General features: G+C 46.5%; 3 protein-coding genes across 3 annotated transcripts; all 3 read right to left on the bottom strand.

The window, feature by feature from the left end:
• Nucleotides 1-7834: 7834 nt before the first annotated feature.
• Nucleotides 7835-49742, bottom strand: CFAP92 (cilia and flagella associated protein 92 (putative); the record flags this gene model as incomplete). Its single annotated transcript, XM_079773071.1, has 13 exons — nt 7835-7890; nt 13741-13897; nt 13981-14193; nt 15259-15423; nt 17201-17495; nt 21586-21780; nt 28076-28977; nt 33001-33185; nt 35499-35645; nt 38325-38414; nt 44731-44935; nt 45570-45760; nt 49490-49742. The coding sequence occupies 13 exons, from the start codon at nt 49740-49742 to the stop codon at nt 7835-7837; spliced, it is 3054 nt and encodes a 1017-aa protein (XP_079629197.1).
• Nucleotides 49743-55816: 6074 nt separating this feature from the next.
• Nucleotides 55817-56485, bottom strand: LOC307100640 (rRNA-processing protein FCF1 homolog). The gene has a single exon (XM_079773128.1). It carries the CDS (start codon nt 56477-56479, stop codon nt 55877-55879), a length of 603 nt encoding a protein of 200 aa, XP_079629254.1. The 5' UTR covers nt 56480-56485; the 3' UTR covers nt 55817-55876.
• Nucleotides 56486-105310: 48825 nt separating this feature from the next.
• MUC16 (mucin 16, cell surface associated) lies at nt 105311-217042 on the bottom strand. The gene is made up of 68 exons (XM_079770497.1): nt 216914-217042; nt 211235-211348; nt 209103-209207; nt 176222-179248; nt 174790-174914; nt 174632-174696; nt 172233-172405; nt 170425-170460; nt 170125-170190; nt 169419-169543; nt 169265-169332; nt 167625-167797; nt 165022-165057; nt 161164-161288; nt 161002-161069; nt 158838-159010; nt 158230-158265; nt 157947-158027; nt 155944-156068; nt 155691-155758; nt 154433-154605; nt 154097-154132; nt 153775-153840; nt 151845-151969; nt 151684-151751; nt 150905-151077; nt 150464-150499; nt 150146-150205; nt 148822-148946; nt 148482-148549; nt 147704-147876; nt 147560-147595; nt 147290-147346; nt 143358-143479; nt 142934-143001; nt 141083-141255; nt 140711-140746; nt 140426-140491; nt 139387-139511; nt 139117-139184; nt 132612-132784; nt 132471-132506; nt 131849-131973; nt 131521-131588; nt 130691-130863; nt 130548-130583; nt 129748-129783; nt 128067-128194; nt 127908-127975; nt 127282-127454; nt 126953-126988; nt 122951-123075; nt 122788-122855; nt 120969-121141; nt 119600-119635; nt 118428-118493; nt 117155-117276; nt 116993-117060; nt 116654-116826; nt 115076-115206; nt 114657-114724; nt 113763-113911; nt 112528-112691; nt 112136-112203; nt 110077-110243; nt 108391-108432; nt 108115-108194; nt 105311-106261 (listed from the first exon to the last, which is right to left on the bottom strand). Exons 1-68 carry the CDS (start codon nt 217002-217004, stop codon nt 106211-106213), a joined length of 9537 nt encoding a protein of 3178 aa, XP_079626623.1. The 5' UTR covers nt 217005-217042; the 3' UTR covers nt 105311-106210.
• Between the last annotated feature and the right edge of the window lie 28595 nt (nt 217043-245637).

Here is a 245637-nt window from a genome sequence, read left to right as displayed (position 1 = left end):
CTTTGTGCTGCATTGTCACCCGAAGGAGCTTGTGGTCGGGTCACTGGGACTTCTCCTGATAACAGTTTTGAACCCATCTGGTTAAAGACAATGTTGTTTTCTTAGTGTCGTCTTGAGCCTGTTCTGGTGTAAGGGCTGCTAAACCAGCATGATGTCTCTCAGTGGTGGTTCGGCCTTATTTATTTATTTTTTTGCCCTTTCTAATTTGTTTTCCAAAGTTACCGGATTTTAGGTGTATTTTTCAGCGCTAGAATCAATAAGTGCATGAACGATGCTCTTACCCCACATTTAAAAAACAATTTTAAATTATAACAGTAAATGTTAAAACAGGCAAGAGTCATCATAATTCATTTGAAGAACTTTCATGTGTGATTTTTTAGGTTGTGGACAAAGGACTGTGTCCCTTTTCTGCTCAACTAGCTCAATGTCTCCTTCACGTGGCAGCGATATAACCAGAGGGTATAATTCACTCCACTGGCTGGCTTTGAAATTCTATGACTCCCCTTGAAAAGTTGAAATTTCGGGAGACTCTCCTGGTGTTTTTAAAAAAATAAGTTTTTATTGATTTGAGAAAGAGGAAGGGAGAGGGAGAGGGAGAGGGAGAGGGAGAGGGAGAGGGAGAGGGAGAGGAGAGAGAGAGAGAGAGAGAGAGAGAGAGAGAGAGAGAAACATTGAAATATCCATCGGCTGCCTCCTGCATGCCCTCTACTGGGGATTGAGCCTGAAACCAGGGCATGTGCCCTGGGGTGGGGGGTGGGAGGGAGAGGGAGACCAACTGGTGACCTTTTAGTGCATGGAACAGTGCTCATATGTTTTTGTTTTTTAATATCATGCAATTTCAAATTTACATAAATAAAACTTGCATAAAATGAACCATTTTCAGGAGGATAGTTTGACACTGCAAATTTACTGTGTGCATAATCTGCTCATTTAAAACTTCCATTGCTAGTCATTTATCCCAGGGAAACTGTGATAAATTCGATTTATAAATACAGGGTGATCTGACAAATTCAGGGTGATGTGATGTATTCTATCATCCTGAATTATTGGCTGTGATGGGTTGGATGGAAGAAAAGGAGCCTTTTGTACACAAACATGTGACTGTAAGCCTGTAAATACATTTACAAGTCCACTAGGCTGCCACACTCAAAGAGAAGACAAGCCTGCCACCAAACTCTGGAAAACCACAGTGTGTCCTTCAGTCTCTCTGGGGTATGCGGGGCCATTGCATGGATGCCACATGGTCCCTAGACGCCCTTCACTGCTGAGGAGAAAGAGTGAGCATCCATGAGCAAAGGTTTGCTTTGATGCAACAGTTGGGAGCAAACAGGGGCTACAGGCCAAGAAGGACTGACACAGCCCAGGGCTTTTGTTAGCTCTCATTGCCGCTGAACAGATCAGTTTCTGATTGTTCATTAACTTGTTGAAGGAGAATAAATGTGTGTATGGCAAGCAACAAGTGGCTTGCAGTTTTTTCAATTGCCTCTTCAGATAGACATGTTTTGAATGGGCTCTTGGCTGCCAGCCAGGTAAAAAATCTCCTACATATAATAATTGGTGTTTGGTTTAAACAGATCAGACACATTCACAATAGTTCACCAGCATGTTGATACACCACCTTCCATTCTACTGTTTCTAGTTCATTGTTGTCATGGAAACAAGGTGTCGATCCATCAGGACTGCTTCAGTAATTAGTGATATATCCATAGAATGTAATAAGTAATAGGCAGTCAAGTTTTTAAGTCAAATGTTTTATTTATTTATTTTTAAATTTTTATTTTATTTATTTTTTTGTTAATCCTCACCTGAGGATATTTATTCCAGTGATTTTTAGAGGGAGAGTGGAAGGGAGGGGGAAAGATAGAGAGAGAAACATTGATGTGAGAGACACATCGATTGGTTGCCTCTCGTATGTGCCCTGACCAGGTCCAGGGATGGAGCCTATAACCTAGTTATGTGCCCTTTATTGGAATCGAACTCAGGATCCTTCAGTCTGCTGGCCAATGCTCTATACACTGAGCCAAACTGGCTAGGGCTGCAGTCAAGTTTTTAAAATGAGGCATATTTTCATGTGCTCTTATAAAAAACCTGCAAAATGTATGTGTCATCCTATATAATAAAAGCCTAGGTGGCATCACGCCCTTGAGCAATGCCCTCACTCAACACCATCACAAAATGGCCGCTACAAGATGGCCACATGCAGAGTGGAAGCGGGGCCTGGTGGCCACTCCACGCAGTGAGGCCTGGGGGTCCTGTGGCTCTGTGTGGCATGGAGGAGGCCAGTCCTGGCGTTTCTGCCGCCTCCCCAGGAGGAGGCGGGTCCTGGCGGAGGAGGCAGGTCGAGGCAGGGGCGGGCAGTTGTGGGCGATCAGGCTGGCACGGGAGTGGTTAGGGGGCAATCAGGCTGGCAGGCAGAAGCGGTTAGGGGCAATCAGGCAGACAGTCCGGCGAGCGGTTAGGAGCCAGCGGTCCCGGATTGTGAGAGGGATGTCCGCAGAGATCAGGCCTAAACCAGCAGTCAGACATCCCCTGAGGGGTCTCAGATGGAGAGGGTGCAGGCCGGGTTGAGGGACACCCCCCATGTACGAAATTCGTGCACCGGGCCTCTAGTATGAAATCAAACGTGTGTGGTTCAGTGAATAGAGTATAATATATGACCAATAACTGAACACACTCTGCTAGTGGATGGCCCCTGGTTATTTTTAAATCAGAAACTCAGGCTCAGGGAGGTGTGCGGGGGCAATCTGCTCTGGGGGTTGGGTCCCCTGGGCTCAGCAAGGAGACACTGATTCTAGGTCAGGGCTCTGGTCACATGTGGTCTCTTTCTTGAGGCCCCCACTACTTCCCCAAACCAGCTGTGCTTCTGAGGTTCATCTTCCCCCCACCTCTAACTCCTCATCGCCCAACTCTGAAGCTGGGAAACCCATGTGGGCTTCCCAGCTTCTCCCTGCCCAGTGAGATCCTCCTGCTCCAGCAGAGTAACCGAGAGACGAGAGATGGGAAGACAGACCACTAAGCACTCGGAAGATGCAGAAGTTCACCTTTATTCAAAACACCGGTGTGCTGGCTCAGGGAATCAGTTCCCAAAGCTGAGCCCCTCAATTCTGCTGTGAACCTAGTCTTATATAGCCCTAGGTCAGTGGTCGCCAAACTCATTAGTCAGCAGAGCCAAATATCAACAGTACAACAATTGAAATTTCTTTTGAGAGCCAAATTTTTTAAACTTAAACTATATAGGTAGGTACATTGTTATTAACTTAATTAGGGTACTCCTAAGCTGGCCTTTGCTAAAATCTCAAGGGGCCAGAACCGCATGTGGCTCGTGAGCTGCAGTTTGCTGACCACTGCCCTAGGTTCTGTTTCTTGCTTTCGGGTCTTTGTATGGTTTCTAATGTTCTATTTTTGCTGAAAAGTAGGTTGTAACAGACCCCTGGCTGACATCAGCTGCTAACATCTGGGGACTTGGTTTCGGTTCAGAGCCTCTGTAAACTTACTGTTCCAGGATGTGGGTCTGCACGGTACAGCAAGTGGGTGGGGGTGGGGGAGGTAGGCTGATTATAGACAAGCAGACATCCTGTTGCTGCAGAGGTTGGGTTAAGCTGCCCTTACGCTCCCAGTTCAGCACTTCTTGTCCACAGACTTCGACTCTGCAGGAGGCCCTGGAGCAGCCCCCCGCCCCTCTCAGGAATGGTGAACTCCCGGCTAGGTGGTGCACGTGGCTTGATCTTTGGAGCAGGTGGTCCATGCCAGCTGGGCAATGGGAGCAGACGGTTTTCTGGTTCTACCAGGAGCCACCACCTAGAGTTTGTACCACTTACTGAAAACCAGAGCCTTTGGCATCCAACAGACTGGGGGAGCCCTCGGGGGCCAGAGGCAGAACCAGTGACCCTGGGGAGTCAGAGTCTGAGAGAGGGAGAGTTCTGGCAGACCCACAAAGTGAAAGAATGCCTGCTACCATGATAGAGCAGCACAAGGGAAGGAGGCCAGAATCAAGCGCATGGCCATGGTTAAGTCCAGCCAACCGTGGGCCCTTGGGTATTGATGGGGGCGGGGAGATGGGGAAGAGGGCCTAAGCTCAGGCTGCAGGAAGGTGCCCAGGGACCTGAGGGTGGCCAGGCAGATGTAAAGGGTTCTGCTGTCATTCTGTCACTATCCCCCTCTGCCTAGGGGACCAGTTCCCCCCTCTCCAGGGACAGGGCAAGGGCTGAGCTGTCAGAGCCACATCTGGTGGGGTCCAAGGGCACATACTGAAATCCTGATACAAAGCATGCAGGGGAATGGGTGGGGATGAAGGAGCCGCCCATAGTGGTGGTGGGGGAGCAGGGTTTTCTTCCTGCTTCCATGGCCCTGTGGATCCCTATCTTCATGATTGAGGAGAAGGAACACCATCAGCGGCTCCTAGTGGCCTTCCCTTTCCTAGCCGATCCTGACCCTTCAAATCTCCCACTGGGTGATGCCAACCCCTGCAGGTGTCCCGCACCAGACGTAGCAGAACCCTGAGCCTTGGTCCCAGCTCGCTCTCAACTCTGGCCCCAGGATAGGTGATCATGGCCGATGTTTGTGGCGTGATCAGTAAGTACCAGGCACTGTTCCCACCTTTCACCTGCAGCTGCATGCTCAGTTCTCACAGGCAGCCTTGGAGGTCTGTAGAGACTCAGAGAAGCGAAGTTACTGGCTCAAGACCACACAGCAGGTTGACCACACGCTTTAGCCCCAGGTCTATCTGAGCCTGGAGCCATAGTTTTGGGTATGGTGCTGAGCCACCTCTCATGGAACTGGCAGGTGAGAGGCCAGTGCCCTTGGAGGCCCCGAGGAGGGCGGGGCCAGACCATCCCCAGGAAGAACAGGAGAGGTGTCCTGACACCTGCCTGGCACAGGGCAGGCCAAGATCAGGATTCCCATCAGAGCCCGGGGCTCTCACTCTCTCCAGCAGGGCACAGGTCCGAGCACTTGGATGCGCCCTTGGCTTGCCAGCCCCGGGAAGTCGACTCTTCTGTCCGTGGCAGCACCAGACAACTAACAGTAGAGAAGAGCTGCTCTGGCTGTGCCAGAGCCCACGGTGGTTGAGGAGAAGGGACGGGCAGATGTTGAGGCAGGCCTTCCAAGGCAGGTCACAGCAGGGGACAGGGACCCAGCTGTCAGGAAGGCCCCCAGAGCAGGGGCTCCTGCACCTCAAGGTCCCAGCAGGGGTCCTGAGTGACAGGAGCGTGGTCCCCAGGCTCTGTTAAAGACACTGCTCAAGGGGTGGGGTCCTGCCTCATTACTGCCAGGTGAGTGTGAACATCCAGGTTCCCCGCTTGACCTTTATTAACCTCTCAGCGGCGGGGTTCTCCTTAGTGGCAGAGTGGTGAGTGGAGTCTCAGCTCCAGGGGTTCAGGGCTCCAGGGACACCTTGATGGTAGGGACAGTACTGAGCCAGGCTGAGTCTCTCTTAAACGAATGGGAATGCTGGTCTTTTTTTTTAGTCTTTCCTAGATAAGTTTAAAGTTTCTTTTCAGGCACTCCCAAAAGAGCTCCTCTCTGCGCATGCGCCGGTGGACACCTGCCCGCGCTAGCAGGGGTTTCCTGAAAGCCACAAGCTCCGTTCTGCACCTGCGCAGTAGATGCCAGCCCATGGGGGAATGTGAAGAGCAAAAACCAGGAACCTCAAAAGTAAAGCGCTCCGTGCCTGCGTGGGGGTCGCGATACTAGCTCCCAGCGGGAACCTGTTCAGCAAAGAAATCTGCTCGGTGCCTGCAGGGAAGAAGCGAGACCTGTCCCATCCGCACCCCGGCAGCAGTTCGGGAGCAGTTCGGGGAGCTGTATTCTTAGTGCAGGCTCCTCCATGCAACCAGATCTCTCCCTTTCTCCCCACACTTCGTTTTCAGTAAACACTCCATGGACTTTTGCATCTGTTTTGCTTTCCCTCTTGCTTTCTTCCTGGGGGTGGGGGAGGCAAGAACCCCTTCGCTGGGAACAGCCTGCCTGCGTTATTAGTGCTCTCAGGTGACCGCACTGACGTCAGGGGTAGGGAGGCGCCTCCGTGCCCTGTGCGCTGGAGAAAGCCTCCTCTAACGCCACCCAGTGGCGAGAGGGTGGACCTGCTCTTTTCTGATGGGTGGGGGCTCTCCCCAGGGAGTGAAGGACTGATTCCTCAGTATCCGGCAGGCAGGGATCCATGTCCTGGCCCCCCACGCAGCCTTCTCTGACATCACCACCAACCGCCTCCCCACCGGAAGGGGGTTGAGGTGCCTCCATAGAGCCTGGCCAGGGTGGAAGTCTTTGCTGGTGTGAGTGGGTGTTTTTTTTTTTGTTTGTTTGTTTTTTTTAAACAAATGATCTCTGGTTTCTAGTTCACATCTGGCTGACTGCCCTGCCCTTGTTGAGAAGCTGGACAGACAGCTGGCATCTTAAAATGAGGTCATTCTCATTGTCTGACAACAATAAAGGGAAAGGTCAGAAGGGAGAAACAGGGCTTCCAACCTAGATTCAAGCTTCAATTAGTGCCTCTTAACGATGGAACTGAATCACCTGTGCTGGCAAGCCAGCAGCGGGTGACAGCTGTGAACTCGAGCTCCTGGGTGCGAATTCCAGCTCTGTCCACTAGTTGGCTGTGTGACCTAGAGAAGTTATTCAGCTTCTCTGAACCTCATCTATAAATACGAGAATTGCTCATTAAACATACTTTGAGCCCCCACTCTGTGTGAATAACGGTTTCCTATTATTTTCATGACTACTTAGTCGTTCTTATTGTTCTTCCCAATTCCTCTGTTAGGGACACTGTGGCAGACTGCAAAAACGCCTGCAATTACTCTGCTCCATCGAGCCATCCTTGTCGTGCTGTGGGGGTGGGGGTCGTGTTTCTGGACAGGGGAGGAGCAGCAGGGCTCAGGTCATGGGTCATGGGCTATCTGCTGTGAGCTGACCTGGGGCACCGTGACCACTGCCCTGGAGACCTTAGCCAGAGGCTTCGGGACTCCTTGAGTTGACCTGGGGCTGACGTTGTGCACCCCAGTGTTAAGGGGAATGGGCCCAGCAGGTGTAGCCTGTAGGATAGCTCCTTCCCAGAGGGATGTGACGGGGGGGAGGTGGGGAGGGCGTAGCAGGGCCTGGGCCCTGGAGCCCCTGCCATGCCCTATGCCCGGGGAACGGGACGGGCCATGGGAGGAGGTGCTGTGCTGAGTCCTTTCCTCTGGCTGCCAGAACATGCCGGCAAGCTCGGGAACCTCTATTACTTAGGCTGGTCTTGGCGATATTGCTGCTCTGCTTTGGCAAGGTGGTTGGGCCCTCCAACTTGGGGGTCAGGGAGATGGGGCCGGCATCGATGAGATGATGCTTTACCACGTGGCCACCTTTGGGACCAGGCCTAGAAGGAAATCTTACTCACCATGGAGGGGTGGGGTGGGGAGGCAGGCTGTGGCTGCTTGTCCCAGGGACCTCTCGGCTGGCTGGGTGGGGCCGCTGCTGGGTGGACACCCCCAGGTGGAGAGCGGCTAGCTCCCTGCATTTGGTAGGGGCAGCCCCACCAGGGCCCAGTCTTGGGACATGATCTGGGAGGCTCTGCGGCTGAAGGTGCATTAAGCACCGGCCTCTGGCCTCAGCCAGGTTCCTGGGACCTGGTCTTGCCTCGCCCCTTGCCTAAATCTAGACAGTGAAGGGAAAGCAGAAGGCAGCCGTGAGCCAACCTCCCACAACCCAGAGGGAAAGGCAAAGTGAGCCCCTCTTCCCTGAGGCATAAAGTGAGGCTCGGATATGGGTGACGGTGTGCCCAGGGTGCGACTGTGTGTGTATGCGGCGGGGGGGGGGGGGGGGGGGGCGGGGAGGGGAGACGACGACCACCCTGGGCCTCTTGTTCTCAGACCATCATGGAGGAGCTGAAGGTCTTGAAGCTGATGGCCAATATCCTCTCCCCTGTAGGGCAGGGCAGCTGTACTGCCTGGGGCCAGCTGCTTCATGAGAACAGGGCTCTGGAACTCTGACCATGAGGGTAGCCCTCCCCCCCCCGCCCCCACCCAGCCCCCCCCTGCCCCCACCCTGGCGCCCCCCCCCCCCCCCCCCCCCGCCTGGCCCCCACACAGGCAGCCTCCCGCTGGCTGGCTTTGTCCTACTGCACTTTAATGAGGCCTGGGGGGGGGGGGGCAGGGGTGGGGGGAGGGGGTTATTGTGTGGCATGGAGGAGTCTCAGGCTGGGCAAGTCAAGGGCCTTGGCACCCAGCTGTGGTCCCAGAGAGGGTGAAGCCCAGGGTCCATGCAGCAGCTGGCCTGCAGGCTGGCGGGTTCGGGTTCGCGGAGCTGCGGCTGCGGCGTGTGGTGAGCGCGGCCAGCTCCGGAGGCTCCCTGTCGTTCAGGACACAGGGCCACTCTCTTTCATCTTCCTACCTGGCAGAAAAGGGTGGGTTAGTGACGGGGCCCAAACCCAGTGCCATCATCCCGTCTGTCCTCCTCACCCCGCTGGAGGCGCGATGCGGTCCCTGAGTGCCAGCTGTGTATTTGGGCTTTCTGTGCACCGACCCACAGTACCTCGTGGCCACGAGAATGACGATGTCCATTTCACAGAGGGGGAAACGGAGGCTCAGGCATGTGGAGTGTTTTGCTCTTGGGACGGAGCTAGTTTGGCTCAGAGGTGGAATTAGAACCTAAGACTGGTGACTTCGGAGCCAGGCCACTTGTCCCCAGCCAAGCTGTCCAATAGTTCTTTGAAGCTTAGATGTCAGTCACCAGGGAGGGGGTGCCCTATGGCCCAGTGATCCCAGCGTTCTCTCCGGCCTTGGTTCTGGCAGGTCCTGTTGGCTTCTTCCAGAATCTCTTCACCTTCTCTCAGCGGAGCAAGTGTGAGTAGGGTTGCTTGGGGGAGGGCGGAGAGGGACTGGCTCTAGGTGACCGTTGACATGAGCTGTTTCTGGGCGTGGTTGGGCTGCCAGGGCTGCTGGCTGCTCACAAACCTCTGCCTGGGGTGAGGGCTGGGGGAGGCCTGTGCTGACCTGCAGCGAGGAGGCCTGTAGCGAGGAGGCCTGCGCTGACCTCCAGCGAGGAGGCCTGCAGCGAGGAGGCCTGCGCTGACCTGCAGCGAGGAGGCCTGTGCTGACCTGCAGCGAGGAGGCCTGTGCTGACCTGCAGCGAGGAGGCCTGTGCTGACCTGCAGCGAGGAGGCCTGTGCTGACCTGCAGCGAGGAGGCCGGCAGCGAGGAGGCCGGCAGTGAGGAGGCCTGTACTGACCTGCAGCGAGGAGGCCTGCAGTGAGGAGGCCTGTGCTGACCTGCAGCGAGGAGGCCTGTGCTGACCTCCAGCGAGGAGGCCTGCACTGACCTCCAGCGAGGAGGCCTGCTGCAAGGAGGCCTGCGCTGACCTGCAGCGAGGAGGCCTGTGCTGACCTGCAGCGAGGAGGCCTGTGCTGACCTGCAGCGAGGAGGCCTGTGCTGACCTGCAGGGAGGAGACCTGTGCTGACCTGCAGCGAGGAGGCCTGTGCTGACCTGCAGCAAGGAGGCCTGTGCTGACCTGCAGCGAGGAGGCCTGCAGCGAGGCCGGAGCACAGGCTGCAGACAGAGCTCTGCCAGAGCCCCTGCGTGGGCCCGCCTGGCACCTGCCCAGGGAAGGTTCACAAAGGAAGGAGGCACCCCCTGCCTCCGCACCCCTGCGCTGCGGCCAGAACGAAGCTGCCCTTCCTGCAGGGGTCCCAGGCCGCTGCTTGTGCTGCTCAGTGTCTCTGGAACGCTCCTCCTCTTCCGTAGCCATGCGGCCGTGTCTTAGGGCAGGGGTGGGGAACCTTGTTTCCCCAAGGGCCATTTGGATATTTATAACATCATTCTCAGGCCAGCCAAAATTACCAACTTAAAAAGACAGCCTGCCTCACCCCTAATACCTTAGCAGAGCCGGGCCAAGTGATTTCGAGGGCCTTCCATGGCCCCGGGCCTGACGTTGCCCACCCGTTTAGAATGTGAAGCTCAAATTCTCCTGACCCTGACAGTCCTAGGGGCCTCAAGGCTTTGTTCATGTTCCCCCGCAGAGCCTCGCCCGCTGCTGAGGGATCGTGGGCGGCCACGCAGTTCCGTGCAGCTCCGGCCCTGCATGCTGGCCAGGCGCCTCCAGGGTGCTGGCCTGACTGCCTACGTGCCATGGGGAGTGAGGAGGTGGTTTCTCCTGCAACGGGCTTGAATCGCATAGCGGCCTTTTATTGACCAAGTGCCTCCTCTGCCCCAACACCCACACAATCTGGAGTTTTTAGGGATCGACAGGATGAACCATTTGTTATTCAGAATGAGCCAGAATCACTTCCTGGGGGTCTGGAGGGTGGTGGTGCCACCCAGAGGCTGTTAGAAAAAAAGACCCCAGCCATATTTCTATAACCACGATGCAAGAAGATCACCCACTGTCTCCCCTTCCCTCCCAGACGCTCCAGAAAATCTAGATGAACAGATGAGGACAGTGTCCCAGCAGGTTGTAGAGAGGCGAGCATCCCTCTGTGCCCACCCCCTGGACCCGACGTCCTGAAGCTGAGGAACGTGGTCCCTGCTGCCGCTGGCCCCCAGGCCACAGCTCGCTGCTGGACAGTCCTCACTTATTCCAGAGGCGTGGAACGCGGGGCTAGTCCAAGCTGAGCGAATCCCAGTTTTCACCTAAAGGTCTTTCTGGCCCGAGGAAGCCTCTCCCAGGCTTTGACCTGAGGGCGCTGCTGCCTGCCACGTCCCCAGGTTCTGAACGCAGACAGAGGATGGAATCCCGGGACCTGGGGTTTGAGGACTTGCTGCTAGTTTAGGAGTCTTCACAGTGGACACCGGGGCTTGTGCCGCCGCCTCCGTGGCACGAGGCTGCGGGGACCTGCTTTGGGCATGAACAGCCATGTCTACTAGACCACACATCCCCAAAGAAACAGCTAGAGAGCTGCGCACGACCTGTCATTCATCCAGACGAGGAGCAAAATGCACTGAAAACATGGACTGGAAACAACCGGACCAACAAGAACATAAAATAGTGCAGAATGCTCGGCCAGCGTGGCTCAGTGGTTAAGCACCATCTATGAACCAGGAAGTCATGGTTCAGTTCCGGGTCAGAGCGCATGCCTGGGCTGTGGGCTCAGTCCCCAGTAGGGGGCATGCTGGAGTCAGCCGATCAATGATTCTCTCTCATCATTGATGTTTTTCTCTCTCCCTCTCCCTTCCTCTCTGAAATCAATAAAAAAATATTAAAAAAATAGTGCAGTTTGTGTTGAATCTTCTAGTCACGATTTTACTTAGAAGCCGCCTTTAACGCATGGCAAGATGACCCCAAGGGCCATCCTGTGAGAAGAAGGACCTGCAAGCTGAGGGGCAGGTGCCCCAGGCAGGCCCCGGGGGTTCTGAGCCCCAGCTTTGATGCCCCCAAGTCATGCTGGACAACCTCTTGGTATATGACAACATGTGCTTGTTCCCACCGAGGCCTTTCTGCTTTCTTTGCAAGGACTGCCCTCTGCTCTTGAAGTGAGGGACAAAAAGGCACCTTCAGGCGCGCGAACAGGCCTTTGCATTTTTCCAGGCGCCCTTCAGCTGTTGCTTGCTGGCACCCAGCACACGGGCCTGTTTCAAGCTTTGCTCTGGCTCCTGGTGGTTTGGGGCTCCTCTGAGAAAAGCCCATTGTAGATGCAGCCTTGCGGGGGTGGGGGTGGGGTGGGGGGGTAGGGGGTGGGGTAGGAGGAAGCCAGGCTCACTCCTTTCCCTCCAAGTATAAGTCGCAATCGGCTGTGATGAGGGAAATAGGCAAAGAGGAGAGGGGGTGCTCAGACCTGAGCTGGCTCAGCGGGGTTGGCCTGAACCCCGGCCAGGGTTTCGGAAGGTAATCTTCAAAAGGTGACAGTTTTCCAATATTGTGACGTTGGAAAAAACTTTCCAATGAAATTCAAGTTCTTAAGTGTTGGCAAGGAGGCACTTTGCACAAAATGAAGAGGACGTGTCTTCTCACACAGAGTCGGGAAGGAGGCACATGGAGCTGCTTTGCAGGGGACGCTTGGGAGGCACGCAGACCCCACCCCCTTTGGGTGGCCCTCAGGGGGGGGCTTCAGCTAAGCCTTGTGGCATGCAAGTCCCTTGTCAGCAACAGGGTCTCTCTGCGTCCAGTTGAGGTTAAAAGGCTGGGTCACCAGTTCAAGTCTCCCCTTTTCACCTGCCGTTTCTGAATCTTCCTTTTATAATCCTCACCTGAGGATATGTTTTCATGGATTTATTTAGGGAGAGAGAGAGAGAGAGAGAGAGGGAGAGAGAAACATTGATGGGTTGCCTCATGTATGATCAAACCCGCAACCTGGGTATGTGGCCTGACCAGAAATCGAACCCACAACCTTTTGGTGCACTAGACGAAGCTCCAACCACCTGAGCCACCCAACCAGCGCTGAGTTTTATTTAACACTAGAGGCCTGGTGCACAAAATTCGTGCACTCGGGGGGGGGGGGGGGGCTCCCTCAGCCTGGCCTGCGCCCTCTCGCAGTCCGGGAGCCCTCAGGGGATGCTCACTTGATGGCTTAGGGGATGTCAGTTGGACATCCTTAGCACTGCCATGGAGGTAGGAGAGGCTCCCGCCACCGCTGTTGCACTCACCAGCATTGAGTGTCTGCCCCCAGGTGGTCAGTGTGAGTCATAGCAACTGCCGTTTGGCCTATTTGCATATTAGGCTTTTATTATTTAACATGTTGCAGGGAGGGAGGGCCCGGGCCCTGTTTGCTTCATGCTTCCAGCAGCACGCACAGGTGGCCTGAGATGCCCAGGGCACCGCCAGCGAGGCGAGGGGGCTGGACCACAGCGTGACCGCCGGGACCGGTGGGAGTCCGGGGAGGAAGGAAACCCGTCCCGCTTATTCCCTCTTGGTTTCTGGGGAAGGGTTCTCCGGCACACCTTGTTGCCAGAAAAAGCACCTCTTTTTCTCTGAATAAACATCCTGGCTCTGTTAACGCATACATTTGGGCTCTCTATCAACCCATAAATGACTGTGAGGTCTTCATAAACAGAGGGATGGAAAGGAGGCCAAGAGGACTCCGAGGGATGGATGTAGTGAGGCCCCAGGCTCCCCCAGAGGGAGACGGCAGCGTCTGGAGCTGGAAGGGAGTTGGAAGGTCCCCGTGGAGCCCAGATCCTCTGCCCCCACCTGGTGTCGGGGCCTCCAGTGGCCGGTCATGAGGTGAGACAGTGTTGAAGCTCAGAAGGCCCTCAGATCTAGCTCCCATCATCCCTTTATACAGTTAGGAAACCAGGTCCAGAGCAATGACGGGACCTCCCCAAGGCCACATGGCAAGTTAATGTTTCGGCTGGAACTAGAACCCAGGTCTGATCTCCAGCTGGCACTCAGCCTGTGATACCAGATTCATTCTGAAGTCTGATTGCCTCTCGGGAGCATCTAAAACAAAATGGATACTGCTCTGGCGGGTGTTTCCCAGTGGTTAGAGCACTGGCCCCACGCACCAATGAGTCATGGGTTTGATTCTCGGTCAAGGGCACAATCCCAGCCCCAGTTGGGGTGTGTGCAGGAGGCAACCAATTGATATGTGTCTCACACATCGATGTTTCTCTCTCTCTCTCTCTCTCTCTCTCTCTCTCTCTCTCTCTCTCTCTCTCTCTTTTTCTCCCCCTCCCTCCCTCCCTCCCTCCATCCCTCTCTCCCTTCCTCTCTCTCTACAAATCAAGGAAAAAGTATCCTTGGGTGAGGACTGACAACAAGCCTGGATACTGCTGGAGACAGGGAGCCACACGGGGCTCCGGCCTGCAGACAGGGGGCTGGGCCTTGCCCGGGTCTCCCGTTACCTGTGGCTGGGTTCCGTGTCGGAAAAGCGGGCAGCTTGAGGAAAGGCGGTGGCTTCTTGTACAGATCGAAGTCCCGGTGGCGCTGGTCCCAGCTCCATCTGTCTCGGTCCAGCACAGGCTTCATCACGTTAGCAAACAGTGCGTTTTCCCTCCACTCCTAAATCGGGAACAGTGATTTAGGGGGAAGGCCCCCGTGGACACCCCCCCGACACCCCCCCCCCCCCGCTCCTCCCTGGGGACCTCAGTCAGCTCTGTGGTGGCACCAATGGGCAGCAGGTTGAGGTGGTGGTCGCTATCGGTGCTCTTATGAAGACCTGTCACTTGGAACCCGTTGGTTGTGAGCCAGGCCTGGCGGGCCTTCTCCTTAGCTTTTCTCTCCTCTTCCTTTAAATCCCAAGGCTCCACCATGGCTGAGAGGAAATTCTGTGAATACGTGAATCTCTTCTGTGGCTCCTGGAAAAGAGGGGCACACGTTTGGATGGAAGTGTGTGTGTGTGTGTGTGGGGGGGGTGGTGGGGTGGGGAGTGGGGGCAGACTTGGATGGGGCTGACTCAGCCTCAGGTTTCCAAGCAGGGGTCAGAGACCACTGAGGGCACAGGGACAGTCCTGACACATGCTCTGAACTGGGCAGTGGCCCTGGGAGTGTCCCAGCAGTGTTCCCTTTGACAGGAGTAGCCCTTGTCTAGATGCGCCACGTGCCGAAAGCCTAGTTCTAGAGTTAGCCTTAGGGTGACGGCTGCTTTTCCGGGGTAGCCGCCAACTGCTCCCGGAGGCGAGGGGCCTGCAGTGGTTTGCAGCTGTGAACATCTGCCATGAGGACCCCTTGGCTCACCCCTGCACGTGGAGGACTGACATGTAGCGTGGGAACAGAACACCTTTTCCAGCGCCTGGGCCCTGGCTTACTCCCCCTTGCTGGTTGGCTCTCACCCACACACGAGATCTGCTGCTGAGCTCCAGGCAGGATGGTCAGAGAGGAAAGAGTTCATGGGATCAGGCAACAGCCGTTATCCTGCCCGGAGTATAAGCACACTAGAGGCCCGGTGCATGAAAATTCATGCACTGGAGACGGGGACCCTCAGCCCAGCTTGCCCCCTCTCACAGTCCGGGACCCCTAAGGGGCGGGAGGCGACCCGGCGATCAGGGGAAGGCGATGCCCCATCACACCTCTGCTGCTGCCACTGCCAGCAGTGCAAGCCTCGGCCGGCCCTGGTTACCTGAACCTTGGGCGGCCCTGGGCAGCTGGGCAGCCGCCATCCGAGGCTTGCCTGTGCCTTGGGCTGGCCCTGGGTGGCTGGGGGGCTGAGAGGACTGGGGGACTTCGGCAGGGCTGAGGGGACTGGGCGCCGCCATCTTGTGGCTGTGGGCACCACCATCTTTGAGGGCGTGACAGTCAATTAGCATATTCCCTCCTATTGGCTGTGGGTGCCACCATCTTTGCGATGGCATGAAGGTCAATTAGCATATTCCCTCTTTATTAGATAGGATGGCTGCTTCCCACTCTCTGAGCCTCTCACTCACCTTGTCCATCTCACTATACAGCTTCTTCTTGACCAGCTCCGTGGAGTTCAGGGTCTGAATACTGTAGTTATGCACAGCCTCTGTAGTAGGAATTGAGCTTCTAATCACCCTCACCTCGGGCTTTGGGGACTTCCTGCTCACCTGGTAGGCTTCGGAGATGTTTTTCTGAAGACAGACACACCAGGCATTACCCACTCAAGGCCCCTGAGCACCAGCTACCTGCCTGTAGTAGGTCCTGGGACATGGCTGCAGGGCAGGCATCGGTTCCTGAACATGGGAGCTGGCGTTTCCTCACAGAACCCTGCCCCAGGGCCATCCGGTCCGGCCCCTTACTGTCTACAGTGGAATTCACTGGACCAGGCACGTGGCACTTGCCCAAGGTCACTGGAACTGGGACACATAGCACTTGGCAGAGTTTACGGCTCAGACGGTCAGGAGTGGGAGAGGCTGGAGGCTTTCACGGAATATGCAGGGAGCCATGAACTAAAGCAGCAAAGACCGCCGTCCTTGACCGTGGCTGTGTGCATGGGGAGTATCACCCTCTTCTCCCCATAGCCTCAGGGGGTCTGTTGGCTTCCTTTGTGGATAAAAACAGCAAGAACCATAGGATTTCACTCCTGTGTGGGATCTAATGAACAAACTGACCTAACAAGCAACATGGAGACAGACCCATAGACAGAGAGCAGGCTGACAGCTGTCTGGAGAGAATGGATAGTGTTGTGTGTGTGTGTGGGGGGGTGGGGTGGGGGGGGGAGGTGTGTGGGATTGAGCAAAAAGGAAAAAAAACCCACAAGAAATATAAAATAAAATGAAATAAAATAAAAATTCAATTCATTTTCAGTTATAAAAACAGCTACGGAAATATAAACCATAGCCAATAATATTGCAATAACTGTGTATGGTGCCAGATGGGTACTACGCTTACCAGAATGATAGCTTCTTAAGGTATACAAATGTCTAATTACTTTGTTATACACAGGAAAGTAGCATGATATTGTATATCAACTATAGTTGATAAACAAAAACACTGAAAGAAAATAGCAATGAGGAAGGAGATAAAAGGCGAAACAGAAGGTTTCAGAGAGAAAGGTGGCTGGGACCCAAAAAGACAAAGAGGAAGAGTTTTACTCTAAATTGTTAAGTGCTGGGCAGCATAGCTTGTCCTTCACTTGCCTATCAACCTTCAGCAAAAGAACTACCTTTTGCTTAAAAAAAATTTTTTTTAACTCAAGAAGGTTTAAAAAAATAGTGACCGTGACTCACTTGTTAGTTTGCACACTCCTAAGGGACTTTTTGGTGTTGCTGTTGTTGTTTTAATAGAGATTGGTGTGGGGATGTGGTAGGTGGCTTCATACACACAGACCACAAGTGACGACTTCGAGTCCCACCTTGGATGCTGGTGTTTTTGTATTTTGGTTGGTGTGGGGTGAAGGAGGTTCTTGTTGGCCATTTAGGTCATATAACAGCCAGCCTCCCATCGCCTCACCTGTTTCTCAGTCTCCTCTCTCTTCCTTTTACCTTTTCTCAGGCCGATTTAGTTTATCTCCTGTGTTGCTTGGACATTCGATAACATGCCCTTAGCAACTTAAGATGTGTCACACACACACACACACACACACACACACACACACACACACACACAGACGCAGTTCTTCCTCAAAGATGAACTCTGAGGACAATGTAAAGAGCTTTCCTCTTCGCCTTTCAGGAGGACGGGGTGTGCCAGGCTATGAGTGAGTGCTTCTGGTGTGGGCCAGCCCTGCACCCAGCACGTCTTGCCCATCCCGCCTGGGATCCCAGGGCAGGAGAGTAGGTACAGGCCAGAGGCAGATGCCCCATTCGGGAGGTGGCCACCTGCCCTATATCTCCCAGCACGTGACTGGACGGCCCAGGTGGGGCAAAGGCCTGGCACCCCTGACCGCAGAGCGGAGAGGGTGCCCACCTGGATCAGATTGCGACTCTCCTCTCTTCTCTTCAGCATCACACGGTTCCGCCACTGCAGGTACTTCGCCTGGTGGGCGAGGATCTCAGAGTTGAGGGTGGATTTCCGACTTCGCAGGTCAAGCGTGGAGGTGCGATGAGGTGGGGTGGCCAAAAGGTTTTCATCAGTGAGTTCTTCTAGGGAAATGGGCAAGCCAAACTCTTGGCTCAAGTGCTTGATCATGGAGGAGGAAGGCAGCAGGTCTCGGGTGATCACCTCCCTGAGCTTGGTGCTGTAATGGCAGATGCAGTAGATCCTGGAATACAGAAGGGCCACCGTCCTCAGTCTCACCTGCCTTGCGAGACAGGTCAGACCATCCCCATTTTACAAGAGGAAAGGACAGCTCAGGGAAGCTGATTAACTGGTGCACATGCGCTTAGAGAAGGAAAGCGTCAGAGAGCCTCCTATCCCCACGTGTCCTTCCTTGTCACCTTAGTGGCAGGAAGGAGCTCTTTGCAGGGCGGGTGGGGGGGAGGGGGGCTGCCTGAGGTGAACCTGGGGAGGCTCCCCCCATCCTGGGGAACACTGGCACCCCTTCTCTGCTGGGACAGCTCAGGCCCAGCCGTGGGGAGCTGGGAAAGATCACAGAAATGGGGCTCCATGGGTATGAGGTTCTGTCCCCTTCCCTCCTTTCCCTTTCTCTCGGGAGCAACTTGGACCCAGGGCCGGGCCGCTGGGAGGAGGGCAGGTGGGTGGGGCCCAGACAGCAGGACCCTGAGCTCCGGGCAGTCACTCTTCCCGACTTTCTCCTTTGATCGCTGAGTAAATTCCAAGCGCACAGGCGAGGGGCCGCCAGGCCGCTTCCTTCCGCCCCACACAGGCCGAGTGCATTGCGGCTCACGGCTCACCTCACGGCCACTTTCTATTTCTCACAAGGACTGAGCCCCCTCCCTCCCTTCCTTCCTTCCCTGGGACACCCTGCCTCCCAGGGAAGAGCTTCTGCTCAGCCCCTGGTGAGGGCCTGGCCCCGGTGTCTCCCGTCACTGCAGCCTGGGCCGCTTGACAGTAGAGGCACCGCCACCTGCCTCCTTTGTGCGGCTCCTGCTCGCTCGTGGCCTTTCACCTGGAACCGAGTGGCAGTGGGACTGCACCTGTGCCCTTTACGTGGTGAGCAGAGGCTGCCTGGTGCCCACAGCCCCGGGGGGGGGGGCGGGACTCCCTGCCATCACTCCCCACGCACGTGTGACCCTCCACCCAGGCACCGCGTGTCCCTTGGAGCCAGGCTGCTCACTGCACAGCTGTGCGCCTCACATCGCTGTGCAGGAAGGTTTGGGAAGGTAGCCGTGTGGGTGAGCGGCGCCCTTCTGAGCCTGGGCAGGGCCCCGATGTGGGAGCACAGGCTGCCGCACGGGGACACCACACTGGAGCTGTCACCCGCAGCGGCAGGCAGGACTTGGGTGACGGTGCTCTACCATCACGCTGAGCCCCGCGCAGCCAGCCACGCAGCAGGCGGCGGCAGGCCATGCCTTCTCATCCCTCCTGCCGCTCGCCCAGCTCTGTGTGAGCAGGATGCTGGCACCACCGGCAGGGTCAGTGGCGCCGCCAAGAACTCCATCGTGACGACTGTCGCCCCCAAAGAAGCCCAGACTCGGGCCCAGGGGTGGGGGAGGCTGTCATCCACGAAGTTCACACTGTTCTCCTGGCAGGAGGCCACGGTGTGCACCCAGGGAGCCTTGGCCTCCCCCTCGTCTGTCTGCCGGACCCTCTCCATGTGCTCCCTGTCCCTGTGCCTCAGGGAGCAGTGTCCCGGCGCTGGGCCACCAGGAACTGGGCGTGTAGCAGGGGGCACAGTGCCGGGCCTGTGACACACTGAGCAGTGGGCAGGCGGGCAGGCCACTGACCGGGGGGTGCTCAGGGGATGCCCCATGAATGAGTTGGCTGGCCTCGTGAGGAAGCCCAGCTTGTCAGCCCTGCAGGCAGGGCAGCGAGAGGGGCCTCACAGTGTCCTGGAAGCCATGAGCTTGGAGTAGCACCCGCTGTGCACCGGAGGCCTCTACGGGGCTCTGGACCGTGCACTTGGGGAAGTCGGAGCTGGAGGGGCTGGCTGGCGTTTAGCACATGATATCGACCGCCATGTCAGTGACATCACTGCCCAGAGTGGCGCCACAGGCTTCACACAGGCTTTGAGGGGCTGGGTGCAGAGCAGGGGCAAGGGCTGGGTGGCCTCAGGCACTGGTGGCTGTAGCTGGAGGGGGGGGCGTTGTGGGGCACCTCCCGGATGCTGTGAGGCAGGAGTTTGTTCCACAGGGCGGGTGAGGAGGGCAGAAGAGTGGCATCTGAATGGCTCCTGGTTGGCAGCACAGGGAAGGTCAACCTTGGTGCCGGCCTTCCGGGGCTGGGCTGGGGCAGGTGAGATGTGAACGCTGGTGGGTGGGGCACAGCTTTGGGGATCAGGCCTCAGAAGGAATCCTGCCCAGAGACAGTTTCCCAGTGTCCGGGGCACCGCAGGCAGGGAGGGAGCTGGTCATGGGCTTGTTGTGCAGCCTGGAGTGTGGGCAGGCCGAGCGCTCCCAGGATCTGCCGCCCCCTGGCTAGGTCCATGGGCCCTAGTCCTTCTGTCCACTCTGTCCCCGAAGCTGCCCGTGGGCCCCAGGGTAGGACCCCATTGATGACTGACAGCGGGGAGGTGCCAGGCACAGGCTCGGGGGCACAGCCACACCCGTCGCAGGCCTCCCTGCCCAGGAAGTTCCAGCATGTGCATCGGGGGCAAGACCATTTCCGCTTCTCAACAGCGGTCCACAGGATCTAGTCCAGGTCAGGCTTGCGTGGGGCGGGGAGGGGGTCACAGACACAGCACTGCGCTGGCCACAGGGTTCGGGGAGGGATAGTGGGCACAGGACCACTCTCCATCCATGGCCGGGAACCTGGGCGGGTGCGTGTGGCTGCCCACCACCCCGCTGGACCACTGCAGGCCTAGGTCTGCCTGGCAGAGGCTCCAGGAGGCAGCTCAGTGCCCTAAAGCAACACACAAGCCCTCTTCCCCTCGCAGCCTGAGGACTGAGGGGGTGGAGGCCACAGCAAGCCCATGGGGGTGGGGCAGGCAGCCCAGCCCTCACGACCCACAGTGATCCTCCTCCACTGGTGCCTCCTCCACCCCTTAGGCCTGGGCATTGTGGGCCCCAGCCGCTTGCCCCTGCTGGCCGCCCACAGCCTCTGCCACTTGTAGTCCTGCCTGCCAGCCTCCTGCGCTGAGTGGCAGAGCCCCTGAGTGCCCAGGCCCCACTGAACGCAGCCCGCGTCCTGTGCTCACACCGTGCTGCCTCCCTATAGCTCGCCCAGCACTCACTCGGCACCCCACTTCAGTGTCAATCTTCTCTTCTAAACGGGGCCTGTTCCCTTAGCCCTCCTCCTCGGCAGGCACCATCCTCTACGCAGATGGAGGAGCTGTGCCCCAAATCCCAGAAACCCAGCGGGAGGAGCGCACAGCCTCCAGGGTGGGGAGTGCCCACCGTTCTAGGCCTGGGAGTCACCAAAGGGAACAGCACAGGCCCGAGCCAGCTTCACTCAGTGGATAGAGCATCGGCCTGCAGCCTGAAGGGTCCAGGTCAAGGGCATGTACCTCAGTTGCAGGCTCCGTCCCTGGTGGTGGTGGTGGGGGGCAAGCGGGAGGCAACCAATCGATGTGTCTCTCTCACATCGGTGTTTCTCTCTGTCTCTTGGTCTCCCTTCTACTCTCTCTAAAAATCAATGGAAAAAATATCCTTGGGTGAGGAAAAGAAAGGAAGAAAGAAAGAGAGAGAGAGAGAGAGAGAGAGAGAGAGAGAGAGAGAGAGAGAGAGAGAGAGAGAAAGAGAGAAAGAAAGAAAGAAAGAAAGAAAGAAAGAAAGAAAGAAAGAAAGAAAGAAAGAAAGAAAGAAAGAAAGAGCGAGCACAGGCAAAGGGATGCAAGTAGTGAAAGAGCCAGATCTTCGGAGAAGGGCTCTCTGAGGGATAGGGAGAGGAGGGAGAAGCAGACAGAAAAACCGACATCTGGCTGGGAAAGCTGTTGCTGGCCTGGTGGGTCTGGCGGTTTCCCATCGCTCCCTGGGAAAACGGGTTTGAACCAGTTTCTTACACCTCAGGCTACTCTGGGATGTTCTCCAAGCAACAGCCGGTAGATTCGTGTGACCTGTGTTTGAATGAACTGTCTTCATTTCACCAATCTGCCTCTCAAGCTCTCTTGGGAGAGCATGTGGCATAGTGGAAGCCACACAGGCTTGGGGTCCCCTGGGACGGCACTCCACTCCTGGCCCAGCTTCTTTGAGTGTAAAGGACAGTAACTGTCCCTCAAAGGGCCACTGCACTGCCCACGGTCACTGCCACAGGCAGGCGGGCAGCTCCCATCCCTGCAGCAGGCGGGGAGGTACCTGGTCAGGGCCCGGAAGGCCTTCTGCATCACGGTGTTGCGGAGGTGGAGCGCCACGTGCTTCATGAGCTGGGACAGGGGCTTGCAGAGGTGCATGTGGTACAGGATGGTGTCCAGGTCCGCGTAGAGGCGCTGCTGAAACAGCAGCTGGGAGTTGTAGAGCACCTTGTACTTCCCGTACTCCGCTCTGGTGATCCTGCAAGAGACGCCACAGGACGGAGTCCTAACGCTGCTCCTCGGGCTCTTGTTGTTTTGTTCTGGCTGACGGAGGTTTTTATTTTTATTTATTTATTTTTTGCTTGTTTAAAACCTTGAAGGGAAGGTTGGCAGTGAAAATGCTGAACTGCTGATACCAACCTCATGTTGCTGTGCCCCACTGCCCCTCCCTCAACCTCTACCCTGGCGCTCACCTTTATACCCTGGCTACACCAGCCTGGCAATCTCTAAACACAGCCGCTATGCCACCCGCTGTGTTTTCCACACGTTGTTCCCACCTTGTTGAACCTGGTGAAGGCTACACGCATCCTGCACATACTGCTGGTGTGTCTGTGTGTTTTGTCATGGGGTTTCCTCTTTTGTGAAGTATGTGGTCAGGTATTTTGCCCATTTTTCCATTGGGATACTGTTATTGTTTTCTTATTGATTCACAGGCATTTTATATGTTCAGCATACTAGCTCCACACATTGCAAATATATTTTTTCTCTGTGGCTTGCGTTTTCACAATTCTTATGGTGTCTTTGCATGAACAGAAGTCATTAATTTTAATGTAGCCAAATGTATCATTATTGTCCTTCATTCTTTGTACTTCTGCCTTATTCAAGAAACCTCTCTTTATTCTGAGGTCATGAATATGTTCTCCTTTATTATCATCTAAGACCCTTATACTACCGGTTTTCAAAAATAGACTTTTCTGGTGGACTGTGAGTAAGGCCAAGTACCTGTGGTCTAATTAATTGTACTAGTACTGTGTCCACCAACAAGGCCCTTCATGTCAGATGTCACCATTGTGAGAAACTGAGTATTGGGTACGTGGAACTTCTCTAATATTTTTATGACTTATTATGTCTATAATTATTTCAGATAGGCTTTTAATCCACCTGGGATCTTTGTAAATTTTGTGAACTAGAGAATTAGGAAACCATCAGTGAATTAGGAATAGAGTGGAAGTTCCCCAAATTGGTAAAGGACGTTTATGAAGCCCTACACCTAACATAATCTATAACAGGGAAGACCCCATGCCTTCCATGGAAGATGTCACTACTCTGATATAAAATAATGCTGCAAGTCCTAGCCAGCACACTAAGGAAGTAAAGGAGGAGACTAAAAAACTGAAATTAAAAATATCATACCACTTTAAGTGACTAAAAAATACTTAGATATAAACCTACCCAAAACATATACTGAACATGTATGTTTAAAACTATAAAATGCTGCCCAGCTGGTGTGGCTCAGTGGTTGAGTGTTGACCTATGAACCAGGAGGTCATGGTTTGATTCCCGGTCAGGGCACTTGCCTGGGTTGCGGGCTCTATCTCCAGTGTGGGGCATGCAGGAGGCAGCCAATCAATGATTCTCTCTCATCATTGATGTTTCTATCTCTCTCTTTCCCCTTTCCTTTCTGAAATCGATAAAAAATATATTAAAAAAAGAAAACGATAAAACGCTGTTGAAAGAAATTAAAGATATAAATAAATGGAGAAGCATACTATATTCATGGATTGGAAGACTCAACAGCAATCATGTCAGTTATTTCCCAAATGATATGTAGGTTTAGCGATTCCTATCAACATTCTAGTGAGACTTTTTATAGATATAGACAGCTTATTGTAAAATTTAAATGAAAAGGCAAAGAAACTAGAATAGCTGAAATAATTTTGAAAAAAAGAATAAAGGGGAAGGAATCACTCTACTTGACTGATTATAGCCACATTAATCAAACTGTGTGATATTGGTGAAGAGATAGATACATAGACCAATGGAACAGAACAGGGAACTCAGAAATACATCCATACATTTATGACCCACTGATTTTTGATAAAAATGCAAAAGCATTTCTATAAAGGAAGATAGTAGTTTCAACAAATGGTGCTTTAGTCAATGGATATGAGTTGGCAACACACAAATACCCCTCCCCCTCCCCAACTAAAACAGAACAAACGAAAACTCAACCTAGATTCCTGCTCAAGATGGCGATGTAGGAAGACCCTGAACCCATCTCCTCCCCCACATACAACAGCTCTACTAGTATAGCTACATATGGAACAGTGTTCTCTGAAAAACACCACCTCTTTCACATAGGGCAAACAAGGAAAAAGCCACACAGGAGCAGGGAAAAAGGCTGACACGTCGCCGCCATAATCCCCCCCTTGGCACAACAACCCACAATCGGAAGGAAACTCAGAACTTTGCCCTGAGAAGCGAAGTCTCCTTTTCCACATTGGACATCCCTGCTTTTAAGATGAGCACCTAAGAGATGAGCCCTCAAAACATCTAGCATTGAAAACGAATGGGGCTCATCCCCACAGGATCTGTGGGGCTGCGGCAAATGTAGAAAGGATTCTTAAAGGGCTGGTGCCAGGCTCAGTTGGCCAGGGCCCAGCACAGAAGAAGCGCTTTTGCAAAGTGCCCAGATTTTATGCGAAAGAGACTCATTTGCTAATTGTAACGCAGGGCCTGCTGGGATGCTTTCCGGAGGCAGAGGCTGATAGGTACCAACCCCTCTGACTCCCTCATTTTTTTCTTTTTCTTCTTTTTTCTCTTTCTGTTGGGTGCCCTCCCCTTGTCCTACCCTGCCTTCCCCCCCCCCCCCCGCCTCCCCCCCCCCCCCCCCGCCCCGCTTGCTTCAGCCAGTGGGATTTAATGAACAAACTGAACTACCAAGCAAAATAGGATAAACTCATAGATAGAGAGCAGGCAGACAGCTGGGGGGTGGGGGTGGGCTGGGGAGGGGTGGAGGGATTGAACAAAAAAGAGAGAGAACCGATGGACATGAACAACAGTGTGGTGATGGGGATAGAGGGGAAAGGGTTGTGGACGAAAGGAGCCACATGCTAACCTGACAAGCTCAGGGGAGGCCTGCGTGGCAGTCTTGCAAACCCAGAGACCTGGAATAACCACAAAGGATGGTTTGAAAATTAAATATTTAACTACAAACAGGTTATAGTGGGTAGTCATGTCCTAGTCCGATATCTTCTCTGACAAAGATCAACTTAGATCTTCTTTACTGAGCCCACTTGCCTTTTTGCCTCTAAGATAACATATCTGTGAGATGTCTGTGAGATGTCTGGGTAACTTGTAACTTCCTTTACCCCGGATCCCTCAGGGCACAACAATGGCACCGGGACATTCCCTCATTGTTATCAAGTTAATTGTCAACTGTTAATTACGTTAGTTAAAGTATCCTGTATCCATCACTGTAAGAGAAGCACATGTCCATCATTTCACTTTTTACCCTATCCCAGAGGTTTCCCCGTTTTGCTTTGTCCCACCTCCCTAATCTGTCACCAATGGATTTCATGTAACTCACCTATGTCCCTTTCCTTTGATTTCAATGTATAAATATAGATGTAACCCTGCATTCTATGGAGCATTATCTCAATTCATTGAGGTTCTGCTTCCCGGCATATGTCGACAGTTTGGCTCAAATAAACTCACAAAATTCTTTACAGGTTTCAATGGTTTTTTTTCGTTAACAGGGTGGAGGTGGAAGAGGGCATAGAGGGGATAAAAGGTGGTGGAAAAATAAAAATAAAAATGGCAAAAAAGTAGTATTATTAAATTGGAATTCCATTGATTCGATAGACCCATTTGGGGATAATAAACACCTTTACAATATTGAATATTCCAAACAATAAACATGGTAACTCCCTTCACTTATTTTTGTTTTCTTAAATGTTTCTAAAAGTTCCATAATATTTACGACAGAGGTCTTTTGCTCCTTTTTGCCAAATTTGTCATATTTTATACCTTTAAATTGCTTCCTCTTTAAAAACTAATTTTTTGTGTGTGTAGATGGTACTTAGAAATTCAACATTAATTTTTATACTGAGAAACCTCATGAAACTAACTAATCTGAAAATATATTTGGTATTATTTTTTGGTAAATTTCTAATGAAATTTTAAACTGATCGACATAGTTTAAAACACTTATTTCAATGTCTGTAACATCTCAGACATTTCCAGTAAATGTCTCAGTAATGTTCAGCCTTTATTTTTCTCAAACATAAACATTTAAGTAAAGCTTGTTTCTAAATAATGCTTTAACGTCATCCCACAAATTTAGGTATTTCACTATTTTCATTATTGTTCAGTTCAAAATGTCTAGTTTCCATTACAGTTTCTCTTTTGACCCATGGGTTATTTGGAAGTAATTGCTAATTTTTAAGCATTTGACTTTTTTTCTTGCTAATATATATTTTTTAAATTTCTAGCTTAATTGAACTGGGGTCAGTGGAACACTCTATGTTATTTCTGGGAAAAATCTTTCCATGGAGACATAATTCACATGCCACATGACCTGAATTAGACAAACTGCAAAGTTTGAAGGCACAGTCCCCCAAACTGCCCCGACTTCTAATAACCACGGAAAGTTCCAGGGGTTCCCAAAAGCACACTCAGGTTTATCCATTTGCAAGAAGCATTTACCGAAAGCTGTTACACTCACACAGCTTATTGCAGGGAAAAGACACATGTTCAAATGAGCCAAAGGAAGCGGTACGTAGAGCGGGGTCCAGGATGGTCCCAAACACACCGCTCCCCTGGGCCTTTCCTCACGGAGTCAGGGTGTGCAGCCTTGAAGACATTGGAGAGCGACCATAGGCACAGAGTCACTCCCCCAAGCCTCGGTGTCCATAGACCATGTCTACAGACGCATGCCTGATTAATTGCTTGATGGCCCATGTGGCAACCTCAGTCCCCAGGTCAGTTGACACTGCGTGATCCAAAGCTCCACCCTAAATCACACTGTTGGTCTTTTTGGCACAGCCAATCTTCACTCTGATTATCAGGTGAGCCTGCTCCCGCCTTAAGATCTGGTGTGGTCAGCTCTCAACCTAAACAAAGACCCTCCTAGGAGCTATAACATAGATTACCTTCCAGGAGACAAGGGTGAAGGTCTGACCTCTCTTGGGCAAGGCCAAATTCTTTGCTACACATCACAAATGGCACCCTTTTAAAGTACTGTACACAGTTCAGTGGTGTTTAGTATATTCAGTGTTGTGCAGCCATGAACACTGTTGACTTCTAGGGTATTTTCATCATCCAAAAAAGAAACTGTTCTGTTAGCATCACTCTGCACTTCTACTTCGTGCCTCCCCTGAGGTCTTGGCAACCACTTATCTACTTCTGTCTCTAAGGATTTGACTATCCCAGACATTTCATATAAATGGAGTCATAGAACATTTGGCCTTTTATGTCTTGCTTCTTTTACCTAGCAAATTACACAATGTTGAAGCATGTGTATCGATGCTTCATTCCTTTTTTATGGCTGAATATTATTCCATTGTATGGATATATCACATTTTGTTCATTGGTCGATGAACATATGGGTTGTTTTTGATTACTATAAATAATGCTGCTATGAACATTCATGTTTTTGTGTGGGAACATGTTTTCAGTTCTCTTGGGAAGGTAACCAGCCATAAGGCCAGTTTCTTCCAGTCTTTCTTGGCCTATAAGCTCAAAACATGCCCCCACAGGGCTGCACTCCCCTGCTGGTGGATAGACTCAACTTGAAGACGTTCTGCTGTTATCAACATCTGGGTCCTGGGATATCTGAGCTCTGAGGGAACTTGCAGATTAAAGGAGGGAGGTCCTATTTACCCAAACTGGGATGCTTGAAAAATCATGGAAGGAAAAGAGAATTATCATGTCATCAAAACTAAAGAATGGAAGGACCGTGATGGCTACCTGCTCCAGCCCAGAATCAGACACTTCAGTTGCCTGTACAATGTCCCCATCACGTGCTTTTGGAAGACCTGCAGGGGAGAAGAATTTTCTGTAGCTTTGACAGCTCCTCTAGATTAAAAATATCACGTATATCCTACCTCGGGGAGTTGAAATCCATTTCTTTGTGATGTCTACCTTAAGGTCATAAAGCACATTCTTTTTTTCTCCCCTTTCAATTCACGTGGACCAGGGCCATACACAACATTCTGCTCCCTGTTAATCAAGTAGGCCCCCCAGGAGTCTGAAGGCCGGACCCCTTTTTCTAAACCACCTTTTCTTCTATGTATCCTGAGAGCCTTCCCTTCAACTAAAGGCAACCCATCAGCTCCTCTTGTTATAAAATCCAACTCCTGAGCGCCTTCCTTTCAACTAAAGGCAACCCATCAGTTCCTCTTGTTATAAAATCCAACTCCTGAGCCCTGAGGAGCACCCTATAATAAACCCCAAGAGGAGAGGAGCCAACGCATCCCTCTCGTAGAGGACAGGGAACCTCAGCTTGGCTTTGCGAGAGCTCTCCCCTCACTCAGCATGCAGGTGCCACCTACCGGCTTTGGTGGCTCTCCCACAGCCGCTTCAGGCCTTGGTCAGCCAGGCCTTCCAAGATGAGGAGGTGGATCTTCCCATCCAGCAGGTGGAAGCCGGTGAGCACATCCAGGTCCGGCCTTTCCTGGATCTTCACCCGAATCTTAAAGGCAGACAGGATCTGCTGGATGTTCGTGATGGGGTAGGAGTCCAGGTCGAGGGCTTTGGCATTGATCATGGTGATGTCCTGCAGCAGGCTGTACAGGAGGGAGATCTTCTTGGTGTCAAACACGAAAACGATGCGGCCAAACTGGGTGCCCGTGAAGTCTGAGTCGGGGGCCTCTGCCATGGCCCGCAGGGGCACCGTGACGTCCACTCGCAGCTTGAGCAGGGAGTTGGCGTCTATGTAGTTGCCCATGGGCATTGGGCCGTGATGGGCATCTGTGGGGACCCTAAACCCCACAACCTTCCTGCTCCTGTTGTCCTCGTCATGGTGCGTGGGCTTGGACTCACAGTTGTGGATGGGGATAGCCAAGTTCAAGTACTTGTGGCCGAGGAGGAGGTCAGCAAAACTTACCCGGGCGACTCCATACGGGTCCCACATTTTGTTTTGGGATTCAAAGGGGTTGTTCTTTGTCTCGTTGGGAGAGATGAAGGCCTGGAAGTTGATGTATGAATCCAGAGGGTCCTCCCCAAACAGGGTGGGCTTCCGGGAATACTCCTCTGACTTTCGGTCTCGATCATGAACTTCTACCACCATTGGGGGGCCCTCCAGGTATTCCCTCAGGTCCTTGGAGTTCATTGCCCCAAGGAAGATGACATTGACGTCCTGGAAGGAGACGTGGTTTCCATGGGGCTGCCCCTCAGTCTGGTGAACCGGAGTCTTATGAAACTGGTACTTGCAGTACACGGGGGTGCAGAGCCTCTGTGAGAGAGCCGGGGGACATCACGTCATTGCGCTGCAGTGGCAGCCACCCTGTCTCTCCTCTAAAGGAAGGCTCCCGGTTGCAGGGGCTCAAGTCCCAGTGCCACACTCACCTCCCACAGCCCCTGCAGTCTGGGCCTCCTCATCCACAAACACCTTGCTCTGCAAGATCATTCCCAGGACTGAGTGACACACGTGACAGCGCCAAGCTGGTGGCGGGCACAGGAAAGGGCTCAGTTTACTCACTACGTCTTCCTCCCGGATTGTGAATGCCATGAAGACAGGCCATGGACCTTTTTCACGTCTATATTTCTAGGTCTCAGGTCAAGGTTAGGCAAAAAATAAAAAAGGTGGACGCAAGTGAACCAGACATACATCTGGGAGTTGGCACAGGCTCATCTTTACCATATTAAGCATCCACCTGGGAAGCTGCGACAAGGGGAAGAACGGTTCAGAGAGGTTTGGGGCTTGTGAGAGGTTGGAAAATGAAATGGAAAAGGGGGCAGAGCTGTGTTGAGCCAGGGACTAGGGAGCCTTTGCACATGTTCACCGTGGTAATAAAAAACTAACTGTTACAAAAGTTGTGACCTGAATTCATATTCAAAGTGTCCTATTTATTTTACACTGATGCTGGAATTTATTTTAAAACAATCCTGGGGTTGGTAGTGCTCCCTGGTACCTCGAAGAAGGACTTAAGAAGCCTTTCTGCAGAAACCCACTTTCAAACTAGGCCTCAAAGAACTCCCACAGAGAAAGGTCCACTGAACCTGAGATCGTAGCAAAAAATCACAAAACACCTCAGGGGAGCATGGTCCTATGAGCCAAACCAGGTGCACAAAGGCCTAAGGTATACTAATAATCAGATACATAAAACACACATCACATTTAAAAAATTAGAAACGTCATCACAGTCAAAGCTATCAGAGTTCTATTTACTAGCCATGAATCATTTAAAAATGAAACAATTTAAACAGCACCTATAATAGCATATGTCTTTAAAAAATGCTTAAGAGGAAATAAAATGGAAGATGTATAAAACATATACACTGAAAACTATAAAACATTGCAGACAGAAATTAAAGAAAGTCTACATAGTGAACTATACAATTTTCATGGTCAGGAAAATGGAGTTAATTCTAGATGAGTCACAGACCCAAACATAAAAGCTGAAATTATATATCTTCTAGAAGAAAACATTAGAGAGTATCTTCATGAATTTAAGGTGTGAAAAGGTTTATTTGACAGGACACAAAAAACACTAGTCATAACAGGAAAAGTTGATAAAATGGACCTCATCATAGACACTATTAAGAAAATTAAAGTCAAGCCTCAGACTGACAAAAAATGTCATATATATCCTATATAATAAAAACCTAATATGCTAAGTGTCCAGTTGTCTGGTTGGCCATTCAACCAATCAAAGCGTAATATGCTAATGATATGCTAAGGCAACTCAACTGCTTGCTATGATGTGCACTGACCACTAGGGGGCAGGCAGTTGATTGGTAGGTTAGCCTGCTGCTGGGTTCCAGCTGATAGGGACTGAGCAAGATGGGCCGGACACACCCATAGTCCTCCTGCAGTCCCTCCCTGGCTGGCCAACCTCCCGTGTCCCTCTCCAGCCCTGATCGTGCACCAGTGGGGGTCCCTCAGCCTGGCCTGCGCACTCTGGCAATCCAGGCTGAGGATCCCCCACCCTGAGTGCATGAATTTCGTGCACCGGGCCTCATATATATATATGGCAAAGGACTTGTATACAGAAAATAAAAAAGAACATCTAGAAAATAATAAAAACAAACAATTACTGTGCAGAAGCTTATAAAACCGAAACTGATAAGACACAAAAGACAGTATGGTGGTTACTAGAGGGAAGGTGGTAGGGAGGTAGTAAAGGGTAAAGGGTGTCAAATATATGTTGGCAAAAGATGACTTGACTTTGGGTGGTGGGCACACATACAATATACTTATCATGTATCATAGAGATGTACACCCGAAACCTATGGAACCTTATTAACTAATGTCACCCTAATAAATTTAAATAAAAAGGTGGGTAAAGGGGAAAAAGGGGGACACCTGCAATAATGTCAACATTAAAAATTTTTGCCCTAGCTGGTTTGGCTCAGTGGATAGTGTGTTGGCCATTGGCCTGCGGACTGAAGAGTCCCGGGATCAATTCCAGTCAAGGGCACATGCTTGGGTTGTGTGCTCGATCCCCAGTGTGGGGTGTGCAGGAGGCAGCCAATCAATGATTCTCTCTCATCATTGATGTTTCTTATATATATATATATATATATATATATATATATATTATTGATTTTTTACAGAGAGTAAGGGAGAGGAATAGAGAGTTAGAAACATCGATGAGAGAGAAACATCGATCAGCTGCCTCCTGCACACACCCTACTGGGTATGTGCCCGCAACCAAGGTACATGCCCTTGACCGGAATCGAACCTGGGACCTTTCAGTCCGCAGGCCGACGCTCTATCCACTGAGCCAAACCGGTTAGGGCTTATCATTGATGTTTCTATCTCGCTCTCTCTCCCTCTCCCTTCTTCTCTGAAATAAAGAAAAATATCTTTTAAGAAAAAATTTTAGCAACCAAAAATGAACAATTAAAAATAGTCAGAGGAACTTTTAAATCTGTTTAAATGGAGTAAAGGCATACCCCACCTTGCATTCTCCCAGTGAATGCACCTAAAAATCCTAGACAGAATGCATGAAGCAGCTTATTAGAGGGCGCTGAAAAGTAAAAGGAAATGGGCAGACTGGTGACGGAGACCAAACTCATAGAGTTTCCTGGGTTTTATTTTCCTCCCGTGTGTTCCTGACTGGGCTTAGAATTGTGTACCCCAGAATTGTGTACCAGGCATGGACAGAGAGCGCTAAGAGAAACCCTCTATTTCTGGTCTAAGGAGTGGGTGTGAGGATCCCTATGGGACAGAGTGGGGGGAAATACCCTGGTGATTTTCTTTCCCGGAGTCTCCTGATCACTTTGTAAATTATATAAATGTTTAATCACCTTTTTGTACATCTAAAACTAATATAATATTGTATGTCAAAACTGTAATTGAAAAATACATTTAAAAAGTAAAAACCTGGAGAATTAGCAAATTAAAATATATAACTGAATGGATTACCCATGTTTACACAAAAAGACAAAGATATCTTTCTTATACAATAAAAGGCTAATATGCAAATCAACCAAATGGTGGAACAACTGGTTGCTCAATGCAGGAGCTGCCCCCTGGTGGTCAGTGCGCGCCCATAAGGGGAGCACCTCTCAGCCAGAAGCCAGGCTCACGGCTGGTGAGCACAGCAGTGGTGGTGGGAGCCTCTCCTGCCTCCATGGCAGTCGGACATCCCCCAAGAGCTCCTAGACTACGAGGGGGCACAGGCTGGGCTGAGGGAACCCCCCTCCCCAGTGCACAAACTTCATGCACCAGGCCTCTGGTAACAAATAAAAAGAAATGAATAAGAGGAAATGGAGGAGAATGGGATTAGATCTAACATATAGCTAGCTGACAAATACAACAACAGAAAGGTGAAAACAGAGAAGATAAGGATAGAGAATTTAAGAACACATCAAAGACATTAGGCTGAAGAAGCATATCTCCCATCATTTAACCTTTTCTCAAAAAGCTACAGGAGGATGAGCTCCAGCATAATCAGGGCGCAAACAAAGCAAGAGGAAGACAGAGGATCCAGGGACAGGGCGCCCACCAAGAGAGGGAAAAGGGAACTTGCAAGACAAACAGCAGTGCTAACCCAGCTGGTTCAAGATAAGCCGGCACTGCTGCTGTAACAAGGAAGTCTCAGGCTCCTTCCGAAGGCAGTATCACTGCCCCCATTGGAAGAACACCCGTGGGAGACCTCAAGACTTGGAAGCTCCTAACCCCAGAAACCCAATATCTTTCATGCCTCGCTGTGAGACCCTAAATGGCGAAATGGGGGTGATTATCTACCTCATGGGGTAGTGGCTGGGGAAAGGAGCTCCCCAATCAGTTCATCTGGCTCATTCTTACCTCTAGTTCCTCGATGGGCACAGGTTGCGATGGAAGGCAGGAAATACCTTTGATCTTTATGATCAGGGGGTTTAAGTCCTGCTTTTGCTCCTCTGTCATGATGGGAACTTCCGTTTTTAAAGTCAAAAAACAATCTAAAATGTTGGCAGACATTTTACTGCCATGGCTCACGACAGTTTGCCATCCTAGTGGGGCGGGGGTGGGGGGTGGGGGAAGACACACACAGCATTAGACTGTTACTCGTGACATTCCAAAGACAAGCACAGAGGGATGAGGCAAGCTAAGAAGAGTCAATAATGAAAAAAAGAAATCTTAAAAACACAAAAGAATTGGGAAACATATGCAGACAGCATGTTACACACCAGTTCCTCAAACTGAGTTCCCGTAAGTTCTCTCAGAGAATTTAATTTTCTAAATTTAATCTTGATGGTCATCTAGTAACATAAGCAGGTCCCGAATCCCCTCTCGGGTACAATAAGGAATACAGATAGATACTAGGTACCAGCCATGACAGTCTGATGTAGTTGGCCTTCACACTGTGATGTTAAAAAGCTCCCCAGGGCATTCAGAACCACCATCCTAGTACAGTAGTTACTGGCTGTGTGGCTCCTTAAATTTAAATGAACTAACATTATTATTATTTTTTTGTTTTTTACACTAGTTTAAAAGGCAGTTCCTTCTTCATGAGTCACATTTCAAATGCTTAGGAGCCATGTGTGGCTACGAGCCACGGGATTGGACAATGCAGATATCAGACACCCATCACTGTAGAAAGCTCCGTCGGAAAGCTTTCACGCTAATGTCTACTTTGGGGTCCACCGGTGTCACTTTAACTGCTGTGGTCCAATGAGAAAGCATAGATATTGATGCACAACGTAACGGATGCATTTGAGCCAAGCCACGCGGGCACACCTCCCCCCGTGTTGGTTTTGCAATGGGACAACTAGCACAGAGGGCAGGTGCATCGAGCCATGCACGGCTCCCAGAGAGCTGTGAGAGTGCTTTTCTCATAAAAGGTGTCCATTCACTTCACCAGGCGGGGAGATACTGGTGGAGGGAAAAATGGCAAAAAGCTGCACTTTTGCAAGCAGCGAGGCTAGGTTTAAACCCTACATCTGACTCTTGGTAGTCACATGACCCACAACAAGTTTAGAGGCTCTTGGAGGCTCAATTTACTCCTGTGCAAAATGATACCACAGATACCACCTTTCTTAGTGTGCTGCACATGAAGGTGCCATGAACACGGCCCAGCCCATAGTACATGTTTAAAAAAACCCAGTTCTATTCCTTTCAAATGCTTGTAATTATATTTCTAGGGCACATAAACACCCGGCCACTCATGCTCAGAAACAGTAGGCACTTCCAAAACAGGCCACGGGCCCGTGTGGCAGCTGTCTGCCGAGGCGGTGAGCGTCTCCTGGGGGCGACCCTCCCCGTTCCCACGTGATTCTCTTCAATAAAGCCAGCTCATTAAGGCCACGACTAATTATGATTTGTGTTCTAGCAGTTTGGAAACCCTTTCCTAGAAAAGATTACCCAGTTTAGAAAAAAAATCTCCAAAACAAACATGGAGCGAAATCATCACTCAGAAATTTAGGGAGGTGTCAGCCATAATTGCAGGGTAGGGCTTCCCAACCTCAGTGCTACAGACATTGAGGACAGATCATTCTTTCTAGTGAGGACAGTTAACAGGACCCCACTAGATGCCAAAAGCATCCAGCTCCGGTTTGTGACAATCAAAAATGCCTCCACATAATGCCAAACCTCCCCTGGGGGGCGCCAGTGCCCGTGGTGAGAACCACTGTTCCAGGATAAGGGGGAATTCCGGGCAGGGGAATGGACTCTGTGTGGTTTGTGCACCTACAACTGCTAGACTGAAACATGTGTTAATGCCACGTAATCCTCAAACAATGCTGTGTGGTTGCTATCAGCTCGCCTTGACAGACGGGGAAACTGAGGCCCAGAGATGTTAAGTCATTGTCCAAGGTCTCTCGGCTAATACGTGTTGGGACCAGTGTATAAACCAGTCCTGCTTGGCTGAGATTGGCCCCTCCAAAATGCAATGAAAAATAAGAGTTTATTTGAAACCCAGAGTCTTTTTAGCATCTTTCGGGGTTGCTAGCTGGCCAACATTTACCACTAAAGTCTGCAAACTCTTGGGCTATTTTGAAACTGAAGATGATTACTACAACTAATCATGCTGGTCTTGGAGTAGATCTGATGCTACTACAGCAAACACAAACACAAACACGCACTCGGCCTGCCGAGCCAGGACCGTTCTCAGTTTCTCGCCATCAACCATGACGTCAGCGGGAGGGAGGAGGTTATCTCTCTTTTCTTTGCTGGAGCCCCGCCCAGTGTCCTGACAGAAGCACCTGCCACCTCCACGCCAGCAGCGTCTCTGCGTCCCGCTGTGAGGGTGGACGTTTAGCCACATTGGACAAACACCAGAAACTGTCGGGAACGGGGAGGTGGCGGGGTGAGGGAGGGGAGGGTACCTGCAAGGAGCGGCATTATTGCCAGCTGGACGGAGAAGGCGCCCTGTTTCCAGTGGTCTGCCAGCTTGGCGTCAGGATCCTCCTCGGCTCGGTATTTCCTCCTCCTTCGCCGCCTTCTCCTTACCTCTTCCGACTCTTTCCATTTAACTGAAATCACAGGAGGGCATAAGCGTTAAGAGGAACTCACATGTAAGCTGCCACACGTGAATACCATCAATTCTTCTCAGAGGTTTGGGAAGGTTCTGGAAGCTTCTTGAAGACAGAGGTTGTTCTTTGTGCTGCCGCTCCTTCCAAGCAACCAGATGAGGTGTCTACATGTGGGTAAGCTGACCACTTGCCAGTCACATGCAGGGAGAATTGAGGGGGGTCCTGGCTCTCCACCGGCTACTACCTGAGAACATGGGCAGGAGGGCCTAAAGCTACCATGAGCTATTGGTTCCATTGTGTAGAGGCCAATGAGCTAGATCCACACACATAAGAGACTTAATAGATGCCAGGGGTGGCATTTCCAATCAGTGGGAAGGAATGGACTAGTCAATTAATTATATTGATGATCCATTTGCAGGCAAAGGAAACTATCCGACACCTCATGCCATGTGCAGAGTGAACCGCAGGTTAAAGGTGACTTAAACTATATCTGTAATCTTTTATTTCTTAAAAAAAGAAGAAAGAAGAGATGAAGGAAATATAACAAAATAGTAACACCTAATTATGGGTACATTGTTGTCATATTTTTCTGTGTACTTTTCTATCTTTATCCTATATAATCAAAGGCTAATATGCAAATCAACCGAATGGCGGAATGACCAGTCACTATGACGCGCACTGACCACCAGGGGGCAGATGCTCAATGCAGGAGCTGCCCCCTGGTGGTCAATGCGTTCCCACAGGGGGAGTGCCGCTTAGCCAGAAGCCGGGCTCACAGCTGGGGAGCACAGCGATGGTGGCGGGAGCCTCTCTCACCTCCGCGGCAGTGCTAAGGATCCCTTGGCAGACACCACCTGAGGTGTCCTGGACTGAGAGGGTACAGGCCGGGCTGAAGGATTCCCCCCCAAGTGCATGAATGTCGCGCACCGGGCCTCTAGTTTCAAAATAAAAAGAATGGTTGGAGAATCTCATTAACATGCTGAAAGAACACAAGAAGGAGTGGGGCTGTTTAACCTGAAAAAGGGAAAACTGAGAACAAGCTGAGAGATGCTCAGATATGAAAGTGTGGACTAGTCTTTCAGGGCCTTAAAAACAGGAAAGAATCTTATCAATGGTGTTCCCAGCACCTCGTAGAGAGCCTGACTCAAGCAGTCACTCCTCTTTGCAGTGTCAGCGACGCATCAGAACCAGGGAAAGCAGATGGACTGACTGGGAGCTAAGGAAATGACTTGGAGCAGTTACAGCTGAATGAATGGGGAATGGCCCTCACAGCAGGCTGCCAGCGCACTGGCTCTAGAATTTTCTACCTCCATCTGGAAACCCTATGGCTTGTGAGAAACTGGTGAGCAGATCTAGGACAAAAATGAGGAGGTAGGGCCCAGCCGGAATAGCTCAATGGTGAGTGTCTATCTATGAACCAGGAAGTCACCGTTCAATTCCTGATCAGGGTACATGCCTGGGTTGCTGGCTTGATCCAGAGTGTGGGGCGTGCAGGAGGCAGCCAATCAATGATTCTCTCTCATCATTGATGTTTCTCTCTCTCTCCCTCTCTGAAATCAATAAAAAATATTTTTGAAAAATGAGGAGGTAGATTGCCAGGAACCAATTCCAGCATGTAATAATTACAAGAGTTTCATCAAAAGGTTGGTGAAACTTGGACAGCTCAACAAGGGTGAGCCACATATGTAGTTTACCTGTTGGAAACGGCTAAACGGCACTTCCCCCAAACCTGAATAGGATTGTTAACTGCCAGACAGCTCAGAGCATTTTATTGCCTCCTGTTGGCCAATCACCTGAACAGCTGTAGGCTATTCCCCAAACTGACAGTGCTTCTGTAACCCTACCCTTTGAAGTGTATATCTCCACCTTGCCTTAGGACATATTGTATTAATAAAAGCAGGGTCCTGAGTCAAGGAAGTAGTCTTCAGTTCCTTTAGCTGAAGATCCTCTGACCCCCAATGCCTTTCAAAATTATCTTTCGTCTCCAGACTCTTTAATCATCTACGAATCAGCCCCTTTTTCCAGAATGCTGAACCCTTTGTAAGGCTGGGACAAGAACCCCAGCAGTAGATTTACTGGCCTCTGAGTTTCTTTGCTGCTTGGCAGCCTGTCATTAGGATTGCATGCTTCTGCGTGAGCAGTTCCTACAACCTGGGATGCTCTTTCCCTCATTCCACAATAAGCAAACAGCTTCCTACCTTCCAAGGAGAGTCTTTCCCCCACTCTTTTATGCTTCCCCAACATACTACATACCTACCCTTAACATAGCATCTATCACATAGAATTGTAATTATTTGCTTGAATGTCTCCAGTAGACATTAGCTATTTTCAGGTTTCCCATATTCACAACACCATGGATCAGGAACACAAAAATACTGGAAGAGTGGGAAGGGGTGGATAGATGGGGTAGTGCAGGTAAAGTAAATGGAATGGAATGGAATTAAATGGATGGATGGATGGATGGATGGATGGATGGATGGGTGGGTGGGTGGGTGGCAGGAATGGATGGATGAGGTGAGATAGAATGGATAAGTTGAAAATATGTGCAATATCCTTTTATTTGGAGTAAATTTGGTCAGATAGCAAAGAATCTTATTGAAGTATTTTATAATTCTTCTAAGTCTAGTTATATTATAAAATTCCAAAACCCAATCCTACTTTGAAAGTTTTACTTTTATATTATGTTGGTTAAGCTGCTAAATAATGGTCTTTCAATTAATTCCTTCATCTCCATCACTGTTGCTCCTCCCAAAGAAATAGTTGGTATTCCTGAAATGCTCCATTTGAAAAATTCACAAAGAGAAAAATAAATAAAGGTGAAAAAATCAGGGACCAGAGAGATCTAAGAATCTATTTATTGGACTAAATGTAAAGAAATTAAAAATATAGCATTGCATTTCTCTAAGCTAATGTTTCTCAAATGTCAACATGCACATGAATTACCTGGGAATTTTGTTAAATACAGATTATGGTTTAGTAAGCCTGGGGTGGGCCTGAGACTCCACATTTCTAACAGGCTCCCCAGTAATGCTGGTGCTATTGGGCTGCGGACCACACTTGTACTATCCATTTCTAACCAACTAGAAAATACAGGGTGGACAAAAGTAGGTTTATAGTTGTTCATATGGAAAATAATACATAATTAATAAATAATATCACAAGAATAAACTGTTTCCCGTACTCACAACTGTAAACCTTCTGTTGCCTCCTTTTGCCCACCCTGTATGATGGAAAATAATATATTTTTTAATAAAAGTAACTGGAATTCTAAAATATCCAGGAATTCATTTACAGGAATTATCCACAATGCCTATAGGAAGAAAAAAAAATAAACTCTATTAATAAAGTCATAAAGGAGGACCTGAATTAGGTGAAATGATATAGCATGATCAGGGATGGGAGGACTTCTCAATGTAAAAATGTCAATTCCTCCCAAATTAATCTATAATTTAATGCAAAACACATTTTTTTAAATTAAGGTTTTTAAATGACATTTTGTCTTGGTTGTACCTATCCCATCCCCACAAGCCAGCAGCTGGGCCTCCATTCTACCCATGGTCCCCACAGCATCCACGGAAACTCCTTCTCCAGGCCCCTCCCAGGCTCCAGGAGGCCCCAAGAGCCACCACACCCTCAGCCAGCAAGGGCTGTGGACTCAGTGATCTGAGGTGTGGGTTGGGATCACACTCCCAAGATTCCCAAGAATTCTGGTTTTTAGAACTTGGTGCAAATTACTTTAACCACTCAGTCACCTTGTGTAGAAAATGGAGATAGTAATACCACCTCACAGTGATCGTTACGGATATTACATGAGACAAAGTAACGTATGCCAAAGTACAGTGTTGTATGTAAAACGTACTCATAAACACTAGTTCTCCTTTAATTTCACCTGGATTGCGTGAGCCCCCTAGTAACTGAATTTACTAAAAAGTCTACATGGCTCAGCCTTAGCTGATTTGGCTCAGTGGATAGAGCATCGGCCTGCGGACTGAAGGGTCTCGGGTTTGATTTTGGTCAAGGGCACATGTCCAGGTTGCAGACTTGATCCCCAGTGTGGGGTGTGTATGGGGCAGCTGATCAATGATTCTCTCTCATCACTGATGTTTCTATCTCTATCTCTCTCTCCCTTCCTCTCTGAAATCAGTAAAAATACATTAAGAAAAATCTGCACGGCTCACGGGGGGAGTCTGTAGGACTGGTACAAGACGGGGCTCCACTGTCACTCCCCAAAACACCCTGGGTCCTTCCTTATCCAACTGTGGCGAGGTCTTCCCGTCTGAGTAGCTTTCCCTTCCCCTCGGTATTCTTGGGAAAAGCTCCAGGCACTGCTGGGTGAGACCTGGCAATATTTATTAGCAAATGCCTCCCAACATCTTGTTCCAAACTGTTCACCAGGAAATGAGGGTCCTTGTCACATTTTGTAATGCCAGCCTCAGACAGAAGGTCTGTATGTGGTGAGCACAAGTAAAAAGGTTTGTCAATAATAAATGAGTAAATGGTTGAATTATGCAAACTAATTATAATTATTTGGACAAATGAAGGCAAGAAGGGGGCCTCCATTTGTTTATATAGTACCCCACAAAGAAAAGAAAAAAAAAAAAGAAGAAATGCTTGTTATCTATTCAGCTGTCTACTTCGTACTGTTTACATTAGAAAATACTTAAAACACTTCTGGCTTCCTAAGTTCTCACCTATGGGAAATGAGTGAGCAAATTGTAGCATTACCAGAAGATGAGATATGATTTAGTCCCCACAAATAGAGTTTATGGAAGGTTCTGAAGGACATTGGAAAGTGCATGTAATGACACATTAATTTCAGAACACACAATATGTATGTGTCCAGGATAACTTTATCTATGTAAAAAAAAAATCTTAGAGAAAGGCTATGATAAACCAAATATTACCAGGCTTGTTCCTAGAGATGGAATTAGAGGTCATTTTCCCTGTTTGTTTGGTACTTTTTAACTTCACTGAATTTTCTAAAAAACACACATATAACTTCTACAGTTAGAAAGTTTTTTTTTTGTTTTTTTTGGTAAGCCACGACATAGACAAAAATTAAATAAAGAAAAAAAAAATCCACAACCAAAAGTGAGGTGTGCAGGGCGCAGCTTGCTTTGGCACCAGCAGAGCGGCGGGTAGGTAGAAGGCAAAGACACCAGGGCACACACACTACAGCAGCATCGCCCGCCCACCACTCTCCCTGCCACAGTCTTCACTCACCTGGTCCACAGTGGTCATCTCTACTCACCATGTAAAGACTTTAAGGGTTTTCCTACTTTGACTGGCTTTACTGGGTCATACGCCTGGCTCCACTCATCTTTGCCCGGACTGCTTTGTTCGGATGTTCTTTTCTGATTTAAAATCAAATGTTTCACTTCGTCTAGAACGTAGGATGAAAGAAGAATCACTGATTCAATCAACCAGGAGAAGTACTTACTGAATGCCTGCTATGTGACTATGACTCTGCGGCTGTTGGAGATGGAGCAATGGGGAAGAGAGGTCAGGCTCCCGGCCTCCTGGGGTTGTTTGCTGCCTAGGGGCTGCTTCAAAATACCAGGAGACTCAAACCTCACTGGCAATGGCTTCTTCCAAATAAGACCTCTAAGTGCTTGACATATATTATTCCATGTAGTCATCACAGTTCACTTTAAGGAAAGCACGGCCACTCCCCCATTTCACAGATGACATTCAAGTAACTGTCCCGGGGGCCGAGGACTGGCCTTAGCAAAGTCAGGGCTACACCCCGAGCATTTGTCCCCAGCGTGGAGACGACCATTCGTGCATGTCGGTCACTTCTGTCAAAGTGGGGCTTGGCTGACACAGGGCAGCGGCCAGCATGGGTGGAATGAGGAGTGCGCAGAGGAAGTGAATGAGTGAGTGGAGGGGATGGAAGCTACAAGAAAGATGTGGGGGCAAGGGAGTGAAATTGGGTTGTGCTGAAGGATAGATAAAGCTTTTGGAGGAAGACACGAGGCTAAGGGCCTCCTGCTAGGAGACAAAGCCTAGTGTCTTCAGGGCCCAGGGGATGGACCAGGTATGATATGGGAGAGGCAATGAGAAAGGGGCCGTGGGGAACAAATGATAAGGTGCCTTCAAGGCTGGACTCAGAAATCTGACTTGTTCTCCCCCGAGTCCCTGGGAAACCATAAAAATTGCAGAGCAGTGAAGTGCCAGGGTAAAGGGTGATGTTGAAGGGTGATGGGACAAGGACAGAAGAGAGGAGGCAGGAATAGAGCTGGGTGTGCAGAGAAGAGCCAGCCGAGGGACAGAGCTCAAGGAATAACACACAGGCAGGGACACCAATGAGGTGTTGGTGGGCTGGTAGCCAAGAGTTGAGGACATAGCAGGAGTCAACTATGACTTGGGGGGTGGGGAGAGGCTTCAAGAATGAGGTAATTTTTATCCAATACGGAGACACCAAGAGATGGAGCAGATTTTATAGAAGAAAAATGCTAACTCTTGGCTGGCATGCTCCATTCAACACCAGCAGACTGAAAGCTAACCAATTCTGGCAGGTGACCTACAGTGTATTCAAGTAAATTGCCTATCTCCTGGATAACAAAGCTCGTATGGTGGTTCTGCACGCCCACAACACAAGAGTTTCCAGAAGAAAGTTTTTAAGTGATAGAAGGCAGGACTTAAGGCAACATGTGTAGTAGAGTCATTTTTGTTAACATGTTGTACCCACATAGAGGGTGACGGGGAAATGCTAGCAATGGCTATCTGTGGTCAGGCATCAGATGATCTTAAATTTCTTCTTCTTTGAGCTAGTCTATTTCTAAATTGTTTTACAAAGCAAACACACACTGACTTTTGTAAGAGAAAAAAATCGCTAAGCATAAGATGCAGATGGTGCTAAGCTTGGGACAAGGTTCGAAGAAAGGCAGGTGCTCTTATTTCAAGAACGCTAAGCAAAGGGCCTGTAGCCCCTCCCGGCAGGGCCTACAACACCCTTCCTCCTTCATTTTCTGGCCAGCTGACTCCATTTACCCTTCCAACCTTGGCTCCCACGGCCCCTTCTGCAGGAAGCCTTCTTCATACACACGGCCCAGCACCTGTGCTCCAACGTGAGCCCCCTGCGGGGCAGTTGTTTACCAGAAATTCCGCTCAGCAGCTCTGGGACAGGCTTTCAGGCAGCACTCCCAGTGCATCTAATGCAAGTGGTTTAGAGCCCACACTTTGAGGTCCTGGGTCTTTCTTTTGGAACAAGTGAGAAAAGTCACCTTGAATCTGATTTTCTCCCACAGGAACCCTACAATTAGTAGTTTACATATGGACCCGTGATTGTCAGCACGGGGTGGTTTTGTCCCCCACTCCCATCAGCGGACAGAGGGATGCTGCCAGACACGCTCCAGTGCACAGGACAGTCCCACAACAAGGAATGATCAGACCCAAATGCCAGTGGTGCTGAGGATAAAAAACCCTGGATGCAAATGAAATATTAAAAGCTGGAAGCCCTGCCCCAGCCGGTTTGGCTCAGTGGGTAGAGCGTCAGCCTGTGGACTGAAGGGTCCTGGGTTTGATTCCAGTCAAGGGCACATGCCTGGGTTGTGGGCTTGATCCCCAGTAGGGGGCATGCAGGAGGCAGCCGATCAATGATTCTCTCTCATCATTGATATTTCTATCTCTCTTCCCCTCTCCTTTCCTCTCTGAAATCAATCCATAATAATAAAAGCATAATATGCTAATTAGACCGGATGTTCTTCTGGAAGACCTCCCGGATGAAGCCTGGGCTGCGAGGGAAGCCCGGGTCCCAGGTGCCAGAGGGAAGCTGGTGCCGGCAGCCAGGGGAAGGAAGGCCTACTCTTGCATGAATTTCGTGCACCAGGCCTCTAGTATATAAATAAATAAATAAATAAATAAGTATATATGGCTGGAAGCCCTAAGTGCCCATCGTCAGAAAGGCTCCTTGAGAAGTCAGGCGGCAAACCCAGAGAAAAGGCAGATTTTCAAGTTACAAGTAACTGATTGTGGTGCTGCCATTTGCTCCCAGCAGGTGACAGTCTCGCTGTGCTTACTGTCAAATCAGAAAACTTGTACTTCCCTGCAAGCCACCAGCAGAAGCAATAGTACCACACTCCACGTGCTCTCAGAGGCACATTGCTTTTCTCTCTTAACAACTCCAAAACGGGGATGCATCTGTATAATCAATGTCATGGCATCGTTTAATTGGCAGTGTTTTACTATTGTTTTTATTCATTTAATTTTTTATTTTTTGTATTTTTTTTTATTGATTTCAGAGAGGAAGGGAGGAGAGAGAGAAACATCACTGATGAGAGGAATTATTGATCGGCTGCCTCCTGCATGCCCCACACTGGGGACCGAGCCTGCAACCTGGGCATGTGCCCTGACTGGGAATTGAACTGTGACCTCCTCCTGGTTCATAGGTCGACACTCACCATTGAGCAACCCTGCTATTATTGTTTTTTAAATTTCTAGAGACAACAGACACCCTCTTTTTTGCTTGTGTCTGGGGGTGGGGGGACCACTCCCACTGCCCTGCTCTGGGCATCTGTTTAGCGGACGTAGGTACCCAAGGTCACCAGCTAGTACAAGAAGGAGACAGGATGGAATTCAGCTGTCTGCCTTCAAACCCTGGGTTGTTCTACTCCTTCCAACACTCTTCTTTGAGGGGAGTTTGAAGGAGACTTGCTGGGGTTGAAATACTATTGACACAAGTCAGAGCTTCACCAGGTGAAGACGTAACATGGTGTCTCGGGGTGGTGGGAATTTAAAAAAAAGTTTTTTCTTGTTTATTGGTATCCTCTAATTTTTTTTTCCCGTGAACACACAATACTTATCCAGGGAGTGAGGCACGGGGTGGGTGACTGTGTGGGCACCGCCCAGGGACAGGAAGTCCCTCAAGGTGGCAGAGGTGGAGGTGGTGGCTGATGTGCCTGTACACAGACAGCAGGAGGCACCTCCACAGCCGAGGACACTGGAGGGATGACGTACCAAGGACACAGAAACCAGCGTGAGCCCAGGAAAAGGAGGTCGAGGGGATGCCGGCTTTTCTCCCGTTACTGGTGAGAAGCCACACCCCCTAGAAACATTTAAAATAAAACATGGATCCCTGACTCACCAAAAGATCCTCCATCATCTGAGTAGGTAGAAGTCTTTATTCGATAAAACCTGATTTTTTTGGAAATCCTGTCCGTAGTGTCCCAGAGCCTCAAGGTTATTTTGTGAAAATTGACTTTCTTTAGTAATTCCTTTGTCACGTTGATGTTAAACGTTTGGGTCCATGACACCCAGACTTTGTTTCCTTCCTGACATGGCTTCATGGTCTGAAGAGAAAAATACCAAGAGGCTTTCCGTGTGAGGCTCAGCAGCCTGGAGGACCCACCTCTGCCAGCCTCGCCCCACTGACAGGGAGGCCTGGCCCGGCTCTCCACCCGTCTGGCCTCAGTGTCTGGCTCTCTCCCAGGTTCCAAGTCACACCAGGAAATGGATGCCATGGGCTGGGCCCTGCCACACTTCTGGGTTCCTTGGGAAAAAGATTAAATTAAAGAAATTACCTACAAAAGAGTGTCCTTTCCAGTAACGCCAATCCCAGCTGGGCCGCAGGCAGGAGTGTGTGTGTGTGCGTGTGTGCGTGTGTGTGTGCAGGCAGGCAGGTGTGCATACATGTGCGCACATACACACAAAGTAAGAAATCGCAGGGGCTACGAAAACATTTGAAACACCAAAGAAAGTATGAGGTAAAAATATCTAAAGAAAAAACCACGTAATGAGTATTATGAGGTCAATGTAGATTCTCATTTGGTAGGTCTGGGGCAGGGCCCAAGATCCTGCATTTTTTGCAACTTCCAGAGGAAGCAAGTACACTTTGTGTAGTATTAGGCTGTCTGCTATATGGGAGGCTACATACACACGTGCACACACACACACACACACACATGCCACCACGCACATGCACACCTTTACTCCCGTATCCATGAACAATTTGACCACCGATGGAAACACCACCATGTCAATGATTTTAGGCTCTTTATCCTCTGGCAGAAGGAAATACTCAATGTGGTAGATACGATGACCCTTTGCAACAGGTTTCTCCATTTTAGAGCGTTTCCTGCGTTTTTCGAGCAAAGTTGTGTATTTTCTCTTTGGACCTAGAAGATACAGATTTAATGAGTCTTGTTTTAACCCTGCAGTTCCCACACCGCCTGCCTGGCCTGGGGGGCTGAGATGCAGGTTCAGCTCTCCTAGCCAGCAGAGTGGCAGGCTACTCTGGACCAGGACGAGGCACAAGGGTGCACGATTTCAGTGCATGACTCTGCGAGGGATTGTCTCCTTATATCAGTGGTCGGCAAACTCATTAGTCAACAGAGCCAAATATCAACAGTACAACGAATGAAATTTCTTTTGAGAGCCAAATTTTTTAAACTTAAACTATATAGGTAGGTACATTGTTATTAACTTATTTAGGGTACTCCTAAGCTGGCCTTTGCTAAAAACATGGTATTTTGTGGAAGAGCCACACTCAAGGGGCCAAAGAGCCGCATGTGGCTCGCGAGCCGCTGTTTGCTGACCACTGCCTTATATTTTTTCACCATAGGAACTTCACCTGCCTCACCCTAGTCTCAGCAGTAAAGTAAACCACAAATCACAGCACGATCTGATTTGTGCAACCCCGGCAGTCTAAGTCAGGTTCTGAAGAACAGCAGAGGAGGCCGGGGTGAACTCTGCCGGGTGGTGGGGGAAGCCCCTGAGGGGCCCTCAGCAGAGTCTGGTAGAAGGAAAGCTGGCAGGCATTGCAGGTAGAGGGCAGAGCCCAGCAAAACCTCATGTGTGCAGCTGCACAGCGTGGAGTGGATGGGGAAAGGATGCAGAAAGTAAGGATGGGCTTCAGCCAGAGATCAGGGCCTCCGCTGCCTGCCCTTGCCCTGAAACGGGACCCTCCAGGCTGGTGCTTGGCACATCAGAAGAAGTGGCTTTAGAAGCTCCATAAATATTTAATCCAAATTTCATCCTATAAAAATGTGATGACTATATTTAAAGCGGAAGTTTTGAAATTTCAAGGTTTTTTTTTTTTTTTTTTTTTTTACACTCAGGAGAAGCCAGGAGACTGTTTCTGTATTAATGTTGTGCCACCAGTAGAGTTAGCTTTTGTGCAGCGCTTGGAACAAAGCTTGGTGGGCATTAGACTTGCTTGGGCAGGTGGAACTAATCAGAAAGCTTGCTGCGTTTCACAGGTCCGTGTCCTGGTTCAATCCAAGGATATACGGACCCTCCCGTCAATAGGAAGAAAACATTGCTACAACACCCTGGTGGGAAATGGGACAGTATCTATAAAAAATGTAAATGCATACAGTAAGTCCTCAATATCATTGACAGGTTCTGGACTTTAAATAAAACCACATACAATGAGACCAATTTTACCACAGGCTAAGTGATAAAAGCAAGAGTTAAGGTTTTACGGCATCTCATCAATGTTGTAATGAAATGACATTGAACAAAACAACATTATTCAAGGACCCACTATACCTTAAGCCCAGCAATTCCACTTCTTGAAATTCAGGCTACAGAAGTGCCCACACACCTGAACAAAAAGGTACACACAAGGAGGGCTACTGCAGGATTGTAACAGAAAACATTTGCAAACAAATGTTCACCAATAAAGGGTAGGATAACTTAGAAACATACTATTAGGTGTTTCAAACAAAATATCAGCAAAGTAAAAACAAGTACACTCATTTCCTCTAAGACAGTGGTCGGCAAACTCATTAGTCAACAGAGCCAAATATCAACAGTACAACGATTGAAATTTCTTTTGAGTGCCAAATTTTTTAAACTTAAACTTCTTCTAACGCCACGTCTTCAAAATAGACCCGCCCAGGTCATGGTATTTTGTGGAAGAGCCACACTCAAGGGGCCAAAGAGCCGCAGGTGGCTCGCGAGCCGCAGTTTGCCGACCACGGCTCTAAGACATTGTCAATTTTTTTAAAGCAAATTTTAGAAAAGTATTGTAGCATCTTATTTCTCTTAAAAATAATTTGTATAAATAAAAATTATAAACAAATTCATAAATACTCAGATATTGAAGGGAAAAATATCAAACCTAGAATTTTATATCCAGCCAAGGACAAAGACATATCCTTTAAGGAGGACATGTCTTTGGGTGGATATAAGACTCTACAATACAAAATAAATGAACAAACAAGCCAGAAATAAATTCCTAGATTCAGAGAACAAATTGATGGGCACCATATGGGAGGGGTTGAGTGAAAAAAGATAAAAGGAATTAAGTACAAATTGCCAGTTATAAAACTAGTCATGGGGATGTAAAGCATAGGAAATAGAGTCAATAACACTGGAATAACGATTCATGGTGTCAGATAGGTGCTAGACTTATCATGGTGGTCACTGTGTAAGGTATATAAATGGCTGATCACTACATTCTACACTTGAATCTAATGTGCTATTGCATGTCAGGAGTAATTGGAAAAACAAATTAATATAAAAGACTCTCAGACATGCAAGGCCTCATAAACTTTTGCTGCATAGAGATCTACTTTGTAAATGTCTTTCGAAGAAGCACCCAAATAAGAAAAACCAAGTCTAGGAGATGCTGCAGGAGATGTGAGGTTGAAGGTGATCAATAAACACCAATTTTATTTTAGTTGTTTTTGCCACCAGTCTTTTCCGGGTTCTTTTTGCTTTGCTTGATATCAATAGACCCAAGATAAAAAGCATCATAATGGATAGAGGAGGTCACCACATTAGAACAGAAAGTTCAATTCACCAAGAAGATCGGTCAGTTCTAAACATGGTAGACACCTAAACAAGTAGCCTCCAAAATAGCTGAAGCCCACAGTTGACAGCTACAAAGAGAAGCGGAAAGTAATCATCATGGTGTGTGGGGGTATAGTTTAGGTAGACAAAAAGGGTATATAAAAGTGGAGTGCTTTTTTCCTGCCCCTCATCTTGGAATTCAACCAGATGACTTGCTTCGGCCAATAAAATGTTAGCAGGTGGGAGGTGCCAGAAGACTGAGTGCGCGGTAACTGGGCTGGCCCTCTGCTCTTCCATAATATGAATGTGTCTGGATCAGCTCACGTGCCCACAAGGAAGGTGACAGACACGTGAAGCACAGCTGAGCCACTCCCGGGAGCTCAGGCTGGAGCAGCTACCCTGTGATCCAGAAGAACCAGGGGTTTCTGGGTGAAGCCAACGGATCGGGGAGCTTGTTTGGGTTTGTTACTCAGCATTGTGGCCGTAGTATTCATCAATATACCCTTACACTTGGAGATTCATATACCTGAGAACTTGCATTTTAAATAAGGAAACTAGGTGATGCCCAATTAGCTTATGGGACCCAAGGCCTTAACCTCGCTGTCATTTCTTCATCTGCAAAAAGCAGATACAACACCATCTACTTCTTAGGGTTATTGAGTGGATTAAGTATGTGAAGACCCCCACAGCCACTGTGGGCCTCCTAAAATTGCACCTTCTTTCCTGACCTTTGCTCCTGGAACCCACCACCCTACTTGGGAGAGCGGGGAGGGAGCATGTGTATCCTGACCTCCTGGCAGAAGGCCATTAGTCCACCCCCTTTTTTATTTTATTATTTTTTTGATTTTTTCTTTATTGATTAAGGTATTACATATGTGTCCTTATCCTCCCATTGCTCCCCCCCCCCACCCCCACTCATGCTCTCACCCCCCTGGTGTCCGTGTCCATTGGTTAGGCTTATATGCATGCAGACAAGTCCTTTGGTTGATCTCTTCCCCTTACCCCCACCCTCCCCTACCTTCCCTCTGAGGTTTGACTGTCTGAGCAATGCTTCTGTCCATTCACCCCCTTTTGACAGAGTGTTGGCATTCTGCTCTAGCGCTTACCAACAGCCGCTGGGAAGGCCAGTGAGATGATGAATTTGCAGGCGACCATGTGGGGCACATCAGCGTTTAAAGTGCTGCTAGACGCGGGGCTGCTGTACAGATGGTCAGACTCTGAGTCCAGGGCCCGGGTCCTGGCATTCATGTACTCCTCCACATCACCCTCGCTCATGGACTGGCAAAAGCTGCCCACGGAGGACATGGGCCCCATGCTCTCCATGTCCTCATCGTCCCAGTCCCAGGCATGCAGCGACATGCTTGCTGCTGAGAGCTGCCCACCCTGCCCCACCGGGCTGGAAGAGAAGAAAAAGGCACTTTAGTCGCCGCCCTCTGCTCCCAGGAGGTTACCCATCCTCCCTCCTCCCTTCCCTTGTCCTGTTCAGAGTTGAATGGCCAAGGCCTCAGACACTGCCGGGCATACAGTAGGCACTCAATAAAGTTAGACAACGAATGGCTGAACCACAGAGAATGGTCCTGGCAGTAATTCTGATCATAAGCAGCACCCGGTTCTCCAACTTGAGTCTCTGCCCTCCCCCAGCCCTAGCTGCATTAATTTGGCACTTCTGGAATGCCTACACCAGGGAAATGCATTCACCAGGAACCACAAGGGGTGGGAGCAGAATCCCCTCCCGCGCTTCCACCCAGGGGGGCCTGGGGTGAGCGGCAAACCCGGCCCCAGGACAGCATGTGCAAGTGCCTGGCAGGTAAAGACAGGGGAGAGGCCCTAGGCAAGACACAAATGGGCTTTGAGTGCGGGGCTCAAGACACAAGGAAGCCAAACCCGCTAATTTAAGGAAAGGATGCAGCGTGGGGCAGGGGCTGGGGGCGGGTGGGAAACACGGTCCCCTCAAGGCACCCAGAGTACCTTCGAGCGGATGCACGGACAGCAGCTCAGGCTCAGGCCCTGGTGTCAGTCAGCACGCGCAGCCACTGCGCAGCCGCCTGAGCCAGGAGGCCCGCGAGACAGGCCGGTCCACTGTGTTTGACAGTTGCTAGGAGACGGAGTGGATAAAGGGGGGCGGGGACTGCTCCCCTGGGGGCGGGGCTTCCTGCCTCAGCCCCTGGTCTCAGACTCCTTGTACAGACGAGGTCTGGCAAATACTAGTAGGTGTATCCAAATCCGGAAACCAGTTGGTTGAAGCACTCATCCACTCATTCATTCAATCCTTAAAAAAGTCCTACGCTGAACGTGAGCACCGATAATGCGCCTGACCCTTACTTACAGGATGGGATAAAGGCAAAGGAACCAATGGGCTCTCAGGTCCCCCATCCCATCCCAAACCTCACACATAGACTTGGCATTCTGTCGCTGATGTCTTTAAAGGTGCATGAAAACTCTGTTAGTGCTTGTGAGTCCAACCCAGAGATGAGGAAACTGAGGCTTAGAGAGGGGCAGCCATTGGCCGGAGGTCACACAGGGAGTGTGTGGCAGCACTGGATTGAAATTCAGACCACCTGACTCTAAAGCCCGGGCCCAGCTGTAAAATGCCCTTCCCCATCCCCACTGCCACTTTGACCACCCCCCTCCCCCTGCTGCTGAGAGAGCCTGGCAGCTGCTCTCCATGTGGAAGGCCAGAGAACACCCAAGGGGTGGGCAGAGGGGCACACGGCAGAGGTGACTGGAAGGAAGGGTCAGGGGCAGACTTCATGAAGGAGAGGACAAAAGCCACATTTTAGGGTTTGTCAGGTACTAAAAGCAAGAGAAGGCATTCCAGGCAGAGGGAACGGCATATGCAAAGGCCCAGAGGGATGAACACACATGGCAAGTTCAGGCAAGGGATGATGAGGCTGGAGTGGTGGGTAGGGTCCCTGGTACATAGCTGTGGAGGGCAGGCAGGGCATAAGACTGTGGACAACAGTGAGTCACATTAGGTTTTTCTGGTCAGAGAGAGTAGCACCACTCAACAGTAGTTTGTTGAAGGGAATGAGAGCCCCCTGGCCGGCGTGGCTCAGTGGTCGACCTATGAACCAGGAGGTCACAGTTCGATTCCCGGTCAGGGCACCTGCCTGGGCTGCGGGCTCCATCCCCAGGAGGATCGTGCAGGAGGCAGCCGGTCAATGATTCTCTCTCATCATTGATGTTTCTCTCTCTCTCCTTCTTCCTTCCTTTCTGAAGTCAAATCAAAATATATTAAAAAAAAAGAGAACGAGAGCTGACAGTCCACACATACTTAACTCTTGGGAAAACTGTGGCTTTGAGCTGAGATATGTCCGACCTACGGTCAAAGAGTAAAACTGGGGCAGAGTTTTAGCTGGTACCCAGGTCCCCTGCCTTCCCAAGCTCACCTTCCAAGATCAGCTCCTTCCAGAATACTGCCCACTGACTGGGCCCTCCATATTCCTCAGGTTCAATCAATCTAAGAAAAACCCGGAGCTTAACCTCTCACCACTGAATGCCATACTGTAAGGAACCACCAGCAGGCTGGAGATCACCATCTATAGACCAGGAAGTGTAAAGAGATGCACAGAGGGCCTTAGGGAGAAAAGGCACTAGGTTACAGCAGCTTCCCGAAGGCCCATTAACAAGGGCAGGTCAGTAGTACCCGGGGCAAGCAGCAGGCCTCCTGCTAGTCAGGTCCCACCTGCTGGCCTGCGGTTGGTTTCCCTCCAAAGGGTCCTCGCTCACATCATCACCCAGGGCAGCAGCCAGTCTCTCCAGCATCTCCTGTTGGGACGGCCCTGAGCTCGGATTGAGAGGCCATAGATCTGGGAAAAGGGCCAATGCCAGGTCCTGGAAATGCATGAGAATCATCCAGGAACATTTCAAAACTTTAATTCTGAGGCTTCCCTCCAGTCCTGAGGAATTGATTATCCAGGGCTGGGCCTTAGGAACTGGGAACAGATGGTTTTCCAAAGACAGCCCCGTCAATATATTTCCTCCCTCGTGTTCTTCTTACACTGCCGTGTCAACACGCCTTCTGTCTGGTGGTGGGTGTTGTCTTCTCTCCTGAAACTCAGACTGACTTAGTAACCACCTCAGCCAATAGAGTCTAGTGAAAGTGACACTACATGACTTCGAAGGCCAGGTAAGACCATTACCATGTACAGTTAAGTCCTCATTTGACATTAATAAGTTCTGTGACTTTAAGTGGAAGGAAATACAACAAAAACAATTTTATCATGGACGAATTGGTACAAATAGCAGTTAAGTTCCTACAGCATCGCATTGACGTTATAAGGAAATGGCGTGGAACAAAACATTATTTGAAGACCTGCTTTAATTTTGCCTTGTTCTCTTGGGGCCACTCATCCTAGAAAATCCAGCCACCAGGTCGTGAGGGAGCACAGACAGCCACATGGAAAAGACACACGTAGATGTTCTGGGCAACAATCCCAGCTGACTTCCAGCCTCAACGACCAGACGTGGCGAGAGTGCCAGACTTCAAATGACCCCAGCCCCCAGTCTTTGAGCCACCCCAGCTGACACTGTGTGTAGCAGAAACCAGCTGCCTCCCCAAGTTGCAACAATTCTTAGCAAAGTACACCATTGTTGTTTTAAGCTGCTAAGTTTGGGGATGATTTGTTGCATAAGAATAAATAACGGGAACAGAACTCCTATGTTTTAAAGTTACCGCCAAGGTTTTATTGCACAGCTAAGATCTGGAACCGCTGCCCAGAGAGAGGTGGTGTCCAGGTCAAGACCCAGAGCATCATGGGAGGGAATGAAGGCAGGGGTAAGAAATGGGCCCATATCCTCACCTTAGCAAAGTGGCCTTGTTAATGGGCCGTCTGGACTAGGTATTAAGAGGCCTTGCAGCTTCCGCCTTTGCCCTCATGGAACCTGCCCTGAGAATGCCACACGAGGAAGACAGTTCAGCCTGGGGGAGCGTCAGGGGCCGCGTGGAGGGTAACTGAAGTGCCCCCAGCCAATGGTACCAACTGCAAGACATTTGCGTGACGCCCTTTTGGGCCTTCCAGCCCTGCTGACCCTCCAGATGAGTACAGGCCGGTGAGCGAGCCCAGGCAGCACCAGTGAGAAACCAACTTGTAAGTGGCACAGCGTATGTCTCCGTCCCCACCTTCAAGATGGGGTCTCCCTGGAAGGGGCCAGGCGGAAGCCCTGGAGGAGAGACACGAGGTAGCAATGGAGCCCAGCAGCCTGGGCACGGAGGCTGGCAAGGTGGCTCACGAGCCGCAGTTTGCCGACCACGGGACTGGGTGATGACAAGTGCGAGGAAAAAGATGAAGCAGGGAACGGGCAGAGGGAAGTGCAGGGAGATGCTGCAAAGGCCCCACTGAGCAGAGACCAGAGGAAGTGAGGGACTAAGCAATGCAGATGTGGGGGGAAGAGGGGACAGCTGTACAGGGCCGGGAGGCACACTGGAGGGGCGGTGAGGAGCAGGCCACCCTGGCTGGAGCAGAGCAAGCGGAGGTGGGTGGAAGGGAGGTGTGAGAGGACACAGGGCGCATCAGGTGAGGCCTTTGGCTTTTCCTCTGGTTGAGAGGGAAGCCCTGGGAGGTGCTGAGCAGAAAGATGCCGTAGGTTGCAGGAGGAGACAGACTCCGTGACAGCACCCATGCTCTGAGGCTGATGCTGACTGTGGGGAGCAGCGTTCACCGGCTGGCACTCTCCTTCGTTGCAGGTGTGATGACCAGGTGGCCAGGAAGCTCAGGGCTTACTGCAGGCAGCCGCTCTGGCAGCGCCCACCACACCCATGCCCGAGGGCGCTGGAAGCTTGCCTCTCCCCTCTGGCGGGAGCAGTTGGGAATCCAGGCCTGGAGCTAGAAGGCTTGGGCGCCCCGTGGGGAGGAGATCCGCTGAGCTCCAAAGGCTGAGGGCTGGATAACTTCTGGAGTCCCCAGAATTCTTCATTGGAAAATTAACCCTGCCCCGTTTGTAATTGGTATGTGTTTTGTTGGAAGAGACTTTAAAAGCATGAAAATAGTGTCTATCTCATTACATTTTTCATTCATTCATTCACTCATTCATCTCTGCCATCATGGACTGTGATTCCTGTTTTATTCATTTTTTTTTTTTTGTGAGCAGTCATCTGATTTATAAAAAGATGTAACAAAATTTTAAATGACACAAAATATCATTTTCAAAACAAAATCAGTATCATTTTCAAAACATCACCAAAAAGTGAGTGTATTTAACTTCTCAGCTCATAACAGCAAATGTGAGTGGAGCAATAACACATGTTGTAGCATCCTACCTAATAATAGACAAATATGTAAATTGACCATACCTCCAACACACCCACAAGCCATGCCCACAAGCCACGCCCACCATCCAATCAGAGCGAGCATGCAAATTAACCCAAACCAAGATGGCTACAGCCACAGAGAGCAAGGTTTCCTAGGTAACAGAGGAAGCCAAGCTTTCCGCCTGCCCTTGCCAGGCCTAAGCCTCCACTCAAGCTACAAAGTTTCAATTATACAAGGTAAACAAATTCAAACAAATGGCGGCAGAATGGAGCTTGAGAGAGCAGGCCAGGGTTGCTGCCGGCAACAGGGGAAGCAAAGCTTTTCGCACACCCTGGCCGGGCCCACCCACTTAAGGCAACAAAGTTTCAATTATAACCCCAACACAAATGGCTGCCGGCCTGGAGGGAGCCCCAGGCTTGGCTCTGCTCCAGGCTACAAAGTTTCAATTGTAGAAGGAAAATAAATTCCAGATACCAGGGCCTCTGCTTGGGTTGCCAGGGGGCGTGGCCGGCCTGCAAACCACCACAGGCCCCTCGCTCAGGCCGCCCCACGCCCCAAGGGAACCCCCACCTGATCCGGGACGCCCTTCAGGGCAAACCAGCTGCCCCCCGCCCTGTACCAGGCCTCTATCCTATCTAATAAAAGAGTAATATGCAGGTTGACCATCACTCCAACACACAATATGGCTGCCCCCATGTGGTCAAAGATCCTGCCCCCATGTAGACACAAGATGGCCACCACAAGATGGCCAGCAGGAGAGGGCAGTTGGGAGGCACTCAGCCTGCAAGGGAGGGCAGTTGAGAAGGACCAGGCCTGCAAGGGAGGGCAGTTGGAGGTGATCAACCCTGCAGGAGAGGGCAGTTAGGGGTGACCAGGCTGGCAGAGGAGGGAAGTTGGGGGCGATCAGGCTGGCAGCAGAGTGGTTAGGGGGTGATCAGGCTGGCAGGCAGGCAAGCAGTTAGGGGCAATCAGGAAGGCAGGCAGGCAAGCAGTTGGGAGCCAGCAGTCCTGGATTGTGAGAGGGATGTCCAACTGCCCGTTTAGGCCCGATCCCACTGGGATCAGGCCTAAACGGGCAGTTGGACATCCCTTGAGGGGTCCCATATTGGAGAGGGTACAGGCTGGGCTGAGGGACAACCCCCCTCCGTGCACGAATTTCGTGCACCAGGCCTCTAGTGTTTAATAAACCTGCAACAGAGAAAGTTGTTTGAAGGAAAGCAGAGAAACTTTGTCTTTTAAGTATTAGAACAGAGGGGCTCCATAATCATCTGGCATCTGCTCAATGTTGTACCTATGGTTAGAAATGTACATGATGGGAACTCCAGGGATCTTCCTGATTCTTCGTTTAAGGTCCCGGTCAACTGTGGCCACAATATAACACTTGTGCTGAGTTACTCTCTGTACTAAGCAGTCATCTGCATAGGTTCCTTTGTGTGTGCATGGTAATCGTTCAAATCTTGGATCCTTGGCGATCCTTAGAGCCACTCGATACTTCTGCCCCAATTTCTCAATTTCAGCCATTACACAGTCAGTTATACAAGGGATACACTTGGCATAGAGACAATCCATCATTGACTGCACTAAGTCCAGTTTGGCCTTAATGGAAAAGTTGATAAAGTTGCTATCAACCAGGATGTGGTAAGGTGGGCCTAGCTGTGTGTTATATTGAAAGAATAAGCAGGAGGGGTATTGGGGGACTTCTCTTTCTTTGAGTGCACTGGGATCTTTCTTTTCTTTCCTTTTAGGTTTTAATCTATCCTTTTCTTTAAGCCTCTGATCTCTGAGACTAAGCATTCGTTTCATGGTGGCATACTTCCTTGTTTTCTTTTGCTTCCCCATGTTCATGCCGCACTCCTGTTTTATTCATTTTGTTATAATTCGCTATTGTAATTATTTATGTTGATGTTTAAATTGTCTTTGATTTGGCTACTGGTATTCTATGCAAGCTGGCTTCTGCGTCCTTTGAACATGTCTCTTTGATTCTCTGCACATGTTTGTTTTATGGTATAACAGACATACTAGGGTTACCTTATACTTTACTTTATGCTTTCTTGGTGGGGAGACTCTAGCTCCTCACCCTGCTTAGGCTAGGACCTCCCCCACAACACACCAGGCCACATCTGCCCGGGAGGGCCTCTATGTTCCACTGGGGCTCTGACACTGACAACGGGCTACCTCTCTGAGGGCACCCTTTTCTCTCTTCTCAGACTCTGGTACCCCACACTGGGCCATCATGGCTGCCCACTCCACTCCCTACTACCATAGACACATGGCTTGCTTTGCCCCACCTAACGGATTTAGGACTGAATTGTTTAGGAAGAGAAAGGAAGGAAAGAAAATGGAAAACAAAGAGAAACAGAAACAAGTCAGATCATATTTCGAAGTGTGGTTTATATTCTCCTTATAATAAAAAGTTATTTTTTAGGTGAAGAAATGGCCTGTACTTGTCAGGGTTGTCTAATAGAAACACAAAACCGATAGGATATAGATATGGATATATAAATACAGGTATGAGATTTATTATAGAAACTGGCTCATGTGGAGTAGAGGCTGAGAAGTCTTACCACCAGCCCTCCACATGGTAGAGAACCAGGAAAGTGGGCAACATAATTAAATCTGTGTGCAGAGGCCTTCGAATTGGGGTTGGATGGGACTAGTATAAGTCCTGGGTTCCCAAGGCCCCAGAACCAGGAGCTCTGACGTCTGAAAGCAAGAGAAATGGAGGTCCCAGCTTGAGAAGAGAGAGCCAAGTACTTGCCCTCCCTCTTCCTTTTCATTCTATTCTGATTCTCAGTGGATTGGAGGATGCCCACCCACATTTCAGGGGGGTGGACCTTCTTTACTTAGTTACTGAATTAAAGCTAATGTTTTTCTGAGACACTTCACAGACACATCTAGAAATAATGTTTTACCAGTTACCTGGTTATCCCTTGGCACAGACAAGTTGACATATAAAATTAACCATCACATGTGTGCTTTTGAGGAATTCATAGCCATTTGTCCATCATTAAAAGGAAAATACTTTTTTTGAGGATCGCCTCAGGATAGTGAGATTATAAAAGGTCCAAATACGGGGAGAAGTACCATTTGAAAGGGTGTTCAGTGTTTTATCTCTTGATCTCATCATCATTGTGAACTTCTGTTTTTGTTAATGCTTCTCATCTCTCTACACCAAGCATGTCAAACTCAAAGGCTAACATGGGCCAAATAAACAAGTTTAAGTGTATGTGGGCCGCAAAAAAACCAAAAGCTTCAACTTTCATAGAAACATAGGTTTATTTCGATAGAGACATGCTGAATACAAAGGGCTGAAATAAATGAGTAATGGTTAACTTAAGAGAACATTTTAATAAAAATTAATATTTTTTCTTGAACATTAGCTCACCAGACACTGAATAACTGCACAAATTAATAAGCATAATGCAAATAAACCTATTTTTTCTTGTTCTTCGAAAGCGAAATATTTCCTGTTGCGCACACCACACAAGTCAGTCCAAGACTAATGACATGGCAATCAGCTGCTAAAATATTCGCTGCTAGTATTAGTGGAGAGAAATGGTGCACCTGAGCATAAGGTGCGTAAGGGAAATGAATGCAACACGATTATAGTAATCAGTCATTAGTGAGTGTTGTAGTTCGTTATTAATAATTATGTATAACAGGATATTGTAAAAATTAAGTGATGAAATTTTTATTAAAACATTTCTTTCATACCATTATATTGGCTGGGTCGCAAAAATATTTGTTGTGAGCCACATGCGGTCCACGAGCCAAGAGTTTTACATGCTTACTGTAGCCAATAGTCAACACAAGTCAAAGTAAAAAATGTGTAGTTGGCTCATGTGAAACCCATGTAGACTCATTTTGTGAATTACAGGGAGAAGATTAATGGTAGTAATGTAACGGAAACTCACCTTCAGCTGCTTGCCAACGTGAAAGCCAAACTCGTGAGACAGATATTGATGAAAAAGAAAAGTGGTTTATTCAAGCGCCAGACACTTGAGAAGATGGGGGACTCTTGTTGCAAAGCCCATCTTAACATCTCAGTGCAGGCATGGATTTTATAAGGAGGGAGAAGACAAATAGGACAAAGATATCAAGGTGAGGGGGTTGAAAGTTCTCTAAGTGCAGGCCAGCACAGTCCATTCCGATAAGGATCTTGAAACTGGTCGAGTGATGGGCTGGTACGTGTCATCCTGGTCTTGGTCATCTTGGTTCTACATCATCCTGTTCATTGGTTGAAGGTCAGCAAATCTCCTGGAACTGGGATGAATGAAGATCAGAGTCTGCATCTTCTGAAGTTAGCTCCTAGGATTCTCATACAAACATGCTGCTTATCTGAAAACCACACATTAGTCAGAGTCAGCATTTATAGAAACAATGTCAAAACTTATAAATTTTCTTTCATTTCCATGGAAGTTAAGAGTGTTGTATCCAAAATATTTCAGAAAACTAGAAAAAATGTAGTATCTAGTCTAGGTTATAAGCGAAAACATTTTACTGACAATTAACTGAATTAGTCTAATATTTATAATTGTGTTTCAATTTAGCCTTATTATTTGTATAAACAGAATAGGAAGAGTAATTCATTATATAGGCTTTTAAAAATCTGTTTTACTAGAATTTCACAAGAAATTTTCAGATAGAATTTTAAATAGCCTCTCAGGGCAAAAAGCCAAGCCACACAGTTGCTATCAGGCTTTGCCTGTAGATTACCTACAGGTTTGGGTGAACTCCTCATGTTTTCAAGTTCACCAAAATGTCTTCAGGTCTTTCCTTGTCATTTCCCAGGAAAGGTACCAGGACATTTTCCCAAAGGATTTTTCTTGGCTTTAAAGTACGTCTTTATTCTTTAAAGTTTTTTTTTGCTGACATTTAGAGTCTAGGCATGACTTTCGCAAACATAACATTCCAGTCAAAGTCTTGGTTAATAAAACTACAATTGGTCTGTTATGAAGAAATCAGATTCTTATAGGATTCATGCAAACAAACATATTGCCATGAAAATAAGAATAGTCACTTAGTAAGAATTTTTAAATTCTGGAAGGATCTAGTTGGGAGAAAAATATAAATGTTTTAATATTGCTTATTAAGGTCAATTCACCAAATTGCTCTAAGAAAAAAAAGAAAAAATTTAAAAATGATCACTATTTTTACCAAAGTAATAAACAATTATTGTTTTCAGTTTACTCAGTCCCATAATCAATTCTTATTTATCTTGATTATTTGACAGTATTTCTATGACTCCAGTTACTTCCTAGAGTTCTATAAATCTTTATTTTAAAGGTATGACCTCAAAATTTATTCTTAGAAATTCATATTTAGAATAAGTCAAAAGATGGAACATTTTTGCAAATGCAATGTTACATCTTTTGACTTGTTAAATAATGAGTGTGTTTAAATGACAAAAAAAATTAAAATGCCATGGTTATAGATTTTATTATAATGTAATTGACAAAGGAATTTGCTATTTTTTTTTTGTAACAACATTTTAAGATAACATTTAGATTTAGAAATGAAAGTATATCAGACGAAGAAAGCAATTAATTAGTTCCCCGGTGTCAGTTGTACCTGGGATTCCAATGGGGAAATTACAATTGGTTTTGAAAAATTAATGGGAACGTCCTGGCCTTTTCATTTGTCATTAAAATTACCACTCCGTTTTACTATCTATGCACCTTTTTTTTGTTTCTTATTTTCCCCCATTTCCATTTCCCTTCATGAGTATTCCTCCTTCATTGTCCTCTCTTCCTGTAATATTAATTTTAAATTCTTTTTAATTTCCTTTATTTGTTCTCTTTTTGCTTCTTACCTCTACTCAATCCTTCTTCAACTTGCAAAGACCAACTTCCTCAACTTGCACCAATCTTTTGTGACATCCATGAACTTCTGTGTCTCTCGTAGTCACTTTCCGTTTGTTTTTTCTTAACTCATTCAGAAATAACAAACTTAAAAACAATTAATTTTTTTTCAATTTAAAAAATATTGTTGTAACTTATACATGTTATTGTCAAAAGGATATATTTTTTACAACTTAAGTAGAATTCTAAATTCTTAGACATTTTTATTTTTAGTGACAACTAAAAACATAATTTTCAGAAACATGTTTTTTTCATTGACAAACACACTCACATATTTAAAGAGGCATAAAGAAATGACATGACCTTGACAACTTCTAGGAAGCTGGGAAACGCAGGGGGGTATCAGGCCCTGCAGCTTGCATTGAAAAGTACCATTTTATTCCCTCACATTCAGGGGGTGGGGCAGTCGCTCCAGTTGCATGCACAGCCTGTGTGGGGTTTGGGGGTGGCATTAATTTCCCCATTGTTCCCTGGACTGAGGCAGCTCCCCAACCTCAAGGAGGAAGATTTAGAGTGTTTAAAAGACTTCTTTCCTTGTGAGTTTTACTGTCTGGGAGGGAAGTAAGTACTTTCCCCCCACTTTGAACCATTAATCTAGATCTTTCTGAGCAAAATTCTTATGATGTAACAACATGAAAGCTTACCTGCAACAGACCATATCACATTTACCTGGCCTTTGGCAAAGCAACTTCAATTGCAACATAGTATAGTAGTTTGAAGAACTATTTAGGGGCCATCACTCTTCAAACCCCAAAATATAAAGGGGGTAAGCTGTGTTACAATTAAAAATCCATATTTTTCTTGGCCATTGGCTCATAACCACAGGTGGACCACTCCTGGCCAGAATGTGACCCAAGAGGCTGCACTCAGTACTGATGTGGAGGCCTCCATGCTTAACAGTCAAGGTTTACACACAAAATTACAACTAGACAAACAGGAAGGAGCAAGCAGCTCTATAGCAGTATGGCTCCTAAGTAAGTTTCTTCAAGTAATACTATTTCAAATCAAGAACACAATCAGTAAGACACCCCACAAGAGGTAGGCGAGAAGAAAAGCAAACAATACACCAAAATTCAAATACCAAAACCAAAATGGTGCTCCGACCAAATCCCACACCTGGGAACTGGGATTTTTCTTAGTCCCTGGGCCGTGCCTGCCACCATGCAGTGCCTATTGGTTCCCAGGGAATCCAAAAGGATTCAGAGAATCCCAGACGGCGGGGCAGTGGCTCTTGGTGTGCACACCAGGCGTTACCCAGCTTTGGGGTCCATTGACTCCCAGACACCCGTTTCCTTTCACCAGCAAAGCGTTTCAGGTGGCTGATGCCTTGAGAGGGAGAGCAAGACGCTCATGAGTTGAAGAGCTCTTGGCAGCTACTAGGAAGTTCCTGCCATCCCTGCCATGGGGTCAGCCTGCCACAACCCTCTGGGAACCCAGGCTGGGCCCACTGGGACTTACCAAGGTTCACGTATCCTGGCTGGCTCACCATATCATGTATTTACCAGTTTTAACCATAACCCAAGTTCAGGAGCCTGGGGCCACGAAAGCCAAACTCATGAGACAGATGTTGATAAAAAGGAAGGTGGTTTATTCAAGAGCCTGCCAACTAGGAAGATGGGAAGGCTCTTGTCACAAAGTCTGTCTCAACGTCTCAGTGCAGGCTGGGCTTTACATGAGGAAGGAGAGGGAAAGCAAACAAAGATATCAAGGGGAGGGGACTGAAAAGTTCTCTGCATGCAGCCGTGCACAGTCCATTCCAATACATCTTGAAACTGGTCAAGTGATGGCCTTGTGTGCGTCCTCCTGGTCTCGGTCCTCCTGGTCTCGGTCCTCCTGGTCTCGTTCCTCCTGGTCTCGGTCCTCCTGGTCTGGGTCCTCCTGGTGTCGGTCCTCCTGGTCTCGGTCCTCCTGGTCTGGGTCCTCCTGGTGTCGGTCCTCCTGGTCTCGGTCCTCCTGGTCTTGGTCCTCCTGCTCTTGATTCTCCTGGTTATATTTCATCCTGGTTCGGCAGTTGAAGGTCAGCAAAACTCCCGGAACTGGGATGGTGGAAGGTCGGAGTCTGTATCTTCTGAAGATAGTTCCTAGAATTTTGTTTTCATCCTCACCCGCGGATATATTTTGCATTGATTTTTATAGAGAGCGCAAAGGAAGGAAGGAGGGGGAGAGAGAAAAAAAAAATCAAGATTAGAGGGACACATTTATTGCCTCCGGCACTCACCCCAACCGGGGCAGGGTTCAAATCTGCAACCCTGTTACGTGCTCTTGACTGGAAACGAACCCGTGACCCTTTGGTTCAAGGGTCGATATTCTAATCACTCACCAACATCAACCAGGTCCTAGGAATCGTACACAAGCATGCTGTTACTCTACAAGCTATATTAATCAGAGTCAGCATTTATAGAAACAATGTCAAACGGATGGTGATACATGTGGGAAATTCAATAATGGTGGAGGTGAGACATGGAATTGGAATAAGAGGGTTAGCCCCACCCATTGGGCAAAGAGAAGGACTATTTAGAAATAATTACTGAATTGAGATTCTTGATGAAAAGGGAAAACTTGCATAAAGAACGGTCTCAGATCAGTGCCAGCCTGGACGCTCCAGGTGTGCCCTGTGGACACCTGAGGGCCTGTAGTGCTGGGCAGCTTCTGCTGCAAAATGAGCAATAACTCCTACCCTTTCCTTAGAAAACTCTTTTAAAGTCAATGCTGTGACAAATGACAAAAAGAGCTTACACAAGTCTTGGAGATGTCCTACACAGTCAGAAACAAATCTTGTTTTTGAAAGGTAACTCCTCCTACCATTACTGTGTTTAGGTGTCATATAATAGAGGAAACCTCATCTCAGTGATGTAGATAAAAAATCAGAGCCTACCAATGTATTGCCCCCGATTTGTGCCTACTGGTACCCAACCCGCCACACTTCATATTTCTCCTACCGATATGGAGAGCATGGCGCCAATGCCAGAGATCTCAGGAGCAGGAGTGGCCACTGGCCTGGAGAAGAGGCACGGTGAGGAAGGACCCATCAGGCAGGTGTCCGTTGTGCTTATTGGGCTGATTGTAGAGGCTTAGGAATGGACTTGTCATGAGGGAAGAGACCCAATTCATTTTCCTCTTATGGTAACTAGGCAACCATTTCAGATACTTTAGAAATTATGTATTTGAAGAAACTGTACGTTGGAATTAATGAAAATAAAAATTTTGGAAAAGATACAGAACGTAAATGTCATTTTCTGCTTGTTAAAAAGCGCGGTGATTACTTTTAAAGACTAATTTGATAATAACTTGCTGTGGAGGGTGCCTTCGGATGATACCGAAGAGAGTGATGCTTACAGTCCAGAGTAACTTCCTAATTTTTTTCCCAACCTCAACACACCTGAAAGATGACATATTTAGAACACTTCCACCCTACAGAATTTCATAAAGTGAGAATCATGTTATCAATTAGGAGAGATTTGAATTTATTTTAAAAGGTAAAAAACTGAAAAACATTGATGCTGTAAGAGTTGTTGATGGCTAATGTCTGTGTACCTCCTCAAAATAGATGGCAACACACCAATGGTGCTAATAATATGGTCTGAGAGAGTCTTGTTTAGGAAACTTTTTGAACTCAAAACACAGCTGAGGCCACGCTTCCCACTCCAAAAGTTTCAAGAGTTGTGCAGAACCGTTCTCACTCCAAACAGCAGGATTCTGTATAGAATGGAGAAAGCTTGTTTTCTGAAAAGAAACATCTAGGGGTCATAACAGAAGATGGAACTGAAAACTAAAGTTATGCCATTATGAAATCATGTCCAAGAATTCCCGAGTGCACGGATGCCAGACAGAGGTCTGAATGACCATGGGCTGGAACTTTAGTATCCATACCTGGATGGGGGCAACAATGTGGCCCTCACCAGGCAAGTGGCCGGAACTAAGATTGCTGGTTAAGAGCAGCATCCTGGAGAGCTGGCCCCCCTGTGACAAGAGCACTAGGCAGACCACATCCATGGTCTCAAACCAGTTTGTGCCTTAGGAGCTTTGTGCATGAGAAGGGGACTCCTCTGAGAAATTAAAACCCCACGCAAAGGTGTAAGAGCTGAACTAGTACCGGTCATACATATGGTTTGAAATTCTGAAGGCCAGATATTATTATAAAAATGGGTCCTAAATGGGATGGAAATCCCAAGGGCTGTGACAGAACAAATGCAAATTCTCCCTAGGGTACACTTTTATGAGTCAAGGCACATGGAATATCTAACAAACCAATGCACCTTGTTAAAGATGTGCTCACAATTAAATCTATAGACTGCATGAGGAAATGAGTCACTGTGAGGTACAGTCAGGACACAATAAATTGGAGATTAGCACCCCAAGAACTTGAGATGATAGAGAATAAAATAATCAAGAGACAATAAATAAGAAAACACAAGAAGGTAAAGTTGAAATGAACCGGTTGCTCAGTAAAGGAAAGAGGAGTTAGAATGTGATATAGACACATTCCCACAAATCACTAATTTATAATGGATTCAAATAGAAACCAAAAAATTACAGTTAAGTTTCAAGTTTTTTGATTGTTATATTTTGGAATAAATCACCTGCCGGGATTATGGGAACTGAATCATCTGACTCTAAGAGTAAATTTTAAACCACCAGATGGATTTAGTTTAGAGCATAAATGCATACACTTTGTGTTGATTTTTGAGCAGCTATATGAATACATTTTTCCACAGAAATGTTTTTGTCGTTTTTACCTTCCTTCTCATTCTCAAAATAACTCCTCTTTATTATTTGAGACAAATTCTGAAATGTGAAAAAGAAGAAAAAATATGCAGTCTCACTACCCTGAACGATGATTAACCTTTTAGCATATAACCTTCCAGTTCTTGCTGTACAGTGTGTTCTTCAGGAGGTGAATTTATAGTGAAATACAATGTAGTGTACTCTTTATTTTATACATTTTGGCATAACTATTTCCCCATACTATAAAACTTATAGATAAAATTTAAGTGAATACATAATATTCCTCATAAATATATAATTTATTTCATATTGCATGTTTAGATTACTTCAATTTTTACTGTTAAAGCTGTGTAAGAAATATTTTGCATAAATTTTATAGGGTTGATTATGTCCTTAGGCTTTATCTAGGGATTTATTTTTTATTAAATTTAGTGGGGTGATATTGATAAATAGTATCTTTAGGAATTGTTGTTTCATGTAGATTTCAAGTGTACATCTCTATGATACATGATCTATATATTGCATTGTGTGTCACTACCAAAGTCAAATCATCTTTTGCCACCATGTATTTGGCCCCCTTTACTACCCACAACTCCGTTCCTTCTGTAATCACCATACCATTGTCTGTATCTGCTTACTTGTATACTAACAATAAAACTCCAGAAAAGGAAATGAAAAATTAAAACAACAATTTCTTTTGAAATTGTAACCAATAACAATAAAATACTTAAGAATAAACTTAACAAAAGATGTGAAAGACTCATATACCAAAAGCATTATTAAAAGAGATTGAAAAAACCCCCACAATAAATGGAAAGATAATTCATATTCATGAATCAGAAGAATTAACATAGTTAAAATTGGCATATTACCCATAGCAATATACAGATTTAATGCAATTCCCATTAAAATCCCAATGTCATTTTTTAAAGAAATAGAAAAAAATGTCATCAGATTTGTATGGAACCACCCATGACCCTGAATAGCTAAAGTAATCCTGAGAAAAAAGAATGAAGCCAGAGGATTCATGCTATGTGACTTCAAATTATACTACAGAGCTATGATAATCAAAACAGCATGACATTGGCAGAAAAACTGTCACAGAGATCAATTGGGACAGAATTCAGAGCCCAGAAATAAAACCACATGTATATGGGCAATATTTGACAAAGAAGGCAGCAATGGAGGAAAGAAATGTCTTCAATAAATGTTGCTGGAAAACTTAGAGAGCCCCATGCAAAAGAATGGAAGTAGATTGCAGTTTGTTCTCATGTACAAAAATTTATTCAAAGTGGATAAAGACCTGGAACAATAAATTACATAGAAGAAAACATAGGTAATACATTTATGGAACTTGGTTGTAGAAAACACTTAATGAATTTGACCCCAAAGGAAAGGGAAGTAAAGGCAAAAATCACTGAATGGGGCTGTATCAAACTAAAAAGCTTCTGCACAGCAAAAGAAACCAGCAACCAAGCAAAGAGGCAACCGACGAAATGGGAGATGATATTTGCAAACACAGCTCCCACAAGGGGTTAATACCAAAATATATAAAGAAATCATAAAACTCAACACCAAGCAAACAATACAATTTAAAAATGGGTAGAGGACATACAAATGGTCAACAGATACATGAAAAGAAGTTCAACCTCATTGGCTGTTAGGGAAATGCAAATCAAAATTATAATGAGATCGCACCTCTCACCTGGTAGGATGGCTATTATCAACAAGACAAGTGATAAGGTTGCAGAAGTTGTGTAGGAAAAGGACTCTCATTCACTGCTGTTGGACCTGTAGACCTGTACAGCCACTACTGAAAACACTGTGGTGATTCCTCAAAAAATTAAGAATAGAGTTACCACATGACCCAGGAATCCCTCTTCTGGGTATCTACCTGGTAACCTGGTAAAGGGATGGAAAAAGACATCCCATGCAAATGGAAATAAAAATAAAGCATTTTACCTCAAGGCAGAAGAATAACAATCTTTTCAAGTGCACATGCAACATTTTCTAGAATATACCATATGTTAGGACACAAAACAAGTCTTAATAAATATAAGAAGGTTAAAATTATACCAAGCATCTTCTCTGACTGTAACTATATGTAACAAGAAATCAACCCCAAGAAAAAAATGTAAAAAGCTCACTAAGTCTTGGAGGTTAAATAACATGTTAGTAAACAATGAATGGGTTAACAATGAGATCAAGGAAGAAATCCAAAGTTACCTTGAAACAAATGAAAATGAACACACAACAAGCCCTAATCTACAGGACACAGAGAACGCAGGCCTACCTCAGAAAACAAGAAACATCTCCAATAAACAATCTAATGTTACCTTTAAAGGAACTACAAATAAAACAACAACAAAACCCAAAGTGAGTAGATGGAAGGAAATAATAAAGATCAGTGGAGAAATAACTGAAAAAGAGTCTGAAAAAGTAATACAAAAGATCAATGAATCCAAGAGCTGGTTCTTTGAAAAAATAAACAAGATTGATAAACCTTTAATGAAACTCATCAAGAAAAAAAGAGAGAGAATCCAAGTAAACAAAATCAGAAATGAAAGAGGATGCCTGCCAGCATGGCTCAGTGGTCGTGTGTGGACCTATGAACCAGGAGGTCACGGTTTAATTCCTGATCAGGGCAAATGCCCAGGTTGCAGGCTCAATCTCCAGTGTGGCAACCAATCAATAATTCTCTCTCATCATCATCTCTCTCTCTCTTTCTCTCTTCTTTTCTGAAATCAATTTTAAAAAAGGAATGAAAGAGGAGAAATAACAACTGACACCAAAGAAATACAAAAGATTCAAAGTAAATATTATGAACATCTCCCACAAATTGGCCAATCTGGAAGAAATGGATAAATTCCTAGAAATATACAATCTTCCAAAACGGAATCAGGGTGAATCAGAAAATCTGAATAGACAGATGACAACCAGTGACATTGAAGCAGTAATAAAAACACTCCCAACATGTAAATGTCCTGGACTAGATGGCTCCACAGTGAATTGTACCAAACACTGAAAGAAGAACTAACACTTACGGTCCTGAAACTATTCTGAAACATTCAAGAGGAGAGAAAATGCCCAAGTTCATTCTAGGAGGCCAGCATAATCAGAATTCCAAAACCAGATGAAGACACTACAAAGAAAGAATATTCTAGGCCAATATCCCTGATGAACACAGATGCTAAAATCTAATATAATCTTAAGAAATCTAATACATTAAAAAGATAATACATCACTGGCCAGTGTGGCTCATTGGTTGGAGCGTTGTCCTATGCACTGAAGGGTCACTAGTTCAATTCCCAGTCAGGGCACATACCCAGGTTGTGGGTTTTGTCCCTGGTTGGGGTTCCTAAAAGAGGCAGCAACTGATCCCTGCTTCCTTCTCACATCAATGTTTCTCTCTCTCTCTCTCTCTCTCTCTCTCTCTCTCTCTCTCTCTCTCTTTCTCTCTCATCAACGAAAAATATACACTTGAAGAAGGGTTAAAGAATAAAAGATCATATGCCATGACCAACTGGGATTTATTCTGGGGATGCAAGGGTGGTACCATATCCGCAAATGAATAAATGTGATACCCCATATAAACAAAATGGATATAATCACATGATAATATGAATAGATGCAGAAAAAGCATTTAACAAAATCCAGTACTCATCTATGATAAAAACTCTCAGCAAAGTGGGAATAGACGGAACATACTTCAATATAATAAGGCCATATATGACAAACACACAGCTAACTTTATACTCATGGGCAAAAACTACAAGCATTTGCCTTAAGAACAAGAACAAGACAGGAATGTGTGCTTTCACCACTCTCATTCAACATAATACTGCAGGTTCTAGTAACAGCAAACACGGGAGAAGAAGAAATAAAATGCATCCAAATTAGAAAAGAGGAAGTAAAACTGTCATTATTCACAGATGACATGATTCTGTAGCTAGAAAACCCTGGAGACTCCACCACAAAGCTACTAGATCTAATAAAAAATTTTGGCAAAGTAGCAGGATACAAAATTAATCTTCAGAATCAGTGGCATTTACAGTCACCAATAATAAACTCTCATAAAGAGAAACTAGGAAAGCAATCCCACTTACTATTGCAACAAGAAAATAAGGTACCTGGGATTAAACTTAACCAAGCAGGTAAAAGACCTGCACTCGGAAAACTATAGGGCACTGTAGAAGGAAACGGAGGAAGATGTAAATAAGTGAAAGCATGTACCATGTTCATGGGTTGGAAGAATTAACATCATTAAAATGTCCACAGTATCCAAAGGAATCTATACATTCAATGCCATTCCTATTAAAATATCTTTGGCATATTTTGCAGATCTAGAACAAATATTCCAAAGTTACATTTGGAACAAAAAGACCCAAATTGCCTCAACAACCTTGAGGAAAAAGAACAAAGTTGGAGGGATCATAATACCGGATATCAAACCATACTACAAAGCAACTGTAGTATTGGCACAAGAACAGGCATAGAGATCAGTGGAACAGAACAGGGTGCCCACGCCTTTATGTGCAATTAGTATTTGACAAAGGAGGCAAAAGCATACAATGCAGTAAAAAGAGTGTCTTTAATAATTAGTTTTGGGAATATTGCAAAGATACAGGCTAAAAAAGCAAACTAGACCTTCAACTTACACAAGAATAAACTCAAAATGGATGAAAGACTTAAATGTAAGTTACAAAACCGTAAAAACCTGTTACATAGGCAATAAAACATTTTTCTTATATGTCTCCTAGAGCCAGGGAAACATAGAGAAAAATAAACAAATGGGACATCAAACTAAAAAAACCTTCTGCACAGCAAAAGAAACCATCAGCAAAATGAAAAGGGGTCCCACTGTATGGGAGAACATATTTGCCAATAATATGTCTGATATGAGGTTAATTTCCAAAATATATAAAGAACGCATGCAACTTAACACTGGGAAGACGGACAATTCAATTTAAAAATGGGAAAAGACCCAAAGAGACACTTCTCCAAATAGGACATACAGATGGCTAGTAGATTTATGAAAAAATACTATAAAGTCACTAGTTATCAGAGAGATGCAAATTAAAACCACAATGAAGTATCACATCACACCTGCCAGAATGGCTATCATCAATAAATCAACAAACAAGTGTTGGTGAGGATGTGGAGAAAAGGGAACCCTTGTGTACTGTTGGAGATAATGCAGACTGATGCAGTCATTGTGGAAAACATTATGGCGTTTCATTAAAAAACTAGAGGCCTGGTGCACAAATTTGTGCACGAGTGGGGTCCCTAGGCCTGGCCAGCAATCAGAACTGATCAGAGCCGGGCTGATTGGGGTCTGCCAGCCGGGGTGTGGGACAGGGCTTGGGAGGTTGGCCACCAGCCCCAAGGAGGGAGCTGGCCCTCAGCCCCCCTGGGAAAGGGGCTGTGTCCGTTGCCACCCACCCCTGGTTCCCTGTCCCAGCCCGGGGCTGAAGTCCCTGGTGGGATTGGGAGAGGAGGCAATGGTCGACAGTTGGGTGTGGAAGGAATAGACGCCGGATGCCGATGCTGCTGGCCAGCCATGGGAGGTTGGCTGTGGGAGCGCACTGCCCGCCAGGGGGCAGCTCCTCCATTGAGCATCTGCCCCCTGGTGGTCAGTGCGTGTCATAGTGACCAGTCGACCGGTTGTTCTGGTAGTTCGGTCCTAATGGTCGCTTAGGCTTTTATATATATATAGATTAAAAATGGAACTACTTCTTGACCCAGTGATCCCACTTGTGGGAATATATCCTAAGAATCCTGAAACACCACTTCAAAAGAATACATGCACCTTTCTGTTCATAGCAGTGATGTTTACTATAGCCAAGATGTGGCAACAGCCCGGTGCCCATCAGTAGGTGGGCGGATAAAAAATGTTTTGGTACAGTTACACAATGGGGTACTACATGGCCATAAAAAGAAGGAGTTCTTACCTTTGTGACAGCATGGGTGGACCTGGAGATTAGTGTGCTGAGTGAAATAAGCCGGTTAGAGAAAGACGAATACCATATGATCTCACCTATATGTGGAATCTAATGAATAAAATGAACTGATGAATGAAATAGAAACAGGCATGGGTACATGGAACAGACCAACAGCTGGCAGAGGGGTTGGAGGAGGCAGAACTGGATGAAAGAAGGGGAAGGTATTAACCAAAGATCATATATGCATAACCCATTGACACAGACAACAGTGTGGAGATGGCCAGAAGGAATGGGGGCTGGGGCTAGGGCTGGGTGGAGGTGAGCAAAGAGGGGAGAATGGGGACAGCTATAAAAGTGTCAACAATAAAATTAAAGCAAACAAGGTTACCTTTTAGTCCTTTTCAGTGTACAATTCAGTGGCACTAAGTACATTTACAAGGCCGTGTCATCACCACCACTATCCATTTCCAGAACTTTTCATCATGTTATTATTTTTCTTATTTTAGTATCATTATTAAAATGAGAAAATGATTTTATATTTACCCATCTAGTTATTGTTTCTAGAGACCTTCGTTCTCTCGAGTAGTATCAGATTACTTTGGGTCCCATCATTCTTCTGTGGGAGGGACTTCTCACAATTTTGTAGTGCAGCTTTGCAGGGGAGGAATATTCTCAGGTTTTATATAACAGAAAAAGTCTGTATCATTAAAAGATTTCTATATTGACAATATTTTTCTTTCAGCCCTTTATAGGTGTTGCGCCACTGTCTTCATTTTGGTTAATATTTTGAAAATTATTTTGTATCACCATTTCCTCCTTCACACTGCTTTGGGGTTCCAATTATATATATACCAGAGGCCCAGTGCACAAGATTTGTGCACTCAGGGAGTCCCTCAGCCCGGCCTGCACCCTCGTGCAATCCAGGAACCCTCGGGGGATGTGGGCCTAAGCCAGCAGTCAGACATCCTTAGTGCTGCCTCTGAATTGGGAGAGGCTCCCGTCACTGTCGCTGTGCTCACCAGCTGTGAGCCCGGCTCCTGGCTGAGTAGCGCTCCCCCTGTGGGAGCACAATGACCATCAGGGGCCAGCTCCTTCATTGAGCACCTGGCCCCTGGTGGTCAGTGCGTGTCATAGCAACAGGTGGTTCTGCTGTTTGGTTGATTTGCATACTAGCCTTTTATTATATAGGATTGGGCTGCTCTAAGTTGGCCCATAGCTCACTGATACTCTGTTATTTTTTTCTTTGTCTTCTCTCTTATTTTGTGTAGTTTTCTGTTATGTATTTAAGTTCACTAATATTTTCTTTCTATGGTATTTAGTCGACTGTTAATCCCATTCAGTGTTTTCATCTCAAGGGTTCTTTCATCTCTGGGACTTTGATTTATGTCTTTTTATTCCTTCTCTGTCCCACCTTAACATGCCCATATTTTCTTATATGGCTATAACTCTTTTAATGTCCCTGTCTGCTATCATGTTCAATTGACTGATTTTTCTTCTCATTATAGATAATATTCTTCCTGCTTCTTTGTGTGTCAGGTATGTTTTTTTCCTTTCTTTTTTTTCTTTGTTTCCTTGTTTATTTGTTTCTTTCTTTTTTTAATGGGTAAGCATGATGCTTATCTTTAAAAATTTATTTTTATTGTTGAAAGTTTCACAGGTATCCCCTTTTGTCTTCCATTGCTTCCCCTCCCCGCCCCTGCCCTGCTCCCTGCCAGGGAGTTTTCTTATGGGCTGACAGACATTGTGAATTTCACATTGTTGGTGCTGGATATTTGTGTGTGTGTGTGTGTGTGTGTGTGTGTGTGTGTGCGCGCGCGCGCGCACTTAATATGTCCTTAAGTTTTGTTGTAGGTCTGTTATTTTTAACTGGTTTGCCACAAAAATGTGTAAAACATGCAATACCTGACTATTTAATAGGGAACACTGACCTTTTTTCCCTTAGATTGTAAAAAAAAAAAAAAGGCAATAGCCAACAGACGAATAACTGTTTGGAGTGAGTGAATAAACATTATATATATTAGTTTTGTCAGACAGGCAGGAAATATGCTTTTTGGTGTGTGTGCAGAATTTTGGTAATGAGTTTACATATTCCATGAGAGGAAGATGTTTGAAAATCGCTCCTGTATATTTTAGCTGTAATTCGAGTTTGGTCCTCAGATCTTCACTTCAAAGAACTATTTTAAAAGAGGAGGACATTTCTATAAAAATAAAAGGTATTCCCTTAAAGTCTTAGTGCAATTTAAGCTTTGGTACTTGTAGAAGTATAAATGCTACAGATTTATAAAACATCATTTTATAGATTAAATTTCTTTTTTTAAAAAATTTATCTATCTGTTTATTTATTTATTTATTTATTTATTTATTTATTTTTGTCTAAAGTTTTATATATGTCTCATTTTCCCCCAATTGACCGCCCTCCCCCAGCCATTTCCACTCTGGGCAAGCCCCCACCGCCCCAGTGTCTGTCTATTGGTTATGCTAATATGCATGCATTCAAGTCCTGTGGTTGCTCTCTAACCCGCCCCCCTCCCCTGCCATTTGTCTCTGGATCTATTCTTGTTCATCAAATTATGTAGGTCATTACATCACACATATGAGTGAGATCATGTGATATTTATCTTCATCTGGCTGGCTTATTTCACTTAGCATAATGCTCTCCAGTTCCATCCATGCTGTTGCAAATGTTATAGTTCCTTCTTTTTTATAGCAGCATAGTATTCCATCGTGTCATTGTACCACACTTTTTAAATCCACTCATCTGCTGATGGGCACTTAGGCTGTTTCCAAATCTTAGCTATAGTAAATTTTGCTGCTATGAACATAGGGGTGCTTATATCCTTTCTGATTGATGTTTCTGGTTTCTTGGAATATAGTCCTAGGATTGGGATTACTGGGTCAAATGGGCGTTCCATTTTTTAACTTTTTGAGGAAACTCTATACTGTCTTCCACAGTGGCTGCACCAGTCTGCATTCCCACCAGCAGTGCATGAGGGTTCCTTTTTCTCCACATCCTTGCCAGCACTTGTTGTTTGTTGATTTGTTGATGATAGCCATTCTGACAGGTGTGAGATGGTACCTCATTGTCGTTTTGATTTGCATCTCTCGGATGATCAGTGACTTTGAGCATGTTTTCATAGGTCTCTCGGCCTTCTGTATGTCCTCTTTCAAAAAGTGTCTATTTAGATCCTTTGCCCATTTTTTTGATTGAATCATTTATCTTCCTTTTAAGTTGTATGAGTTCTCTGTAAATTTTGGAGATTAAATCCTTATCTGAAATATCTTGGCAAGTATGTTCTCCCATGCAGTGGGCTGTCTTGTTGTTTTGTTGATGGTTTCTTTTGCTGTGCAGAAGTTTTTTATTTTGATGTAGTCCCATTTATTTATTTTCTCCTTAGTCTCCATTGTCTTAGGAGCTGTGTCTGTAAAGATATTGCTATGACATATGTCTGTTATTTTGCTGCCTATGGAGTCTTTTAGGATTTTTATGGTTTCCCGACTCACATTTAAGTCCTTTAACCATTTTGAGTTTGTTTTTTGTATGATGTAAGTTTTAAATTTCTTTTAATCTTATTTAGTTGATAAATTTTATATATTTAGCTTTTTTTAATCTTTGTGACGTTTAAAAATATTTTTTATTGTTTAAAGTATTACATGTAGTAGTACATATATCTCCTTTTTTTTCACCATTGACCTTCCCCCAGCCTCCTCTACCCGCTGTCGCATGCCCTCATCCCATGTGTCCATTTGTTGTGCTTATATGCATGCATACAAATCCTTTGGTTGATCTCTCCCCCCCCCCCCCAACACTCCCCTGCTTTCCCGCTGTAATTTGACAGTCTGTTCAGTGCTTTACTGCTATATATTTAGCTTTTAATGTTAATCGTTTTGGACCCCTCTTAAAGATGCAAATATTGGCAGAAACAAAAATGTTTACTATTAAAATTTTAATATTTTTAGTCAATTGTGGCTGAAACAAAAATTTAATATTTAAAACCAAGTTTTTTGTTTCAGCCAAAGATGGCTGAATAAAATATGTTTGATATGTTTCATATTTAAATATTAAACTATTTTGTTTCATCCAATGACGGCTGAAACAAATATAATATTTAATATTTAAATTTCTTTGTTTTAGCCAGTTTTGCCATCTTCAAGAGGGGGCTGAAACAGAAAATTAAAAGCTTAATATTTACAACTTACAAAACTAAATAAGAGAAATTTTATCAAACTTTTATTACTATTTTTAATTTTTATTGTTGAGAGTATTAAAGATGTTCCCTCCGCGCCACCATTGCCCCCTCCACCTGGTTCCACCCTGCCCCAGGCCTTCACTATCCTATTGTCTGAGTCCATGGGTAATGCACATGGGCATGTAAGATCTTTGGTTCATCTCTTCGCACCCCCACTCCCCCCTTCCTTCTGAGATTCTCCAGTCTGTTCCATGTTTTCATGCCTCTGGTTCTATTTGATTCATCAGTTGATTTTGTTCAGTATATCCCTTGTTCATTTATTTTGATTTTTAGATTCAACTGTTGGTAGATATGTATTTATTGCCATTTTATTGTTCATATTTTTGATATCTTCTTCCCCTTCTCCCTCTCCCTCCTCCCCCTGCCCTCTCCTCCTCTTCTTAAAGAATACTCTTCAACATTTCATATAATACTGGTTTGGTGGTGATGAACTCCTTTAGCGTTTTCTTGTCTGTGAAGCTCTTTATCTGACCTTTAAATCCAAAGCTCTCAGCTTTGCCTGGTAGTGTCATCTCAGTTGTATGTCCTTGTTATTCATCACTGAATATTTCTTGCAACTCCTTCTGGCAAAGTTTCTGTTGAGAAAGCAGCTGCCAGTCATATGGGCACTCCCTTGTAGGTCACTAACTGCTTTTGTCTTGCTGCTCTTAAGATTCTTTGTGTTTAACCCTTGGCGTTTTAATTATGATGTGTCTTGCTGTGGGTCCCTTTGGGTTCCTTTTGTTTTGGACTCTCTGTGCCTCCTGGACTTGTAAGTCTATTTCTTTTAACAGGCAGGGCAAGTTTTCTGTCATTATTTCTTCAAACAAACAGATTTTCAATAACTTGCTCTCTCTCTCCTTCTCCAAACACCCCATAATGTGAATGTTGGAATGGCTGAAGTGGTTCCAGGGGCTCCTTACACTATCTTCATATTTTTGGAATCTGTTTTCTTTTTCTGCTCTTCTGATTGGTGTCAGACCATCCAGTTCCATGCCTTCGCCCCTCCTACCAGTCTCAATTTTCTTTACTTCTCTAGATGTAGGACTGCCATTCAGCTAAATTTCAGGCAATTCTGAGTTTTGATATAGTTGTGGGAGGCGGCAATTACCCACATTTTCCTAACAGCCATCTTGGATCTCTCTGGCAAAGTTTTCTAATTAAAGTTTAAATGGTGTTTTATAAATTTGTAGCATTTATACTTCTGCAGGGGTGCCTTGGATGCCGAAGCACACAATATCAAAGTTTAAATTGCCCTAAGATTTGAGGGAAACCTCTTGTTCATACCTGTCTTTTTTTTTTTTTTTCTAATCCTCACACTAGGATGTTTTTTCCATTAATTTCTAGAAAGAGTGGAAGGGAGGGATGGGGAGAGGGAGGGACAGGAGAAGACAGGGAGGGGAGGAGGGACAGAGAGAAACATCAATGTGAAAGAGACATCAGCTGGTTGCCTCCTACAAGGGCCCAGACTGGGGCCAGGGATCAAACCTGCAACCCAGTTACATATTCTTGGCTGGGAATCGAACCGAGGACCTTGCGGTGGGTGGGCTGATGCTCTAACCAGAGGCAAATTGGTCAGGGCTCTCCTCTTGTTTCTTTAACTTCTTGTTACCACTGCTTTTTAGAAAAAGAGGTGGTATTTCTGTAGTTTTTGTAGATGAGGGTCTCATGATGTTACAACCCCTCAGTTTCTTTAGAGAGCATGGCTATGGTGCATTGCATGACAATAACATTATCAGCGCTAAGAGATCTTTCTATAGCAGCTCTGCACAGGTCTTTTTCTTGATAGCCTCTGGAAATAGCCTAGGAAAGGAAACCAAATACAAAGGCACAATTTAAAAAAAGGGTTCCAACCTTTAAAAAAAGCATCATTGATAGCCACCCATTCACACTCCTTTACATAGCATATAGTTCCTGCCCGTTGGGTAGCTGAGGTCTACACTGCCAGGTCCTGTGGATGCCTCTTTCTGCAAATTCACTAAGGGAAGTCCCTTAAGGGCTATAATTCGATTGCCAGAGCAAGGCAATTTAGAATTATTTAAATTCTGGGTTCTCAGTGATGTCAAGGAACAATATCATCTGTTGGCTGTACATTTGTTCCTTAAACATACTAAACATACACTTGGGCAAAATCAGTGTTTTGTGAGCTATTCAAATTGTATCCAATTTTCATTAGTTATTACATACTGTAAGCAAATTTTAATGTGACAGGCATGTGCTATACTTTATTGGAAGGTAGGGAAGGCCTAATGACTGAAGCATCATAAGGAACTATTTCACTTGCACGTTAATTATTGCAGAAACCATTTTATTCTAAAGTGCCAGGAAGGTACCACAGAAAGCGTCCATTTTAAATGTGTCCATTTCAGTTGTGAATCTTTTTTCCGTTTCTTCAAGAAAACCCTACTGAGAGGCCTAGGGGGCTCTTCCTATGCAGAGAGGGGTTGCAATGGTGACTCTTGTGGACATTCTGAGAACAGCACCCTAGTGAGGGGTTAGATGCAATATGTGGACATTCTGAGAACAGCACCCTAGTGAGGGGTTAGATGCAATATGTGGACATTCCAAGAATGGCACCATACTTCTTAGTAGAGCACCCTAGTAAGGAAGAAGTTGCACTAATGCTCTCTTGTGGACATTCTGAGAATGGCACCATAGTAAAGGAGGAGTTGCAATATTAAAAAAAAAAAGATATATGATGTGCAAGAGTTAATAAGCTCTTATTTAATGTGTTAATTTTTTAAAGCTTTCCATTTTCCTAATCATCGTTTCATAGAATTTATCCACAGACATTGGCTTAGGTGACAGACAGAAAACCCCACTTAGTGATTCCACAGCCTTACCTCTGGGTTCAGTGTTCTACTTTGCAAAAGGTTCAAATAGATCGATCACGTTGTGTTCTTCGGCTATGCGTAGAAGGTAAAAGTAATAGCTGGCATACTTAGAGCTAGTAATTTTAATATCAAACTGAATAAAACGTAAAAAATATCTTTCTATGTCATTCCTAGGGGAGGAGGAGGAGACAAAACCAACACAGAACAACTTTAGTCAACTGGGCTATCTTCAAACATATCATTCTGAGCTACTAAGACGCCTCTGAATTTTGTTTAGAAACAAGTCCAGGTTACCCAGCTGTACTAAAACTCTAACCACCAAACAAGGTGCAGCTCGTTGAGGTCCTTCCTGCATCCCAGCACTTGGAGTTGGGAGGAGTGTGAAGAGGTGACCGCCCCTCCCCCTTTTGCTCTCCTGCTGCTGAATGGGGGGCTCAGAGTCCCTTGAGAGCAGCTGTGCATTCATGCTCCTGGCTCACTGACCAGGGCCCGCTGTCGTGTTCAGAGGAAAGGAATCATGTGTGCTGCTTCTTGGCCCTAAAAAACTTGCAGGCATTGTCACCAGGCCCCTCACAGGAAGGGGCTTGTGGAAGTATATATAGAAGTACCAACAAGTGAAGCGGCACATCACCAGGGCAACAAATGGATCCATGGGAAGCCACCACTACTATCTGAGGGAGCAACACTCTTGAGGCAACAAGGATTCTTCAAGTATAAATAAATAAATAAATAAATAAATAAATAAATAAATCAGCCACATATTATGGGAAAGGGGACCCCTCCCCCACTCAATGCGTGGGACTAACCGCAGAAGACAAAAGGGAAGTTTCTGTTCACCTCACTCCTACTGGGGTGAGAAATCGTCCCTATGACAGGACAGGCTGCACTTTTTAAACTATGGAGACAGAAACATGGAAGATAGGTGACCTGGCTGGACTAAGCCCCCTTAAGGACTTGACCTCTAACTAGCAGGGAGTCAGATTCCAACTGTGTTCTCCCACATGGGGCTGCATCCTGCCCTGCTCAGCACCCCTGCCCCCGCCCGAGCAGAAGGGGCGCCTGCCCACAGGGGTGAGTTCAATAAAGTGCGAAAGGAAATTTGGGAGCAGTGCTTTGCGATGTGACGGACTCCTGTCACTTGCTGCGTAAATAAATTTAAAATGAGAGTAAATTGTTCTACTTGCACAGCACTCCTGTGATAGAGTGAATTCTGCAAAAATGACAAACACCAGAACAATCCTGAGAGAGGCTTAAATTCTAACAAACCTGTTTTCTTAGTTTAAGGCTTTAATATGTTACCCACTGGACAGTTCAATGAAAGTGGATGTTCTCCTGTGTGGAGAGCGGTCAGAATAGGAGCCCATAGGAGGTTTTCTTATTTGTTGAACTTTAAACCCAAGAGAACCTAGTTCCGAAATTGTTTTCCTAGTCTTATGGCCACAAGTCTATAGACACATATATCAGATCATGTTTTGATAATCAGCTAATCAGGATTTATTTCCTTCAGGAATAAAATTTTACTATCCTTTCTATATTTTCTCCACTACTATCTTTTAATTGTGTATAAATACAGCCCCTTCATAGGATTAACAGAGGTCTATTAATAGTTGTTTAATCACGGAAGAAAAGCATGACTACAGAATATGCATCTTCTGTTTATTTATTTATTTTATTTTTAAAATATATTTTTATTGATTTTAGAGAGGAAGGAAGAGGAGGAGAGAGATAGAAACATCCATGATGAGAGAGACTCATAGATCGGCTGTCTCCTGAAAGTCCCCCACTGGGGATTGAACACATAACCCGGCATGTGCCCTTGACCGGAATCAAACCTAGGACCTTTCAGTTCGCAGGCCGATGCTCTATCCACTGAGCAAAACCGGCTAGGGCTATTTTTATTTTTTTTTAAGGGTGAGTTGAACAGCCTACTGTTACAGTAAAATTTTCTGAATACCAGCTGTTCCGTTTTATTTATGCTTCTGAGGGAAATAATAACCTAAAAACACACATAGATGTTGGGAAGTTTTAAGAAAAGCTGATACACATGAATTCTCAATTTAGATGCAGAATGTGACCATTCCAAATGGTAGCCAACAGCAGGGGGACGAAACCAAAGTACACTAAACCCTGGTGTAATGCCTTCCAACCTGCGAAGGTCATAAACAAAGCGGCCTATTGTACACAGAGCCCCCGCGTGCCCCTGTTCATGCACAAAAAGCATTGTTTACAACTAGCCATCCTGGCCCCAGACCGCCCCCATTGCCCGGGGAGCTCCCAGGAGTGAGAACTCACACATTGCCCTGCAGTTCCCTGATGCTGTACCTCTAACCAGAGCCCAGGCAGCTGAGCTGCAGGTGTTGAAAAAAGTTCAGCGGCCTCCATCGTGGGGCACGAATATAAAATTTCCTACCTCCGAGGGCCCGCTTTGAAGACGGACGTCAGTGCTGACCAAAGTCACTTCAGCTTCTGCAACTTCCTAACGTGCTTCCATTTATGTCAGTTATCATTTGCTGTCAAACTGGCTGCCAAGATGGCTGCCAGCAAGGTCACCGTGACTCCTCGGTTTGCACTGTTATCAAAGGGGTCGTTTTCACCAAAAGCCACTTTGCCAGGTACTGGCCATCTCCGTCCCTTCCCTGAGGCACCAGTAGCCTCCCTACAGCTGTCAATGTGCACTTGGGTGATTCTACAGGAGCCTCATCCAGAGTCATGAGCAAGGGTTCCAAAATCAAACTCTTGCCTCTGCCCGTGAGGATCTTGACCTTCCTGAGCTCTTCAACAAAGCGGAGAGGTGTGCCTTCACCTGACCCTAAGTGCCACCCACAAAGACACGCTCCCTGCCAGCGAGGTGGGCGCTCTGAGAGTCTGTGGGAGATCCCTCTGTGGCTCATCCCGCCGGCCACCCCAGAGCCCTCCACAGCAGTCAGTGTGGCCAGACCGAAAGCCCTCCGTGACGCTGGTGTTTCCCTTTCATGCACATGCCATCTCGGAGGGGCCCCCGCATGGTTAGCCTACGGCCCCCACAAGGCACTGCTGTGGTTGCTCAGTGCCTGGGAAACTCTCCCATGGGGTGGGCCCTGGGCGATGCCCAGGGAGGCTTCTCTGCTGCCTGAGAGGTAGGAGCTGCCAAAGTCATCAGACCTATTTGTAAACATGTGCAATTCTCTTAAAAGGGCAGGAGAGCGCACAGAGGTCTGAAACCTTTATCGGGGCCCAGTTTTCTTCCATGGTTTTCTGAACAACAGAACTTCAGATGAAAAGGAGGGAAAGACCAGTGAAATGTGTGGGTCAGACACAGGATGCAATGTGTGGGTCAGCTTTCAGCTGTAACCCCTCAATAGTCTAGAGGCCCTAAGACTTAGCATCAAACATTTATTTCAAAGCCAGTGTCTGTCCCTTAAAAATAGACTGGAACTGGGAGATGGCTTTAAGAAAGCCACGAAGATAGTTACTGTACTGTTGTTCTGGTAGTTAGCCTGTAAAATGTTTGTAAAAAACACTGGAGAAACACATTTCAAATTACCATGCACATTTTACAACAATACATCAAGACCTACTAATTGATGATGAGGAATATGAATTGGTACATGAAAGCTGGATAGAAAGAAGTATGTAATTTTATGCCTATTTCAGTTCTCTGCACAATGTAACCTTTAAAAATATTTCTTAACATGTAAACTTTATGGGGGCAAATGGGGTATGGGAAAAGGGTTAGGAGGTTTACCCAAACCTGACAAACTCACACGTCCTCGGGTGTAATGATGTTATTGATGAGCTGGCAGAAGTCCGTGCCCCACAGAGCCTGTTTGTCCCAATACTCATACGCAAGAAGAGCGGATCCCACGAGTATTCTTCTCCAATTCCTGGGACACATGTTAATATCTGAATAGTCCAGAAGCCTTTCAATGAAAATCTGCAAAAGTAGAGCACCGGTCTTTCACGTTCTGTCAGTGTAAATGCTTGCTAAGAAGTGTTAGAAGCCCTCTCTGGTTTGGCTCAGTGGATAGAGCGTCGGCCTGTGGATTAAAGGGTCCTGGGTTCGATTCTGGTCAAGGCCATGGTTGCAGACTCCTGGCCTTGGTCAGGCGCATGTGGGAGGCAATCAATGGATGTGTCTCTCTCACATCAGTGTTTCTCTCTGTCTCTCCTTGTCCCTTCAACTCTCCCTAAAATAAAAATCAATGGAAAAAATACCCCTGTGTGAGGATTTAAAAATAAAATTAAAATATAAAAGAAAACATATAAAAAAGAAGTGTTAGAAATGACCTATTTGATCCATTTTTGAAATTTCTTTCGTTTCTCGTTGTTAATCTTCACGGGAGGATATTTTTTCATTGACTTTTAGAAAGAGTGGAAGGAAGGGAGGTGGGGAGAGAGAGATAGGCAGAGAGAAAAACATCTATATGACAGAGACACATCCATAAGTTGCCTCCCACACTTGCCTGATTGGGGAGGGGATGGAACCTGCAACCCAGGCGGGGGCCCTTGACTAGGAATGGAACCCACGACCCTTTGGTGTGTGGGCCACTGCTCTATCCACTGAGCCGCCTGGCAAGGGTGAAACTCCTTCTATCCTTAGTTCTACAGACACTGCTTGGCCAGCCAAAGCCAGAGGCCAAGTGTTAGTTGTAAACCAGACACTTCTGTTGCCTACTTTGTCCATGTGAACTTTCAGGAATGAATGGACATGTTAGCAAGGGACGTCCTGAAGCAATGCATGGGGCTATTATTACCTTTCCTCTTGTAAAGGGAGCGTATAGAGGCCCAGTATCGATTCAAGTTGTTCAACAAATACTTGAGTGCCTACCAGGTGCAATGCATCCTATCTGGCTCGTATTTCTACGGTGATCTTACATAACACTGGAATCTGTAAATCCCTGGTAAAGCCAGAAACATTGCTATCTTTTCACAGTAACTGGCCCTTTTGTGGGACAAGCTGGAGATAAAAAGTGGTGCCCCAGGTCGCCTCCCAGTGGCTGCTGTGTGGGGCAGCAGGACAGGCAGTGCAAACAGGTGAGCTGCAGGCTGGTCTGTGCACCTGCCCGTGTTCCTGTCTTAGTGCCTCTGGGAGGAACACGACAAACAAAGGACAGTCCTCCTCATGCCCCTCGTGCTCACACCTCCATGGTCACTGTGGGCACAGCGTCTCTGTCTCACATAAGCTGAGGCGCACTCAGTGCTGTGGGTCTCAAGGGGGTGACAGAGCTGCCAGGCTGTGTGTTCCTGGGGCTCCTCTAACCCTGCCAGGCAGCTGGGGAGGCTCATGATGCCTTTGACATGCACTCAGTGTCTCCTCTACAAAGAACTGGGCGAGGTAGCAGCCCAGTAGGTCATAGGGCTAAGCTGTGATTTCTTCTTACCTCAGAGCATGGCTTTCAGAAGAGTGTATATGCCATTTGACAAAAAGAAAAAGTTCAATTTAAAAATATGTTCACTGTCTGAAGGTTATCAGATTGACAGCTCAGATGATTTGCCAAACTCAACTGTGTCTTCAAAAACAAATGCTAATTGAACATGATGTGTTCTGAGGGAAACGCTGCGCCCATTCATCAAAACCCAGCATTCTCAGCTGTCTTAAGAAGGAGCTACTTACAGATCAACTCTACTTGATGGGAATGATTAGAGGCCCTTGTTCAACACCGACAGCCTCCCGACTTCCCGCCACCTTCCCTGGCAGACTCAGTGTGTGCCATTACTCGCCCGTTCACCCCACCTGCCCGCCCGTGGCAGTGGAACTGAGATTTCTCTTCTCGCCGAAGCGGACCTGCCATCAGTGAAGTCGGTCCCAGCCCACTTCTGCAGAACACTGTTCCCACACTCGCCTCCTTTTGAAGAATCCGCCCCGTCTGCCCAGATGCCCCCGGTGTGAATGTGTTTGCCTAGGCCCCGTCCGGCCACACCAAGTCCCTAGAAGGCTGCCTCTCACCTTGCTCAGGGTCAACGCCTGATGCTGCTTCTCACCTCCCATTCCCTCCTTCACGCACTTCAGTCTGCCCCTGGCCCTACCCACTGAAACTGCCATTGCTAAGGGCACCGGCGCCTTCGCAGTACAAACCAGAGCTCTTCATCGGCACTGCCCACGCCCCAAGCCGCCCTAATAGCATAGAGGGCACCGCCACTTGCCTAGTTGCTGGGACCAAAAGCCTCCAGGTGAGCTAGCCGGCTCCAATCTGTGAGCAATTCCTGCCTCCCCTTCTCCGTGGGAATCTGACCGCTTTCCAGTGCGCTGGCCACTGCTCACCTGCATCACTCTCACTGACTCCTGACGTGACTGCCTCCACTCGGACTTCCAACAACAGTCTCTTCTCCCCAAGGAGCCAGAATAGCCTCTTTCCTTAAGAGCACTTCACCCCCCAACTCAATGTCTGCCAAAGGTTTCCCATCAATCAAATATAATGCCACTTCTTCCCACGGCCTGCAAGCCTCCAGGCCCTGTAAGATAGGATCCTGCCCGTCTGTGACCTCATCTTCTTTCCTCATTCCGCACTGGCCACACGGGCCACTCCTCTCTGCTCCTTGAACACACAACACATGTGCCCGTCTCAGAAGCGTGCCTTGGCCCCCTGCCTACAAGGCCAGAGCCCCTCATCTTCCTCAGCTCAGCCGGGGCACGGCTCCGATGTTTCCTCTTTAAAGAGGCTCTTCTGACCTTTCTGCCTAAAGAGTAACCCCCTGTGATCACCTTACCACTCATCCGGCTTTGTCTTCCTGGTGCTTACACCACCTGACGTGTTCATCTCCTTAAAAGCACTCATTAAAAAACTAGTGTGTCTTCCTCACTGGAATATAAGCTCTGTCTTCATGAATTCTGTTCTACCTGTTCTCTCTTCTAACCTCAGCGCAGACCTGGAAGGACTGTGAGCACGGAAGGGACTCGTCCCCGGAAGTGGCCAGAGTGGTGGGAAAACCAGGAGAGAAACACCAAAGAGAAGCCCAGACAAGGGAGGGTCAAGAGAGTGTGGTCCAGCTGCTGAATGCTGCCAAGAGCGTGCTCAGCCCAGCAGTATCCACGGGATGCCTGCTCCTTGCCGTTATTCTCTCTCCTGCCACTTTTTATTCCCGTGCTTCTTCTGCATGTGAACAGCCACTCTTACTTCCCCACCTCCAGCTCAGATTCTCGCTCTAATTCCCTCTATTTAAACAATTAGGAGACACTGCTTCTCCGCTGGCTCCCAGGAGCAAAGCTTACTGTGTCCACAAAAAACTCCCCCTCTTCCCACCCAGATGCTCTCCCTCCTGTGTTACTCAGCTCTCCCCACGGAGGCACCGCGCCTGCCTTTCCCCGCAGGTGCTCAGTTCTCCAGAGGGATGGCAGCTCCATGAAAGGCCCGTGTCTCACCCAGTGCCCACGGAGGTCTCCATTCGGACGCACAAGCTGCCTCTCCAGAGCTGTGCCTGGATGCTCAAGGGGAGGCACTGCCCTAAGTGTTCTTTCCCTCCGACCATGCAGCTGACTGTCCCCTTCAGGTTTGCTGTGGGGGGAGTAACAAACCCCACCACGTCTCACTGGGATAGCACCTATTTCCAACGACAAAGTATTAACAGAGGAACTCTGTACGGATGACGCTTATGTCCGTACGCAGCTGTAGCTTAGCAGGCAACTAGCACAGCCTTCCCAGGTGCTACTGGCTCTCTTCTCCTGGACGACTCGCAGGCAGGCCCCGGAGGACAGCGGGAACGGATTAGCACCCATCATTGAAGGAAGAGAGAACCCTGGGCTCTAGTTCCCAGTCAGGACGCACAGGAGAACTGCTCGGGGAGTACAGCCTGGGACTCAGCTTAGTCTTACACCGAGTCAGCTTGTCCCAAGGCCGGATGGTTTGTTACAGCCTCCATCCTACCCGACCAGCACACCTTGCGTGTGTGTGTGTGTGTGTGTGTGTGTGTGTGTGTGTGCACTGCATGAGCCTGTGTCTCCTAAGGGTCGGGGGTGAGGTTAGCGGGGTGTGGGGTTGGGGGGGAGTTGGGGGGAAGAAACGGAGATCTCCCCTCATGTCTTCAGTAGCAATTGTTTGTGATGGAAACAGCAATGGTAACATTTTCAATCCTGATGATTATTTAGCCCCACTGCGTGTGGTTTACTTCCTTTAATAGCTTCTCTTAATCAATGACCCCCTTCTGAGGGTCATTGCAGGAACCTGCTTTGGTTTGCAAAGCAGGACCACAGCCTGTGCACAGGACAGACAAGCAGCCTCTGAAGAGCTGTCTTACCAACGTCACAATCGCACACTCAGCGGTGAGGTGCTCAGCACTGAAAAGGGCGCGGACAAATCTGTAGACAACCTTCAGTTCAGGGTCATGCCACAAGTGGGCCTTTCTAGTCACTTCGTGCTGAAAGGGAAGAGGCAGTGTAAGTGCCCATGAAGAACATACGTAAGAACTCGCATGCTAGCAGCTTCCACTGTGCCCACCTGGCCCTAAGTAATTTTCATTGGGCGACATGTCTGTTAGTCTTTGAAGTATAAACAGTGGGTCTTAAACAACACTGATTCTCTACTCACCAGTTATTGGACACAAATACAGGGACAACCCGAATACAGTTATGTATGTCCCCCCGCCCTCCCTACAGAAGTCTACCTAAATGTGAACTATGTTTAGGCTCACAAGGCATGTTGATCCCCATGTCACTCTTCTCTGCAACCAGCTCTGAAAACACATGGTCACGTTCCTGTGACCCCGAGCCTCTGGCTGTGCCGGGCTCCACAGGAGGCACCAGCTACATGTCGCTACAGAGCCTCAGAGGAGGGAAGTTGGAAATTCCTGTCATTTTAATTGGTTTAAAATTTAAATAATTGTCTCAGTTTTTTCAAAGAGTCTTAACCTTTTAGGTTTATTTACAGACATTTGTATTGTTTGATGCTCCTGAAATTTTTCTTTAAGAAAGATACATTTTACTTATTTGGGGCACATTTACTCACTTCAGCTCTCTGACTATACAAAGCTGTGGCTCAGTTCTTACTGACGTGTCCCTCACACAAGACTCCTTTTGTAAAATCCTTAGATACAACATGCAGTGGGGAAGAAGACTGAAAAGAAGATGACTTTGACTTCAAGCTGGAGGGAGTAATTTTCTTCTAATAATTCATTTCAAAGCAGATCAGTATGGAATAAGCACCACAGTATGAGAGACAAATAGAATCTCAATAAAACTGACACTTACTCTGAAGGGGTGCTTGCTCTCATCGAAAATGTTGGAGATTTTATTTCCATCTCTATAAAACATGAATATGCATTTAAAAAATTAATTCAGGAAATGTTAGCATCTTAGTAACACATCATCTAGGAGTGGAGAGGGGGCTCAGGGGGAAGCTTAACTTTCAACAAAGCAGTTTTACAAACTATTGTCTTGGACTCTGTCAGAGGGTTTCCTGGCTTCTTTTTACTCAGCACATCAAATTCTGTGCGATGTTTTCTGCAATGAGCAACTAGAGTTGCCTTCAAAAACACTGACCCTCCCTGACAGGCAATGCTGGAAAACCAAATATATTTCCATCCCTCCAGCTCACATTGGAATACACAGGGGCACTTTATAAAGCAGTAGTGTTGGGCAACAATGTCTTTAGAATTTTAATTCATGTGGATGTGACATTCATGTTTTTTTCCTGTTTTTCCACTTACCATTTTCCTGTATTATATTAGTGTGTATTTTTTGTTGTATCTGTTAGAAGTTTACATTGAAAAGGTGCCTTTCTATTTACAAGTGAGCAGTCTTTTGACTGAAGTGTTCTCCGCACTAAAACGCGCTGCCCATTGGAACCAGTGAGCTCTGCTGGCCACGGGGGTAGTTCCCCTAGACCATTTTTCAGGAGGCCCATGCGGTCAACACTAATGTTACAGGAACATTAAGGCATTGCCGGAGTCGACACTGACTTTGCCATGTTGTATAAGAGCAAAGATGAGCAACACTGGCTTGTGAGCATGAAGGAAGGCAGTGGTACCACACTGAGCTAGCAGTCAGGGTATTCTTCACTGCCACTTGCAGTTGAAAAACTAATTCTGCATTACTTAAGGACATCCTTGACAAAAAGGAATGGTATTATGAAACGTTGGTCCTGTTTTCACATTCTCAATAGGGGGAGAGTGTGCTTGGAGCACTTCTGCATACTGAAATGTGGTTGTGTTAAGGAAAAGCACTTGTGTGTTAGTTGTGAGCAGAAAAAGCCACTTTTTCCTTACAATTACATCTTTGAGAATACAACTGCCATTTTCTCAAAAATAAACAGTGAGCCTGTCACATCAAGGACAATAAATTGTATATTTATAAAGCTATCAAGCTAAAAATCAGGATTTGGAAAAACGTGGGCTGTCTTTTTTGTTCTTTGTTTTTGTTTCAGAGAAACAGAGTAAGAGGTGGGGCGGTTGGGGGGGGGGTGTGTGAGAGAAAAAGAGACACATCGATTTATTGAACCACTTACTTTTACACATTCATTGGTTATTTCTTGTATGTTCCCTGACCGTGGATCAAAACCATGATTTTGACATATTGGGACAAAGCTCAAACCAACTGAGCTATTCGAGCAGGGCCAAAATGTGTGCCTTGCTCTGTCTGCTTGACAGCTTTTCAAACTTAAAAGATTTTCCTGGCAAGATTGGTGGTGATACTGACAAAAGGACGTTTTGGAAACTGTTGTAAGAAAGTGGACCAATACTCTCCAAGTGACTAATGCATAACATTATCATAACATAACAAAAAAGCGAAAGATCCATTCGGTTTACAAGATGGATCAATCGGTATGAACTTAACAGAGTACTTCCTGCAAGTTCATGGGTATGATTTAAATTTCCATTGTAACTAATTTAAAAATGCCAGCACTTGTGGACTTTTGGTCCAATGTCAAAGGATAATCACAATGATCTGAGGCTTTGTAAATACAGCTTATTCTAGCCAGATAGCTACATGAGGCTGGGTCTTCCCAATACTTCAAAGCAAAGGATTAAAATGATTGAAGTAATGGCAAATGATTGAAGACAGAATATACATGAGAATCTGGTGTCTTTTATTAAGACAGAGGTTAAAAATATTTGCAAAAATGTAAATTAATGACACATGTCCACTCAAATTTTGGTGTGGAAAATAATTATTTTTCATATTGTCTTGCATTTGAAATCCTGTAGTGGTCAAGACAATCCACCACAACAAAGGATTATCTAGCTCAGAATTTCAGTAATGCTATAAAAACTGTTTAAAAATACAGTGGATTTATTTTTTAAAGCTCCATTTTCATTTCTAATACATTAAATATCAAGATAACCTAAATAAACAAATACTCTTTGGGATCCTCAATAACTCAGGTGTTATGGGTCTTAAGACAAAAGCAATTAATTCACTTCAATCCTATATAATAAAAGGGTAATATGCAAATTGTTCCCTGGATCGGGAGTTCGACCAGAGTTCGATCAGGGGGCAGAGCTGGCCCACCAACCACCCAGGGTCCCTGACCCCAGCCAGCCCAGCCTGATTGGCCTTGATCAAGGCCGGCCTGCTGGACCCTACCTGTGAACTAATTTGTGCACTGGGTCTCTAGTAATATAATAAAAAGCACTCTACAGCTTGCTTCAAAAATGTCTACTACCTAAGACTCAATGTGAGATGTTATACATTTACTAGCTAGAATAACAATACAGGTTTTAAAACTCACCTGTTCATTATTATGTAATATATGCCCAAAGACACGCTGTGGAAGAAAAAAGAATTGTAATAATTGATTTTACGATGTTAGGTTTGAGGACAATTGTTAATGGGTTGGGGGGAGTGGGAACACCATCCCAGCTGCCCGGTGGTCTTGAAATCCTCATTCCCATCAGTATCATAGAATGGGACTTTGCCCCTTGTTTTAGCTATTTTGCTGTTTCACATACTCAAGACTGTACACCTACTTTGGCCCCACCCTGTACATGTTAGTACACACTCCCCCATCATTTGCCCTTGTACCCATAGGACCATAATATGGACCATAATAGGACAACGCTGCATAATGCTTCACAGTGTAATATTAATAACACTTATTTTCTAATTCGATTACATGAAAGTTTCATGATCAGATGCAAGTCCTCAGATCCTGTGTAAGTGACCGGATTTTTAAGTTATTCACAGAAGTGGTGTCATAGGCAACAAAGGGATCCTCGTAGTTAAGGGATAAGCTTCTTCCCTTTGCCCTCTGTGTCTAAAAGGAACTCAAGTGAACTGAGAGAAGGTAAACCTGAATGTCATAACTGGGTCTGTGGAATATGAGTCGCTGTAAAAAGGCCTGTGACAGCGTGAGCATCAAAGAGGGATACCTCTATTGGGCTTCGAACAGCTTGGTCTTCAAATTAATTTTAAAGTCACAGAATTCAAAGCACAGAAGTGGAAAAGGACCACAGAACCTTAGGAGACATTTAATTCAACAACCTATTTTACAGGTAAGAAAACCAAGGCTGAAACTGACTTGCTCAAGGTCCTGCCAACAGCGAGGAGCCCTAACCAGGCAGTGGCTCCTCCGCTCTAACCAGGCAGTGGCTCCTGAGCTTGGCTGTTCCCTGGGATCCCCTGAGGATCTGGAGACACTGCCCATCTCCACCTAGAGACGCACAGCCCTCACTGGCATTGGGAAGACCTGGGCTGTTTATAAAGCTCCCAGGAGCTGCAATGTGCTCCAGAGTTGGAAACACACGACTTAGGGTGAGAGCAGAACCTCCCTGAATGCTTTTGCCCGTGTAATCATGCCTCACAATTTTCCTCGGCTCGTCAAAGGTTGTGACATTGAGACTGTGTTGGGCGGGGCGTGAAATGCATGCATTTAGAGACGTTCATTTTTAGAAAAGTTGCATAAGTGATTCTAGTAAAGATTGTACCCCATTAGGAACAATGTACCGTGATGAACATTTTCAAAATCATTCTCAAAACTCAATTAGCTCTATTAATTTCCTCAATAAACCCTTATTTCACCAATCGTGAATCTGCTGAATGACCATTTTCAAAACTGAGGGACAGCAAATGAAAATGTACTGCACTTCCTGAATTAGACTAATTTGGAGAAAGAAGCATGAAACCTACTTGTCTGGGCAAGGCTAACCTTTACAACTACTTTGAATTATTCTGTAACATCAGAATCTTTTGAATTCAAAAGAAGCTACAGAATGTATGCAAAGTTGAGTGGTGTTATTCTTTCCTCCAGGATTTCCTGTCTTGGCTGAATACAAACATTCAGTGATTACTCAGTAGGTTCCAAAACTTAGAAATTTAAGAGAGAGATGGGGCTCTGTTTTGGCTGAAACACAATTTGATCTCAACTACTGTTATAAGTGTGAGAAGAAAGTTATAGTATTCTAACCGTTAACTTGCTATTTTTAACTAAAGTAAAAGTTACTAATAATTTAATTAGCAAGAAAATGGTACATTACAAAAATTACATTTTAAAGCTAATTATGTTTTTAAGGTTGAAAAATACAATTAAAGGTGAATATATTAATACTGTCAGTGAGCATTTCCCAAACCGTGTTCTGGAAAATCAGCACTCATATTCCAGAGACACTGATAATGTACCTTGGACAACCCCCATGGGAGCCAGGAAGCTGGACAGTATATGTATTTTCTCTCTTAAATAAGCTTAGAAGTGTCAGCTTAGGGTGTTTTTAAAGTTCATCTCCAATGGTAGGCTATGGGGAAATTAATAAATATTTTTCATCATCATAACACTGTTCATGGTTGCTTAAGTATAAAACTGCCTAAAGCTATCCATGTATAATTAAATTTAATATACCCATTAAATTAAAACTTCAGTTGAACAAATTTTACTTACAAAGGAATTAGTTTGAAAAGTTGTTCTTTAAGACTGATGTGATACATCCCAATTTGGGGGGTAGGAAGGAAAAGTAAATTTCCATACAGAAATAGAGCTGGGAAAAATGTACCAGGGGAAAAATCTGACAAATCCAATGAACTTTTAATGCAGATACACTCTGGTGCCAGTAGGGGACAAACAGCTCCTTCTTGCAAGAGTAGCTTCCAAAGTGCTGTGCACTGTTTTAGGCCCATGTCCCATAAAGAAATACGTTTTAATAGAAACACCCAATAAAAAGCACCTCTCCTTTTCATTATGGTCAACAATGTCTTTATATATATATATATATATTATTGATTCTTCACAGAGAGGAAGAGAGAGGGATAGAGAGTTAGAAACATCCATCAGCTGCCTCTTGCACACCCCCTACTGGGCAACCAAGGTACATGCCCTTGACAGGAATCGAACCTGGGACCCTTGAGTCCGCAGGCCGACGCTCTATACACTGAGCCAAACCGGTTTCGGCAACAATGTCTTAAAAACAGAAAAGAACAAGACTTTGGGGGGGTTTCTTTTTTGTTAACTGGCTTTCTCCCACTCACTCTAATGGTAATATGGAAATTGAAATTTCATACTTAGGTCCTTGAAATCAATAGATAATTGACACCAGCTACTTAACATGGTCCCTGAGAAGGACAACGAAGTGGCTGAAACTACGGATAAGTAGGGTGCTGTCAGCAGAAGGGGGTCTGTCACTCAGCCTGTGGCAACCCAGTGGGACTCACGTTTGGATGGTGATTTTAAAATCCGGCTGTCTGATGGTATCATCGGAGAGAAACACCATGGGGCATGACCTGTATCCTCTAGCAAGGCGCTCTGGCCATTCCTGATGTAGAAGGAAAGAGAAGCAAATGTCAGTATGTATGTTAAATCAATAAAAGTGTCTTTTTTCACTAGGTTAAAATGTCAAACAATAAAGCATTACGATTTTTCTTGCAGACCATGAACTGCTTGAGTGTGATATCATGTGCAGCTCTATGGTAAACTCAGTAGATAGTCTAACTTCCACAGATGAGATTTGAGAAATGGCTTATAAAATGCTGCCTTTTATAAGTACCTATAATCAAACCTGGCAAGCCCCTATTATAAATCCCCTTTATAATCGTGTAAAAAGTTTAGAATAAGACTTCTGTGGGGTTTTTTTTCCTTAAGAGAGCAAACGTAGCTAAGATTTCTTACTTCTCTTGTTCATTTATTACACTTAAATGCAATGCATTATATAATAATAAATCAAGATCATTTTGTTGCAGTAAATGAAAGGCAGCCATAAGTATTAGTTCAGGAGACAGAGAGACAAACAAGCATGTTTGGTCAGAGGTGTGTGTGTGCCAGGGCTGCCCATTTGCTAACAAGCTGGTTCCCCAAAACCAGATAAAACAACTTTCAGAAGTCAACTATGACTTGATGTTTAAGGAAGACTATCATTACACTACTCAAGTGAGAACCTCAGAGAATAGTTTCCATTCATTTCTAAATGTTAGTTCTGTTCTCTTGGTCATCTGACACTCACCTCCATCCTGCCTCACTCACGCTGCGCTCTCTGCTTACAAGGCCTCTTCTTCCTTGTCCAGCAAGCTTAACTCCTCCCTGTCTACCTCCAGGATACCCTCAGCAGCAGCCACACCACCCACCTTCTCTCCTGCACACTCCCACACCTGAGTGGCCACTTGTCACCTGGCATCACCTGCTGACAGGGTATCCCTCTCATAGAAACCTAAGCTTCTCCAGGGAAGGGAGGACTCTGACTCCTCTCTTACCTCTAGCTGCTGAGCACAGAACCTGGGACAAAGTGTCAGTGTGAGTGCTTGGCAAGTTCTTTAAATCATTTGCATCTGGGAGATAAATCTCACTGCAGATACAAGTTAGAATTTCTCTGCAGTGGTACTGGAGAGGTGACGAGAAAGGTTTGAGAACCTTTAGAGAACTAACTATCCTTAACACACTTTAGAAGTATCCATTTATTTGAGAAATACCCACTGATTTGTAAAGAGCCCAACAATTCAGCAATAATCAAATATTGATATAGCCTGAACTATGTTTTGACAATTCTCTTCCTTAAAGTAAGGCTAATAACTAATCATTGTAAATATTTGAGAATAACAGCATTTTTGAATATCAGAAAATACTAATAACTTTAATATGCTTGGTTTTGTTGTTTTTGAAAACTAATTCCCATGAGTCGTCCTTCCTCATTTCATAGAAAATAGTTTTGTTCATGCTGTCATACTTTCCCATCAGCACCCCCCACAAATGCACAAGAGATTGGGCAGGGGAATAATCTACTCGATGCCTTTTAAGATACAGAGCATTTTAACATTGCCAGTAGCCTATAATCAGAAAGATCCACATATTATATAAAACATCATTTTGCTTGTTTCAATTGTTTCACTGCAAAGCCACTGTTTCCTTATTAATCAGAAGTTCCAGACCATATATTTTTTGAAAAGTATCACTATTTGAAGGAATAAATTCCCCTTCAATCTAGAATAATTAGAAAAATAGGAGAGATTGAAAAAACCTACAAATGAAAAATCTACAAATCAGGTCCATGCTATTGGTATCCTTCCATTATAGTTGTTAGGAGTCACGGCAGAAAACTTTTATATCAAACTATTAATTTCTTACTTAACTCTTCAACTGTTTACTTACATCATTGTTCTTCCTCTTGTATTGTTCTAAGAATAAAACAAATTAACTGATCAGTTCTGATACAAATGCCATAGATAAATACCAGTGGCTGATTATCTGAGAAACTACCACATACAAAATGAGACAAGATTTTATTCCATTTTAAATACTTTACAACAAAATTTATAGTTTGAATTACCTGGAAAGATGAGACCCCTAAGTAAAATCTAAAAACTTAGTTTCATTTTTTGACCTAACATACCACCTATATTAGGTACAAATGCCTCTCCATGTACAGAAGAAAAGGGCAAAGCAAATTAGACCAGGTGAGAAACATAGCCAATGAAAAAGTGTAGCTGTGCATATCTGAACCACTACCCAGTAGTGGCATCTGATTGTACATTTATACCCACCTCACTTGAACCACCAGGATCTAAGAGTAGACACTCTGAGAACCAGTTTCTGGCCAGGCACTAGTCCCCAGGCTCATGAGTTTCCCTGGAAATGACCTGAACTACTCATTGGTAATCAACTAAAATACCTTACTAAAAATCAATGGGTCTTTACTCAATTGGAAAGTAACCATTTTAAATTTACATTTTTAAATGAGTGCTAACTTAGTAGCCCTGGTTGGAGTTGCAGTTTGTTGGGCATCGTTCCCTGCACCAAAAGGTTGCCAGTTTCATTCCCGGTCAAGGACACACGCCTGTATTTTGGGCTGAAGGATGCAGCAGATCAATGTTACTCTCACATTGATGTTTCTTTCTCTCCCTCTCCCTCTCCAAAAATCAATAAACTATTTTTAAAAAATATTTTCATAAAGAAAAAAGAAAATGAACATGCTAGCCTTAATTGCACATGTCTACAGCACACAATGTCATTTTGCTCTCACAAAGGCCAGAAGAAGAATAAAAGCTCTGAATAGGGTCTTGGGCTGTACAGTTCCCCACACTGCCTCCTATGGTGTGGGATGGGCGCCACAGAAACGGTCCCTTATGAGGGAAGAGAGGGCCATGGCGTGGCTTTTCCTTTACTGTCTCCCCTCTACTGTGAGTCTCCATGGCTCTGGAAGAAACTGAGGAACACAGCAATCCTAACCACAAGCGATCAGCTTAAAAGAAGAAAAATACACACACACCCCATTAACACGTGGATAGGACACCCCATGCTTTATTGTGCTGCATTACTTCAAATATAATGGAACCCTCATTCCTTGAACTTCTGCTGTCGAAATCAAATGAAAAACCTTGCCACGTGTGACTTTTCCGGCATGTAAACTCAATTGAACAAAGCATTGAGCAAAGTCAACTTCCTCAATGAGGAAAGGCAAGCAGGAATGTTAAAATCTACCTTGCTGCTCAGGTAGTAAAAAGGGAAAAACATCCGGGCTCAAGGGGGAAAGAAGCAGGGGTGGGTTGACCAGGTGTCCTTCCCTAGGAAAGCTGGCTCCAGCTGGAAGGAGCCCAAGGCAGAGAGTCCCTCCCAGGGGACCCTGGGGGCAGTGGAGGCCAGAGGTACGCCAAAGAGCAGATGACATTTGCTGCTTCTTACCTTGGGGTATCACTGGGGCACTGATGTTCTTCAGGTGGTGGTGCTTGAGGGCTCCGGATTTCAACTTCTCAGACTTCGGGGTAGCAGGCACTGTTTCCACTGCCCCTGTGTCCTTAGCAGCCTCCTCATGAACCTCATACTCACACTTTGACTTAACCTGCTTGGAGCCCCCACCCAGCTTGGGGCTGGCCCTGGGACTGGGACTGGCCTTCACACAGCAAGTCAGCCTGTTCCCCATGGCTCACCTCACTCCTCACTGCTACTGCTGGTTCACTCCCCCCCCACTCCCCTCCCCCCACCCCACAGCCCTCAGCAGTCCCTCCCCCCAAGGAAGGCTAGACCGGCAGGCAGCCCCAAGGCTTCACCACACAAACAGGTAGGGCTCACTCACTGTTTGCTTGGCCTCTGGGCTGCCAGGCCCTAGGTGGGGCTCAGGGCCCAGCCACACCCCCGAAGCTGCACCTCTTTGGTTGACTCTTTTGTGAAGACAGCAACCAACAGGACTTGTTGAAAAAGGGATAGGGATCAGACAAGCGCTGAGAGCTACAACCACAGTGGGAAGAGAGCACAGCCAAAGCTCCTTCTCCTTCCACAGTTGCTTCTCAACTGAAGTCTGTTCTCCTGTCTGCTGCCAGCCAATCAGAACACATTCTGCAGTTACCTGGTTACAAGGGACCAATCAGACCCAGAGTTCCACCATGCTGGAACCCACAAAGAAGTCAGGGATTTATAATCCCTTTCCCTAGACTTGGGTTTCCATTCATTGCATGCATCCTGGAGCTCTCCAATCCCAAGGGAAGTGCAGTGGGCATTTGCTAGTGCAAGCAGGCCAGTGTCATTAGCTGCTGGGTTTCACCAGGTCTGACAGCCAACTCATTGATGTATTGCTCCATGGACTTAGTTACAACTTTATTGGTGATCATTTTTTAAATTAAATTCTCCTTGTCTATCTACTTGTTAGTTTTTGCCTGCACCTTGCCCTGGTCCTACTCTCAATAAAGAGCTATGACTGTGTGTGTTAAATGGGGACTCAAGGAATCATTACCCCTCTCCTTCCTCATAAGTAAAATAGGAACCAATTCATCCATCCCAGCTCAGAAACACTGGGGTTCACCAGTTTGCTTTCCTACCTCTGGTTTTCCCTCTCATGGCAAGAGTTTCCTGATTTTCTTCCCCTTCCCCACAATAACAATGCTTAAAACACAATTGTCACATACACAATTGAGAACCACAAAGGGGGCTACCACAATTCTAGTTTGTTTAAGATAAGATGGTAATGATAGTTAACATTTGCCCAACCCCATTTCAAGGAAGGTAGGTATTCATTTAAATATCCAAAAACAATCCTCAGTTTACAGATTTTACAGAAGAAATTGAGACACCAATATAAAGCCACATTTTCAAGTTCACACAATTATTCAAAGACAAGGCCAGGATTTAATCCCATATCCTGTGTGCATCCCTGCAGGCACTTTCTCATGCTTATCAGAAAATAATGGCAGAAGTGAAACATGGGAGGTAGTGACATTACATCAGAAAATTGTTAAAGAAGACCAATTTTTTTGTTGTGGATTTTAAAATATATTTTTCTTCATTCAACATTAAGTCTCTTCTCTGCGCCAGACACTGTATGTATGAAACACCTGTGCCCTCACTGAGGCTGTAGGGAGGAGACGTTTTTCACAGACACAAGTGAGAACCAATTCCACAGGAATTGTCCTATGCAGTTGGACATTAGCTACCTTCCAAGAGAACTTTCTTAACCTTAAAAGCTCACCCCAGCTTGCAGGGGCTGGCTGGAGTGAGTAAGCTCCCTGTGACTCATGGGAAACAAGTAGAGCTGAGATTGTCATTGGTCAAGGAGACTGCAGAGGCTAATGGGGATGACAGGGCTGAGTCAGTCTGGGCTGTATCTGAGGCAGATTGTTTTTCTGTGTCCTCAGCCCCTGACAGCTATTTCACAAGGATTTTTGCCCCCATCTCACCTTGGTCCATTGGAGCTTTCTCTGTGGGCACAGGAAGGTTTAGCCCAGCCTTTGCTCTGTCTTCTCTAAAGAAACCCGAGCAGCAGAACTAGCTAATGTGCTATCTGCCCCTGGGGTCCTGTGGATGCATGGGAGTAGTGGTTAGGAGGAGCTCAGGCCAATTTCCAGAGATGAGGGACCATGGCAGGGAGACAGAGCTTGTCCTTTCTCTATATGACTGTCAGACCACACTCAGTATTATTCCTCGTGTAGTTTATGATTTTGACTTGTACTTGGAGGACTCCTGGCCTGTGTTCCATGCATTTACAGCCCAGCTGGCCCCTGGTTTAGTCATCTGTAGGCTGTGTCATAATGGATTTATCAGGCCTGGGGTAAAAAGAGAGCAAAAGACAGCCTGAAATATGAACTCCAGAATCTAGGGATGCTCCTGTGGCCCTAGTTTGTAGCTTAGGTGAGTTTTTGGGGACAAGGTGGAGGCCTCACTGTGGAAGAATTGGCCCTGTAAATACTTAGCTTCTGAACTCTATGAAATTGTCTTAAGAGACACCCCTGTGAGTATCAATTGCTCTTTCAAACCACAGGAGGAAAGCGCTGCTCTCCCTGCCCTGCTGCCTGAGAATCACTAGCTCAAAGACTATCAAGGAAACAGACTAAGAAATACAGGCACACCACCATCCGCAACTGCCCAAGCAGCAGCCACCCAACCAACTGCCGCCGCCTGTGACCACCCGAGAGTAGCCGCCGCCCGTGACCTTGTGAGGAGCAGTTGCCCTGCGACCCCTCAAGAAACAGCTACTGCCTGTGACCATGCAACCCACCACCAAGTCCACCTCTGCAGCCACCTAGATCCTTTTGTGATAGCAAAAATGGGTAGACAAAAGAACAACCCTTAAAGGAAAGAAAAGGAGGAATCTCCAGAAAAGGAACTAAATGAAATAAAGGCATGCACTATGTTAGGATAGGAATTCAGAATAAGGGTCATACAGTTCATAAACTGGATGGATGGAAAATCAACAACCTATGTAAGAATCAGGAAGAAATAAGGAGTGATATAGTTATAATAAAAAACAATATGGAAACTTTCAACAGTAAACTAGGAGAAGTTGAGTACCAAATTAGCAAATTAGAAGACAGGGAAGCAAAACACACCCAATCTAAACTGCATATGGAGAAAAAAAAATCAAAAGACAGGAGGAGAGCCTGAGGGAGCTATGGGACAACATGAAACGAAGCCATATACATATAATAGGGGTGCCAGAACGACAAGAAAGGGAGCAAGGGTTAGAAAACCTATTTGAAGAAATAATGTCAAAAATCTTCCCTGATTTGGGGAAGAAAAAAGTCACACAAGCACAGAGAGCCCCAAACAAGATGAACCCCAAAGTCCCACATCAAGATGTATCATAATTACCATGGCAAATGTTAACGAAAAGGAGAGAATCTTAAAGGCTGCAAGAGAGAGACAGAAAGTTACCTACAAGGGATTTCCCATTAGATAATAAAATGATTTCTCAACAGAAACACATCAGGCCAGAAAGGAATGGAAGGAAGTATACAAAATGATGCAAAGCAAGGGACTGAATCCAAGAATACTTTATCCAGCAAGGCTATCATTCAAAATTGAAGGGGAAATCAGGGGCTTCACAGACAAAAAAGGCTCAGGGAGTTTATCACTACCAGGTCAGCATTGCAAGAAATGCTAACGGGACTGTTGTAAAAAGAAGAAATAGAAAGGGAAGAAGGAACACAGGCACAAACAATAAAAATGGCTACAAATAAGTACCTAGCAATAATAACTTTAAAAGTTAATGGCCTAAATGCTCCAATCAAAAGACATTGAGTGGCTGAATGGATAAGAAAACATGACCCATATCTTTTCTGTCTACAAGAGACCCACCTTAGAACAATAGACTCACACAGACTGAAAGTGAAGGGATAGAAAGATATTGTTCAGGCAAATGGAAATGAAGGAAAAAAAAGCTGGGGTAGCAATACTTATATCTGACAAAACAGACCTCAGAGTGAAGGCCATAACAAGAAATAAGGAAGGCCACTTCATAATACTAAAGGGACTGATACAACAAGAGGATATAACTCTGGTAAACATATATGCACCCAATGCAGGAGCACCCAAATACATAAAAAACTGCTGGAAGATATCAAGGGAGAGACTGACAGCAATATGATCATAGTAGGGGACTTTAATACCCCACTGACATCACTGGATAAATTCTCTAGACTAAAAATCAGTAATCCTAAATGACTCACTAGGTCAGATGAACTTAATTGACATCTTTAGAACATTTCACCCCAAAGCTACAAAACATACATTCTTCTCAAGTGCACATGGGTCTTTTTCAAAGATAGAGCACATATTAGGTCACTGGAAAAGTCTCTCTAAATTCAAGAAGATTGAAATCACATAAAGCATCTTCTCAGATCACAATGGCATAAAATTAGAAATCAACTACAATAAAAAAATCAACAAAATTCAAACACTTGGAGGCTGAATAGCATGCTATTAAATAATGATTGGGTTACCAAAGAGATCAAAGAAGAAATTAAATACATGCTGGAAACGAATGACAATGAAAACACAAAAATCCCAAACCTATGTGACAATGTGAAAGCAGTCCTAAGAGGGAAGTTCATAGCATTACAGACATACCTCAAACCTATGTGACAATGTGAAAGCAGTCCTAAGAGGGAAGTTCATAGCATTACAGACATACCAAAAAACAAGAAAAACTGATAATAAATTATCTAACTCTACAACTTAAAGAATGAGAAAGAGAGAAACAAGAAAAGCCCAGAGTGAGCAAAAGGAAGGAGATAATAAAGATCAGAGCAGAAATAAATGAAATAGAGACCCACCCCCCAAAAACAAACAAACAAACAAAAAAAACCCCACAAGAGATCAATGAAACCAAGAGCTTTTTTTTTTTTTTTTTTTTGAAAGGGTACACAAGATTGATGAACCTCTAGCCAGGCTCACCAAGAGGCAAAGAGAGAGGGCCCAATTAAACAAAATCAGAAATGAAAGAGGCGAAATAACAATAGACTCCTCAGAAATACAAAAGATTTTAAAAAATACTATGAACAACTCTACTCCAACAAATAAACAACCTAGAGGAAATGTATATATTTCAAGAAAAATACACATTCCAAAACTCAAGTAAGAAGAATAAAAAAATCTCAACAGGTCAGTAACTAAGGAGGAAACTGAAGCAGTCATCAATAGCTTCCAGCAAACAAAAACCCAGGGCCAGACAGCTTCACAGAAGAGTTTTACCAAACATTCAAAGCAGAACTAAAAACCTATCCTTCTCAAGACTATTCCAAAAAATTAAGGAGGAAGGCACACTTCCAAGCTCTTTCTATGAAGCCAGCATTACCCTAATCCCAAAACCAGATAAAGACACTATAAAGAAAGAGAATTATAGGCCAATATCCCTGATGAACATAGATGCTAAAACCCTCAACAAAATTCTAGAAAATTGGATCCAACATCACATTAGACAGATAATACACCATGACCAAGTGGGATTTAATTCCAGGGATGCAAGGCTGGTACAATATCTGCAAATCAATAAACGTGATGCATCACATAAACAAATTGAGAGACAAAAATCACATATTCATATCAATTGATGCAGAAAAGGCATTTGACAAAATCTAACACCCTTTCCTGATAAAAACTCTCAGCAAAGTGGGAAAGAGGGATCACACCTAAATACAATAAAAGCCTTATATAACAAACCCACAGCCAACATCATACTCAATGGGCAAAAACTAAAACCATTTCCCCTAAGAACAGGAACAAGACATGGATGCCCACTTTCACCATTCCTGTTTGACATAGGACTGGAAGTGCTAGCCATAGTGATCAGACAAGAAGAAGAAATAAAAGGCATCCAAATGGGAAAAGAAGAAGTAAAACTGTCATTATTTGCAGATGACATGATATCCTACATAGAAAACCCTAAAGACTCCATCAAAAAACTACTAGAACTAATAAATGAATTCAGCAATGCAGGATACAAAATTAACACCCAGAAATCTATGGCTTTTTTATGCACCAATAATGAAATCACAGAAAGAGAAATTAAAAAAACAATCCCATTTACAATTGCAACAAAAAATTAAGATACTTAGGAATAAATTTAACCAAGGAGGTAAAGGACCTGTACTCAGAAAATTACAGGACGCTGAAAAAAGAGATAGAGGAAGACATAAACAAATGGAAGAATATACCGTGTTCATGATTGGTAGAATCAACATCATTAAAATGTCCATAATACCCAAAACAATCTATAGATTCAATGCAATCCCCATAAAAATACCAACAGCATACTTCAAAAACCTAGAACAAACTCTCTAAATATTCATCTGGAATAAAAAATGACTCTGAGTAGCCACAGCAATCTTGAGAAAGAAGAACAAAGTTGGATTGATCACAATACCAGATATCAAGCTAAACTACAAAGCCACTGTTCTCAAAACTGCCTGGTGTTGGCACAAGAACAGACATATAGACCAATGGAACAGAACAGAGAACCCAGAGTTCAACCCAAGCCATTATACTCAATTAATATTTGACAAAGGAGGCAAGAACATACAATGGAGTCAAGACAGTCTCTTCAATAAATGGTGTTGGGAAAATTGGACAGATATATGTAAAAAAATGAAACTAGACCACCAACTTACACCATACACAAAAATAATCTCAAAATGGATAAAGGACTTAAACATAAGATGGGAAATCATAAAAATCCTAGAGGAAGCCATAGGCAGCAAAATAGCAGACATTTGTCGTAGCAATGTCTTTACTGATACAGCTCCTAGGGCAATGGAAACTAAGGAGAAAATAAACAAATAGGTCTACATCAAAATAAAAAGCTTATGCACAGCGAAAGAAACCATCAACAAAACAACAAGAAAGCCCACTACATGGGAGAACATATTTGACAATATTATCTTTGATAAGGGTTTAATCTCCAAAATTTGTAGGGAACTCATACAACTTAACAAAAGGAAGCTAAACAATCCAATCAAAAAATGGGCAAAGGACCTAAATAGACACTTTTCGAAGGAAGACATACAGAAGACGGAGAGACATAGGAAAACATGCTCCAAGTCACTAATCAAACGAGAGATGCAAATCAAAACAAGAATGAGGTACCATCTCACACCTGTCAGAATGGCTATCATCAACAAATCAAGAAATGACAAGTGCCGGAGAGGATGCGGAAAAAAAGGAACCTTCATGCACTGCTGGTGGGAATGCACACTGGTGCAGCCACTATGGAAAACAGTATGAAGTTTCCTCAAAAAATTAAAAATAGAATTGCCATTTGACTCAGTAATCCTACTTCTAGGACTATATCCCAAGAAAAGAGAAACACCAATCAGAAAGGATATATGCACCTCTATGTTCATAGCAGCACAATTTACAACAGCTAAGATTTGGAAACAGCTTAAGTGTTCATCAGCAGATGAGTGGATTAGAAAACGGTGGTACTTCTACACAATGGAATACTATGCTGCTGTAAAAAAGAAGCAATTCTTAATATTTGGAACAGCATGGATGGATCTGTAGAGCATTATGCTAAGTGAAATAAGCCAGTCAGAGAAAGATAAATATTACATGGTATCACTCATTTGTGGGATATAATGAACAACGTAAACTGAGGAACCAAAATAGAATCAGAGTCATAGAAGCATCAAACAGATTGTCCAACCTATGAGCGATGGTGTGGAGTGAGAAACCAATGGATACAGATGGGGGCGGGGAGAGCACGTGCTGGGGGTTGGGGGAGGCCGGGGAGAGGTCAATGGAGGAAAAAGGAGACTTATGTAATACTTTAAACAATAAAGAATTAAAAAAAAAAAGACTTAGCTTCCACAAACTGGCAAGGACCCTGGACATAGCCAGACAAATGTCCCTCTAGTCTCGAAATGCATGGATTGGGGAATATACACTGGGGCTCAGTGTGGTTTTACACCTCAATGCTTTGGGAGCCCTGGAGTTAGGGACCCCCTTACTTGCTGCATCTCTAGCAGCCTCCACCTCATCCACACAGAATCTCCATTGATTTTCACAGCAGGATGTTGTGGGGATTCCTCTTTCTGGCACTGGTGCTCCAGGATAGGGAGCCCATTGTGGGGCTGGGACCCCTCACTCAACAGGAGAGACCTCCAAAGCAGATTTCTCACCACCACATGTGGTTGTGAGACTAACCCGTTTCCTGTCCCTGCCCCTCTTATCAGTCTCCACGTGGCTTATTCTGTATATCCTTAGTTACAAAACTTCTGTTCAGGAAGTCTTCAGGAGGTTCTCAAGGGTGGTTGTTCCATAATTTAGTTGTAATTTTGATGTTGTTATGGGAGGAGGTAAGCACAGTATTTACCTGGGTGTTACTCTGCCATCTTGACCGGAAGTCCTCTCTTTACCTACATTTCTGTCAAGTTTATCAGGTTCTGAGAGGGATGTGTAACACAATAAAAGAGTATCTATGGTATTTTTATATTCCCTAAACATTAGTTACTTTTAATAGAATCTTTTCTCCTCTGATCTTTCATGTAACCATCTTGAATTTTGATAGAATGTGTTTTTAATATATTTTTTAAACCATGCTAATTTTCATATACTTTGTTTTTATTTTTCTCATGACCATTGCTATGGTTTTCTAGGTTCACCTTTCTTCTTTGTGATGCATATTCTTTACCTGTGTTTTCAATAAAGGCCTAGGGGAGGTCAACTTTGAGACTGTATGTCAGAAAATGTCTTTACCTCTTTCTTTGATGGGTAAATTGGCTAGGTGTTTAGTTTCTTAGCAATTATTTTTCCTTCCTTACTATTTAATGTTTCTTAGCCTCCATATCTTTATGGGAGCAACATGGGAATAAAGCCCCAAGGATGGTGGTATAACGGAGACAGTGCATTCTGCACTTGTCAATCATGTTGCTTAGCAGATATGAAGATGTCAATAATGGTAGTTCTTATATCATTATTATAATATCCAGGAAGTACATTCTCACAGAATGACTGCTTAAGACCGAGGAACAGAAAGTTCACACCAAAAAAATGGAATGGTTGGCATTAGTTGGACTTTAATTTTTAGCCCTTGGGTCATCTGCAAAAGGTGTAGAGATCACACAATCTGTTTTTACAAATGCAGGGCAGGACAGCACAGCCGGCCCCATGCCTGAGATGCTTTGAGCTTCTTTTGGGGAGCTCCTGCTATATCTGTCTTGTTGGATTCTGTGCAGAGAAATATGAAAAAAGACTCATTCTCTCATATTTTCCACCTGAGTTTTATTCACCTGCACTTCCAAAGCAGACACTGTATTTCTAAGGTCTGAGTGTTACTCTGGATTCAGTCTTCTTAGATTTCTTGTCATCTCAGATTCCAAGTCCCAGGGCTGAATGCAGGCATATCTAAGCCATTCCTTCCATCCTGGTCTACTTTCCATCTTGGAGAACCATGAGGAAAGGGGCTCCAGAAAGGCAGGTTGATCTGGAAGTCCTGGTGAGTCTGAACTTCAGGGAATGAAGTAGTGCAAAGGGCACTTGAGATGCCTAGGCTTTGTGGGTGGAAAAATGGAGGCCCAGAGATAAGTGTGGTTGCTGACATGGCTAGGGGAGGTGTGCTGCAAAGTTTCCTAAGAATGGAAACCTGGCGCTGAAGAGTATGATTTTATACTGCGGCAATTTCTGCTCCAGTTTAGCCAATTCTGGAGTTCCTGAGGAATAAAAGGATATGAAACCACAAGACAAGCCGGAACTAGCAGTTGCCTTCAGGACTTAATGAAGGGGAAGAATTGTATCTTAGTTTCCTGCGAACCAGACAGGGGCCATGTTAAAAAGGGCCCAGAGAATGTGACAGATCAGTGTGGTTGATTTCTGGTCCAGCCAAGCTCCTTTGGGCCCTGGATGGGGCCTCAGGCAGATCTAGTCATTGCAGCTTCCTCAGGTCTAGGTGTGGCAGGTACCGGGCATCATTGCTGAATCTCAAAATCTCCCTCTTTCTTCCGCAGGCACACGGTGACCTGTGAAGGTGAGGACCGGGACTCAGAATGGACTGTCTGGCTGTCCAAGTATGAGAGAATACTAAAGAAGAAGTTGGCCAAAGTCACATAGAACAGACATGTCCCTCTGCTTTAAAACTTTTTTTTTAAATTGATTTCTAAGAGACTGGAGAGAGATAAAGCGATAGAAACATCAATGAGATAGAATCATGGATTGGCAGCCTCGCCCCCTACTGGGGACCGAGTCAGCAACCTGAGCTTATACCATGACCTTGTGTTCATGGATCTAAGCTCAACCACTGAGCCATACCAGTCAGATTCCCTCTCCTTTTTAAATTTAATTTTCTCCATCAGTCTTTTTTCCCCTTTCCTTTTCCCCCTCTTTTACCTTTTCCTGTTTTTTTCTCTCCCCCTTTTCACTCTCATTTGTTCTACCATTTTCCCTCTAGTAACCATTTATATTCCTCATCCTTCCCTCCCTCCTTCTCCTCAAGCTATAGCTTAATTGATGCATAACTCATATAAAACAAACTGCATACATTTAATGTGAATGATTTAATAAATTTTGATGATAGCTTATTAAACTGTCACCATAATCAAGATAAGGAATACCCATCACCCCAAAAGTGTACTCTGGCTCCTCTGTAATTCCTCCTGCAGACACATTCTTATTCCCAGGCAACTGGTGACCTGATTTCTTTCCCTATACATTAGTTAGTATTTTGTAAAGGTTGTTTCTAAATGGGATCATACAATCTCTTCTTTACCTAACTTCTTTCACTCAGCATAACTATTTGAGATTTATACATGTCATTGCACGTATTATTAATTATTTCATTTTTATTGCTGAGGAAGATCACATTGTGGGATGTGTCACAGTTTGCTTATTCTTCACCTGTTGGTGGACATCTTGGTTGTTTTCCATTTGGGGGCTAGTACATACAAATCTCTAATGGGCATCTGTGTACAAGTCTCTCTGTATAGATGTGTGTTTTATTTCCCTTGGATAAATTGCTAGGAGTGGGATGGAGGTGTAGGTGTATGTAACTTACAGAAGCAACACCACTAAGCGACTTTATATAAGCACGACACGAGAGTTCCAGCTGCTGCACATGCTCGCCAAAACTTGTTATAGTCAGTCTATATACTATTTTAGCCATTCTCACATGTAGTGGTCACTCTACCACCATGATAGACTCGAGATTTTCAGTTACATTTTCCTAAGAACTATTGCTGTTAAGAAAAGAAGCAGGCAAGCCTCACATAGACTAGGAAAAATATTTGCAAAACATGTGCCTATCAGAGGACTTGTATTTCTAATATTGTCATACACCATGTAACAACAAGGATATGAACTAGAAAGGTGACCTTAGGGGATTGCCTGCATAGCATTTTACTTTATAAAACACACAATTAAATCAAGCACGAGTGAAATAATGAACTCAAGAGATGCGGTAAACATGAGATGAATGAGACTGCTGCTGGTGTCACACACCATACTGTTTTACAGCCAACATTTTTATAAGTAGAAAAGCTCACTCTAAAATAATAATAAAAAGTATGGTATAGTAAATACCTAACCAGTAACATAGTCCTCTATTATCATTATCAAGTATTATGGCCTATACACAACTTATACTTTGATGCAATTGGAAACGCAGTAGGTGTGCTTGCCTCAAACACTAGAGTAATGTGCTTTGCCAGAACCTTATTAAGGCTATGCTGTCACTAGCTGGTAGGAATTTTTCAGCTCCATTATAACCATCATATATGTGGCCCATCCTTGACCAACCTGTTGTTATGCGATGCATGACTGTATATAAAACACTCTTACAACCCAATAGCAAGAAGACAAGCATCACTTCCTTGCTTACCAGGAAACAGCAGATCAGGCACGTGGTGACGACCAAGAGTCCCGCCAAGCAGAAGAGGATGATGGCCCAAAAGGGGAAATCTGGGGAGACAAGTGCTGGGCTGAGCCACCTTCTCTCATTCCCCAGGGATCTTGCTTTCTCCCCGCTGTGCCTCAAAGTCCGTGACATGGGTTGGCCAACTGTCGTTATCATACAAGCTCCTGTGTGCATGTGTCTCTGGGATGAGGCACAGCATCAAGACATTCCCTCCCCACCCTGGGCTGCCTTGAGGCTTACCAGAATTCCCAGTCAGGGCATCGGGTCTGTTTGGAGAATACCCTGCAAGTGAATAAAATGGAGAAGTGTGTTTTACTCTGTTTCATAAAACTCCTCAAACACACAGAAAAATAGAACAATACCATAAACATCCCTCACCTAGTTTTAGCAATGTATAGTTCACCCAATGAAAACAGTATTTCACGCAATGCACAAATTATTAACAGTTGCCACTCTTGCCTCATCCCATATTTTCACTGAATATTAATGTAGACATCATTATGTCTCACTCCATTTCAGTTTGCATCCCTAAAAAATGAGATGCAATGGCCTACATAACCCATTGTCACACTACAATAGTGTATTAAATCCAATTTCTACTTTTGGGCACAGAATATTGAAAGTGGGCTGGACCATCTTCTGATTGTCAAGGGAGAATAATTCATCCCATTTGGCAAGCACATGAGATCTCTCTAAATATGTAAATTACAACTCATAATCTCTTTTCTCAGCCTAGAATTCCATTTACCTCCGTTTCCTTTACCATGTTGTTTTATACTCATTTCCCAGGATTCAACTATAATATAATTTCTACAGGAAGCCTTCTCTGATTACCACTCCCAAGCACGGATTGATTTACATCAAATAATTTACTACTGACAACTGCCTATTCTTGCTATTTTCTACTACAATATAAACTCCATGAGGGTAGGAAAACATTGTACCCTTTGGGCAGGGTAGGAGGGTTTCTGGTCCCCTACCTTTCCCTAGCAAACTTTTTTTGTTTTTTAAAGAGAGTGGAAGGGAGGGTAGGAGGGTGGGAGGGAGGGAGGTGGGGGGGGGGGGGAGAGAGAGAGAAATATCAATGTGAGCGACATCAATTGGTTGCCTCCTGCATGTGCCCCAACCAGGCGGGGGATGGGACCTGCCAACTCAGGTACATGCCCTTGATTCGAATTGAATCGGCAATCCTTCTGAGCTCAGGCTGATACTAACCACTGAGCACGCTGGCTAGGGCTTCCTATCCAACTTTTTAAGAAGTTCTGCCTAATACAGAGCTGCCACAAGGGGGCTTCTTAAATTACAATTAATTTTAATTAAATGTATTTTAAAAATCTGGTACCTCTTAACATTAAAATCAGTAACAATAAAAATCTGTCTCAGCCATACGTCTTATACTCAAAACTTCTATGTGGTTGATGTGCTGGGCAGCAGAGATAGAGGAATTTCCATCTCTGGGAAAGTTCTATTGGATGGTAATGATCTACAGCAGTACTGGGCAAACTACATACAGCCTGCAGGCCAAGTCAGGCCCACTGCTTCTTTTTATACAGCCTGTGGGTCAGAAAACAGGTCCATCCCATCACACCTGCCAAGGCTGGTTCACACATAGTTTGCTGCTGACAGCCCTCACTGACCATCTGGTAACTGACTTTCAGTAGGCAAAGGACTCTGAAGTCCAGAATGGGAAAAGGACTAGCCTGAGGGCACAGAGCTATCTAGGTGAAGACAAAGGCCTCCTATGTTCCACTGGGCAGCCTTTCCTCTCCCTAATAGTAGGTAAAGCCAGGGGACTGTGCTACCTCCTATCAGCCTCAGAAAGTTCAATGCTGACTCATCCCCAGGCCTCCAGATTCCTAGGGAAGTCCACTGGTGTGGCACTTACCGTAGACCCCCACTCCTGCCCCAATGACCTGGAAGTCTTACCATCCACTAGCACACTGTTCCTGTCCAGGGTAAAGTCCTGTAGCTGGGTGCCATTCTGAGTCAGCTGCAGGAATTCCTCATAGATGGCAACTCTGTCCATTTTCTGTGCCAATGGAGAGAAGCGGCACAGGGAGTCCACCCTAGTGTGGTTGTTGTGGGGCACAGACCTGGAAGCACACAAGGGATGCAGGAGTATCTGAATCTCTGCCCTGAGTCTAGCTTTCCTGTTCTAGTTCTTGCCAAGAGAACTCTCTGCAATGAAGTAAACCTTGTGTCTACACTGTCCAATATAATCATTATTAGCCACAAGTTGTTGCTGAGCACTTAAAATGTGGCTGGTGTGTGTGAGTGAAGAATTGAGTTTCTCATGTAATGTAATATAATTCAAAACAAATAGCCACAAGGAGAACATCTGTGAAATGCTGGAGTAAGGACTTCTGAAAACCCATATAAACAAGGAGAACACAATAAAAATGGTTGACATAAACTTTTCAAAAGTACAGAAATGAACCAAAGGCTTGCAACCAACTGAGGCGTGTTTAGTTAGGAGAAATGGCTGAATCATGACAGAGGGAGTAAGCGCTGTGGCATTATAACCTGCATGTTCCCATTCTGCGCTCACAATGTCCTCAGGAACTGTGAAAAGCATCAGTCTCAGAACCATGTAACTGTGAAAAACAGCAGTCACGTAGCCATCATGGGTTTGGAGCTCCCCAAAAGATGCATCCCAGTTTGTTTCTATTTGACCTGCGTAGCATCCCCTTGAAATATCCCCGTTTTCAGGGATTGTTTTTCTTTGACTCAGCTTGCTCAGCAAGGAAGGTCTATCCCCAGGGAACTTCCTAAAAACTATCAGTGGTAACTGTTTTTGCATTGTAACTGCACGAGGGAGCAATATTAGTTGAGGCAGCCAAGAGCTGAGCCAGAAACTTAAGATAAAAATTGGAAGAATGAGATGTCTCCAGTGGCCTTGAAACTCTCCAATGAATTTGAGGGGATGTAGAAGAGTACAGGTCTGGGTGCATGAGTACAGGTCTGAGTGCATGCCCAGGAAAGACTTGAAAAGATCTTAATCACTAATCCCTACCTGAAAAAAGTTATCTTAATATATTAAAAACTGGCTCATGAAATACACCGTAGTTATAGGATAAAGCACAAATACTCATTATCTTAATACACACAAAAACGAATTTCACAAAATAGGCCTTTAATGACTTAAAAGAAACCCTCAACAACTTGGAAATTTTAAAAAGAAACCTTCTCAATGTGATAAACAGCATCCAAAAAAACAATAAAACAAAACAAAACAAAACACACACACACACACACACACACACACACACACACACACACACACACACAAAACACCACAAAAAAACAAAACAACAAAAAACAAAAACAAAAAACCCACAAACCCCCACAAAAAACCTACAGCTAATATTATAGTCAGTGGTAAAAGACAGAATGATTTCCTCTAAGACCAAGGACAAAACAAGGACGTCTTCTCTCATCTCTTATGTTAACTGTACTAGAGGTTCTAAGGAGAGCAATTTAGGCAAGAAAAGGAAATGAAAGGCATCTAGATTGGAAAAGAATACATAAAAATGTGATCTGAACTGTGTTTTGCAGATGATGTGCTATTGTATATGAAAAAGTCTGAGAAATAAACACACGGAATAGTATGTGAACAATATTTCAATAGGTATATAACAATTTAACTGCCACATGGGGTTGTGGCTACTCTATTGGACAACAGGATTAGACTGCTGAATTTTAAGTCATTTCACAATAGCCCCCATCTTATATGGGTTGTGGATTCAGGAGCTGATTTCTAAAGAAATGTTTTCTATAAACCATATCCCATGGACCCCAGAACCAGGTACCTCCATCTCTAGTGAGTCTATTTTAAAAGTAACAGTTCTATATCCCTAAGGCTCTCTTCTGTAACAGCTAGGAACTGAGAGATCGTAGCATAGGGATTCTCTTACCTAAAGAAGACCGTATATCCTTTATGTAAAAGAGAAGTTTAAGGAGGAATTAGGCCTGATTTGGAACTCACCTGAATGCTGTAACTTGACAGTCAGAAAAATAACTCCTGATGCTGCTGTTTCGGAAGAGCTGGTTGAGCTGAAAGACAAGGTTAAGTTTCTCTCATCAGAACCCCAGGCTTTCTCAGAGAATGTTCAGCCACTGAACAAACTTCTCCATCTATTTTTTCTTGGCTCAACAAAGACAAGTGAAGGTATGTGTACCAAAAAAATGGCTTTGTTCCAGGTAGGACTTAGCTACATGACCTGGGACAGCTGGTAAACCTTTTGTGCCTATTTCTTCATTTGCAAAATGGCAATAAGAACTGGTATTCATGAATTGTTATGAAAGTCACCATCTGACTACCTGGATCTATAGGTCAGTCTCCATATGGAAACAGAGTGGAAACAACTGCATTCTCACCGCATTCTCCATGCTTCTTTTGTTCCGCTGGTGTGTGGTGGTGCCTGGTAGGCCTATGTCCTGAACATAGAGTAGATTGGTGACAGTGAAATTCAGATGGAAGTGCTGAGGGCTAGGACTGCTTGTTGGTTTGTCTGTTGGCAGATGAACTGATGCCTCCAGTTCTAGAATAAAAAGAGAGTATAAAATTCCAATACCTGGGGAAGGATTTAACAAGATGTCATTTAAACCAGTCTACTTATTTCTGGTAATGTGACCGGAACTGGGTTTTTTAAGATGGGCTCTAGAAGACCCTGCATCCATCTGTCCACCTTGAATCTATTCATTTATCTACCTGCGCAACCCCCTATCCATCAAGAATTCTGAGAGTTCCCTAGGATGTCTGGGAGAATAGAATGGACCTCTCTGAGGTGTAGTTGGCAAGTGTAGGTGCTGGCCAACCCAGCAGGCATCTGTCACACACCTTTGTTGGCCTAGGCTCCTAATGTTTTTTGCTGCTTCCAGTCTCCTTCCCCCTCTCAATCCATTCTCCACAAAGCACCCAGAAAACAAGCTTTCAAAAGTAGAACTCAAAGTGTTTTGTGTTCCCCACAAACCATTCCAGTGCCCAAGAAAGTCCCTGACCACCTCTTTAGCCTCAGCTGTCACCTCCCCCATGTCAAAGTGCATGCACCAGCCACAACACACCTCTTATAGCTCCCCCAAATATGCTCTTTCTATCTGCTAGGTTAAAGACACGTGTAGCACAACTATTTATCCCCCGTCCCCCACAGGGTAAGTCATGTTCTCCATCACATCTTAGTGTCTTCATCACTTCCTTATGAAAACATTCTAAGACAGGAATGTGTGTCCCTCCTTGAGGTTCCCACAGGCTCTTGAAATCCCTTTACAGAAATTTTCACAATGCATCATCAGTACCTATTAACTTGCATTAAATAATAGTTGGATGAATGAACAATGAATGACTCACAAATAGAGGGCCTAAAAAGGCAACTCATTTGGGGTTGGAAAAATTTGTGTAAAAATAAGCATTCCTTTGAGGGTAATTGCTACATGTTCTCTTTCTGCCTCATGTTGGATGATCCATGGCCATGAACATGGGTCATCAACATGGGCCTCCAAAAGAGTACCACTTTTCCCTTCTGAGACTACATCTGTTCCATTGCTACCGAGACGACCCATCCTTCCTCAAAGCCCATCTCCACAAGCCATGAAACCAGTACCCCGTCTTGTACCTGTCACTTGAATATCTGCCAAATGGTAGGTGGCACCCAGCCAGTGGGATGAAGCATTGAGGGTCTTGTCTAGAAAAACTTGTTTCACCATTCTGGGGTCTATACTGGAGGAGAACAGTTCTTGGATAGTGACTGTCACGGAGCCCAGCCTAGAATCAGAGACCACGGGGACTCAGCCAGCACCCAACACCAGCAGTGTCCTCTGAGTTCCTGCTTTATGGAAGGTGTTTAGGAGTTGAGAATAAAAGCAATAACAGTAATAATAATGAACATCTACTAGGCACCCCTAAGAAGTGACTTACACATTCCCTCATCATCACTGCAGTGGAAGGTATTATTACAAATATCCCCACAAAGAAACTGAAGTTAGAAAATACTCAAAATTCAATATTCAGCTTCAATATTCAAAACAATATGCTTCATGATCCTCCTCTACAGTGTAGATTTCCTAGTTCCTCCCCCCCATCCCTCAGAGATTGAGTGCAATCCCAACTTGGACAGTTCTTGGGCTGTTTACTTTGCTGAGCCTCAGTTTTCCCATCAGAACAATGGGGACAATCATTGTATCTATCTCATGGGGCTGTGATGAGAATTAAGTGAGATGATCATGCATGAAAGTGCTCAGCAGAGAGGCTGGCCATGGTAAATCTTATTATTGAGCTGATATTGGTTGAAAGTGTCCAGAAGAGGAGAAGGTGGTAGATGCTGATGGTTGGTGGCCCCATGAGGTTAGTCATTTACCCACCCCTGAAAACCTATAGAAGATGGTAGGATTAGCTGACAGGGATGTGGGGATAATGGGCACAATGTTAGGACTTTCAGAACAAGATATGCCACAGGAGCTCAGAGCAAAAACCACCAACTCAGCCAATACTTCCAATCTCCTCAACTTACTTCAAGTCAGTAACCAGGCAGGAGTAGAATGCATCTCCTAGCTGGCTGCCTCTGTAGAGTTTGGTGACCTAGAATGAAAAGGAGGGAGAGTGGGTGAGAGAGAGAGGTCTCTAGGGGCTGGAGGCAGCCACTGGAGCCAGTGAAAGAACACAGGCCTTGGAGCAAGGGAGAACTGAGTTCAAATCCTCCCTCTGCCCCCAACTCACTGTGTGACTTTAGGCACAGAACTCCCATTTCTGAGCCTCACTTTGCTCACCTGGGAATGGGGAAGGCAGACACGGTTCTGCCTCTGGAAACTGAGAGAACTCAGAAAATGTGGGTAAAGTGAAGTGTTGAAATAATCAGTTAATAGATGTAAGTTAGAGGAATGAGGGGGTACCCAGGGCAAGGAGATATAAGATGGGTGAGAGAGACTACACCTTGTCCTGGATGTCCCTCAGCAGGGAGGTGTACTCAGAGGACATGGGGTCTGGGTTGCTGAGGTTCCAATTGATGATGCGGAAATTCAGCTGGTACTCACTCTGAATAGATAAATCCTGTGGGGCATAGCCTAGGGCCATGAAAAGAAAGAAAAGACATGTCAAGATGCTCAGCGTTTATTTTTCTTTTTACTATTTTTAATATATATTTATTGATTTCAGATAGTAAGAGGGAGAGATAGAAACATCAATGATGAGAGAGAATAATTGATTGGCTGACTCCTGCACGTCCCCTACTGGAGATCAAGCCTGCAACTGGAAAATGTGCCCTGACAGGGACTCGAACAATCATCTCCTGGTTCATAGGTTGATGCTTAACCACTGAACTACACAGGCCAGGCAAGATGCTCAGCTTTTATCATGGAGGCATGGCAGCACAGAGGTTCATGCCCTGGGGAATGTAAGTTCCCAAATGGAAAGTCACCCAAAGAGGGGGGAAACTCAGTTTTACAGGGATTCTCCTGAGCTGAGTTTTTGTTTGTGCTTATGCAGTTACCACTTTGTAGAATGCTTTTCCACCCTCTTCCTGGAAAACTCCTATTCATGCTCCAGAAGCCCAAAGGTATGGATCTCCAGGAGAGTAGGAACCCACCCATCTATCTTGTTCTTGTCATGCCCCGGTATCTAACACAGGTCTGGGCACATAATATTTTTCAGGAAGCCTTCCTTGACTTGTTCCCCTCCCATCTCTCATCCCATAGCAACCAGTTATATAACGTTGATGCTATTTTTGTGTCCCTAAGTAATCATTAGTTCACTTGACTATGAGTTTTCCAGGGACAAAAGCTGTGTTTTTATCTCCATACCCACCCAACACATGGTTTGGGACAGAATTGTCACACATGTGTGTTTGTTGAATGAATGAATGGGAACTGCAGCAGATACCTACAGATGAGGGGCTGATATTCTCATCTTTTATTTGTTCATTCATTCATTGAGTACCACAATGTGCCAACTTATTAAGAACTAAGGATCCAGCGTCCCAGTAGGCAAATCCTGATTTTGTAGAGTTGGACAATAAAACAAGTAATTGCAGTAAAGTGTGGTAAGTGTTGGTGTACAGCAGGGCCTCTCATCTTCAGAACTACTGCCATTTGGGGCTATATGATTCTTGGTGGTGGGGTTCTCCTGTATATTGAAGGATATTAGCAACATCTCAGCCTCTGTCCACTAGATGCCAGTAGCACCTTCTCCCAGTTGTGACAATTAAAAATGTCTCCAGACATTGCCAGTGTCTACTGGGGGGAGCAGAATTGCCCCTGGGTGAGAACAACTGGCTTAGAGGAACCTTGCTTAGATACTATGTGTCTATAATTTTGATTTTGCATTAAAATATATTATATTAATTTGGTTAAAGAATTTCATGTTTTTACTGGAAATAATAGGAAATACCCTCCCCATGGAGGTTGTGGAGGGTATCTCCCATCCTGAGCTTAGACCGATTTCTTAAAGAGGAAATAAAATAAAACAAAGACATGTAATGAACACTGTAAATCCAAGTTCAGCATAAAGACTCACCATTGACAAAGAGGCTGCCCCTGACCAGGGTATAGGGACCCATCTGGGTGACACTGTGGGTCAGCTGGCTCAGCTCCCAGTAAAGTCGATTTCTGTCTAGCCCGGCACTCAAGGGGTCAGGGTGATAGGTGCAGATGACATCCACCCTGGTGGCTGCCCCATCTTTCTCAGGCCTGGGGAGAGAGGCATGTGGGAACTCTAGAAAGAGAGAGATCCTGAAACTGCTGGGTGTGGGGGGCCAGAAAGATGGAGAAGCTAATGTGAGGTCAGTGGGAAGACTGAAAAAGGAGTGGTCACCACAAGTGGCCATTATGGCAATTGCTCAGGAAAGAGTCTTACCTGAGGGAGATCAGTCTGCAACCCGAGTAGTAGGGGCCCAGACTGCTCTTCATAAACAAGGATCTGAGCTGGAGAGAAAGGAGGAAGAGGATGAGCAGGAGGGCTGGGTAAGAGGCTGGGTGGGATTTACCCGACCAGGAGCTGCTGGGACCAGGGTCTCACCAGGTACTGCAGGATACTCTGAGTAGAGTTGAACATGGCTGAGCCACTGCCCATGTCTACTGAATACTGGAGGTTGGAGATGGAAAAGTTGAGTGTGAGGGTCTCCACGTTGTACAACAGAACTGTAAGAAGAGAAAGGGTGAGATGGCAGTCACTGGGAGCTGGCCTGAGTCCTGATCAGAGTCCTGTAATCATGATAAATCATGATAATCTGTTGTCTTCTTTTCCAGTGGCACCACCACCCACTGGTGTGGTCAAGTCAAAACCATCATAAATATTCAGAAATATGAGTATTACTCTTCTCACCTCCAAGTACTACCAACTCCACGTGTGAATGATTCTCACATTCATCACCTCTCTCTATCTTCTCCTAGCCCAGTTCTTACCTTCTCTCACCTGGACCAATACCCCAGCAGGCACACTACTAGTAGACACCCTGTCTAAAAGTTGTTCTCCACACTGAATAGTAGTAGAAATTTTCTTAAATGAAAGTCTCACTATGGTCACCACTGCTCTATATCATCCACAACACCCTATGGCCTTCAGCATTAGGTTCAAGCTTATAATGACCTGACACTCAAGTTTCTTCCTAATCTTGTTCTTACCAGTATTTCAGTTTCATTTATCCATCTACTCCATATTAAGCTTTATACTTCAGGCAAATGAAATCCCTCTCAATTTCACTACACTATGCTGTTTGTGCCTATTGACCCTTTGATCAATCCCCTCTACCAGGTGATTGCCTTCTCCATGCTCTATTTGACCAGAGCCGTGGTCGGCAAACTGCGGCTTGCGAGCCACATGCAGCCCTTTGGCCCCTTGAGTGTGGCTCTTCCACAAAATACCAAGGCCTGGGGGAGTCTATTTTGACGAAGTGGCGTTAGAAAAAGTTTAAGTTTAAAAAATTTGGCTCTCAAAAGAAATTTCAATCGTTGTACTGTTGATATTTGGCTCTGTTGACTAATGAGTTTGCCGGCCACTGGACTAGAGCATTCCTACTCCTTAAAGGCTCCTTGTGGGTAACTTTCACCAGAAAGCTATTCCCATTCAAATTGTACCAGATGCCTCTTCCCAAAACATCCCACATTTTGTTATAATGGTCTGTTAATCTCACAAGCCTGGAGGCTCCATGAGGGTAGGCATTAAATTGAATTGTTGGTATAACTGGTTGCCCTAAAGCCAGAATTTCACAGCCTAGCTCACCAGTTCCTGTGTGACAATTGTCTGTGGGGCTTGAGAGCTTCTCTTAGGAAGGAAAAGGCCCCTCAAATACCTGTGGTTGCTTCTGGTTGCACAGGTGATGACAAAGTGGGCAGGACCGTGGTAGCTGGTTCAGGAGCTATGAAAAATGCAGTCATCAGTGAGGGACAGACCCACCCCCCGCCCCAAAGGGGGAAAGTCTGATCAGGGTCTCATGGACTCCAGCAGAGGTTTTCCTAGGAAAACCACTCACAGGTGTATCATAAATGAGAGTGAGGAAAGGTGTAATTGTGTGAGTATAAGGGTGAGCAAACCTGTAAATGAAATGAATTTAAGAGAGTGAGAGCGGGTGAATGATAGGCAGACTGAACAAAGAAGACAGATAAATAGGCGGGCAGAAAATGGACAGACAAATGGGATACCTGGATGGACAGAGGAAGAATGAACAAATGAAGGGTCAAAGAAAAAGCAGGTAGAATAAAGACAAGGAATAGAAGTTGGAGAGATGGAAGGAAAATAGGAGGGAAGGACAGATGTAGAAAAGAACAAACAGGTGAATGGTCATAAGGATGAGTGGACAGATGGTAAAAAAGGAGAGAAGAATAGCACAAAGCAAAGTTGAAGAGATGAATGGAACGACAGAAAGAATACACAGGTAAATAAGCAGAAGGAAGATTGGATGGATGGATGAATGGAAGAAAAGAAGGAAGAAAGGGAGGAAGAAAGGAATGGATCAAGGGAGGGAGGTGTTGGGAGGAGGGAAAGAGGGAGAAAAGATGGTGGTATTTGAGAGAAGGGGTAACTGGAATAATGGAAGAATAGATGGGTTAAAAGATAAAAAAAGGAACCATTGGATGAGTTCATGGGCAAATTTGGCCTAACCACTGAGTAGCCCCTAGAGTCTGCAGTTTGATACTGAGGCCCCTTGTGGGGTGCCTGTAAGAGATTTTGTTTTCAGGAGGCATAAACTAAAAGTTACTATCTGACCTCAACCCCATCCCTGTAGGAAATTCTTGTTAAAATTTCTTTTCTAACCCAAAGGGATGTGGAGAAATTAGGAAGCCAATATCATGGAAGCAGGTCCAAAAACAGGCCAAGAACTCAGCATTCTTCCTCCCACTGACACCTTGGCCCCACTCAGAAGACCGGACTAAGTCTAGGGCAAGCTCCCTTTGTCAGTGAGGAGAAAAGCTTGGCTCAAGAACTAAGGAGTCTAAAATGGGCACTAGAGGCAAAGATACGTACTTGTAGGAGGCTCATCTGGACCACGTTCATTATAACCTGGAAATGAACAAGTCACATATAAGGGGAAGTGGCAGAACAATCCCAGGTATTCCATGCATTTGAGTCATGTGGGACTCCTGCCTGGATTCCTTTCCCTATGTGTACCAGGTGAGCATCGAGGCATCTTCTAAGATGAGACGCAAATGTCATATCCACTATGAGGGCTTTCTTGATCTTTCCATTAAAAATGACTCTTCCCCATCCACCATGCCCCCAACAAAAGACACACATTTATGTTCATACATTTATTCCCCTCCCACACACACCATATCCATACACTCCACAATCTTCCCTTTCACCCTCCCTCCATCTATCCCTCCGTCCAAAGAATATTCATTCAGGCTTACTATGTGCCAAGTTCCATTACATTTAAGGAACATACACTGAACAAAACAGTTTCTGTCCCATTGGAGGTTACATGATGTAGGTTGTGCATGTAGCCTGTCTTTGTCCCTGGTGCCAGGCTTACAGCAGATGCTTGGTAAATGCTGAGTGAGTGAACAAAATGAAGCATATAGGTTGTGCAGTTTCCAAGGGAGGCAAATCCTAAAGTGGGCCCTGCAATGGCCAAGGTGAAGGCAACAGATGTGAACTCAGAACATCAAGGTGCAGACTGGCCATAAACCTACTGTACGTGTGTGCAGGTCCCCTCCTTCCTCTGAGCTCCATTTCCCTCCTTGCTAAAGTGGGAGTCACAAAGGACCAGAATGTCTCCCTGACCACCTGATGGGGCCATGGTGATAAGTGTTAGTTGCCAAGTACTATTTCCAGGTTGTAGATGGAGGAGGGAAGCTGAGTTATTGCAATTAATCTACTATGGCCAAACTCTGTTTCTCAGAACCCCAGATGAATGTCACCCTCTTAAATGCTGTCACTTCTTGAATTGTAGGCTGATGGCCAGTGTGTCGGAAGCCTGGACATCCTAGATGCTCAGAGTGCCTTCCCTCCTTCCTGGTATAGGGTCCCACCCAGAATAGAAGTCTATTCTTAGTCAAGGGTGAGAAGAGAGCAGGGAGGGGAGATAGATGTGCGATTTTCTTTCCCCAAATATCCCCTTGAAAGACTGGCATTAGATGCTGATTATGACCTGGGTCCACAACTCTCAAGCTACACCCACTTGGGCAAGTTATTTAACCTTTATAGGCCTCAGTTTATTCTTCTGTAAAACAGGTTTAATCAAGGATCAGCCTGGTGGGGTGAGGGAGAAGAATCAGTGTGGAGTAAAGAATCACATCTGAGTTTTTCTCAACTTTTCCCCTAAAGAACTGGTAAATGGGAATCCTCTGGAGTTAGGGGGTGGCCCCAGTGGAATGGGCTGAGAACTGCTAACCATTGAGGTAGAGGCTGTCCTTATCCAGAGAGTAGGGGCCCAGCCGAGTGATGCCACGGGTTTGCCAGCTCAGCTCATGGAACAGCTGCTTGGCAGGCAGACCTGGGCCGCTGGGGGGCTGGCGGTAGGTGCAGAGAAAGTCCACCCCTGTCTTGGCGCCATTCTTCACAGACCTGGGGAAGAAGAGATTGACCTTTGGGGGATGCAGTTCTCTTGGCATCTCTCCACCTGTGGTCACTACACACCCCAGATCCTGTGTTTCAGCCTTCTTGAACCTTTTATAGTTTCTCTACCTGGCCACACTCTCTCATCTTGGGATCTTCACACTTCCAGTGACTACTGTCTGGAAGTCTCTTCCCTTCTTTCTTTACCTAGGCAATTTCCTGTTCATCTTTCAGGTGTCAACAGATACCTCCACTTCCTCAAAGAACCCTCCCAGGAGGTCAGGAACCTCTTCTGTGATTGCAACCCTGCTCATCCACTATGTGAGCATGTATTGCTTGTCCCTGTTCCATCCAGTTGTTAACCTCCGTTAGGTCAGGGAATGGGACAGTGTGATTCATTGAACACCCAGCACCTAGCACATTGCCTGTTCCATGTAAAATCCAAAGTCCTAATGAATTAATAAACAAAATGTGATCTATACATGCAGTGGAGTATTATTCAGCCTTAAGAAAGAAGACAATTCTGTCATGCTACAACATGGATGAACCTTAAAGACCTATGGTAATTGAATGAGCATCACAAAAAGACAAAGGCTGCATAATTCTATTCATACCTGGAGTAGTCAGACTCATATAGACAGAATGCAGAATGATGGGTGCCAAGATTGGGGTAGAGAGAAATGGGAAGTTTTTGTTTTGTGGGTACAGAATTTAATTTTTGCAAGTTCTAGAGATTGGTTTCACAGCAATGTGAATATACTTCATACTACTAAACTGTATGCTTTAAAATGGTTCATATGGTAAGTTTGTTATGTGTATTTTACCAAAATTACAAAAGTTAAACTTCCTTCAAGGCTCTACACGGTGTAGATCCTGATGATATCTCAAATCTCATCTCCTCCCTCTCTCTAACCTTGTTCTCTCTCTGCTCCAGCCACACTGGCCTCTTTGCAGTTCAGTGAACTTGCCAAGTTTATGTCTACCACAGGGTATTTGCACAGGCTGTCCCCTATGCCTAGAACAGTTTTCATGGCCAAATCCTTCTGGGACACAGCTCAGAAGTCACCTCCACAGAGAAGCTACCCTGTCCCCGGGGTAAAACTCCTTTCCCATACTCTCTACTTATTTATGCTTTGCATCACCTTATCGCATTTGAAAGCACTTTACTTCAATACTTACTCTCCTCATTCCTGTCTGATTTCTCCACTAGATGAGGGTAGAGGAAATGCCACCGTGGTACCTACTGCCTGCCTCAGAGGTGCTGTAGCATCATGTCAGTTTAATTAAAATACTAATTGAGAAGTACTTCATAAACACCAAAGGAACAAAAACTGATCCAGAGACATGAGAATAACTGCCCAACGGGTATAGAGTTTCTGCTTGAGGTGATGAAAAGTTTTGAAACTAGGTAGTGATGATGGGTACACACCATTGTGCATGTAATTTATGCCACTGAATTGTACACTTAAAATGGTTTAAATGGATAATTTTGTGTCTATATGTATTTTGTCACAATATGAAACATTAATAATATAATACTTTTTAAATGGATGCAGAACCCCGCCCCCCCAGAATAGCCTGCTACAACCAGGGGCAGCCCCACAGACAGAAGCCCATGTCCTTTAGTGGTGGGCTATGGAGGGGGGTGTTCTCACCTTAGCGAGGTGACCTTGCAACCTGCATATCGGGGACCAAGGCTGCTCCTCCTGAACAACAGGCTGAGCTGGAGAGGAAGGAGAGAGCCAGTATTGGTTAAAGGTGGGCAACAATCCCTGTGATGGGTCATGGAGAGGTGGGAGGGGTAAGCAGGTCTCTCACCAGATGCTGCATGAGGGTGTCTGTGATGTTGAACTTGAGGGAGCCCCGATGGCTCATGTCTGCTGAGTAGCGCAGGTTGTTGATGGTGAAATTCAGTGTGAAAGGCTCCTCACTGACCTCCGCAGCTATGATGGGTGGAGAGCCAAGGCTTGCAGGAAGTTTGGGGGGCCCAATGTCTACCTAAGACTGGGGATTCATGGGACCCATGTCCTTCTGATTAGCTTGAGGGTCACTTGTTAATGGAGACAACTCCAACAGTGAGTAGAGCAGGCTTAATGATTTGGGAGCATCAAGATGGGCCATTTCTATCCAGATGCAGGAGTGGAGGGCTCTGAGAAGACAATGTGGCTTTGTACTTTCCCAGGAGAAAAGTCTCTAACTTGCCATGCTGATGGGGAACTGATGACCCCTGGTATTTTTATCCATATTCTTTCTGCTCCCTGTCTCTATCTTTGTCTCTCTGTGCCTCAGTCTCTCACTCTCTTCCTTTTGATAGATAGATAGATATCATATTTATATCTATGAGAATTTCATACTTATATCTATATTTATATCTATGAGAATTGTTGGCTCCTTAAACTACTGCACAGAAGATTGGCATACCTGGTTGTAAGTGCAGGAGATAGATCTAATCTCTCATCTATTTATCATTGATCTTTCTATATACCTATGTTATCTATCATCTATCTATCTATCTATCTATCTATCTATCTATCTATCTATCTATCTATCATCTATCTATCATCTCTCCTGCCAATACAACCAGGTATGTCAACCTTCTATGCATCGATTTAAAAAGTTTAAAAATCCTAGCAGTGCCTTGCCATACTAGCAGTCAGCAGCTGTGTGTCATTGCAGGTTGCCCAGGACCAAACCAGAGAGGGTCGGACCTGCATTACCACCAGTTGTCCACCATCCAGAAGTGAAATATCATTGCTGACATGTACACATAAGGAACTGTTTGACATTGAAATTGGGTCTCAAAAGAACTGTTGGCCCAGAAAGAAACTCACTACAGACTGATTCATTTGTCTCTCAGCATAACCATTATTGCCTGTCTCATTTTCAGTTCTTATATTTCTAGTAGGACATGATCTCACTCATCTATGGGAAATGATGAACAACGTAGACTGATGAACAAGAACAGACCCAGAGACAAGGAGGCATGGATCAGATTGTCAGACCTCAGAGGGAGGGTAGGGGAGGGTGGGGATAAAGGGGAGAGATCAACCAAAGGACTTGTGTGCATACATATGAGCCTAACCAGTGGTCAAGGACAACAGGGGGGTGGGGGCATGCGTGGGGAGGGGTGTGGGATGGGAATGGGGGGATGAGGACAAATATGTGATACCTTAATCAATAAAGAAATTTAAACAAACAAAAAAATCCTAGCAGCTATAACCAACCTCTCTACACCTCAATTTAAAAAAATATATATTTTTATTGATTTACAAGAGGAAGGGAGAGGGAGAGAGAGATAGAAACATCAATGATGAGAGAGAATCATTGATCAGCTGTCTCCTTCATGCCCCCTACTGGAGATCAAGCCCACAACTCAGGCATGTGCCCTTGGCTGTAATCAAACTCAGGACCCTTCAGTCTGCAGGCCGACACTCTATCCACTGAGCCAAACCAGCCAGGGCTCTGCATCTCAATTTACTCATCTGTAAGAAGAGATAATAATGGTTCCTACTTCAAAGTATAAGGTTTAAACAAGTTAGTTTTTGTAACATGCTTAAGCATAGTGCTAGGCACAGAGTAAACACTATATGAGGATTCATTACATAAATTTAATAAGCAAACACCTCCTCACTATGTCAAAGCTTTTTACATGGATAAATATAATCTGGTTCTAGGATTATCCACGTTAAATAAAGAAGGAAACCAAAGCACAGAAATGGTCATCTGCCCAAGGTCACATGGCTGAAGGGAGGAAAAATCTGGTTGGAACCCTAGACCTTGCTTGTGACCACCCATGGCTCAGAGGACAACATGCAGCTAGTACAATGTTCAATAGTTGGGATGATCTGTATAGGCCCCAATAGAAGTAGAATAAATGAACATATGATACAGGTAAGACTAGTGGTCCCATGGCTTGACTCTAGAATAGGTAAGTGATGCAGGAGCACAGTTTTTATTTAAGGACAAAACTCTGGGAGGGGAGCTTACCTCCCCACCTTCCTCCTTCCCTCTACTCTGTTATCATTCCCTTTACGCTTCCTTCTGTCCATACTTCCTTCTACCTTTCCATCCATCTTCCATTCCATCCATCTATGGATCCTTGCTTCCTTCCTACCTTCCTTCTTCCATCTTCACTTTCATTTATCCATCTTTTCTTCTTCCTTCTTCCATTTCTTTCTTTATTCTACCATCTATCTACCCACCCATCCATTCTTCCATCCATCCATCCTTCCAACCATCATTCCTTCCTACCTCAGTGCTTCTCTTCCTTACTTCTTCCCATTTACACCTCCTTTTATGCATCCTTCTGTTCATCCTCCTATCCCCCTTTCTTCCATCTATCCATCCATCTTTAATTCCTCCCATCCCTCTTTTCTTCCATCTGTTTTATACATATTTCATCCCTCCTTACTCTTTTCTCTTCCATTCATCTTTTCTCCCTTCCATCTGCTCTTCCATTTTCTCTCCTTCCCTTCTTCCATTCATCACCTCTTCCTTCTTTCCATCCATCAATTTTGTGTTGCCTCCATGTGCACTGACTTGTTCCTTTAATGCTCCAGAAACTATTCCCAGGACTGAATAATGAGAAACAAAACACAGTCAATGGAGCTGACTTTAACTTACTTTTCCTAATATAATTTAGGAAAAGATGGTTGTTATTGGAACTCAGGAGCCCAGAAGCCTGTCATGGTTTGGAAAAAGTAAAGAGGGTAATTGGACCCAAGGGCAGTTTGAGAAAACACACCCTAATGCAAGGGCGATTGATTATTGAAAACCTACAATGTTTTCAAAGCAGTGCTTCAGATGCAAAGGGAGTTTGGCCCATAAACTAAAACACAGTAGGTGTGCACCAAAAATAAGCCTTTTGAAATAAATTAACCCATAATGGAGAGTTAGAGCATAAGTTTTGGAACTACAGGGACTCTGGATTCTATTATTTATTTGCTGTGTGGGCTGGCAGCCTCTTTAGCCTGAGCTTTGTCATCTGTAAAATGGAGCTAATTCTCACATGGTTGTAGTGAGAATTAAAGGACAGAGTGTATATGTTTTGGGATAAATTGTGTCCTCTCCCAAAATCCATATATTGTAACCCTAATAACTACTGCCTCGGTAGGTGACTGGAATAGGGTCCGTTAAAGAGGTAATTAAGTTAAAATGAGGCCACTGGTGGAGGGGGGCTCATCCAATCTGACTGATGTGCTTATAAAGAGAGGGGATTAGAACACACAGAGAGACTAGGAATGTGTGTACAGAGGGACAACCATGTGAAAAGGCAGCAAGAAGGAAGCCACCTGTAAGCCAAGGAGAAAGGCCTCAGAGAAAACCACCCCTGCCTGCAATTTGATCTTGGACTTCCAGCCTCCAGGACTGTGAGAAAATAATTTCTGTTGCTTGAGCCACCCAGTATTTTGTTATGGCAGCCAGAGCGGACTAATACAGTATGCAACTTAGATGGTGCCTGGAAGGTAGTGAGTTGAAATCACCAAAAATCAATTAAACAATGGGTGTAACACTGATGTTGAGAAACTAATAACAACAAAGACATGAATGAAAGGATAAGAAAAGAGAACCCAGGGTAGGGTTTTAGAAAAATTAAAATGAAAACCATGTGAGGGTCAGATATGGGAAACCATGTCAGTGTCTAAGATTTTCTCACCCTCGGCTGGAATTCTCTACCAGAACCCCGGGAGAAAAAGAAAGAATGTGTTAGGGGCCCTTTCAGGTGTTTCTCTCACCAAGGACAGAAGGTGAAGGAGAACAAATGCTTTCCACAACTGAAGTGGGAATGAAACCCAGGAAATAGGGGCCAGGAATACTCACTGGTGGGAGTCATGGTTGTGACTTGCAAGGTGTAACCTGCAGAGAGAAGGCGAGAGGAACTGAGTGAGTTTTGGGATGAACATAGAGATTAAGGGAAAGGGATTTTTGTGTGTGATGAAAGTAGAGGTAAAAGGCAGTGGAGAAATATTCAAGGAGGAGGCAACCAGGCAATGAGATTGAAGGTGGCTAGACCCAGGGATTATTTCATCACAAGGAAGACTGAACCCGGACCAAAAGGAAGGAAGGAAGGATGATTTATTGCTTTAGAGAAATGGAGGCAACACAAACCCCAACTGGGAAAGAGATCATGGTTGTAGCTAACTCCTCACCATTGACGTGAAGGCTGTTCCTGTCCAGGGTGAAGGAACCCAGCCGGGTGACACCGTGGGTCTCATGGCTCAGCTCCCAGTACAGCTGCTCTCTGTCCAGCCTGGGGCCCGCATGGTCAGAGTGGTGGGTGCAGACAATGTCCACACCAGTGCCTGCTCCATGTTTCTCAGCCCTGGAGAAGGAAGGACATGGGGATGTGGGATATGGAAGGGGGTCCTTTTGGGTGTGGAAAGTGAAAGGGAGTAGGCTGAGGAAATGCTGAAGGGGTAGCTCTGAAGCCTTGTTGGGGCTCTCTTAAATTTCTCTCATCTGAGCCAACCTCTCACAATTAGGCACAGAAGACATTTTAATTAGAATTTGCAGACAGGATGCAGTAGTTCTCTAATAGAAAAACCTTCAATGAAAACAAAATGTTCTCTCAATTACATGAACTATAAACATGGTGCTTCATGTCTAAGCCTTGAGCATTCTCACTACCTCTGGGCACGAAGAAGCATGGAGGTATCACGGAGGGTGCTGAAGGCCAGCAGTGCCAGGGACATGTCCAAGAATTGAGCCCTGCTGGCTGGTGTCTGAGGGTCCACCTGGCCTGATAAATCACTCTATCTGGGGGGGGGTGTCTCACCTGAGCGAGGCCAGTCTGCAGTCTGAGAAGAGGGGGCCGACACTGGTCTTACCGAGCAAGAGCCACAACTGGAGGGGAAAAGGGGGTAGTGAGCAGAAGGGCTGAGGGCTGTGGGCAGGCATGAGGTGGGGCTGACGCTGGTCGTTGAAGAGCCCTCACCTGCTGCTGTAGGACCCTCTCAGTGGAATTGAACTTCAAGGAAGCTGGGTTCCCCATGTCCTCTGTGTAGTGCAGGTTGGTGATGGTAAAGTTCAGGGTGAAGAACAACAGGGTGGGGGCAGTGGCCGCTGTGGGGGAGGAAGAGAAATATGTTAAGCTGGGATCACAGTAAACATCAAGGGTGCCTGGGGATCTAACCAGGGGGCACCAGCAGTGGACTAAGTACAGCCACAGGCTGCAGGAGCTGAAAGAGAGAATGTTATGCAACTGCTAAGACATCGGGAACCTCTACTCATTTATTCAGTGAGCATCTATTGAGCTCTACTGTGTGAGAGGCTCTGTGCTGGACTCTGTGGATCAAAGATGAATAGGGCATAGTCTCCTAATGTTGTGGCCAGGAGAGGGATCAGAGCATTATGATGCAGGGAAGCCAGAAGATGTACCGTTCAAAGACAGACACTCCATCAACGACTGGGGAAAGCTTCCCAGAGAAAACATCATTTCTGGTCTCACCAAAAGCTCAAGTAAGAGTAGGTGACAGGAGCTGAGCAAGTGGAAAAAGTGCTCAAACAGAAGGAACAAGGTCCGCCAGGAGGGCAAAGCAGTTACACTTAAGGAACTTGAAATCCTTTCACTGTGGCCTTGGGGGAATCTAGACATGAAATTGGAGGGAGCCTCTGAGCCCAGGAAGGGGAGGCAGTGTCTATGCAGCTCAGGGGTTTGGGTGTGATTTGTAGAGCAGGTGGTCATCCAAAGATTCTCAACAGACAGGAATTATGTGAACATCGGGAGGGAGACTGCAGCTGCTGTATAGACTGTAGCAGGCTAGAGTGGAGGCATCTGCAGATGCCCTAGCAAAAAAAGCAGGTGGCCTGAATAAAGGCCGAGTGATGCAGATGCAGAGAAAAGAAGGACTCATGAGATATTCCGAAAGGAGAGGAGATGATCTGGTGATGGATGGAGGTAGGAGGTGAGCAACAGGGTGAGTCAAGTTTGGCGCTTGCCTTGGTGATGATGAGAAAGAGTAAGTTTGGGAAAAGATGATGACTTTAGGGTCAGAGACCAAGGGGCTGGACGATGTCTAGGAGGTGGGTGGAGCAAAGATCAGTAGCAGCTGTGTGATGTGGGCTGGACTCAGGATCTGGATTCTGAGCAGCTGGATCCTGATAGCTAGGTGGTCCCTGAAATCCATGTAAATGAATAAGTGAACAACAAGAAGAGTGATCTAGTATCGCTAGAAGGTGAGTGAGTAATGAGAGAAGTGATTTAGTATGAGTAATTTTGCAGAGAGGATTTGGTGCCTCCTAACTGTGGGCCTGCTGGAGGGGGATGGAGACAGAGAAATGAAGGGTATGGATGTCACAGGAACTGAGGAAAACCACCAGGAATAAAATCTAAAGTGTACTGTAATCTTAAGGGAATGGTGGCATTAGTGGTGGGTCTAGTTATAAAAATGTGCACCTCTCTCTATGCACCATTTATCCTGGGGTCAGTTGTGTGGGGAGTAGGGAGGGAGGGTGATTCCTTACACCCCTAGTTTAACCACATTCCTCTGCATGACCTCTGGACTCCTTCCCATCCTCATGGGCGGGGCCGGTAACAGGAGAAAAGAGTTGGCTGGTTGAGCAGCTTATTTTTAGGGACAGGGCAGTGGTCACAGACAGAAATCTGAAATACTCACTATTGGGGGTGGTGGCTGATGACAAATGGGTGTAACCTGTAAAGAGAGGGAGAGATGGTGAGGAAGGGGGAAGAAAGACATCTTCCATAGGAAAGCAAATTGGCCTGACCAGCGTGGCTCAGTGGTTGAGTGTCAACCTATGAACCAGGAGGTCACGGTTAGATTCCCGGTCAGGCACATGCCCGGGTTGCAGGCTCGATCCCCAGTGTGGGGCATGTTGGAGTCAGCCCATCCATGATTCTCTCTCATGGATGTTTCTATATCTCTTTCCCTCCCCATTCCTCTCTGAAATCAATAAAAAAAATAAAGTAAAAAAGTTGGCCATTGACGAGATGGCAGCTGGACTCACAGCTGGGATATATTAAAAGGAAGACAAAGTGCTCACCTGGAAGACACAAAATTCACCGTCCCTGCCCCGAGAGAGGCAAAAGCCTTGCTCAAATCCCTCTGAAATGTGAGGCCCCAATGAGAGTCTGAACTTGGAAGCTTGTTAACATAGAGCCTCCTCAGTGGGGAGAAGGAGACCCAGCCTCAACACAGCCCCTCAGCATTGATGTAAACACCTGCATCACAGAAACTGGGGAGAAAGCATCCCCGGTACTCGAGTGGGAACATTATCATTCTGGAGATGCCAGGGAGAAGGTGGCCACTTCTGAACTCTATGGGTACTGGTCCCCATTATCCCCAGGCAGGAGGTGAGGTGGAGGTGAAGCATGGAGGCAGTGGACTCCTGGCCTCTTTCGTTACTAAAGTCTGGGAATTACGGGGCTGTAGAGACTTCTGAACCACAGAATACTCACTGCTAGGGGTGGTGGTCTGGGTTTGGTAGGTGTAACCTGCGAATGTGGAGAAACAGAGTGAGAAGGGGAGGGGTTAGGGAAAAGGGCAATGGAGAGGGAGGATGTAAAACAAGCTGTGATGCAAAAAAGATGGCCCTCCTCACCGTTGATGTAGAAACTGTCCTGGCCTAGGGTGTAGGGGCCCAACTGGGTAAAACCACCAGTCAGCAGGCTCAGCTCCCAGTACAGCCGCTCCCTGTCCAGCCCGGGAACCACAGGGTCAGGGCGGTGTGTGCAGACGATGTCCACTCCAGTGGCTGTCCCTTCCTTCTTGGGCCTGGCAAGGGTGGGTGACGGGGATGACAATAAATGAAGTGAATTCCTAGGGAGGGGTCTTGACAGTTCTGGGGGCAGGACAGGAATGAGCCATAGGAAATGAGGAGGCGGTAGAGAGGTGAGAAGTCAGACTTAGATTCTCTGAGCTCACTGACTCTGGCCATCCCCACACTGTGAGCAGTCAGTGGGTGGAAAAATTATTAAATTGCAAGGCAGAAACTGTCAGTGGGTGAGAAAATTATGATTAAATTGAAATGCAGAAACCTATGTCCTTAAGGCCTGGGGACAGGAAAGCTCATTCAAGAGACATGCATAGAGATGGAATTTGGGATTAAAGCAAGTGGAAGACACATTTGTCTTGAGAAAAATGGAAACAGAACTGAAAACCTAAAGGAAATGCCCTCACTGGCCAAAGGGAGGGAAGAGGAAATTCAGAAAGATGACCAGACTAGGGATCCAAGCCTGCTGATGAGCTCTGCAGAATCTGGGACAGCTGGTAGGAGGAGGTTCAGTCAGAAGAAGCACTGGTCCTGGAGCAAACACCTCCTGAATTCCACTTCTTCTCAGAACATAGACAAGGAGGGCAGGAAGAAGCAGAACAAACTCCTCAGATCTGGAAGCACCTGAGGCTGCTCTGGCTGGCTATACAAGGTCTCACCTGAGGCGGGTCAGTCTGCAGCCTGAGTAGAGGGTGCCCACACTAGTATTCTTGAACAAGGCCTTGAGCTGTGGGTGAGGACAAAGGAAATAAACAGATGGATGGAGAGGCAGGGGCAAGATGGTCATCTAAGGTTGGGTAGGAGAGACGTGGGCAGGGCTAGCACTGATGGACAGGGCAGGAGTGGGAGGAGTTGTCACCAGTGGGCAGGAGGGAGTTTAAATAGATGGCTTCAATGAGCAGGAGAGGGTGCAGTGGGTGGGGCTGGCATCAGTGTGCTTGGCAGAGGTTAGGTGGGTAAATCTAGCACCATGGGCAGGGCTCTCACCAGGCGCTGCAGGAACTTCTCGGTGGTATTGAATTTCAAGGAGCCTGGAGGCCACGTGTCATCTATGTACTGCAGGTTAGTGATGGTGAAGTTGAGGGTAAAAGGCACCAGGGGTGGTCCTGTGGCTGCAACAGGGGAGGGAGAGGAGAGCCCACACTGAGTCAGGCCTGGGATGGATGGAGGGGGCAGGGCCTGAGGCCATGATCCTGAGACCACTGGCCATCTCATTGGAGACACAGTGAGGGCTGATGGTCCTTGTGGCCTGATTCCAGAATCACCAGTGTTGAGGTTAGACCATCATATGCAGCAGGTGAAGGAGGGAACAATTTGGAAGCTTATCCAGCTTTGAAGGAGACGATTTACACCTAAACTTATTATTTATCTCAAATCAGTTGCTAACTTATTTTCCTCCATCCATCCACCCACCAACATTTAGTGGCTATTTCTCTGTGTTCAGCTAACAACACAAAAGTGACTCACAGCTGTGTGGTATTGCAATGACTCCCCAGCCTGTGTCCCTGACCCTTTCCCTCCCTGAGAGCTGGAGATGTGGGCAGGGGTCTGTCACTTCCTTTCCTGGTAGGGTAAAGGGGGCTTGTAAAGGCTACTCATCAGTACTCACCATGGGGGGTGGTTTCTGAAGTCTGGTGTGTGTAACCTGCAGAGAGAGGGAGAAGGTGCTGGATGTAGGGAAGGAATAAGAGGCATGCTGGGGGAGCATGAGGGCTCAGCAATACACAAGGGAAAGGTGGTCACTGCTCACCATTGACATAGAGACTGTCCTGGTCCAGGGCGTAGGGACCCAACTTGGTGACACCTTGGGTCAGCTGGCTCAGCTCCCTGTACAGCTGCTTTCTGTCCAGCCCGGGGCCTGCAGGGTCAGGACGGTAGTTGCAGGCTATGTCCACACTGGTGGCTGCTCCATCTCTCTCAGGCCTGTGGAGGTAGGGACACAGAGGCAGAGACAATGAGGATCCATCTGCAGAAGGTCCTTGAGAACATTGTGGGGCACCACAGTGAAAGTTCGAAGTGGTGCGGCTCTTTCCAACAGGAATGTTGTATCTTCCATCACTGAGTGAATTTGCTACACATTGTAAAAACAGCTCCATAAGAGGCCACCTTCTGTAAAGGACCCCCTTCACTGGCCTCCCTACCCTTTACAATCCATTCTATGTGCAACTCTAAATGGAAATCTGTCCTTGTTAGACAGATTTGCTGAAAACTTTTCACTCTCTACTGCCTGTGAATAAAGCTCCAATGTCGCAAACAGGCACATTAGGATATCAAAGACCTTCTTTGCTCACCTAGCCTCTCTGCCTCCCTCCTCGAAGGTGAGTACTTCTAATAAGTCCTCTCTGCCTTAGACTCTGCTTTCCCCACGTTATCCCCTCTGCCTGCAACACTCCTCTTGCCCCAGAACTGTGTCTCCTGGCCATCACTTCTGCTCTCCAAGGATGAGGTCTCATCCCAGTTCCTCTAGGTCCTATACTTCCCTCATTTCTCAGCACTTCAATGTTGTCACTGGCCATCATTTCTCATCTACAAAATGGGTGTAATCATGGTATCCAGGTATATCGTGTGAGGATTAAGTCTATTGATATTAGTAATTTGCTTAGAATAGTGTAATTAATATATATACACATATTTGCATATAATTAATATAATACACAATTCTTGATGACAGAATCTGTGCTTTGGCTCCCATCAAATTTTTGGAGCAAAGCACCGAGCTTGGTACACACTAGAGGCCCCAGCAATGTTTGTGGAAGGAAAGAAAATGCGTGGAACTCCAGGCCAGAGGAGTGGAGAGGTCACGTTCACTGTGGGGCAGCGGCACCCCAGGCTGGGCTCTAAGAAAGGTGACTTCATTCCATCTCTCTCTGTTCTGACACCTCAGGAAGATAGTTCTTTCTCAAATTCTACTTTTGGAGGCCTGGAGAGTTATTTCTGGGAGATGGACACTCAGGCTCAACACTCCAAAAGATGTCAGAATAGAGCAGGCCACACATTAGGATATCAAAGACCTGCTTTGCTCACCTCGCTTCTCTGCCTCCCTCCTCAGAAACCCCCATCCCTAGATGACCTAGGGCCGAGCTCCACACCTCTGCCTTGGAAGGGAGAAGACAATCAAAGGCAGGGATGATGTGGAATGAGAATGAACCAAAGGTTCTTCACAAAGAAGAGAGATAAAGTAAGCTTAGTGAGCAAAGGCCTGGGCTCTGAGGAGACTGGGCTTGAATCCCGGTTCCACCATTTGGCAGCTATTGGCTCTGGGCAAGTTCCTGAACTTCTCTGTGCCTTGATGTTTCATCTGTAAAATCATGAGATTAATAATGATGTTTAAAGAGTTTGGGAGATGATGTATGGAAATCATTTAAATGACCCTCTAGATTTGCACTCCCAGGGGACATTTGAAAATGTCTGAAGAAATTTTTGATTGTCATAATTTTGGGGGATTGGGGTACTTCAGGCATCTAGTGGGTAGAGGCCAAGATGTTGCTAAATATCCTACAATGCACAGGACAGCCACCCACAAGAATTACCTGACCTCAAATGTCAGTAGTGACCATACGTGAAGAACCCCAATGTCTGATGCATACTAAGTGTTTGCTGTGTGTTAGTCTTCAGAATACTTATATCCAGGAGTGACATCAGCAGCATGGCAGCATGACTGGACCTCCAGGTCTCTCCCCTTTAAGTTACAACAAGTCAAACATTTATAATTCAACAAAGGATTCCATGCTCAACACACAGAGGTGTCTGAGATATATCGCATTGAGACAACTAAAGGTGGCATATCTGAGTGAACAGTGGGGACAGGATGAGAAGGGAAAGAACAGAGACAGAAGCTGTATACAGGTCCGGTGCTCCCCAAGACTTCAGCAGACACAATAGCAGGTAAGGGTTGGGGTGCAACTAACACTGGGCAAAGCAGAGGGGCAGAGACAGCAATTGGGTCTGTGTGGCTGGCACACTAAGGCTGGGCCCAGGGCCAGGGGCACAGAAGTGGTGCAAAAAGTTGCAATGCTCCACAGCCCACCAGTATGAAACAACTGATTCTTCAGACTCAGGAAGCACCCACCCTGTGGCCTAAAGAGCAGTAAAATCCTTACTCAGCAGATCGCAAAAGGGCTGAAATAAACTTTCCAGCCAAAGTAGTCTATACTTATTAGATCAAACCCACAAGGAAGAATAGACCAATATCTCTGATAAATATAGATCTAAAAAACTTTTTTAAAGTACTGGAAATCAAATACAACAACACATTAAAAAGATAATACATCATGACCAAGTGGGGTTCACTCCATGGACGTAAAGATGTTCAATATAAGCAAATTGATCCCTGTGATGCACATATTAATAAAATAAAAACCAAAAATCACGTGATCATATAAATTAATGCAAAAAGCCTTTGATAAGATAAGACATTCATTTATGATTAAAACACTTAATATAATGGGTATCGAAGGAAGGCATCTCAACATAATGAAGGCCATATAAGACAAACCCCTAGTTAATATCACACCCAATGGTGAAAAACTGAAAGCTTTACCTCTAAAATCAGGAACAAACAATTATGTCCACTCTCATCAATGTTATTCAACATAGTACTGGAAGTTCTAGCCAGAGCAATCAGGCAAGAGAAAGAAATAAAAGGCATTCAAATTGGAAAGAAGTAAAATTGTTGCTTTTTGCCAATGGCAAGAATCCACCAAAAAAAGTGATTAGAACAAACAAATACAATAAAGTTGCAGAATATAAAATTGATGTACAAAAATCTACTGCATTCCTATAGACTAACAATAAAATTTCAGAAAAAATAAATGGAAAAAAAACACACACCACCAATTCCATTTGCAATTACAACAAAAAGTAAAATACCTAGGAATGAACTGAACAAGAATGTGAAAGACCTATACAATGAAAACTACAAACATTGTTTAAAAAAATGAGAAAGGCAAAAAGACAATCATGGATGGATCAGAAGACTCAACATCATTAAACTAGCCATATTACTTAAAGAAATATACATATTTAATGCAATCCCCATCAAGATCCCAATGGCACTTTTCAGAGAAGTATAACAAAAAATTCATCAAATTTGTATGGAACTACAAAAAAACCCAGATAGCCAAAGCAATCCTGAGAAAAGAATAAGGCCAGAAGCAGCATACTCTCTTACTTCAAATTATACTACAGAGCTACAATAATCAAAACAGTATGGTATTGGCAGAAAAACAGACATGCATACAAATGGAACAGAATTGACAGCCCAGAAATAAACTCACACCTATATGGGCAACTAATTTTCTACAAAGGATCAAAGACATATAATGGAGAAGAGAAGGCCTCTTTAGTAAATAATGTTGGGAAAATTGGAAAGCCACATGCCTAAGGATGAAACTAGACTGTTATTGGACACCATACACAAAAATTAACTCAAAATGGATCACAGACCTAAACATAAGACTGGTAACAATAAAATAAATAAAAAGAAACATAGGTACTAAACTTATGAACTTTGGTCTCAGAGAAGCTTCTGTGACTTTGATCCCAAAAGCAAGGGAAGTAAAAGTAAAATAAATGAATGGGACTGCATCAAACCAAAAAGCTTCTGCTCAGAAAAAGAAACCACCAACAAAACAAAAAGGCAAAAATGAGAGAAGATATTTGCAAACAATACCTCTGATAAGGAGCTAATATCCAAAACATGTAAACTCTTCCTACAACTCAACAACAAAGAACAAACAATCCAATTAAAAAACGGGCAGAGGACCTGAACAGACACTTTTCCCAAGAAGACATACAAATGGCCATTTACACACATATGAAAAGATGCTCAACTTCACTAGCTATAAAGAAAATGCAAATTAAAACTACAATAAGATATCACTTTACCCCTGTTAGAATGGCTATTATCAACAAGAGAAGAAATAACAAGTGTTGGACAGGATGTAGAGAAAAAGGAACTCTCATTCACTGCAGGTAGGAATGTAAACTGGTACAGCCACTATGGAGAATAGTACGGAGTTTCCTCCAAAAATTAAGCATAGAACTACCATATGATTCAGAAACCTTTCTTCTGGATATCTACTTGAAAATTTTTGAAAACATTTATTTAAAAATATATATGCACCCGTATGTTCATTGCAGCATTATTCACGAAGCCAAGACATGGAAATAATGTCCTTCGATGGGTGATTATATAAAAAAGATGTGGTAGTTATATGCAATGGAATACTACTCAGCCATAAGAAAGGATGAAATATACAGATTTGATGACAGCATGGATGAACCTTGAAAGTATCCTGCTAAATGAAATAAATCAAATGGAAAAAAATAAGAAGCTTATGATTTCACTCATATGTGGGATAGAAAACAGAAAGCAACAAATGAACAAACAAAACAAACAAAGTCATAGATACAGACAACAGGAGAGGTTGAGGGGAGGTTGAAGAGGGTAAAGGGGTCAAATATACCAGGTGTACCAGTTAATAATGTGGATTTTGTAATCAAAGAAAACACAATAATTTCAAGAGAAACATCAAAAGTGCTTTATTCAAAGAAATGTCCATCACTAGCTACACATTTCCCCCATCTTTTAGGTAATTTGTGGATACTGTCCCAATAGAACTTTTCTTGTTTTGAGGCAAACCATTCAGAGACCCAATTTTCCACTTCTTCGTGCATTTTGAAGTGCTGCTGAGAAAATGTGTGTGCCAAAAGAAAAGAAAAGAAAAGAAAAGAAAAGAAAAGAAAAGAAAAGAAAAGAAAAGAAAAGAAAAGAAAAGAAAAGTGTGGGTGCCAACAATCGGAACAAATGGTAATTGGAAGGAGCAAGATCTGGTGAATACAGCGGGTGGGTTAGTATTTCCCAGGCAAGATCTTTTAAGGTGTCTTTAACTGGTTTTGAAGTGTGTGATGGTGCGTTATCATGAAGCAAAATTACTCTGCTGTGTCTTCTGGCACATTCTGGTCGTTTCACTACCAAAGCGTGGTCCAAATTGATTATTTGTCAGTAGCGATCAGTATTAACGCTTTCACCTGGTTTTAGAAGCTCGTAATACACCACGCCTTCCTGATCCCACCAAATGCAGAGCATTGTCTTCTTTCCGAAGCGATTTGGCCTTGCAGTCGATGTTGATGGTGGACCTGGATCAACCCATGATTTTGTGCATTTGGGATTCTCAAAATAAATCCACTGTTCATCGCCAGTCACAATTTGATGCAAAAAAGACTTTCTTTTGTGCCGTTGAAGCAACATTTTATTGATGACTTTTCGGTTTTCCATTTGTCTTTCGTTCAGTTGATGTGGCACCCATTTTCCTTCCTTTAAAATCTTTCCCATTGCTTGTAAACGATCGGAAATTGCTGAGCAACGTTTAATCTTTCTGCAAGTTGTTTTTGAGTTTGACACACTTCTTCATCCAATAATGCTTGTAATTGTTGGTCTTCAAACTTTTTCGGTTTACCTGGACGTTTTTTGTCTTTCACATCGAAATCATCACTTTTCAAGCGTTTAAAACAGCATTCATAAGTATCTTGAGATGGAGCATGTTCACCATAAGCTTTCCGAAGTATACAATAATTTTCAGCAGCACTTTTCTTCAAAATAAAGTAATGAATTAAAACTTCCTACAAATGCTCTTTTTTTGGGGGCATAAAATCAGACATTTTTAAGCGTAAAAATATCTACGATGTTAACACCTTCAGCAAATTTGACATAGGAAGTTTTGAAGCATGCTGTCAATACAACAAAATAGCATACATATCAAACTGCATATATATCAACATATGTGTAACTCCACCTATTGAAAAAAAATCCACATTATTAACCGGTACACCTGGTATAGTGATGGAAGAAGACTAAACACTGGTTGGTGAGCAAACAATGCAATATACATGTGTATTAAAGAATTACACACTTGAAATTTACATAAGTTTAGTTATTAACCCATGTCACCCCAATGAATTCAAATTAAAAAAAATAAACATATGCAGTGTGGGTTGGGGGCATGGTAGGCTTTGGGTTTATTCTTTGTGAAGGACCAGGGATGCATCCTTATGAAAGAATTCGGTGCATACTTTCAGGTTATTATATTTTGTTTTGCTCCTATTAAATATTGCATGTGAGATTAGAGACTCTTGATAGTGGCTGTTTTAGGTGGGGAGCTGGAAAAGGCTAAGATCAAAGGGAGGACCCAGCCCTAGAGGACTGTGGATAAAATCTCCACTGTGCCTTACTGGGACATCTCTGGTGGTCTTACCTGAGCAAGGTGAGTCGACAGCTGGAGTAGAGGAGGCTGATACTGGTGTTCCTAAACAAGGATCTGAGCTGTTGCGGGAGGAGAAAGAGGTGAGTAGAAGGACTGATAGGGAAGGGCAGGAGCAGGGCTGGGATGAGAAGAGCAGGGCTGGCATCAGTTGGAAGGCAGGAAGAGATGAATGGAGCATGGGAGAGGTGGGGGACTGATAGCGGTGGGCATGGTGGCCGTCAGTGGGCAGTGTAGGAATGAGGTGGGCAGGAGGAGACTTACCAGGTGCTGCAGGATCTTTTCTATTTTGTTGAACTTCACTGAGCTTGGATGTTGCATGTCCTTCATGTAGTGCAGGTTTGTTATGGTGAAGTTAAGGGTGAATGGCACCAGGGCAAGGACAGAGACTGCAGTGAAGTTGAGAGAGAAAATATCACACCCGGAATCACTGCCTGTGCTAAATTTAAGTCTGGTATTCACATCTGCTGCAGAAGCTCAGAATGTCTCTCCCCAGAATAGGAAAGCTTTATTTTGAACATTAATAATAGTAATCTATACCAATAAAAGCCTAGGTGGCCCTCACGCACCATCCCCATGTCATCACAAGATGGCCACCACAAGATGGCCGGCAGGGGAGGGCAGTTGTGGGTGATCAGGCCAGCAGGGGAGGGCAGTTGGGGGTGAACAGGCTGGCAGGGGAGGGCAGTTGGGGGCGACCAGGCCAGCAGGGGAGGGCAGTTGGAGGCGATCAGGCCGGCAGGGGAGCGGTTAGGCGTCAATCAGGCCAGTAGGGGAGTGGTTAGGGGGCAAACAGGCTGGCAGGCAGAAGCGGTTGGAGGCAATCAGGCAGACAGGCAGGCGAGTGTTTAGGACCCAGCAGTCTCAGATTGGAGAGGGTGCTGGCTGGGCCCAGTGCATGAATTTCATGCACTGGGCCTCTAGTAGTAGTAATAATAATAATAATAATAATAATAATAACAACAAAAACAGCATCAATAACAGCTGATGTTTGGTAAGGGCTTACTCTATGCTACATTATAACCTTTGTTAGCACTTTCCATCTGGTATTTCATATAATCCTCACACAAACCTTGGAGGCACATCCTGTTACTTACCCCCATCTAACAGAGATGAAAATGAGTGTCAGAAAGATTAAGGCACTTCCCCAAGGCCATACAGCTATTTTAGGGCAGAAGCTCAGGCTCTAGATTTTATCCTTCTCACACTGTCCCCTTGCCTTGATCTGCCCATGTATGCTGTCTTGACTTCTCATTGGGGCATGCAGCTTGGAAAGCAGTAGACATAGAGATAATGCTCTTACCTGTAGAACTGGAGAAGGAGATTGGAGCCAATGAGTTTCTCAAGGAGGGTGTAGAAGTCATAGACACTGAGGAGGAAGCATCAGAAATAAGAATAATGCAACTTCACCTTAGAGACAACTTGGCCTTGATGCCCAAACTGAGTTGAAGTTGGGAGGGGCGTGGCCGTAATGAAGACCCTAAGACTTCCTTCCCCCACAATGAGGCCTTAGCCATAGGGAGGAGGAACCAGCTACACCCACCAATCATTGTGGGGCCATAGGGCCTTCTAAGGTTTGGACACTTACCACTAGGGATGGATGTCAAGACTGGTCTGGTGTAACCTGCAGAGTAGGTAAGAGTGAGATGGGATGTTTCAAAGGTTATTAAGAAAGGGATGAAGGGGTTGGACTACTGGTGTAAGAGAACAGTAGATGCCATTAAGAGGTTGTGCCCCTACAGATGGTGACTTGTGCCTCCTATAACCCGTGACTTCCCACCACTCTCTGTGTGTGACATATACAGATATGGTGGAGAACAGAAACTTCACAAGGAGTGGAAGAGTGAGGAGAGAAAAATCTGGAAGCAGACATGGGTGTATCCTGTGGTCAGAGCTCAGAGCAGTGACGAAAGAATCCAACTGGTGCTGCAGAGGACATCTGTCACGACCAGAGGCTCACCATTGACATAGAGATGATCCCTGTCTAGGATGTAGGGACCAAGCCAGGTGACACTGTGGGTCTGATGGCTCAGCTCCCAGTAGAGCTGCTCCCTATCCAGCACGGGGCCTGCAGGGTCAGGATGGTAGGTACAAATGGCATCAACTCCAGTGGCTGTTTCACCCTTTTCAGGCCTGGGGAGAGAAGGACATAGATATGGAAACAGGACTGAGACATCCTGGTAGGGCATCTTTCCTCAGCCTTCTTGAAGTATGTGGATGCCTGCTTATCTGCTCTCCTGGTCCAGGCATGAGCACTCACAGGACAAGGGGCATCTTTGAGCCACAAAGTACCAGAGTGGGTGTTTGACTTTATTTTAATCTTCACCCAAGGACATTTTTTCCCATTGATTTTTAGAGAGAGTGGAAGGAAGGGGAAGAGACAGAGAGGGAAAACCACTGATGTGAGGGAGACACATTGACTGGTTGTATCTCACACATGCCTCAACTGGGGCCGGGGATCGAACACACAACAATGGTATATGCTTTTGACTTGAATTGAAGATGGGACCCTTCAGTCTGAGGGCCAATGCTCTTACCATTGAGCAACCCATCTAGTGCTAGAGTGGATGCTTTAGAATCAGACACCCATCAGTTCAACCTTAGTACTGTCACTTGTTGAATAATCCACATGGCTTCTCTGACTCAGTTCTCCCATCTTTGCAGCATGGAGTGTGCTGTAATCACTTTGGTGCAACATCATAGGATTCAGAAATGTTTGATATAAAATACCCAGCCCTCCTGCCAAGTACATTAGAAGTGCTAATACTTAATTGTTTAATTAAACAAATAGTTACAAAGCACCCATAGTTTCCTAAGGAAAATGGAGAGTAGCTCCGAATAAAAGACTCATCAGCTCTTGGAAAGCTGATCCAGGCCAAGTTTTAGATGTGAGTATCTGACCATGAGACTCTGCATAGCAGACTCCTACCAGTGCCCACCTGCCTCTTGCATTACCATCTCTCTAGGGCAATAGGGAAAGCTTGGCCTGAAGGGATAACCTGGGAGACCCTGCAGGTTGCACTGGCAGAGAGCATAATGGGGGCGGGGGAGTGGGAAAGTTGTGGGGACGGGAGAGTGTCCCTTATACCTCAGCAGGATGGAAGCTACCTGGAGCTAAGCTGCTTCTAGCTCTGGTCTCCTACTTGACAAGGTGCAGTGTCAGTTTCATTGCCTGTTGGTGCTGCTTTTGGCCTGCATCTTTTCTGGGAGTGCATTAAATGGACATTTTTAACCAGTAGGAAGCTATAGGTTTGGGCTGGGACAGTGGGGTGGCCCTGTTAACTGGGCAGAACTATTACAATAGATTAATTTCCCTTTGGGGCATGGGACATCTGAGCCAGGGTGGCTCCAGCACCTATCCATTGAGATTTCATTTCTTTGCACATGGATTGTTACTTGGAAGGCAAAAATAATAACCCTTCAACTGCCGAGAGCTTTCTTGCAAAACACAAATGTCCAGTGCCGCCCTGCTGTTTCCTGTCTACATCCTTCTAACTAACACTGTAGTTGTATCTGTCCCACTCACGTCTTGCAAGTCTAGCTGTCTGATTGGATGGTCTAGAGTAGCAGGGCACAGCACTAGCACTAGGGCTGGGAATAGCGTGAGGTAAGCAAGGCACCCAGATACAAGATATAAGGACATGCTGACTCTCAGGGTTGTGCAAGCATAGGGTTAGCACCGGAAGGTGAGCATCTCCTTAAATATTGTGCTCGAGGCACCTCACTTCCCATAGCTCAGTCTAGGCCCTGGCCAGCCCAACCAGCCCACACCTTACCACAATATGAAGGCAAGATAGAGATGAGGTCTCACCGTAGTGTGGTCAGTCTGCAGCCAGTGTAGAGTGAACCAATGCTGCTGTTGGTGAACAAGGGCTCAAGCTGAGAAGGAAGGAGTGGATGAATAAAAAATAAGAATAAAACTAATCATCATTTAAAACACAATGTTGTTTTTTAAAAAAAACAACAACACACAACAGCTCCCTAATCTTCTCATACCACATTTAATTCTCAAAAGGACCCTTTGGGATAAATGATTTACTGTCTCAGTTTCACAGATGAGGAAACAATACCACAAAGACTAATCACTACTCCAAAGTCACATCACTTACCTGTGGCAGTTCCAAGTTTTGAACTTGGAACTGCCTGCCTCCTTAGCCCTCTATATCCTCCAAAATTGTAGCAAGGAGGGGTGGAGTGGAAATTAGAAAGAAAAGTGGGTAGCAGGGGGCTCTCACCAGATACTGTAGAATTGACTCTGTGGAGTTGAACTTCGCAGAGCCTGGCTGCATGTCCTCCATGTAGTGCAGGTTGGTGATGGTAAAGTTGAGGGTGAAGGACATGAGGGCAGGGCCAGCAGCTGCAGTGGAGAGGGGAAGGGGAAGCCATGTTCTGAGTCAGTGTTGGATCAGATGTGGGGAAAAGGGTCACTGGAACACAACCCCTGCCTGCTCCGGGGACCCCATCAGCTTGGACATAAAAGGGAGGGGGTGCCCATGACTAGGGCTTTTTACGGGTATCATTTCTTGTTTATATGAGGCTGGAGATGGAGTGGGGGTAGGGAGTGGAGGCAGTGGTATATTCTATTTTACGTGGTTCCCAACTTTGGCCACCTGCAGAAAGTAAAGATGATGGTATCAGGGTGCTATATTAATGATCCAGAGATGGTGGCTGTATATTAGCCTCTAGGTTATTTATTTTTTTCACAGCAGGCTGAGATCCATTAGCTCAAAAGTTTACCAGGACTAAACTCAGATTTTTACATGTCCAACTGTTTTAAGCATAGCCCAAACAAGCACATGTTAGCCATTTCGAGACTGCCTGGTCTGCATATCCTGTAAAACTGTACCTACCATTGGATAGCCATAAAAAAGATAAGCAGTATGCCTGTAAATGTCCAAACCCGCTGCCCTTCAGAGCTGTCTAACCTAGAGACCCCCCACCCACCCACTGGGCTGCTGAATGACATCACCTAGACACATAGCCTCTCTGGTTCCCTCCTCCCATGAGTGTTCTCTTGACTTTTTCTAGTGATCCCCATGCCATAACCTCTCTCTCTTTTTAAATTTTTATTCTTTAATTACAATTTACACTCAATATTATTTTGTATTAGTTTCAGGCACTTTACAAAGTGTTCCCCCAATATTTCCAGTACCCACCTGGCACTATACATTGTTATTACATTATTGGTATATTCTCTATGCTGTACTTAATCCCTGTGACCATTTTGTAAATACCAATTTGTACTTCTTCTTTTTTTAATCCTCACTCAAGAAAGTGCCTATTTATTTGAGAGAGAGAGGAAGGAGAGAGAGAAACATCAATGTGAGAAACATAGATTGGTTGCCTCCTGTACTTCCTTCCCTGCCCTCCTGATCGGGAATCAAACTGCAACCTAGGTATGTGCCTTGACCAGGAATCGAACCCATTGATGTAGTGGATGATGCTCCAACCAACTGAGCCACCCCACCTGTGCTCCATTGGTACTTCTTTTTTTTTTTAAAAAAATTCTTTATTGATTATGGTATCACATAAATGTCCTCATCCCCCCATTCTCATCCCAAACCCCTCTCCACGTATGCCCACCCCCCTGTTGTCCGTGACCACTGGTTAGGCTTATATGCATGCATACAAGTCCTTTGGTTGATCTCTCCCCCTGTCCCCCACCCTCCCCTACCTTCCCTCTGAAGTTTGACTCCGTTGGTACTTCTTAATCTTCTCACCCCTGGCAACCATCAGTCTGTTCTTGTATCTATGACTCTGTTTCTATTTTGTTTGTTCCATTATTTTGTTCATTGAAGGTGGCTGCTCTGAGGGACCTCCCCCAATGCAAACCTAAGTGCTGCCCAATAAATCTTGTGTGTGTTACTGCCATCTGGTGGTCATATCTTTTTCTTTGCTCAACCAGAAAATCCCTCAAAAACCCTATGCTGGGTTGGATTGGCGTCAGTGGGAAATGAATACTTACAGACCACAAGTTTATCCAGGCTTGAGCTGTTTCTTCCTCCTACCAGTGTACCTTTGAGGACCCTCCCGAACAGGTTCACCCTTCAATGCCTCATTTGAAAAACTGTCTGAAGGGCAATTTGATAAATAACAAATATTCTTCCCAATTTACTCAATTTACTGATTTAATAAGAATTATTTTATGAATAATCCTTTCAAGTATATTATTATTCAAGAGTATATTTAAAGCAAATATACAAAGCAAAATTCTGTTCTGCTATCTTTAAAAGTCAATTTCAAGATTAAAAAACAGAATGAGGTTGGGGGTTCTTAGTGGGAATACTCTAAGTCAAAAACATTGAAAAGACAATATGAGTTGAGGAATCCTGGTGTGAAAAAAAAACACCCATGAAAAAGAGATTTTGGGGAAAATTAGAATATAGACTAATATTAGATGCTACCAAAGTATTCTTATTTTATGACATGTGGTAATGGTATCATGTATCATGTCTTATCACATAAGACAATGTTCTAATTTTGGGTGATTCTTGGGGAATTTTTAATGGTGAAACATCATGATATTTGGAACTTTCAAATAGTTCAGAAAATATCTATGTCTCATCTAAGTAGTCAGTTCTGCTATAATGTTTGTTATGAAAACATGTCCCCCCCCCCACCCAGGGTCATTGAATACATTAGAGAGCAATTTGAACATAAGGTAAATTTCATGTTTGCACATTTGCAATTTCATCCATAAGGCACACAAGATAAACACTAGTTGAATACAGAAAAATGCACCCAGCTTAACCTTGCTACAGAATGCAGGCGCATAGCCCAAAGATCTACCAGCTCATTCAGCACCCCTCCGTTTAGTTATGAGGGATACCATATCCTTCTTGGGGTCTGGTATTCTTGCTGATTTCAAGTAACCCTCCTCCCAACCACTTCACAAGAACTCACAAGCTTCAGTCCTTGTGATGACCACTTCCACCACCGAGCACAGGCCTCTTTCAAAGTAAAGGTCTCTCTTTTTTATAGTATTTATGTATTTCTTAACCACTAAACATATGTAAAACTTCTGTTTATGAGACTCCTATTTTTTATGTCACTGAGAAGGTTTTTGACTGCTGAGCCCCAATCCCATTTTTTGCATAAGCCCTGTGATTTCCACTATGAGATTTTCCATAGCATAGGTTAGCAGCACCTGGGTCAGGTTATAGTGGAACAATGTGCAAGAATCAAATGAGACAAAATGTCAACAACTGGGTCAAATGCATGGAAGCTCCTGGCACTATTGTTTCCACATTTTGGTTATTTTTGACAGTTCTCATTATAAAAAGTTGGCGGCTGGGACAAACACACACTAAATATTCATGAAATGGAAAAACAACCCCATGGTCCCCACACTTAAATAAATTGCACATTCCTCATCATGTAGCTAAAATGGAATGACTATATGAATTGACTATAGCCAGAGAGACTACAGTCAATGCATATAGTGAACAATGTGGGGTTTAGGGGCTGCTGACCCCTGTGCAGTCGAAAATTGTATATAACTTTGGTTCTCCCCCAAACTTAAGTGGAGAGATTTACTCCAGGGCTCCCTATAACTACCAAAATCCATGGATGCTTGAGTGTCCTAGATAAAATAGTGTAGATCAATGAATATAGTCTGCCTTCCACACTCACAACATCAGATAAAAAATAATACAGGTATTTCTTGACAAAAAAATCCATGTATAAGTGAACCTGTGTAGTTCAGACTCATGTTGTTCGAGGGTCAACTGTATATATTCACAAGGAACAGATTCATAAAGTTATTATAAGAATAAAGTCATATCTATTCAATATGTTCACAAGGAATATTCCTTAAAACAAGCCATTGGTTAAGTAGGTAAACTGGAGAATGGATCCTTTACCAATTTGGCAAGTTGGCCACTCGGCAAATCTATTCTCAGTGAGAGGTTCTGCTTTTCATTCTTCCAAGGTTTGTGAGATAATTTGGAATTCAGGATCTACCTATAGTTTTCATCAAAAGGTTACAGAGAATGGCTTAGGACTCTGAGGGCTAGGGTGGGACTGCTATTTAAGAAATTTGCAGGGGCCTGGGTAGTCAGCCTTGACTTTGCTGGAGTTATGCCACCTACTGCACCCCTCCTCTCTGTCCTATGATTAGAACCCAAAAGGAGTGACTGGAAGCATCTTGAGAGAAGAGAATGCCTACCTGTGGAACTGGAGAGAGGAATCGGTATCTCTGCAGAAACTGTGGTCACCATGTACACTGGAGAGAAAAAAAACGTAAGATTGGGGTGGGGAACCATCAAATTACCTTGGAGATACCAGAGAGGGAGGTGGTCATGGTAATGGTCCCTCTTCATTGGAGGCTGGGGTGGAGTAGGGGTGGGGCATGGAGGCAATGGACGCCTGGTCTCTTCCATTCTTAAGGACTGAGACTTGTAGGGTTGTAGAGATTTCTAAACCACAGAATACTCACTGCTAGGGGTGGTTGCCTGAGTCTGGTGCGTGTAACCTGCACAAGTAGAGAAAGATAAGATGAGTAGAGGGAAGGATGAAGGAAAAGGAAAAATGAAGGAGAATGTGCAACCTGCTGCGATGTAAAAAAATGGCAGCCCCTCACCATTGATGTAGAGACTTTCCTGGTCCAGGGTGTAGGGGCCCAGCCTAGTGACACCATAGGTCAGTTGGCTCAACTCCCAGTACAGCCGCTCCCTGTCCAGCCCAGGGCCCACAGTGTCAGGGTGATGTGTGCAGACGACATCCACTCCAGTGGCTGTCTTGTCCTTCTTGGGCCTGGCAAGAGTGGATGATGAGGATGACAATAAGTAAAGTGAGTTCCTAGGGAGGGGTCCTGACATTTTGGGGGCAGGAAGGAATGATCCATAGGAAATGAGGAGGCTGGTAGAGAGGTAAGACTCAGATTCTCTGAGCTCACCAACTTCTGGCCAGCCTAGGTCTTAGAGCAGAGTCAGTGGGTGAGAGAATCACCATTAAATTGCAAGGTAGAAACCAGCATCCTCAAGGCTTGAGGACAGAGAGGTCATAATTGAGACACATGTGCAGCTGAAATTTGAGATTAAAGCCTGTGAAAGAAACACATTTGGCTTCAGAAAATCCTGGGGATGGAATTGAAAACCTAAAGGAAATGCCCTCACTGATCAAAATGAAGGGAGGAGGGAATTCAGAAGGATGATCAGGCTAAGCGTTCAATCCTGCTGATGGCATCTGCAGAATCTGGAGACAGTTGATGAGGGACGTACAATCAAAAGAGCCATTGGTCCTAGAACAAGCGCCTCCTCAATCCCACTTCCGACAGGAAGGGCAAGAAGGAATCGAACCAAACTCTTTAGATCTAGGACCACCTGAGGCTGCCCTAACTGGTTATTCCAAGGTCTTACCTTAGCGTGGTCAGTCTGCAGCCCAAGTAGAGGGGGCCCACACTGCTATTCTTGAACAAGATTCTCAGCTGTAGAAGAGGGAAAGGGAAGTAAGTGGGTGGGCAGGGCAGGAGTGTTATGGATGGGGCTGGCATCAATGGGTTGGGCTTGCATCTATGCAGACAAAGATAAGATTGGTGGAGTCTACTTCCACAGGTGGGACACTTAGGTAGGTGGGTCTTGCATTGGCGGTTGGGGCAAGAGTGAGGTAGCCCAGGGTCAGTTCTATGGGTGTGGTAGGGATTAGGTGGGCCAGCTTCAGTAGCTGGGGCAGGAGGAGTGAGGTGGGCAAGGCTCTCACCAGGCCTTGCAGAACTCTTTCAGTGCTGTTGAACTTCCAGGAACCAAGGCGACCCATGTCCTCCTCATAGTGCAAGTTAGTGATAGTGAAGTTGAGAGTGAATGGCACCCGGGCAGGAACAGTGCCTGCAGTGGAGGTAGGAGAGAGATGCCTACTGAGCCCACCCTCTGCTCAGTGTGCCTGAGCATGAGGCAGCCCACATGTGTGTCATCAAGTCATCAAGCATTGGGGAGGGTTATTCTCTTCCAAAAGAGGCAGCTTCAGAGGGATGAGTTCCCAGATATCAGCATGAACTGAGGGGCGCTGAGGACAAGTATGAAAAATTGCACTATGGAGGTAAATTCATCATAAAGCAGAAAGCAAACATGTATGACCCCGCGGTTTGCTAAAATTCTAGACAGATACCCTCTTTTCCTGAGGGTTTTTTTTTTAAATTTCATTTACATTATTTCTATGAGATCCACTTATTTATTGATTTTTTAAATTGTTTGAAGAAATGCTTACACTTTGTTTTTATGGGTAAGGACCTGTTTTAAGTGCTTTACTTACATTTTAACTCATTTAAGCCTTGAGGCAAACCTTTGGAGAAATACAGTATTCTTATCTCCATTTTACAGAAGTAAAAACTAAGCCCAAGGGAGGTTAAATAATTTTCTCCAAGTCACACAATCTCTAAATGATAGAGCATGATTTGAATCCAGGCCTTATGGTCCCAGAGTCTGTGTTACTAATCCCTCCACCTAGGACCAGGCAGATCCCACTAGTTCTGGCCTGAGGGAACAGGGGTTCAAATGCCTTCAGGAGGCCCTCACTGATGAGTGCCTTTAGGAGGCCCTCACTGATGAGTAATATAGAGGCAATGACAGCTCATCTAGGACCTCACCCGGGACATTAGGTGTTATCAAAATCTATCATGAGCCAGTGGGAGCCCAGGAGTGAAAAAGCTGGCCCTATTCCAACCAGAAAATGCCCAAATCCCTGACCAGGACCTGTAGGGGGCATGTCTAGGTATACACAGAGCTCATGCGGTTCCCTTGTTTCCTGGAAATGAAAACTAAAAGCCTAGAGAAAGAATCCCCCTCCCCCCACACCTGCAGAATTCACCCAAGGCCATTCTGATCTAATTCAATACCTTTTGTACCCTCAAGTCTTTGTTGTCTGCCTTTCTTGCAGGAAGCCCATCAAAGACTAGGCCCCTTTCTATTCTGATTGCTTCTGCATTACTAGGGCCTTTTATACAGAAAGTGCTAAAGGAATACTTACTGAATGAATAAAGAAATGGTCATGGTTCTCTATTGGGAAATTACATAGAGCAAGCCCCTACCTATGGAGACTGGTACTGGGGTCGCTGAAGTTGCTGGAGACGTGGTGGAGGCCATAGCAACTGAAAAGAAAACAGTGAGTCAAAGATGGTGGATGAGGGCCTCCCTAGTCAAAGAAGGCCTGCCATGGGACCTTCGGACTTTTTTCTAGTTTGTCCTCAAACCTATGCCAGGCTTCTCTTTCCTGAGGGGGAGACTGAAGGTTTGGAAAAATGGAAGTTTTCTGACTTTTCCCCTTCCTGGAGAAGTGTGGTAAGGATAGCACAGAGAAGAGATGGGCCCCAAGGCAGAGCAATAGTGGGACCCAAATTAGTACTCACTGCTGGAGGAAGAGGTCAGGGCCTGACGGGTGTAACCTGCAGAAAAGAGGGAGAGAGAGGGTGAAGAGTTATAAAAGTGGGGGTTGAGAGGAAGTGTCAAGAATCTGGGCCCACTGAGTATCTATGAATCTATTTAAGCAGTATTTCTGAAGCACCCTCAAAATGAAGACTCTAAAGACAAACCCCAAAGAATACCACTAGAGCAGAGGAAGAAATTCTATATCAGGTTATCTTCATCCCTCTGCCATCTGTCCCCAACCCTCTTCTCTGAATGTCTGACCTCTCAATGTATCTCTGGAAAGCTGTGAATGGATGCCTCTTTCTAAGGAAAACAACCAAAGGAGTATGCCAGTTTGGGACAAGGCCAAATCCTCCCCACACCACAGGACAGAAGACCCAGAACGTGTGCAATGAAACTCTGACGGCAGCACTTCCACTCACCATTGACATAAAGGCTGTTTCTGTCCAGTGTGAAGGAGCCCAGCCAGGTGATACCGTGGGTTTCATGGCTCAGCTCTCTGTATAGCTGCTCTCTGTCCAGCCTAGTGCTTGGGGACTCAGAGTGGTAGGTGCAGATGGCATCTACTCTGGTGGCTGATCCATCCTTCTCTGGCCTGGAGGTAGGGAGGAACATAGGTAAAAGGACATATGCAGAACTGATGATGAGGGAGACTGCAAGAATGAAATATCTAGAAAAGCCACAAAGCTGAAATAATCTTCCTTAGAAGGAAAAAAATAAAATGAGACAAAATATCTAGCATTAATAATCAATAGATGAAGAAGGTGGATTAAAACTAAGTTAGCACAATGTTCACCTTTCATGTCCCAGTCTCCTACTACCCCACTCTCAGATTAGGGGGAAAATATTCAGGTGTGGGCAGTGCCAAGATCTTGTATCACCTTTGAGCACCTTAAATGTGGGTTAAGAAATGTGCATGCCTCAAGGGCTGTTCATTTTTGCTTTTTAATATTCCTCAGTACAGAATAATTTTGGAAATTACAAGGCTTTAACTCCTGGGAGATGTTCTACACTTTGGTTAGGACCTCTCAGAAGACAAAACAGAAGCCAGAGAAACAGGAACTGGGAGAAGGCTCAATAGATGCAGCGTCACAGGTACCTAGAGCTGCTACACTGGGCAGGTGGGGAACATGGACAGGGGGAGAACAGAAACTGAACCTGTGAGGCATGGGATGTGAACATCCACTCCCGAGCATCTCACCTGAGTGAGGTCAGTCCGCAGTTGGAATACAGTGGGCCGATGCTGGTGTTCTTGAACAAAGAACCAAGCTGGGGAGAAATAAGAGGGAGGTTAGCAGGAGAAGTGGAGGGGGCAGGGCAGGGGTGAGGAGGAGTGGGCAGCAGGCATCTTGGGGCTCTTACAATGGACTGCAGGACCGCTTCTGTCATGTTTAGCTTTGCAGATCCTGGGTGCCCCATGTCTGGCACGTATGGCAGGTTTGTGATGGTAAAGTTGAGGGTAAACAACACAAAGGTAGGGCTTGTTGCTGCAATGACAAGGCAGATGAGAGACCTACCCTGAGCCTGGTAGGACTCTCTGTTCAGTGCAGCCTGCAGCATGTGAGCCCTCACACATATGGGCTCTGATTTCTGCACTAGAGGGATCCACCCAACTTGGTTCTTAATCCAGAGCAGGCAGGGTTCACCATGTAAGTCATACCCAATGCTCTTGGTATCTGGAATTGGTCCTTCTCCCAGGAGCTCTGATTTGTAGGTCCCTAATGTGGCACCAAGATTTTATCCACCGTTATGTGACCAGACTCATGCCCCAGGTTTCTAGTTACAATTTTAGTTCATTCATTTATTCATTCATTCATCCATCCATTCTTGGAGTATTTATTGGTGCAAAAGGCATCACATCCAATTATGTACTATAACCACTGGGCACATATATTTCTAGTTAGAAAAATAGAATTTATGTTGGGTATTTCAATAGAGGGAATTTAATACAAAAATACTGAAAGGATAACATAGAGAGAATTAGCAAAATCAAGAATCCCCCAGCCCCATAGCGCTAATGGGACAAAGGGAGGACAGAGTGGCATACCAGAGATTGCTGAGACCATGGAGGGGACACAGCCCCTGCTGGAGATGCTACATGAAGCAGAAGAGAGGGAGGTGAAGAAATACCCTGGCTCTTCTCCTGCCCCGTCCACCACTGTTCTACTAATGCCTCCTATTGGCTGAACCTCACAGGCAACTAGTTAGAAGTATGAGCAGGTGTGGATCAAACTGGTATTCTCAGTTATGACCAAGCTGAGCCTGAACTGAGAACTTTCAACTCACAGATGCCTCCCAGGAAAACCAAAGAGCCTTATGCACATCATCTAGGGACTTAATTTCCTTGAATTTTATCCCAGAATCCTGAGACAAGTCCAACTGACATGGTAGCAACTCCCTGGGGTGTTTCGTTGTAAGGATTCTGAAGCTGTCTTGAGCTCAGAAAGAATGGGTGCTATTATCATTTAGTAATGTCTGCCATGGATGAGGGAGTCGGGAGTGGTGACACAGATGCCATACATTTGTACTGGGTAGAATCAGACAGTCATTAAAGTTTAGAATATGAAGGAAAGGAGGATTTCCATATATCACACTTCATTCCTTTGTTTCTGGGGAGAGCCACATATTTCCTATAGACTACCATGAACAAGTCACTGCAGTGGATGCTAAGGAGCACAAAGGAGGAAGACACAGTTGCTCAATACAGCAGGTTTACTTAATACCGAGGTCAATAGAAATAAACATAATGTTCAAATACAGAGGAAATGGAAGAGTGTATAATATGGTTACTTTTAAAACTAAGCAACAGGATTTAGAGTGATAAATAAAAGGTTTCCATGCCTTTCTTGCCTATAATGGTAGAAAGTTGTTAAAAGCATATTAAATAATACTAGATTCTGAACATAGCACTTGGTTCACATTCAATTCTCAGTAATGTCAGATATTATCTGTTATCTTTTGATCACCACCATCATCATTGTCACCATCACTGTTATTATCATCACCATCTCATCATTATCATCACCATCATTATTATAATCACCATCACCATTACTATAATAATAAAAAATATATTCTTATATCAAAAGAATATGAAATCTATAAGGCAGAGATTTTTTTTTAAATTTCATATTCCCTGCTATATTCCCACTCCAGCATAGTGTAGGTGCTCAATAAAGTTTGTTGACTATTACTAGATTTACTATGACTTTCCATCTTTGAGTGAATAATGTCAGAGATGTTTATACTCATCAAACACTCTCTAACAGATGTGTCAATAATTGGTCCTTACCTTTGGGGCTGGAGAATGAAGATGGAGTCCCAAAGTTCTCTTGGCCATCTGTGGATGTCCCAGGAGCTGCAGAAAAGCCCTCGTCAGTGAAAGCAGAAAGGCACTCACATAGCAGAAACGCCAGCAGGAGGTATTATTTATTGGGCTTACTGCATGTGGGGCTTGAGCTGGGATCCCCTCTAGAGCTGGGGAAGAGGGGACAGTAAATGTGTGCCCTCCCAGGAATTCCTCCCTCCTGGAAAGGACATACGTGGGCATGAGGAGTGCTCAGCTCCGTCCCTGCCTGGTGTTGGGGGCCCTGGGACACCAGTTGTATACTCACTGCTAATGATGAGTGTGGAGCTCTGATGGGTGAAACCTATAGCAAGAGCAAGGGAGGCTAGTGGGTAAGGGTTCAGGGAGAGGTGGGGAACCAAATATGGGTCAGTGCAATGGAGGGGGTTTCATGGGGTAGAGGCTGTTGGGGGTTCTCCAACAGCACCCTCACATCAGGAAAGAAGACCCTGAGGGTGAAGTCAGTCTAAGATGAAGAAGAAAGCATGAGTCCAAATCATTCAGTGCACTTGGCTAAGGCCCTAGAGGCCATTCAGGAAGTGTGATCTCAAGTCAGAGGGCAGAGGCTACCAGTAGAGGAAGAGATCACACTGCAGCTGCTCACCATTTACATAGAGGCTGTCCCTGTGCAGCGTGTAGGGTCCCAGCCTGGTGATTCCATGGGTCAGCCGTCCCAGCTCCCAGTACAGCTGCTCTCTGTCCGGTCCAGGACCTTCAGGGTCAGGGCGATGAGTGCAGATGACATCCACTCTGGTGGCTGCCCCGTCCTTCTCAGAGCTGGGTGAGAACCTCCACATTGTTGGTCCAACTCTCTCTCCACCATTCATCCTTCCCTCCCTCTTTTTGCCAGCCTCTAAGACAGGAACTTGGGAAACTCTAGTTAACAAGGAATCTGCTGCCTTCAGGAAGATAACCTCCATAAAGGAGTAACTAGAAAACCACGGGACTTCAAGCCTCTTGCAGGCCTGGGAGAGAAGCCTCAGAAAGCAATAGGTGTGTGACAGAGCCCCACAATTTTTATTACACCTATTATAGTATATATACATAGTATATATTATATATAACATAAATAAATATACATAAACATATGTTTAATATATATATATGTTTACTTATATTTTATTATTGTAAATTATATATTATGCCTGTTATACATATACCTAGTTTTATACACACACACACACACACACACACACACACACACACACACACACAGAAAGTAATACAGATTATAATTTTGATAATGTATATTGGATATTATACCAGTTTTGACCCATTTCCACCACAGTCTGGAATGTCCAGATGCCCTTTTAGGCTTTTTTAGGGGATTGTGTCCACCTCAATCCCCAGCCGTCCCTGGGCTGGGAATGCTCCCTTCAGCTGAGTCTGACCTATTTAGGAGCATACATTCTCTCTGTAATACTAGCTTTTCTTCCCCTCTTAGATCTTCTGGGCCAGTTCCTTTAGAAAGGTTGTCAAATTGGTATTTCCCACAACCTACAAGGTCATAATGTGGGCAGAGGAGACAGGGCTGCTTAAGGGCTAGGTGTTTGGAACTACAACCCAAAATGCTGGGATTTCTCTGTGAAACCTGCACAAGTTCCTTAATCCCTCTGAGCCTCAGTTTCACCTTCTGCTCCTGCTTCATGAGGTTGTTGCAAGGACTGATGAGATTAAATATAAAGTAAAACCACAGTGCCTGGGTTTTAGTAATTTTTAGATGCTGTTATTGCTGTTGTAGGTATTTTTGATGCTTAGTATCCATGGGCAGTAGTTGTACCAAATTCGGACAAAGCCATGGAGTCCATAAATTAGGGTCCCATACCCCAGGTGGGCTGTGTTCTTGGGAGGCGGTGTCTCACCTGAGAGAGGCTAGTCTGCAGCCTGCATAGAGTAATCTCAGACTGCTATTCTTGAACACAGATTTGAGCTATAAGAGAGGAGAGGAGAGGTGAGAAGGAACCACTAAGGGAGGCCAGGAGGAGCTGAGACATTGGTGAGGTGAACAGGGTAGAGATGGTGAGGTGGGGGCATAAGTGGGGTGGAATGGGCTGACATTACTGGGTAGGGCAGGGGTAAAGTGGGTGGAGTTGGCATCAGTGGGCAGGGTCTCACCAGACCCTGCAGGATCCTCTCTGTGGTGTTGAATTTCCTGGAGCCAGGGTGCTGCATGTCCTCCTCGTAGTGCAGGTTGGTGATGGTGAAGTTGAGGGTGAGTGGCACCAGGAAAGAAACAGCTGCTATGGCAGAGGGAAGGAAAAAGGAGGCCATGCCTGAATTAGACCTGGGCTGGGCTCTCAGGCAACTTCTGGGGACCGAGATGAAGGGTCCAGATCTGAGGAAGCAGGGGTCTAAAGTAGGCAGGTAAACTACCTTAGGACACAAAGACAGAATGCTATATAAAGAGCAAAGCAAGATGCTGTTAGATACAGTAACATGCACATCCATTAGAATGGCTATTTTTTTTTTTAAGGAAAATAACAAGTGTTGCTGAGAATGTGCAGAAATTAGAACCCTCATGCGTTGTTGGTGGGAATGCTGGTAGAGCTGTATGGAAATCAGTTCCTCAGAAAGTTAAACCCAGGATTACCATATTACCCAGCAATTTCACTTTAGGTATATACACAAAAGAATCAAAAACAGGGACTCAGTCACTTGAACACAAATATTCATAGCTATTGAAAACAACAGTCAAAAGGTGGAAATAACCTGTGTCTATCAACAGATGAATGGAATAGTATTCAGCTATAAAAAGGAATGAACTTATGATACATGGTACACTATGGATAAACCTTGAAAATGTTATGCTAGGTGAAATAAGCCAGATATAAAGGACTCATAAAGTATAATTCCGCTTATGTAAAGTACTTAGAACAGTCAAATTCATAGAGACAGAGAGTAGAATAGAGGTTACCATGGGCTGGGGATGGGGAATGGGAAGTTAGTGTTTAATGGGGACCAAGTCTCCATTTGAAATGTTGAAAAGTCCTGGAAGTGGGGTAGTGGTAACGGTTGCACAACATTGTGAATGTGCACTTAGAAATAATTGATATGGTTAATTCTATGTTGGTTTCAACATAGCCCCTCATCAGCATGAGACCAGGGTTTTGTTACTCAACCTGTCTGTATCTCCATTTCTTTAACTGTAAAATGAGGAGAATCAGACTCCTTACTGTAAGAAAATTATGGAGGTTAAATAATTGTTAAGGGAGTTAGCACATTTCAAGTGCATTATGGCTGAGTGAAAAAAGGCAGTTGCCAAAGGTCGCATGTTGTATGATTCCACTGATATAACATTCTCAGAATAACAAAACTGTAGACATGGTTTATAGATTAGTAGTTTCCAGGGGATGGGCTGGGTGGGTGTGACTTATTCTGTATCTTGATTGCAGTGGTGGTTACAAAAGTTTCCATATGTGATAAAATGGCAGAGAACTACACGCATACATACAAGTACATGTAAATAGTGAAACCTGAAACTGGAGTTCAGTGGATCTAATAATGTCAATTTACTTACTGGTTTTGACAGTGGACTCTAGTTTATGTATGATGTTAATCATGGAGGAGAGACTGGGTAGAGTACAGAAATCTCTGCACTTTTTTTGCCATTTCCTGTGAAACTACATTTATATCAAAATGAAAAGTTAGAAATAAAAAGAATAGGATAGGGCCTGGCATGTAGTGAGTTCTGAACAACATGGTTATCTTCCATAGTTATTATCAATTTTTACTGTATGTTTAATTTCAGTCTCTGACTTAACTTCTTATCCCCTCTGCCCAGCACAGAACACATGCCCAATAGTATTTGTTGAACTAAATATTCTGGTAATTCCAGTGCTAGGTGTTGTTACATACATTTTCATTTAACTTCATAATGATCTTATGAAGTATTATTATTCCCACTTGTCAGGTAAGGAAACGAAGGCACCAAGAGGGTAAGTAAATTGTCAAAGGTCAACAGCTGGAGAGATGAGGAGTTCACATTCTCTGCTCTTGAGGAGTTCAGAGCAAAGGGTGCCCATGGCAGCTCTAGGTTCCCCAAACAGCAGCGTTTTCCTGCACTTCCTGGGTCCCAGCTTTGAGGCTTCCTAGAAGGAGCTGGAAGAGAAGTCACCTACCCGTGGAGCTGGAGAAGTGGCTTGGTACCAGCGAGGTCCTTGGGGAGAGAGTGGAGGTCACGGTCGCTGAAGAGAAATGGTCTGGAGAAAGAATGGGGACCCTGAGTGTAGCATGGATGACTCTGTGCAGCTTTCCTGTCCAGCCCAAGCCACTGATGTAGAGTAGGTGAGTGAGATAACCGGGTCCTCTGGCTTCCTCTCCTGCCAAGGCCCTGGGGTGGGGAATCAGTTGCAGTCCATAGGGGGCCTGGAGCACCTAGCCATCAGGGCCCTGAGTACTCACCACCGGGGGTGGAAGCTGAGGTCTGATGGGTATAACCTGAAATGAGAAAAGGCGACGGTACTAGGATACAAACAAGGGAGGGATGTCCAAGATACAGGCTGAGGACCACAAGCCCCTACCCCAGACTCAGACTTCAAGTCTACACAGTTCAACAGTAATGATTCAGGGGCAATAATACCTTGTTCCTAAAGGACTGAGAAATCAAAGACCCAGTCCCTGCCTTCACGGGCTTGCAATTTATTTGGGATGATACCTATACCAACATTTCTAGAGCATTTGTTTGCCAACTGTGCTTCTCAGGGTCTAGAGGTATTTCTGAGATATTGGCAGGGAGACAGATAAATAGCCAGCCTCTTGAATCTCCATTTGCTTCAGCCACAGGGATATTGTCGCTCATTTGTCTGGAGAAAGGTTTTTGTGTCTCAGACAAGTATACAAATCATTTCTGTGGAATGCATGGATGCCATGGAAAGAGAAGGATTTGCAAACTGGAGGGTCTATGGGGGTCCTTCAGACATCAAAGGAGATTGCTCAGGCAGAAGACCACACATAGGATGAGTGGGTGCAGATTCTCAGCTTCAACTTATGGTTACAAAAAGGATGCTCACCATTGATGTAGAGGCTGTTCTTGTCCAGTGTGAAGGAGCCCAGCTGGGTCACACCATGGGTCCCATGGCTCATCTCCCAGTACAGCTGCTCTCTGTCCAGCTTAGGATCCACATAGTCAGAATGGTATGTGCAGACAGCATCAATTCCAGTGGTTGTTCCATTTTTTTCAGGCCTGGGCAGGGAGGATACACAGTGACGGGGAGGTGGGGACTATAGGTCAGGGCCCAGAGAAACAGGAGGGTGGGCAGCCTGAAATGGCCTTGGTCCTGGGGGAGGGCTAGAAATAAACTGGACAGCCAAGGTCTCTGAACAGAGAGAATATAGCATCTCAAAATGTTGATATTTGTGCCAAACTTTAAAATCACAATCATAACAAGGCAACATACATCTTAATAAGAGAAGCATGACAGAGAGGGTAGAAGGAAGACATTGGGGAATTGGATAAAGTGGAAAAAAGCAATGTCAGATTGCTTAAATCTCAGCTCTGCTACTTAATTTCTGGGTGACTCTGGGTAAGTCTCTCAACCTCTCTGTGGCTCCTTGTTTCATCTGTCAAATGAGGTAATAAAAAGCAGCAAATTTTATTAAGTATTAAAAGGGCCAGAGTTCTTGGTATGAATGGAATTTGCAATGATTGAGCATTTTAAAGGCAACACTGAGACCAAGCAACCAGCCTAGGCTGGGGATGAGGATGAGGCTGTGTGGTATCCCAGAGCCAGAAAAATCTCAGGGCCAGCAGGAAAGTAAAATAATAGCATCATGGCTGAGGGACAATGGTGAGTATCTTTGGAGCTGTGGATTCCATCCTCAGACAAAAGGTCAGCGATTGGGAGATATCACACAAGGGGTAAGGTGACCCAAGTACAAAGGGTGGGTTCCACATGCTGGAGTTATTCTTAGTACCTAGTTCTAGGAAACACAGTGAGTAATTTACTGCATGTTCTCTACATATTAAGTTTTTTACTAAGAACCTTTCATTTTAATTTTTACTGTGCTCACACAAATGATCACAAATTATTCCCTTTTATTAGAAGGGAAGTCTGTTTCCATATGTCTTGAATCTGAGCTTGGCCACAGGACTGTTCAATGGACATTAGCAAACGAGATACAAGCAGAGGCTTGAAAAGCAGGTGTGCATTAGGGCTTCTCATTTCTTGCTGCTCTTGGAACTCTGAGCATGTGAATGAGCCCAAGCTAGCCTGCTGGAGAATGAGAGAATATGGAGGAGAACTGAGATGTCCCAGCCAGCAGCTGACTGCAGAAATGAATAAGCTTCATTTGAGATTAGCTGAGCCAGCCCAGGCAGGAGACTCTCCCAGGAGAATCCAGCCCAAGTGGCCATCCAGCAGAATTGTGGGCTAAATGTTTTTATGCAGAAAAGCAGATTGAGACACTCCGATTGACAGATGAGACAGCTGAGGCACAGACACATTAGGTAACTTGTCCGAGTCACACAACCTTGAAACAGGGAAGCTAGGATTTGAACATAGATGTGGCAGACGTCAAATAAAACTGTATAACAATTATGCTTTATTGCTCAATAATCCCTCTGGGGGTAGCAGACATCCCAAGTCCACCTTTGATTGGTCAGGATTTGGTCACTGCTGGGGGATGGTAGGAAAAGGGAGTGTTTGTTAGGTATTTCAAATAGGTCAATTATTAGACTAAATGTGACAAAATGCATACTCTCGAACAAGGTTTCTCACGTTGGCACCATTTGGGTCAGATAAATCTTGGCCCGGGGAGACTGTCCTGTGTCTTATGGGATATTTAGCAGTCTCTCTGGCCTCCCTCACTATAGACCAGTAGCAAACCGCCCCCCCCCCTTGAGTTGTGATACAAAAATTTTCTCCCAACATTGTCATTGTCAAATATCCCCTGGGAGCGAAATCACTCCTGGTTGAAAATCACTGCTTTATCATGACGAAGCCAACATGATTGGTAAGTTGATTTCTCAATGAGTTCCAGAAGAAAGATCTTTCTTAAAAGTTCAACCTTACTTCCTGGGAAGGAAAGACTACAAGGATTTTCCATTTTATGATCAGGGAAACAATGTGAGCCAGAGTGGAAACTGGTGGTCAGCTCTCCTTAGGATAGTGGGTGCATAACGTCAAGGTCCAGCTCAGGGTCAGCCCCCCACATTGCCTACTCTGAACTTCTCACCTGAGCAAGGTCAATCTGCAGCCAAAATAGAAGGGCCCAATACTGCTGTTCTGGAACAATGGTTTGAGCTGGGAATGAAAGAGAGAGAGATGAGCAGATGGGCCAAGGAGCTGGGCAGGACAAAAGTAGGTATTGGAGAAAGGGTCTTGGAGGGGCTCTCACCAGGCGATTCAAGATTCTCTCCATGTTGGTGAATATCTCAGATCCCGGGTTCCCCATTCCCTCTGTGTAGCGTAGGCTGGTGATGGTGAAGTTGAGGGTGAAGGACACCAGAGAAGGGCTCACACCTGCAGTGGGAAAGGAAGAAGGGGGACTCATTATGATCTCTGGCTGGGATGGCTGTAAGGGTGGGTCCAGGGTTGTCACTTTGGCCTCGGTGTCCAGCCAATCAGGCCTCAGATGCCGCACCTGTGTCACCCTTGCATCCTGCCAAACTTAGAAATGGGGAGGTACCTCTATACTGGATGGATAATTTTAGCTGGGAAAAGAACCTCAACTCTTTTCAGCCCAATGTGCCAAAAGAGAAGCAATTGGTGCATATTATGGTGAAAGAAGAGAAGCAAAGTCAGTCTGCTGCCCCCTGGGGCAGAATCTCCCATAGTCTTCTGACTTCATGAGGGAATGTGCATCTGCTGAGTGGTCAAGGCTGTTTCTCCCATGAGAATGACCCCTGCCTCAACTTCACTGACCATCTTTGCAGAGTGGATTTTAGATGGAGAGTCCACATCTGGTTTTCCATGGACAATCATGTTGCTCTTGTGTAAACATTAATTCAACCCCCATTTCTTTCTCAAAAGTGCCCTAGTACCAAAAAACAAAAAACAAAACAAAAAACGCAAAAAACCCTGTATGATCACCTAGGGGCTAGAGTATGAAGAATCAAAAGGCCAGTGGTCTGAGCTGGGCGACCGTACCCTCTACAAATAGAATCTGTGGAGAAATAATTGTGTTCCAGCCTTTGTATTGAGCACTTTACCTGCAGCATCTCAGCTCACCCACATCACAGACCCGATAGGTTGGTGTTACCAGTCCCATTTTACATATGGGGGACACAGAGGCTCAGAGAAAGTAAATTTTATCCAAGTCCCAGACAAAGAAAGGCACAGCTATGATGCCTTTTGGCTCAAAAATAGAGACCTTTCCATTTGTATTCACATGTTCATAGCAGCGTTGTTTATAATAGCCAATAGGTGGAAGCAAACCAAGTGTCCATTGACAAATGAGTGAATAAACAAAATGTGATATATTCATACGATGGTATATTATTTAGCCCTTAAAAAGAAGAAACTTTTGACACATGCAAAAACATGGATAAGCAAAAGGACAACTACTGTATAATTCAACATTCAGTATTATATGAGGTCCCTAGAGTAGTCAAATTCATAGAGACGGAAAGTGAATGGTAGTCGCTAGAGGATGAGAGGAAAGGGAAATGGAGATTATTTTTTTAATGGGTACAGAGTTTGTTTTGCAAGATTAAAAAATTTTGGAGATTAGTTACACAACAATGTGAATATACTTAACACTATTTAACTGTATACTTAAAATGGTAAATTTTATGTTTTAACTATTTTACCACAATCAAAAAATTTAAACCAATAATATACCCCCAAAATGGAGAGTTTTATTCTTTTTAAAACTCCTTTCTCTAATAGATTTTTGAAGGCAGGTCCCAGTCATGGAGCTGTGAGTGTAGGAGTGAAGACATAGGTAGATAAAGTTAAGACAGAAATCCCATATTTCTAACAAAATAGAACTAGGAAATAGGGCTTTTGTGGGCCAGAGAGGAGATAGCTTGTTACCTGCTAAAACAAACAAAAATAATGATAATAATCCCAAGAGGATCACAGGACCCAGAGTATACACAAGCATAATTCACAATATCTAAGATATTATCCAAAATTATTTGACTTAAAAAAAAAACACAACCAGAAAAATATCTACCTAATCCTTGAGGGAAAGACAATTAACAGATGCAAACTCCAAGGACCCAGATGTTGGAATTAGCAGGTATTAGAACTATGCTCTCTGAGATAAAAGGTAAACACTTGAAATAAATGTAAAGATAGAAGTTCTCAGCAGAGGAAGGGAAATTATAAAAAAAAGTCAAGTGGATGTTGTAGAACTGAAATATACAGTACCTGAGATTTTATTTATTTATTAAGTATATTTTATTGATTTTTTACAGAGAGGAATGGAGAGGGATAGAGAGCCAGAAACATCGATGAGAGAGAAACATCAATCAGCTGCCTCCTGCACACCCCCTACTGGGGATATGCCCGCAACCAAGGTACATGCCCTTGACCGGAATCGAACCTGGGACCCTTCAGTCCGCAGGCCGATGCTCTATCCACTGAGCCAAACCGGTCAGGGCAGTACCTGAGATTTTTTAAAAAATCACTTGATGGGCAGGATGGAGATGACAGAGAAAAGTGTTGGTGATTTTAAAAATATATTATTAGAAATTATCAAGTCTGAAGAAAAAAGAAAAAAAATTGATTGAAAGATGAACAGAGCCTCAGGGACTTGTGGGACACTCATTTCACTGGAGGATGAGAATGACAGAGATTAGTGCAGAAAGTAATTGAAGAAATAGTGGCTGAAATTTCCCCAACTTTCTTGAGAACCAACTTTCTTTGGAAAATTAGAAAATTCCAAACAGTATAAATTAAAGAAAACTGTGCCAGACACATCAGAACCAAATTTCTGAAAAACAATGATTAAGAACAAATATTGAATAATTAAGAAAAATTACATCATCCGTCATAGAATGACTTGATCTATATAGCACATGCCACATATTTTAAAGCCTGCAGGAGCGAGGCATGTTACATAAATGGTTGAGTTGATCAGGGTGGAGCAGTGAGGAACTGAAAAGTGCGCATCTTAAGACTTGTACAACATTTGCAGTCTCATGACTTACAAAATATAGGTCTGAAGGCAAAATTCAAATTATAGGACACCAGTTTGTATCCCATAACTTCAGACTCACACAGCAGGATTAAGGGTTAGGGATACCCAGCCTAGGTCATGACATAAGCATGTAACAGACCCAGGGACTTTATTTTTAAAATAAATCTTAAGGTAAGACAGGTTTCATGGCAAAAATCATACCTCCCTATTAGGTTCCTAGAAACTCAGATGCTCTCAGATCCACATCTGGGCAAGACAAGGAGACAGGGCAAGATTCAAATTCATGACTAAGATCCTGAATGATTTTCTGTATGTTCAAAGAAAATCCACAGATGTGGATGTATACAGAATTTGCTACTTTCATCCATTCATTCAATCTATAAATATAAAGTGAGTGCCTATTAGTTGTTTAGCTTCAGGGTGACAAATACATAAGGACTAAGTAAACCAAATGGTAGTAAATTAATGAAAGAAATACTCATGGTGATATGACAGAGAAACGAGGCATGTATTCAGAAGAAGTGCTACTTCATGTAAAGTGGTCTGAGAAAGTCTTTCAGAGAAGGTGATGGTGGAACTGCAAAGCAATAAGGAGTCAGGAATAGCTGATCATCAGGAAAGGCTAGTATAAAGGCCAGACAAAGGTTAGGACACTAGAAGAGTAGACAAATGTCTGATGTGGCCAAAGCCTACAGAGTGATGGAGAGCGCGAGGGGACAAGAGAGGTGGTAAACAGGGACCAGACCATGCAGAGGTAACATTTTGTAGAACTCAGAGAGCAGATTCCAACCTGTAGAGCTGAGAATGGGCAAGAGGGACATGAAAGATTCTTGACAGAATGTAGAAGTCACTGAAGTTGAGAAGAAAAAAAAACAAACAAACATGGGGAAAATAATTGAGTCCTACCCTGAAGGAATGTGATTCAGAAGCTGTTCACTGGAATTTGGGCTTCTATCTAGACTCAGAGCAAGACTTTGGGTGGGCTAGGGGCTGCTATGAGGCTGAAGCTGGAAACTTTGTAGGGGACAGTAGTAGCTTTCTCCTGAGAAATGCACTCTGGGGCAGAAGGGTCTGCTGGGCACTGAAGTTTCAGTTTCAAATACTCACTGCTTGTGGCAGGGGTCCAGTTGTGACGATTATAACCTGCAGGTAGGGAGAAAAGAGTAAAGATTTAAGAAAAGGTAGATGGTGGACCTAGAAATGAAATTCATTAACAACTTTTTGAAACTCATAAATGAACAATAATGACTACATTTCCTTTGGTGCCTTTATGTCCTTTGAAGATAATGATGAACATCATTACCATTATTATCACCAAAATAAAAATACAATAATAGCTCTTCCTACTTATTGGGAATGTACTATGCACCAGAAATAATGCTGAACACATTACAAGGGTAAGGGGGCAAATTAATGACCAAGTTTGTGCTCCAAGCCTTATCTGTGTTCTCTCAATCCATTAAGATAATTTTATCCTTCTTCTGTCACATTCTCTCTCGTCACAACATTTTATGATAGTATAATTTTATTTTTCTCGCTTAATTTCTGCTTTTTGTGATGTATAATAGAGAAAACTGCAGCAGCTTAAGAGAGTGGTATGTGAAGGTAAAAGTGTAGTGAGATAGAGGAAAGGGAATATTAGAGAAAATTTGGAGATGAGGTGGGATAGTAAAAATGAGGAGACTTGGAGGTCAGGTGGATGGTGTAAAATTTGGGAGCATGAAAGGAATTGGGGAAAAGAGAATTTTTTCATGAGTATTTCTCTGGGTCATGAATTGCATCTCCTTTGATACTCTGTGAGAGATTGAGTAAAGACTGGACTCAGAGGAGCCCTGGGATTTTCTTGGGTTATTGCTGTGCTCTAATTTAATTTTCAGAACAATCCTGCTTGGTATGTATGTTTATTCTATTAAGGGGACATTAGTGTCTAGAGAGGTTACATGACTTGTTCAGCATCACACAAAACAGAGATCTGTCACCAATTCCCATACTATTACCCATTGCTTTAAGGCAGTCACAATCCTAGAGTTCAATCTGTTATGGACAAAGAGCATGATGTGCTGTTGTTAATATAAATGTATATTTCAAACCATATATAAAAGGAATTCCAAGCTGATAACTAGTCAAACACTAGGCTGGATTATTGAGCTCATGCTCATTTAATACTCCTTCTGGTCCTGAGATTTGAGGCTTTCTCTGTCTGAATGGTGACCTTGTGGATAGGATCTTGGGAGTTTAGACTCAATATTGGGTTTGAGTGTTGACTCTGCCAATGCATTATGGCTGGATGATCTCGGGCAAATGACTTCCTGTGTGAATGCATGATTGCTCTCTAAAAATGAGCATTATAACTTACAGGGTTTAGGGTAAGATGAATAGGGAATCTATAACAATAAAAGCATAATATGCAAATTGACCAAACGACCAAACGGCAGAATGACTGTCTGGACAACCTTCCAGACGACCACACTAAGACATGCATTGGCGCCAGGCCAGCCAAGTCGGGTGCGATGTGATTGGTCAGGGGGCCTCCGCCATCACCCCATGATCGCCCTGCAGAGGGAGGCTCAGGCTACCAGCTGGCAGGGCCATCGATCAATTGGGGGCCCCATGATTGCCCCAAAGAGGGAGGCCCAGGCCACCGACAGGCGGGCTGCGGCGGGTGGGCGGGGCCTTCCTCTGCAGGGGTGCAATCAATCAATAAATCGCATGATCACCCTGCAGAGGGAGGCACATGCCACTGGTCGGCGGGGCGATTGATCAATCGGGGGGGCTCCATGATCACCCCAAAGAGGGAGGCCCAGGCTACCCCATGGTGGTGCTGTAGCGGGTAGCCTGGGCCTCCCTCTGCGGTGGTGATCCATCACGGAGCCCGGCCAGGTGGGCAAGGTCTACCTCTTTGGGGCAATTAATCGCGGGGCTCCCGGACTGTGAGAGGGCACAGGCCGGGTTGAGGGACACACCCCACCGAAAGCACAAATTTTGTGTACAGGCCTCTAGTATAGAAATAAAGACAATTCTTGGTACATAAGAACCTTTTGGTGAGATTTAGCCACTATTAGAGTTGTTCTCGGTGTTAGCACTACTGTCGGGCCTTGTTGTCAACAGTGTTGTGTAAACAGTTATGATTCATGGTGTACTGGTGTTTTTTCATGAATAGTTTCATGAGTGTCGTTCTGTCTGGCCCATGGAAACTTAGAAAATTGCCATAAGTTGTCATGATGGAGAGAATAAGGTAGAGTGAGAGCTGAACTGGGCACTGCTGCCCACTGGGGAAGGCTTAACTGCAGGGCCCCACATCACCCACTTCTCTCTTGAGAGTCTGCGTGTTCTTGCTGGGCTCCAATAGAAGGAAACATTTCCTTCCAGGAGTTGAAAAAGGAAAAAAAAATTTGACTGCCTGTGGTGTGTGTTAAGCTGGGCTTGTACCAGAACTGTGAATTTGTGTACAGCAATTTCTCAACCTCAACATTGTTGACATTTTGGTCTAGATAATGTTTCATAGAGCGAGGCTGCCTTGTGCATAGTGGGATCTTTAGCAGCACCCCCGGCCTCTACCTACTAGATGTCATTAGCACACTCCAGTCATGACATGAAAATGTTTCTGGACATTGCCAAGTGTCCCCTGAGAACTACCTTCAGTTGAGAATTACTGGTATAGGGAGACAGGGGACTGCAGGCGACTCCCGCTGCAACACAGACACACTCACCATTGACATAGAGACTGTCTCTGTCCAGGGTGTAGGTGCCCAGCAGGGTGACGCCATGGGTCAGCTGACTCAGCTCCTGGTACAACTCTTCTATGTTCAGTCCAGGGCCTATGGGGTTAGGATGGTAGGTGCAGACGGTGTCCACTCCAGTTGATGCCCCATCTTTCTCAGTCCTAGGGTGGTAGGGTTAGGGAAATAGGACATTCAGAGACACGGTGGAGTTATATATCTTGTTCAACTCTTTCCTTTAAATTGACCTTCTCCTGCAAGTTTTATGGTATTCCTCTTTATTGGGCCTTGACTGGTTTCCCAAACATGTTCTTTTCTGGGTGCTATTCATGTAGGTAACTTCCCACTCCATAAAGGGACTGATTTTCGGGGCTTCACCCTCAGTCAACTTCTACTATTTTACCCCTCATTTGGGGTCATTGTTTCAGCTACCAGTTTTATTATCATACGATCTAATCTCCTTCTAACTGTCCAAGACTTCTCTCCTGAGCTCTATGCCATGTAATCAACAGCCTCAGAGATGTCCTTCAGACTTCTTAGATTCCAAATATCTCAAATGAAGCTTATCATCTTCCCTCCTAAAAGCACAGAACCTGCTCCTCCTCCCATGTTTCCATGTTAAAGAACTTCTAAAACCTCACAGGGCTAGTGACAGAAACAGGATGTGACCTCATGCATTTGGATACGGAACTATTAATGCTCAGCCTTCTCCAGTGCCAAATACTATGAAAACTCCTTAGTATGCCTTTAAAACCCCATCTCCAACCTGAACTCTTGATGTTATCCACTTCTCGAAACTCATCCCACATTTTACCCACCACTCACGCAACTACACTCCTGTGCACCCATCCATCTCCTCAGCCAGTCCCCCAAGTCAACCAACTTCCTTCCTTCCTTTTTTTCCTTCTCTCTCCTCCCTCTCTCCACCCTCCTCTCTTCCTTCCCCTCCCTTTCTCTCTCCTTCCTTCTCCTTTTTTTCTTTATTCAATTGCTATTTCTTCATACTCTACCCTCCAATTTCACAAAACTTCTCTCATGCACTAGGATATTTTTCACATCTGCCCCATGACTTAAGTTACACCACCTCTTGGAATAGCTTTGCCACTATTTCTTCTAGTTAATGCACACTTGACTGTCAAAACATACCCCAGCAATCACCTTCTTCAGACAGCCTCCACCCAACTCCCCAAGGCTGAGCTAAAAATCCATTCTCCAGGCTCCTATGGCCCCTGTGTAGTGCTTTATCATTGTATTAATCCCATTCATATGATGACTTTAAGTCTATATGGCAGCTGAGATTTGAGGAAAGGGCCCATGACTGATTCTCTCATTGCCCTTAGCTTCTGTTAGAGGGTGTTACCTGAGGTGTCTCATTTGATGTTTGCTTAATGAGTCAATGCTGCATTTTCTGACCAATGAGCATGAATGCTCTGTGGATTTGCTTATCCAAATAATTGAAGACCTTTGACAGACAGCTCTTTCAGGAAGCTCTCTCTGTTGCACTCAGTCAGAGGGGATACCTTCCAATCACATATGACTCTTTCTCTGTAGTTGTCACATTCAGGTATTCACCTCCAGGTGAGCTTGCCTGTGACAATGCCCTGCATATGTGTTAGGAAGGGAAGTCATACCTGAGCAGGGCCAGTCGGCAGCCAGAGTACAGTGGGCCAATGCTGGTGTTCTTGAACAAAGGACCAAGCTGGGGAGGAGGCAAATGGAGGTAAGTTGAAGAGACTGGTGGGACAAGAACATGGAAGGCTAGGGTAGGCATTGATGGGCTCTTACCAGGTGATTCAAAGCCCTCTCAGTGGAGTTGAACTTCGCAGAGCCTGGGTGCCTCATGTCTGGGGTGTAGAGCATGTTGGTGATGGTGAAGTTGAGGGTGAAAGGCACTGGGGCTGGGCCCACATCTGCAGTGGAGAGAGGGAAAGAGAGGAAACCCATCACAGGCTTAGGCTGAGCTGTATATGGGAGGAAGGGACTAGTATTATCTCTTGGATCATAGTGTCCAGTTGTTGAGGCCTGAGATATCCTATCTGGGATGCCCTCCCTCCTCAGCCAGCCAAAGGGGGAGAAGGGACCTCCATGTTAGATGTATGACATTAGTTCAAAAGGGAACCTCAATCTTTTCATCCCAGAGTGTTCAAAGGCTGAAAAGCTGTGGACATTTCAATGGGACATCTGGGCCGAGACCTTTTGCACTCAGCCCAAAATACTTGAGCAGTCAGATATCCAAATCATAGGAATTGCCACGAAGGAAATGGTGGTCTGAGCAAGAGCATGCTGGGCTGAGATTTGGAGGACAAGGAGGAACCAGGTACAGCTGAGTTCTTGGAGGAAAAAATGATGCTGCTGTGGCCAGAGATTAGGGCCCGAGAGAGAAAGGGGAACAGGTTGCACTGGGTAGGCATCATGGTCCAGAGCCTGCAGGAATTCATCAGCCACGGAATGAGAGCTGAGGTTTAATGGGACTCAGAGGTTAGATTGCTACCTGTAGAGCTGGGGGTAGGGCTCAGAGATGCTGCTGGTCCTGGAGAGAATGTGGAGGTCACCAAAGCTGAAAGAAAATACACTATGAATAGAAATTGTTGAGCCCTATCATGAAGCAATGAAAGGGGAGGGCTGTTCATGGGAACTTGCATCTCTAACTTGGCTTAACCTGAGGCTTCTGCTGGGCTGCAGCTACTCTGGGGTTGACAACCTGGGGGATGGGTGATACTTTCTTCCTGGGAACTAGGTTTAGGGAGGAAGGGTCCCAGAGACATAGGACATCGCGGCTCTCATTACTCACTGCTGGTGGTGGGGATCCAGTATCGATGGTTATAACCTACAGAGAAGCAAAGAGAGAGAGAATATGATGGTGGGAGGAGGTTAAGAATAGGGTAAGGGGTAGAAATAGAAACATAAGTATACAAACCTCCCTGAGTGCTTTCTCTGAGAAACATCAGTAAATAATAACAGTATTCTTTATGAGTTAACTGCATAATACCCTGATACTAATGATAATTTCATTCTCATAGTCATTAACCAGAAAGACAGTAATGACCAAAGCATCCCCAATCTAATGGGGTTTACTAAGTGCCTAGAATATTAGCAACCTTATCAAATGAATAATAGGGACAACAATTTTATATGAGTGTCTCTATATTTGTGTTTTCTTTACCTATTAATTATAATTTTGTCCTTACTCTTTCAGTTTCTCCCACTCTCCTACTCTCCAAAGACAGCTCAATCTGTGACGATATAGTTCTCGGACTTCTGTAATATTGAATTGAGATAACACAGGAGAGAGATGGAGAGGGAGCTGGGCTTGTGGAGAGAGCAAACACTGGGTGTCAATCAGAAACTACAAAGTTTAAAAAGAGGAAATGGGAAAAAGAGGATTTGAATAAGTACGGTTCTGGATCATGGAACAGATCCTCTTTGATGCTCTGGAAATAATGCAAGTAAAACTGACTTCTTTTATATTTGATGGACTGCCTGGGTTTTTTGAAAACCCTTATCTCTCAGAAGGGGCCAAGTGGAGCCTTGTGATTTAGTTGTACTATTCAGCTTTTATTGCAATCAACTTAAGTGACCTTTCTATTCTGAAAATGGACACTGAAGCTTAGAGAGGTCATGGCTTGCCCAGGGTCACATAGTAAGTCAAAGGAAGGGCCAGGGCTTGATAAAAGCAAGATCTGTAATTCACCAAAGCCTGCACTAGTAACTACTTCTTTTAAGTACTCTCCAAGGACTAATGAAATCCAATATAGGTTTTAATACAGCTAATAAGAAAGCATCCACAGTGATGTAATGGGGCTACAATTAATCAAGCTTTAGTTTAAACAGTTATAGTGAGGCCCCTTGGTATGCCTTCCTGTTCTGAGGTTTGAGGCTTGTTTTTGCTGGGTTAGTCTGCTGTGTAGCCTAGTAGTTAAGGGGCCTAGATTTTAGAGTTAATTTAGGGTTTGAATCCTGACACCACCACCTACATTAATTATCTGATCTTGGGAAAGTTAATTTCCCCACCAGGCCTGTTTTCTCTTCTGCAAGATATACCTGATATCTTAGAGAAGTTGGCAGGGTTAGTAATACATAATACATATAACATTCTGCATCACAGGAATCCCTCAGTAAATATCACCCTTTATTGTAGGTATTATTATGGGTGTTGTTGCTAAGAATATGGATGCAAAGGAATTTATTGCTAAATCATTACTAGCAGCTTTGTTGCTTGTTTCTCAGGTGGGTATAATTCCAGCTGGCCCTTGGAGAATGGGTAAAAGACCACAACTGCCACAAGGAAGTGAAAGAAGCAGATTAGACACTGCCCTGGGAACCCACTGGCTCTTGTATTGACTGCCATGGGCTTACTTTACCCTCTTCTTTCCTTGATGTCTGCATGCTCCATTTGAGCTTCTGTGAATGGTCATTGGGATGAAGAAGACTAGCACCTTTTTTTTAACCTTAAAAGGTGCTTTTTAGGTGTTATGAAGGGAGAGTTGAGCCCCCATGGAAATTCTACGGGTAGAGAGAAACATGGGTACAGAGAAATGCACTCCAAGGAGACCCCACCTGGGGAGCAGGAGGAGATCCCATTGCAGCAGAGCTACTCACCATTGACGAAGAGACTATTCCTGTCCAGGGTGTAGGGACCCAGCCGAGTGACACCATGGGTCTGCCGGCTTAGCTCCCAGTACAGCTGTTCTCTGTCCAGCCGGAAGCCTGTGGGATCTGTGTGGTGGGTGCAGATCGCACCTACTGTGGTGCTTGCTCCCTCCTTTTCAGCCCTGGGGAAGGAGGGACATGGGAACTGAGACATGAGAGGTGAATACTCTTGATCACCCCTCTCTTAGTTTTTATAACATCACCCTCCCCTGCTTTCTTAAACACAACTCTTTCTGTTTCATGGGGGAATCCAGATCCCCCACCTTCTTAAATGCAGTGTTCTACAGGTTCCTACAGCTTCTCCCTACACAATGTTCTTCTTCTTGTCCCTATTATCTTTTTATTAATTGGCTGAAGCTCATTGTCTCAACTACAAGCCCCAGGACACTCCCTGTCCATTCATGCAGGTAAATACAGATGGTGTCACTCCCGTAATACATTAGTCCTGCTTGGGCCATGGGGTTAGGGATATGGGACTCCAGGGAAAAAAATCCTGAGGATCCTGGGGCCAGCCAGCATGTGGAAGGGAAAAGCAAGAGAACTGAAGACCTTTGGGAAGGTAAGTGATCACCCCTGTGGCTGGTTGTGACACTGAGCCTGAGGGGGTATTTTATTTCAAGTTGGCAAATCCCAAGGCCAAGGAACACATTTTAGGCAGGCAACCAATCTGAAGGAAAACAAGTTAAGAAGAAACCAGGGCAATTGGTCAAAAAATAACTTTGTCCTGAATTTAAGCTGACCCTAAAATGTTTCACTCAAAGCAGGGGATCTACAAAAGAATGCCTTCCTCCCTTGCCTGTCAATTCTGCTTTTTATGATCCATGCTATTCAAAACATTCCCATTTTATACCTACATAGTGTCACGTAGCCATTCTCAAAGTGCGGCCCAGGGACCTCTAGTGTTCTCAAAACTATTACAGGGAATCCATCAAGTATATGATATTTTCATAATAATCCTAAGACATTATTTTTACATTCATTTTCTCAGGAGTATTCAGTGACATTTTTTCCAGTGGCTATGAGGTGAAATATTGTAAAAAATAGAATGCAGAAGCAGATATCCTGGTATCTTCTACTAAGTCACACATTAAAAGGACTAATAAAAATGTAAATGATGGCCCTCTTCTCATTGTGCTTCTTTGGGAGGGGGGCAGGAGGGGGATATGGTTATTGTTTATAAAAATATGTAATTTATATTAACATGTAATAGGTTTATTATTTTAATGAATAAATTTTGTTTTAATTTCTAGCACATTTAATATGGGCAGATATAACCCAAGTCCAAAGGCTCTTTTTAAAAATGAAAATGGTTGAGCCAGGGAGGTCGAGGCCTGCTGGTATTGTGGTTAAAAGCAGGAACTCTAGAACCAGAACTCCAGGTCTAATCCTAGCTCCCCCTAAGCACGCAACTCAACTACTCTACAAGGCCAGACAATAATCATATTGCAGTGAGGATGAATGAATAGAAAAAGTGTAAATCACTTACATTTATTGGATGGCATATACCATGAGCAATATTATTATTGTTATTGGTTACCCCATATTATGGAGATATGGGGGCAGGTATGGTGGGCTCAGCAATTGGACACTGGTCTATAACGTATCAGCAATCTCTCCTCATTGAGTGATGTGGGTAGAGAACCCCACCTCTCCGGCAGGATGACTTGAGTTGGCTGGATGGAGTAGCTCAGAGAGGCCATAAGGTCATTAAGTGTAAGGATAGGCTCCTGAGCCCATTGACCTCAGATGACACAGGTATGGGTGTAGGCAAAGAAAAGAAGACAGTCCATTTCTGCAGAGTTCAGGTCCATTTGAGAATTTTAAGATCACAATATATTCTGCTGGTACTCAACATTTGATTTGTTTTTCCCTTTGTTCAGTAAGACTTCCTTTGGGAAATCCCTCTCTTTTCAGGGAATAAACTGCAGAGCTTCAATGTCCAGAGTTTTTCTCCAATAGGGTAGATATGAACTGGGACAGGGAGAGTGTCAGGGACTCTGGGAACACAGTTGGTAAAAATGCTACACTGGCTGGTACGACAGGATCCCATTAATTGAGCGCTCAAAATGACGCAGGCATTGGGATGAAGAATTAACAACTCCAAGAGTAAGGCACTGTTATTATCACCATTTTATAGATAGTGTTATTGAAGAACAGAGAAGTTATGTGACTTGTCCAAAGTCACACAGCTAGCAAATGGAAGAACCAGGGTTCCAACTCAGGCATTTGGATACACTGTGTTAGCCTGCCTCTCCGCAAAGGCCCAAGGGACTGTGGTTGACCAGGGTGTAGAGGGCCAAGAAAGGAAAGAAGTAGGTTTCCTATAGGTACTGAAGAGGAGGTCTTACCTGAGCAAGGTCAATCTGCAGCCAGCATAGAGGGAACCGATGCTGTTCTTGAACAAGGGCCCCAGCTGTGAAGGCATGAGAGGCAGATGAGCAGAGTGGCCAAGACAGCAGGGTGTGGCAGGGTTGGAAGGAAGTGAGAATTGTTGGGGGGCTCTCACCAGTCGCTGCAGGTGCCTCTCAGTGGCATTGAATATCTCAGAGCCCAGGTTTCCCATGTCCTCTGTGTAGCGCAGGTTAGTGATGGTGAAGTTGACAATAAAAGGCATCAAGAAAGGAACTGCAGCTGCAGGGAGGGGGAGAGTAAAGTGAGGCCGATCCTTGGTCAGGCCTGGGGCTGAGGGAGGGAGGGCTCTAAGGACATGTCTTAATTTCAGTGCTGAGTTGGGGCCTGGCCTAGGCTGTCTTCCTTGAGACATCTCGTGTAGCAGTCACTGTCCAAGACCCCCTCACGCAGGGTGACCAACCATTATTTCCCCAGGACCACGTGGGTTTCTGGGATGTAGACTGCGCAGAAGTGCAAACAGAGCAAATGGAGAAGATCTGGGCACCCTGTTTCCCCTTGACTCTTACCATCTCAGCACAGGCCAGAACCTAAACCTCTTTGTCTTGGGAAGATCATCAGGCCCAGAGAGCATCCCTCTAGCAATGACAGGTGGGAGCTGGATGATAAGCACCCCAGCTCCCTCACCCTCATGTGGGATGACTCTAAGGTGTATGTTGTATGCATTCTCCCTTCCAGCCTTCAGAACAAGTTTCTGTGGTTGAAGCCTCCCAGTTTGTGGTACTTGGTCATGGCAGCTCTGAGAAACCAATAAATCAAATGACCCAACAATTCCTTTTTTAGTACAGTAAGTCCTCGTGTAACATTGTCAATAGGTTCTGTGACTTCAAGTGAAATAATGTACAAAGAAACCAATCTTACATAAGCTAAGTGATATAAAAAAGAGTTGTGTTCATACACCATCTCATCAATGTTATAATGAAATGGTGTTGAACGAATCAATGTTATATGAGAACCTGCGGTATATCCCCAAAATAATTAGAAACTAGGACTCCAATGGATGCTTGTGCATCCATGTTCATAGCAGCATGATTCACAATAGTCAAAGGTGGAAAAGGCCCAATTTTCCATCAACAGATAAATGAACAAATAAAATGTGATCTATCCACACAACAGGATATTTATCCATAAACAGGAATAAAGTTCTGATACATACTATGGCAAGGAGGCCCCTTGAAAGCATTATGTTAACTAAAATAAGCAAGACACAAAAGGCCAGTTATATTGCACAATTTCTCTTATATGAGATATCTATAATAGGAAAATTCATGGAGACAGTAAGTAATTAGAGGTTACCAGGGATGGAGGTGGGGGGTGGTGAGTAGGAAAAGGGGAGTTACTGCCTAATGGGCACACAGATCCTGTTTGAGGTGATAAAAATAGTTTAGAAATAGTGGTGATATGGAAGTAATTAATGCCACTGAATTGTACATTAAAATAGTTAAAAACTATATATCATAGATAGATAGATAGATAGATAGATAGATAGATAGATAGATAGATAGAAAGAATAAAAATGTTATTCTTACTTGTTCTTGAAGTCACACTCACATAGGCCACGGTGGACATCTCCGGTGTGGTCACAGGGACAAAGGAACTTTCAGACAGTGTACTGAAAGTGGCTGTAGTCTCGGCCACAGTGTGGTCTGAACCTGTGGCAGCTAATTTAGTGGCTGCAAGAGTTGTAGTTTTCAGGATAGTGGTTGGACTTAGTCCTTCCGGGCTGCTTTTAGCTGCAGTCAAGGTCACAGTGCCTCCAGTCACAGTGTTAGAAAATTCTGGGAGACCAACTGAGGTTGTAGGTGGAGAGGTTATTGTGCTCCAGGAAGCCACAGTATAAGGCTCACCCGTGGTTGCAGGGGTACTGGCAGGCTCAAGAACAGCAGGGGAAACAGTCAGAGATGGGAGACCTGTACTGGCCTCTGATGCAGGGCTGGTGGCCAGTAAGCTTGTGGAGTCTGATGAACCATGGAAAAGAGTTGAAGTTGAAATAGTTGTGCTGAGGTCCATCCCAGGTTGGATGGATAGTGAGGCTGTGGTATCTGGTAAATGAGGAAAAATAGTTGAAGCAAGAAAATTTGTGCTTGTCTCTGTATTGGGGTGGGTGACCAATAAGGCTGTAGTCTCTGGTTCACCAACAGTAAGAGTCAGAGTTGGAATAACAGTGCTGTCATCTGTTTCAGAAATAGTGTCCTGTGAGGTCACCTTATCTGGTACACCAGGAGAGACAGTCAGAGTTGGGAGAGCTGAACTGGTTTCTGTCCCAAAGTCAGTGGCCACCGAGAGTGTGGATTCTGATTCACTAGGGGAAACACTGGGGGTTGTCTTGGACACTGTTGGGCTGGTCTCTGCAGGATGGGTGACAAGTAAGACTGTTCTATGTGGCTCACCAGAGGAATCAGTCTGAGTTGGAACAGCCGACCTGACTTCTGTCCCATAATGGGTGGTCCATGAGGGTGTGGTCTCCAGTTGATCTGGGGAAATTGTCAAAGTTGGAAAAGTTGTGCTGGTCTCTGCCGCAGAACTAGTAGCCTGTGAGGTCACCACCTCTGGCACAACAGGTTGGACAGTTGTAGCTGGAACAGGTGAACTGGATTCTGCCCCAGGAATGGTGACCATTGAGATTGTGCTGTCTAATTCACTATGGGGAAAATTGAAAGTCGTTTGGGAAACAATTGGGCTGGTCTCTGAAGGATGGGTGACCATGGAAACTGTTGCATCTGGCTCACCAGGGGACACAATCAGAGTTGGAACTGCTGACCTGGCTTCTGTTTCAAACTGGGTGACCCATGAAGCTGTGGTCTCCAGATGAACTTGGGAATTAGTCAAAATTGAAAAAGTTGTGCTGGTCTCTGTCCCAGAACTAGTAGCCTGTGAGGTCACCACCTTTGGTACAACAGTTTGGACAGTTGTAGCTGGAGGACTGGTGGCCATCAAGGGAGTGCTGTCTGATTCATTATGGGAAACATTGGGAGTTGTTTTGGGGAAAATTGGGCCGGTATTTGCAGGATGGGTGATCAAAGGGACTCTTGTATCTGGTTCACCAGGGGAAACAGTCAGAGTTGGAATAGCTGACCTGACTTCTGTCTCAAAACGGTTGAACCATGAGGCTGTGGTCTCTGGTTCATGTGGGAAATCAGTCATAGTTGGAAAAGTTGTACTTGTTTCTCCTCCATAACCAGTAACCAATGTGGTATCATTCCCTGGTAAACCAGGGAAGATAGTGGTAGTTGGAATGACTGAACTATCTTCTGACCTAGGACTAATAGCAGTTGAAGGTGTGCTATTTGATTCACTATGGGAAAAATTTGGAATTGTTCTGGAAACAGGTGTGTTGGTCCCTGCAGAATGGATCCATGAGGCTGTTGTATCTGTCTCACCAGGGGAGACAGTTGAAGTTGGAACAATGGAACTGGCTTCTGTCCTAGAAGAGGTAACCCATGAGTCTGTGGTCTCTAGTTCATGTAAGGAATCAGTCAGAGTTGGAAAAGTTGTATTGGTCTCTGCCCCAGAAATGGTAACGAGTGAGGTCACCAGCCCTGGCACAGTAAAAGAGACAGTTGGAGGTGGAATGGCTGAACTGGTCTGTACTCCAGGATAATTGGCCAATGAGGCTGTGGTTGCTGGTCCACCTGGAGAAAGAGTCAGATTTGGAACAGCTGTACTGGCATCTGTCTCAGAGCTAGTGATCTGTGAGGTCATCATATCTGGTACACCAGAAGAGACAGTCAGAGTTGGAAGAGCTGAACTGGTTTCTGTCCCAAAGTCGGTGGCCACTGAGAGTGTCGGTTCTGATTCACTAGGGGAAACACTGGGGGTTGTCTTGGTCTTTGCAGTATGGGTGACAAGTAAGACTGTTGTATGTGGCTCACCAGAGGAATCAGTCCTAGTTGGAACAGCTGACCTGACTTCTGTCCCATAATAGGTGGTCCATGAAGGTGTGGTCTCCAGTTGATCTGGGGAAATTATTGAAATTGGAAAAGTTGTGCTGGTATCTGCCCCAGAACTAGTAGCCTGTGAGGTCACCACCTCTGATACAACAGGTTGGACAGTTGTAGCCAGAACAGTTGAACTCGTTTCTGTCCCAGGACTGGTGGCCATCAAGGGTGGTGTGCTATCTGATTCAGTATGGAAAACACTGGGAGTTGTTTGGAGCAAAATTGGGCTGGTATTTGCAGGATGGGTGATCAAAGGGACTCTTGTATCTGGTTCACCAGGGGAAATGATCAGAGTTGGAACAGCAGTGCTGGTCTTTGTCCAAGAACTAAAGACTGGTGCAGGTATGGTTGCTGGTCTTCTACTGAACATGGGTGGCGTTGTCCTGGAAACTGCGGTGCTGGTCCCTACTCCAGGTCTGGTGGCCAAGAAGGATGTCATCTCTAACATATCATGGGAAACACCTGGGGTTGTGATCATCACTCCTGTTGTGCTTGCACTGGCCATTTTACTTGATGTCCTGAGGAAAGTCAGCATTTCCAAAGAGGAAGTAGATGCTCTGGTGGTCAAGGTCGCTGTGGTGGTGATCTGTGCCCTCTCTGTCCCTCCTGTTGGCAGCCCTGTAAGTTGTGAGATGGACACAGAGTTTTCACAGAATGATTACCACTTACTGGACTGGCAAGAGCTTATTTATTTCTTCACATGAGGAAAGGGAGAGCAATGTCTCTGCCCAAAATGTACCTACAATGTTTCTGGAAAGGGAAAAGGAATTATGATTGGCATTCCCCTACCGTCCCTGTACTATTGGCATTCCACTACCTTCCCTGTACTATCTTGTAACTCCCAGTTGACCACTCCCTGCTCCCAAGTGTTTTCTGTACTCTCCATCCTCGGATTCTTTGTTCAAACAGTTTTCTCTGCTTGACATAATCATCCCTCATCAGATTCCTTACTTTCTGTTCTATTTCAAACCTCAGCTCAAATCTACCTTTACAAATTCACATCAGAGTTAATCTCTCCCTTCTCATTATCTCATCATATTCTCTGAACCTGCACTGCACCACACCCCAGTCTCCTTAGTAATAGCTATTCATGTCTGCCTGCTTGGCATATAATAGGTGCTCAATAAATATTTGTTGAATTAGTGACTTAATGAATGAACACATGGATGTATATATACATAGGCAGGTGTCCTCTTAGTTGACAGAAATCATATATCTTTGTGCATAAGTCCTTGGGTTCTAGAATAAGATAGTCCCACACTAAGATTTTGGCTTCTCCACTAAATAGATGTATTATCAAATCTTGCTAGACCTTCATTTTCTCATCTATAATGTATAGTGGCCATCTCAGAGTGTTGATAAAAATGTAACAAGAACAGTGCCTCCTGGCTCACAATAAGACGTTATTACTACTACACTATTGCTATCTACTATTAGTACTGTTATTACTCTCACTGCTACTATCTACTACTATTAGTGTCACTGCTACTATTATTACTCTCACTGCTACTTCCTACCATTACTACTGTTACTAACACACTGTCACTACCTTCCATTACTGCTGCTACTACTACTCTTGTTAATAGTTACTACTGCAACTATTACTACTTACCATTACTGCTGTGACTACTACTGTTAATACTACCACTGCTACTACTTATCATTACTGCTGTCACTACCATTATTACCACCTATTACTATTGTTATTATGACTATTAGAGTTATTACTACTGTTATTATTACTAGAGTCATAACTACTGTTATTACTACAATTATTGCCACTGTTACTACTACTTCTACTTTTTGTACTTTAATACAAAATAAATGTTCACTGGATTAAATTTGCCAGGAACCACACTAGCTGGCCAATGTGACTAGAAGTCAGCCTCTGAGAAAGAGTAGAGTGTCACTGGCTGAGACAATGGCTATTGACCAGGGCTTCAGAAAATGGTTCCCAGGAAAGAGGAGGAACTACCTGGAGGCTTCTCAATACAGACCACAAAGCCTACTGAAGCTTAGTGCAGGGAGAGACGAAATTAAGAGGATTTTGACTCTGATGGTGAAGCCATGCCCTATGTTGCTAAGAATAACCTGAAAAACTTATTTCTGAGAATAGACATCCTAAAGTGATTCCCATGTGTTTGATGACGGTGGTGGTGATAGTGGTAATGATGAGCAATTGTAAATCACTTAACATCATTTTTCTCTTTATCACAAGAACATTGCAAGTACACTCTATTATTGTATTTTACAGAAGAGAAAAATAAAACCTATGAAATCATAATTTGTCAAGGTCACACAGCTACTGACAAGATAGCATGGAAATCTGAATTGAGAGTTTTCTTGTATACTAAACCTTTGTTAATAACCACAATTTATATTTTATAACTGAATTTCAGGATCCCGTGGGGTCTAAAATGAAAAGGACATGAGGAAAAAACGTCCATTTTGGTGGTGATGGGGGTCGTAGCAAGAATTTTATAATTCAGTAGATCTCAGACTGGAAAAATATTCCCAAAGAGGAAGTCACAACTGTGTGTATGTGGAGGGTCCTACAGGCATTTATGAGTACAATCCAGGGATGCTCTTAAACAACCTACAACACTTGAACAACTCACCACAACAAATAATTATTGGGGTTCTTACTTGTCAACTGTGCTGAGAGTGGAGAAACATCAGAAGCACTTGTAACTATTCCTAAGTCCACATTCTCTGCTACTGTGGTAATCAAAATGGGCAATAAAGATGTCCTCACTGGCTGGGCCCAAGGTTTGAGACTATTAACAATAACCAAGATTTCAGAAGCACTGCTAATCTCTGTCCAAAAGTTAGCGTCTACTGTATGAGAGGTGGTATGTGAGAAAGTAAGAGCATTGGTGGATGGGCTGGTTGAAGAGATAGTGGTAATGAAGGTTTAAGAGGGAAATTATGTTGAAACTAATGGAGTTAGACTCTTTGCAATGGTGGATTAAAAAGAATATCCATGGGCTAGAAATGTACTGATTGCCAAAAAAAAAAAAAAAAAACTGATAGGGAAAAGGAAAATAGGCCTTCTGACAAAGAAGAGGTGAAGTGACAATCAGAAAGGTCTTAGTTGAGGAAAGACTACCATGATACCAGAAAGGGGGATCTAAAAAAATGAGTTCACTGAGGAGGTATATGCACATGAGTATGAGTAAATGACTTCAAACCCAGACCGATAGTGGACAAACTAAGATGAAAAGACAGAGGCACAATTGGCCAGAGTTAACTACTGACAACGTAAACAACTAAGGTATGGAAGGGAAAATAGTAGTATAAATTAAGAAAGATGAAGTTCACAGGGGATATGTGATTATGAATGACAGAGAGTGGAAGGGGAGAGAGGAATGTGTCTCCTGTCCAAAGCTAGTGGTCCCCAAACTGGTCTCAGCTGTGTGTCCGGAGAGGTGAACTGCCTCTGTACCTGTGGAGGGGGCCCAGGAGTCCAGGTTCTGCGCTGTGCTCTCGCTCAAATGTAGAGTGGATTGGGCTCCGGGATCCACGCTGATGCCCAAGGTGTCAGTGGCTGGGAACAGGCCAGAGGTCCAAGCGGAGGTGATCAGAGGAGGAGGGGAGGAACCGATCTCAGGTCTTGTAGGAGAAGAAACACTGGAAGGGGAGACTGTGCTAGGGGCCGATTCCAGGTAAGATGAGCTGCTTGTCTCCACAAAGGTACGACTTGTCCTTGACACATCCTCGGGTCGCCTGCTCCCGTGAGTCGTCACCTGTGAGTGTGTGAAACCTTGAGTCGCAGCCGCGTGAGTGCCTGGGCTGGAGGCGGTGGTCCATGTGTCCAAGGGAGTTGTGCCTTGCGACGTAGCCCCGGGCTGACCTGTTGGCGTGGTGAACGTACTTTCTGCAGCTTCTGTCATGCCTGAGGAGGTGGAGAGCCCGGGCATTACGGTGGAGATGTCTGCTGTCCCGGTGGAGGGCGGCAGTCCAGAGTAGAATGTCCCGCTGGAGGACACGCCTTCTGTCTTGGCGACCTCAGTAACATAGTCAGTGGACACTTGGGAAGAGATGGGCACTGTCTCCGCGGCTGAGCTCATGGAGTGGGAGGGGCTGGTCTCGCCCAGGACGTGGCTCGTGGAGGACGCTGACTCTGTCACAGTCCAAGTGTTTTCGGTAGAGCCAGGCACTGGTGCGGAAACTCTGGTTTCCCTCATGATGGAAGGGGTAACCACTGGAGAAGTCACTTCGGGTGGCCCTGACTCACCTGGCGCAGAGGAATGTGTCTCCTGTCCAAAACTGGTGATCCCCACACTGGTCTCAGCTGTGCATCCGGAGAGGTGAACTGCCTCTGTACCTGTGGAGGGGGCCCAGGAGTCCAGGCTCTGCGCTGTGCTCTCGATCACATGTGGAGTGGATTGGGCTCCGGGATCCACGCTGGTGCCCAAGGCGTCAGTGGACGGCAGGAGGCCAGAGGTCCAAGCTGAGGTGACCAGAGGAGGAGGGGAGGAACCGCTCTCAGGTCTTGTAGCAGAAGAAACACTGGAAGGGGAGACTGTGCTAGGGGCCGATTCCAGGGAAGGAGAGGTGTTTGTCTCCACAAAGGGAGGACTTGTCCTTGACACATCCTCGGGTCGCCTGCTCCCGAAAGTCGTCACCTGTGAGTGTGTGAAACCTTGAGTCGCAGTCCCGTGAGTGCCTGGGCTGGAAGTGGTGGTCAATGTGTCCAAGGGAGTTGTGCCCTGCGAAGTAGCCCCAGGCTGACCAGTTGGCGTGAAGAGGGTCCCATCTGTAGCTTCTGTCATGCTTGGGGAGGTGGAGAGCCAGGGCATTCCTATGGAGATGTCTGGTGTTCCGGTGGAGGGCGGCAGGCCAGAGTAGAATGTCCCTCTGGAGGACATGCCTTCTGTCTTGGCAACCTCAGTAACAGCGTCAGTGGGCACTTGGGAAGAGACGGGCACAGTCTCCGCGGCTGAGCTCATGGGTTGGGAGGAGCTGGTCTCACCCAGGACATGGCTCGTGAAGGAAGCCGACTCTGTCACAGTCCAAGTGGTTTCGGAAGAGCCAGGCACTGGTGCGGAAACTCTGGTTTCCCTCATGATGGAAGGGGTAACCACTGGAGAAGTCACTTCGGGTGGCCCTGACCTACCTGGCGCAGAGAAATGTGTCTTTTGTCCAAAACTGGTGGTCCCCACACTGGTCTCAGCTGTGTGTCCTGAGAGGTGAATTGCCTCTGTACCTGTGTAGGGGGCCCAGGAGTCCAGGCTCTGCGCTGTGCTCTCGATCACATGCGGAGTGGATTGGGCTCCGGGATCCACGCTGCTGCCCAAGGCATCAGTGGCCGGCAGTAGGCCAGAGGTCCAAGCGGAGGTGACCAGAGGAGGAGGGGAGGAACCGCTCTCAGGTCTTGTAAGAGAAGAAACACTGGAAGGGGAGACTGTGCTAGGGGCCGATTCCAGGGAAGGAGAGGTGCTTGTCTCCACAAAGGGAGGACTTGTCCTTGACACATACTCGGCTCCCCTGCTCCCTAGAGTCGTCACTTGTGAGTGTGTGAAACCTTGAGTTGCAGCCCCGTGAGTCCCTGGGCCTGAGGCGGTGTTCCTTGTGTCCAAGAGAGTGGTACCCTGTGACGTAGCCCCAGGTTGACCAGTTGGCGTGGTGAGGGTCTCTTCTGCAGCTTCTGTCATGCCTGGGGAGGTCGAGAGCCAGAGAATTCCTGTGGAGATGTCTGCTGTCCCGGTGGAGGGCGGCGGGCCAGAGGAGAATGTCTCGCTGGAGGACACGCCTTCTGTCTTGGCGACCTCAGTAACAGCGTCAGTGGGCACTTGGGAAGAGACGGGCACTTTCTCAGCGGCTGAGCTCATGGGTTGGGAGGGGCTGGTCTCGCCCAGGACGTGGCTCGTGGAGGAAGCCGACTCTGTCACAGTCCAAGTGGTTTCGGTAGAGCCAGGCACTGGTGCGGAAACTCTGGTTTCCCTCATGGTGGAAGAGGTAACCATTGGAGAAGTCACTTCGGGTGGCCCTAACTCACCTGGCGCAGAGGAATGTGTCTCTTGTCCAAAACTGGTGGTCCCCACACTGGTCTCAGCTGTGTGTCCGGAGAGGTGAACTGCCTCTGTACCTGTGGACGGGGCCCAGGAGTCCAGGCTCTGCGCTGTGCTCTCCCTCACATGTGGAGTGGATTGGGCTCCGGGAATCACGCTTGTGCCCAAGGCGTCAGTGCCCGGCAGCAGGCTTGAGGTCCAAGCGGAGGTGACCAGAGGAGGAGGGGAGGAACCGCTCTCAGGTCTTGTAAGAGAAGAAACACTGGAAGGGGAGACTGTGCTAGGGGCCGATTCCAGGGAAGGAGAGCTGCTTGTCTCCACAAAGGGAGGACTTGTCCTTGACACAAACTGGGGTCCCCTGCTCCCGAGAGTCGTCACCTGTGAGTGTGTGAAACCTTGAGTTGCAGCACCGTGATTTCCTGGGCTGGAGGCGGTGGTCCATGTGTCCAAGGGAGTTGTACCCTGAGACGTAGCTCCAGGTTGACCTGTTGGCTTGGAGAGGGTCCCGTCTGCAGCTTCTGTCATGCCTGGGGTGGTGGAGAGCCCGGGCATTCCTGTGGAGATTTCTGGTGTCCCGGTGGAGGGAGGCGTGCCAGAGTAGAATGTTCCACTGGAAGACACGCCTTCTGTCCTGTCGACCTCAGTAACAGCGTCAGTGGGCACTTGGGAAGAGAAGAGCACCATCTCTGAGACTGAGCTCATGGGCTGAAAGTGGCTGGTCTCCCTCAGGACGGGACTCCTGGAGGATGCTGACTCTGTCGCAGTCGTAGTGGTTTCGGAAGAGCCAGGCACTGGTGCAGAAACTCTGGTTTCCTTCATGATGGAAGGGGTAACCACTGGAGAAGTCATTTCGGGTGGCCCCGACTCACCTGGCGCAGAGGAATGTGTCTCCTGTCCAAAACTGGTGGTCCCCACACTGGTCTCAGCTGTGTGTCCCGAGAGGTGAACTGCCTCTGTACCTGTGGACGGGGCCCAGGAGTCCAGGCTCTGCGCTGTGCTCTCGGTCAAATATGGAGTGGAATGGGCTCCGGGATCCACGCTGGTGCCCAAGGTGTCAGTGGCCGGCAGCAGGTCAGAGGTCCAAGCGGAGGTGACCAGAGGGGGAGCGGAGGAACCGATCTCAGGTCTTGTAGGAGAAGAAACACTGGAAGGGGAGACTGTGCTAGGGGCCGATTCCAGGGAAGGAGAGCTGCTTGTCTCCACAAAGGGAGGACTTGTCCTTGACACATCCTCGGGTCGCCTGCTCCCGAGAGTCGTCACCTGTGAGTGTGTAAAACCTTGAGTCGCAGCCCTGTGAGTACCTGGGCTGGAAGCGGTGGTCAATGTGTCCAAGGGAGTTGTGCCCTGCAAAGTAGCCCCGGGCTGACCTGTTAGCGTGGAGATGGTTCCGTCTTCAGCTTCTGTCATGCCTGCGGATGTGGAGAGCCCGGGCATTCCTGTGGAGATGTCTGGTGTCCCGGTGGAGTGCTGCGGGCCAGAGGAGAATGTCCCGCTGGAGGACACGCCTTCTGTCCTGGCGACCTCAGTAACAGCATCAGTGGGCACTTGGGAAGAGATGGGCACTGTCTCCGCGGATGAGCTCATGGGCTGAAATTGGCTGGTCTCCCCCAGGCCGTGGCTCGTTGAGGATGCCGACTCTGTCGCAGACCAAGTGGTTTCAGAAGAGCCAGGCACTGGTGCGGAAACTCTGGCTTCCCTCATGATGGAAGGGGTAACCACTGGAGAAGTCACTTCGGGAGGCCCTGACTCACCTAGCGCAGAGGAATGTGTCTCCTGTCCAAAACTGGTGGTCCCCACACTGGTCTCAGCTGTGTGTCCCGAGAGGTGAACTGCCTCTGTACCTGTGGAGGTGGCCCAGGAGTCCAGGCTCTGCGCTGTGCTCTCGCTCACATGTGGAGTGGATTGGGCTCCGGGATCCACGCTGGTGCCCAAGGCGTCAGTGGCCGGCAGCAGGTCAGAGGTCCAATCGGAGGTGACCAGAGGAGGAGGGGAGGAACCGATTTCAGATCTTGTAGGAGAAGAAATCGGGGAAGGGGAGACTGTGCTAGGGGCCGATTCCAGGGAAGGAGAGCTGCTTGTCTCCACAAAGGGAGGAGTTGTCCTTGACACATCCTCGGGTTCCCTGCTCCCATGAGTTGTCACCTGTGAGTATGTGAAACCTTGAGTCGCAGCCCCGTGAGTGCCTGGGCTGGAAGCGGTGGTCAATGTGTCCAAGGGAGTTGTGCCCTGCAAAGTAGCCCCGGGCTGACCTGTTAGCGTGGAGATGGTTCCGTCTTCAGCTTCTGTCATGCCTGTGGATGTGGAGAGCCCGGGCATTCCTGTGGAGATGTCTGCTGTCCCGGTGGAGGGCGGCGGGCCAGAGGAGAATGTCTCGCTGGAGGACACGCCTTCTGTCTTGGCGACCTCAGTAACAGCGTCAGTGGGCACTTGGGAAGAGACGGGCACTTTCTCAGCGGCTGAGCTCATGGGTTGGGAGGGGCTGGTCTCGCCCAGGACGTGGCTCGTGGAGGAAGCCGACTCTGTCACAGTCCAAGTGGTTTCGGTAGAGCCAGGCACTGGTGCGGAAACTCTGGTTTCCCTCATGGTGGAAGAGGTAACCATTGGAGAAGTCACTTCGGGTGGCCCTAACTCACCTGGCGCAGAGGAATGTGTCTCTTGTCCAAAACTGGTGGTCCCCACACTGGTCTCAGCTGTGTGTCCGGAGAGGTGAACTGCCTCTGTACCTGTGGACGGGGCCCAGGAGTCCAGGCTCTGCGCTGTGCTCTCCCTCACATGTGGAGTGGATTGGGCTCCGGGAATCACGCTTGTGCCCAAGGCGTCAGTGCCCGGCAGCAGGCTTGAGGTCCAAGCGGAGGTGACCAGAGGAGGAGGGGAGGAACCGCTCTCAGGTCTTGTAAGAGAAGAAACACTGGAAGGGGAGACTGTGCTAGGGGCCGATTCCAGGGAAGGAGAGCTGCTTGTCTCCACAAAGGGAGGACTTGTCCTTGACACAAACTGGGGTCCCCTGCTCCCGAGAGTCGTCACCTGTGAGTGTGTGAAACCTTGAGTTGCAGCACCGTGATTTCCTGGGCTGGAGGCGGTGGTCCATGTGTCCAAGGGAGTTGTACCCTGAGACGTAGCTCCAGGTTGACCTGTTGGCTTGGAGAGGGTCCCGTCTGCAGCTTCTGTCATGCCTGGGGTGGTGGAGAGCCCGGGCATTCCTGTGGAGATTTCTGGTGTCCCGGTGGAGGGAGGCGTGCCAGAGTAGAATGTTCCACTGGAAGACACGCCTTCTGTCCTGTCGACCTCAGTAACAGCGTCAGTGGGCACTTGGGAAGAGAAGAGCACCATCTCTGAGACTGAGCTCATGGGCTGAAAGTGGCTGGTCTCCCTCAGGACGGGACTCCTGGAGGATGCTGACTCTGTCGCAGTCGTAGTGGTTTCGGAAGAGCCAGGCACTGGTGCAGAAACTCTGGTTTCCTTCATGATGGAAGGGGTAACCACTGGAGAAGTCATTTCGGGTGGCCCCGACTCACCTGGCGCAGAGGAATGTGTCTCCTGTCCAAAACTGGTGGTCCCCACACTGGTCTCAGCTGTGTGTCCCGAGAGGTGAACTGCCTCTGTACCTGTGGACGGGGCCCAGGAGTCCAGGCTCTGCGCTGTGCTCTCGGTCAAATATGGAGTGGAATGGGCTCCGGGATCCACGCTGGTGCCCAAGGTGTCAGTGGCCGGCAGCAGGTCAGAGGTCCAAGCGGAGGTGACCAGAGGGGGAGCGGAGGAACCGATCTCAGGTCTTGTAGGAGAAGAAACACTGGAAGGGGAGACTGTGCTAGGGGCCGATTCCAGGGAAGGAGAGCTGCTTGTCTCCACAAAGGGAGGACTTGTCCTTGACACATCCTCGGGTCGCCTGCTCCCGAGAGTCGTCACCTGTGAGTGTGTAAAACCTTGAGTCGCAGCCCTGTGAGTACCTGGGCTGGAAGCGGTGGTCAATGTGTCCAAGGGAGTTGTGCCCTGCAAAGTAGCCCCGGGCTGACCTGTTAGCGTGGAGATGGTTCCGTCTTCAGCTTCTGTCATGCCTGCGGATGTGGAGAGCCCGGGCATTCCTGTGGAGATGTCTGGTGTCCCGGTGGAGTGCTGCGGGCCAGAGGAGAATGTCCCGCTGGAGGACACGCCTTCTGTCCTGGCGACCTCAGTAACAGCATCAGTGGGCACTTGGGAAGAGATGGGCACTGTCTCCGCGGATGAGCTCATGGGCTGAAATTGGCTGGTCTCCCCCAGGCCGTGGCTCGTTGAGGATGCCGACTCTGTCGCAGACCAAGTGGTTTCAGAAGAGCCAGGCACTGGTGCGGAAACTCTGGCTTCCCTCATGATGGAAGGGGTAACCACTGGAGAAGTCACTTCGGGAGGCCCTGACTCACCTGGCGCAGAGGAATGTGTCTCCTGTCCAAAACTGGTGGTCCCCACACTGGTCTCAGCTGTGTGTCCCGAGAGGTGAACTGCCTCTGTACCTGTGGAGGTGGCCCAGGAGTCCAGGCTCTGCGCTGTGCTCTCGCTCACATGTGGAGTGGATTGGGCTCCGGGATCCACGCTGGTGCCCAAGGCGTCAGTGGCCGGCAGCAGGTCAGAGGTCCAATCGGAGGTGACCAGAGGAGGAGGGGAGGAACCGATTTCAGGTCTTGTAGGAGAAGAAATCGGGGAAGGGGAGACTGTGCTAGGGGCCGATTCCAGGGAAGGAGAGCTGCTTGTCTCCACAAAGGGAGGAGTTGTCCTTGACACATCCTCGGGTTCCCTGCTCCCATGAGTTGTCACCTGTGAGTATGTGAAACCTTGAGTCGCAGCCCCGTGAGTGCCTGGGCTGGAAGCGGTGGTCAATGTGTCCAAGGGAGTTGTGCCCTGCAAAGTAGCCCCGGGCTGACCTGTTAGCGTGGAGATGGTTCCGTCTTCAGCTTCTGTCATGCCTGTGGATGTGGAGAGCCCGGGCATTCCTGTGGAGATGTCTGCTGTCCCGGTGGAGGGCGGCGGGCCAGAGGAGAATGTCTCGCTGGAGGACACGCCTTCTGTCTTGGCGACCTCAGTAACAGCGTCAGTGGGCACTTGGGAAGAGACGGGCACTTTCTCAGCGGCTGAGCTCATGGGTTGGGAGGGGCTGGTCTCGCCCAGGACGTGGCTCGTGGAGGAAGCCGACTCTGTCACAGTCCAAGTGGTTTCGGTAGAGCCAGGCACTGGTGCGGAAACTCTGGTTTCCCTCATGGTGGAAGAGGTAACCATTGGAGAAGTCACTTCGGGTGGCCCTAACTCACCTGGCGCAGAGGAATGTGTCTCTTGTCCAAAACTGGTGGTCCCCACACTGGTCTCAGCTGTGTGTCCGGAGAGGTGAACTGCCTCTGTACCTGTGGACGGGGCCCAGGAGTCCAGGCTCTGCGCTGTGCTCTCCCTCACATGTGGAGTGGATTGGGCTCCGGGAATCACGCTTGTGCCCAAGGCGTCAGTGCCCGGCAGCAGGCTTGAGGTCCAAGCGGAGGTGACCAGAGGAGGAGGGGAGGAACCGCTCTCAGGTCTTGTAAGAGAAGAAACACTGGAAGGGGAGACTGTGCTAGGGGCCGATTCCAGGGAAGGAGAGCTGCTTGTCTCCACAAAGGGAGGACTTGTCCTTGACACAAACTGGGGTCCCCTGCTCCCGAGAGTCGTCACCTGTGAGTGTGTGAAACCTTGAGTTGCAGCACCGTGATTTCCTGGGCTGGAGGCGGTGGTCCATGTGTCCAAGGGAGTTGTACCCTGAGACGTAGCTCCAGGTTGACCTGTTGGCTTGGAGAGGGTCCCGTCTGCAGCTTCTGTCATGCCTGGGGTGGTGGAGAGCCCGGGCATTCCTGTGGAGATTTCTGGTGTCCCGGTGGAGGGAGGCGTGCCAGAGTAGAATGTTCCACTGGAAGACACGCCTTCTGTCCTGTCGACCTCAGTAACAGCGTCAGTGGGCACTTGGGAAGAGAAGAGCACCATCTCTGAGACTGAGCTCATGGGCTGAAAGTGGCTGGTCTCCCTCAGGACGGGACTCCTGGAGGATGCTGACTCTGTCGCAGTCGTAGTGGTTTCGGAAGAGCCAGGCACTGGTGCAGAAACTCTGGTTTCCTTCATGATGGAAGGGGTAACCACTGGAGAAGTCATTTCGGGTGGCCCCGACTCACCTGGCGCAGAGGAATGTGTCTCCTGTCCAAAACTGGTGGTCCCCACACTGGTCTCAGCTGTGTGTCCCGAGAGGTGAACTGCCTCTGTACCTGTGGACGGGGCCCAGGAGTCCAGGCTCTGCGCTGTGCTCTCGGTCAAATATGGAGTGGAATGGGCTCCGGGATCCACGCTGGTGCCCAAGGTGTCAGTGGCCGGCAGCAGGTCAGAGGTCCAAGCGGAGGTGACCAGAGGGGGAGCGGAGGAACCGATCTCAGGTCTTGTAGGAGAAGAAACACTGGAAGGGGAGACTGTGCTAGGGGCCGATTCCAGGGAAGGAGAGCTGCTTGTCTCCACAAAGGGAGGACTTGTCCTTGACACATCCTCGGGTCGCCTGCTCCCGAGAGTCGTCACCTGTGAGTGTGTAAAACCTTGAGTCGCAGCCCTGTGAGTACCTGGGCTGGAAGCGGTGGTCAATGTGTCCAAGGGAGTTGTGCCCTGCAAAGTAGCCCCGGGCTGACCTGTTAGCGTGGAGATGGTTCCGTCTTCAGCTTCTGTCATGCCTGCGGATGTGGAGAGCCCGGGCATTCCTGTGGAGATGTCTGGTGTCCCGGTGGAGTGCTGCGGGCCAGAGGAGAATGTCCCGCTGGAGGACACGCCTTCTGTCCTGGCGACCTCAGTAACAGCATCAGTGGGCACTTGGGAAGAGATGGGCACTGTCTCCGCGGATGAGCTCATGGGCTGAAATTGGCTGGTCTCCCCCAGGCCGTGGCTCGTTGAGGATGCCGACTCTGTCGCAGACCAAGTGGTTTCAGAAGAGCCAGGCACTGGTGCGGAAACTCTGGCTTCCCTCATGATGGAAGGGGTAACCACTGGAGAAGTCACTTCGGGAGGCCCTGACTCACCTGGCGCAGAGGAATGTGTCTCCTGTCCAAAACTGGTGGTCCCCACACTGGTCTCAGCTGTGTGTCCCGAGAGGTGAACTGCCTCTGTACCTGTGGAGGTGGCCCAGGAGTCCAGGCTCTGCGCTGTGCTCTCGCTCACATGTGGAGTGGATTGGGCTCCGGGATCCACGCTGGTGCCCAAGGCGTCAGTGGCCGGCAGCAGGTCAGAGGTCCAATCGGAGGTGACCAGAGGAGGAGGGGAGGAACCGATTTCAGGTCTTGTAGGAGAAGAAATCGGGGAAGGGGAGACTGTGCTAGGGGCCGATTCCAGGGAAGGAGAGCTGCTTGTCTCCACAAAGGGAGGAGTTGTCCTTGACACATCCTCGGGTTCCCTGCTCCCATGAGTTGTCACCTGTGAGTATGTGAAACCTTGAGTCGCAGCCCCGTGAGTGCCTGGGCTGGAAGCGGTGGTCAATGTGTCCAAGGGAGTTGTGCCCTGCAAAGTAGCCCCGGGCTGACCTGTTAGCGTGGAGATGGTTCCGTCTTCAGCTTCTGTCATGCCTGTGGATGTGGAGAGCCCGGGCATTCCTGTGGAGATGTCTGCTGTCCCGGTGGAGGGCGGCGGGCCAGAGGAGAATGTCTCGCTGGAGGACACGCCTTCTGTCTTGGCGACCTCAGTAACAGCGTCAGTGGGCACTTGGGAAGAGACGGGCACTTTCTCAGCGGCTGAGCTCATGGGTTGGGAGGGGCTGGTCTCGCCCAGGACGTGGCTCGTGGAGGAAGCCGACTCTGTCACAGTCCAAGTGGTTTCGGTAGAGCCAGGCACTGGTGCGGAAACTCTGGTTTCCCTCATGGTGGAAGAGGTAACCATTGGAGAAGTCACTTCGGGTGGCCCTAACTCACCTGGCGCAGAGGAATGTGTCTCTTGTCCAAAACTGGTGGTCCCCACACTGGTCTCAGCTGTGTGTCCGGAGAGGTGAACTGCCTCTGTACATGTGGACGGGGCCCAGGAGTCCAGGCTCTGCGCTGTGCTCTCCCTCACATGTGGAGTGGATTGGGCTCCGGGAATCACGCTTGTGCCCAAGGCGTCAGTGCCCGGCAGCAGGCTTGAGGTCCAAGCGGAGGTGACCAGAGGAGGAGGGGAGGAACCGCTCTCAGGTCTTGTAAGAGAAGAAACACTGGAAGGGGAGACTGTGCTAGGGGCCGATTCCAGGGAAGGAGAGCTGCTTGTCTCCACAAAGGGAGGACTTGTCCTTGACACAAACTGGGGTCCCCTGCTCCCGAGAGTCGTCACCTGTGAGTGTGTGAAACCTTGAGTTGCAGCACCGTGATTTCCTGGGCTGGAGGCGGTGGTCCATGTGTCCAAGGGAGTTGTACCCTGAGACGTAGCTCCAGGTTGACCTGTTGGCTTGGAGAGGGTCCCGTCTGCAGCTTCTGTCATGCCTGGGGTGGTGGAGAGCCCGGGCATTCCTGTGGAGATTTCTGGTGTCCCGGTGGAGGGAGGCGTGCCAGAGTAGAATGTTCCACTGGAAGACACGCCTTCTGTCCTGTCGACCTCAGTAACAGCGTCAGTGGGCACTTGGGAAGAGAAGAGCACCATCTCTGAGACTGAGCTCATGGGCTGAAAGTGGCTGGTCTCCCTCAGGACGGGACTCCTGGAGGATGCTGACTCTGTCGCAGTCGTAGTGGTTTCGGAAGAGCCAGGCACTGGTGCAGAAACTCTGGTTTCCTTCATGATGGAAGGGGTAACCACTGGAGAAGTCATTTCGGGTGGCCCCGACTCACCTGGCGCAGAGGAATGTGTCTCCTGTCCAAAACTGGTGGTCCCCACACTGGTCTCAGCTGTGTGTCCCGAGAGGTGAACTGCCTCTGTACCTGTGGACGGGGCCCAGGAGTCCAGGCTCTGCGCTGTGCTCTCGGTCAAATATGGAGTGGAATGGGCTCCGGGATCCACGCTGGTGCCCAAGGTGTCAGTGGCCGGCAGCAGGTCAGAGGTCCAAGCGGAGGTGACCAGAGGAGGAGCGGAGGAACCGATCTCAGGTCTTGTAGGAGAAGAAACACTGGAAGGGGAGACTGTGCTAGGGGCCGATTCCAGGGAAGGAGAGCTGCTTGTCTCCACAAAGGGAGGACTTGTCCTTGACACATCCTCGGGTCGCCTGCTCCCGAGAGTCGTCACCTGTGAGTGTGTAAAACCTTGAGTCGCAGCCCTGTGAGTACCTGGGCTGGAAGCGGTGGTCAATGTGTCCAAGGGAGTTGTGCCCTGCAAAGTAGCCCCGGGCTGACCTGTTAGCGTGGAGATGGTTCCGTCTTCAGCTTCTGTCATGCCTGCGGATGTGGAGAGCCCGGGCATTCCTGTGGAGATGTCTGGTGTCCCGGTGGAGTGCTGCGGGCCAGAGGAGAATGTCCCGCTGGAGGACACGCCTTCTGTCCTGGCGACCTCAGTAACAGCATCAGTGGGCACTTGGGAAGAGATGGGCACTGTCTCCGCGGATGAGCTCATGGGCTGAAATTGGCTGGTCTCCCCCAGGCCGTGGCTCGTTGAGGATGCCGACTCTGTCGCAGACCAAGTGGTTTCAGAAGAGCCAGGCACTGGTGCGGAAACTCTGGCTTCCCTCATGATGGAAGGGGTAACCACTGGAGAAGTCACTTCGGGAGGCCCTGACTCACCTGGCGCAGAGGAATGTGTCTCCTGTCCAAAACTGGTGGTCCCCACACTGGTCTCAGCTGTGTGTCCCGAGAGGTGAACTGCCTCTGTACCTGTGGAGGTGGCCCAGGAGTCCAGGCTCTGCGCTGTGCTCTCGCTCACATGTGGAGTGGATTGGGCTCCGGGATCCACGCTGGTGCCCAAGGCGTCAGTGGCCGGCAGCAGGTCAGAGGTCCAATCGGAGGTGACCAGAGGAGGAGGGGAGGAACCGATTTCAGGTCTTGTAGGAGAAGAAATCGGGGAAGGGGAGACTGTGCTAGGGGCCGATTCCAGGGAAGGAGAGCTGCTTGTCTCCACAAAGGGAGGAGTTGTCCTTGACACATCCTCGGGTTCCCTGCTCCCATGAGTTGTCACCTGTGAGTATGTGAAACCTTGAGTCGCAGCCCCGTGAGTGCCTGGGCTGGAAGCGGTGGTCAATGTGTCCAAGGGAGTTGTGCCCTGCAAAGTAGCCCCGGGCTGACCTGTTAGCGTGGAGATGGTTCCGTCTTCAGCTTCTGTCATGCCTGTGGATGTGGAGAGCCCGGGCATTCCTGTGGAGATGTCTGCTGTCCCGGTGGAGGGCGGCGGGCCAGAGGAGAATGTCTCGCTGGAGGACACGCCTTCTGTCTTGGCGACCTCAGTAACAGCGTCAGTGGGCACTTGGGAAGAGACGGGCACTTTCTCAGCGGCTGAGCTCATGGGTTGGGAGGGGCTGGTCTCGCCCAGGACGTGGCTCGTGGAGGAAGCCGACTCTGTCACAGTCCAAGTGGTTTCGGTAGAGCCAGGCACTGGTGCGGAAACTCTGGTTTCCCTCATGGTGGAAGAGGTAACCATTGGAGAAGTCACTTCGGGTGGCCCTAACTCACCTGGCGCAGAGGAATGTGTCTCTTGTCCAAAACTGGTGGTCCCCACACTGGTCTCAGCTGTGTGTCCGGAGAGGTGAACTGCCTCTGTACATGTGGACGGGGCCCAGGAGTCCAGGCTCTGCGCTGTGCTCTCCCTCACATGTGGAGTGGATTGGGCTCCGGGAATCACGCTTGTGCCCAAGGCGTCAGTGCCCGGCAGCAGGCTTGAGGTCCAAGCGGAGGTGACCAGAGGAGGAGGGGAGGAACCGCTCTCAGGTCTTGTAAGAGAAGAAACACTGGAAGGGGAGACTGTGCTAGGGGCCGATTCCAGGGAAGGAGAGCTGCTTGTCTCCACAAAGGGAGGACTTGTCCTTGACACAAACTGGGGTCCCCTGCTCCCGAGAGTCGTCACCTGTGAGTGTGTGAAACCTTGAGTTGCAGCACCGTGATTTCCTGGGCTGGAGGCGGTGGTCCATGTGTCCAAGGGAGTTGTACCCTGAGACGTAGCTCCAGGTTGACCTGTTGGCTTGGAGAGGGTCCCGTCTGCAGCTTCTGTCATGCCTGGGGTGGTGGAGAGCCCGGGCATTCCTGTGGAGATTTCTGGTGTCCCGGTGGAGGGAGGCGTGCCAGAGTAGAATGTTCCACTGGAAGACACGCCTTCTGTCCTGTCGACCTCAGTAACAGCGTCAGTGGGCACTTGGGAAGAGAAGAGCACCATCTCTGAGACTGAGCTCATGGGCTGAAAGTGGCTGGTCTCCCTCAGGACGGGACTCCTGGAGGATGCTGACTCTGTCGCAGTCGTAGTGGTTTCGGAAGAGCCAGGCACTGGTGCAGAAACTCTGGTTTCCTTCATGATGGAAGGGGTAACCACTGGAGAAGTCATTTCGGGTGGCCCCGACTCACCTGGCGCAGAGGAATGTGTCTCCTGTCCAAAACTGGTGGTCCCCACACTGGTCTCAGCTGTGTGTCCCGAGAGGTGAACTGCCTCTGTACCTGTGGACGGGGCCCAGGAGTCCAGGCTCTGCGCTGTGCTCTCGGTCAAATATGGAGTGGAATGGGCTCCGGGATCCACGCTGGTGCCCAAGGTGTCAGTGGCCGGCAGCAGGTCAGAGGTCCAAGCGGAGGTGACCAGAGGAGGAGCGGAGGAACCGATCTCAGGTCTTGTAGGAGAAGAAACACTGGAAGGGGAGACTGTGCTAGGGGCCGATTCCAGGGAAGGAGAGCTGCTTGTCTCCACAAAGGGAGGACTTGTCCTTGACACATCCTCGGGTCGCCTGCTCCCGAGAGTCGTCACCTGTGAGTGTGTAAAACCTTGAGTCGCAGCCCTGTGAGTACCTGGGCTGGAAGCGGTGGTCAATGTGTCCAAGGGAGTTGTGCCCTGCAAAGTAGCCCCGGGCTGACCTGTTAGCGTGGAGATGGTTCCGTCTTCAGCTTCTGTCATGCCTGCGGATGTGGAGAGCCCGGGCATTCCTGTGGAGATGTCTGGTGTCCCGGTGGAGTGCTGCGGGCCAGAGGAGAATGTCCCGCTGGAGGACACGCCTTCTGTCCTGGCGACCTCAGTAACAGCATCAGTGGGCACTTGGGAAGAGATGGGCACTGTCTCCGCGGATGAGCTCATGGGCTGAAATTGGCTGGTCTCCCCCAGGCCGTGGCTCGTTGAGGATGCCGACTCTGTCGCAGACCAAGTGGTTTCAGAAGAGCCAGGCACTGGTGCGGAAACTCTGGCTTCCCTCATGATGGAAGGGGTAACCACTGGAGAAGTCACTTCGGGAGGCCCTGACTCACCTGGCGCAGAGGAATGTGTCTCCTGTCCAAAACTGGTGGTCCCCACACTGGTCTCAGCTGTGTGTCCCGAGAGGTGAACTGCCTCTGTACCTGTGGAGGTGGCCCAGGAGTCCAGGCTCTGCGCTGTGCTCTCGCTCACATGTGGAGTGGATTGGGCTCCGGGATCCACGCTGGTGCCCAAGGCGTCAGTGGCCGGCAGCAGGTCAGAGGTCCAATCGGAGGTGACCAGAGGAGGAGGGGAGGAACCGATTTCAGGTCTTGTAGGAGAAGAAATCGGGGAAGGGGAGACTGTGCTAGGGGCCGATTCCAGGGAAGGAGAGCTGCTTGTCTCCACAAAGGGAGGAGTTGTCCTTGACACATCCTCGGGTTCCCTGCTCCCATGAGTTGTCACCTGTGAGTATGTGAAACCTTGAGTCGCAGCCCCGTGAGTGCCTGGGCTGGAAGCGGTGGTCAATGTGTCCAAGGGAGTTGTGCCCTGCAAAGTAGCCCCGGGCTGACCTGTTAGCGTGGAGATGGTTCCGTCTTCAGCTTCTGTCATGCCTGTGGATGTGGAGAGCCCGGGCATTCCTGTGGAGATGTCTGCTGTCCCGGTGGAGGGCGGCGGGCCAGAGGAGAATGTCTCGCTGGAGGACACGCCTTCTGTCTTGGCGACCTCAGTAACAGCGTCAGTGGGCACTTGGGAAGAGACGGGCACTTTCTCAGCGGCTGAGCTCATGGGTTGGGAGGGGCTGGTCTCGCCCAGGACGTGGCTCGTGGAGGAAGCCGACTCTGTCACAGTCCAAGTGGTTTCGGTAGAGCCAGGCACTGGTGCGGAAACTCTGGTTTCCCTCATGGTGGAAGAGGTAACCATTGGAGAAGTCACTTCGGGTGGCCCTAACTCACCTGGCGCAGAGGAATGTGTCTCTTGTCCAAAACTGGTGGTCCCCACACTGGTCTCAGCTGTGTGTCCGGAGAGGTGAACTGCCTCTGTACATGTGGACGGGGCCCAGGAGTCCAGGCTCTGCGCTGTGCTCTCCCTCACATGTGGAGTGGATTGGGCTCCGGGAATCACGCTTGTGCCCAAGGCGTCAGTGCCCGGCAGCAGGCTTGAGGTCCAAGCGGAGGTGACCAGAGGAGGAGGGGAGGAACCGCTCTCAGGTCTTGTAAGAGAAGAAACACTGGAAGGGGAGACTGTGCTAGGGGCCGATTCCAGGGAAGGAGAGCTGCTTGTCTCCACAAAGGGAGGACTTGTCCTTGACACAAACTGGGGTCCCCTGCTCCCGAGAGTCGTCACCTGTGAGTGTGTGAAACCTTGAGTTGCAGCACCGTGATTTCCTGGGCTGGAGGCGGTGGTCCATGTGTCCAAGGGAGTTGTACCCTGAGACGTAGCTCCAGGTTGACCTGTTGGCTTGGAGAGGGTCCCGTCTGCAGCTTCTGTCATGCCTGGGGTGGTGGAGAGCCCGGGCATTCCTGTGGAGATTTCTGGTGTCCCGGTGGAGGGAGGCGTGCCAGAGTAGAATGTTCCACTGGAAGACACGCCTTCTGTCCTGTCGACCTCAGTAACAGCGTCAGTGGGCACTTGGGAAGAGAAGAGCACCATCTCTGAGACTGAGCTCATGGGCTGAAAGTGGCTGGTCTCCCTCAGGACGGGACTCCTGGAGGATGCTGACTCTGTCGCAGTCGTAGTGGTTTCGGAAGAGCCAGGCACTGGTGCAGAAACTCTGGTTTCCTTCATGATGGAAGGGGTAACCACTGGAGAAGTCATTTCGGGTGGCCCCGACTCACCTGGCGCAGAGGAATGTGTCTCCTGTCCAAAACTGGTGGTCCCCACACTGGTCTCAGCTGTGTGTCCCGAGAGGTGAACTGCCTCTGTACCTGTGGACGGGGCCCAGGAGTCCAGGCTCTGCGCTGTGCTCTCGGTCAAATATGGAGTGGAATGGGCTCCGGGATCCACGCTGGTGCCCAAGGCGTCAGTGGCCGGCAGCAGGTCAGAGGTCCAAGCGGAGGTGACCAGAGGGGGAGCGGAGGAACCGATCTCAGGTCTTGTAGGAGAAGAAACACTGGAAGGGGAGACTGTGCTAGGGGCCGATTCCAGGGAAGGAGAGCTGCTTGTCTCCACAAAGGGAGGACTTGTCCTTGACACATCCTCGGGTCGCCTGCTCCCGAGAGTCGTCACCTGTGAGTGTGTAAAACCTTGAGTCGCAGCCCTGTGAGTACCTGGGCTGGAAGCGGTGGTCAATGTGTCCAAGGGAGTTGTGCCCTGCAAAGTAGCCCCGGGCTGACCTGTTAGCGTGGAGATGGTTCCGTCTTCAGCTTCTGTCATGCCTGCGGATGTGGAGAGCCCGGGCATTCCTGTGGAGATGTCTGGTGTCCCGGTGGAGTGCTGCGGGCCAGAGGAGAATGTCCCGCTGGAGGACACGCCTTCTGTCCTGGCGACCTCAGTAACAGCATCAGTGGGCACTTGGGAAGAGATGGGCACTGTCTCCGCGGATGAGCTCATGGGCTGAAATTGGCTGGTCTCCCCCAGGCCGTGGCTCGTTGAGGATGCCGACTCTGTCGCAGACCAAGTGGTTTCAGAAGAGCCAGGCACTGGTGCGGAAACTCTGGCTTCCCTCATGATGGAAGGGGTAACCACTGGAGAAGTCACTTCGGGAGGCCCTGACTCACCTGGCGCAGAGGAATGTGTCTCCTGTCCAAAACTGGTGGTCCCCACACTGGTCTCAGCTGTGTGTCCCGAGAGGTGAACTGCCTCTGTACCTGTGGAGGTGGCCCAGGAGTCCAGGCTCTGCGCTGTGCTCTCGCTCACATGTGGAGTGGATTGGGCTCCGGGATCCACGCTGGTGCCCAAGGCGTCAGTGGCCGGCAGCAGGTCAGAGGTCCAATCGGAGGTGACCAGAGGAGGAGGGGAGGAACCGATTTCAGGTCTTGTAGGAGAAGAAATCGGGGAAGGGGAGACTGTGCTAGGGGCCGATTCCAGGGAAGGAGAGCTGCTTGTCTCCACAAAGGGAGGAGTTGTCCTTGACACATCCTCGGGTTCCCTGCTCCCATGAGTTGTCACCTGTGAGTATGTGAAACCTTGAGTCGCAGCCCCGTGAGTGACTGGGCTGGAAGCGGTGGTCAATGTGTCCAAGGGAGTTGTGCCCTGCAAAGTAGCCCCGGGCTGACCTGTTAGCGTGGAGATGGTTCCGTCTTCAGCTTCTGTCATGCCTGTGGATGTGGAGAGCCCGGGCATTCCTGTGGAGATGTCTGCTGTCCCGGTGGAGGGCGGCGGGCCAGAGGAGAATGTCTCGCTGGAGGACACGCCTTCTGTCTTGGCGACCTCAGTAACAGCGTCAGTGGGCACGTGGGAAGAGACGGGCACTTTCTCAGTGGCTGAGCTCATGGGTTGGGAGGGGCTGGTCTCGCCCAGGATGTGGCTCGTGGAGGAAGCCGACTCTGTCACAGTCCAAGTGGTTTCGGTAGAGCCAGGCACTGGTGCGGAAACTCTGGTTTCCCTCATGGTGGAAGAGGTAACCATTGGAGAAGTCACTTCGGGTGGCCCTAACTCACCTGGCGCAGAGGAATGTGTCTCTTGTCCAAAACTGGTGGTCCCCACACTGGTCTCAGCTGTGTGTCCGGAGAGGTGAACTGCCTCTGTACCTGTGGACGGGGCCCAGGAGTCCAGGCTCTGCGCTGTGCTCTCCCTCACATGTGGAGTGGATTGGGCTCCGGGAATCACGCTTGTGCCCAAGGCGTCAGTGCCCGGCAGCAGGCTTGAGGTCCAAGCGGAGGTGACCAGAGGAGGAGGGGAGGAACCGCTCTCAGGTCTTGTAGGAGAAGAAACACTGGAAGGGGAGACTGTGCTAGGGGCCGATTCCAGGGAAGGAGAGCTGCTTGTCTCCACAAAGGGAGGACTTGTCCTTGACACATCCTCGGGCCCCCTGTTCCCGAGAGTCGTCACCTGTGAGTGCGTGAAATTTTGAGTCGCAGCGCTGTGAGTGCCTGGGCTGGAAGCGGTCGTCAAAGTGCCCAAGGGAGTGGTGCCCTCCGAAGTAGCCCTACGCTGACCAGTTGGCATGGAGAGGGTCCCATCTGCAGCTTCTGTCATGCTTGGGTAGGTGGAGAGCCAGGGCATTCCTGTGGAGATGTCTGCTGTCCCGGTGGAGGGCGGCGGGCCAGAGGAGAATGTCCTGCTGGAGGACATGCCTTCTATCTTGGCGACCTCAGTAACAGCGTCAGTGGGCACTTGGGAAGAGACAGGCACTGTCTCCGCGGTTGAGCTCATGGGCGGGGAATGGCTGGTCTCCCTCAGGCCGGGGCTCGTGGAGGATACTGACTCTGTCGCAGACCAAGTGGTTTCGGAAGAGCCAGGCACTGGTGCGGAAACTCTGGTTTCCCTCATGATGGAAGGGGTAACCACTGGAGAAGTCACTTTGGGTGGCCCTGACTCACCTGGCACAGAGGAATGTGTCTTTTGTCCAAAACTGGTGGTCCCCACACTGCTCTCAGCTGTGTGTCCCGAGAGGTGAACTGCCTCTGTACCTGTGGACGGGGCCCAGGAGTCCAGGCTCTGCGCTGTGCTCTCGGTCAAATATGGAGTGGAATGGGCTCCGGGATCCACACTGGTGCCCAAGGCGTAAGTGCCCGGCAGCAGGCTTGAGGTCCAAGCGGAGGTGACCAGAGGAGGAGGGGAGGAACCGCTCTCAGGTCTTGTAAGAGAAGAAACACTGGAAGGGGAGACTGTGCTAGGGGCCGATTCCAGGGAAGGAGAGCTGCTTGTCTCCACAAAGGGAGGACTTGTCCTTGACACATCCTTGGGTCGCCTGCTCCCGAGAGTCGTCACCTGTGAGTGTGTAAAACCTTGAGTCGCAGCCCTGTGAGTGCCTGAGCTGGAAGCGGTGGTCAATGTGTCCAAGGGAGTTGTGCCCTGCAAAGTAGCCCCGGGCTGACCTGTTAGCGTGGAGATGGTTCCGTCTTCAGCTTCTGTCATGCCTGGGGTGGTGGAGAGCCCGGGCATTCCTGTGGAGATTTCTGGTGTCCCAGTGGAGGGAGGCATGCCAGAGTAAAATGTTCCACTGGAAGACATGCCTTCTGTCCTGTCGACCCCAGTAACAGCGTCAGTGGGCACTTGGGAAGAGAAGAGCACCATCTCTGAGACTGAGCTCCTGGGCTGAAAGTGGCTGGTCTCCCTCAGGACGGGGCTCCTGGAGGATGCTGACTCTGTCGCAGTCGTAGTGGTTTCGGAAGAGCCAGGTACTGGTGCAGAAACTCTGGTTTCCTTCATGATGGAAGGGGTAACCACTGGAGAAGTCATTTCGGGTGGCCCCGACTCACCTGGCGCAGAGGAATGTGTCTCCTGTCCAAAACTGGTGGTCCCCACACTGGTCTCAGCTGTGTGTCCTGAGAGGTGAACTGCCTCTGTACCTGTGGAGGGGGCCCAGGAGTCCAGGCTCTGCGCTGTGCTCTCGCTCACATGTGGAGTGGATTGGGCTCCGGGATCCACGCTTGTGCCCAAGGCCTCAGTGGCCGGCAGCAGGCCAGAGGTCCAAGCGTAGGTGACCAGAGGAGGAGGGGAGGAACCGCTCTCAGGTCTTGTAGGAGAAGAAATTGGGGAAGGGGAGACTGTGCTAGGGGCCGATTCCAGGGAAGGAGAGCTGCTTGTCTCCACAAAGGGAGGACTTGTCCTTGACACATACTCGGGTCCCCTGCTCCTGAGAGTCGTCACTTGTGAGTGTTTGAAACCTTGAGTTGCAGCCCCGTGAGTCCCTGGGCTTGAGGCGGTGTTCCATGTGTCCAAGAGAGTGGTACCCTGTGACGTAGCCCCAGGTTGACCTGTTGGCGTGGTGAGGGTCTCTTCTGCAGCTTCTGTCATGCCTGGGGAGGTGGAGAGCCAGGGCATTCCTGTGGAGATGTCTGCTGTCCCGGTGGAGGGCGGCGGGCCAGAGGAGAATGTCCCACTGGAGGACATGCCTTCTGTCTTGGCGACCTCAGTAACAGCGTCAGTGGGCACTTGGGAAGAGATGGGCCCTGTCTCCCCGGCTGAGCTCATGGGCGGGGACTGGCTGGTCTCCCTCAGGCCGGGGCTCGTGGAGGACGCTGACTCTGTCGCAGACCAAGTGGTTTCGGAAGAGCCAGGCACTGGTGCGGTAACTCTGGTTTCCCTCATGATGGAAGGGGTAACCACTGGAGATGTCATTTCGGGTGGCCCCGACTCACCTGGCACAGAGGAATGTGTCTCCTGTCCAAAACTGGTGGTCCCCACACTGGTCTCAGCTGTGTGTCCTGAGAGGTGAACTGCCTCTGTACCTGTGGACGGGGCCCAGGAGTCCAGGCTCTGCGCTGTGCTCTCGGTCAAATATGGAGTGGAATGGGCTCCGGGATCCACGCTGGTGCCCAAGGCATCAGTGGCCGGCAGCAGGTCAGAGGTCCAAGCGGAGGTGACCAGAGGAGGAGCGGAGGAACCGATCTCAGGTCTTGTAGGAGAAGAAACACTGGAAGGGGAGACTGTGCTAGGGGTCGATTTCAGGGAAGGAGAGGTGCTTGTCTCCACAAAGGGAGGAGTTGTCCTTGACACATCCTCGGGTTCCCTGCTCCCATGAGTTGTCACCTGTGAGTGTGTGATACCTTGAGTCGCAGCCCCGTGAGTGCCTGGGCTGGAAGCCGTGGTCAATGTGTCCAAGGGAGTTGTGCCCTGCGAAGTAGCCCTGGGCTGACCTGTTGGCGTGGTGAACGTTCCTTCTGCCGCTTCTGTCATGCCTGAGGAGGTGGAGAGCCCGGGCATTCCTGTGGAGATGTCTGGTGTCCTGCTGGAGGGAGGCGGGCCAGAGTAGAATATCCCACTGGAGGGCAAGACTTCTTTCCTGGCAACCTCAGTAACAGCGTCAGTGGGCATTTGGGAAGAGACGGGCCCTGTCTCCGCGGCTGAGCTCATGGGCGGGGACTGGCTGGTCTCCCTCAGGCCGGGGCTCGTGGAGGACGCTGACTCTGTCGCAGACCAAGTGGTTACAGAAGAGCCAGGCACTGGTGCGGAAACTCTGGTTTCCCTCATGATGGAAGGGGTAACCACCGGAGTAGTCACTTCAGGAGGCCCTGACTCACCTGGCGCAGAGGAATGTGTCTCTTGTCCAAAACTGGTGGTCCCCACACTGGTCTCAGCTGTGTGTCCCGAGAGGTGAACTGCCTCTGTACCTGTGGACGGGGCCCAGGAGTCCAGGCTCTGCGCTGTGCTCTCGGTCAAATATGGAGTGGAATGGGCTCCGGGATCCACGCTGGTGCCCAAGGCGTCAGTGCCCGGCAGCAGGTCAGAGGTCCAAGCGGAGGTGACCAGAGCAGGAGGGGAGGAACCGCTCTCAGGTCTTGTTGGAGAAGAAACACTGGAAGGGGAGACTGTGCTAGGGGCCGATTCCAGGGAAGGAGAGCTGCTTGTCTCCACAAAGGGAGGACTTGTCCTTGACACATCCTCGGGTCGCCTGCTCCCAAGAGTCGTCACCTGTGAGTGTGTGATACCTTGAGTCGCAGCCCTGTGAGTGCCTGGGCTGGAAGCGGTGGTCAATGTTTCCAAGGGAGTTGTGCCCTGCGAAGTAGCCCCGGGCTGACCTGTTGGCGTGGTGAACGTTCCTTCTGCCGCTTCTGTCATGCCTGAGGAGGTGGAGAGCCCGGGCATTCCTGTGGAGATGTCTGGTGTCCTGCTGGAGGGAGGCGGGCCAGAGTAGAATATCCCACTGGAGGGCAAGACTTCTTTCCTGGAAACCTCAGTAACAGCGTCAGTGGACACTTGGGAAGACATTAGCATTGTCTCCACGGCTGAGTTCATGGGCTGGGAGGGGCTGGTCTCCCTCAGACCTGGCCTCGTGGAGGATGCTGACTCTGTTGCAGACCAAGTGGTTTGGGAAGAGCTAGGCACTGGTGCGGTAACTCTGGTTTCCCTCATGATGAGTTTGTTCTCGTCTGTGTTTGTCAATCTTTTCTTCATGCCTATGAGGGGTGTTGATGATTTTTCCATAGAAAATATGGTGAGTGATTTAGTCCCTGAATAAGTTATTTTTTTAGTGGTAGTTTTACTTTCTGTTTCTAATGTGGAAGGGAGATTAGAGATCTTTTTTGTGTCTGAGGTTCTTGTGGTTTGAGTTTCGTCTTTAGTGAATATTTGGTCCAATTTTGTGGCTTCTGTGCTTAACTCTTTTGTAATAGTAATAACACTTGTAGAAGGTATTATGTTTGCCTCTGTGGTTGAGTTTCTGACCATGTAATTGTTGGGCCCTCTTAATGTAGTTGTTAGGGAATAATCACGCTGTGTTCTATTTTTGGAATATGGCCAGGTGGTTGTTGATCTGGATAGATTGGTTTTCTCAATGATAGGGGCAGTATCCATTAGATATATATCTCGGGGTGCTCCTGATTCTGGTGGGATTGTGAAATGGGGATTATATTCTGGACTTGTGATCCATACTCTTGTCTGTACTGTGTGTGTAGAAGGGTGAACTATTTCTATGTCTGCGGTGGGCTGCGAATGTGGTATTTTCCCAGATGTCCTATTTGTCCTACTTGGAGATGAATTTGTCCCAGATCCCAAGCTCATGGTCAATAGAACTGTAGACCTTGATAAGCCTGCAGAGTCAATCTCCTTGAAAGTTCTTCCTGAGTCAGAAGAGACATTTATAATCTTAGTGTTAATATATGTGCTTGAAGTTGAGCTTTCTTTTTCCATCCAGGAATCAGATGTTTCTGTTCCCTCGCTTGTAGGAGTCCTTAGCCTTTTCCTCTGGTAAGCTGGGTCTGGAGTTCTCGCTGTGTAAAAAATCTCATCAAGAGTTTTTTCTTCTGGTCTGGACACATCTTCTGCCTCTGCAAAAGTTGTGGCAGGAAGCTGGAAAGAACTCTTCTCTGATTTTTTGCTGGCAAGATATGGCTTCCCTGATAAAATTACTCTAGAGCTACTTACCAGTGTAGTAGGTGTGACCCTGTTTACAGTGTGCCCTACAGGGGATGGCAGTTGTGAGGTAGTTGGGCTGATTATGCTCTCCAAAGGGATATCTGGAGGCGTTGTAGCCATTTCTGGGCTTCTTGTGGGCATTCCTGTGATTAGAAAGTGAGTTGGTAGAAGACAGGCAAATGGTAATGAAGAGGAGTCCTTCTGGTTGACAGTATCATTCATTTCTTCCAGGTATTTCAATTCAAATTATTTCCTTCTTCCCCCAAAAGAAAATGTTAACCCTTCCATACCACACTAACCATCCTTCTGCTTAAAAAACCTATGTGTGGGAGAGGAACCAAGATAGCGGCATAGGTAAACATCTGAACTTGCTGTCTTGCACAACCACATCAAAACTACAACTAAAAGAAAAAATGGATATCATCCAGAACCATGGGAAGGTTGGATGAATGGAAGTTCTACAACAAGAAGGAAAGAGAAAAGCCCATCTAGACTGGCAGGAGGTGCAGAGGTGCGGAAGAAAAGGTACCAAGGCATGCGCAGAAACAGGCTGGCAACTGGGTACACTGTGGTCTTTTTCAATCGGAAAGGAGATACATACTCCTGACTGCTCTGAATTCCAGTACCGGGGCGAGACTCTGGGGACCCAGACTCATATGGGGAGAAACTGGACTGTCTGGCATCGGGCCAGAACATGACGGTGGCTTTCTCTCAGAGGTGGTCGCAGCGTTCATTGTTCCTGAATGGGGCCGTGGGATACAAAGAACCAGGGATCTATCCAGGGCAGGGCCAATGGGCAACCATTGCTGTTTGCACCACCCTGTGATTCCCTGAGATCATGCCCCACCCAATTTACAACCCCACCCAAGCTGTGAGCAGAGGCGTTTGCATATGAATGGCCTGGACTTTTGCAACCTAACCTAATAAACTGCAGCTGGGTCAAAGAACCCCAGAGCTTCCAAAAGAAGGCCTAAGGCTCCTCAGCAGCCTGCACTGCTTCACAGCTGTGCCTCATCTGGGCACCTTCAAACCCCAAACAAAGAGGAGGAATCTGCAGATCTCTCTGTAGCTCCTGCTGGGTGGCCTCAGGCAGTGGTTGACTTTGCACCTCCTTTGAGATTCAAGAGCCAGTGTACCCAGTGGTCAAAGTGAGACCACACCAGATTACAATTCTTCAGATCCATAAGAGACACACTCAGGGGGCAGACTCAGTGAGCACCAAAGCCCCACTGAAGCAAGTCCTGCCCCATAAGGGTGTTTCCAGCACAGGAGTTCTCCCATTGTACACACAACTGGTCCTCACAGCCAATTGGTCTGGAGGTCAATTCCGCCCAGTGATACCAATAGCAATCAAAGCTTAACTACAACAAGACTGTGCAAACAGCCCACAAAGGGGTGCACCAAGAGCATCCACCTCAGGTGACTGGGGAGGCTGAGCCACTGGGCCCTATAAGACACCTAGCACACAAAGCCACTCTATCAACACAGGGAGCAGCCAAAATGCAGAGACAAAGAAACAGATCACAAATGAAAGAAATGGAGGAAAGCAAACTATTGGATATAGAGTTCAAAACCACAGTTATAAGGTTACTCAAGAATCTTCTAGAACCCTCCGAGAAATTTAGTGAGACCCTCAAAGATATGAAAAAGGACCAATTAGAAATTAAGCATACACTGACTGAAATAAAGAATAATATACAGATATCCAACAGCAGACTAGAGAATTCCAAGAATCAAGTCAAAGATTTGAAATATGAAGAAGCAAAAAACACCCAACCAGAAAGGAAAAAAGAAAAAAAGAATCCAAAAATATGAAGATAGTGTAAGGAGCCTCTGGGACAACTTTAAGCGTACCAACATCCGAATTATGGGGGTGCCAGAAGAAGAGAGAGAGCAAGATACTGAAAACCTATTTGAAGAAATAATGACAGAAAACTTCCCCTACCTGGTGAAAGAAATAGACTTACAAGTCCAGGAAGCCCAGAGAACCCCAAACTAGAGGAATCCAAAGAGGACCACACCAAGACACATCATAATTAAAATGCCAAGGGCAAAAGACAAAGAGAGAATATTAAAAGCAGCAAGAGAAAAACAGTTAGTTACCTACAAGGGAGTACCCATACAACTGTCAGCTGATTTCTCAACAGAAACTATGCAGGCCAGAAGGGAGTGGCAAGAAATATTCAAAGTGATGAATAGCAAGAACCTACAACCAAGATTACTCTACCCAGCAAAGCTATCATTCAGAATTGAAGGTCAGATAAAGAGCTTCACAGATAAGAAAAAGCTAAAGGAGTTCATCACCGCCAAACCAGTATTATATGAAATACTGAAGGGTATTCTTTAAGAAGAGGAAGAAGAAGAAAAAGGTAAAGATAAAAATTATGAACAAAGTGACAACAAATACATATCTATCAACAAGTGAATCTAAAAATCAAGTGAATAAAAAGTATGATCAACAGAATAAACTGTTGAATAGAATCAGGGGCATAGAAAGGGAGTGGACTGACAATTCTCGGGAGGGAGGGTGTGTGGGAAGAGACTGGATAAAAATCGAACACCTATGGATGAGGACAATGGGGGACGTAAGAGCATGGGGTGGGGTGGGAACTGGGTGGAGGGGAGCTATGGGGAGAAAAAAGAGGAACAATTGTAATAATCTGAACAATAAATACTTATTTAAAACACACACACACACACAAAAAACACCCACCTATGTGTGATTTTCAGACCCAACCATGGGATATTACCTCAAGGAAATTCACTTCAAAGAGGACATGTGGCCCTAGCTGGTGTGGCTCAGTTGGTTGGAGCATCGTCCTGTGCACTAAAAGGCTGTGGGCTCGCTTTTTGGTCAGGGCATATACCTGGGTTGTGGGTTTGATCCCTAATTGGGGTGTGTATGGAAACCAATTAATTGATGTTTCTCTCTCTATGTTTCCCACATCCTTTCTCTCTCTCTCTAAAAAAAAAAAAGTCAATAAAAACATAACCTCAGGTTAGGATTTTTAAAAAAAGGATATTTGTCCTCCCCCCAGTAGATTTGGCAAACAGCCAATATATTGCAGTCATTCAAGGGAGATGTAGTCAAGAGCTTGGAACCTTCTTTTTTTTATTTTTTCTCTTTCGCACACCTTCCACTTTATTTTATTTTTTTAAATTGAATTTATTGGTGTGACATTGGTTGATAAAATTATACAGGTTTCAGGTATAAATTGTACAATACATCATACCTGCAGAATAATCTGCTGTCCTAGTTGTTGAAGGGTCACTTTTCAGCCATGAGGAACTTCCATACATGGGGATGTTAGTAGCGGACTCCCCAGTCCCAGCAGTGCCTGTAGGAGACACACGGTTAGGATGGATTTGATACATTTAGAAGGAAGGCATGTGGGAAATATCAATACATGAACAGTTAGGAAACAAAGCGATTTGTTTACAAGGAAGTGTTATTCAAGGGCTAGAGACAGGAGGATACATGTTTTAGGTGATTGGAACTCTAATTTTGCTCAGGATTGTGCTGTAAACAGATTAAAGAATTAACAGGAAGTAACTGATCCTTTCATCTCTTTAGTCCCAGCATCAACAGAAGTCACATCATGTTTGGAGGTCATGGGCATTCAAAGTGTTGGTCTATTCCAGTGGTCAGCAAACTCATTAGTCAACAGAGCCAAATATCAATAGTACAACGATTGAAATTTCTTTTGAGAGCCAAATTTTTTAAACTTAAACTATATAGGTAGGTACATTGTTATTAACTTAATTAGGGTACTCCTAAGCTGGCCTTTGCTAAAAACTCAAGGGGCCTCGCGAGCTGCAGTTTGCCGACCACTGGTCTATTCCATGGAGAAAGGGCTAGTCAAAGATGTGCATGAGTAAGTCAGATAGCTGCCCAAGTGGCTACATATCAGATATTTTAATAGGACATGAAAAAACTGTCAGATCATGATGGTAAGCTATCCATTTGATAAATAAGACAACTGAGGTGATGTCATCAGTCTCCTCGGGGAGAAGAGACAAGACACAGAAGCCACACACTTCTATTTTCACCTCTTACTGAGAAGGTTCTTTGGTCAGGGATACCTAGGAAAGCTTAGGGTGCCCTATTCATGACTGTTGATTCTCATTTGGGTGAGAATAGGTGACTCTGAGAGGTGTCACTGGCATGTTTCAGAAACCAGAAACCAGTGTGAGTGCTCCCAGAAGCCCTGACAGATGGACAGCCAGAAGGGAGAACACTGGAACCTATATCCCCATGGAAATGCAGCCTCAATGCCAAGAACTCCAGCACAGAGGATGGCAGGGACTGAGGACTCTACCTGCAAAAAGGGTGCACTGGCAAAAGCAAGGACGGGATGTTGAATAGCATTCCTGGCTTCTACCCAGCAGAGGTCAGTAGCCCCATCCTCTCAGAAATGACAACCAAAAATATCCACAGACATTGGCGAATATCCCAGAGGGCAAAAATCACACCCAGTTGAGAACCGCTGTTCAGGAGGCATCATCTAATTTAATTTAGATTTTACAAATACTCCACCACACACTTACTCCCACAATATAGATACAAAACTGAAGGCCTGAGAGGTTACCATAGTTGTCCAGCATATGGCAGACGTGGGATGTGAGCACAGGCTGTCTGGCACAGATGTCTGTGCTGCTCACTGTTGAGCTGTACTGTGCTACTTATGAAGTCTCTGTTGTCCAAATATAGGGAACAAACTAGACTCCTGGGATAGTGAAGGCCATCACTCAGGAGCAAGAAGTGGAGGGCATGAAGAACCCAAATAGGGCTCAGGCCTCCAACTCCCTCTTTTCACCTAACAAGGCAGATCTGGGCAGCTGTGTCCCAACAACAGGAAACTTGCCTGTGTATGTGACTAAGCTGATGGCTGGTTCTGGGGTTGAGGCCCATAGACACAATGTGCAGATGTGGAGAAAGAAGGTGGGTGGAAGTCAGAAGGGACAAAGGCCATCTGTCTCTGTCCTGCCTGCTATAAGGAAGCCAATATCCATAAGGCAAAGGAGACAGAGATCTCAGGTCCAATTCACTCCCTGGAGACCCATTATCTCCCCATCCTAAAATCAAGCCAATTGCAATCTCCGCAGGACTGGAAACAAAATACACAGTGGGAGGAATCTGGAAAAAAGTGGACTTAGCTGGATTTGAATCCCAGCTCTGTCACTTACTTGCTGTGTGACCTGAGGCAGGTCACTTAACCTCTCTGAGCCTTGTCTCCTCATGTGTCCAATGAGGATAACAACATAGAGTTATTGTGAAGATGCATATGAAGCAGTTAATACCATGCCGGGCAGGAGGGTAGGACTTATTAAATGCAGGTTGTTTATGGCCTTTATTATTACCTACCCACAGAGATGGTGAGTGATTCTGGAAATGAAGAATCGTGTACTGACTGTCTTGTGGCTCCAGAAGTCACTTGGTCTGAGGTTTGGGCTAAGACCACTGCATTCCATGGCACGCCTGTGGAGGAAGGACCAGGTTGGTTATCTCAGCAAGCAGCAGCAGGAAGAAAAATCTTTTCTTCTGGACTTCCTCTTCTTTCCACAGAAATTTCTACATAAAGACTCATTCATCGACTATTTCAATCATTCATTATACATTCTAGACTCCCCATCCCACATTCATTATCTCTCATGGGCCAGCCCTATTGTAAGTTGTGGGGACAGAATGGTGAATTAGACCTGAAGTTAATTCATTATCAATGGCCTTACCAGCAAATCCTCTCTCCCAGCTTCAGGAAAAACAACTTGCTGGTTTCATGGCTGCTCTGGATGTCTGTCCCCCAAGGTTAGACTTCCTCACCTCTACCTCCCTGCCAATTAGCCCAAAGTGACTGCATGTCAGCCTTGCACCCCATGCCCAGGAGTACTTTTCTTGCCCCATATCCCACACTCCTCTTGACTGAGCCCTCCATTCTTAGAGCTGGAGGTCCAGTGGGCAATTGGCATTCAGATTATGACTTTGGTTCCTAAGAGCTGGTAGCAGTATAACATAGCAGTTAAGAGCAGTGACTTAAAATTCAAACGTGTTCAAGGTTCAAATCACACTTTCCCACTTGCTGTTTTGTGGCCTCAGGAAGTCGCTTGATTTTCAGTTTCAGGTTTCTTATGTGGTGATAATAAAAGACCTAAATAGTTTTAACATATAAATATATAGTATATAACAAAAAGGGAGTTAATAAAAGTATCTAAATATCTTTAAAATATAATATTATATGCAATATAACAAAAGTGGAAAAAAAATAAAAGTATCATTGATACACAGAACAGATTGGTGGCTGCCAGATGTGAGGGTGGTTGGGAGCTTGACTGAAAAAGGTGAAGGTAATAAGGTGTACAAATTGTATGTTTACAAAATAGTCATGGTGATGTAAAGTACAGCATAGGGAATATAGTCAATAACATTGCGATAACTCTGTATGCTGCCAGGTGGATGCAAGACTTATCAGTGAGATCACTTCATATAGATATGGCTAACCACAGTGCTGTATACCTAAAATTAATATTGAATGTCAACTGTAATTAAAAAATAATTAACAAAAAATAAAAGCATCTAACAGCCTTTTTAAGGGAATTAAAAAAGCAATGCACTTCAAACTCTTCATCCTTAGTGAGTGATAGATGACCACCACTATTTTTATTATGAATTCAGTTCTTCGGTCTCTACTGTTTTGGGGTGGGAGTGGGGAGAGGTACTTTTGCTGTCTTGAAAGCCACTCAACTCTCTCCCCACCCCATGTGGCCTCATTTTGGGGCCAATAGCAGTCTGAAGGGTAGGTATGTGACAGGATGAGTCATGCTTCTGACACATAGTTGTGGAGAGGGTAGAGACTCAAAAAATAGGGTGGACATTGTCCAGAAGGAAACGGAGGAAATCCAAGACAGAGATGAACAGAATAAACTGGTGAATATAATAGACAGAGATGCTGAACCCATAGTGGAAATATGAACAAAACTTTCTCTGGCTAACGAGGAAGTGCCTGTGGCCATGGGTTCCTCCAGAGGGCTCACTGTGGATGGAGAGGGTTGCAGGAGAGGGGGCAAAGCTAGATGCTTCTCTAGGAGCTCAGAAGAGCTGGGGGTTGGGTTTGTCCCAGAGCTCTCAGAGGAGGCTCCTGCTATCAGGGAAGATGTCCACCCGTCTTCATGCCAATGCTGGCAGCATGAGAAGTTTGGGTTTTTGCTTTGGATGGTGCAGATGAGCTAGCATGCCCTATGGCTCTCAGGGCTTCTGTCATGACTTTGTAGAAGAAGGAGGCAGACCATAATTCTCACCCAGTGAGATTCTGCCTCCTTCATTCATGCGGCAATATTTACTGCATACCTACTATGTTCCAGGTATGAAGAGAGGCCTCAGAAGTGACAGGAATGGAATAACTACAGGACAGGGACCAGGATAGAGGGTGACCAACTTGTCTTGGTGTGGACTTTCTCAATTTTAGTACTTGAAGTTTCATGCAGGAACTTCCTCAGTCTCCAGCAAACCAGGACAGTTGGTTGGTGACCATCCTGTGCTATGCTCTCCTGACCTGGCATCTGCCTCTTACAGCTCAGTGTCTATGGTGAATTAAGGTCCCTATGAACAGCTCTGAGCTTGGAGCAGAGCGCAGGGAGATGAGGAAGCAGGCTGGTACCCCCACTCAGAAGCCAGACCTAGTCAGTGGCAGCAGGATGCAAATTATTGTGTTTGGAGCCAGACAACCTGGGTTTGAAGCCCAACTCTACCCTGGCCACATAGGGAACTTTCCTCTTTGAGCTTCTGTCCTCTCACCTGTGAAATGGGGACAATCGTCTGGACCACTGAGTCGACCATCAGGAGTGGGTGGGTCCCTATATGAGCCATTATGTCTGGCTGTGGGTCTACTGTACAGCACTGGCAGTATCAAGTGACCAGAGGAACAGCTAGACATGAAGAAGCCCAGGCTGCTCCATGCCCCCAGGACACATCATTTTCCTTTTGAGGAGACCACCCAGTCACTGGGAGAAAAGGTGATTCTGTTTCTTAAGGCTCAGGGGAAATAGGAACAAAACTTTCCTCTTTTCCAGGAGATGAGTCACAAGTGGTGGAAGATGAACTGAAATTCTGGCCAGAGCAAGTTAGACTCAGAGGCCCACTTCCCCACTCCAAAAATCCTCCACACACACATGACTCCCATCAATGCCCCCTTCCTTGATAATCTCCCTTTCTGTCCCTCAGATTTCTCTGGCCAGGCCTGGGCTGGGGCAATAGCCACTGTTCAGGGACCCAGCAAGACACCCAGCAAAGCAAAATGAGATCTTTATATGCACTACATTGTCAGAGCCCTGGGGGAACCCTGCTGGGCTGGGTGGTGGTTCCCACAATCCAGGGAACTGCCAGAAGAGGAGAAATCTTCATTAACACGCAGTCTCTTCCCAGGCATGAGGTAAAGATTGGGAATCAGGAATCATCCAAAAACTTGGATTTAGATCCTTGTTGTGTGACTGTAACAAAAAGCTTAACCTCTCTGAGCCTGTTTCCTCTTCCATAAAAAAAGTCAATAGTGCCTGGATCTTAACCGTGCAGCCTCAATCAAGCTAATTCAGGTAAAACTCTAGCACAGGGGTCCTCAAACTTTTTAAACAGGGGGCCAGTTCGCTGTCCCTCAGACCGTTGGAGGGCCGGACTATAGTTTAAAAAAAACTATGAACAAATCCCTATGCACACTGCACATATCTTATTTTGAAGTAAAAAAACAAAACGGCAAAAACACCCGTATGTGGCCCGCGGGCCATAGTTTGAGGATGCCTGCTAGCAAGTAGTAGGTGCACAATACAAAATAATGGTTACTGAGGTCTTTGGAATGTCTCAGCCCCAGAGGCACAGAGGGATAAAGGACAGGATGCAGATGTGGAAGAAGACAGACAAGGTCCAAGGTGAAGTGAGAAGGGAGTGAAAAATGTATTTCCTCTAGCCCGGTAATTTTTTAAATTACTCTTTGGGATGATGGAAACTCAGCGAGTTTATGTGTCTGGCCCAAGAACACACAGCCTGTCAGGGCTGGATTTAGATTTCTTTTATCTCTGCCCAGGTATTAAAAGAGTCTTTGCCAGCATATAAGTCAAAAGTCCTGGGATGGAGAACACTATGTTAAGTGAAATAAGCCAGCCAATGAAATAAAAATACCACATGATCTCACTCATTTGTGGGTAATAAAGAACATTATAAACTGATGAACAAAAAGATAGATACAGAGACAGTAAAGCATCAAACAGACTGTCAAATTACAGCGAGAAGGTTAGGGAGAGGTGGGGGAGATAAGAGATCAACCGAAGGACTTGTATGCATGCATATAAGCATAACCAATGGAAGCAAAACACTGGGGGTGAGGGCATATATGGGAGTGGGGTGGGGGGACAATGGTAAGATATGTACACATATAATACCTTAATAAAAAAAATGGAGGGGGAAAAAAAGTCCTGGAATATGTCTGGACTGATCGCAGGAGAATTCCTGCTCTGAGAGATTGTCCCACATGCTGTAGACATAATAGGGTAGTGGGGAGCGGTAATGACCCATAGTCCAGGCAACCAACCCTCCCTGGAGTCTGGCCAGTTCGAACAGCCCCCAACATCAGACCCTAAGTGAGTCTTGGGGACAAAAGCAGCTAAACAACTTCTGTTTGTGGCAACGAACTTTAGAGACAGCTCAGGAGGACACGCCCCATTGGAGGTGGTGGGATTGTTCTGTACAAACCACCCACCATTCATGTCATTGTGTGGGCACCTCACAATGGCGTCCAACCACAAAGCTCTTCCCGGGGCCAAAGCCCGGTCTTAGTGACTCAGAGCTGGGAGCTGGGGTGCCTCCCACCTGCGCAGGAGCTGCAGCCCGGCCTCAGCTGGGAAAGGACAAGGTAGAAGCCGCAGGCTGCCAGTGTTCAGGGCCTCACAGCCTCTCAGGATGCAGAAGCCCTTCTCCCCATCCCTTCAAGTCCTAGTGGCCTCCATTTCTCAACTAAGCATTAAAGACAGTCCTTTCTCCTCAGAGGAGCAAGGGAACAGATATTCAAGCACCCAGCACACAGGAGATAACCTTTCTATAAGCCACCAGATGAGTTTGTCTGTGAAGTCTTGACTTCCTGCCCAAGGAGGCAACCAGAGTAAACAGTTTGGGGGTATGGGGAGCCCAGGAGCCACTTGTGGGGGATCTTGGACCTTATCTCTGTAGGGGAGAGAGCCTGGTCCTTCCCCCCAACCCCAAGCTGGACCCCCACCTTTCCCTGAGGCTGGTGCGCTTTCTCTGGGCAGCAAGGCCTAAACTGGCCCCCCAAATGACCAACAGGCCTGCAAAGTCCCCTTAGGATCTAAGATCAAATTCCCATAACCCTCCCAGGCTGCCTTCCTGCTTGTACCCCTCAGCATCCCAGCATCAGGCAGCCCAAATGCACTCATATTGTCACACTGCCCTACTGAAATACACCTGGCAATTTTCTGCCTCCTAGCCTTTGCCCACCCAATGCTCCCCCCCCCCCAGGTGTGCCCTCCCCTTTACCACTAAGTATGCCTACAGAAATCCTGCCAACCCAACATCACTCTGCTATTTAGGCAAATTACCCCCTGTCAGTCCCCTTAAGATGGCAAAGCTCCTGCTCAGCCCTGTACCCAAGGGCCCAGAGCTGTCACTTGCCCATTTCCCACCTGAGAGCTGGGCTCAGGTGCTAGGAGCAGAGGTGTCAATTAAAAGAAATAAACCCACAGGGAATAATGTGTGAATGAGCCAGTGAACGAAAGAATGCCTAGCTATAAGGAAAGAATGCCTAGCTATCTCCATACTCATCTCAGCAGATCTTCAATTCATAAAGCAGCAGTTTTGTAAACTAGCTCAAGTCAGTGCAGAAAACATAGCCCTCACCTGGCCGGCTGTGATGTAAGCCTGTGCCAAAAAGCATAAGGCCTCCTGGCTGCCCCTGTGGGGGCTTGGGAAGCCCCAGGCACCAGTCACCTCTGCCCCTCTCCTCTGGGAATCTGTCAGGCTCCTCCACTGGCCCAGCCCAGTCCCACTTACCTGGCCCGCAGGTGAGGAGAAGACTCACAACCAGAGCTATCAGGTGCCCAAGCCAGCAGGGCTGGGGGTGTGCAGGGCCCTCCCAGCCCATGTCCTGCTCGCCCACCCTGGCTGTGCTCTTCACCCCTGAACAAGTCCCTGAGACTGAACCCTGCCCAGCCCGGGCCCCAGGTCCTGGGAGGGCGGTGAGGACACGCCTTGCTGAGCTGCCCAGGAGGGGCAGGGCCGCCCTGGGGGGAAGCAGTGGTGCCACTGCTGCTGGCAAAGGTCAGCCGGAATTATTCAGGGCCCACAGTGACTAACACCTGCAGGCGGATGCCCTCTGTGATATAGGCCACAAGGGGAACCCCTCACCCACCAGACAAAGCCTGGCTCCTGAGAGACCCCCGTGGATCCATCCGGCTTAGGGAAGGACATCAACCTGTCCCATTCTTGGAAGCCCCTGAGTTCCACCTCTGACACCTTCCTGCTCAGGGGCTGGCACCACCAGACTGGATCTGGTAGACCCTCCCTGGGGGAGGCAAGACTGGCTCTGACGGTGTCGGAATGTGTGGGAGTGAAGAGAAGACTGCATTCCCATGTGGGAACTCCCTAGCTGCCATGGGAACGGAGGGCCAGGTCTGTGGTACCTTTTGAGAATCCCCCAGAACCACCCTGCCCCACACAGCCAACATGAGCTCTGAAGCCCCTCATTCCCCAGCCAAGCCCTTCAGCTGCCTTTGCCAGGGGCAGAGCAGAGCCTGAGGGGCTGCTGTGGGGTGCCAGGGGGAAACTGGGATCCTGCATCTTCCTCGGTAATTCCACAGCCCCCACAATGTTTCTTATCATCCTGGACCTAGGCTGTTACGACAGTTACCCCTGAAACAGCCTCTCCTTTGCCATCTGCCCAGCACAGGTTGCCAGGGCGCTTCTCCTTAGTTACTATGCACTCAGTGCCCCACTCTCCTCCCTCATCCGGGCACTCAGGAGACCCCCACCATCCCCTCCCTCCTACCTCACCCTTCAAGCCTCTAACCGCACAACAGACAGGAGAGTTTATCTTCTCATCAAAGGGGCGGCATACACAGGAGCCCAGTGCTCAGGTGGAGGCAGTGGACACCCCTTGGGGCTGCATTCCTCTCCTGGATTTTGTACCCAGAGCCAAACTCCATGGACCCATGGCCAGGACAAGCTTATCAGAAACCTCAGGTTCTTCCATGTCCTATGCAACTTACTCTCTCCTCTGCTTCCCCTGATCACACGCATTCACTCTCAGACAGCACAGCCTGAGCCCGGGCTCCACTCTGGGCATGCAGCCTGTCCAAGATGGACAAAGGAACAAGTACAGGGGATCAAGCGGGGGTGGGAGACACCATATCCTGACTGGGAAGGGCAGAAACTCAAGGAATGGTTCCTGGAGGAGGTACCACATATACCAAGGCCTAAAGGATAAGCTAGAGTCAGCTGTTTGTAATGAGGAGAAGGGGGGTGCCATTTGCATGGAGTGGATAGAGGACAGTAAATACCCTACAGTGCACAGGAAAGCACCCCCACAAGAAATTATTTGGATCCAAATGCCAATGGTTCACTGATAAGAAATCCTGATCTAAAGCTGTGCTGTTGTCCACTAGAAATTTCTGTGATAATATTCATGTTCTATACCTGCACCATCCAATGAGGCACTGAGCCCTTGAAAAGTGACTTGTGTGACTGAGTTGAATTTTTAATTTTGTTTAATCTTATTTGAAAAAACAATATGTACCCCATGTCATTGCAGCATTATTGCCCAAGATATGGAAACAATCTAAGTGTCCATCCATGGATAGATAAAGAAAATAATGGAATATTATTCATCCATAAAAAGGAAGGGAATTGCCCTGGCCAGGTGGTCCATCGTCCTGTAGACTTGGTTCAATTCCTGGACAGGGCACATACCTAGGTTGAGGGTTCAATCCTTGGTCAGGGCACATATGGGGGGGCAATGGATTGATGTTTCTCACATTGATGTCTATCTATCTATCCATCCATCTATCTATCTATCTATCTATCTATCTACCTACCTACCTACCTACCTACCTACCTACCTTACTCTTTCTAAACATATCCTCTGGTGAGGATTTTTTTACATTTTTTTTCTTTATTAAGGTATTCCATATGTGTCCTTATCCCCCTTTTGTCCCCCCCAACCCCCACTCATGCCCTCACCCCCCTGTTGTCTGTGTCCATTGGTTAGGCTTATATGCATGCATATAAGTCCTTTGATCTATCCCCGTTACCCCCACCCTCCCCTACCTTCCCTCTGAGGTTTGACAGTCTGATCAATGCTTCTCTGTCTCTGGATCTGTTTTTGTTCATCAGTTTATGTTGTTCATTATATTCCACAAATGCGTGAGTGAGGATTTAAAAAAAAAAAAGGAAGGAAATCTTGCCATTTGTGACATCCTGGATGAGGGTATTATGCTAAGTGAAATAAGTCAGACAGAGAAAAAACAAATACTGTATGATCTCACTTATATGTGAAATCTAAAACAAACATAAAATACACTCCAAACTCATAAATACAGAGAACAGATTGGTGGTTGCCAGAGGCGTGAGGGTGGGAGTGGAAGAAATGAGTGAAGGAGTCAAAAGGTACAAACTTGCAGTTACAAAGTCAGTAAGTCGAGTGGACTTAATGTATAGCATAATGGGAAAAAAAACATGGATCCTTAGTTCATTTATTAGCAGCCTTATGAGTAGGCTGAGAATAGTGTGGACATGTGAATGTACTGTTTTGACTGGAATTTTATGAAATCTAAATAGAGATCAAGTAGTTCCAATTAAAACTCTAGGGTCCAAATAGAAATTCACTATCAAGTTTAGAATGCACACTGGATTTAGAATATATAAGCAGAGGAATGTAAACCATCTCCTTAGTAATTCTGACACCGGTTACTTAATGAAATGATAAAATATTTGTATATACTTGGTTAAATAAAACATGATTACAATTAATTGCACCCATATCTTTTCATTCTGGAAAATCTCCAATTATGTATATAATTTGGGTTCTTTGTATTGTATAACTCTGATCTGGAATCTTCTGGAATCTTCATGCTCTCTACTATAAATAATCTTAATTATTTAAGATAATATTAACATGATTTACTTATTTAATATTCCCCCCCCCCTTTTTTTTAGAGAGAAAATGGAAGGAAGAGTGGAATGAGGGAGAGAGAAAAAGAGAGAGAAACATCAATGTGAGAGAGTCACATTGATTGGCTGCCTCCTGCACATGCTCAGACCAGGGCTGAGGATGGAACCTGCAACCCAGGTATGACATGCCCTTGACGGGAATCAAACCCATAATCCTTTGGTGCTCGGGCTGCCACTCTAACCACTGAGCAACACAGACCAGGGCTACTTATTTAATCACATCTACAAATATCCCCACCTCTGTGTTGTCTCTCCCAGCTTGTCAATGGCAGGGGTGGGGTGAGATCCATGTTCCCTTCTTGGCCCCTGATGGTGTTAAGCTACATCAGCAGGATCACTAGGGAATTGGAGAGATGGGAGCAGGTCTCTGGATGCTACCCTCTGGGAGGTTGGCCTGCACTTCTGTGAGTGCATGGAGAGAATGGCTGTCCTGATGAAGGAGTAAAGAAACTCTGGCTCCTGCTGTACCCAGGCTGACCAGGGCCCAAGCCAGCCTTCCCTATCAGATGGCACTGATAGGGGCAAAAGGGAAAGATCAGAGCTAGGCCGGGCCAGCTGAGCAAGACAAGAGGGCTGAGGACACTGCCGAGGGATGGTCAGAAAGAGGAGTGGAAACCCACGGAACCAGCAGGAGAAGTGGGTTTCAGGGACAAGATAGAGGCCCCATGTAAACATCCTACAAAGGCCGAGGAAGCTTAAGAGAGGCTGTCAGTGATCCTTGAGAAGGGAGCTTCTGTGCAGAACAGACAAGGCCAGTTTGTGAGGATCCAAAGTCCAGAGAGAATGAGACCAGTGCTGGAGGTAGCCTGCGGTCAAATCCCCACAACCATAATATTCACTGATCACCTGCTGTGTGCTGGGCAGCAGGGCCATGGGAACTGACATTAAGCCACAGCATAAGCATGAGGCATTTATTCAATGTTTTTTCTGAGCTACACCCTTTGCAGACTTAATGACTCATTTAGTTTTCAGTGAACTTTCATTCATCAACCCATTTCACAGAGAAAGAAATAGACACAAAGAAGTTACATAACTCACATAAGACCACACAGAGAGGAACCATCTATTTCCATTTATAACAAGTTCAAGAACAGGTAAGACTAATGGATGGGAAGTCAGAATAGTGTCCTGGGGATGGAGACATTGTTTGGAAAGAGGCATGAGGGAAACTGCTGGAGTGGTGATTTTCAATGAGGTGGGCAATTATGGCTCCCCAGGAGACACTGGTATTTTTGGCTGTCAAACCTGACAACCACTCTCAAAGAAATACCAATGGCCAGCAAGTACATCAAAAGATACTCAACACCAATAATCATTAAGGAAATGCAAATTTAAACCATAATGAGATACCACTTTACACCTGTCAGATGGCTATTATAAAAAAGACTAGAGATAACAAGTGTCAGAGAGGATGTAGGGGAAAGGGTATTCTTGTGCACTGTTGGTGGGAATGTAAATTGGCACAGCCACTGTGTAAAACAGTATGGAAGTTCCTCCAAAAGTTTAAAATAGAATTACCATATGATTCTGCAATTCCACTTCTGGGTATTATTTAAAGAAAGAAATCACTATCTCAAAGTGGTATCTGCACCCCTTATCCATCACAGCACTATTTATAATAAAGAAGATATGGTAACCTAAGTGGCCATCCATGAATGAATGTATAATGAAAAAATATATATATATATATATATATATATATATATATATATATATATACACACACACACATACATACACATACACACATATGTATATGCGTGTATGTGTATGTATATATATGTATATACATGTATGTGTATATATATGTATGTGTGTGTGTGTATGTATATATATATGTGTGTGTATATATATATATATGCCTAATATGCAAAGTGTCCCCTCGGGAGTTTGACCCACTGGGAGTTCAATTGCTTGCTATGACGTGCGCTGACCAGCAGGTGGCGGCATGGAACGAAGGAAGGCCCCAGCCAGCAGCCAGCAGCCAGCAGCCGAGGAAGGGAGGCCCCAGCTGGCAGCCAGCAGCCGCTAAGGACCCTACACTTGCACAAATTTTGTGCACTGGGCCTCTAGTACATATATAAAAGCCTAAGCGACCGTTACGACCAAACGACTGGAACAACCAGTTGACCAGTTGCTATGACACGCACTTACCACCAGGGGGCAGATGTTCAATGCAGGAGCTGCCCCCTGGTGGTCAATGTGCTCCCACAGCCAACTTCCCCCGGGCCCCCTGCCCCGTCCCTCCCCCCCTGGCTGGCAGGCCTCAATAGGCCTGGCCCTGATTGGGACTGGGCGAGACAGCCCCAGCCTAGGGACCCCATTCATGCACGAATTTGTGCACTGAGCCTCTAGTATATATATAAAATCTTTGCATTTGTGAAAACAAGGATGGCCCTGAAGGCACTATGTTAAGTGAAATAAGACAAAGCAAGACAAATACTGCATGTTATCACTTATTTTTGGAATCTAAAATAAAACTCCACGTGCTCAATAATACAGAGAACAGATTGGTGTTTGCCAGAGTGGGTAGTGGGAGGTGAGGAATTGGGTGAAGGTGGTCAAAAGTTAAAAACTTCCAGATAAACAAACAAACTGAGAGGTGTGGGTGCTACTGGTATCTAGTGGGTGTTGGCCAGGTCCATGTTCAGCATTCTACAATGCACAGACAGCCCCTCACAACAAAGAGTTGCCCCACCTCAAATATCAAGGCTGAGAAACCCTGTCCCAGAGGAAAAGAATGTTCTATACTTTGAGCTGTGGGAAGTTACACATATGTGAAAATTCACTGAGTCATATACTGATGATGAAGACATTTTGTGCACTTTACTGGCAGAAGTTACATCTCAACAAAAAGAATTAACTTAAAACTTTAAAAAATGCAATTGGCAGAGGGTGGGGTTGAACCGAGCCTTTGGGTCTGGCTTCAGCCACCTCTTGGTCTTCTTTCCCTCTACTTTCCACTCTCTCTGCTGTATTGCACTGGCATCCTTGCTGAAAGCACACATTAAGACTTTGCCAACCTCAGGTCCTTTGCACATGCTCTTTCCTCTGCCTGGAATTCTACACAACTGGCTTCTTGCCATCCCTCAATCCTCCAATCAAATGTCACCTCCGCAAGAGGTCTACCCTCACCACCCCTCAAACTGCCCTGCCTTCATCACTTGCCACCTCAATATCCTATTTATTTCCTCCCTAGCACAGGCCTATTTTCTATATTTCTAATTAACTTAGGATCCATATGTTCACTTGTCTCCAATTCCCCATGTGGGCAGGGGCTGGGTCTATCTTAGTGTAGATTTTAATTTCCCTAGTATTTTTGACAGCTAGAATTAAATAATTTAATTTAGCATTTGTTCACATGTTAACTTCTCTTGCTGCTCAACTCCTTTTGTCCTCATAAAAATAGTCATAAGTTGCTGATATGGTATCTGTTGGTCAAGGAAGAGGAGACAACCACCAGGTCTCCAAGAGAATTTATGAGTTTGTTTTGCAGCAAACAAGAATGTCTCCAAGGTAACTGTGATCAACTGCTGACACCCAGGAGTCTGATGCGAAAAAGTGTTAACCTGTGACTAAAAAATCTCTCTCAGTTCCCTGAAACTCCCCCTCCCCTACTCCCTAACCGCATAAAAACTCCCTGCTTTTGTTTTTTAAACGAGACAGATTTGAGAGATCTTGCTCTTCTGCCCTCTCACTTTGGCCAAATGAAGTAAACCTTCCTCTCCCTCCAAGCACCCGTGTCTCAGTGTTCTGGCTTTACCTGCGCAATGAGCACATGAACCTAAATTTTGAGAGATGATTCTGCAATGTTAGTCATGGCTATAACCCCAGTGAATGGCACAAAGAGACCCTCACGTATTTGCTGCATAAAAAATATAAATTCCTAGGATTTCCTCCATGTGGTTGAGAAGGAACCCCTATTCTATTTCATTTAGCCATAAGAGGGCATAGCAGCTTAAAGAGCCAGCCTTCTGGGGGCGCGGTCCATGAAACACTATCCTGGACTGCCATCCTCGGAAACTTCTGTGTAATTTTTGACTCTCTGTTAACCACCCTACTTTAGTTCAGGTCCTCATGTTCTCTGACTTTTCAAATGAACTTTTACTCATCCTTTGCCTCCAGCTCCACCCTTAGCTTACCTGCACCCAGCCAACAGAGTGACCTTTTAAAAATGCAGAACCGACCATGCCCCTCCCCTGGTCTGAATTCTTCAGTGCCTTCTCACCACCCTCAGGATCAAATTCAAACTCCCCAGCTTGGCTCTGAAGACCCACCTTGATCTGGGACCTGCTTCTCCCATTCACCTAATCACCACGTCCCCACAGACTAGTGCTTCAGCAAGGTCAAAGTGCCCACCGTTCCCCACAAAGTTTGACATGGCTTCTCCCCTCCAAGCCTTTGCCCGGACTGTTCCCTCTGCCAGGACTGCCCTCCCTCTCTCCATGCATTCCTTCAAAGGCTTTGCTGACGTGTCCAGTGATTCATGAAGCCGCACTGCGTCACACAGACAGAATGCATAACTCCCCTCCCTGTTTCCAAAGCACCCTATAATTTTCTACGTGAGAGAACTTAACCACATACTCATATGTGTGTGTTTTATTTCTTGCACACCCTAGATTCTTGAATACTGCATAGGGTATCTGACACACAGTAGGTGTGCAAAAAAAAAAGTTTTCCAACTGATTCATTCATTTATTATCCAATCACCAGGCACCAAGCACAGGGGATAAAGAGATGAATGAAATGAACATGGTTGAAAAGCAAATAGGATTCTATCCTAGGTGTTTTCTATAACCCTCTGGTGCTTCATCCTCTTTCTGACCTCAGCAATTCTTTGTACATGATACATGGGACCCCTGATGAAGCCTAAGCCAACTCAGTCTCAAATCCAGACACATCTAGAGGATGGAGAGATTGGAAGACTTGAGGTCTACTGGGGATGGATAATCCTTAGCTATAAGGGGCTGTCCTATGCACTGTAGAGTGTTTATCAGCATCTTTGACTTCTACCCACAAGATGCCAGTAGTACCTCCATCTTCCTTTCCCCCCACACCCAGTTTGACAACCAAAATGTCTCCAGATATTGACAACTGTTCTCTGGTCACAAAATCACTCCTAACTGAAAACAACTGAATTATATCAATACCAAAGAATCTGGCCCAAAGACAAAATCCAGTTATCAAAAAGAGAAGTAATTGCAAGTGCTGCCCAGTGGTTAAAAGCTTATGGTTCTGGATCAAAAACTGGTCTAGGTCTGAAACAAAAATAAGCCAAAGAGAAGGAGAAAGTTCCTGTTTATGTATCACGTGGCCCTTCCCAAAGCTTGTACCCCTCCCAGGCAGGCGAGGGAGAGCCCCTTTAAATAGGCAGTGTGTGCACAGTGGCTCCAACCTGAAGGAAGGTTCTGTGGCCCTTTTCTGGTTTCCTAAGCAGAGTCAGACCCTGCAGCAAGGGCACAACCCCAAACCCCTTCTAGCTGCTTTGGGTGATTCTGCCAAGTATCGAAATCGTGAGCCATCCAGAAAGCACTTTGCATGAATGTCTATTTTCCCTCTCCTAAACTTAAGCCCCAAAGGATTAAGGTAATAAGAAAAAAACAACTGCAAGACAGACAGAGAGAGATGGGGGGGTGGGGGAAGCTTATGGTTCTCATAAAAAAATCATTGACTTATAGGCTAAAGATTTATAAACTTTAGTGGGTCTAAATTACATTTTCATATAGAAGGAAAAAAGTCATAAATACTAACAGCTGCAAGAGGGGATGGAGAGAGGAACAGGTGTAAAATAATATTGTGGGATGTTTGCATGGTGGCAGATGATTACTAGACTTAGTGCAGTGTTCACTTTGTAAGGTGTGTAAATGTTGAATCACTATATTGTACGCCTGAAACTAATACTATATACCAAGTACATCCAAATAAAAATTGTTGGAAAGAAAGAAAAAGGGAGGGGCAATATTCTACATCTCTCTGGGGTGGTGCTGATGTTCTGTTTTGATAGGGGTTTGGGTTACACCAACATATGCATTTGTCCAGTTAGCAAATTACACTTGATATCTGCATATTTCATGTAAACTTGATCTCAAAAGATAACCTTCTATATACAGATATTGAACTCCAGTTAATGCTCCGCATGGTGAACTATTGGGAGGCGGGGTGGTACTGATAATGCAACTACTTTGGAATACATGAAAAATAAGATGATTAGACCCGCTGGTGTGGCTCAGTGGTTGAGTGTCGACCCATTACCTGTTCAATTGCTGGTCAGGGCACATGCCCGGATTTTGGGCTTGATACCCACCCAGTGGGGGGGGGGGGGGCGGGGATGCAGGAGGCAGCTGATTGATGTTTCTCTCTCATCAATGTTTCTATCTCTCTTCCTTTCCCTTCCTTTCTTTAAAAATCAATAAAAATATATTTAAAAAAATAAGATTATTAGATATGGTGGATTTAAGGATGGAGGGAAGGAAGGAAAGAAGGAAAGAAGGGAGGGAGGGAGGGAGGGAGGGAGGGAGGGAGGGAGGGAGGGAGGGAGGGAGGGAGGGAGGATGATGGATAGATGAGTGGATGTATGAATGAGTTGATGGAAGGATTAATGGATGAGTGGATGGCTGGATGATGGATGGCTGGATAGATGTGTGATAAAGCAAGTATGGCAAAATGTGAATGTAGAATCTAGGTGTTGGGTATATGAGAATTTATTGCAACATTTTTTCAACCTTGCTGTGTGTTTGAAAATTTTTACAACAAGTTGTTGAAAAACAACACCTTGGTCTATACGCTTATAGATCTGTGCATGCTATTGTACTAAGTTTTAGTTTCTTTAAAAAGAAAAAAATCATAGTCTACATAGCTTTGGGGTCAGATTTAACTCTGGCCGGCCTGTGCCCTTTTCCCCTCTGAATCTGCCTTCTCTCTCACCAGCTTGGGGTGGTGACTTATCAAGTCGGAGTTACAGGCACAAGCTCTGGAGTCAGACACAGGGTGCAAATCACCACTCCAGAGGTGTGCAGCTGGTAACAATGACCTCACTTTCTGTGCATCTCAAATGGGACAATGATAACACTTTGCAATATTGCTACTGAGGCTGCAATGAGAAGCCTCATACCCAGTGACGACTACAGGTGGCATCTAGCATACCTATCTGGGAGCACTGTGAGATGACACAGCTTCTGCAGTCACCCTTGAGGAGCCTTTCAGAGACTTCAGGAAAACAGAAGGAGGGGTGATGGGGAAAGGGTCAAGGAAATAGGTTCTTATAATTATTTGCAATTACCAAATCTATTCATTTTAATTTCCCCAGATGATTCAACCTGAGAGATAGGGATTTTAAAGGCATATTTGCTTTTCCTCACTTGAAAACTTTTTCCCCCCCTCACTGGCAAATATTGAAAGCAGACATGCCTTCTAGGGCCCTGGCTGGCTTGGCTCAGTGGTTGGAGCCTCAGCCCAGTCCATTGGTTCCATTCCTAGGCAAGAGCGCATACCTCGGTTGCAGGTTCGATCCCCAGCCCTGGTCTGGGTGTGTGCGGGACACAACTGATCAACCGATAGATTTGTCTCTCTCACATTAATGTTTCTCCCTCCCTCCCTCCCTCCCTCCCTCCCTCCCTCCCTCCTCTTCTCTCCTCTCTTCCTCCCACTCTCCCTAAAAATCAATGGAAAAAATATCTTTGGGTGAGGATTTTTTAAAAAGATGCTTTCTAGGACTCACCATGGGGTCTCCAGTCCTCAGCCCAATGGTCTATTATACATACTAAGTCGATCTATCTATATTTTCTGAATTATGTAAAAGGTGGAGGCAAAGATGATTGAGATGTCGAGTGTGGATGACTCCGAGGGCAGAAGTCTCATATTATAAGTTGAATTGTGTGTCCCCAAAGATGTTCAAGTCCTAACCCCCAGAACCTGTGCATGGGACCTTATTTGGAAGTAGGATCCTTACAGATGATTAGGTTAAAATGAGGTCATTAGGGTATGCCCTAATTAAATATGACTTGGGAAATTTAGACATAGAGACAGACATGCACAGAGAGAACACCTTGTGAAGATGAAGGCAGAGACCAGGCTGATGCATCTACAAGCCAAGGAATGCCAAGGATTGCCAGCAAACCATCAGAAGCCAGGGGAGAGGCATGGGATGAGCACTTTCTCCCCCCAGCAATCAGAAGGATCCAACCCTGTCCACACATTGGTCATGGACCTCCAGCCTCCAGAACAGAGAGATACCACATTTCCATTGTCAAAGCCACCCAGTGTGTGGTGCTTTGTCACAGTACCCTGAGGAAACTAATATACCTGCAAACAGCAACAAGGAAGCCAGGAGTGTGGCAGGAAGGGAGGAGGCAGTGACTAAATTCAAACTGACAGGTGTTTTCCAGGTGCTGTGCCAGGTATGAGGATGTGGCAGTGAAAGGAGTCACAGCCCCTGCCCTTAGGGGCTTAGAGTGATGGAAGGAAGCAGGTGATAAATAAGGAATAGCACGCATGCCACTGTGGTGCCAGGTGACTTTCAAGGTGGGGATTTAATCTAATCTGGGGACTTGGTGAAACCTGGGGGTGGGGTGAAGACCTGAAAGGTGAGTTAAATCGGACAAAGGGAGGGCAGAGGAGCAATTGAGGCAGATGTTTTATTTCAGGAGATAGACTCCTCGAGAGAATCTGGAGAGACAGAGGCAGAGTTTGGAAGGTGGTGCACAGAATAATGGCCTCCCAAACATGTCCATGTCCTAACCCCTGGAGCCTGTGGAAGTGACTTTAGATGGCAAAAGAATGTTGCAGTGGGATTGAGTTAAGGATCTTTAGATGGGAGGTCACCCTGGACTGTCATGTGGCCCAATGTCATCACGAGGGTCTTCATGAGAGGGAGGCAGGAGGGCTAGGGTCAGAGAAGGAGATGCAATGAGGGACTCAGAGGTCAGAGAGAGGTCTGAAGACGTTCCACTGCTGGTTTTGAGGACAGATGTGGAGCTATGAGCTAAGCAATGTGCCAATTAGCTAGAAGCTGGAAAAGGCAAGGAACAGATAGGAAACTCATACACCAGGGGACCAGTCAGTAGAGATTTCACAGGGGGCACTGAACTCTGCACAGACAACACAGAGGGATGTGAACACCCAGGCTCCAAGAAATGTTTGCTGAATGACAATGTGAACAGATAAACCACTGGCTATCAATCAGAGGTTCCCACACCTCCTCCTTGGATTTAATTAATTTGCAAGAGTAATTCACAGTACTCAGAGGAAGATGTTATTTATTAGATTACAAGTTAATATAATATTCTTTACTATGGAAGAGCTGCATAGGGCAAGGCCTGGGGAAGGAGAGCGAGCTTCCATGTGCTCCCTGCCCACCATCCATGCAACACCTCCACTGTTCACCAAACTGGAAGCTCTCAAACCCAAGTTCCAACCCTGGGACTGTAGATGACGACCGAATATCTTATAAATCACAATATTACACTTTTATACCCACATTATATAGGTGAGGATGCTGAGGGTCAACAGGTTAAGCAAACAGTGTGTCCGCAGCTGGGATTTAAAAGAGCTGGAACTCAAAACCAAATCTGGTGCCACAGTATCTGAATAGACATTATTCCAAAGAAGACTTACAAATGGATAGGAGGTACATAAAAAGGTGTTAGACATCATTAATCATGAGGGAAATGCAAATCAAAATCACAATGAGATATTACCTCACACCTGTCAGAATGGCTACTATAAAAAAGACAAGAGATAACAAGTACTGGTGAGAATGTAGAGAAAAGAGAACTCTTGCGCAGTGTTGGTGGGAATGTAAACTGGTGCAGCCAATTTGGAAAACCAGTATGGAGTTTCCTAAAAAAATTTAAAATAGAACTACCATATGACCCAGCAATCCCACTTCGGGGTACATATTCAAAGGAAATAAAGTGAGTATTTTTTTTTAAACTGTTGATACTACTTCTAGGTCATGACCAACTGAATTAGCCTTCATTCAAGAGAAAGGAGATGATGAACAATAAGAGTAACTGAAAGCCCGCTCTCGTGCATTTTGGAGACGCAAGGGAGAAGGTCAACATGGTTGGTTGGTTCTTTTTTTAATTTGAAAGCGGTACCTTACAAAAAGGAACTTTAAAAAGTTACGTCAAAATGTAAATGAAAGAAGAATCCAAAATGATTTCTATAGTATGATTGCAACTATGTAAAAACATTCATTAAAAAATTTACAAAATAAGTAAACAAACAAGACAATCACAAATACACAATAGATGTAAATGCCCACCAAAAATCAATATCAAAAGTAACAGCAGTTGAATACCTTTGGATGTGTGGTTATGATCCCCACCCCCTCACTTCGCTTTTAGTTTTAGTTCCATAAACTCCTTGAAGGGAAGGGGATGCCAGGTGTTAATCAATGCCTGGTGTCATTCTGGTGCTCAGTACCCGAATGAACAAGGGAGATGCTTTTAGCCTTGTTCGTTTGAACCAAGATCTCTAGTCCATGCGTGAAGAAAAAATAGTCAGAATGAACCTGTGACCCCCTACAACTTAGACCACATGCTTTCTCCAGCTTCTAAGGCCCTGCAAGGGTTGACTCCATTTCATATCATGTCCCTCTCCTCTGGCTCTCTCCACTTCATTCACACTGGTCATCTCTCAAGTTCTCATGCAATGTCCTGCTTCTCACCATCCACCACAGAGTTTTGCACAAGCTACACGCACTGCCTGTGTATCTTTCAGATTCAGCCTGTGAATGGTAGGACTCAGGTGTCCCCTTTCTGATCCACCATTGGAAACACCTCCTTAGTACTGATCCCTTCTCTCTGTGTGTCTCATTGCAATGACTAATCACACACCAACTTTGTGATGGTTTAATTAGTTTTACCTCTGGAATCTAAGCTCCCTGAAGGCCAAGCTTTACTCCCTATCTGAGCCCAATATCCCATACTGGGCACAAAGTAGGTGCTCAGTAAATATTAATTGTATATATGTACTATGTAAAGATACTTAGGTAACACCAGGCGATTTAAATAAGTACAGCATCTTATTTAAATAAGATTTAAATAAGTGATTTAAATGATTTAAATAAGTACAAAGTGATTTAAATAAGTACAAAGTTAATAACTGAGAAGCAATTCCATAAACGCGATACTAAATGCCATCCAATGGCAGCCAATAGCCTCAGGTAGACAGTTAAAGGGTAGCCAGTGCAACAACAACAACAAAACACGCTGAAATTTTCATTTTATAATTTTCAGTTTACTTGTCTACCCTGAGAAAGAAAATAGCTGTTAAAAAAGGCTCCTGGTGGCTGATTGGGCTCTAATTTATAAACAGCCTAGCAGCCATTGCTAAACAGGGGCCTCTCACACCATCTGCGCTTCAGGGAGAAGCCGGCACCAAACTGTTTGTAGCCTACACCAAACTGCCAGACTCCTGCTACCTGCTGGTACTGTGTTCCCGCTGTTGAGCCAACTTTTTAAAGGAGTCCTGGAATCATATTTCAACCAATAGGACTGAGACTTACCTCATCCCATCAGAGCTGTGAAGCCATATCCTCATTAGAATATTCACCAACCAATCAAAGTGGCTCCTTTCTGTACAATCAGAAGGGTGCTTTTTGGACCAAAATTGGAGCATTCGTGTCCTCAGGGCATGAGAACAGACCAATCAGAGACAAGGGACAGGGAATTCTCTCTGGAGTCAGCTCCTCACTGAAGACTGCATTTCCCCAGCTGGAGCTGTACCACCAAAGCTTCTTGCCAGGTCAGACTGGAGCTGTCTTGGGCCAGAGTGGAGCAGCAGGAACAGAGCACACATATGTAACACCTTAATCAATGAAGAAATTAATTTTTTTAAAAAAGCTGTCTGACAGGAGAGGGGCTGAGCTGCAACACCAAGGCCGCCTCACCCCAGGGCCACCTCACAGTTGTGCTCATTATAATTCAGCTGAAACATTATCGAGCTGTCTCACAGCTGTGCTGTTTTACAGTCGGCCAGTATCATAATTGAGCTGTTTTCGCTGATAAAGTCTCCCTCTTCACTGCACACCCCAAATTAGCGACTCCTACAGACACTGAATTCGCTCCAAAGACCATCAGTTAAATTTAATACATTTAAATTTAAAAACTTTTCCTCCATTCAGTTATTAGAAAACTTTTAAGTTTGTTTGGGACAACTTGGGTATGTAATCTACTCTTTCAACTGTAAGACTAAGTATTTCCAACAAAAATGTGGGTACTCCAAATTGAGATGTAAGTGTAAAATATGCACCTGATTTTGAAGACTTAGTACAGAAAGAAGAATGTAAAGTGCCCCATTAACCTCTTTATTAATGAGATTTTATCAAGTTGAAATGATAACATTTATCATATCAAGATAATATTTGCTATCAATATCAAAATAATATTTATGAAGTTTAAATATAATAATTTGGATAAATGTATGAGATAAAATATTTTGTTAAAGTTAATTTCATAGTATGCTCAGGCTGTTGTAACGAAATATCCCATTTAAACAACAGAAATTATTTTTATCTTAGTTCTAGAGGCTGGGAGTGTGAGGGTCCTCTTCCGGCTCAAAGACTTCTCATACCTTAATGTAGCGGAAGGCGCAAGGTCTCTTTTATAAGGGAATGAATCTCATCGGGGTGACCCCTGATGACCTAATCACCTCCCAAAACTCCCAGCTCCTAATACTATCACACTGGATAGAATTTCAACTACAAATTTAGGGGCTTAGGGGACACATATATTCAGACGATTGCACAGGTTTATTTCTACTTTTCTTTAAATAGGGCTATTAGAAAAAATTAAATTTACACATGTGGATCACATTATATTTCCTTTGGGCAGTGGGGGTGGGGGGTACTAAAATCACCCTCATTTTATAGAGGAGCGAATTGAGGCACAGAGAAGTTAAGTAACAAGCCCAGTGTAACACAGCCAGTGAGTAGCATAGTTGGAATTTGAATCCAGAATATATGGCTCCGCTCCCAAGTCAGTGCACTTAGCCACTGTCATGGCCCAATATTTCTCATACATTAGTGAGGGAAGTCTGTGGGAGGGGGATATCTGAAGATCAGCAATCCCCTCATGCACCCCAGGAGAGAGCCCTTGCATCAAGATTGTCTGCCCTGGGCAGAGAGAGCTAAGAGTTCAGCAACAAGGTTGTCCCTCCCTACAGACTCCCACCCAAGGACAGATCTCTGTCTTCCTCCCTGGAGCCCTGTCACACAGTAAAAGGGAAATATTTGTGAGCATCAAGTGGAAGAAAAAGTGAGGTGTGGAACAAAACACAATTGTGTTTCTGGATGGTTGGGTTTAAAGCAAACAAAACGCTCTCCCTCTTTCTCTCTGAGTGTGACTGGCCCTAGGGACAGAGGCTAGGCCACCACCCAGCTTCCAGGGACACCTGTCCCATGCAGAAGGGTCCTCAGCTGGTCAGAGTCTCTGGGACTCAAGGCTTTTCCTGTGACTTCAGGGGCCAGCTCTTAGGAAAAATACAGAAGAGGAATGCCAGCGCTTTTCTTTGCCTCTAGAGATTTTCTATTTAAAACCACACCCACCTGTCACGAAAGCCAAATTGACATTCGGTCAGAGATATTCACGCCCAGAATTATTCACCCTACACCTGTAACACACACCCAGATGCATCACCTCACAGGTCCTCACCCCCCACTGGTATGCTCCCTCAGGGACACAGACTCAGCAACATACATCAACAGGATCTTCACAGATACCCACTGCCCATGCCTACCCACTTAGAAACATACCGCCACTGTTATTGTCTCACCAAGTGCATCCTTTTCAAAAGAATCCACAACCAGAAACAGACCTGCAGGCCTCCTCTGCAAGTATAAAATACACCCACACACCACAAATCACCCCAATCTAAAACAGTGTAACAGACTTAAGGAGGGATGGGTGAAAAGGTGAGGAAGAATAGGAGGTACAAACTTCTAGTTATCCTTCCTATATAATAAAAGTCTAGGTGGCGTCATGCTTTCACGCCCTCGCGTGACATTGTCACAAGATGGCCACCCTCATGTCCTCACAAGATGGCTATAGGGGAGGGCAGTTGGGGGTGAACAGGCCAGCAGGGGAGGGCAGTTGGGGGCGATTGGGCCGGCAGGGGAGCAGTTAGGCATCAATCAGGCCAGCAGGGGAGCTGTTAGGGGGCGATCAGGCTGGCAGGCAGTAGAGAGTTAGGGGCAATCAGACAGGCAGACAGGCAGGCGAGTGGTTAGGAGCCAGCAGTCCCAGATTGTGAGAGGGATGTCCCAGACTGGAGAGGGTGCAGGCCGGGCTGAGGGACAACCCCCCCCCCCCCGCTGTGCATGAATTTCATGCACCGGGCCTCTAGTAAATTATAAAGAAGCCATGGCATATAAAGTACAGCACAGAGAATATAATCAATAATATTATAATACTTTTGTGTGGTGGCAAATGGGTACTAGATTATTGTGGTGTTCACATCATAAGGTATATGAATGTGGAAGCTCTACATTGCACACTTGAAACTAATATATTGTATGTCAACTATGATTTAAAAATGAATTCAGTTATTTCAGAGCACATGCATTTAGAAGCCCCCATAATTTCATTCCCATAGACAACCAATAAATTACTGCTAACAATTCCCATGTAAATTTTGCTAGGTTTTGCTCTATATGCTCCCTAATAAACGCTTATAAAAATGAAAAAGAAAATAACAACAACCAAATGTGTGGATATTGGGTTCTTATACTCAAAAATCCAATTGTAAAAAGACAGAGATAATGGAGGCATTTTAATACAGACTGGGTTCTAGATGATATTAAGGAAGCATCATTAATTTTGTGAAGTGTGATGGTGGCAAGAGCTGCAATGGTCTCCAGATGGCTACAAAACCTTCCTGCCATAAAGATTTGGAATTAAAGCTGGGCTCAGCCATGTGACTTGTTCGACCAATTTAAAATGTGGCAGAAATGACACTGTGTGACTTCTGAAGCTGAGCCTTAGGACATCTGCAGCTTCCATTTATGTGGGCTAAATGCACCTCCTAGGAACCCATCACCATGCTGTGAGAAGCCAAGCCATGGGAAGGAGAATCAAGATGCTCTTGTCAACAGCCCTGCTGATAGCCAGCACCAGCTCCACCCATGGGAGAAAACCACCTTAAGGTCCAGTCCAGTCAAGCCTTCAGGTGACTGCAGTCTCAGCCCACACTATGTGGACAGAACTTTTCACCACAACCCAGCCAAATCATGGAACTGTGAGATGTTAGATGGCTGCAGTTCTAAGCTGCCACGTTTTGTTTTGTTTTGAATAGTAATGATGTTAAGCAAAAATAAGTAAGTTTTCTGTGGGTACTGTTGGTGGGAATATAAATTCATATGGCCACTATATGGAAAGCAGTATGGAGGTTCCTCAAAAATTATAAATAGAACTACCATATGACCCAGCCATTCCACTTCTGGGTATTTATATGAAGGAAATGATATCACTCTCTGGAAGAGATATCTGCACCCCCATGTTCATTGAAACATTCACAATAGCCAAGATATGGGAACAGCCTAAGTGTCCCTTAATTATTAGATCACTTCATAAATTATATAAATGTCTAACTGCTATGCTATGCACCTGGAACTAATCCTATATAATAAAAGTCTAATATGCTAAGTGTCTGGTCATCCATTCAACCAATCAAAGTGTAATATGCTAATGATATGCTAAGGCCACTCAACCGCTCATGTGACATGCACTGACCACCAGGGGACAGATGCTCTGACCGGTAGGTTAGCTTACTGCTGGGGTCCAGCCGATTGGGACTGAGCGAGATGGGCCAGACACGCCCTGGAACCCTCCCGCGACCCCTCCCCCACGTCGGCCCCACCTGTGCACGAATTTGTGCACTGGGCCTCTAGTCTAGAATAATAAAAGCATAATATGCAAATTGACCAAATGTCCAAACAGCGGAACGACCGTCCAGACGACCGTTATGCTATGACACTCAGTGGCGCCAGGCTAGCCAAGGCTGATGTGATGAGATTGGTGTGTGGGGGGGGGGGGTCCTGCCATCACCCCACGATAGCCCCGTAGAGGGAGGCCCAGGCCACCAGCTGGCAGGGCGATAAATTGAGGGGGAAGAGGGTGTGTGACTGCAGACATGGGCAGCGCCAGGCCAAGGTGGCTGCCAGCAGCAGGGGGATCCCGGGTGCCGGCAGCCGGAGGGAAGCCAGTGCCAGCAGCAGGGGTAAGGAAGGCCTACCCTTGCATGAATTTTGTGCATCGGGCCTCTAGTATAAAATAATATTGAATGGCAACTGCAATGGCAAATGGATAAAGAAGATGTGGTACAAGACGGCCAATATATATATGAAAAGATGCTCAACATTATTAATCCTCAGAAAATACAAATTAAAGCCACAATGAGATATCACCTCACCCCTGTCATAATGGCTATTATCAATAAATGACAAACAAGTGCTGGTGAGGATGTGGAAAAAGGAACCCTCCTGCACTATTGATGGAAATGTAAATTGATGCAGCTACTGTGGGAAACAGCATGGGGATATCTCAAAAAATTGAAAATAGAACTATGTATGAACCAGCAATTTCACTTCTGGGTATTTATCTGAAGAAAACCAAAACACTAAATGAGAAAGATATATGCACCCCTATGTTCACTGTAGCATCCTATCTAATGAAGAGGGAATATGCTAATTGACCCTCACGCCATCTCAAAGATGGCGGCACCCACAGCCAATAAGGAAGGAATATCCTAATTGACTGCCACACCCTCAAAGATGGCGGTGCCCAGTCCCCTCAGCCCTGCTGGGGCAGCAGGAGCACAGCAAGGCCTGGCCCACCACTCTGCGCACCTGCCTCTGGAGTTCCCCAGTCCCCTCAGCCCCCACCTGCCCAGGGCCAGCCTGAGGTGCAGGCAAGCCTCGGATGGTGGCTGCCCAGCCGCCCAGGGCCACCTGAGGCTCAGGTAACCAGGGCCGCCCGAGGCTTGCGCTGCCAGCAGTGGCAGCAGCAGAGGTGTAATGGGGCATCACCTTCCCCTGCTCGCCTCTTGCCCCTGAGGGCTCCTGGACTGTGAGAGGGGGCAGGCCGGGCTGAGGGACTCCCCCATCCAGTGCATGAATTTTCATGCACAGGGCCTCTGGTCCTATATAATAAAAGGCTAATATGCAAATAGACCGGACGGCAGAACAACCAGTTGCTATGACGCACACTGACCACCAGGGGACAGACGCTTAATGCAGGAGCTGCCCCTGGTGATCAGTGTGCTCCCACAGGGGGAGCGCCACTTAGCCAGAAGCCCTGAGCAGCACTAAGGATGTCTGACTGCTGGCTTATCACTCAACAGTTCCCAGATTGCAAAAGGGTGCAGGCTGGGCTAAGGGACCCCCTCCCCCGAGTGCATGAATTTCATGCACCGGGCCTCTAGTATGTATATATGTATGTATCTTATATAATAAAGAGGTAATATGCAAATTAACCATCACTCCAACACATAAGATGGCCGCCCCCATGTGGACACAAGATGGCCGCCACAAGATGGCCAGCAGGGGAGGGCAGTTGTGGGTGATCAGGCAAGCAGGGGAGGGCAGTTGGGAAGGACCAGGCCTGCAGGGGAGAACAGTTGGGGGGGACCCAGGCCTGCAGGGGAGGGACAATTGGGGGGAACCAGGCCCACAGGGGAGGGCAGATGGGGGGGACCAGGCCTTCAGGGGAAGGCAGTTGTGGGGGACCAGGCCTGCAGGGGAGGGCAGTTGGGGGAAACAGGCCTGAGGGCAGTTAGGGGTGACCGGGCCAGCAGGGGAGGGCAGTTGGGGGGGACCCAGGCCTGCAGTAGATGGCAGTTGGGGGAACCAGGCCTGCAGGGGAGGGCAGTTGGGGGTGACCAGGCCAGCAGGGGAGCAGTCAGGCGTCGATCAGGCTGGCAGGGGAGTGGTTAGGGGGTGATCAGGCTGGCAAGCAGAAGCGATTAGGGGCAATCAGGCAGGCAGGCAGGTGAGTGGTTGGGAGCCAGCAGTCCTGGATTGTGAGAGGGATATCCAACTCCCGTTTAGGCCCGATCCCATTGTGGCTGAGGGACACCCCACCATGTACAAATTTCATGCACCAGGCCTCTACTATATGTATATGAATATTATTCAGCCATAAAAAAAGGAGAACATGGATGGACTTGAGGACATTATGCTAAGTGAAAGAATTCAGACAGAGAAAGCAAATGCCATATGATCTCACCTATATGAGGAATCTTAAAAAACAAACTCACAGGTACAGAAAACAGGTTGGTGCTTGCCAGAGGTAGGGGATGGCCAGTGGGCAAAATGGGTGAAAGGGGTCAAAAGATACTAACTTCCAGTTATAAAATAAATAAGTCCTGGGGATGTATAGTTAATAATATAGTTTTGTATACTTAAACACTGCTAAGAGACTGAACTTAATGTTCTCATCACAAGAAAAAACAGCAGTTTGTAACTATGTGTGGTCATGGGTATTAACTACACTTATTGTGGTAATCATTTTACAATATATTTAAATATCAAATCGTTATGTTGTACATCTGAAACTCACATAGTTATATGTCAATTATATCTCAATTAAAATATTTTTTAAAAAACAAGTTCTTACTCTCAAATGTATTCACAGACATTCAGTCCCCTCAACCTAAACACACTTTTCCAACAGATCATCTACCTAGGCCCTCACAGCTCCCTGAATATAGGCCAACAAATAAGCAACAACAGAAACTGACCTCATATATTGAAAGTCCTATAGGAAAACAGCAGCACCGCTCACCACCTGACCTGCCCACAGGACACACAGAATTGTGTATACTGACACCCAACAATACACAGACCATAGAAACGTCCATGCACATCCTTAACTACTCACAGATCTATCTAGACCAGCAGTTTTCTTTTTTTCTTTATTGATTAAGGTATTACATATGTGTCCTTATCCCCCCATTGCCCCCCAATCCCCCACTCATGCCCTCACCCCCTGGTGTCTGTGTCCATTGGTTAGGCTTATATGAATGCATACAAGTCCTTTGGTTGATCTCTCCCCCTTTCCTCCACCCTCCCCTACCTTCCCTCTGAGGTTTAACAGTCTGATCGATGCTTCTCTGTCTTAACCTTTCTCATCTCATGGCACACATAAACTAATTACTAAAATTCTGCAGCACACCAAAAAATATATTAGCTTTTTTGCTGATCTGACAAAAAAGGGTATGATTTTGATTCATTCACACTGGATGGCTATTGTTGTGTTGGCTGTTGTCATTTTTTTTATCTGACAATCTAAGAAAAAACAGGTCAATGCCTCTGGTTAAATAGTCAGGTATTGCATATTTTAAAAATTCTTGTGGCACACAAGTTAAAAATTACTGATTTAGACCTTAATGAGGAAATAAATATACCTAAGACCAAGGGTGTAGACCTGAAGCCCTACCCAGAGACCATTTATTCATTCATCTAACAAACATGTATTGAATGCTTACTGTGTTCCAGGCACTGTTTAAAGCATTTAGGATACATCAGTGAACAAAACAAAGATTCCTATACTGGAAAATATATAAAGCACCTGCAAAACCTTGAACCAGAAAGTAAGAAAGTGCTCAAAGATTAATGAGGATATGCCAACAGAACAAAGAAGCCAGCCTGAAAGAGCTCCCACTTAACATAAATAATCACAGTTATCAATGATAGTCTATTCAATGCAATAAGAATTAAGAGTCTGTCCTGGCTGGGTAGCTTAATTGGTTAGAGCACTGTCCAGATAAGTCAAGGTTTCAGGTTCAATCCTGGTCAATACACACATATACAGGAAGCAACCAATGAATGCATAAATAAGTGGAAAACAACAGATTAGTCTCTCTCTCTCTCTCTCTCTCTCTCTCTCTCTCTCTCTCTCTCTCTCTCCCTCCTTCCCTCCCTCCCTCCCTCCCCTCTACCTCCTCTCTCTCTCTCTCTCTCTCTCTCTCTCTCTCTCTCTCTCTCTCTCTCTCTCTTCCTCCCTCCTTCCCTCCCCTCTACCTCCTCTCTCTCTCTCTCTCTTTCTCTCTCTCTCTCTCTTCCTCCCTCCCTCCCCCTCTTTCTAAAATCAATAAAGATAAAAAAGAATTAAGGATTTATGCTCATATATAACTAAATAATGAATAAATAACTAAATGAAGAAAAGAAAGCTTTACTTACTAGTACAATAGAATGCCAATAACTGTAGAAGGAATGGTAGAGCTACAAAACCCTGGTAGGAGTAATCGGTTCAGCAATAATCATCAGTGGATGCTGTGAGGGTCAGGTGTATGTGTCAATTTGACTGGGCCATGTTGCCGGGTATTTGATCAAGCATCATTCTGGGTATCTCTGTGAGGGTGTTTCTGGTTGAGATTAACATTTGAAATGGTAGTCTGAGTAAAGCAGATTGCCCTCTCTCATGTGGATGGGCCTCATTCAATCAGTTGAAGACCTGACTAGAATAAAATACCTGACCCTTCCCCAGCCAAGACAGCAATCTTCCTGCTGACTACCTTTGGGCTGGGACATCAGCTTGTTTCTGTCTTAGCACTCTCAAAATGAAACACTGGTTCTTCCTGGGTCTCAAGCCTTCTGAGTTCCATACTGGAACTACACCATTGCTCTCCTGGGTCTCCAGCTTGCTGCCCCACCCTGCAGATCTTGGACTTGTGAGCTTCAATAACTGAGTGAGCCAATTACTTAATCTCTCTCTCTGTACACACATACACACACACACACACACACACACACACACACACAACTTTACTGTTCTCTTCTTAGGAAATTTCAAGTGTTTTAGGAGCTCTGTGACAGAAAAGAAACGAAGACAAAATATATATTTCTTATTATAAATTACAACATCACAGGATATCTGGCTGGGGCTAAAGATTCTTTGCTTGACCAAACTTTAGTCAAGCTCTAGGACCTTCTTCTAGATCCATCTGTGTATTTCCTTGTAAAATTCAATTTTAGCAAGAACCCTCCTAAGTCATTTTAGCAAAAATCCTCACCCTAATAGCTCTCATATCCAATGTCTAACATCTCTATATATAAAAGCCTAATATGCAAATAGACCAAATGGCCAAACAACCGGTCGCTATGACGTGCACTGACCACCAGAGGGCGCGCATGAAACAGGTGGCAGAGCACAGACCATGGCAGGTGTTGGCTGTGGTGGAATGGTGGAGCAGGTGAGTGGGAGCGCCAGACCAAGGCGGGGTGCCGGTCACTGTAATTGGGGCGAGGCTCTGGTGGTTACTGATAATTCTTTGATCCCGCGTGCCGCGGTCCTGCCCGGCACTCACACCTGCTGCTGGTGCCAGAGCCACCACTTGCACCCACTGCTGGTGCCCGTCGCCGGTACCAATCGCTTGGTGCCGTCAGTGGGTACAAGTGGTGGCTGCCGGCCCCAGTCGCCCCTGCTACTGAAGGGTGATCAGAGCAGCAGTCACCACTCACACCCACTGGCGGCTCCGGCCCCACTCGCACCTGCTGCTGGTGCCGGCCCCAATTGCTCTGTGCATGGGAGTGGCAGCGGTGGGAGCAGGGCTGCTGGCAGACAGGGGACCGGGGTGCCATGGTGGGAGGGGCCAGGCGGGGGCGTGGAGGATGGTCTGAGACCCACCCCTGTGCCCACTGCAGCCTCATAGCTCAAGGTCCTTTCAAGGTGCACAAATTCATGCACTGGGCCCCTAGTAATAATAGGATAGGATAGGATAGGATAGGATAGGATAGGATAGGATAGGATAGGATAGGATAGGATAGGATAGGATAATATCTAATAGCTAGTGGGTTTAGCCAGACATCCTCTTACCCCTAATGTTTCTTTTAGTAATTTTTCCATCCATTAATCCCCATCCTGCTCCTTGGATATAAATTCTCACTTGCTCATGCCGTATTTGGGGATGAGCCAGCCTCTCTTCCCCAATGGAAAATTCCATTGAAGTGGTCCCTACACCTATCTAGATAGCTCCCCTTAAATAAAGTCTTTTTTATCATGCTTTAAAACGTGTACTTAAGTATTTTTTTTCTTAAACACGATCAGAATGAATGAATGAAGTAACAAGAACCCTTTCAAAAATCGGTGTGCCAACCATTAACTCCAGCTAGTAGCTTTGCACATGGCCCAAAAATAATAAGCGGTCAGAAAAGGGCAGCTGTAGTTATCATTTTTACTCTCCCCCTCTCCAACCTCGCACATCCAGGGGATCCAGAATTCCCCAGTTCTTCACTCACCACACTCACGTGGCCCCAGAGCTTTCTCTTGGGCCACCTGACCCAGATGCAGGGAAGTTCCCATCACTCCAGATCAAAGCCTCCTTCTCCCTGCTTCCATGAAAGTGGCAATGAACATGTGCTTGTTCCTTTCCTCTACTGTGAATTTTTACCCCCAGCCCTTCTGAAAATACTAATGTGGGGCACCATGAATTTTTCTTTTCAACCACATGATGTCCTTGCATCATGAATCACCCAATAGCCTGGAAATCAGCAAAACCTTCAAGTTTAAAACCTATCCACAAGTCTACCACTTCTCACCACCTCCCTGGTCCGGCCATCAGATCTTTCTCCTGGATGATCATTTAGCCTCCTAATGGTCTCCCTTCCCTCTTCACCTACAGGGCTGCTCTCCACGCAGTAGCCAGAAAGAGATTATAAATAAGAATCAGAGCACCATCAGCCAGAGCCATGGCCCTGTACTTCTCTCAGAGTAAAAGCCAAATTCCTTACAATGACTTAGGACAATCTATTGATTTATCCCCCATCCTTCACCCCACCCCTATCTCGTTGTCCTTCTAATTGCTTCTTCCCCCCTTGTTCACTCTGCTTCAGCCACTCCGATCTCTCTGCTGTTTCTCAAAGTCACTCCTGCCTCAGGGCTCTAGTACTCACTGTTCCCACTGCCTTATGCCAAAATATCTACATGGCTCCATTCTAGCCTCAGTCAGACCTTCGCTCAGATGTCACCTTTTCAAGGACCACCCTTTCCCCACACCAGTTCTTTCACCCACGTTGTCCCGCCTATATTTTCCAAAGCTCTTATTACCACCAGACATAATACCTTCCCCCACTTGTTCGTTGGCTTCCTTTGAAACATCAACTCCAGGAAGTCAAAGGCAATGCCCATTTTGCTCATCACTGCATACCCAGTATCTAGCACACAGCAGGTGTTCAAAAAATGTTTGTGACATGAATACATGAAAAAGAGCTTCTGCTCAAATCCTTTACTCCTCCTGTTCTCTCTCACTCCCCTCCTTTTAACCATCCCCAAATGTTCTCCCTACTCCTCTTTCCTTTGGAAAATCCCCATCTTCCTACTAAAGAGGGGTGTGGCCCCTGGACCTAAATCCCCAAACCTCACCTCTGTCATATACTGGCAGTGTTTCCTTTGGCAACTTGTTTAATCCTTCTCAGCCTTAGTTTCCTCAACCACAAAACATATACAAATAGAAATTCTGATTTCACACAATGTTGAGAGGATTAAGTAGGATTAATTTTTAATGAAGAGCTCTCAGCACAGTGATTGTCACAGAGTAAAAATCAAGAAAATGATGGAATGAGCTTTTGCAATAATTGTTATCTAAACATGACTAGTAATCATAATACTCTACATCAGGGTGAGAAAAGTCTGTATAAAGCCCACAAAATCATTTGATCTGGCCCTGCCAAGGCATTAGGGGTGACTTAATTAAATGTTTGACCAAATAAATATAGCAGGCTGATTTTTAAGTTGATAATTTTGTATGCCCCAAGAATGATATAAATACCCATGATATATTCTTCCTTTGGCAGAAAAAAGGTTCCCCACCCCTGCTTTATATAATCAGTAATAATAGCTTTATTGACTTCCAGTCACTTCTTACCACATTACAAATAATCAATTGACAATGGATGAATGAACGGTTACTGAACTTTGGTGGGGGGGGAGATCGTGGGTCCCTGTGAGAACTAGAAAAATGGTCTCTTTCCCTGACAATATGTCATACACATGATGCTACACACAATTCAGAAGACTAAAGGTTCCTTTCATAATTCCTCCACCCACAACACTTTGCCATAAGGTTTTTCCAACCACAGAAAGTTGTTTCTATTTTCTCAAGTGTCATACGATTTCTTAGGCACCAGGGTCCATACCTCCTTCAAAGGTTTTGTACGACAGGCTCTTCATATCCTAAGGTAACGTTTACCTCTCTCTCCTCACCTAGTCCCCTGAAATTGGGGCTGGTCTTGTTATCCAAGATAACAAACAGATTAAGCAGTTCCCTGGTGCAGCCAGACCAGGAATAAGGCATTGAGATGCAATCCTTAACCACCTGTATGGGCTTCTCTGATTAAATATCTGTAAAATGGAAATGACAACAATAAAACCTCCTCAAAAGGTTTTTTTTTATAAGGATTCCTTGAGAAAGACCATGGATGATGGTCCCAGCAAATAGTTGGTGCTCAAAAGACTTGGGCTGCTATTTTCACTGGCATGAGCTTACAGGAGCCTGTCCCAGATCAGATGCTTTTTAGAGGCTCTCCCTAAATGAGGCCTCAAATCCTCTGTCTGTTGCTCAATATCTGGCTGGCCCCCACCCACCCTTCTAGCTTTATTTTTCACCCCTCACTGCTGCATCCCTCCCTTCCACATACTCTGCACTCCAGAAAAACTGGTCAATGCATCACAAGTCACATACACCTGGTGATATACCCCAAAACTTTTGCTGATGTTTCCACTTCAAGACAGCTCATGGTACAATGGAGAGGCATGGGCATCAGACTCTAACAACCTGGGGACCTATCCCAGCTACACATTCTTTTGTTTTGTTTTGTTTTCTTTAAAGAGAGAGAAACATCAATGAGAGAGAGAAACATCTATCGGCTGCCTCCCACACGCCCCCAACTGGGGATCGAGCTCACAACCTGGGTATGCACCCAGACCAGGAATTAAACCAGAGACCAGGTACATGGGATGACACTCAACCACCTGAGCCACCCTGGCTAGGGCCCAATTTCACCTCTTGAATGCTATTGTCCTTTAGCAAACAACAAAACTTCTCTGAGCACCTAGTGTAGCTTAAACTTCAAACTTTTTACAAGAAATTGGAAACCTAGAAACTTTATGAACTATACTAGTAAGTTTTAACATATGACAAGAAATGCAAATATTTTAAGACACTGTAGAGCAAAACAAACACATCCTAGGGCCTGAGTCAAGCCCTAGGCCATTATTTGAAAACTTTTCATTTAAACCAATGGTTCTCAATCCTGACTATGGATTAAAATCTGCAGAAGCTTTTTTTTTTTTAATAAAACTACAAATTTCAGGTGGAATAGTGACATAAGATTGTTTTCAAAGCTTTCAGGCCATTCATATATGCAGTCAGGCTTGAGAGCCACCGATTTAAATATGTTGGACCTTCATCCAATAAATATTTGTTGTTTGTTGACTGGACTAAGGAAATTAAAATTTTGAAAACTCAGGGGTGTAATTCCACGGAAATAAAGCATTATACTATATCACATCCTCCTGTCTGAGGCTCAGAAAATTCCTTTACTCAAGGTATCA

Source organism: Cnephaeus nilssonii (assembly GCF_951640355.1).
Source record: "Cnephaeus nilssonii genome assembly, chromosome: 5".
Taxonomy (NCBI): Eukaryota; Metazoa; Chordata; class Mammalia; order Chiroptera; family Vespertilionidae; genus Cnephaeus; species Cnephaeus nilssonii.
Note: the sequence above shows the minus strand (reverse complement) of the source record. Positions and strands in the feature narration are given on the sequence as shown.

Coding starts and splice junctions, on each gene's coding strand:
- LOC307100640 (XM_079773128.1), bottom strand. CDS start 56,479: ATGAACATGGGGAAGCAAAAGAAAACAAGGAAGTATGCCACCATGAAA.
- MUC16 (XM_079770497.1), bottom strand. CDS start 217,004: ATGGGCTGGGAGGGCCCTGCACACCCCCAGCCCTGCTGGCTTGGGCAC. Junction 151,970..153,774: donor TTCATTCTCCAGCCCCAAAG/GTAAGGACCAAT, acceptor TTGTCATTGCAG/CAACAAGCCCTACCTTTGTG. Junction 131,589..131,848: donor AGAAGTTCCTGCAGCGCCTG/GTGAGAGCCCTG, acceptor CCTCACCCACAG/CTCAAGGCCTTGTTCAAGAA.